This window comes from Corvus cornix, chromosome 18 (assembly GCF_000738735.6).
Source record: "Corvus cornix cornix isolate S_Up_H32 chromosome 18, ASM73873v5, whole genome shotgun sequence".
Taxonomy (NCBI): domain Eukaryota; kingdom Metazoa; phylum Chordata; class Aves; order Passeriformes; family Corvidae; genus Corvus; species Corvus cornix.
In genome coordinates, this window is record NC_046347.1 from 6,039,527 (window position 1) to 6,289,067 (window position 249,541).

The 249,541-nt window shown below is 43.0% G+C and overlaps 6 protein-coding genes and 2 long non-coding RNA genes across 31 annotated transcripts; 4 read left to right on the top strand and 4 right to left on the bottom strand.

Moving 5' to 3' along the window:
- Positions 1–13,485: 13,485 nt before the first annotated feature.
- TOB1 (transducer of ERBB2, 1) lies at positions 13,486–17,858 on the bottom strand. The gene is made up of 2 exons (XM_039562450.1): positions 17,672–17,858; positions 13,486–15,428 (listed from the first exon to the last, which is right to left on the bottom strand). The coding sequence occupies exon 2, from the start codon at positions 15,286–15,288 to the stop codon at positions 14,311–14,313; it is 978 nt and encodes a 325-aa protein (XP_039418384.1). The 5' UTR covers positions 15,289–15,428; positions 17,672–17,858; the 3' UTR covers positions 13,486–14,310.
- Positions 17,859–18,144: 286 nt separating this feature from the next.
- On the top strand, positions 18,145–22,479 carry LOC120410980. Its single transcript, XR_005603365.1, has 2 exons — positions 18,145–19,561; positions 22,283–22,479. It is a non-coding gene; the product is annotated as an uncharacterized LOC120410980 (long non-coding RNA).
- Positions 22,480–25,778: 3,299 nt separating this feature from the next.
- On the bottom strand, positions 25,779–43,199 carry LOC104694280. Its single transcript, XR_752708.4, has 3 exons — positions 42,988–43,199; positions 36,559–36,860; positions 25,779–26,629 (listed from the first exon to the last, which is right to left on the bottom strand). It is a non-coding gene; the product is annotated as an uncharacterized LOC104694280 (long non-coding RNA).
- A 39,845-nt stretch (positions 43,200–83,044) lies between these two features.
- On the bottom strand, positions 83,045–144,856 carry SPAG9 (sperm associated antigen 9). 12 transcript variants are annotated; one of them, XM_039562101.1, is made up of 32 exons: positions 144,481–144,856; positions 138,199–138,319; positions 127,238–127,308; positions 125,880–125,912; positions 119,017–119,111; positions 114,303–114,456; positions 109,958–110,168; positions 109,365–109,464; positions 108,673–108,794; positions 107,184–107,195; positions 105,563–105,620; positions 104,871–105,023; positions 104,730–104,781; positions 104,177–104,307; positions 102,987–103,043; positions 101,945–102,118; positions 101,139–101,268; positions 100,790–100,882; positions 100,339–100,506; positions 99,477–99,648; positions 98,146–98,373; positions 97,253–97,448; positions 96,705–96,827; positions 96,080–96,160; positions 95,551–95,618; positions 94,187–94,335; positions 92,897–93,068; positions 91,801–91,914; positions 90,049–90,087; positions 89,005–89,181; positions 88,493–88,630; positions 83,045–86,686 (listed from the first exon to the last, which is right to left on the bottom strand). In XM_039562101.1, the coding sequence occupies exons 1-32, from the start codon at positions 144,784–144,786 to the stop codon at positions 86,571–86,573; spliced, it is 4,014 nt and encodes a 1,337-aa protein (XP_039418035.1). In that variant the 5' UTR covers positions 144,787–144,856; the 3' UTR covers positions 83,045–86,570. The 12 variants fall into 12 exon arrangements, with proteins under 12 accessions (XP_039418035.1, XP_039418037.1, XP_039418036.1 ...); XM_039562103.1 differs by lacking the exon at positions 125,880–125,912; XM_039562102.1 differs by lacking the exon at positions 107,184–107,195.
- A 6,950-nt stretch (positions 144,857–151,806) lies between these two features.
- Positions 151,807–155,704, top strand: LOC120410992 (nucleoside diphosphate kinase-like). Its single transcript, XM_039562609.1, has 5 exons — positions 151,807–151,971; positions 152,493–152,625; positions 153,155–153,256; positions 153,908–154,020; positions 154,354–155,704. The coding sequence occupies exons 2-5, from the start codon at positions 152,497–152,499 to the stop codon at positions 154,469–154,471; spliced, it is 462 nt and encodes a 153-aa protein (XP_039418543.1). The 5' UTR covers positions 151,807–151,971; positions 152,493–152,496; the 3' UTR covers positions 154,472–155,704.
- Positions 155,705–156,759: 1,055 nt separating this feature from the next.
- Positions 156,760–159,329, top strand: LOC104694278 (nucleoside diphosphate kinase). Its single transcript, XM_039562610.1, has 5 exons — positions 156,760–156,866; positions 157,066–157,198; positions 157,732–157,833; positions 158,538–158,650; positions 159,093–159,329. Exons 2-5 carry the CDS (start codon positions 157,070–157,072, stop codon positions 159,208–159,210), a joined length of 462 nt encoding a protein of 153 aa, XP_039418544.1. The 5' UTR covers positions 156,760–156,866; positions 157,066–157,069; the 3' UTR covers positions 159,211–159,329.
- Positions 159,330–159,795: 466 nt separating this feature from the next.
- On the bottom strand, positions 159,796–194,972 carry MBTD1 (mbt domain containing 1). Of its 13 annotated transcripts, XM_039562608.1 has the most exons (18): positions 194,814–194,884; positions 193,337–193,407; positions 192,863–193,051; positions 187,113–187,314; positions 185,829–185,968; positions 185,140–185,254; positions 184,965–185,050; positions 179,604–179,721; positions 178,874–179,008; positions 178,314–178,402; positions 176,801–177,035; positions 175,568–175,623; positions 175,205–175,309; positions 174,245–174,398; positions 171,718–171,800; positions 171,167–171,401; positions 170,484–170,561; positions 159,796–163,707 (listed from the first exon to the last, which is right to left on the bottom strand). In XM_039562608.1, the coding sequence occupies exons 4-18, from the start codon at positions 187,264–187,266 to the stop codon at positions 163,589–163,591; spliced, it is 1,902 nt and encodes a 633-aa protein (XP_039418542.1). In that variant the 5' UTR covers positions 187,267–187,314; positions 192,863–193,051; positions 193,337–193,407; positions 194,814–194,884; the 3' UTR covers positions 159,796–163,588. The 13 variants fall into 13 exon arrangements, with proteins under 13 accessions (XP_039418542.1, XP_039418540.1, XP_039418541.1 ...); XM_039562606.1 differs by lacking the exon at positions 193,337–193,407 and having other exon boundaries at positions 194,814–194,901; XM_039562607.1 differs by having other exon boundaries at positions 192,863–193,407.
- Positions 194,973–195,169: 197 nt separating this feature from the next.
- On the top strand, positions 195,170–204,190 carry UTP18 (UTP18 small subunit processome component). Its single transcript, XM_039562580.1, is given in 17 exon segments — positions 195,170–195,208; positions 195,407–195,475; positions 195,478–195,502; positions 195,505–195,791; positions 195,935–196,062; positions 196,166–196,261; positions 196,983–197,062; positions 197,294–197,379; positions 197,953–198,078; positions 198,912–199,086; positions 199,408–199,508; positions 200,270–200,360; positions 200,678–200,801; positions 201,698–201,872; positions 202,606–202,748; positions 203,352–203,411; positions 204,028–204,190. Coding segments are annotated over 16 exon segments (1,770 nt in total). The 3' UTR covers positions 203,377–203,411; positions 204,028–204,190.
- The last annotated feature ends 45,351 nt before the right edge of the window (positions 204,191–249,541 follow it).

The window sequence follows — 249,541 nt, forward strand, 5'->3', positions numbered from 1 at the left end:
TTAATTTCTCTAAGTGGGAAGCAACATCACCCTGCCAAGCTGGGCAGCTGGGTCCTGCTTCACTGATTTCATCCTTGTCTTGTTAGCAAAACAGGATGAGAGATTTTAGGTTTATCAGGGGAAAAAAATTATCTGGTAGGGAGTGTGATAAGGCAATTAAATCCATTTCCAGAGCTGCAGGGAAAAGCCACAATGTGTAATTTATTTGAGACTTTCTCTCTCCCTGTTTGCAAATTGCACAGTTTCTAAAGATATTGGTTCAGTTACTCAAAATTATTCATTAATCTCTTCAGTGAATAATACTTGACCAGCAGATCATCCAAAAAGTGAGTATTGCAGTAACATTGCAACCAAATTCTCCATTTCTGCTGTAGTTTATTGTCACTAACAGATGTGAACGACTCAGGTAATTAACCCGGGATGAAATTCAAATTGTGTATTTGGTTATAATATCTGCAATCCTCAATTTTAACTGTGCTAGCCAGCTCCAAAGGTCACCTCATCAAGAGGTGGGTGAAAGTATCTGATCTCTGACATAATGGAATTGCTACTTTTATTGGGAGGTTTGGATTTTGGTGAGAGAGCAGCCAGTGGGCACAGAGAGTCAGCAGAAAATAAACATAGATTAAAAGGAAAAAGTTAATGGCTTTCTCAGATCTACTAATCTAACAGGTGTTATCAGCAGGATTTACTCCCAAATCTCTTTATCTGTTGGGTCTCTGATGGTGCTTTTCCCCTGAAATACCAGGTGTGGCAACCCAAAGCATTTAGGAATCATGAGTCACATCTCCCTCCGTCACAAAATTGGCTTTAAAATCCCGTTATTTCTTTTAAATAAATAAATAAATTGTTGGAGTTTTTTTGGTCATTCTTACAGTTTGCCTTCAGATGGCAGAGCCTTCCAGCAATCACAGGTTTACACTTTGCCACCACCAGCATTAAACAAATATTCCCTTCCTCAGTTTTCTTTGTGAATGAAAGTTTAAGGTCCCCTCGGCCACAGAACTTCTAAAGCTGGAGCTTTCGGTGCTCCCTCGGCCAGGACAAGGCTCCCAGGAGGGTCTGGAGGAGCAGTGTTGCCACCTAGGGACTCCTGAGAGCTCTAAAGGAGTTTTCTTCGAGGTGGGAAGCTCTGACGCGTTTCCGTCGGGTCGTGGCTGTTTGCCTGCTCGCTGTAGGTGTCCGGGGAGGGAAGCAGCTTTTGGAGATGGTCTTTTTAGCTTGGCTTTTGTTTTCCTACAAAAGTATTAGCCTTTGTGGCTCAGCACATAGTGCCAGAAATCCTCCACCAGCTGCCTCGTAAAGGCTGTCACAGCCTCTCCACCGCAGACTCCAGGAGCACATTTATCCCCAAGGTGCAGCCCTACACCTGTCACTTATCAATCCAATTTTTCATGTTTATCTAGAGAAGTTTTTCGGCAGACAAAAAACGGAGGAGGATTTGCTGCTCCCGCCCTGACAGGAAGATTTACACATGAGCAAATGATTTGTAACAAACGCTGTGTAAGATAGATGGAGCTACTCCTCTTGTTCACAAATTATTCACAGACCACGGGCTTGAAGAGGAAGAAATTTTTCCCTTGCTTTGTAAAGTACACACAGATGCATTTCTTTATTATTATTTATTACCACTTTCACAATAAAAAACACTCCAGAGAGCATCTTTTGCAGAATTATTGCAGTTTACAGGTTATTTAGTTGGCAATCTGGACAGAAAACAGGCTTGGTTGGTTGGGTTGTTTTTCCTTTCCCTTTTTTTTTTAGTAATTGCCTTGACCAGCAAGATTTTTGTCATGGGTTGGAGCCTCTGGGCATTACAAGGTCATACAGCTGAAGTTCCTGGCCTCCACTTTTCTTACCAGTCTGCTCAAGGGAGAGTATTGCCAAATCAGCCCCTGGGTTTTGCTGGGTGAGCACAGGGCTTTAAACCAGGCTCTGGGGCAAATGCTCCGGCCCGGCCCTCGGAGATGGAGCTCTGCAAGGGCTCTCCAGCACCATGGAAAAATTGCTGCTTCCAGAACTGTGTCTGGAAAGATGGGGGGTTTCTGGAGCCTCTGGGAGCTGTGAGAGATGAATAGGTAACCAGAAACAGGGGCTATGGGCAGCCTGAAGGGCTCAGAAAGGTGTTTCTAGGTACAGCCTTGGGGTTTGCTTCCATTCCATATTTCCCATATAAAGAACTAGGTTTTTTTCTTTGTGGATAAAGCTTTCTTTTCCCTACTTCCACAGCCGGAATTAAAATGTATTGCCATGTCCTTGGCAGTGCTGTGAGCAGGGGCAGATCCTTGATCCAGTGTTGTGATCCTTGTCCTGTGCTACATTCACATGGAATTTGGAGTTTTCCTTCTTGGCCAGCCACGTGAGGGAGGCAGCTCCCAGCCTGTGGTAGAGCTGCATCCTGCAGAAGTCGAGCAGTGAAATGGGCACTGCCACTGTGTGCCTCAGAAATCTAACAGCTCATTAAAAATAAACAACAAAAAATATATTTTACCCTGAAATCCAGATAGTGCCAGGTGCTAACAAGGTCACTATTCAATCCCTGCCTTCATGGCTCATATGTTCCAGATGTGAGCACATGTCCACGTTCTGTATTGATTGGTGCAAGTCATGTAACACATGTAAAACCTGCTGGCCTGTGAGCTGAGCAAACACACAATTGCTCTGTGAATCCATTACTGGTAGGAGCAGGTGGGTTCCTTGCCTGAATAAATGCATTTCAAACTCCTCTAGGTCTGCTTTCAAAACCACCACTTTGTTTATACAACACAGCACAGCCAGGCTCCTACACCTTCTGCTCACCAAACCCTCCCTGCCCTGGAGTTCAGGTACTTTCATTTCTGCATAAAGAAAATCAGAACATGAATATGTTTTTGCAAACATAACTAATAAAAAAGAAATCTCTTTTCATTTGTAAATAGGAGTAAAGCATTGTTTACATTCAGGCACTGTTAACTGGAAGCATCCACAACACATCACTCTCAGGCACAGCAGAGTAAGCACAGAATAAAAATATCTCTAAAGACCTGGATCTGTAAATGCTGAGTAACTTTTCACTCTGGAGCAGAAGTGCCTTGAAACACAATCATTTTATCCCATCCTGCTGGACCTGCACATGGGGGATGGCCGGAGTCAGAAATAAAAAGCTGCTTTCCCTTAAAAACCCCAGTGAGGTGGGGGAAAGCACGTTGTTGTTCGCTTTGAAGGTGCTTGGGTGGGTGCTGCTCGTTCACCTGGGGGGGCCCATTTCCGACACGACCCCAGAGCCGGCGGCTCCCCAGACACGCAGAGAGCCTGTGCGGGAGAGGAGGAGGAGGAGGAGGAGGAGGAGGAGGAGGACAAAGAGGAGATGCTCGCGTGGCTCTTCCGCTGCCTGCGCCGAGCCGGAGCCCCGGCAGTCGCCAGCGCTGGCACACGGGGGCTCTCAGGGGCCACCTTCGCTGGCAGCCACGGGCAGGAGCTGACGTGGCACCCCGTGTCACCTTGTCCTGTCCCTGTGCCTTCCGCAGGGGGCGGGGGCCACCTCCTTCCTCGTCCTTGTATTCGCTTTTAGGGCTCCGAAAGAAAACGAGCCGGAGAGCCCGGCAGGGCAGGGAGGAGGTGGAGGCATTTCTCCTTCCGTAGGTTTTTCCTGTTTCTTCATTTCCTCGTTTTCCCCCTTGCAGTCTCTTCCCCGACCTGTTGAAACGTGGCTACCGCGGCACGATGAGGGAAAACTGCGATTTTAACGTGTGGAGCTGTTAGAATTTTAAGTAAGTGCTTTTTAAAAAAGCCCAAAAGAACCCAGAGGAAGAGAGCATGTGCCCCTCTCTGCTCTGGCCGTCCCTGGCAGCTCTCTGCAGACACCCTCCCACCCTGGCAAAAGGGAATGTTTACACTTGTCACTTATATTTTTAGTGCATCCTAGTCCCAGCCGTGCCTCAGCACAACCTCGTGGGCCAATTGCCACGGTGGAAGGCACCTCCCAGCAAATGTTACTTCATTTCTGGAAGGACTGAGGAAAGAACAATCCCCAAGTGAGTCCTGGCAGGAGCTGGCTGCAGGTCCCCATTTCACCCGTCCTTCAGGTTCTTCCAGTTCACGAGGACAAGGTGCACAGCAAAAGCACTTGCTCTGCAAATGGCCTTCCAGCACCTGACCTCTGTGAATGCAAACAACACTTAAAGCAGCTAAGTGCCATACAGACCCCTCACCCCAGCCTGACAGCACCACAGAGGGACCATCAGGGTAAATCCACTGGGGTTTGGTGGCCCTTTGGGGTCTGTTTCTAAAAGGACCTCAAAGAGTTACAAATAACAGTGACCAATTTCCAATTTTCCTTCATTTTTGTCTCCATTGGCTTGTCCCTGTACTGCTGGGATGTCACTGAGCCTTGAACAACACCCATTAACATCCTTGCTGTGGGCACAGCCCGAGTGATCAGAAAGGATTTGTGCCCCTGCCTGCAGTGCCAGTCACTGCTGTTTAGTCTCACTCAAGATCAGCTCCCTTGAAAACACCCCATAATCAGCTGTCCCCAGTTTAAGCACATCCCGACCAAGCACAGGACATTGAATGGATGGAAAGCAAATCATAATTTCCCTTTCCCCTGCTGTGGGAGGGATCATTCACAGGAGAAAAGAAGTCCGGGGTTCACCTCAGCAGGCGATGTCTGGCTCTGCTCCATCCCCACCTCAATGCCGGGGAAAGTGATGCCACAGTGGGATTTTCTGAGGATAAAAGCCTGTGGGTGATTAGGAGGTGCTTTACAACAGCAGTGGTATCATAGGCCCAGGTCAGCCAGAGCTCTCAGGCAAGAAGGAAACCTCAGAGCTCCTCTGCAAGACACAGAAATGGGGTTATACCTTGTTCTGACCGGGAATGGGAGCCCAGAGAAATCAGAACTGCTCCTGGAAGGCAGGAGTAGGAGAACAGGTTATATGTTCCCATTCCCAGCTCTCCACGGCACGATTTATCAAGTGGTTATGAAGAAAAAAAAAAAAGGAAAAACAAGTAAAGAAAGAAATAACTGGATAGAGGTTGTATAGCCTGGGCTCCTCTTTGTCTTCCAGCCTGTCCGGATAAATGTCGTTCTGGGAAAGGCTGGAGGTTGGATACAGCCCTCAAGTTCAGGAGCTCTAACAGGGAGTGAAAGAAAAGGTTCTGGATGAAGATAACTGCAGCAGTTATATGACTAATCCCAACATCTTCAGACATTCTCCCGTCTGCCTGTAAGAGTTATGTGATCCTAAACGTCCTCAAGGGAAACAAACCCATTCTGACTAGCAGATGACTAACTGCTTGCAAATAACACAGATATCTTATTATACAGGACAAAAGACCAAAATATCCAAGATGACAGTGCCCCACAGGAGGGCTCAAACCGGGCACTCCAGCACTGCTCTTTCCAAAAAGCAACTGGGAGCCGGTCAGCTCGAGAGCCCGGCCACAGCCAGAATGAGCCTTTTGTTCCAGCAAATGCAAATGTCAGGAAAGGGAACGGGCCAGTTGCCACCCCGCAGCAATGCCCCCGGCAGCAGGGTTGGGCTAGACAGCCCCAGATCTCTCTGGAAAAGAGGCAAAGTCAAAATCCAATCTCTGTAACCACTCTGGCTTTTGGAGGGAGGCACCTCCAAGCTGGGCTCGCAGCTGATCCTCATCTCAGCTTACACGGCGCTAGTTCTCTAATTCCACTAGGGAGAGGTTTGTGTGCGGAGCCCATTTGTGCAGGCAGCAAAAAGCCAAAGTCACCTAAGATCCCAGGCCAAAATGCATTTTAAGATGCATTATTAGCCACGCATTACCCCTAGCACATGCACAGAGGGAAGTTTCAGTGGAAGTTTCAGTTTTCTAAAGGAAGAAGTCTGTCCTGCATGGTTGAGGTTTCACCCCCAACCTTTACCTCTGTGAGCAGGGTCATCCTGCTCCTCATCCATCCTCCTTTTCTGGTCCTCGTACAGTGGGAGAGCCAAGTGAGTGGGACTCTCCCAACAGCAGCAGCAGAGGCCAAGAAAATCAGCCTTGAAAGGGATGCTGCAGAGAAGGAAAGGGATAAAGTTAAGATATTGCTACAGCAGGGCTGGTTAAAAGGTTTTAGTCCTGTGTTGTCATTGACAGTTAACTGTAAATCAGCAGAGGAACATTGCTCTCTAACATAAGCCCTTGTATTTTTAGATAAATACATTCCACAAATGTTTTGTAAAGGAGGTTTCTTTGCCTAAAGGATCTACTTCTTCCCAAGCCTCAGTGGTACAGCATAAACCACGTTACTAATAACAATTGTTCCTGGGTTTGTTTCTGGAACACAGATCACAAAACAGAGTTTATTTGGGAGTGTCTGTGTACTCTTCTATTTCTGTCCTTCTTATTCAGCCTCACAGAGTAAAATGGGCAACTGTGAGTCCAGGGCAGGACACAGCCCTGCCCTGGAGAGATTACAGTCTCCATCAGATAATACACTGCAAATTATACATGGTGAGGCACAGACCTCAGACAAGCAGGAGGGGAGAACAGCTTGGTTTGGGAAGGAAATTAAGAAAACCAAGTTTTAAGGGAGACCTGGAAGGAAAACAGAAAGGAACATCAGGAGCGGGAGAATTTCAAGGAATAAACAAGGTAGGAGAGAGATTGTACAGCAGAACACTGAAAAAAGGACTGATGTATAAAGATGAGATCCAGATGCTGAATTTAATCAGATCTTCTGGTATCTCACTTTGGGCAGGTCAGAGACTCCAAACACTGAATCCTTAAAACCATAGAGATACCAAACAAAAATGAAAGACAACTTTACTGACATCCGAAAGTTAACTGCCCCCAAATGAGTGCTGTCGAATAAGATGAGCCAGCCAGCCTTGCTCCCATCTCTCCAGTGTCACCAGCAGCTTCTCTTACCTGCCACCAGCCCCTGCCAGGCAGCACTGGGAGACGAGGTGGGATGGGCGGTGCAGACAGAGCAGCTTCAGCACACGATGCCTGTGCTTCCCCCTTGAACTGGGCCAGTAGAGCACCTCCCATAGCAGCTCCTTGAGGCTGTGCCTTCCTTGGCAGGCTCAGCCCAGCAGGAACAAGCCCGGAGGTGCAGCAGAGGCATTGGAGTGAGGACAGGGCGAGATGGAAGTGAGGCAAGGGCAGGGACGTTTATTAGGTCAGCGGGCACACTCAGAAAAACTACACGTGATTGCAGGCACATCAGGCTGCTTCAGATCTGAAATAGAAGCAATAACCTTAGAGCTAAATACAGGTTGAGAATAATTGTTCCGTATTAAACTTCATTATATTAATGAATTAGGCAATTTGAGAGAAAGGGTGATTGGTTCCTGTTGATCAAAGGGAGGATGCTAGCCAGAGGACAGCTGATGATGTCATTTATGGCACAAAGAGAGAGTAAGAGAGATAGGAACAATTATTGCCTAGGGATGTCTGGTGGTAGCAAAAACCATAATGTAATATGCAATCAATATCTATGTGATTTTCTACCCTGGAGTCAGGAATTTTAGTACTTGCATTGTCTTTTGAAGCAGTTCTGGAGACCTTCCTTGCAGGTCTGGAGTGAGAGGCTGGAGATGCAGTGGTTGATCTCTTACTGACTGTTCCTGTCCCTTATCAGTTTGTACAAGTTAATTTGAAATGGTTACCTGCAGTTGTTGCCACCAGCCTGCCAAATCTGTCATGCAAAGCACATGGGCAGGAGGGTGGTAGCAGGTCTCAGTCCTCCTGTGTCATTTAGAAATCTGATTCCATTAAACAGCTGGGGTTAATTGCCAGCACTTCTGGGCTCATCACTATCCCTTCCATACTGTTTCCTGTGCAGTGACAGTTCCAGGGAAACTGTGATTTCTTAAGGACCTACATTTTCACATAAATGTAAGTTCTTAGTGGACTTGTGCAGAGAAGCTCAAAACCTCTGAAATCTATTTATCTCTACACCCAGAAGATAAATTAATATGGTGTGAGATGGATTATTATTAATGATTACCTCACCATTTCTAAAATATTCTTGGAAGACTGAATCACAATTTCTCAAGTGATTTGGTTTAGCAATGCTGAAATGAATCTTTAAGGACAGCACTGTAACAGTCTAAAGGCACAAGAGCAGAACATCCGTACCCGTTACTCAAAAATGAAATAGCAATTTTCTCAAGTAAAATATGAGCTATGTCTCAAAGCAGTTAATAAATACAACATGAGATTCAATATGTAGTATTCATATACCTGCAAAGTAGGCAATTGCCCCGGGTGTTAATATTTTCAACAGTAATTGGAATTTTGCACTCCTCCACTCATTTGCAGAGGTGCTGCGTGTACCTGGTTAATCCTGAAAGACACAGACTCCTGGGCTTCAAAAACACATTGCAGTTACCTACAACATCTGAGACTCAACAGGGAGTTAAAGGCTCAAACACGGGCTTAAAATCACCAAATCTATTCTTGCTCAGTTGATCTGTGGAAGATTCATAGTTCATAGCATGGCTGTGGCAGAGCCCAGCAGCCCTGTCTCTCTGCTGGCACGTGGGAGTTTAACATCAGGGTCTAATGAAAATCAAAGGGGAATTTGTTTTAGTTTATAAAATCTGTCTGCAAATCTAATTTTGACCAGCAGCAACTTCAGTGGGTAGGCTGCTGCAAAATTTTCACGTGATTTGTACTGGAGGAATATATGCTTTCATATCTATAGAAACATCCTCAGACATTCTTTTAGAGAGTCACAACAGTCAGTATGTGAGATTTCACTGCTCCAGAGGCCTTCTGCTCCGACAGGGGGATGAATCAGACTCCACATACCATGGACAGTGAGAACCCAGTGCCTCACTTTTATAGGCATGCCTTGTTTCAAAACACAAAGGTCACCTAAGCCAGGTTAAGAGAACTGTACAACGGAGACGCTCCAAGGCCACAGAGACTAAAGGCAATAAAAGGAGGGAATGGTAGGTGAACCTCAGAGGATGTTCCTGTGGCACAGAGAAACTGGATGAAGTTCCTTATAGCAAACAGCCACGGAAAGTCTGTCACTTGCTAACAGCGGATTTCAATGGAGACAGAGGTGGAAACAACACAGAAAGGGGCAGTGGCTTGCCCGGAGTCAGCTCTGGACTGGGGTGCCTGAGCTGTCACCTATGACACCGTGCTCCTCTCTAACCTGCCACCTCTGGCTGCCATCAGCGTGGCTGAAAACTCCTGGGCTGTTGCATCACTGAGGCTGCCCAAGCAGCAAATTCACCCTGTTCCCTGGTACTGAGAGCACCTCCTGCAACTCTTCCCTGTGTTCTGACATTCCCGAGCTCTTTACACTGCGTCTTTGAAGCGAAGCCAAGCGAAGCCTGAGCCCAGGAGGCGCTGGGAGAGGGCACCTCTCCGGCTGGAGCCTTGCGTGTGGAGTCTCCCCTGGCACTGCAGCCTCAGCCTCAGAGCCGAGGTCTGAACTCTGAAAAGTGGAGTCTGGGTGAAGAGAGGAGCAGCGTGAAAGCCTGGAGCAGCACAGCAAGTAGCAAGAGGTGGTGAACAAAGGGAGCAACACAGAACTCAGTCCTACTGAGGGTGCTGTGGGAGGCAGAAAAGCCATGGTTATGGGTGTAGCAGGGCATGAACACGTTCTGCCAAGGAAAGAAGGTGGATTTCCAGGCCTGGTTTTAAAGGCATTAGCCAGTTGATAAAAAATTCTCAGAGAAGCTTGCAGGGGCACTAAACAATAATTAAGGCTCTACATTCCCAGAGTCCTCTTTTGTTTTATGCTCTTGGTAATCCTGAAGCCAAGGGGACAAGGGAATGCAGCACAATGAGCTCCATGGCTGACAGACTGCGTAAATGTAAGAGTGTCCCAAAACTCAGTGCAGAGGAGCTCTGATTCCAGGCCTCTGAAGTGCTAAATCACCAAATGAAAACTACAGCAAGTTCCACCAAAACTGCAGCCATCGATACTACAGGTTGTTTTTAACAAACCGAAGCTGACAGAATAAAGGATGGGGGTTGAGAGATGTCTGCACTGCACGCCAAGGTTTTTCTAAAAATATTTTACACCTGCCATTTGTTCCACACACTGATCATATTTTGTCTATGAGGTAGAGAACTCTTAGTACCAAAGGGAATGCAGTTTATATTCCCAAGTCTTAATGCTTTTTCCCTTCTGTAAGGCAAAACTCCTTACTACTGTCACTAAAATAAAGCCAAGAGGACAAAAGTCACACAGGCACTTCCACGGTAACAGTTTAACCGTTCCTCTCGCTGATCTTTGGAAACAGTCCCTTCAGCAGGATTTTACAGCTCTGGCAGTTCAATTTAGCAAACTTTTTATGCAACTCATGAGGGGAATGCAGCCAACTCTGAACACTCAATTTAAATCAACTTGCTGATGATATAAAAAAGAGTGCTGAACCACCGGTTTGCTTCATCTGCTCCGAAACTACCAACACAAACCCTGAGGTATTTATTCCTGAAACGTTAATAGAACAGTCTGGGGCATCAGATCAGTACATGAACTCTGCTTTGATCCCATGTCGGTCCAAAGAGCTGATTTAACAACTCGTTGTTTGGTTACTTGATAGTTCAGAATGCAGCTGGGCTTTTTGCTCCCACCAGGCTTTTGCAGGTTGGGATGTGGTGGGAGCAGAGGGTGCTGCTGTGGGATGTGGGGGATCATCTGCCCTGGATGTGCACCAGGAGATTGTACAAACAATGTTCAGCAGCTTTCTAATTTTTCATCAAGGAAGGATGATCTTTCCGTGGCTTATAGAACCATAGAATTGTTTGGGTTGGAAGGGACCGTGATAGCTCACCTAGTCCAACTCCCTGCAATGAGCAGAGACAGCTTCAATTAAATCAGGTGCCTCAGAGCCCCATCCTCAAAGTGTATGAATTAGCTGAGCTGAAGCTGAGAACTGCAGAACTTGTACTCACAGAGCTGCAGTGCCAGGCCCTGGACTCAGCTCCAGGGACCCTGGAGAACAGGACACAGCAAAGGAGCACTACTCTGTGAACTCCACCCGTGATCCAGCTTCCCGCAGCAGAAATAACTAAACCAGTTCAATTTTGGTGGCCATTACCAGACTCCTGATCAAGAGGGAGGTCTGCTCCCTACCCACAGAATGAACACAGCACAGACTGTAGCTGTCCCCTGAACCCTCTGTGCAGCCACGCTGCAGCCTCTGAGCAGCTTCAGGGATCTTAGACTGCAACTTCGAGAAGTTATTGACTTGTGCTGAATTAAGTGAGCCCTACAGACCAAAGTGCCTTGAACCTGTGCTCGAGTGGGGACCTGGGGTGAGGTGATAGGAGGCACTAAGCACCATTGAGGTGGTCACGTATTTCTACCCTTTCCTTCACTGTAAATTAAAGTCACCTTCCAAGGTTTAACTCACACTGGTAGTTCTAAGGAAGCAAATTACATGTTCACATGAGAAAATACAAGAGAACTTGCACCAAGCAAACACTTCCTTTTCCTCCTTTTTATGTCCTTTCTATCCAAGCAAGTGCATTTACCTGACAGCTGAATACTGGGTGTGCACAAGTGACACCAGCGATTGACCTGGCACTCGGTGAGAACAGAATGTTGCAATGTAAATGTTTGATCTTAGAAATTCAGCACCAAACTTCAGCAGAAGATAAATAACTGGGTGAAGCAGACTGAACACAAAGCAGGCATCTCTCATTCCTCTAAGAAGATTAAAAAATCATTCACGCTTAAACGTTGAAAATCATTAAAACATTAAAAATCTCCACACTTGCATTGAGAGAACTTGAAGCTCTTTTTCTGACTTGTCTCCTTGCAAAGCACCAGAACCAAACCCTGCTTGTCAAATCTTTATATCGAAAGGTGCTGCAAAAAATGTGTGCTCCAAAAGATTTTTCCTTGCATGGTCCTTCAGACCCAGAGCTCGTTACAGTGGAAGGGAACAAATCAGCCTGGGAAGAGGATAAGCTCACTGATCTTTAAAACAAATGATATCAGTTTAAATCACAGGAATAGAAATATTACAGAACACATGAAGAGTCTCCACTGTCAGAGTTGCTCAACCTCTTGGGCAGTTTAGGTATTAGTATCATGCTGTAAATAGTAAAACAGTAGTAAATCCTAAAGTCTAGGCATTCAAATAGGAAATACACAGAGCTGGCATTCTCTGTTTTCCAACAATTGATCCAGCATTTTTCTAACTCCTCTTAAAAGTAAAATCATCCACTTAAAATGAGGTACCAAATGATGCGCTTTTAAGGCCGGTGCTGTCCGCGGCTGTGCCGTGAGTGGAAAGATAAACCAGATGGCAAACTCAGTAAAAGGGAGCCAGTTAAACAGAGACAGATGAACGCCAAAAAAAACCCTTCTCTCCATTATTGCTTTTGAACTGGTTGTCATGGCACTGGAAATGGATACCACTGCCAGCCTCCCACCTCTGCCCGGCCAGCTCTTCCCAGCCTCTGCCCAAAGCGGGGAGCTCACCCTGGTGTGAAAAGCACAGGCTGCTGCCACCACAGCTCCACTCCCACCAAAGAGGGGGGGTCTGCGTGGAAGTTGCACCTTTTGTCACATCAAGCGCATCCAACAGGAAAAGACTGACCTTGGGTCTCAAATTCCAGTGTCAGAACACTGAAGTTCAGCTCATTTTAATCCTGTGCTCTGTCTGTAGCTCACAACTCACTGCCAAGAGCCAAGGACTATCCACTTAGCGCTGGGTCTCTGTATGGCTGGAGCTGCCATGGAACATAAGCTGACCTTTGTCAGATTTACACATTAAAGCAGTTTCTCTTCCCTTTGACAACGAACTTTAGCAAGGAACACTGTTTGCTGAGCAGATGGAAAAGAGTAAGGGATGCAACTTCAAAATAGCCCTGGAAAAACTGAGTTGTTCTGTCAGCCTCTGAATTCTTTCCCCTCCCACTCCCATTTGATTTTTGAGAATCTATTCAGTTAAAATTGGTAAAATCTGCTAAAATAAATACCTGAGAATGTCACAGTATAGTTGCATGACATTTCTCTTTTTAATAGAGCATATAAAATGCGAGTTTACAATGGTTTTAGTAAGCTGTAAATCAGCACTTTTATTCAGTTTTGGTTCTGAGCTATTAATCCCTAATACAGAGGCAGAACGCTGATTTGCTGGTCTAGGACCTCCCGAGAGAATAGTTCCAATAATCCCGATGACATGGAAAGGAAATGTTACTGAATCACCTGAGTCCCTGCCAGACACACCCCATCGCCCCATAACTCAACGTTCACAGAGCTTAAGAGTCTTAATTATCAAGGAAAAAAAAAAAATAGAATTCCCTTTTGGCTTCAGTGAGCTGCGGTTACAAAAAACAAGTGGAATTTGCTGAAATAATTGCAGGCAAGTCCCTAATGGGGTTCTGTGCTTTGTCAGGAGTATTTTGGAGAAGCAACCCCCCACGAGGTGCAGCCACAGAGCCACCCTTCCCTTTACTCCTGAGTCAGACTCTGGGGCATCCCTGGCAGTGCCAGCACAAGGAACACGGCACTCGGATTGTCAGCGGGACACGAAGAACACACACACCACCACAGCCGGGTAATTTTAAAGAATTTTAATACAAACTTAATATAAACTATTTCAGTCCCTCTTAACATGTAAGACACTGACTCAAAATACTTTTATACCTTTTTTCAAGTATTGCACAATGTAGGTACAAAATTAATATTTACGATTACATTTTCTTCCATAATATATAGCAAAAATCTTTAAACTTTTAACAGAAAATACAATTTGTGTTTCTTTTGAAAAAAGCAAATATTTCGTACATTTTAATTCCACCACTAAGGAATATTCTGTACACAACTTTTTTACTTTTTTTAGAATTGATGTCTTTAAGATGGATATCTTACAATTTCAGTAAAAAAAATACAACATGAAGCTGCTGCAGCTGTCACAGATCACTGTAGTAAAAAGATATAAATGCAATACCATGTTGTAGAAACAATATATATACTCTGATATTTTACAAACTTTGTACTAAATTAAATTATACAATTAGAAAAAGACCAATAAACCCACCTATTAGTGCCAATTTTTTAATATATATACATATATGTCTGAGTACATATATATATATATACACATGAAAAAATTAGCCACTTCCTTGCTATATCTTAAATACTGTAAGAGGCCATATTTTTGAGAGTATATTTTTGTAATGTACAGTCAGTATAAAATAATTTTGTGCTTGGTTGGCAAATGAAAAAATGATGCATGTTGTATTTATCTAACCAAGCCTGAATGTATTCATACTACAAGCCTTAAAAAAAATCTCAAGAGGTGGAAAAAAATATACACCCTTGGGTACGTGCATTTTAACTTGTACAATAGTATTTACTTGGATTTCACTTTCGGTTTATTTTTAGTTAGCCATAACTGGCTGGAATTGCTGGTTAGAATACTGCATGTTGTTTAAACTAAAATTCAAGCCATCCACAAAAGACTTCTCATTTAGACCTCCATAGGCTGCAAACATATCAAAGGCATTACTGTACTGGAGAGGACTGAGGTTAAGGGGGCTGTCACCAGGAAAGATGCTACTGGTACTACCTTGACCCTGCATGTTGGGGAAAATGAACTCCTTTGCATTAGGAGACAGGGCAGAAGTCTTCTGCTGTTGCTGTTGCTGCTGCTGACTGCCTAGGCCAAGCCCGTAGAGAGAGTGCATGGAGGAGGAGAGGGATTTCTGCTTCAACAGGTCATTGACATTCAAGCCAAGGTTGGTGGGAGAGGTGCGGGCGACCTTGTTGCCACGGCCGCTATTCTTCATTTTGGTTGAGCCAAACTTGGTGGCAGCAAATGTGGCAGTGGTGAAGGTTAAAGGCTGAGTGGAGCGGGGCATGAAGGTCGGGCTCACAGCAGCTGAGTGACCAAAGGGAGGAGAAGGAGAACTAGACACTGAAGATGCTGGGTCACTAATTGGCATGAACACCTGGGCCTCTGGGTTAAAGCTGTTCTTGATTTCCTTATCCAACTCACATCCATTTTCATTATCATCCACATAAAGCACTTTCACTGGTCCCTTTTCACCGATTTGGTATGAAACCTCAAACGGGTCAATCCAAACACTAAGATCCTGAGGCAAGTTGCCACGAACATCGTCAATGTCCAAACCACTCTCTTTGGATGCTTGTTCTATGACTGGGTCCACTTTCTCCCCTATATGAATACATCTAAACCCTGATCCTTTGTATGGCTTTTCTGGATACCAGTGCCCTTCATACTTCTTTTTCAGAAGTCTTTCAAGCTCTTCACCAAAAATGTTGACACGTCGTCTGGGAAGCTTATTGTACAAATAAGAAATAATAAAATTGAGTGCTACTTGGATTTCAAGCTGCATAGCTGCTGTGCCACAGAGTTATAAGTCTGTTTCAAAACCCGAAGAAGAGAGCGTTCAAGATGCCACAGGGAAACAGAATTTCATTCAAAGTGGTGATTCGAGTTGATTATTATTATCCTTCAGCTTGAGTGCTCTTGTTCCTTTAAGAAAAAACAAAAGCAAATACATCCAAATAAGAACAGAGTAGGATCAAGCTCCGAGGTCTATTCTTTTAGCTTCACTTTCTGCAGAAAATAGGTTACTTTTTAAGTGAAAAAATGTACATCAAACTATTTCTGTTCCTGCCTGTGGAAGGTGAGGATGTCAGCTCTGTTCAGCGTGACTTACTAACAACTGCAGAGGATGGGCTTGTGTTTACATATACAACATGGGGCACTTCCAAATCACATGATCTGGGTACTCAGTTATTCACAAAGCAGCAAGGATAATTTTTAAGACATCACAGAACTGCCAAGCCTGTCAAGGTTTCAATTACCAACCCATAGTTGGATGATTTATAGTACCCAGCTGAAAAATCTAGTACCAGACCATTAGTTTAACCTGAAAGGTCTTAGTCCAAGGGCCATTTATCACTTTAAAGTTTGGAAGCATATTGACTAAAACTGCAGACTGCAGAATTAGAAAAATGTTAACAATTGCTTTAGGAGGTTTCACATGAATAGCTAGAATGATGCAACATTTAAGTCCAAGCAAATCTTCTCCCTAAACTTTGCATGGGTGAAATGATGCAAACTGAGGAGAAAATGTCCGCTGTGCATATCCAACAGTTCACACTGAAATGCAGTCAGCACATACAGAATAGCTGCACGTATGTTCTGCCAGAAGGGTGGCCAGGACCGATAAATTAATTCACAAATTCTTCTCTTTCTACAAATTATTCGCTATTTTCAGATGCAAGAAGCAATTATATACTCAATTATTGTATCGTACTGTCTGTAGCTCAGATTTCAAAAAGTTCCAGGGCTAACAGGGCTTTTGACAGCCTCAAACCCGATTGCCTTTCTCCTTCTCCATGACTCCATTTTATATGTAATGCAAGATATGGTTGCCACTCCTTCACAAAGGACAGAAGAGAAATTAGCTGTCTAAAGTTAGAGAAGGGACAAGAATCAGGTATTAGCACACATACTGCTAACACAAATCCTGCAGTACCTTGGTATAAATGTGCACACACACCACACACCTTTGTCAAAAAGTTCCAATGAAACAAAATATGGGGATTTTTTTTGGCTCAAGTTAAAAGCCCAAAGAAAATTTCACTTAACAGTGGCCTTTTCTGCAGAGTATCACTAGGAACAAAATTTAGCATAGCTGTCACTTAAGATTAGCGAAATCAAAGTTAAAGGATTTTGATATTAACAATGTGACTACGCTGCTTTTTTATTTCTTCTGCCAAATAATCTCCTTTTAAAGTCTGGAACCCTATTTCCAGGACACTCGTGTTCTCCCCAACATGGTATGGGAATAGTTTGAAAGGCTGTATGATAAGGCGACCTTTAAACGTTTGCTGGATCAGCACCGGGTGGGGATAAGGAAAAGATCAAGGGCAAACAGAAGATATTTACAAAAGGGGCACAATCAGTACAGAAAAGCTGATTGGGTGGTTAAACGGGGCATTTAAAAATGATTTATTAATCCATCTGTGCTGTTTCCCTTCCCCCATGTCCTTTAAGAAAGAAATGCTCCCTTTCAGAGTGCACCGGGCTGACGCTGTAAATTTTTCTACGCCAGACTGATCCACGGTACAAAAGCAGCTGATCAAACAGATCGGCTTGACCATTTCGAACTTGTTCTTTTTATTTATTTATGGCAAGACGGCAGTATTTCTGGGAGATCCGAGCCCACCCGTGGCCCGGCAGCAGCGCCCTGGCAGGAGCCTTAAGCAGTGGGAGTTACATAACCAGGCAGTCGGGTCTCATTAAATTTCTGCTCACAGCCCTGGAGCTCCGGCGGCAGCGGGAGGAGGAGGAGGAAGAGCATTTTCTGAGCCCGTAAGAAAGCGAAGGAGGAAGAGGAAGGGGGATGTCTGGAGGGCGGGTGGGGGCTGCAGGGCCCGTCTCCCGGCGCACAGCCGGGCAGGTCCCGCAGGGTGCTGCCGGCGCTCCCGGAGCGGCCCAGCGCCGATTACTCAGCCGGCGCCGCTCCCTCCTCCCCGCCCGAGCGCGGCCGGGGCGGCCCCGGGGGCAGCGACCCCTCACAGCCCGGCCGTGCCCTCTCCCCCAGCCCCTTCCCCGAGGGGCCCCTGCACCCACCGCGTCCCCCCCCCCCCCCGGCACCGCGGGGTCGTGACCGCCCCGTCGCACCCCGCCTAGGGACCGGGGCCGGGCGGCGCTGCCTCAGCCCCCCGCCCGCGCTGCCCCCGCGCCTCACGGCCGGTACTCACCCGGGGTGTGCGGGGGTAGTGCAAACAGTCCCGGCGGGGGTGTGAGGGCGGCGGGGGTGGGTGGGGGGGCGGCTTAGCACCCGACCCCCATCTCCGAGCGCCGGCTCCCTCGGCGAGGATGGGAGGGGAGAGGAAAGAGAAGAAAAAAAAAAAGGGAGGGGGAAGGGTCGGAAAAAAAAAGGGGGGGGAGGGAAGGGGGGGGAGGGCAGCGCTGCTCACACCCCCACAACGGGCGCGCTAGGCCGCCGCAGCTGCACTCCCTCTGCTTCTGCCCCGCCGCCCGCCGCGCCCCTACTTATACCCTCCCTTGCCCCGCCCGCGGCCGCGCCCCCACGGCCCCGCCCCGCGCCGCCCGAGCCCCGCCCCCGCCGAACGGCGCCCGAGCGGCCCCGCCCGGGGCCCGCCGCTGCCTCCCCTCCCCCCCGGCGCGGCGCGCGGGGCCGCTCTGACGTCAGCGCGCTGCTCGCCTCGCAGCCCCGTTGCGTCACTGCCGACGTCAAACCCTGCCCTCGCGCCCCTCAGCCCGGCGGGGAAGGGAGCGGAAGGGGGGGGGAAGCACCGAACTACATCTCCCATGACCGCCGTGGCCTGCGGGGGCCTCGGCAGCGGCGATGGCGGGGCTGGCAGGGGCCGCCTGCACAGCGGGCGCCCCAGGGTGGCCCGCGCGGGCCCGTTCCTGAGGGAGGCGAGGCGCGGCCCCTCACACCACCGGCCCCCCTTTCTCCGCGCCCGGCGGCTAAAAATACTCCCCACAGGTAGCAACGCCGGGCGATTGGCTGCCCGCCCCGGCGGCCGCCGCTGATTGGCCAGCGGGGCCGGGGGGCGGAGCCAGGCCGGGTTTTGGGGGGAACGGGAGCGCCCCGTGGGGGGGAGGTGGTTTCCCCTCAGCGCCGGCGGGGTCCGAGGTGGGGGCTCCAGGGACACATGGGATGGGATGGAGTGGGTCCGTTTGGGATGCGGCCCACCCCGGCGTTCCTTAAAACGTCCCCCGGTTTGCTCTTTAAACACCCCTCGGGGTGTTCAGGGTTGGCGCTGGGGCGGTTTCTCTCACGCCGCCAGCAGGACCCGGTTCTGGAGGACAAGTTGGGAAGGAGTTTGTTTTTGTATTTTTTTTTAAATTCTCCGCCTCTTGCTCTGTTTGTATAATAATAAAGCGTTTTGGCATAAGCGCTACGTGGGCCCCGGGAGAGATTTGGACATGCTGGGACTTTAACCCTTTGAAGCTGAGAATGTACTTGAGAATGGGAGGCAGTACCCAAAAGCTGAAATATTAAGGGAAAGAAGAGGCTTTCCCATCCACAGCTTACTTCTGATGGAAGGCTTAATTCACTATAAAACATAGTTTTTATTCAGACGTATCAATGTTGATGCTACGGGGATTGCAGTATTGCAAACAACTTGAATATCTTGATTAAGACTCAAAATATTTACAATTTATCCCTGTATTTCTCACCCATTTTTAAATCTTGAGGGTTGCACATGCCTTCAATGAAAACTGGGTCACTTGTCTCTGTGCCCCCCAAAGGGAAAATGAAATATGAAGATTATTACATTACAAGCACTGGCAACTGGGAGACTACTGGGAACTGCTGTAGCATCTCTGGGAATCTGAAAGAAAGCCCTGGGTATTTGTTTTGATCAGAAAGAGTCAAAGTGAAACAACTCCCTAAACAGAGAAGGTGAAAAGACAAATAGAGGGGGTTGTTTTGTTTTGGTTTTGTTTTGATATTAGAGCTCAGGAGTCTCTGTAGAACAACAAACACACATTGGCAGGTGACATCAGCCACCGGTGGTGGTTCAGCTCTCGCTGCACTCAGTTCTGGGGTGGCAGCAGTAGATTTCCCTTTGAAGTGGGAACAACTGCACAGCGCTGCAGATCAGTGTTTTCAGGTGAGATTTCATAAGGAGCTTTACAAACCCAGTAACTGCTGCTGAGCTGCTAAAAAAAGCCAGGTTGTAAAAGCAGAGACTTTCTTTTAAATGGTTTTAGTGCTACATGAGAAGCATTAGGAACTGAATTAAATGTACAGAGCTAAGACGTTGGTGATCAAGGCAGCCATGGGATCCTTTAAAGCTGTAAAAATTGGGATGTGCTTTTCTGGGGCTTATGGAAAGGAAGCTTCTCATGCAGTCCGTGCTGTAGAAAAATCCGGTGTTAAATGCAACTAGACCATCTTTTAGGTCCCTCCCACCCCAAACGATGCTATGTTTCTAAATGTTAGAGATGGGTCACTGGCCCAGGACTAACCTCTTTGAGGATCAACCCCACTTCTAGTGTTTCAGTGAAAGTTTCGATTTATCCTTGTTTGTCTGAAAAAATAGCTTTTAAACTGCAGTGATCATAGTGTGGTCCACATATGGCATGTCAGAGGTAGGTGGCCAAACTGTAGCAGTATTAAATTATTAACACTTAAACCCAGAGTTTAATCCAGGATCATTTGTATTCTTAAAATCTCGACTGGCTTTTTGATCCACAAGGGTCAGAGTAGGGCCTGCAGTGTTTTTCAGCCCTTTTGATTAATACACAGCAATAACAAAAAGTCTGCCTCTCCCTGCTAGAAAAATCTTTAAAAATCAATACAAAATAACTCCAGCAGCAAAATTTCACTCATGTTGCCAGTTCTATTCAGCTGGAAGATTAATCTTAAAAGAAAAGAAAAACTATATATTCTCATCTCTCCTGACAGACCTTGACAAGTCTTCCCTAGCAGAGCAAATCAACACAATGATTTCAGAGCAGGGCAGGAGGCAGGAGTGAGATTAGAAGTAAGAAGACTTTCTTAATCTATATTAAACAAGAAGGGTTTGATCTCATGCCCTGTTCATAGCCAGATCCTGCAATGCTGGCCAGCAGACAGCCATCAGCAACTGAACTACACCTTCCACAGTCTGGATCTCTGCAGAATAATCTCTAGATCCAAGATCTCTGCATTGTAAAACAGCTACATTACCACAAAAGCTTGCAGAGACTGCACACACTCAACAAAGGGACCTTCTTTTCTGCTAAAGAAATCTAAATTTGGTTCCTCAAATAATAACTAGCACTCTTTAAAAATCTAAATTAGTATTATTTATTGATCAACACAATGTCCAAATCCAAAATACAGTTTGTTGATCTTAAAAGTTGTTCAAAGGAATTATATACAACCAAGAAAATTTTTACTAATTATGTCAATGAGGACAAGAATTTTAAAGCTGTAGGAAGAAAGGCTCAGAATTTCCACCACCCATCTCTGTCCTTTTCATAGAATCCTCTTCTCTGCTAAATGAATGTTGCTGTACAGAATATATAAGATTTATCCTGATGGTGGACATGAAGCTTTGTATCATGCATTCCTGAATATAGTGCAGTCTCTTTTTTAACATTTTCCTATTTCGGAGCACAATTCTCCTTTTAGCGTGGGAGCCTGGGCTTTGATCTTGAAATGAAAAAATGGAAAAAAATTGAAAGCTTTCCCCATTGTATTCATCCCTCTCTAGCCCAGTTTTATCCATTTGCTGATTTTAACATGTGTTCCTTTTCCCCACCATCTATCAGTGTGAGCAACCAGGCCTGGCTGCTCTCCAGCAGATATCTTAGCACTGAGTTTGAAATGGAATGTAGATTCTCTTACATTTCACTTTCCCAGCAGTGATTTTTCCATAAATACAGATTAGAGAGGGGGTTTGGACCTATCAGGTGTTGCCCAGTACCAGGAGCTCTCTGACCACAAAGGTTTTTTGAGGTGGGAAACCACAAAATCACCTTGTAAGTGATGTTGTTTTGATGGAGTAAAAAACAAGCAGGAGCAGAATTCAGGCAAAACAGCCAGGTCACCTTCTAGGAGAGCCCCAAGCTTGTCTCTGATCCTGTGAAGGGGCACATGTTGGTTCCCAGCGATGGAGAGCAGCTGGCGGGCAGGGGCTGGCACAGCTCAAGCTGCCAAGGAAGTGCACATGGCAGGATGTGTGCCACGACTCTGTGCAACCTCCTGCCCCCGGGGCAAACAGCCCAGGCTGTGCCCAGGCTTGGCCCTCTGCAGCTCAGGGGGCTGAGGAATGGCAGTAGTGCCCTGGGAACATGCAGGAAAGGGATGGAGGCAGGAGGACCTGGCAGTGTCTGTTGGTCTGGGCAGAGATACAGTTGTGACAGAGGGGGAGGAGCAACCCTTGAAGTGGAAGGAGGGAAATATTGCAGTAAAAGGGGGAGAGTGAAGGGCAGAGAGTGCAGTAGTGATGGGCTGTGACCCTGAGAACAGCCCAGCATTGAGCATCCCATCCTGGAAACCCTGAAAATTTTGCTTTCAATTCCCATGGGATGCTCTGGGTCTGGCCTGCCCCACAGCTCAGCTGGGCAGGCAAATCCAAACACCAGCAACAGGATTTGCTCTGCTGTTACAGTGTGTGATGTTAGCGGCTCTGGTGATGCCAAGATTTTAGAAAGTTGGCTACCAAGAGCTGGAGCTTGAATGCCACAGATTAAAAGGCAGGTTCCAGATCTGGGTATCTACAGCTTTGTGCAGCAAGTACATTGAAAAAAACTTTCTAAGTTGGTACTTTCTTAGATACTAGTGACTCTTCTTAATTAAAAAAAAAAATCTCTCTCTCTCTCTGTATATATAATTTTGCCAGGCCAACATCAGTAAAAGGAACGGATCTGCAGGAGATTAGAGCTCAGAGCTCACAAGAACATCGCTCTCCTAAGTGGAATGCTACCTATATAATAGCTTACCTGGAAAAGGTTGATGGAGTTCTGAGCAAGACACAGAAAGCAGCTGCTGGGTAAGAAGGAGAAATAAAACCAGGAGAAATAAAGGTTTTGCACCAAAGCTTTGTTCTTCCCAAAGTTTCATCCACCTTCGTCAAGTAAAAATGTGGGTTGTTTTTTTGCCTGAAGATGGTATAAGGCAGGACCTGTTCTTGAAGAGGAGCCTGATAAGCCACATATTCAGAATGGGGTACAGATTCTGAGAAGGCCTGTTAAAAAGAATGAAATGAGGAGCATGGAATCTAAAACTGCTGTGAAAAGTAAAATGTGCACAGGTGGATAGGCACTGTAATAAGAGGGGGAGGGAATGGGAAATATTTTATGAGCATCAGAATTTCCTATAACTGTGAATAAGTGGGCTGAAGAAGGAGGAAGATTGATTTCATACCTTAGAGAGGTTGACCTTTGAAGAAAGTTTTATTAAAATCCAATATAATTTTTTCCTCGAATTCACCTTTGCATTGGGATCCTGCCAGTTTAATGTCAGTTAGTTGTGCAGTATCTGTTAATAGATAAAATTATGAGGTGAGGACTGTCCTAGCTGATAGCCATGGAACTTCTAAGTTAATCAGCTTCAAGTGCTTTACTACACTCATTCCAAACAATGATTCATAAACAGTTTTAAAGAGACAGAAAGCTGCTTTTAAAACTGTCAGTACTTTCATGGGGATCAAAAATAAACACTGAAGGTGAAGGGCTGGTCTTTTGCCCTTTCAGTTTCTGAACAGATGAAGGTAGCTTGGAAACGTCTCACTAGGAATTTACTTAAGAATTTTGTGTACTTAGGATTTTCCAAGAAGCAAGTAAATCTTTTTTTTCCTGAAAAGGGAATTCCAGGAAAACTGTTCAGTCTTATTCAAGAGAGATACTGAATGTGAAAAAGTAGATAATAAATGGGGAAAAAAACTCAGTACAAAGAAATAGCTTTTATTCAGTTGGTTTAAACTGGAAGAAGGAGCAATGGAGGGGTGACTGTTTACCAAAATGGTCCAATAAACACAAAAATTCTGCTTTTTTTTTTTGACATTCTGATTATCATCAGCTAGGGTAAAAAAAATATCATCTAAGAATTACCAGTGGTGTCTTTTTGAAATAAATGGAAACTCAACTTTATTTAGGCAAAGATCCAGCCAATACCACCTTTTCTGGCTAGTTGCAATGTCCTCTAAGCCAAATCTGCAGCCTTTGGCTCTCCCAGAAATGCTTTTTGTTTACTTAGGAAGGATCAGTGAAACCTTTACTGTTTTCTAGTTCTTCAAGAAAGTGATGTAGACTCACCTTGAATGAGAAGGGGAGGAAGGATGTTTCCCTGCACTGTTAGTTAATTATTGAGATTGGAAGGTGCCTCAATTTTTTGCAATAAAATCCAGAACAAAGTATAATTTTAACATCCCCAGAAGATCTCCCTTGGTTCTTGCCTAAAAATTTAAAACATCCAGGAACAGTGCAGCTCAGTAAGAAGCCATCCATATTTTAAGCTTTCAGGCAATCTCTTTTCTCTGGAGCACGTGGCTGTGGGTTTCTTATGCCTTTCTGCATACTATTCCTATCAGTAATAGTGTTTTATTCTGAGCCCAGGACTTGGAGAGTTTAATTAGTGACTACCAGGTAACAGACAGAATATCACCTTTAGGAAAGGCACAGGTTAGACGTGTTGATACTGGGGCTGAAGGCAATCTGATTTGAGAAGTGCTGAGTTAACCTGCTGTGCTGTCATGCTGTGACAGTGTGAGTGACGCTGACTTCAAAGTAAATGAGTTCAAATGTCTGTGTCTTGATAAATACAATCTGAAAATCCTCCTATGAGAAGATCATGAAAACTATCTTCATTTAAAAACAAACCGAAAAAAACCAACAAGGGTGTTTCTTTTCAGCTGAACAGGAACCTAGTACTTGTACAGACACGAAGAGCTAGTTGAGTGGAAAGATGCCAGGATACGACAGCTGAAGGTTTGACCCTGAATCTTTAAGGGTATTATCCATGGGGGGGAAAAAAGCCAATGGGAATTTCTCTTTGAGCTTGCTCTGCTACAGATCTGGTCCTTCCTCAGATCCTATTAAAGTCCATCGAGTCATGGAGACAGGAATAATGGAAGGGAATGAAGATTCAAGCTGTGTTTGCTCCTGAGACATACCAAGTGGATTTTACACAGTTTGTGCATCCTGTCCATGTAAGGAGTAGTTCATAGGAGACTCAATCTGTCACTGGCATTGAAATGATCACTCGGTTTAAATAGTAAATCACTCATTTCCTCTCCAACTTCTGATTCCTAAAGGTATAATTGCCAAAATAATATAATAAGTGCCTTAAAAGATTAAGCAAAAGGTCATATTAGCATAACAGCTTTCCCAAACTGATGTCAAAATGCTGCATAAAGCTGCACCTTGAAATCCCCCAGGACAGTGCTTTTGGGACTTGCCAATAATACAATTTCACAGAGATTCTTCTGTTTCACAGGTCACAGCTCTTTACCCTGTGATGGACAGATTGAGCCACCCTCATGTACCTGCATATATATGACCCACTTCATTAGAACAGAATGTTTTCTCTAGAACACACAACCCAGTAGGAGCCATTATCTCATGTGCTATTATTAATGCGAAGACTTCAGGCGGCCCCTGCACACAGCAGTGGATCTGTGCAGTCTCAAGAGTAGCCGTAACTAAGATCTTCAGAAGCAGGGATAAAACAGCCATGTCACACAATTACATTGAGTTTGGCAATGGGAAGAAGAGATTTCTTTTTGATCCCACATGACGATTATCTTCCACGCTGGCAAATGAGCACTCGGAGTGACATACTTTTTATTGTAGCTAATGGAACTCAGATTGCAAAGAAGGTGATTCTGCTGTGTGACCATATTATCTAAATTGCTTTGTTGCCAACGCATAAAAAACTGAATATAAAATTGCCTGAGCATAATTGAGTGCTGACTCACCCCCCGATTAGGGTAAATGCTGCAGCGTTCCAGGGTGTCTTGGAGCTTTCTATAGTCTCACAATCCTATGTAAAATCTGATTGATTTTTTTCCTCCTCCAAGCAAACTTATGTTTCATGCTCCTGTTTGAGGCTAGATGCTACAAATCCAGCTGCTGTCACAAGACATCTTCCCCCTGCTTCGTTATCTTGATCAATTTTCTGCTGAAATTCTCATCTTTCATCCTGGCTGGTGCAGTTGCCTCCCTTGTGATTATTCCAACTCCTGGCTCTCCATATTCATAGTCACTCTCCGAGCTCCAACACTAACTCTCTAGTTTCTAAGGCTACATAGCTGAGGATGTTTTCTCACAAAAAGCTTTTCCATAAATTCCCACAATTTCATTTTAGTCTAATCCGAGGCTGCATACACACGACACTGCTCAGAGCAGACTTTTAATAAAAGTACCCGCATACATGAGCAAGAAAATACAGACCCAAGTATTTTAAAAGGAATATTTTTAATCTTGAAAATAGCCTCATACCCATTAGGTGTAACTGTGTGATTATCCTTAAAACCAGAACAATTCTCAGGTTTTGAAATTTAAGTAGAAGAAGGGCAATTGTAAGAAGCAGTGCCAGAGACCTGAGGTGAACTGAGCCATGGATACTGGGCAGAGAGCTCAGATTTAGCTGACTGTGGCAATAAGTCAAACTAGTACTCATGCCTTGGGTGATCTCTGTTTCAACTCTCCCTCAAAAAGTGAAAAGAAAGAGCAGAAAAAAGGCTATGACCTAAATGAATTACAGCAATTATTAACCAGCCATCCCACCTACAAGGATTTGCAAAAGAAGCCAGCCCTGAGCTGGAGGATCTGGGAGTGAAACTGGTCATGAAAGTGGCAGAAATTGATTTTGTTTCCAGCTATCTATGAACATCTCCTTTCTGGCTGGCTGAACTATTGCATGAGCAGCTGTTGAAAACTGAGTAAGGAAGAGGCTGAAATTTGTGTCTGTTATATGTGGGACTGGTTTCGTTTCAGAAAATAAAGAGTATTTATTCACACGTCGGGCTTAGATTCTCCAGAAGCACTTGCAGCTGCACAGCCCAACCTTGTTCCTTACCAGGAATTTTAACTTTTGTTGTCTGGTAAATTGTTTGCCCCAAAGAGGATAAATCCCATTTATCTCCAGCTTCAGGGAGATAATAATGCAATTGTTCCTTCACACCAGGAGATCTGCTCCCTGGAAGTTTTCTTCTGAGTTGGATCATATTTTCTCCAAGAGCTTCTTTCTGTAGAATAAAAAGAAATTTAGTTGAAATGTGTTTCCAGAGACAAGCCCTTAAGAATAAAACTGATTTTAAAAAATCACCATATAGTAAGGGGGAATAAATCTAAAATTCAGAACTGATCTAAAGCTGGGTCAGAATCCAGCTGGAATTAAGGATCTGGTCTTTTTTGGTTGATCAGCACAAAGGCTGTACCTTTGCAAAATAAAGGCACATTTAAAAGATGTAATGGGAAAAAAAAGAGGAATCTCTAATGGTGAAGAAAGCAGCACATTCTGAGATTTAAAAAAATGCTGTCTGAACCCTTCAAAGATAGGAATGAAGTACATAAAAACATCCATGGCTTTCTCAGACAGGTAGTGTTGGTTGTTACTCCCAGCCCAGGCTGCATTTGACAGCTCTCTCTCACTTATATTGCCAGAAGAGTGCTTTGAAAGCCCATTATTCATATCCAGATTGTTCTTGCTAAATGTTTGACAGCAGCCTGCCCAAGTGACATCCAAATGGGGACAATTAATTGTTAATGTCCCCGATTCAGCTGAATCAGGGATGTGCCTAGATGACAAGGAAGAACATCACTGGAAAGACTCAAGGGAGGCACCAGGGGATTTGCCGAGGGGAGCGATGGATTTGATGTCTGCAGCCACTCCAACATTTAACCTCTTCATCTACAGCAACTGGTGGGTTACTCAGCTGCCATTTACTGTCATCCTGCCAGGAGGAGTGTGGGCAGAGCAAGGAAGCAGAGCACCCTTGGCTGGAAGTCCCAGCTCATTCTGCAGCAAAGATAAACCCTCGAATGGAAATTCTTCAAAGGGATGAGGCCGGGCAGACCGTCACTATGGGTGTCTTGGAGCAGGCAATCAGTCCTCCCTTTAATAGACAGAGATACAAGATGGTCAGGGAAGAGCATGCTTCTTAAATGTGTTGGAAAAATGAGGCTGGGACATCGGTCATCCCTGAGCCACAAAGCGCTGGAGGTTCGTGAAGAAGCAGCAACACCTTCTCAAACAGGAGCAACTGCTGGTCCTGCCCTGCGGCTTGTGCTCTAATCTATAACTAATGAGTGTAAAGGCCCTGACAAAAAAAGCTTCCACAGAATCCCTTTTCTAAGGCCCTTGATTTTACTGGAACATGCACAGCAGTAAAATTCATATAGCCAACAGGAAAGCCATGTCCTGGCCTGACCCTGCTGCAGAAAACAGCAAAACAAAGGGGCAGGGATTTGGGGTCACATTTGGGGAGGATCCATGATTCAGCAGTCTGTTTACTAAATCTCCTGTAATTTGTCATGTAATGAAGGAGTGGGGCAAACACCTGCAGCTCCAGGCTGCTGCTTCATTGTGAAAAGGTACAACCTGGGCAGTGACGAGCATCTGAGGAATAAATGACTCTCAATTAGGACAGTAGGTCAGAAAGAGCAAGATGATTCATATCCAGGACATACTCCAACCCTCCACAATAACACTCAGCAATTCTGTTCAGCTTTTCTCCTTCAAAGCACCCGCAAACATCCCATCCTTTCCATGGCACTGGCAGGTAACAGGCAGAGAGGCTTGGGTGTGCACTGGGACCTGCTGATTCCTGGAATAATTGAGCTAAGCTGGGAAAAAATGCCTTCCACAGCAACAGGAAGGAACGAGACAGCTCTGTCCTAGTCAGAGCATGCCACTGTTTGTTTAGAAATCATGGGACATAAAGATTCACACCCCAAAATTAATAAATAACGTACCCAGAATTAATAGCCTCTTTTAGGGAGCTGTCTGCATGCAGTTTTCCCAGGAGTAAGCAACAGGTCGTGACAGATGGGATTTAGGAGTGCTTGGCTCCTAGGTTAGCACCCTGACAATGCCTCTGCTCAGCTGTGCAAATCATATTTTACTTGCTTGACTGTGAGTTGCTGGGCAGTGGGATGTAATTTTCCATGCTTGCTGTTGGCACTGGGTTTTACCTTTACTTGAATCTGACAGTGCAAGCTCTGTCAACATTGTTTCACCTCTTGGAAAATAATAATTAAGAAGCCTGGGTGAAAGGCATGTATTAGTACCCAAGAATTCATGGCCAGCTCCACTTTAACCTAGTCACCACAGTTTACTACTCTGCCACAAAATGTCTTTTCCAGGTTTACCTGAAGACTGGGATATCAGAAAAATGTAGGGGTGCCAGACATACATTGGGTTGACTTTGATCTCTCTAAAGACAAATCTTTTAAAGTTTAGATCAAGGAATCTTTTAATGAAACAAAGAAATAGTGCCACTTATATCAGTTCCAGATATAAATAAATCTGCTAGAAATAAACAGGAGCAAGGCAAAAAGGAGACAGCCACGCTCTGCAATGTCAGTCCAAAGTGACTGTCTGATGGATGATGATGATATGGCTGGCTGGGAAAAAAAGTCAGTTTAAAAGTCTTGCTGCCAGCCGTCTGGCAAATCTTCCAAAGGATATTGCTGTACAGCAGCACTGAATTGGTACCTGCTTTGCATCTCCTGCTACCAAAACAGACTATTTACTCCTTTAATGTAGTGAGGATTTTGAAATCTCTACTATGACTCTCACCTTAGGGACTCATTGTAGCCCTCCCCACAGCCAGTTCTCTGTTCCCTGCCCCCACCAGTCTGCCATGGATGCAGAATCTTATCCCAGGATCCTTTAGGATGGTAAACCTCTCTAAGATCGAGTCCAGCTATAACCCTGCACTGCCAAGCCCACCACTAAACCATGTCCCCAAGTGCCACATCTGCAAGTCTTTTAGATATCTCCAGGGATGGTGATTCCACCACTGCCCTGGGCAGCCTGTTCCAATTATTGGCAGCCCTTTCGGTGAAGAATTTTTTCCTAATACCATCACAGGATCACAGAATGGTTGGGGTTGGAAGGGACCTCTGTAGATGTCTGATCCAGCCCCGTGCTAATGCTGGCTTACCCAGAGCAGGTTGCACAAAGTAAAGATGCTTTTAAAAAGATCTTCCCAAAGTAAAGATGCTCTTGGGCACTCAGGGGGTCACTAAGACACAGAGCACACCTGACTCCATCCAGGCTATTCCAGACCCTCTACCCATTCACAGCTTAGGGTGCTGTTCCCTTGGCCCGCAGGGGAGGCAGAAGTTCACAGCACTGGTATTTGTGGCACATCCATCCTCTTGCTCCAGAGGCATCATTACTTCATGCTTGGAGCTGAAGGGCCACATTTCATACATCTGAACAGTATAAGGCTGATTTTCATAGCTGAGTCATTTGGACTCTGTACCCCAGAAGACAACAGTAAATATCACCACTGGCCATTTCCTAATTAACATAAAGCTATAACAATTTAATATCATTTCAAAAAACCCAAAAACCACTCCATGAAAACTAAAAATCTCTAAAGAACAGGCTGTCTGGATGAATATTAATGATTTTTTTTTTCCTGTTTCTTCAGCTCCTCCCAGTTGGTTCATAATCAGCTGTAACAGAGTCCACAACCCTCCTGAGTTGTGATGAAGCACAATGGCTTGAGGCCATGGAACTGGGAGTACTGGCCCATGGATAACCCCGACTGAGGGGCAGCTGGAGATCCTATCTGGTGACCAGGCACTCCTGGGCTGTAACATGGGCCCAGTAAAAGCTATTTTCAGCCTTAATGATCTTTGATACTGAAACTAGAGTTAACCTGGATGGTGAGCGGAGGAGATCATCTGCTCTGAGAAATGAACTAAGGGAGAAGGGGGTGGGAGAAGAGTGGGATCATAACAAAGGAGAGGGACTCTTAAGGGAGAGGAATTAATTTGGAAACATGCAGTGATGGAAAAAGGAACACAGGAAAAACTGATGTTGCATCTCCCCGCCACTCCCTCTCAGGTCCCTGTCCCCCCTCAACTTGCCAACCACATTTGTCATTTGTAATTCTCAGCCTTCTTAGATAGAGGGGGCTAAGCAGCAAAAGCTGACTCAGAGCAGCTCCTCTCACCTTTGCTACTGCTAGTTTTAGTAATTTTTAGTAAATTTGGTTTGGTTGTTAATAAGGACTCGATTCTAATTTCACCATGTGCAGCAGTAACTTGTTAACAAGCTGCTCCAGGAGATCTTTATAGGACAGTGGAAACCAGGGAGAGGAAATAATTACAGTGTTTCCACCTGTGGTAGTCTGCTTCAGGGTAGGTATAAATAGATCCATAAGTGTTTGTTCACTTAAAAGTTCAGCCCAACTGCTTTCTCAATTGCCAGCAGCAGAAGTAATGGATGGGGGCTTTTTCTTTAAAAATGAGGGCAAAGATCATCTACTAAATACCACCCTCTTTTCCTCTAGACTGCAAGTAGCGTTTAAAAAGTTACAGAATTTTTACCAAAACCAGATGTTGGGTGTATAAAAGTACAGGCAGTTTTTAAAAGTCATTCCATTTCTTTGGAAAGGGAAGGACAATTAGATCAGAAAACCCAATTCAGCTTCAGAACAGAGGAACTTAATGGAGGAAAAAAGAGAAAGAATTCACATTTCATTCACTTGGTGCATCCAAAAAGCTCTGGACTGGTGCATGCAGAGAGTAACTCCCTTTAGAGCATCATCACAAGCTTTGAGAAAGCAGTTGCTGAAGTGTCTGAAAGTGCCCTGTTTCTTGTCCTCTGCCCTCTGAAGAGCAGAGGGGGCACAACACAACGCCCAGATGGGATGGAACTCAGGTCCCAGTAGGTTATGGGGACTTTGATCTGTGAGCTGGGCATCTGCAGACACTTGCATCCATCTTGAGCATCCCAGAAATAACCTACCTGACTCAAAGAAGGTTTGAAGGCCTCTCCTCAGGGCCCAGCCCACCTTGGTGCAGGAAGAGGAAGAGCCCGTGTGGGTGGCCTGGACCTCTCTCCAGGAGCAGCACTCCCACAGCTCCATCCACTCGTGGCTGGAACCCAAAGCCCTGCCAACATCCACTTTTCCCTGCACCAAATTGTTTAAATAAACTTCCCCAGTGCGGGCTCAAAGAAATGCAATAAACATCAGGAGCTCAGCAAATGGGCTGCCTGGAAGGGCATTACCAGGGCTTTCTAGGCAAATGTGCTGCCTCTGGCCTCCCACACTGAGGCCTCACCTTGCACTCCATACCAGCCCATCAGTGCAATACCCTGCTTCTGCCTATTGTTCAAGCTGCAGGTATCACATTGAACCAAACAATAGCTAAGAAACAAAAGACCTTTGAAGTGACTTGTGGTGTCTGCTGGGCACCAGCTGCCCCTTTTGTGTTCTACTGTGTCTTCGGTCCCGATGCTCTATGGTTGGGTCTCCTGGGTCCCATTCAGCTGCAAAAGCCCAAAACTACAGTGAGAGGAACAATCTAATCTGGTAGGGAAATAAAACAGTTGATTACTCATAAAAGCAAAAGGGACAGATATTCGAAAAGGAAAATAGCAGAGCAGATTCAGATGTGAGTCCTACCACAGGAGTGCCTGGAGAAGTAGCGAGTTCTGCCACATTCTTCCACGAGCCCCCAGCCAGCTTCAGCGGAGCCAGGACTCAAACCTGTGGTTTCAGGTAGCCTTAATAAGGCTTAGATCTGAAAACCACTCTTCTGCATGCCAGGGGATGTGGTGCCATGTGGCAGCCTTGGCTGCTTCAGGCTGCCCTGAAGCATCTGAAGGAACATGTTCATGAGTGACAGCCCAAAGCAGTGGGACAGAGCTGTGTGCAGCCACAGGAGCTGGGCTCTGCTGGAGTCTGAGTCAGCCTGAGGGATAAGGAGCGGCTCCCAGGTTTCCCATGGGGAGCTGACTCCAAAATCAACTCTTTTGAAGGCAACAACAGGACAAGACCCTGGGCAGCACAAGGATTCATGTGTGGCTCTAGGAGAGGAGGACAGGAGGCTGAGCCCAGTCAACTGAACACTCACCTTTCCCTGGAGGGGCAGCAGGTGGAGTCAGTGGCTGCTCTTCAGGGGAAGAAGGACCCCAGACTGGCTCAGACACCCCTGTGATGGGGAGGGGTGGGGTATCATCCTGGGACTGATGGGACCCCCTCAAACCCAGCTGTGGCACTTGGGGCTGTCACCTCTGTGCTCCCTTCTCTCTTCCCGAGAGAGGCCAGTGGAAATCTGAAGAGAGATTTCCTTTACTCAAGGATTCCTATTCAGAGCTACAGCTATTGACAGATTTCTTCTATTCCTATGCTTGGCAGAAGCTGATAGTATTTATTGAGCTGATCGCAGGCACCAGAGCTGGATCCTGACTCCTGATATGCAGGCAATCATCAGAGCCTGTTGTGTTTGCATGAATGTACTAATCCTGCCTCTGCTTCCTGAATGCATAAAGTGATGTATAGGACCACTCAGCTCTGAGACACTTGGAGATGGCTGCAGAGGGCGAGACAGTATTTTTAATATGGAGAACTCCAAGGCAAGCTATTTTGGTACCTCAGGATCATTAACATTTTTGAATGTCTGAGAAGCTGCTAACATTTATAAGACATTACAACCAAGATTCATTCTCCCAAATGGAGAAAGAGCTCCTATTTTTCACATACACTCTAGATATTGATAATTTTCTCATTTTCTGATATGACAGGGCTTGGGGATTTTTTTCCCCACTGAGACAAGATGACTGACAGACGGAGATGAGAATTTCTCATAAAGAGAAGCAATGCATTTTTGCACAGCTGAGGCTGGAAGAAAGCAATAATTGTCCTAATGCACAGGCACAGCCCTCCCGAATGGCTGATGATTTACTTCAAGAGTCAGTCATTGCTGACCAGAATGCCAGGCATGTCTTCCCAAGCCAAGATGTGAGCTGAGATCAGTTCAAACAAACCCCTCAACCCTCTGCCCATCTGCTGTGCTGCTATTCGGTGGTGAAGGCTGGTCCTGGGTGGTGATGCCAGCCTGGGATACCCCAACCATGGTGGGTCAGAGCAGCAGAGCTTCACCAACACCTCTGCCATGGTGAGCTCAAGCCACTGTCACAGAGGTGGCACTTGGCACAGGCTTAGTTCAGTTTTAGGGTCTGTATTGGTCTGGCACAGCCTGTTTTTAGGTAGCAGGGGGGCCACAGAGGTGGCTCTTGTGAGGAAGCTGCTGGAAGATTCCACCATGTCCGGCAGAGCCAGCTGATGGCTCTGAAGATGGACATGATGCTGGCCAAACCTGGGCCAGTGAGAGAGGTTGGTAACACCTCTGTGATGACATATTTAAGAAGAAAATCAAAACAAAGTCACAAGATTTTGGATTCTAGTCAGAGAAGAGGAGGAGGTGAGAACATGTGAGGGAAACACCATGGTGACACCAAGGTCAGTGAAGAAGGAGGGGGAGGAGGTGCTCCAGGCACCGGAGCTGAGATGCCTCTGCGGGCCGTGGTGAGACCAGGGTGGAGCAGCTGTGCCCCTGCAGCCCCTGGGGATCCCCGGGGGATGCAGAGATCCACCCGCAGCCCCTGGGGATCCCCGGGGGATGCAGAGATCCACCCGCAGCCCTGGGGATCCATAGGGGGATGCAGAGATCCACCCACAGCCCTGGGGATCCCCGGGGGATGCAGAGATCCACCCGCAGCCCTGGGGATCCATAGGGGATGCAGAGATCCACCCGCAGCCCTGGGGATCCATAGGGGGATGCAGAGATCCACCCGCAGCCCTGGGGATCCCCGGGGGATGCAGAGATCCACCCGCAGCCCTGGGGATCCATAGGGGGATGCAGAGATCCACCCGCAGCCCTGGGGATCCCCGGGGGATGCAGAGATCCACCCGCAGCCCCTGGGGATCCATAGGGGGATGCAGAGATCCACCCGCAGCCCTGCGGGAGGTGCCCGTGCCGGAGCGGGTGGGTGCCTGCAGGAGGCTGGGATCCAGGGGCAGTCCCGGTGCAGAGAGGGCCCTGCTCCCAGGCTGGAGCAGCCTGGCCTTGGAGCGCTGCACCCTGTGGCAGACAGAGCCCGGCGCAGCAGTTTTGGGGGGCTGTGTGCCCGAGGGAGGGGCTCACGCTGCAGCAGGGGCGGTGGGGCTGCTGCTCCTGAGAGCGGACCCACGCCGGGGAAGTTCAGGAGAGCTGTCTCCCGTGGGAGGGAGCCCACGGCCTCCCAGGGGAAGATTCCTCTCCCGGAGCAGCGAAGGAAATCTCGGTGATGGACTGAGCAAACCCCCGTGCCCTGTCCCCCTGCGCTGTCGGGGGGAAGGAGGGAGGGGCTGGGGGGAAAAGGTGTTTTTGAGGGGTTATTTTATTTCTTATTATCCTCCTCTGATTCTGTTAGTAATAAATTCACTTTGTAACTTTAAGTTAAGCCTGGTTTGCCCTTGAAACGTTTCTCTGGGTCCTTATCTCACTCATGAAGCATTAGTTAATCTTTTTTCCTTCTCCCTCCTCTGCCCAGCTGTGGCAGGAGAGGGTGAGGGAGTGGCTCTTGTGGGTGCCTGGTGCTGGGCGAGTGTCAAACCACAACAGGGTCATTCTCAGCAAATGCTGAGGTGCTTGGAGAGACCGGGGAACTTGGGACAGGAGTTAGAGCTGCCACTGCAAAACCCATCTGGAATCTGCCTCAAAAAGAAACAACAAAAAACACCAAAACCTCCTCAAAACAACAACAATAATAAAAAGAAAAATCAAAACAAACAGACAAAACCCCCAAACCAAAGCCAGAGAAACTGCCTCCAGCTCTTGGGCCAGGACAAAGCCTTGGAGTGGCCATTCTCAGCGTCACCACCACTTCTGTCCCCGTAGAGCAGCCGAGCAACTTTGCTTCCTGCAGGGATCCTTTGGAACCATCTAGCTTTTCCCATGCTAGGCCACATCTTGCAGGGTTGTAGCTGTATTACTGGTACACAAAAGCCAAAATATGCACCCCTCTACCTGCTTTCTTCCCAACCTCCTCTTCCAGCTGTTCTCCCCCTCGCTATCTGCATATTCTGTTCTTCTCTGCTGTTTCTAATAGCTTCTATCTATGCCAGGTCCCATCCTACTCAGCTCTCATTAAACCCCAGACCTTGTGCAGAGCTTTTCTGCATTCATCTCCCAGCCAGCTTTTGTCTCTTTGACGTCTAGGTTCTCTTTGTTTGTGCTTTTCTCTCTGGATCTGGGAATTATTCTGGTTCTGTTGATGCATGGATCCAGGCCCTGATATTTTGTTGAACTCCGTGGGATCTCTTCTGCTTGACAGGTGCAGTGGTGGGTATGACTGCTCCCTGCATCAGCAGCACCCAGCGTGTTGCAAAGGCCTTGAGAAGCTGATGTGTATCTCAAGCAGTAGGAAACTTATCCTCTGCTAGACATTGGCTTGAGAGACATTATCCCTGGCAGATACCAGTTCCAGGAGACATTTTCCATGGCATTCCTGCCCAGGAATAGATCTTGACTTCATCTAACAGAGGAGCTGATTGTACAAATCTATGCTGCTCACTGGAGGATGGCATGGCCAGAGCAAATGGCATGGGGTGACTACTGCCATACCTGTGGTGTTCTACCTGCTCCTGCTCATTTTCTGATGGCATGTTTTGCTCTCCTGATGCCTCAGATCAGTATCTCGATAAAAAGCTTTGGATCTGAGCAGCCCCTGCCGGCAGCAAGTGCTCCCCCTGGAGCACAAGGGGTCCCGGAACGCGTGCACCCAGCAGAACTTTTATTTGGAAAACAAAAGATATTGACTATTCATAAACCTCAGCTTAGAGCAAGGCAAGGCCAGCAGGAAAAAACGCCACCGTGGGTGAGTGAAGGTGTTTAGTGAGGAGTAGGGCATTGTGGGTTTTCAGCCCTGAATTACGGGGCAGCAGTGAGCAAGTGGCTTTGCCTTTTCTTTTTTGCCTCCTACTGATTTAGTCTGGAGGCATTTCAGCAGCACTTTCTCCTGTTATATGGTGATAAAACCCTGGGCTCAATAACTGAGATCTGCTGTCTGGCATCAGAGCAATACAAATAACAATAAAAGAAACAAAATAGTGGTGAGTCAGGCTGGTTTTCACTTGGAAAAACATCAGTTATCCTTATTACTCACCAGCTCTGTTGTCTCCTCCGGGGGACTCTGCTGGCCACCATTGAGGCTGCAGTTGAGGAGTCGAGCAAAATACAGGGAGGCTGTATTTTGCTCAGGTCCTCCTACAAAAGGTTCTCCCTGAGGTTTTGGAGGATTGGTGGTTGCATATCCACATCAACAGGACCAGGACTATAAGCAGCCTTTTTGCAGAGCAAAAGCCTTTTAGCAGCTAAGCCCAGTGGAACAAGGCTGAAGAAATGACACAGCATGGAGAGGCCACAGCCCATGGTGGGATGGACAATCCTTGAGGGCCACGTCTTCACCTGGGGGGAGAAAACAGAGAAGGGAGCCTGGAGGGGGGCCACCCTGGCCCTAGGCTGGCTGAGGTCACCCATGGGCTCCTGAGCCATGGCTCTGTTGTGCCCCACAAAGCATCATCACAACAACCCTGATGCATCCAAAACACAGACAAGCGGCCAAGTCCAGCTGGAAGTTGATTACTGCTATTGAGATTTGTATTTATTAATTTGTAGCCCACTTGCTTTCTTTTGGCACCATTTTTCTCTGCAAGTGAAAAATTTCCCCTGAATCACTGCGTGTTATTTCCACTTGTCAAGATAAAGGTTAATGAAATACCAGTAACTGCATCACAAATCCAGCTCCATATCTATCCAGGATTTTATATGGCAAGTTATACTGCACAGTCTGTTCTTAGAAAAGGCTGTGATTAAAAAAAACCAAAACTGTCAGAGGTCAAGAAATTAATGGTTGGAGCAGCATAACCTCTGCCCTTCACTCCTCATATCTCACCTGCAGGACAAGGAATAAAAAACCTCCTGGAACTGGCACAAACAAGTGTGGGATGAGATTTCCTCCAACACACAAGATTCTGCAGGACTGTGGTATTTTAACAGCTTTTTCCTTTGCAAATGTTGCCTGTATCTAGATAATGGTTACTTGGATATTTATACACTATGTAAATTATATATAAATACACAAATGCCATAGAATCATAGAGTATCTTGAGTTGGAAAAGACCATCAAGTCCTATAAATATATATAGAATTTAGAAGCAACGTAATGCTATAATTGACATATATCTGTCTTCAAAGAGATTTGCACCAGAGAGAATTTTACATACTTGCTGCAGAGAGATTTTCATGCCATGAATGTGAAACCACCAGGACTGGCTGAAGGACACTCTGTGCCCAGGGACTGGGGAGCTGAGACCAATTTTACTGCTGCAAACACCCCTTCAAGATCCACTGGCACGGCCTCACTCCCCAAGTTAAACACTTGGAAAAACAGAAGATGCCCCCATCCAGAAGCAGTTGGGGCACGTGAGGTTTCAGGAAGGAAGGGAGGAGCTGCTTTGTTTTCTTCCTAGGGAAGGCCAGCGATGGGATGAGTGTCAGGAGCTGCCATTTGCGGTGAGTCAGGAGATTGGCATGGGGTGGTTTGCGTTAATACCGGCTTGAACACATGCCAGAGAGGATTTCCAAAATTCACAGCCAGTTATTTCTTGTCACAGAGTTAAGAGATCCTATAGCCTGTTCTTCCACTCCGAGGCGTACGATCAAAAGCCTGCAGAGGTTATTCTGAGAGGTTTGTTTGTTCTGTAAATATGTATTTAAAATCTTGAATACAGATGACTAAGTTTGAAGAAAAAACCCAAAAACTTCTAAGAGAGCAAACCCTCTCACAGAGAATCTTATCCCTCCTTGGAGGTGGATTAAAAAAGCATTGTTATGAAATCCCAGTGCAGATTTTATTATGGGCTAAATCAAAATGCTTTGGAGTTTTTGGACTTCAGATCTGAAGTTCAGCGTTTCAGCCCATATGCTCCATATAAAAGTAAGATAAAGGAAAGGATGTACTTTTTCTTCCTTTTGATATGCAAAGATTCAGATGAAATGCTTCCTTTCCAATTTGCTTTTTCAGTAGAAATTCACTAGAGATCCTATCAACATGAAATACCTTGTGAAGCCCGAGGGGCTCCTGAAATGATGGATGACATCAAGAGCCAAAAGAACACGTACAAAGCGTCTGCAGAAAGAGATCCTTAATCACTCTGTGAAGCCTGTTGATTTGTTGCCAACTACTTAACTTAAAGCTTGTGTTGTCATATATCTAACTTTAAAATTTAATGAACCAGTTGGAGAAAGGAAATCTCTCTTAAAAAATTCAGTCGTGTCCCTTCAGCTGCAGTGTGAGCAATAACACACTTCATTGGATACTCTCGGCAAGTCCCTCGTTAAAACAGTAGCACCAGATGAGATCTAATTTTCCTAATATTTGTAGACTACAGTGCAAGAAGGAAAATAATTGAGATTTTATGTATTCCTGAAGAATAGGTAAAAAAAACCAAACCAACAAAACAGTGAAAGCTGCTCCCCAGTTTATATGCTAGACATCTTTCATTTACAAGTACTTTACTGCTGAAATTGAATGTCAATATTATTTTTCTTTTTTAAAAAATTTTGCCCACTAGATGGCTGTAATTGTTATGGCTGTGCTTAATTTTTGGTATCAAATTCCCATCTTTAAAAAAACCTGCTCTTCCTTTTTGTTATTCTTCAGCACCCGTGCTCACTCTCCAAGGCAATGTTTGAAACGATGGGATCGTCACCTTGAATTTCAGCTGTTTATAGGAAATTTAGGTGTTCAAAATGGCCACTGCAATAGGCTTGTATCACATCTAAGGCACAGAAATCCACCACCATTTTGAAAGATAAAGTGGGAATTAATTTTTCATTATTGAAAGAAATACTTTTTTTTTACTATTACAAGGAATGATCAAGGACTCAGAGCCTTTCGGAAAGACTTTCCAGTAATGTGGCATTTAGTGCAAGCAGCTTGTGATTGCTGTTGGAGCACAAAAACATTGTAAATCTGATGAAGGAGAGCCCAGGAGGCAGGATTGAGCATCTCCCACGTCCTGGATTCAGCAGAGGAGCTGATGTGAAAAAGAAGAAGGATCTGCTGGAAAGAAAGCTCAAACGATGTATCACAGGGAATACAATTTCCTTGCTATTTGCACGGGCTCTAGTCCAGGAGCAGCAGTGGGTCTGGATAATGGATTTGCAAAGTGTTTGCTGGCTGTGGTTCCTCGTGGCTGCAGTTTTCCAGAAGATCCACCCAAAGGAATAACCACATAGGCTCAGGTACAGAAGAAGACCTTCTCCATTCAGCCAGCGAGCAGGGCACCAATGCTTCCTCTGAACAGAAAGGCCTGAATATAGACATCTACATGTCTTTGACAGCTCTTCACTACAAGATATGAAAAGGGAACTGCCTGTCTCCTTTTTTAAGCCAAACGCAAGTTTTTAGCAGCATGCAGAGATATTTGTAGGAATTCTCCACCAAGCATGAGCCAGTACGGAATCACCAAGGCATCGCTGCAGCCCCTCGGGCACGGTGCATGGTGCTGCCAGCAGCACATAAATCTGCCCTTAATGGGAATTACTTCATTTTCAATGAGGAGTTTGCCCCCAGTTCAGCACTGCACCAAAGGGGTGATCAGGGGCCACCAGGTTTTTTAAGTGCAACTTCATTAAGTGTCTCTGAAGAGGGTTTGTTCAGCTGGAGCGAGAGCAGCTCAGTTGGGGCACTGCCTATGCCTCACCTAAAATCATCCCCCAGCACAGCACTGAGCTCTGTGGATCATCTGGAAGAGAAGAGAGAGCACCTCCGGCAAAGGACGTGCTGTGATAAGATTTGATTCAGAGAAATTCAGGCCAGCTGCAGTGCACCGGTTTAATACCAGTCAAGTAGATAATTTCACTTATTGCTCACTCTTCCAGAAGTACCATGCCGAGGTGCTCAGAGGGCCCAGCTGCAGTCAGACCAGAGCATCCCCCTGCTCTACCTGGATTTCTTCCTAATTCAGTAGAACTGAGCACTCTCTTTCTGTGTAGGCACAAGTAGATCCACACCAGCACGTGAGTCCCATGTGCTGTGTGTTTGTCAGCCAGAGGCTGGGCACAGCCCCTGCCCCTCTGGATCAGCTCCAGGAGTTGTCCCCAGCCCCACCTTGACCCAGCTGTTTTGTCGTGGTGGGTGTGGGGTCTGGTTTGCCTTCAGTCTTTTCCTGGCACATGCAAATCCAGCCTACCTGGATATTTAAATCAAGTTCATTGTCATGCTAGCTGAACACCTTATAAAGGGATGTTAATCAAGAAAGAATAATGAGCCTTCAAATTCCCCTAAGTTGTAAGTGAGGACAAAGTGCTCAAGTAAAACATCTCTCATTCTAAATGGGTCCTTATTTCTAAGTCTTTGACATCCACAAAACAGGGTAAAGTAAACACTGAGACAAATTGATGAAAAAAGCTAAGTACTCCTCAGGAAGATGGACATCTGTTTTACCCTCTCTTCTTATTCCCTTCAAAGCGATTCCTGCCATCATCCTGTGAAACAATCTACATAAGTCCCTGGAATTCAAGACACTTCTTTGAGATCTTCTGACTCACCAACTTTTCTGTTTTCCTGTGTCTACAGTGAATCTTGCTGAACAGGTTGAACCAAAATGATCTTCTTGCAAACATTCTGCAAATAGATCAATGCCATATCCTGTATCAAACGTCCTGCCTGGAGCCCACTGAATAAATGGATGTCTTTACTATAAAATTATAAACCAGAACTTCATGTGGCATCATACCCATATAGATTTAAAATAATTTAGCTTTCAGCAAAGAGTTTTCAGCATTGCAATAAGAGCAGTATAAATAGCCACAGTCTCTGAGCATTGCAAAGGACAGGGATTAAGGTCAGCAGCCACACTGCAGTGGTTTGCCTTTGAAGACCGTCTGGAGCAGACTGTGGAAGGTGCAGGGCACCCGGGGCTCCCATTCAGTTGTGATGAGGTTGCAGATGCCTTGTGCTTCCTGATAATCACTCTGGAGGGATTTGATCAAGAAACAGATGTGTGGAAACCTGCAAGATACTTTTGAATAACAGAAGCTCTCTTGCACAGAGGACGAGGCTGGTTCAAGACCACGGCACCTGCTCCTGCATGGAGCAAAGTTCCCTCCTTGTTCCATGTTGTCCCAGTAGAGCACAGCTTCCCACCAGCTCACCTCCTCAAAGGAAACCCCACACCACAGGGGTTTGCTGGATAAACAACGAGTCACCCCTGAGATATCAGCACTGGAGAGAAATAGAGGAAGAGCTGCAAAGGGTGCTCCTCATCTCATGTGACTCACCCCAAGACAATGTTTGGGTACTGGGTATTTTTAAAGCTGACAGAGGGCAGGTTTAGATTAGGTACAAAGAGGAAATTCTTCCTGGTGAGGGCGGTGAGGCCCTGGCATGGATTGCCCAGAGGAGCTGTGGCTGCCCCATCCCTGGAAGTATTCCAAGTCAGGTTGGATGGGGCTTGGAGCAACCTGGTCTGGTATAAGGCATCTCTACCCATGGCAGGGGGTTGGAACTGGATGAGTTTTAAGGTCCCTCCCAGACCAAGCCATTTTGTGAGTCTCTTTGGGAGAGTGACACACATAAGATGCTGAAATACATTCAGGTACCCCAGAGAACCATCTGAATTGTGCTAGAGATATCCAGCTCAGAGTCAGAGCTGGAGCAAGCCATGAAGGCTGACCCTGTTGGGTCAGATGGCTGCTCACTTTCTCAGGCTGAGATGTGCTCGCTCAGGAGCCAGAGCCCCCACAGCCAGGGGGAGGATCTGCTCGACATCCCTGTCGTCAGATGGGCCTTGGGGTGGGTCACATGTTTTCGGAGAAGGGACTCTGTCACCTTCATTAGTCTTGTGTGGGAATTGCTCTGAAACAAAGCATTTTGTGAACCCGAACAAAAACACTGGGGAGCGCTCAGCAGCGAATTCTTTTGCATGCTGCCTTTTTGTTTTGTATGATTTCCAACGTTTTTGGCAAAAAACATTTCCTCTGACTGTTTTCCTTCTAGAAACAGCCTTCTTCCAGACAGGGCTGCTCTGCCACTATTTAGCTGGGTAGACACGGGGCTATTTAAAACACAGAGCTGGAACACTGGCAAAACACTTGTCTCATTCCAAGACAAGCAGGGAAGGGGAGAGTGCTCATCGCCGGGTGCAACCTTGCTCGTCCCTGGGAGGTTTGTGCCTGCGTCACGCTGATTTGTGCTGAATTTAAGGCTTCTGGGGATGAAATCTGTGGCAAAATCTGACAAGATTTTTTAGAAGCTGCTAGTTCACAGCTCTGAGTATTTATGATTTTTGGCTGCCAGCTCTCGCACACGTTACGGTCAGCAGTTTAATTATTTACCGGGCTCTGTACAGCGCCGTTCAAGCAGCAACCATCAAATCTGACGTTTTGATAATGCGAGGGTAATTGGGTTATTTTTTTTTTCTTCCCCTCCCACCAGCTCCAACCCCCTATTCTGCTGGGAGATGCAGAGTCATAGCTCTGCTGGCTTGGCTTCCCGCCACCTCGCTGCTCCTTTAAAACCCCATACCTCCCATTGAAGGAACTCGGTGTCCTGTTCGCCAGCAGGACGTCAATGTTTCTATGGAAACTCTTCCCAAAGATTCTCGCTCCGCGCTGCCGCTGCTGCGTATTGTATGACCGGCTTTGTACACTGCAATTCATTATCCAGGCTGTGACGAAAAGGGAGCAGCTTTCTGCCCAAAGGGAAAAAGCATTAAGAAAAAAAAAAGACCCAAAACACTAACCCCCCCCCACCACCACCTTAATATTAATAAAATAAGCCACTAAAACCGAAGGTGCTAAAGCTGTTTGGCATTTGAACTATGAATGGAATCTGCTCCCCTGTGTTCCTTGCAGTGAAAAATACCCTTTCCTGAATAATTAGCTCAGCTGAAGAAGCTTATAAATTCTTCGCAAGGTCCTTTTTCCTTCTGAGTAGCGAGGAGAAAATTTTCCACCTCTCACAATTACAGTCACGATGATGGATGTGTGTCACGTAGGTAACAAATGTGCCTGAGCAGGAATCCTGTGCATGAACTGTGTGGAGAACAGAGGAGGCTCAAACCCAGGCTCAGATTTTGCATTTGAATTAATGTCTGCAAAGGGGATGCAGAATTAATAGGCTGAAGGACGATTCACATTAATTTCTCATTTGCCTCAATAACAGGAAATCTCTGGGACCAGCGGACAATGTGGTGATGACGTTTACTTACACATCCCTTACTAATGATGTCCAAAGGTGGCCAGATTACTCACCCCTCTGCAGATAAGCTCCAGGTATTGCATACTAGACAGGTAAAAGGGTCTAAATTTTGTTCCAACCTCTATCACAGATTTGCTGTTATTTTGTATTCAGACGCCACTATCAACTTTGAAAATCTGAATTCCTAGGTGCTGCTCTGAAGGAGCCCAGAACCTGATTTTCTTGACTTCCACTGGATCACTGGTGGGCTCTTGGCACCTCAGGCAATCAGATTTCAGGTGTCCCAAAGCATGTACCTCAAACCCAAGGTACTCAGCTTGTGATACTTGCAGAAAGACAACTCCTTAACCCAGCAGAACTCTGAGATCTGCAGAAAAACATTACACTCATCTACTATGCTGGGAACCAGCACTGAGTAAAAACCTGAGTAAAGATGAGGATGAGAGGAGACAAGTATTTTATTTTTAAACCTTATGAATTTCTGAGTAGTTCTGCTTTGTCGCTTTCCTAGGGAGGAAGGCATGGGTTGGGCAGATCAGAATTTCAAACTCTGCCCGCTCCCTGATACCACGCTAAAGACTTGTATTACCTTTAATTGACGTTTCTGAGTGCATCCTCATTGATTTACTCCAGCCGTGCTCTTTATGCAGGGAACATTCTATTCTCAGAGCATAATCTAGACCCATGCAAACAATATAGATGTTTCCTGATAACATAATTTAGAAAGAGGAGATGTAATTACTGCCTATGCTGAATGCCCAGCATCTCTGTGCTTGCCAGAGCACTGCAAACCCATAACCCCTTTCGGAATCCATACAGGGAGAAAACTCCCAAATCCTTCAATGTGGTTCTCATTTTGCCATTTCCATCTTATTAAATATGCTGGTCCTTGTGCCTTTGATTTTAACTTCCTAAGGATAGCTCATGCTGAAATTATTTAGAAGGCTCTCAGAGGCTCTTAGATGAAATTCAGGGATCATTCCTGCGGAAATATGTCTATTTGTGGAACCGGGGACAGCAGCAACTTGGGCATCTGCTGCAGAGAAATAGGGAGGGGACCCAGCAAGTTCTCCTTGGAGTAACTTGTTCTTTTAAGAAGTGCAACAAAGCAGGTTCTTGTTGTTAAGGGCTTCCCTTAAATACTTGGAGGGGAGGTTGGAACTCATCTGACCTGCTCCGAAACCAGTCAGTTTGGCTGCACGTAGTCCAATTGCTGTGATTTAAAATTAGTAGTTGGAGTGCTTTTGTCTTCTAAATCATCCCACAAGCACTGTGCTTCATTGTCTTGTCTCTGATGGAAGGATATCCAGGGTGAGACATTACAATTCAAATTTTCATCTCTAGGGTCAAATCTGTCTCGGTTCAGTAGTGCCTGGAAAGCACTGCTGTGCAGTGGGGTTTGATGTGAAATAAACACAGGTCCCTCCATGGCACAGTCAATTGAGATCCACAGCACAGAAAAATTACCACTGTAATTGCTCCCTGTATCAGCTGCCTCAGGAAAAAATAAAACAAAATAATAAATAAATAATGACTGAATTGGCCCTGAAGACTGAGTCACTCTCATTTAGAGAGTGGTCCCTCCTGAACACTTTTCCACATTGCAAAGCCACCACATAATGGAACAATTCAGCTCCACTGACAGCCCTGGCTAAAATAGCCCCGGAGCAAGATAGGGAAGGTGTTGTAGGTCACTGCTGGGGTGCTTGGCAGGGCTGGCAGTGACAACTGTGCCCACACTAAGAGAGCTTTTCAAATTACTTCAGCAAGACCAGAATTAGCTCACAAGCCTGATGCAACAGTTCAGAGAGAAGCCCTTTTGTATTTTGGATTCATGTTCACCAGGTATCGGCTTCTCCCTGTGTTATGCAGCAGCAGCTTCATCGTTGACATCCATCCTTAATGGTCAGGCATGGGTTGGCTCTGGGACCCCCTGTCAGAGGACAAGGCCAACTCTCCAGCCTGTTTCTTTCCTGGGGTCTAACAGAGCCTGAACTTAATTTACCCTGCAATCCTGGCTAAAGTCCAGCTACACATAAAAAGCATTTACTGCTTAAAACTCTTTCAGCATGGCCCTCAATAGGTTTTAAGAACAAGAAATACCTATTATAATTGTTTATCATTATCTGAATTGGACATGAGGGAGCAGAAGTTGAGTTCGGCAACCATTGGGATTAAGAGAGAACAAGGAGACCACCTTCAAGGAAAGTAACAGCAACCAAATACATTGTGAACGAGCAGAAAACACAAGGAGGGACCAGCTGACAAAAAAGAGGCTAAGTATCACTGGTATTTAGCATTAATGTTTTTGTCTTTGTCTTGCTATGCATCTTCCTGAATCTCATGTCTGGTGGGACTGGACAACCCAGAGGGTTTGATTTAAAACCAGTTCAGGTCAATTCTGCAGAATGAACATGGGTGAGACTAAACCATATAGCTCATGACATAACAACGTCACTCTGTTCATGATAAGGAACCAAACTGAAGTTCAATTTGTTTGAAAAAAGCACCATTTCTAAGGCAGAAGATCAGCCACATCAATGACTGAGAGGAGCTAGAGGTGAAAGTTGAGAAAAAGAGATATAAATACACTAACTTTTAAACATTTTAATTTCAAGTCGCAGGAAAACCATTCAATGTGTGTCCTGGGGTTTCTTTAAACAGGGAAAGAAGATTAAAATACTAATCTGTGCTGATTTCCCTGTGCAGCAGCAAAAATGAGCGTGGCTCAAAAGACTGACCTATGAGAAAAGATTAAGAGCAGCTAAATTTGTATAGCTTGGCTAAGCAACAACCACGAGGGACACACTGGCAGAGTGAAAACCAGAGAAAATGGAGTATTATTTGGAAAGACAACAGAGTCAGGGGATGAAAACTAAAGAAAGATCAGGCAGAATGGTAAAGTCTCTAAGACTCTGGCCTGTATTTTAGGGAATGAAAGCCACGATACTCCAAGCACCCAAGTACAGGGATGAACTAGACAGTGGTGTGAGGGTCACTGGATGCAATCAGTGACTTTAAGCACTTCTATTCCTGAGTTTCCAAAGAAAATCACCTTTAGAAAAGTGACAGCTCAGCTCATACTATAAATAATTTCTTCTCAAGCTCAGCACCCAGCAGCCACCAATCAGTTCTCAAAATCTTGAGTGAAAAATAAACCACAAGGAACAATCCTGCACTCCGAGGGAATGGACAAGCTAATCTAATACATCTTTGTCATCTCTGGTTTCCATGACAGTTGCATAATCAGACATTTATGTAAGTAGAGGTTTCCTCCTTAAATAGCAGCCTATGATCTCATCTGCACCTACGGTATAACCCATTTGAATGGAAATGATGTGCCACTCATGTGTACAACTAATTTTTTAATGCTTCTCTCTTATTTTTATTTATTTATTGTGGCACATCAGCCTGCAGAGTACTGCTCACACATGACTAACTCTTCTTGTTGTGGTCTTCTTGTGGTCTAGAAATAACCACAGTCCCCAGGCTCAACTAATGGTTGGACTCACACTTGCTCAGCAATTCAGTGTAAAAAGTGATGGTGTATCCACACACCCCAGAGCAGCACCCAAGCCTTCCTAGAATCACAGAAGGGTTTGGACTGGAAGGGACCTTGAAGACCTTCCAGTTCCACCCCTCTGCCATGGGTAGGGACACCTTTCACTAGACCAGGTTGCTCAGAGCCACATCCAACCTGGGCTGGAACACTTCCAGGGATGGGGCAGCCACAGCTTCTCTGGGCAAGGTGTGCCAGGGCCTCAGCACCCTCACAGGGACAAATGTCTTGCTGATATCTTAACTAAACCTGTCCTGTGTCAGTTTGAAGTCATTCCCCCTTGTCCTGCCACTCCAGGCCCTTGCCTATTGTCCCTCTCCAGCTCTCTGGCATGGAAGAGGCTCTAAGGTCTCCCCAGAGCCTTCTCTTTTCCAGTCTGAACACCCCAGCTCTCCCAGCCTGGCTCCAGAACAGAGGGGCTCTAGCCCTGGTCATCTCTGTGGCCTCCTCTGGATCTGCTCCAGCAGGTCCACATCCTCCTTATGGTGGGGACCCCAGGGACAAAGTGTTTTGGGTGGGTGATTCAACAGAATCACCTTCCTCGACCTGCTGGTGAAGCTTCTTTTGAGGCACCCAAGACGTGGTTGGCTTTTGGGGCTGCCAGTGCACATTTAGGGTCATGCCCAGCCTCTAATCCACCAGCACCCTAAGTCCTCCTCACAGCTGCTCTCACAGCAGCTCTCTTCAAGCATCTCTAACCCAGAGGTTATGGGCTGCTCTCAGACCCTGTTTCAGATTTTCCAGGAGGCCAGGATTTCCACACCATACCTCTCCCCAAGGGGCTGGGGTGAGGACCTTAGAAGGAGAGCTCCAGGGATTTGTCTTGGCCAGTTTGGGATTTCTCAGGGTGGGAGGAAAGCTCCCAGGACAGTTCTACTCCTATTGCAGAGACTGCCTAGAGTCTCCTCTGAGCTCATGCAGAGTATCATAAAGCAATGCCAAAAATACAGATCTCTTCCTATATGCCATATTAATTGAAATGAAGAAAAGCAGACCCAGTCCATGAAATCTCACTCCTACTCCCATCTATGTTCATGTAACAAGAGTGAAAGGTGAACAAAAGTAACTGCAGTTAAATCTGCATGGAGAAATTCTCAAAAACATCTCCAAAAAAACCCCAAAATCAGCTACCTGGAAGGAGTAGCTTTTATCTAAAGGCTGCAGACATCAGCAGTCTAGGGAGCTGATCCCAGTAGGCAAGTAGTTCTTTATATGGATGTTCTGGGGTATCAGACACTCTTCAAAACCTGTCCAGAAGCCGTGTCCAGTGAGTTGATCCTGAAATGTAAGTGGTCCTATTTAGACCATCCTTTTAGTGCTTTTTTGCATCGCTCTGCATCAACCACTGTGCACAAAAATATGCCCAGAGCAGAGCGAAACAGGCAAGAACAGAAACCCAATCCCATCTGCCAGCCTTTGCAGCCTCAAATTTGCGGGACTCTTGCCAGCCTTTGGATGTTGTAGTGCCTTCTCTCAAAGATCCCACTATTAGAACAACACAAAATATATTATGTACTATTGTTCCCAGCATCAAACAATCAGCAAAAATATCTCTTCTTGCTCCTCAGTCTGATCTCCCTTCTCCCACTGAAGCTGATTTAGTGACAAAGATAGAAAGAAATAGGGTGGATTGGGGTTTGCAAGTGCTTGTCAATTGGATTTTGTGAGCCCAGCAGTATCTCAGAGCAGGCTTCAATTTTCCCTGAACCCCCTGCAGCTCCTATTAGCCTCGATAACTGCTTCTAATTTTGGCCAGGACATTTGCCCAGATCTTTGAAGGAAGGGGGAGTCTCTCCCTGGTGCAGAGAGACTCCCACCTCCATGCAGCAAACATGGGCTGGGTAATGGCTTAATTACAGCGAGAATTCCTACCCCGTCCAGCCAGGCTCTGACGCACGTTACGTAACTGGATTGTTAATGCTTTTTATATGTTGGCGGAACTGAAATTAAAAGAGGAAATTATTCTCCTGATGCTCAACTCTAATCCCCATCTGTCTGTGTTTTTACTTTTCTGCACTTGCAAAGCTCCCTGATCAAAAGGTCTTGAATAGATTCCAGATTTCCAATTTAGTTTGCTTATGCAACCCAAAATATTATGGCAGTCTTTCCTGGGGGCGATTAAGCATATATTTTCAGTTCCTCCAATTCTCTCTGTTCCAAGAGGGCTAAAAATGGCATAAAGCTTTAGCTCATTCCATACTGTTAGCACCACAAACAACTTTTTTTTTTTTTTTTTTTTTTACAACTTTTTAAGAAGATAGGAATAGTCAAGAGCTTTGCAGGGAAGGAATATATTCTGAAAAAGTAAAGGGATTTGTTACATGTCCCCTGTGCCATGGTGAAAACAAGCAGGGAGTCTATACTGATAGAGCTTTGCAAGGCAAACAGAGCGGGACCAGACAGGTGAGGAGGGAGCTACATCTTCAACCAGGGAGGATTCCTGAATCCAAAAAACCTCAAGAGCTCTCTGGATCCAGACTTTTGCTTTGTCCCATGCAAAGGATGAGCTTCAGCTGGACAGCTGGGAATAGATCTGATCTTTCCTGTGGTACTTGGATCATCACCATTTGAAAATTGACACCAATTTTTTTTATTCATTTGCTCTCCTTCCCCTGGTGCTGGAACTTTGTGATCAGCAGCTGGTTTTATTAGTGGGAACAAGGATGTTCCTTAAGTTGGAAAATGAAAATTTTGCTCAAATCACCATCAAATGAACCCAAAGTGCTGCTGTAACCATTGTGTTTCATCATCCCTTTGGTTTCCAAGTGCAGGATGGGGGACATCACACCCAGTGCTCACCTGGATCCTGATCACTGCGACGCTTTGGCACCAGAGAGAGCAGCGGAGAGAATACTTGGGACCATTGGTGTTGGGCTCACTGTTCTTAAAGAGATTTTTATATTTTAAATACAGAAGAAAGGTCTTTGTTTACCCACAGCTGATGGGTGCCTGCTCACATGGAGCAGGCAGCAACACACAGGATGAGGTCACCCCTTCTGGCCACTGATCCCGCGTCTGTGGCAGCTACGGGATGGCGGCACGGCACTGCAGCTCTGGATCAAAAATCTGAGTGGCGCTTTTTCCAAATTTGGATGAGGGAAGCTGTGATTTAAGGCAGTTGCTGAGTCCCAGAAAATACTGTGTTCTGGCTCAGCCAAGGCTTGGCACCTTTCTGCTTTCCAGGATAATTTGATTTGAGATCCAAGGGCTGTCAATCTCCCAGGTTTCAGAGAAACTCAGCACAGGAACCAAACAGGTGATCCTGGGGGAAGCCCTGCTGATCCCAACCTGCCTGATTTTGCTGAACCCAGCATCAGACCATCTCTGCTGACTATTTTGACAAAGTGCCAAGCCCTACTCTGAACATCTCCCGGCTGAGTTTTCCCTTCAGCGAGGTCCAGTCTTAAGTACACCAACACACTTGAAGCCTTAGAGCAGAAAGGGTGTTGGAGAACCTCCACCACAGTCAGCACATCCAGGAAAGGCAACAGGCCTTGGATGTACTCAGCAAAGTGGCTTCTGTCAAATCACACGAGGCATTCATTATCTGTATTTCAGCAACACCCACAGGCTTCAGGCAGTGACCTGCACTGTGCCTGGACAACAACATCCAAATATAGAGCAAGACGACAGCACAGCCACAAAGCTTCACTCACTCCAGAGCATCACTCCCTTCCCTGCCCTGGCAAAAGTCCCTCCAGCCCCAAACTGGGGAGGAGCTGCTCTTGCTTTTACCAGAAATAGCATATTATAAGGTGTTTTTTCTCTTAAAATGTTTTTAACAGTGTGACTGGTGACAGATCCACCAGTTCTGGAAAGGCAGGAGGGTAATAATCTGCCAGAGCTGCTCAGGTTCCATGTTTGAGGAATATTTAAGCATATGCTCAAACTCCGTTTTCTCTGGTTAAATCAAAGCACGTGTTTAAACGCTTCACTGAGCAGAGGTGGACTTAAGGACATACCTTGCTGTAGGCATGTGCTTAACTACTTTGTAAAATTAAACTGAAAATAATCAAGTGCTTTTGCTGAATCAGGCCCGAGTGCTCTGCAAACCCCCATCCTCTTAAGCAAGGCAGCTTTTAGCAACATTTAATTTTGAGAACACGCTCAGAAAATACCATTAAAAAAATGTTAAAGAGCCAGTAGCCTTTAGAGAGTGGAAATAAATAACTAAAAAGATACCTGAGGAAATCATTAAACTGCACAAACCAGCACTGGCCTTTAAAAAAAGAAACTTCGCCTTGTGCCAGTTCAGCATTTGCACATAGATGAGAGATGCTTCAGCTACATGGACCTGAATTGTGTTGGATTTCCCCCCCAGCTCATGCCACCAATGCTGCTACCAGGCCAGGCAGGTTCAGCCTCACACAACTGCCCTTCAGCTCAGCCCCTAAGGGGGTTATTTTGGGGAGCAGGGTGGGAGGAAACCTGCTGGCAACACACACACTGTGGGCCAGGCTGTGAGTGTGTCCCTGGGTGCCGAGGGTTCCATCCCAGAGGTCCCCAATCAAACCTTGCTGCTCCCAGCCACGAGCACCCCACGTATAAATAACCCCACATTCCCTTTCTCCCTGACCTTCGTGTCTCAGCCCTGCCAAACCAGTTCTGTGCAAATCCAAACTTACCACAGCCACACCTCTGTCCCAGACAGGTGTCCCTGGGGGTTTTGGGCCCCCATCCCAGCTCGGGGGGATGGTGATGTCCCCCCCCCATAGGGAACCAGCCCCCTCCACCCCCCAAATGACAACATGGCGGAGTTGTTCCCAGATGACCACAGCTCAACTGGATTTGGTGTCAGTGCCTTTGGGGTGGTTTGCCAGGAGATTTTTCATGGAAAAAGGAGGGGTTTCATGGAAAAAGTTTGATAAAGGGGTTTGCACATTCTCAGATGTCTTAATACAAACCAGCAAAGTTTGGATAGAAATGGAATGGTAGGTAGAAATTTAGGTAGAAATGAAATGGAGCTGTGCTTTGTAAACCTTTACCTTTTTTTAAATGTGCCTTTGGAATGCTAAACTCACTGCACATAGAATTGTTGGCACTCATATAACACAGAGATCCTGTCCTCTCTCCCTCCCCAGACTTTCATCAAGAGGAGATTTCCTGGTTAAACTTAGACTTGCAAATCTTAGGCCATATTGGCAGCATTTCAAGTCAACTTGGGTGCTTTGGAGCTTGGGTACATAAACTCAGTGACCTGAAACAGGAGGAAACGTGGCTGTTCCTGCCTTGGTCCCAACCTAAAGCTACTAACTTGGCCATGGAGCTTCCAACCAAACTCACCCTGAATATGCACCCAGGGCATCCCAAAACCCAGCCCTGCAACCAAATACCCTCCTGAACACACACAGCCTTCTTGTCATTCATGGCTCATGCAGCATTCCTCAACGGCTCAAAAATAAAATGTCATTTCTTTAGGAGAGTTGCATTTCCTATTAACTCTAGTGGCCCAAATAAACCTCAGGTGTTTGCACAGCTGATCTGGGCTTTTTCCTTGCCATAAAGTGTCTAAAACCAGGTGCTTTCCTCAAGTTTCATTTTGAAATTTTATCAGCAGTGAAAGAATTCCTTCCTGAGTGATTTGGTATAAATATTTAAAAGGCTTAAAAAAAATAAAACATCAGAGTCACCACTGATATTGTTGAAGCTCACAGTGCCCTGCTGCCCCGTTGCTGAAGGGGCATAATCTGTTTTCTGTAGGGTTTTTTTGCACAGGTGCTTGGGGAAATGTAAATTTTTAGGATTTGCTTGATGCCAGCATTCCCAGCGTCAGCCTTAAAACTGCCAGCAGCACAAGGTTTTGTAGAAGGCACGTGAGAGGGAGCCCTGTGCTGCCCCTTCCCAAAACACTCTGGGATGGTGATCCCTCCCTGCTGGGACTGGTTGTCTCTATGAGCAGCAGAGCAAATTCTCAAGTGCATTTTCACATTTCCCACTGCAGGAAAACCCTGTTTTGAAGTCTCAGTGGTGCCTCATGGAAAACCTTTTGAGAAATGTGCTGGATGAAGAAACCCTGCTTATTTTGGGATAACAGACCCATGCTTCAGTGACCATACAGGGCATGGGCTTAAATATCAGGTCTCTGGTAAACCCATTGGCCATCAGCCCTTCAGCATCCAAATAAAAAATAAAAATCTGCTGGGTAACAACCTTCTGAGTACCTGGAGAAGTGAAATAGCCAAAAAATGGCCTGAGAAGCTGATGGAGCTTTGGGCTTGTACCTCCAGACCCAGACTGTCAGGCACACCAGGATCAGGTGTGTGGCATGGGGCTGATCCAGGAGCAGGGGTGAAGCCAGCTGGGCAAGGAGGGTATCCACACATCCTTCAGGGGGACTGAAGTTAAACCCTCACACTAAAGACTGGCGGAAGAGCAGATGCCAGTATTTTCTCCCTGTCAGCAGCTCTTGAAGGCTTAACAGCTTTGCTTTGGTTTTAAAATGCTTCCTTCAGCACTGGCAATGCCCAGGGATGTTTTTAAATTTAAATAAATATATAAACAAATTTTAAAAGTTAGGGCAGAAATTCTCTTCCCTCATGCACATTTTTTTTTATTTTATGCCAGTTTTTAATTCAATTTTTTATTTTTAATGGAATGCTCTAAGCACACCAAACTTTTCAGGGGCTGTTTGCTCACAGCCAGAATTTTAGGGCTGGGCCTGTTTAAGAAACCAGAGCATTTGGATGAAGCCTGGGTTACTCACTATTTATTTGGAGAAGTAGGTTTCAAAAACGGGAATTTTGCAATTTGTCTCCATCAGAGTAGGGCTGAAGCTGTGCTGTGGTTTTGCTGTGCAAGGAACACCAAATGGATCTGGGCAAACTCCAGAGTGATTTTAAACTCAAACTCCTCTTTGTGGGGCCCTGAATTTCCTTATAATTGACAAAACCTTTGATCCTGATAGCGCTGAGCTGCAGCTGGATAAGGAACAGCCGGGGGGGCCGAATGGGTTTGTGCTCTGCAATGTCAAATTAGTTTTAAATAGTGACACTGCCTGTGCTGTTTGGGATCTCAGAGGGAATCCCAGCTCATCCCAAAAATATTTCCATCATTGGGTCTTCCTGACCACCCTGTGAACCCATGAGATCTGGTAGTCCAGAGGGGTTTGTGCTGGTGCCAAAGAAGATCAAGCTCAGCTTGACGATACCTGCCCAGAGATCGGGTATCAGGCAGGGGTGTTTAGGACAATATTGTCCCTTTTCCCCCCCTTCCCAGGCAGATAATGAAAGATCTACTAAATTCAAAGCTGTGACCATGCTTGCTGGCTCAACAGTTCTGGTTTTAAAACAGCACCATAATATTCACAATATTACAAAAAACAGACAAAAAAGAATTGAATCCAAGTCACTATTCAGCGTAACCCTCACTTTAGGGATTTTGCATCATTATTAAAAAGTGCAAAATAGTGATAACCCAGGTCAGAGTGGGAATAGTGTGCAACTGAATTTCAGGTAATTTAAAAATGCTTCCAAAGTCAGTATATAGGATACTGAAACAAGCTATGAAACTTCCCATCAAAAAAATTCCTTTGTTTTCCCTTTTGTCTTCGGTATCAGCATTGTCCCAAAACCACAGTGAGGACCAACTCAGGTGTCAATGTGCCATGGGCACCTCTGCATTTCCCAGGAGGGGTAACATCATCACATCCCCCAGGTACCTGTGTTGGGAATTCTGTTTGAAACAGACACCTAAGGTAGCACAACCCCTTGGGTAAATACAGTTGTGTAAAGCAGTTTATTCCTCTCAAGAGTAAGCAAAGCTGCAGCTGCTCTGGGGACTTTTCATGGGTTTCAGATCTGGATCAGCCCTGTGGATCTGGTTGGATGGAACAGCACTTCAGTGCCTGGGGAAAACCTGTTATTTCCCATAGGAAAAGCACTGATCCCTCTAGAAGAACCTGATCTGCTTCATACACACCTTTTCTATCACTAGAAACCATCAGAGCTGGACAAGAGATATTTGCCACTGGTTACAATACAGACCCTCCCATGCAGATAAAAAAAATTCCACACTGCCCATCCCTGCTGCAAAATAAATACGTTGCTACAAGCCTCTCCACTTTCTCCCCGTGCCCACTGCCATTTGCACACAAGGGTAAGCAAGAATAAGAACACCAATCTTTTCCCTTCCTTTCTTCTGGAATTAATTTCCAATTAATTGGCATTTTAAATTTCTTTATAGCAAAGCCTAAAAGAAGTATGTCTTCAGTATGGCCTTGGTGCAATCTAATGGCATTGCAAATCTATCAAAACCCACATAAACTATCACTTGTAATTTTCTGTGTTCACAGGAAAAAAAAATTATATGCTGAGATATATGGAACCATTCTCTTTGAACTTTCCCTTTGTCTGAGTTAAATGCTCTGGAAGCCCCCAAGTTAATCGCACTGCAAAACCCATCAGGTTTGCCAGCTTAGATTATTTTTTGTTAATGAGAAAGTGTTTCTTGTGATAACTTGAATTATACTTTCTGAATGGTGGGAAAATACACAATTGTGTCACATCCTCCCAAACTAAACACACTATTCAGAAAACACAATTAAAATTAAAAACCAAATAATTCTTCTTTGCCTCAGTACTGGAGAGCTTCATTTGGGGATTATAAATCCTTTTGAAAGGTTCCTTTTTAATGATGTCGCTCCTATTCATGTTCCTTTTACAGCACTTTCTGAATTGTTTTCAGTGTTTGGATCTGATTACTTGACTTGAAAACTGTATTTTTCCTCTTCTAGAGTAACACTATATCTAAAACCCTTTCTGTTCTGATGTTATGAAGTATGTGCTCTTGAGATTGCAGCTCGTGGTGCAATTAATCACCTTGTTGCATTTCCAAGGATAATTGCTATTTCTGCTACAGTAAATCACTCGTTTCCATTGACTGGCAAATCTTGGGGGTGTTGCAGGTCTCTGCTCTCTGGTCCTGCCTGCACAGTCCAAGCCCCAGCACCACAAGACCGGCCTCACATCCCCTGAGCTGTGCAGGAGGGGACCAGAAGAGCGAGTCCAACCTCTTCCAGTGCCTCTGCCTTTTGTTTGTACCCTTCAGGCAATTTCCTACAGAACTTTTTCCTCCATAAAAGCCTCAGGAACAATGCAAGGTACACACAACCTGATAATTGGCAACGGGCCTTGAGCGGGGCTGTGGGAAACAGCTGGGCATCTTCTGCAGAGCTCCCTGCACAGCAGCACCTTTGTTCAGCTTTGAACCTCCCAGATTGAACTTCCCAGCAAAATTTGTTTTGATGGGGTTTTCTACCTGTTGCAACAAAAAGCCATGCTGGGTTCAGGAGAAGCCAGCCCGCTCCCACTGGAGGAGAAAAAAACCAAAAACAAGCGCAAATTGCAAAACATGGCAAGTTTTTCAGGATGGAATGAGCCCAGATGGATTTTCCCGTTCCCTTTGCCAGAAGCAGGAGTGACTCAGAGCTCGTGTGTTTCATGGTGGAGGCTCAGCACCCTGCCACTGCCCCAGGGACAAGCCTGGGACAAGAGAGTGCGGGCAGATTCAAAAATCAGACACTTTCCAATTACAGGGGACCAAAGAACAGACCCCAAACCTCCAAGCTGAAGGACAAGTATAGCGCTTGTTGCTCATTAGGAGTGTCTGTGTTTTTCCCAGAGATTTGTCTCCTCGTTTCCTTAGTAACCCCTCCTGGTAGAAGTAAATGCACCTGAGCGTAGCTTAGCAATGGGAATGTTCTCCATCCATTGCTGCATCCCTTGCCACCCCCACGGGGTGTCTCCAGGAGCATCCGTGTTTGCCCCGCCGCGCACCGAGTACAGGCTGAGCGCCGGAGGAGGAGCCGCGCTTGGAGAACAAGGAGCCCGCTAACCAAGAAGTCTTAGCAAAGAACAAAAATAAACCCTCACCAGTCATTTCTTGCAAATACTGCTCCCAGGGGATGGGGAGGGGGGGTAAAAAATTGTACTCCAAGATGTACACGCAGGAGCTGCCTACGCCGCTGCGTGGGAAGGGGTTTAATAGGGAGCCGAGAAAGAGCCTGTGCGTAGGAGGAGAAAAGAGCAGATGTTAGCAGTGCCTTTTTGTTTTCCTGGATGGCATGGCAGGCAGGGAAGATGGAAAGAAAAGCTCCCCTTCTGCAGAAATAGAAGCTGAAGACGGGTAAGGCTTTTTCCACTTGTCCAGGCTGGGCTCAGAGGTGGTTGCAGCATCCATGAGATGAGGACCGGGGGCTCCCTGCCAGCACCACGCACTGACCATCCTGGAGCACCGCGAACAGAAAGTGCCTTGTTGTGAGACACCAGACTTGGAAATGTGCTTATGGAGGCTGGAACAGGTCCCCTTCCTCCTCCCCCAGGGACTCTGGAGCTGGAGACGGTCACAGGCTGCCAGAGGCATCTCCCATCAGGAACCCGCTGCCAGGTTTCTGAATATACCAACAGTTCCAGTTCCACTACAAAAACTTTAGTGACTTTCCAAAGAACCATCTCTCTCCCCAAAATAGCCCTGTGGGATGCAAGTACATGTAATGTGATGTGTAACACTCCAAGCAAGGGAGGGCTGGGTAATTCACCGCATCAGACATGCACATTCTGTTCCCACCCATGTTATTGCATTTAATATCTTGAATTTTATGCCAGGCTGTTTGATAATCTCCAATGCAAATTCCAGGTGAATAATGCCTGGTGAGCTACTGGACACACACAAACCCTGCTCCTCCTGTGAGCAGACAGGCTCCTTCTCAGGAGAAAGGACTTGCAGGTAAGACACAAAGTGCAAAATTAAGCCAGAAGAGGAGCGAACTGTGCCTATGGGTGCACAGGACAGGAGGTTAGGAGGACTAACCACAAATGTCTGGACTTACCACAAATACCCTCTGTTACTTGGTTTGCACTGTCATCGCTTTCAGAAGCCCTGAAGTTAACCTCTGGCACTGCACTGCACAGAAGATGCCTGCTTGGAAGATTTTTGACTCAAATACTTCACGGAATTTGTTTTTCTGTAACTCAGAGAGGGGCTCGGACTGCATAGATCCTTCAGCAGTGCCTGAGCTCTGTGTGCAGAGGCCATTTCAGTGTCCAACTACTGCCCTGGATGTGTTTTTATATAGTTTTGTTCACTGGCAGAGACTGCACAGACTGCTCACCCCATCGCCCCACCTGAGCAGGGCACAGAGACAGGGGCCCTTTAAACCCTGTATGAATGAGGCTCTCATAAATTCCACATTTGAGAAACTCTGACTGTATCCTTTGGTCATAAAAAGAAATTAAAGCTGCATATAACATTCAGTACCCTGTAATCCTGCTGCACAGCCTTGTGCCTGCATAAATCAGCCTCTCATGAATATTGCACTGTACCTGCAACTGCCTGACCCGGGGGTTTAAAAAGGATAAATCAAAGGGAAACAAAGCGGCAGTCACAGAAAGGCTTCACAAACAGCACCTGCTTTCTGAGAGCCTGAAAGGTCACCAAAAGCAATCTGAGAAGTGCACAGATTTCAGGGACCCAATCAAAGCTGTTAAAGGAGGAGAGGGCAGATATTTTTCCTCCTCTCTTGCCACAGTAAAGCAAGCCTTGGAATACACAGCAAATCCTCTGGCAGGAGTTTTGTGGTCGTGGAGAGGGACAAGCTGTGCAACACCCCAAGTGTGGTGAGGAACAAGGAAGAAAAGCTATTTTATAAACCTTGGAGGAGGACCTGAGCTTCAACAGTGCTTTTCTACCAGAAATAACTCACAAAAACTTAGGATTTCCAATTCTGTCTTGGTTAAATATAATGATCCACTCCATGTATTTTTTTTAATTCAAAAACTTAAAATAAGAAAAAGTCTATCTTGTCCAGCTCCAAAAACAGAGAGCAGGAATAGCTTTTATTAACAGCTTCCTCAGAGACCTAGAAAACACATCACAGTGCTCAGGGGGAGTTTTTGTTGCAGAAATTGTCAGTAATGGGCAAGAAAAAAATTCAGCCAAGACATCCCCCTCTGTCCTCTCCACCTTTCCCAGTTTATTTACAGCCCAGCAGGTCATTCCTCACAGAATTTGTGCATGGGAACAGCACTGTGGCAGGAAAGGGACAGGAAAAAACACAGTGTGAATCCACTTTCTCTGAATGGATCAGAGACCATGGGCCAAGATTGTCACTCCCTGGCCATTAACTTGCTTTGCAACCTTTGCCAAGTTAAGCACTCTACCTCAGTTTCCCCACCTGGGAATAGTAAAGTTTTGTATTTCAAACTCTGTGGTGTCCACCAAGCACCTTATGAGAAGCCACCTGAGCTTTGACCTGTAGAATTTCACACAGAGGTTTGCACAGATTTGCTGTCTGCCACCTTCCCTCCCAACTCTGGATTTTTTCTTTCACAGCAGCACCCCCCTTTCAGCTCCTCAGTGCTACTCGTGTCAGCCAGAAACACAACACACCTTGTGCTCCCCGTTCCTGTGTTTCAAAATCCTGCATCTTAAGACATTAAGCAAAGGTTTGTACTGCAGCCAACAAACACTGTTAAAGGGTATTGAAAGCTTCTTCCATTGCCATAATTGAGTGAAGAGAAAACAGATTCCACTGCTGTCATAGCACATCAAAATAATTAGTTCAGCTATAAATAGCTCAGCTTACTCACTTTTTTCTGTTCCTCTTTTTTAAGGTCAAGGCTGCAGCCAAAAGCAATAGCAGCACATCCCAGAGGAGCATCCCTCTCTTCTGCTTGGATTCGGGCAAAACAGCGAGACGAGGAGTGCATCTGTAATCAGTGATTCCAGGGCCACACAATTACCTCATAATTAGAGAAATAATTATTCCCATTTAGGTAGGAAGGGGGGGTGGGGGGGAAGAATGTTAGCAAGCCCACATATATGCAAATTTACCTTAGCCTAATTAATGAGCATCTTCAGACCAATTTTAGCTAAACTGCCTTTGTTTTCGTTGGATGATGCTTCTGTATCGACTTAGCTTATTCTTTAATCACTTCTACATTAAGTAGAGCTTCTACCTGAGAAAAGCCAATGGAACAAGCTTTGACACCAAGGTATTTTCTTCACCTTAATTAAGGGCTTTCAAACCCCACCTTGTGCGAGCCCTGCTCTTGCATTTGCTGCAGCTGACCCTGTCCCATCTGCCCCTTGTTAGAGGTGATAACTTGAGTATTCAGGCTCTCTGAATGGCACGAGATCAAGATACTATAAAGATCAGTAAGAATAAGCAGTTGTAGCAACACTGATCCCGGGACAGACCCTTTCACTCTGCTCCTGGATGTGTGTAATAGACACTACTTTAGAAAAATGTGCATTGCTTGACCCAAACAGCAGCCACACCATGTTCCTTCACATTTCCTGCTGGATTAGCTTTGCCATCATTTCAGAATTGTCACCATGTTCCAGCAATTAACATCCACAGTATACAACAAATCAAATCCACACTAGATGAATATATTTTATAGTTGCATTAATTAGAAGAGGTCTCTGAATTTCTGTGAGAATGCTCTAACAGAGCTGTTTGTGTGAGGTTATTGTTATTCCCAGGGAAAATTCCCCTGATGCTTGAGGACGCACTTAGGTATTAAACTGCTTTGGGGTGATGTTTATTTTTTGCAAGTCCCAGCCTCAGTTCCAGACCATGACCTGCACAATGGTATATTTAGATCCATCTCTAGCCACTGCATGAAACCTAAAACATTCCTTTTCTTCCTTCCTAGCTTCCCAACTCTTTGCAACATCATCAGTCACAGAAGCCTCCCTCCCTGTGCTTGCTCAGGGCCATGCAAGTGGGGACTGGAGTCTCTCTCCACTGTTCAAAGCAAAAGAAGATTTTCTGCAATTGTTGAGTTTTCACGGAGCCAGTGGGAGTTAAACATCTGGCTTGGAAAATGTATTTGCACTCAGGCAGGTCTGGCAGGTCTTCAAGTGGATCCTGACCTACTCGTAGATATTTTTTCCTGCCTAGTCTCACATGCAACCATATTTTCCAGGTGTACTTATCTACCTGTCACAAACAATGATGTATAACCCTGAAGAAAGCAAAGCAGGTGATTACCTTTCCCCAGTCAAGTGCAGTGGAAAGGTCAGATTTAATATGAAGCTGAGGGGCGATGAAATGACACAGAAAATGTACAAAAATAGAGAGTAGCCACGCTGGGAGGGAAGTGTGGGGTCTGCTGGTCCCCGTGGGACAGCCAGCACCACAGGCACCCCATTCATCCCCACACAGGCTCTTCATTGCTCCCTGGTCTTTGATTTGGGACTTGGCTCCACTATCATGGAAGATACATTTTGGGGAATATGTGAATTAGGCAGGTGAATCATTTCCATCTGCATGGCCTTCAGCCCCCTGTGGTGGCTGCACAGAGCCACTGACATCCAGCACCCGCCGGCTCCCTGGGTCCCCCCAAAGGAATTGGATTGTTCCAGGCTTTTATGATGGAAAATATATTTTTCCTCAGTCCTACCCTTCCAATGGCTGGGGAGCTGCCACGTGTTGTATACACAGTCCTGTAGTTACTTATTTTAATCTTGGCAGTGTCTTTGAGCATTGCTGGACTCCTACAAAATCAGCACCTAAATGGAAATAAATGCACAATGCTGCAGCTCCCTGCATTCAGAGGAATTCAGTGTAGTCCCTTCCCATGCCCTAAATGCAACTGGGTGTTTCACAACCTCTGTATCTAAATTAGGTTTTTCCATGCACATTTTTTTTCTCTGAGTCCTGCCTAAAACCCAGAGCAAATTCCAAGGAGAAATTCTGACCACTCACTAGGGCTTGAGCCCCACATCCAAAGCAGTTAGGCTGAAGATCCAAGATCAGCTGCAGAAAACAGAAGCTCCTTTTAAAATAGTTTCACAGTTGAAAACAAGCTCCTGCTTTTACTCTCCCACGTAATTTTGAGTTCAGGATTCAAAGCCCCTTTCTGCACCCAGGTCCATGCAAACCCATGTGGATGGATGAATGCCTTGAAGGTTATGGGTAAGACCTCAAACCTGGAAGTGGTTATTCTCAAAGCTGAGAAAGGAAAATTCCTGAAGGTCTCCATGATAAGTTGATAAGAAATAATGGAGAATTGTTTCATTTAAACACAAAGAACAATTCAGCCATAGCATGACTCGTGATTGAGACATTGTGGAAGTTATCAGATGAATGTCTGCATGCTAAATCTTTTTAGTTATTGAAGAGAAATGTAACAATATATTGTCCATGATGAAGCCTGGGCTTCCTGGAAGGGTACCCTGCCTTGCTGCTGCTTCGTGTTCCCCATGTCTGCCTCTGCCTTTCAAATGAGTGCCGTGAATCACAGTCTAATAGCAATGTTACAAAGAACTACTTCTTTCCTAGGAAGTCAGATCAATCCCACTTAAAAGTGAACTCTGTGAATGTGCCAAATATTTAGAGCATAAATCTCAAACCCAGGAGTGGGCTGCTTCCTTTATCTGCAGATCCTGGGCATGATCCAGATACCAGCACTCCCAGCATCTCCTGCAGGCCCACGGTGTGAGCTCATGAGGGCAATTAAGAAAAACTCTACATAGAATCAAAAATATATTCAGAAAACCCAACCAACAGCTGATTCTGGTGAGCTAAAAATCAGTATATCATCTAAACTAGTCACCTAGACCTTTCCTACTGGAAGTTTGCTTTCTCACAGGGCCCCTTTGAGCCACCCCATCTGAAATGCAGCACCACCGACTGAAGAGCTGGTTTCAAACCTCTTTAAGACCCGTATGAAGAGTGTATGCCCTGCAGCAAGTTTGGCAGTCAGCACTTTAAAAAATAAACTCAGCTCCAGAATGATCATTTGCATAGTGCATGGTGACTAAAATTAGCCTGCCTCGACTCCATCGCGGGAGGAAGTCTGAGTTGCCACTGCAGTTTCAGGATTCTTGGCTTTCAGAGAAGTTCGTAGCATCCGAGGAACACAGACGTGTCTTCTGTGCAGCCCTGCTCCTCTTGGCTGGCACTGCTCTCCCAAACTGCATCTCAAAGCTGTCGTGCAGCACCAGCAAAAGCCTCCTTCTTCCTCACATGGGAAACCAGAATGTGCTGAAACCTGTGAAAGCCTTATTTTCAGTATGAAATTGTTTGGGAGACGGATTAGTAAGGAGAGAATGCACTGCAGGTCACAAATGGTCTGCCCTGGGTGTAGGAAGCGTAAACCTTCTTGAGAGTTAATGCCCACATGAGACAGAGGTTTCTCAAAGCAGAGGTGTGCTGGAAGGTGCTCTGCAGAAGACATGCACCATGTAAAGTTGGGTTAGGTCTGGTGGTTTAACCTTCATTAGCTGCTGGATGAAGGTGAGATCCCCAACCTGATTCTCAGCCACTGCCCCACAACATAATTGTAAGAGCTTTTGTTCCTCTGCCATAATTTAATATTGTGATTTGGCCAGCCAGAAAGCTCACATGCTCCCTCGGTCTCATTTAATTCTGCAGATGAACAGATGTCCATAGGAGGTCATGCTAGTCCACCATGGATGTCCCTGTTGAACTTAAATTATTCAAAAAGTCAGTCATCAGCTAAGAGCTAAGCTGTTGGGGCTTTTTTGTGTTCTTTTTTTTAATTTTCATTTCAGCTTGAGATGTGGCTGTAGCTTCTCTCCCCAAGATGCATAAATAATTAATGCAGTTATGAAGTGGGATCACTCAGGACCTGTGTAAAGAGTGCTGCTGGCTCAGATCCCCCTCCCACCTACTGAACAAACCTAGCTCAGCTCCCATCCTTCATCTACCCTCCACCCAGGTCAGGCCTTGAGCCCTCAGGCCACATTTCACAGGGTTTTGGTTCCTCTGTCACTGCAAGGTCCCAGATACCTTTGAATCCAAGATCACAGCTACCAGAGGCTTGTAGCTTAATATTTCTATTAAATTTGTACAAAATAATTTGTAGTGACAATCCAGTTAAGTACTGGTTTTTAGATTTTATATGAATGCAAGCCAGCAACTAATTTCATTTTCTGCTGTGCTGTAGGATTGAAATGTAATGATTCACCCTTAAAAATACATTTTAAATGATGTAGTTACTACTCTGACTATAGTATATACCTTATGGAGGGGGCCCAGAGTAAAAGCTCAGTGATGTGCAGAGTCCTGGCTGGATGCAATTAGGAACAGAGCAGCCCCATGACATGAAATCTGATGATACATTGAACTTCTGACCTATAGGAGAAATCCGATCGTCACCACCCAGCTTCTTCTTCATTTCAGCTCTGTTCAGGAAAACAAAAGTCTTCATTCAGCATTCAATTTTCTCCACCCTTCACCACTGGAATTTTTATATGAGCTGAATTAAATATGCCAGACTTTGAAGGTAAATGTCCTAAGTGGCTCAGTGATATCCATGGTGTCTGTTTCTTTAGCTATTGTCATTAAGCCTCATTCTGTTCTGATGAGGCCCTACAGGAAAACGAGGTGCTGCTGTGTACAGCTTCACTGTGGTTTAAGCAGAATAAAATACAGACTGTAGTACTACTGAGGTTTTGCCTACTTTAGCCACATTCTCTGCTCTGAAGCTACTAAGTATTAACCCTGAAGTCCTTATTCAGGATTCCCAATATCCAAGGCAAAGTTTGAGCCAGGCACAGGCTCAAATTTAATTTACCCAGAGTTTAATTACCAGGCAGAGGTGGTGAGTTGGGGTGGAAGCGCCCAATAACCCGCGGGGTGTCACCGCCATGGGGCCGACACCTCGGCAGTGTGGTGTGCAGATAATTAGGCCCTAAAAGACATGGCACCATGGCTGGATGGAGGCCAGCTCAGCAGTCCTGCTTATCTGAGCTCCTGCTCAGTTTCAGGCATGTTGCTCTTTGCTCATCCACGGCTGAGCTCCCTGGGACCCGGGCGTGCGTAAGAGGACAAGGGCTCTACCCACCCCTGCTCTGATAAGCTAAAAACAGATTGAAGGTCTAAGTCGACTACACTTGAGCATGTGATAAAATTCTTTGCTAAACTGGGGCCTAAGTCAGTGTGCTCTTAGGGTGGAACTCAAATAGCTGCTCTTGGAGGAGGAAGAACAGGCACATAAACGGAGCCAAAGGTTCTCCTGGGGTGATGGGCTGGGGTGAGCAGCAAGAGCCCGAGCAAATGGGGAAATGGCCTGATGCAAGAGGAGGAAGGACTGTGTGACTGGCTGTGTGGCTATGGCTTGGGAGGAGGAATTTCCTTGTGGGAATGTTGCCAGGAGGGTGAGGAAATCGCTTGCTTTTCTGAGCTGAAGCAACTAATGAAGGAGGGGTGAGAACAAAGGTTCTGTGCTGTGGGTGGTGTTACTGAGACACAGCAGGAGTGGTGATTTGGGTTGTGGGCTCCAAAATAGCACACTGGCTTCAGACCTTGAAAACTCTGAAAGGTTAAAGTTATAGACCTCTTCTCCCATAAATATCTGTGGTAACCATTCAGGAGGTCTAGAGCAATGGCTTGTGTAGTCGAGGATAAAAATAACCCAGGTCTAAGATACCAGCCCCAAATTTTATCCAAAGTTCTGGAGACCAAGTGTTAGCTGAGTCCCTGGAGCTCCTCATCACACCAAGCTGCTACTGCTGGACGGCCTGTTCTCTCTCTTTGTGCTTCCTTTGGGGCTTTTGGGCCACCTCACAGTTCCTCGTTTTAAAAAAGTACTGAAACTTTTTCACCATGAAATAGGGGAGAGCTTCTGTCCTTCTGAAAGAATTTGTGGAAAAGGCATGGAAGGATTAGAAAGAAATTATACCAGCTTTTGTCTCTTTTGGAAAATAAGTAAATTGCAATCTGAGTAGAGGGGACCACAACTTCCGAGGAAAACACTTCAATACATCAGGAACTACACTCTGAAACTGCTAGTGCAAGAACCTATCTTCCCCACTCACAAAGACACTTCAGCTAAGGCCAAAAAATCTGTGAAAGACAGAACCAAGCAACCTCCCAAAAATGCATTCCCCGCTAAGGGGGGTTTTGGGCACCATGCTGGCTGACAAGAGGCTCGGAGCTGTGCAGAAAAGCTGTTTCTGGAGATATTCCTACTACACCAAGGGAAAGAAGATTTCACGCCTGAAGGATCTCCTTGATTACATCTCCATTTCGTAGGCACCATCTACAACTAGTTAGAACCTAAAAATGGAAATTTCTTCTGCTCAGAAGAGACAGCAGCCTCTTTTCTCTTCTTATATCAGAAAAAAAAAATGTTTTGAACTGACTCTTCTAGATAAATAGCACTTAGAAGTAAGTGTAGTGCTCATGATGAATCTCATGTAGGGATTCGCAGTCACTTTTCATGACACAGATCACAAATTAATTAAGAAAATCTTGTCTCTTGGAAACTCTTCTATTCACAGTCGCATCAAATCACTGTAGCAGTAACTTGCATGGAAAAATAACAATTAGGGATATTTTTATTTTTAGCTGTCTTAATGAAATATAGCAGATGGAAATAAAGAGGAGAAGCCCGTCCTATGTGACTAGCCATCTGTCTGGGGATCAGCAACAAGTGTTTCATGGATCACAGCTAGAAAATTAGTGGGTAATTAACGTCAGTCTTCAAGCTACCTTACAATTCTTCACACTCATTATTCTATTCTATAGAATGGCTTTCAAATGCCACCCAGAGCTTACCCAGCTGTGAGAGATGTGCTCCTAGCACCACCCCTGGCTTTAGAGCACTAAACTTCGGGCTGAGCACCAGCAGTTCCCTCCCATCCTGCCCTCCCTCTCACACAAAGCTGTCAGTGATCACACAGAATCCACTCTCCCGACTACCGTGATCCCAAGGACTACTCCAGTCAATCTAAATTTGCCTTTAAGATGTTCCAATCCCACCCTCGGTTCTCCAGCACACCAAGCACTGGGATTTGCACTGGGCATGCCATGGAAACCAGGTTACCAACTTTACCAAGGGGTAAAGAGCTATTATCCAAAACCAGTTTCTTGTGTTGGGTTTATTTCTGGCATGCGGCTTTTCCGAGTCCGTTGAGTAGCTGCTCTGGAATCTCACTCTCCAAACCCGCTCCAATGACTTCCACGCACTGCTCTGCTGGAGGAAGCCTGCCTTGTTTAATGACATCCTAAACAGACACACAATCCTGAGCACTGCTAAAGGTCAGGCAGCCCAAACTTTTGGAGATGAGATACTTGCTCAGTGCTGTCATCGTTAAACCCTCTCAGTTCCCACACATGCTGTATTACGTCTCTGGGTTGTTCTCCCCTTCCTTTTTGGGAACATCAATGCCTTCACACAAGAAAGGTTTTGTATTTCACCATTACAGAGTAGTGCTTATTCTTCTTTGGTAAGAGGATATTGTTATCAGGCTGTTTTATCTTTGTTTATTACCTCCATTCCTCCAGCTGCTACAATTCGCTTGATACTGGTTTGGTTATTTTTATGCTTTGATTTAAGAACAGTGTGCTCCAAGGTTGCACTTAAAGAAATGCCCAAGGAGCAGAGCCAAGGGAGTCATCAGCTTATTTACTGGACTGAGCTGAGCCCTACACAATGCCTTAGCAAATAACCTCTCTTCCTGGAAATTCACAGATAACTGTTAAACTCTACTGTATAGCATAAACATAATTAATCTTCACAAAACCCCGGGCATGCAACATCTGAATGTGACATAGCAGGGGGAAATTTTGTTATTCTTCATACAGGGAAAGTGGCCCCACTGACAGAGCTTAAATCTAGGGAATCCTCTTTGTAGACCTGCTCGGGTTTTGGCTGTGTCTATTACTTTTATGGCTCTTTTTTCGCCCCTTCTGAATGAGTAAGCAATCACAGTTTGCTGACAAATGCCAAATATTTGCAAACATGTTTCAGTCTGTCCTTTCCAAGCTTGAAGGTAGATTTACAAGTCATGGAAATGTTCCCTCCACTCTGCATCGATGCTTTCATTCTCCCTCCTCCTTCCAGCCCACCTCAAAACAGATGAAGGAATCTGGGCTGGGATGGGATTAGGATGTCAGTAGAGGGATGCTGTCAATCAGCCCCTCCCTTCCCACTTTCCTCTGAAAAAGGAGAAACCTCACCTGTAAGGAAATCGTCTGATTTGCCCCCCAGCTGGTCCCACCCGGGCTCATCCACTGAGGTGTAAATTATCAGAGCAGATGCGGGGGCTGGGTGTGTGCTGCCTTTCCAGGTGAGCCATCCCTCTGGAGCCCTGTCCCTGTGGGATGATGGGGCTCACCCTCATGTGCTCCTGGCAAGTGGGACATGTGTGTGGGGTGGTTTTCTTTGATAGAGTTGATCTGCCTAAAAAATGGGGATTGTAGAGCTTCCCCTCTCCATAAAGACACCGTGAGGATGATCCAATTAACACACAGAGGGTTGCTAGAGAACTGCAAAGGGAGAGCTTATGAGATGTAAAATGCCATTTAGTTTTTAATGAAAAAAGGATAAAGAGATGATCTTAAAAACAAACACAGAATCAGTGTCATGTGCCTTCTGCTCATCCTTTGCTGTGGCCTAGTTTCTGTTTCAGTTGCCTGTGCACATCTGGGCATGCACATCTGGAGAAGAGATGGAGCTGCTTCTGCTTTTTTTACTGCCTGGAAGCTGAACAGACTCAAGAGCGAGTGTGTGCAGAGGTGCTGCTGCCCAGAGAAGGGTGATCCCCACTTTCACTCCTTTGCTGCACTCTTGGCTACACTCTGAGAACATGTACAGCCAGAAGATTGACCTGCCTGGTATTTTATACCCAAATTAAGGTAGGTGGCTCCAGATGCCTCCCCCATTTCTTCTTCTAAAGTTTTGAGCAATCAGAAAGTTCCCCAGAGACCAAGACAAAGGGAATTTCTTCATAAGCTTTACCTAAGCCAAATTCCCCAACAGTGAACCCAAAAGTCATTTTGGAAAAGCTCTTGGCTCTTTGCTGTGGTTTCTGTTTCAACCCCAGGAACAAGGCTGAGCCTTTTGCAAGGCAGGCAGCTCCCTCTTGCCAAGAGGGCTCCAACAAGGAGGCCAAGCTCAGACCTGGCCACAGACCCTGTCCATGTGCTGGGGTTGGCCACACCAGGACAAAAGCCTGAATCCACTGGTTTGAAGCTATTTGGGAGTTTGGGCACAAACTTGGGGCCCAGTGGTGTGCATATCCCCAGTTTTCCTCCCAAGGACCACTAGAATCCTTTGCCAGGTCTTACTCTACCTTCTTTTTTCCACCCATTCTGGCCTGTTGTCAACATTTGTAGCAGCAGCCAGAGAACACAGAGCTCATTTCAAAATCCCCCTCTGCCCTCATGGCTGAATTAACCTTCCAGCTATCCAGGAACTGGTAACCAAATCTGGTGTCTCCAGGGGCTCAATGACACGGGACACAACCATCCTCCCTCTCCCCACTGCCATCCCACACAGAGAAACCCAGGCCTCTCCAGGACGTATTTAACCAGCAGCTCTGTCTCCCTGTAGGGATAGGGCTGGGATTTTTCAAATGACACCACTGGGAATTGGTTGCTCAATTCCAATTGTGTTTCAGGGGATTTGGCAAGTAACTCACAGCCTTTTTTAAGGCTCTCTCACAGAACAGCAATGGAGATGAATTTGCAGGTTGTCCACAGAGGCAGGTTGCTGAGGTTCATTATAGCACCAGTTAAATGTTATTTATCTCATTCATCATCTCATTCTAGTTACTCATTTCCCCTAGAAACCCAAAGAGTTGGACACATGAGATGGCTGGACAAGGTTCTTCTTTCAACTGTCGTTCTCTGTTTAGGAATAATACCTAGAAATATCTTTTCCTGCAGAGTCATAACCCTCCAGCCAGGGCAAACAACTGCTTATTACAGGAGCTCAGATCCAAAGTTTACCACCATTCATGGGGAGCTGGATCCAAGGTTTTGGTTTGGCTGATGATAAAGAAAACCAAGCAAAGCTGAGTAAACCCAGATCTGAACCACTCGCAGTGTCCGTGGCCAGGAACTGGGCTGCTTCCAGCTTATCTTCACCGAAGCCCATGGCCTGAGCTGCAAAATCAATTCTGGAGCACCAGAAGGGCTTGGGTAAAAATACATTGCTGTTACTCACACTAAATAAATACACGATGTAAGACCTGCTGTGGTGAAGAAAGCTGCACCTGAGTGGTGACATCTGAATTGCTGCGCTGCACCCTCTGGATTTGCGCCCTGGGTTTGCCGAGGGGCTGTTCCCACGGGGAGGCAGCCAGCACCATTCCTGCCTCCTTGGAAAGCTGCGAGCGTTTCCCGAGCTGTGACACGGCCCGGAGGGCTCCGGCCCCTGCTCGAGGGGACAAACAGCGCAGCTGCCCGGGGCGCCCAGAGAGGCGGGAGGGATGCGGGCGGCTCGTTCGTGCCATTTGATCCCAGGAATCCCAGCCGAGGCACCGGCAAGCCCCGGCAGGATCGCTCGGCGGGCTGTAAAGGGCAGGGAAAGGCGCTCGGATGCAGGAGGTGACCCGGCGCCTCGGCGGGATGCTCCCGCAGTGACAGCACAGCTGATCCCCCTCCCAAACCAAATCCTCTCCCTGATCCCTCATCTCGCGGCTCGACACAAACACAAACTGCCCTTTGCAGCTGAAGGAAAAGGGCAACCAGATTTCTTGTCTCTGTCGACCTCATCCTGACCGTTCCAGCGCTGGGAGTTCAAGATCCCCGGTATTTTTTGAAGCCTGAAGGCTGCTGAAGTACAAGTGCTTCCCTGCCTTTGCCTTTTAATGGTAATGGTTGAGGACTGTTTTCGTTGCAGTAATGGTAAGAAACTATGAAAGAAAAAATAAAAGCCAACCCCCAGATTTTTACTCACAAATGGAAGGAGGCAGATATAGAAAAGTGACTGCAAGCCCTCGCACAGGTAAAATTACAGAGCAGAAAACTCCATCCTACTCTTCAGCTCTGAAAGTCTCTTCTCCAGTAAAATGTACCTCCTGAGCTGGGGTGTTTCCCAAATGAAAGCAAGTTTCAGAGCCATGGTTTTGGATGCCATTCCAGTGGTGACATGCATGAATGCTCTTCTGAACCTCTGCCTCCCTAAGTACCCCTCAGCTAAATACCTGGCAGCTACTGGAGCTGACAGCACTGGGGATCCTTATGGAACAGATCCTTCATAACACCTTTGAAAATAAAAATATAAGCAAGCCAGTTCCTGCTGGTGTTGGTTTTACCTGCCCTTGCCAAAACATCACCCTCAGTTTCCGAATTTGCTGCGTTCTTTCTCAGGACCAGAATGATCACTAGGCTTACTGGGCTGGAGAATCAGGAAGTCCAGGCTCTTATCCCTCTTCTTCAGTATTTAGGAATTTTACTCCATGGTCTGTTTTAGCCACACATTAAAAAAAAGAGGTGGCACATGAAAAAGGGAGTAAAAGCAATGTCCTTATCCAAATACCCTGTGCCTAGTGAGGCACCAGGCGTGCCGTGTGCTCTGCTGGCTGTTTGGGGTTTGGCTGCTGTTTTTCTGGAGTTGGGGCACGCAGTGGGTGCCCTCAGTCACTCACCCCATCCCGGGTGACAGGCTTGTGCAGCAGTGCCTGCTGTCTGTCAGGACATGAGCATCTTGATCTTACTCATGGCTCAAAAATAGCCAACCTGCTTTATTTTCACATCTGCTTCATCAGCGCGGGGTCAGGTGGGCTTTGGTTCTGTCTCAAAGGGCTGGAGACCAGCCCAAGTCTGAGAGGTTTTAGGGAAAGAAGTGTTATGGAGGGAATAATCCAGGAGAAACTTGCTGCTGCTTCCAGCCACAGCTCAGGCAAGGCCCATCATGAACATAACCCTTTCCTCCTCGTTTTTTTCCCAGCCCATGAGCCCAAGTTGAAGCTGTGTTTCCAGCCTAGAGGAGCAACGTGGAGACAGTGCTCTCTGCAGCAGAGCTCCAGATCATCTCACCCACCCGTTTGAGCCAGGTTTTCTTACAGAGGTTGCACGTTCAGAAGCACAGGGACATTGTTACTGGCAATCTTCAAAGCACCCTGCCCAGAGGGCCTGGTGAACCTCCTCATACTGGCTGAATGCACACAGGAAGACCTTGCTACTGCCACCCAAATTAGTGAGGGGGGAAGGCAGTGTGTGTATTAAAGAATACTTAGCAGTCCAAGGGATTGATTGCCCCATTAATTAATTGTCCTGTTCATGTAAGGGAAAGAAAAAAGGAAAGGTGGAGAAGAAGGAGCTTTCTAAAAGCTTAAATTTGGGGCCCATCCCTTTGCTGAGCAGCTGGGCCTCCCACACTGTCTGGTGTGAAGTGAATCTCTCACACGGGCACCCTGTGTGCTCAGAGCCCCCACTATCCACAGGCAGATACGTGCGTGTGTGCTACACACCACCAGCCCACGAGTTCCAGCTAATTAGCAGAAATACCCTGCTATTACATTTGATCAGCCTGTCAGTCAGGGAGAATTCCATGGTCCTGCCTGATATTCATCCCAGGACTGCAGCCACCTGCTGACTGCTACTAAAATCTGAGTCCATAAATGCCCGTGGAAGCATCCAGTTGGTAACACCTCACACCAAAGCCCTGGGCTTGGGCTCAGCCCTGGCTGCAGCAGAAACCAGCAGCAGGGGAGCTACAGCAGAAAAACAGCACTAAATAACCCCAATCTTAGCACCAAGGTTGATACAAGAAGCCATAAAAACCTGCGACAATAAAAAAGAAAAAATGCATGGCAAAACCAAATTCCAGACACTGACATGAAGGGGATTGGTCTGGAAGAGACTGCCTAAAATTCCCTTTCCTGAAGGCTGTCACATGTCCTGTCCTAGCAGGATTATGGCTTGCACACACCAGCACACGTCAGCTTGTATTCATAGCCCTAAAATGTTCCTGTCAGTTGTACACTCCACAAATGCCAGCAAGATCCGAGATGCTGCTTCCCCCTGCCCCTGCCCACCCCTGTTGTTGTTGCATCTGCCTGTTCCATCCATCATCACCCCATCCCCAGCTCCACCTCAGCATATGTTGCTGGAGGAGAAATATAATTAAGTTCAGACGATTCACTTTGAGGTAACCAGCTGTCTTGCACCACCTTGGATGTGTTTCCCACACCTCAATTAGCAGAGGGAAAGTGGCAGCACTGATGGCAGAGGTCTGGAAGCCCCTGCTTGACTGCAGACCAGACAGGACTCAGGCTGACACAGGAAAGCATCCTCTCCAGGAACACATCCTGCAAAGGCTCTTGGAGCGCTGCAATGGATTGGGAGAGGACTCAGTTCCTGGTGCTCTTCACCTGCTCACATCCTGATTGCCTGTACACAGGACTAAGATGTGACTTCCCTTCGTTACGCTTCAGGGCTGCAGGCTTGGTTTAGTATGGTCAGATGAGTGTGTTTACATGTTCCTACACCAAATCCAGGTTGTGAGCCAGTGCTGTCACTTCTGGATGCTGGCTGGGAGACGTGGTGGTGGCAGTGACACCTGTACTGGGGCAATGCAGGCACAGGAGCTGCACACACTAAGTCAGGATTAGCTGAGTGCCTACAACACAGACATCCACCAAGACCCCATGACAATGGCATTTCCAGACTGTTGCTTTACAGGAAATGCCTTGTTATTCCATAAAATAACAGGACAGAGCACCCCAGCCTGTCAGTCAGGGACCAGACTCACGGCCCAGCAGTTCACACAGAGGAGCAGGGCTGGTTTAGCTCTCTTCAAAACCCCTTTGCTCCTCTGCTAAAAGCTTAAATCCCTCTGATGGCCTTCAGGTGAACTCCTGGCCTGCAGAGAGGGAAGGGATTGCACAGAGGGGATGGAGTGATGCTGGTAAACCAGCGGGAAGCAGCTGGGAGAAGCAGCACTGATGGGAGGAAGCCAGACACTGTCGGGGTCGTTGCCCCAGGGGAGGATTTCCCTATGGATGCCCGTGCTGTGTGCCCGCTCTCCAGGGAACTGGGCAGGGCTATTTCTGTCCCCCTGTCAGCAGCCAGGAGCCCGGGACGTTCCTCTCCCAGCCCTGCTGTTGCCCCCAGGGCCAGGTTTCCTCCCTCTGTCCCATCCAGCTCGCTGGGTCCCTGCCAGAGGCCCTGGTGCCAAGGCAGGGGTGACACAACTCCCATCTCCCTTATGGAGCTGAGAGGGACAGGGGATGGACTCAGAGTTATCTGACTTGTGCCCTTGTCACCCTGCTTCTCCCCCCCTCTGGATGATCCCATGCTGGGAGGACCACGTTGGTGTGGGATGTGCAGCAGGGATGTGTCTTCCCTTGCTGGGACCTCACCAGCTCACACCTCAGTGCTGCAAACCACAAAACAAGGCCCCTAAAGCAGCACAACACCCCCATTTCTGTATCCTCAGCCGTGTTTGGAAACAGCTGAGACAGACCCACCGTGGGCTGGGTTTCCAGCAGGAGTAGCCATGCCTAGAGTGCAGGTGCTGCCCTGGGATGGGGCTCTGATTTGGGGCTCAGCTGCCACATGCTGGCTGCAGCCCTGGCCGGGTGTCAGCTGCTGGACAAGCAAAACTGTGCCTGTCCCCCCACACCGGCAGGTCCTGTCCCCTCGGGGCATCTCATTGTGCTGCCTGCAGACAAAAATACTTCCCCAGCTGCTGCCCACCTGGTGCTGGAGACGAGCTTAGGAAACAGCAACAAGAAACTGAAAATAAAAGGCTGAAAAGAGAGAGATACAGGGCTCATACCAGAAGTGAGAGTGCTAAAAATAGTGGTGATACAATCCATCACAGCTATAGGTCATAATTAAGCACTTGAGTGTCTTTGGGCATCAAGCAAGTGCCTCTCCAGCAATGGGAAACACACAGGGGTTTAACAGGAGAGACGGCGTGTCCTGGGCTCCCGGCCGGACACTGCCAAAAATAGAGGCTGTGTGGACAGTGCTCTGAGGGGGCTGATCCCCAGCACAGCTGGGGCACTGCCCCTCTGCTCTTCGTTGGGCTCCACCACACTCCTTTCACCCCCAGCCATGGAGCTGTGCAGTTTTCCAGGGGATGAAACACCCGCTCCTGCAGGGAGAGTAAAGCGCAGGAAGGAGCGGGAACGCACAGTCAGCCCGTGGGGCACAAGCCCACTGCTGTATCCCCAGTGGCTCTCAGGAGTTCCTGGCACATGGATACACTGACAAGATGCAGGAGCAGCTTGCAGGGAGCCTGTGTGAGGCTCAGACATATCAGCATCTCCTTCATGGTGGTTTGGAAAGGAGAAGCCACAGTTCTGAGCCATCTTCCAGTCTGGAGACGATCGATGCTTGCTGGGCTGCTCCATCCCCAGCAGCTGCATCTTCCATGGGGAGTTCCCAGCCCCCGAGAGGTTGGTTTGGTTGCAATCCAAGCTTTTATCCAAACCCTAGTTGGTGCTCAAGTGACTGAAATTATCTAGGCAAGACACCTGGATGTGCTCTTTCCTCACTGATGAAGCCCCAGCTTCACCCCTCCCGATACACCCACACCTGCAGACCATGGCAGAGTCCCCCCAGCCAGCAGGGACTGTGGTGCCTCATTTCCCCAGGAAAAGGTGTTTGTAGGCCAGTGAACTTCACCAGGGGATGAGCAAGAGGGCCCCGTCAGGTTTGGTTCCCAGCCCTGCTGCTGTGCCCACCCCAACACCCGTGGGCCTGGTGTCTGGTCGAGTGCCCACACCAGTGATACCATGGTCAGCTAAAAGGTGCGTCTCAAGTCAATTTATACTGCTTTTCACTTTCTGCATAGAATATTGCGCATGAGATCGAGTGGAAAATTTCTTCTTTAACTCCTCCAGGAGCAGGATTATTTAACTGAGCTGCTATTCCCTGGAAACCTTTGACTCAAGCGTTACAACATTGCGATACAGGAGAAATTCAATACCACAACAGCCCTTGGCTAATCCGTTTTCTCTTCTGGGACCAGGAAAGCTCAGACTGGAATAAGGAAATTTAAAACCAGTTCAGCTCTAAGAATGAGTCGTAGTTAAAACCAGCATGAAGAGGGTGAGGATTTTGAAAACAAACACATGAGTTAATCAAACATTATTCTAAAAGAAGTTAAAGCAGCTACAACCCTGGTTGCTCCTGCTCGGTGTGTATGGGGTGTGTGAATGGGCTGAGACTTAGGAGAACTTCATGGCACAGTCTTGACCAGCAGGAGCACAGCACTGGGACTGAGGAGACTGATGTCCACTGTGTGGCCATGGCTGAGGGTGCCTCCCCTGAGGGTGCCCCAGGCACCTGCGGCCGCACAGCTAGACTGGGTTTGAGTCAGAAGAGCTGGAAAGTCATCATTTTATTTTCTCTCATTCTCCCTATTTTTGGCTTCAGATTCTTGGATGTCTCCTGCCTACTCCCCAGATATGTGACAAGGAGTAGGTTTGAGATAGTAACAATATTAAAATGAGTCAAAGCGCAGTTTGAGCTGAAAGTTAGCACAAATGCAGGAAAAAAACCCCTCAGTGAAAAATAACAGTCAGGTAGGCAGAAGATCCTCAGGAAAAGACTGGGTAGCAAGGGAGTACTGCAGGCTCAGAGGGGTCCCTGGTGCCACATGGTTAAGGAAACTTCATGGGGACAGTCACACCTCAGACACACCTGCTCAGCACTGCCCAGGCTGAACCAAGGAGGCAAAATCCAGAGCAGAATGGGAATGATCCCAAACCACAGGCTGTGAGGAGAGAGAGGGAGATAGCCAGCAAATAAACAAACTCCAAGCTTAAAGGCCTTGCTTAAGATCTTGCACCATCCACAGCCATAAAACCTGCAGGAATAAAGATGCTGGATATTGACACGGTTTAAAGGGAGGGCACGATGTTGTGTCACCATATGGTGACGTGGCACTGGCCAAGACCCTTGATTACAGTACTCACACACCTGGCAATGCCTTGTTTTTTGTTTATGCCCATATACCCTGGGGACATCCCCTGGCTTCCTGCAGGGTACATCCCCCTGCTGATGCGATGGGAGCTCTCCCCAGCACAGAATTTATGTCAAGAGGTGATCAACTGGCTTATTCCAATCACAAAAAATTTTTATCTTTTTAACCAGAAGCTATAAGAATCCAGGAAATGTGGATTTATGGCCTATAAAAGGTTTAGCTTGAGCTATGACCTACAGACTTATGTAATTTACTACTAAAGAGGGCTCCAATTCCAGCACCCCAGTGAGCTCTTTTTGGAGCATTTCCTGATTTGGGCTCTTTTAAAGCACAGTTGGGCAGTCAGATAGTCAGATATGGGAGCTTGGAGGGCGGCTGGGCACTTGCCCCATGGCACAGGAGAGCCAGGAAGTGCCAACCTTCAGTTTCTCATGAGGACTGTGGCTGTGTCAAGTGGGAAAACCCCACCCCAATCTTGGCCCTTGGTGTTTGCCCTGGACAGAAGGTGTTTGCTGGTGAGACTGTTCCTTTCTCAGCCCTCTCAATCTCTTTAGGTGACAGCAAGTCAAAATCTTTGAAGAGATAAATTGAATAGAGGGGTCATATCCAAGTCTTGGCTTGCAGAAGGATCTGCCCCAGGGCTTGGCAGTGTTTCTGCTGCGATGCCAGAGCTCTGGAGCATCTCTCCACCACAACCCACTCTGATGCCATCACAACCTTGGAGGCTTCCCTGAAGATTCACTCATCATCCAACACATTCTTCCATGAAGGAGCAATTTAGAATCATGGAATATGCTGAGTTGGAAGGTACCCACAAGGATCATCAAAGATCAGCTCCTGGTCGTGCACAGGACACCCCAACAATCCCACTCTTGTGCCTGAGAGAGTTGTCCAAATGCTCCTGGAGCTCTGGCAGCCTTGGGGCTGTGACCACTGCCCTGGAGTAGCTTCATACCCTTGAGAACATCTCTGGGTGATCCATGTCTGGAGGGGAAGGAAAGATCTGCAGCATCAGTGATTTATTTAGTTTGTGGTGAGAAGTGATGAGAGCTGCCCGAGCAGGGTGTGAGATATACCTAAAAAACTGAATCTATACAAACAAGAAAGGAAATTACAGCAGCTGTGGAGCAAAGCTCCCATGTCTCTTGTCCAAACACCAAAGCTTCCCTGGAGGAAGGTGTGTTGGACACTGTGCCCTGAGGCCAGTATTTGGGTCTAGAGTAGCTGGAGGACCAAACACAACCAGCCCTGAAGAACCTCCAGACTTGTGCCAGTCTGATCTGCAGTCTGACCATGACTATCTCAGCTGGCTTTTTTGCTCTGATTTTGTCTTTTGGGGATCAGCCTGAGAACAGACCTACATTTTATCATGTTTAGACACCAGCCCAAAGCAACACTGAGCAGTAAGAAGCACAGTCCAGCTTGGGATCATGCAACCCAGATGCTTGAGCTTTGAGAGCCCAGAAAAGCCTGCTTGAACCATAAGAGGAGCATGGAAACTGCCACTTCATCAGCAGATAAAGCTCTGCCAGTGCTGCCTCCTTCTGAAAACTCTCCTGAGGACCTATTCACATTTCCTTCACCTTCCTATGTCTGATTTCAGATCACATGTCACACTGCTTGCAAAGCTCAGCTCACAAAACAAGAACACTTCAACACCCAAGTGCTGCTGCTGTCAGCCCAGAACACTCTGGTGGCTCAGCAGAGCTTTGTTAAAGTCTCTTCATTCCTCCAAAAAGTTTCCTCCATGCTTCTTTTTGAAGGTTTCTGACCCATTTGTGTGATTTCCAGGCTGAGTGAAGTGATGAACCCCCTTTCCTTCCCCTTCATCTGCTGTCAGCTGTGACGGGCTCCTGTGCCTCTAGCCCTTCTGACAGACCAGGCCATTTTGCAGGCATTTCAAAGAGATTCTGACCAGCAGAGCCCTGAGCTTCCTGCAAGCCAGGACAGCAGCAGAGCCTGGATGGGAAGGGTGTGAAGAGCTGTAACTTCCCAGGATGAGCAGCCTCACAGGGATCATGGTATAAACTCCACCTCGCCCTGTGCCCAGAGCTGCACACCCTCCTCTCTGCTCCCAGCTTGCTGCAGTTCAGCCACAGCTTTGGCCCAGAGGTGACATTTGGGGCTTTATTGCAGATGCAGGTTGCTATGGTGAAATGACCTCCCGAGCACCCTGGAAAGTTCAGAGAACGATTTAGAATACTTGCAAAGTCATTGACTTGCTGTGCCCAGCTGATGGCAGGTCATCACCCAGAAAGCAGCAAAGCTGTGTCCTCATCCCCTTTGCATGAAACCTTTATTCTCTCCTGGTGTTCTCTAGTGCTGGTACTGCCAGTCAGACTGTGCTGGGATGTTTCTGGTGCCTTCCTTCCCTCTGGAAATGTCCTTCCTCATTTTCTCTTTCCACATGTGGAAATCTGCACAGCCCTGAGCAAGGCAAGGATGGGTACCTTGTGTCTAGTGCTGAGTTTGCAATGCCAAGGTGGGGGGCTGGTCCTGCTACCCCCAAACCTCTGAGCTTGGGCCTGGCTGAGAATCCATCCTTCCTCTCTCCCTTCCTTCCTTCTCAGGGGGAATGAGACACAGGCACATCTGCAAAGGGCAGAAGAGCTTTTTTAGCTCCCAAGCACCCACACTGTGTTTATTTGCAAGTGACTCAACCAGACTCTAATGGGTTTGTGGATGCTGCACAATTCACCTCTCTCTTATCTTGGGAATTTTCATTACCTTTTGGGCAATTTTGACAAGGATTCAATTTTCCCCACCTACACACACATCCTGCTGTTCTCTCATTGAACACATCAATTAGCAGCCAAAAAAGTCCTCAGCACCTTTCCTCCCCCCAGATTCAGCCTCCCCCATCAGCCTTTGACAACATTTCCTTGTGCCGTTACCCACCGCAAACCAGGTCCGGCCTGAAAGACTGAAACTCTTCACACCTGATCCATGTGCTGCTCATCTCACAGATATCTCTCTGCTATCCCAGTAACAGAATCCAAATGCCCCAAGCAGGGACAGACCCATGTGTTGCACCTGCATCCCTGCAACAGCACCTGCCAGGAGCACCCGTGCAGTGGCAGAAGAAGTGTAAAATTTCCTATCATTCTCATCCAGAGTATTCCAGAGGTATTCCAGCTGCCTTTGCAAACCAGTGAGCTGTCTGATGTCCTGAATTTATTCCTGCTGGGGTACAGACAGCTGCAGCATTTTCCATCAGTCCAGTTTTTTCCAGAAGGTAGAAACTGATTCTTCCAGCCTGGAGACACAGCAGGATCGAGGGTGACCTGTGGGACACCTCCCCACGCTCCTGCTCCCTCCTTCAGGTGTTGCTTTCAGCCACCACCAGCCAGGACAGCAGGGTGTGTGCTCTGACCCAGGGCAGCACCATCAGCTCTCTTTTTTCCTTGAACTCAAAGCAAACATCAGCCTAATTTAATTTTTAAAGGAGACCCTGAGATCTGTGTCTGCAGACCTAGCTTTGGGAAAGTCTAAGGATGACACTGGGAGGAAGCTCTGCTGTCACTACCATAAAGGGCCTGGATGGTGGCAGCTCCATCCCTGCCAGCCCTGAGCCAGGGCAGGGCCTCAGGGACACCAGGATGCTGATCCCATCTCAGCCCCATGCACTGAAAGGTGGAAGTGAAAAGCAGATATGATGTCTGGGAAGGTTTCCAACACGGTTTTTTGGGGTTTTTTTTCCCTTTTCCTCCTCATTTAAGCTCCAAATCTGTGACAGCCTAAAAGGTCCCTGGACACAGCAACATTCAGGAGCAGGAGATGGCAGCACTCCCCAACATATCCCAAATCCCTGGGCATTGGAGGTGGGCAGGGCAAGGTCCGGGGTAGATGTAAGGAGCATCAGCCCTGGCAGCCACACCTGCTGCTGGCTCATGGATTCAGAACTGCTGTTGTCAGGCGGGGAAGGAGTGAAGGGGGCCCTTAACATCCCACCTGCAAACTGCAACAGAACTTCCTAAGGATGGAGAAGAAGCAGGAAGGGGAGTGCTGGGGAGCAGCTGCTCAGCCCTTGCAGTGCCAAGAAGCCCCATCTCCCCCACCCTGCCTGGCTCCATCCCAGTGCCCAGCAGGACCTTTATGTAATGAAGGAAAAGCTTTCCCTTTCCCAAGTGTTAGGTGAATTGTGCTGAAGGTCCCAGCTCCGGAGCAGACAGAGGCAAATCCCAACTGGAGCATCCACAGGGGTGAGGGCAGGGGAGCATCTCCTGAACCCCTGAGTGACCAAGTGCTTGGGTTCCTCCGTCCTTCCTGGGACACAACAGCTTCACCTGGGAGAGCTGTTCCAGGGAACGTGAGCCTTGGCTGCTGCAGGAAGGCCGGCAGAAGGGAGTGCTCCAGCAGAATGAGTTTTCTCTCGGGTTCCACGCTGCGTTTGAAGGGTAAGAGCACCATCTTGTGTCACAACTCGGACTGCTCCTGCTCCTGGCCAGGAGCTCAAGCAGAGTGTACCAAGCACCAATCCACATCTCTTCCCATCAGCTCCCCTCCCACCGTCATCCTAAAGTGCTTTAAAAAGTAGGAAACAATTTGCACTCAAAATAGGTGTTTTTAAAAAAGTGTAACTACACAAAATCACAGTGAGTCCTGCAGGCCCTGCCAGGAGCTGGTGTGGTCCCTGGCCAGAGGCCCCTCACAGCTTGTTCTACAGTAGAATTAAGGGGCATTTGTGCATCAGAGGTCACCAGGATGTTCAGTACCAGCTCCAGACCTTATTGCTCAGACACGATGCTGAAAATGGGAGTTGAAGGCAAAAAGAATTCCAGATTTTGGGTTACTATTTATTCCATAGTTGAAAAAGGGGAATAGTCTCCATCAGTAAGTGTGAGGTTTATTTCAAGCAAAAAAAAGTATTTTTCAATAAAAGCATTCGCATTGAACAAGTTTATTAACTATGTGTGTATTCTGCCCTGAACCTATTTGTGTAGGACACTGATACAACTGAGAGAACTTCTGAAAAATCTGCCTCACAGTGAGTGCTTTTCCCATGATCCCACGCCCAGTGCAGACAAGTTTGTTATTTCCAATGGCTTCAAACACCGTTTGGAACACCTTAGCTCAGTTCACAGCTCTATTCTCACATCTCTCTCAACACCAGATCTGAAAAGTTCAATTACTTACGCACAGACCTGAGGGGCTCCAGGGCTGCTGGAAGAGCTGAAACTTCCAGAGTGAAGATTTATGCTTCTTCCCTTTTAATACAGACACACTCTGCTTTAGCACAGTGCAGTGTGTGACGTGCCTGGGAATGGACACAGCCCCAGAACCATCACTGTGAGGAGAGGGAAATGCATCAGGACATCTGCTTTGGACAGGCAAAAATCTTGCAGGAAAACTCCACTAACCAAGCAAAAATTATGGTGCGTTTGTTAAGCACCAGGTTAATAAAGTTTCAAGTTGGTACAACAGTGGCAACAGTACATTTGGTGGTTCTCATCCATGGATGATTCCAGCATTTGCACATGCAAGTCTGAAGAATTTTTTTGTTCTGGAGGTTTTAAACAACTTCATGTGGGCCCTTCACCAGTGCCCAAGTGCAGCAGTAACACCTGCAGTGACACTCACAGGGAGGGCAGGGGGGCTTTGCATCCCCAGCACAGCTGGGAAGGGTCTCTGTGCACCAAGAGGGGCTCCCCCAACCCCTGGGAATAGCCAGGGGTTCTTAGGGCACTCCTGAAACACAGATCAGGACACTCGCTGGGACAAATGTGCTTAGGAAGGGGCAGGTGAGCTGGGAAAACACGAAACCCTGGCCCTGGCCAAGTGTTCTGTTTCTGCAGTCGCCACATCCTCATTCTTCTGCCTTAAGAACACATCATCTCCTTTGCTGAGCAGGAGTAACCAGCGAGCATTTGATGAATCTGTGCTAAAACAATTTCAAAAATAAATCTCAGTGTCAGCATCTATTTCATCCAAGCTACTTTAAGCAGATCTCCTCCAGATCTGTATCTTAAGAGAGGCACAGACATCACAGCTTTTCTTCACAGCTTTTGTTTGGGCCCAGTATGAGAGAGCAGGATAACACTAGTCCTGGACAGACTCAAATACATCATTGATAATGGCAATATTTGGTGTTAGTGTAAAATCCCCAATATTGTGCCTTCTGATAGCACCAAAACTCTGCAAAATTAATGAGACTACAAAGAACACACTGCAACATATGCATGTTTCATATACATATTTATATATATTTCATGTACAAAGTTACATTCTGAACCCCATGGATTCAATAATAGAAATAAATACTGAAATAACTACACTGCTATATGAGCTCTTCCGCTCACAGAAAAGAAGCCTCAAGTTTTAACAGACAGCAAGTTTAACGCTGTAGAATCCATCTCAGATTACAGAGGCAAGTAAAATTCAGCGTAAAGTGTCCAACAGACAAAACTTTCAAAAATTACAGACCATAAAATGTTTAAAATATATGTTTAAAAGATTGAGAAATGTGCATCAACAAAATTAATAAAGGAAACTTAATCTTGTTAGAGGGTGGGAGAGACATTTAGTGTATAGAAAAATGCTTTGAGGTGCAACATAGGTTGTTACAATATGGCATAACCCTGTTAGAAAAGAACATTTAATTTCCCTAAAGAAGAACTGTATTTGAGTTTACCGTGTCTCATTTTACAGAGCAGGGCCTTCACAACACCCCACCTCAACAGGGCCACTTACTGAGTGCTAAGTCAGGTTTAATCCTTTGGTAACTTTTAAAATACTCACATGGAAATAAATATTCAGTTACACAGCATTTTTTAAAGACACACGTTCTTTAGAACAGTTAGTATAATAAAACAGATTTAACATTTGTTTGTTACTAAGGCAGCCTATGATAAAGTGTCTACGCTCCATCAGCTCGATCCCATCCGGCGCAGGAAGACCTTCCCAAGGAATGGACAATGCAGCCTCACCCTCACCATGCAAGCACCCCTACCCAGGCAAGTCATGTGCTGCATATTTTGTGCTCGAAATGTTTCCAAACTATTAACAAGCTGTAGCTATCAAGAGATTAGCTCCTATTTATATGATGCTTTAATCACGAGTGTAATGCATAAACACATTCTTGAGACGGAGTTGAGGATGTATTGTCATCCCAGTGCCTGGGGTTTGCGTGCTTTATTCACCCTTCCAAGTGACCTTAAGGGGAGTTTATACAGCCCAGCACACTGTGACGACAACAGGGACCCAGTTAATCTACTGTACCTTAGGACAGGGGATACAGTTTTTAAATGAGAAATACAGAGAAGTGCACATGCCTTTATCTACACCCATAGTGGTAACACAGTTCAACTACTGTCTGCTTTAAAACCCTTCCACTTTTGGACAGAAACAATCAATCATTCTCTGAAAGATTTGCAAGGGTGGCCCACTGAGGTGACTAAAATGGCACAGTGGGCCAGCTCCATTTGGCAAAAGACCAGGTACACACTTGCCAGGTTGCAGTGCTCCAGCTGGAGCAGTAACGCTGCTCAGAGAAAACAGCTTGTCTCTAAAAACAAAATCCTACAAGAACCAAGGAACAGAATTGTGCGCTTTTTTTTCTGAGGACATGAGAATGTGACAATCAACCAGCAAGTCAAAAACTTCAGAGATTGTGTTTTTCAAAGAGAAAAAAAAAAAAAAAAAAATCAAGAAAATGGCAGGAAAAGCAATGAAACTGCACCACTCACAGTGAAGATTCTGCACAACAGTAAAAGTTTAGACAGCATTTTTCTTAAGACATCCAATCCCATAAGTTAATTGAGATGTGCTTCATGTTCAGCATACATGCCTGTAAGTTTAAAATAGGTCTAAGAGTGTTGACTCAGGTTACTTTTGTATAATTGGTATTTGTATAATTTTTAATAAGCTTCCAGACTTTGTATTTAAGCCGAAGTACTTTAAGAGTGACATTCAAGATGAATTTGGAAAGCAAATTATGAACATGCTCTCATCACTTTTGGCATTCTGAAGAGAAAAATACTACCAAGATATTAGACATCTTTAATAAGGATTTTTACTACATAGTTCATGTCCTAAATACATATTTACGAGAGGAACAGCTGTGTACAAAATATGTCGCTTAAAAAGTATTTATACATATAAATCTAACCAGTAGACCTGAATGGAGATTTTCTGGTTTATCAGCTATGATATGCATTTGAAAAAGCTGCCTAAATATATATTTACACAATAGACCTCAGCTAAATGTGTTCATTTAAAAAATTAAGAAAATATATAAACACATGTTTGCCTGATAGACCAGAACTGCTCCTATTGCATAAAAATGTTTAGGCAGTTTTAAAAAAGTGTTTCTATATTTACTCCTCTGAAACTGTTCAGTTCTCTCACATAATCAAGTTACTATATTTCTCTACTAATCTGAACAGCTCCAGCCTTTTGGGGGTAAATGCTGGATGTTTATTAAAACCCCTCAAAACTTTTACTTTCCAGAGACTAAATGAAAAAACAAATCTGGGTACAGAAATCATGAAATGTTTAACTTAGGTCTGATACTAATGCAGAAATTTCAATTTAAAAGGAAGACAGTCTTGAACTCACATTTATGGTTAAAAAAATAGATGGTGAGTAGACAGAATGTCAGCCTAATATTAGAGTCTCCTGACTTTCAGTAATTTTCTCAATCTTTGTGTTACCTGATAATATTGCTGCTAAATTATTTACTTTTTTTACTAAATTGGGGTATGGAGCTACAAAACAATACATTTGGTACCTAATGATCTGGCACTACAGCTCCTTACGATCGCACTTGGGCAGAATGTGGGGTTTTTTCTGTACACCCTCAGTCTTTTCTCATGCTCTAATTCAGGTCTCCAACCTTCACACATGTAGTGCCTCATGAGTTTGACCAACTAGGCAGAGAAGATCATTCTAGTGCTTAGGACATAAGGAGTTAAGACAAGAAAAGAACAAAACATATCCCCTGTTTGAGAATTTTACAGTTATTTTCCAATTTAAATCAACCTAAGAATACCCTTTGGAAACAGTTGTTCCGTATCAGGGAGATGGAAAAACATTATGCTCAAAATTGCTCATTACAGAGGGCAGCAGTTCTCAAACTTTAAGGTTCAACAGTGAAAATACGATTTTATTTAAATATTTCCATTTTAATTCCTATACAGCCTCCTTTCCCCCCCCCCCAAATTCTGATGAATGTAACAAATTAAACTGTGTACACTATATGAGCAAGATCTTCTAGGTTTGAAAACAAAAGCTGAAATACAGTTTGCTTTAGCCCTCACTGAGTATTTGGATGAGTCTTAATAATCCATCTCCTAATTTGTCCATTTTTTTCATACTCTGGGAATAACTTTGCTGTTTTACCCAATGCATTATACGGTGAAATGAAGCTCAGTTGGAACAAAGCTGAACTCAAGTGAGACTACCAAAGAAGTGAACACATTAGATTGCTGTGGTACAGTAAAACTGTCTCAGCTGCTCACTGTGGTGCGCACACCAGCTGGAGAAACATCTGATTTCCTCACACTGTTCCATGTAACACGGGTGCAGTAAAACAGCACAAGCTAATTCCTGTATAGATAAAGGTATGACAGGTTTGCAATATAAAGTTAAACAGCAAAGAAATGCTTCAACATCATGTAGTGAAACAGGTTCACAAAATAAAAAAACATGCAGAAGCTTTTTTTTTTTTTCCCTGTTTTTAAGGTCTCCAACTGCATCCTGCAGGCTCACTCACTGCCACACATGACTTGCCACACTATCAAGTGACTCCTCTCAGCTTTGGCTACAGAAGGTTCAAGTGGTAGAGCTTCTCCCAGGAGTTCAGATTCTCCTCCTTCATCACCTGGAAAAAACCAGCTTTGAATGAGGCAGCCAATAATCAGAAGAGCGTCAACACCACATGCAGCAAGACAAGCAAAACACTAAAAAGGCAGAAGTTGCCATATGCTGATATAAAAACATATTAAAGTCTGTGAAAGTAAACAGAGTGTGTTGCATAATTATCTCAGAGCCCAGCATTCTGCTGGCCATGTTCTTCAGTTCTAGACCAAAAAATAATGGTAGTTTCATAAGTATCCATGTTCTACATGTTTCATTACTTTTAACTCTTTAAGGTAGAGAGACCTCCTAAATCTGCAAATTACCAGGCAGACACAGAGATGGTTTTGCCACTAGAAAGTGTTCTGGGACAAACACAAACATATAAATGCTCTGGAGCAAGAGCTGTAATTAAGCACAAGTGAGACAACACAACATTCATGTCTACGATCAACCTTTCCCACTCTTTCCTCCTGTTCCAGTTATTCCAGCTTCCCACAACTCTGCCCACAGTGGCAAAGACAACCTTGAACATATTCTCCACTACTGCTCTTCAAAAAGAAGAGCAGTTTTGTAGCTGCACCTGAACTCTGGATGACAGGAGCTGACTGGGACCAAAGGTGACACTGAACTGCACATGGACAGCCAGAACCATCAATCCAAGGAGAAGGTCACTTTAATCAGAGGAAACAGGAACTGACCTACACCTTCAGGAAGGTGCCAAATCAAATTTTGGCTGGTGTTCTGGTTAGACTCCTTTGGAGGGCTGAGCAGTCTAAACAGAGTAGCCCCAAACTGCTCTTGACCAGTTTGCTGGGCTCATGTGGCATTGGCTGGGCTAATGCAGCACTGACACTCGGCTCCTAGCTTTGCATCATGCCACAGGGACAGCAAAATGAGCATTTGCAATGTGGCTGCTCCAGCTGCCCTGGAGCTCAGCACTTGAGCCCTCACTGCAGGGTGGCACAGAACTGCCTCAAGCCCTGCCTCCCACAGAAATCCAACAGGGGCACCCCAGGAACCTGCTTGGCACCGATTAGTGGGATGACAGGATTTGGGATGGCCCTCCTGGGTTTTCCTTTGTAGTGGTTTTTGTGGGTTGTTTTGCTGTTTGGTTGGTGTTGAAAGACTGCAGACAGATTCAGGCAAAAGGTCAAAAGCAGGCCTAAGAGCTGTGACACCTTTTTATGCGCTTTTTGTCAAGTGCAGACACCTTTTTATGCACTTTTTGTCAAGGCCTCCAGCTGCAGATTCTAAGCACAGAATCACAACAGCTTTCACTTTATTTCCCCAAAGAGTTCAATTTAAAAAAAAAGAATGTTTACACAAGAACTCTTTTGTGGGCTAGATCATGCAAAAGTGCTATCCAAGAAAAGCAATGAATAAATAAGATGGGCATGCAGAGATAAGAGATCTACTTTATCCCTTCCTTGAGTAAATTTTACACTGAGCATTCTTCACTTAACACGACTTGTTTTCCAGTCAGTCTGCATATTTAAGTAACTAAGGACATGTTTTCCAGCAGTTTGAGACAGAAGATTAACCTGCCAAAGAAAGACTGAAAGCATAAACAGGAAGGTGGCACATGACTCCAAAGCAGAGTTTCAAATAAACCTCCTTACAGTCACCCCAAAGGTCACGGTTTATTGGGAGGAGGAGGACAAGCTGAAGGTGTGTGTCAGAATAAAAATACTTCTATCCCTGCAGTGTATAGTAAAGACTGTATATACTGACCACACAAATGCACTCATTGCAATTACAGCAGCAGTTATGATGTGGTTAATAACCTTTCAGTATGAAGTATGACTCATTTAAAGCTCAGATTTCTTACCCATTCTGAAGTCAATGTATCCTTCTCCACCGCTTATCACCAACATTGATTTTAAGGGACTCTGGTTGAAGGACTCTTGGGCTTGTTTATCAGCTGTTAGCTCTGTTCCACCACTACTCTGAGGGCAAACAACCTGACCTGGGTGAAAAACAGAACACATTTTTATGCCTTATCTCAGAGTAAAACCATCTGTGCTTGGTCACTGGATTGCCTAAAGCAGTTGAGTGCCTTCTTAACAGGCAAGTGCTCACTTAGCACAGCACCTTTTTCACAGAAGGAAGCAAAGTCCTTGTTTGTGACCAAGCCCTTTTCCTCCCATTAAACAGGGCTGCACTTAGCAATCAGACAAGTCTTGTAATTAAAATACAATACATTGTTTCTGAAAGTAGAAATTCATACCCTTGCTATCTTTGCCTAAAAACACTGTGTTTAACTAAGCGAGTGCAGGAAAAAACACACCACAACCAAACCAAACCAAACAACCCCTTTTGAAGATGGTAACAAAACCTCACCTGGTACTGCAACAAAGAATTTCACAGCATCCCGGTGGCCGTGGAAGCAGAGCTGTGCGTGTGCCATGGAACAGTAGGGAATGAATGTCCCTGGAGTCACTTTGTCACTGTTCTCATCTCCATAGACACGGATCACACTCCCCGGACGGTTTCCAGAGCCTGCTGCTGCTTTATTGGCTGTAAAAGAAGAGGAGTTGTTTTCTGCTTCAAAATACAAATTGCTGAAGTGGTTATTTGTTAAGAAACCTTATGGTACCATCTAAAAGCTAAAGCCAACTTAGATAAAAATGAAACAGGAAGGCAGCAATGCCAATTCAAGACAGAGCTGGAAAGAAAAAGATTGCATGCTTCGTTATTTTAAGTACATCAGAAAATGGAGCAGGATTCTTATTAGTCTAGCATAAACACCAGATTTCAATATCCTACTTTTGGGAAAAAATAATTTGTGACAGAACTGTATCTTTCATAGAAAATAAGTACCTCTAATGTGTTTCAGTATGAGCAAATTCCATGTACTTAAACATGTAATTAAAGACAGTTTCATTCCAACTAATCATAAGGTATCCCCTTGCCAGCAAAAATTCTCTAGAAATAGCCACCTGTGGGCATGAAGGAGCTACCCTATTATCATTCTACATCTAGATTTTACTGAGAAGTTTTAAAATACATTAAACCAGAGAAGTACTCATGCTAGACATACAAGCCATCTCCATTCCAAAGACTATCAAAGTAGTGAAAGAAACAGTGATTTGTAACAAGACAGCAAATGATGTGGATTAATGACAAAGTTACAAGATGTGGTATCACATTGGCTGGAAGAAAAACAAAGTCTGTATGAGAGTTCAGCTGCAACACAGGATGATATGCTAAACTGCTGAGCAGATTGGTGGCCATTTAGCAAACATAAAACTGCTGCAATGCAGTAACTGCAAGTGGAAAAACATTTAGGAACATACAAAGGGTAAATCTATAAGGAGTGGGAAACAGCCTCAAAGTGGCTATTAGAAGCCTGAAAATAGGTTTTGGTTCAGGATCTGCACTTACCCCGCAGCCCCAGTAAACGTCCCTGGTGGAGGATTACAGCTAGTGAGAAAGGAGGAAAGGGGAAATGGATAGGTATGACAGTAGAGGAGAAGGATTAATGAGAACCCACCACTCATATTTTGGTTTTTGATAAGGTAGAGCTTAAAATTTTAGCTCCTAAAAAAAACCAATAGATATTTAATTACAGAAGATTCAATCAAAAGTCACAAAGAACAGCATCTCGTTATAGAAGTTTCAGAACAAACTGGACCACAAAAGCACTGCCACTGTCACGTGTTTTTAAAGTTTAATATTGATTAGCAACGTTTCCCCTTTCTCTCTTTCCTTGGCAGGAGGCTCCAGAAAAATATAGAACAACTCATGTTTTAAAGTACCCTTTTGGAACATCATCTGCTGCCCTGCTACTGAGACCCAGGGGACTGAGAGATGCCACTGCTCATGCAAGGATGTGACTGCTTTTAAATTCATTAATATTCCCCACCAGGATTCTCAACCCTGCTATCAGGCTACCCCCAAAAGGCTGCTCTGACCCACAACCAGTCAACAGAACTGAAATGAAACCAAACAGCTTTAATAGGGATTTCTTCATGTTCACTCCTGGTTTAAAACAAACTCCTCTGGAAACATTAAATTAAGCTTGACACAAATTAAGAGCCATAATTTTTGAAAGCATGATTTAAAGTGTTTCAAAATCCATGACAGGAAGTCTGTCCTTCCTTAGTACATTCATGCAAGGTAAAAAAAAAAAGACATTTACTGAATGGATGGACAATGCAATGGAACAATATGAGAAACAATGCATGTGTGTGCTGTTCAACAAAGCAGGTAATATGTGAAGAGTTTTCACTATTACATCACCCTAAAACTTCACCTATCAGACTGCACTATTTTCTAGGTAGCAACAGTACAACTAGGACTATCAAAGGTCAGCATTTTATTTTCTGAAACTTCTGTCCACCTGTTATAACATTAGTCTCAGGCACAAGTGTTGAGGCTTCTTTTTGTTCTTTAAATGCAATCAATTTACACAGAGATTCTTCCCAAGCTTTACCTATTTAAGATTTGGTTTGCCCTTGAGCTGTTCTTTTCTCCTGAGGTTCAACTGCCCTTAAGTAGTTTCAGCCTATGACAAGAGTCTGGGATCTGTTATTAAGCAAATACCTGGATTTACATGACTGGAATTTGACCTAGATGTTAGTGCCCTGTTTGAAGAATGTGTTTACAGCTTCTGTAACTCTGAATGTGTCCTTTAAAGCAGTCTGTGCTACTCCTGATCCAGTCCTTTATACCCACACTGTATGAATTCTCAAGAACTAAAGCCAATCAAATTGTATTAGCAACAACACCAACTTGCTCAAATCAAAGAAAAATCTACTTTGTGATCATATGGTAATCAAAAATAACATTAATTAGAAAAGTAATGATGTCTCTTCTAAGCAATAAACATCTGTCATTGCTGCTAATGCTCAGAACACCTCTAAGGCTTCAAAGTGTCCCTTTGATTCAAGCCAACTCTACTCAAACTGCAGTACAGGAGATTCTGGAGACGTGTTATTTTCTCAGAGGAATTGTAACCACATGCACAGATTTAGGTGCTAAATATCACACAGGCCTGATCTGTTACAAACCTGAAAGAGTCAGACCTGGCAGAGAAGCTTTCCATCCATTAGCAAGCATCTAAATGGTGTTTAACACTCTTTTTTGTGTGTCTACAGCATATTGCACAGTGCTATTCATTGATATTTTACTTACTTTCTGTTAATGGAATGGAGATGATGACACCATTTCCTGTTCCTACCCATAAACGATTACAAGACACCATAAGTGCTGTGATTCTCACAAATGAGAATCCCAGTTTACCAGTACCTAAAAACAAAAGATGCTTTTCATCAAAAATTATGAGCAAGAACAATTTTAGTTCTACAACAGAGACTCTTAAATACAACTCCCAAATCACACAGACAAGTAATTCCCTCCCACTTCAGGCAGAAACAAAGTAGAGGAGCGCATTTAAGTTGTAAAGATAACCTAGAAGGCTACAACACTGTAAGCAAATTGAGAACCTTACTGCAAGAATCTAACATTAGCTATAAGAAAGCAAAAAAGGCGTAACAGCTCCTCAATGCAGCACAGTAAAATCTTTCGGGGCTTATCAGCTTTTAAAACAAACAAAAAAAGTGAGTTTACAGATCTAAGACAGTGGTTTGGTCTGACATCCATTAAAATTAATTTCTCATCCATTAGCATGATGAGGGGAGCAGAAGGCTGACAAGCCATGTGCAATGCACAGCAGTGACTTGTGAAGGATTTCCCAGGGCCTAATTGCCTGTATTTGTTGTGCAATGTAGGTAGTCAAACTGCTCTTATACAGATACTAATGAAAAAAATCAGAAAGCTTATTAGATTCAATAGCAATAAAAATTTGTGGGGGGGGAGAAGGGAGGTTGAAAAAAGAGGCAATTTTTCCGGGCAGGTAATGGATTCCTCCCATTTTTAGCTATAAAAAAATGTATCAGTATAGAAAACGAGAAAGATTGTAGTGTCTCTATTGGTGCCTGCCCAAACCAACCATCATTTTCCTCATTAGTTCTGAGTTTTTAAGGACACTTTACACATCAGGTAAGGTCAGCAGACTGTAACAGATGACTGTAACAGATGACCCATCATCCTCATCATGCTTGACAGACTGACTTAGGCTTCTACTTCCAGATTCCAGTCTGCACAAACTGATTTTAACCGGCCTTTCCACCCACCCTTGCCCCAAACGTGCAGTGAGAACTGCCTGATCCCCAGCAGGAAAAGGAAGCTGCAGACAGCAAGAACACACCAGTTCTCCCTGGGAACTTACCGAGCATTTTGCTTACATAGGGCTCAATGTCCACATCCTGCAGGTGCTGGTAGGTGTGCGCGTGGTAGAGGCGCAGGGTGGAGTCCAGGCGGATGGACACCCACACCCCGTCCCCCACCCACGCCAGCTGCCTCACTTGGCTCTCCCTCCTTGGGTGGGCATCAAAGGACTTCTATGAAACATTGGGGTTCAAATCAGAAGGTGAAACAAAGGGAAAAGAAAGAAAGGTTTCTCTGTTACTCTCACACAGTCGGGACTGGCAATTTTAGGTCAAGCACAACCCTCTGATCTGCAAGATCACAGACAGCGTTTAGCTCCGTTTCAAATACCACGTGATGCTCTAAAATTGCTGATTCCCTTCCCTAAGTGTGATCTCAACGCTGTAACTTCTTACTCTGTCTTCATTTACACATCTCATCCCAGCCTGCTCCAGCTTCTGTCTCCCTTGACAGAAGGGAGAAGCTGGAGCCTTTTTGGTCTGAGATCCTGCTGCCACAGCACAAGGTACCTGTGCCCAAAAGGTGTCTTTCTTCCTTGTTCTGTCATGACCAACTCTCACAAACAAACCCACCTGTGCAAAATACACATTATCCACCAGCAAAACAATCCATTTCACTTTTATACGAACTTCATTTCAGTTTTCCCATATATTTATAGACTTCTTCACAAAAACAGGTTATTATTGGGTGATATTTTCAGAAGAGCTGAGCAGTCACCCTCAAAGGCCTGGCTCATGTCTCAGGCCAATTAGCAGGAGCTGAAACACTAATATTGCTCAAGGCTTGCAGAAACCTCAGCCACTTTCTGCCCTTGAGATGACAGATTAAACACTGCAGATAAAACACCAGCTCACACACCTTGCATAAACTCTTCTCTAACTGGAGGGAGAGTACCTTCCAAATTAACACTTACAAACCGCTGAAGTGTGCAAAGACAGATTACAGAGAAGTTTACAGGCAGGTGGAGAACAAAATGAGGAGCACACAGAATAAGCTGGGAGCTGGCCTTACAAGCTTTGCACAAGAACACTTTCCAGTTTCTGGCCAGCTAAAAGTGGAGAACTAAACCTCCCAAAAACTGGTTTCAATAAGTGAGAACTGTCTCATGGCTTTTAAGTCTTCCAAAACAATGAAAACACCTTAAAAAAATGTAATACTATTTCTTAAAACAAATTTTCTTGGTTGCCTGTTTCCATACTGATGAAAACGGATGTTTCTGGAGTTACTCTGGAGTCTGAGCTGCAGCATTAAAACATAACATTTAACTATTTTAATCACCATTTGAACTTACCTCTATTTTCATGGCTTTTGGTTGAACAACATAGATTTTGTTCCTGTAGCCACACCAGACCTTGTCATGTACCACTGTCATGCACCGGATCGAGTGGTGCGGCCGGCCCAGGTCCAAGAGGTGATAGTTTGTCAAATCCCACTGACCATCTGCAAAAACAGGAGGAAAACAAAAAGCAAAACTCATAGGAACCTGTATTTAGTTTAAGGAAAATTTACAAGTACAAGTAACTATCTTAAATGTCTAATTTTTTTAAAGCATTGTAATAATCTGGGTAAGTCAATACAAGTTTATGGCTAGGCTCCTCATTAAAAAACCAGCAACTAACATCCCAAATGCTACTTTTTTAAAAAAATAAAGTTGTATGATGATTCAGGTTAAATACCCAGCAAAATATTTTTAAATCAGCAGGTTACCCAGTGCTACATGTCTGCTTGACTAGGACCAGTACCTGTGAAAACAAACAGCTTCCCACAGAGCACCAGGCACCTGCTGCTTGGCTGAACATCAAGTGTTGGCCAGTGCAGATTTTTTTAAAATATGCTGCAAGATCTTAAAAAAGGCACCCAAAATCTACTAAAAGCATACTAAATTTGGTCATTCAACACCAAGTAAAATTCTTCTCTAGACTGAGCTAAGGCCACAGATCATCAATGACATTCACTAGAGAGGCTTAGGGATTGGAAGCCGCTACAGTGAGTTTTAAGAAAAACCAACAAAACAAAACCACTAAAAACAAATTCATCCCAGATGCATCTTTTCCAGTATTGGCATTAGTGTTGTGAAACCTTTTTAATCCTTTTAAATGCTGAGCACAGGGATTTAAACATCACAAGGGAAAGATGAAATTAATAGAGAGGCTGTGGAAAAACAAGCTAACAGATTAAGTTCCAGTTGCTCATAGTAAGACCTTCCCCTCCAGGTCCTATTTCTGGAGGCTGAAGAATGGAGCTGGTTCAGGAGCAGTTTGGGCAGAAATTCTGAAGGGATGCTTACAAAATTCTCACTGAAGGACTTGCCCAGAGATAATTTTTAACACTAACAAAACAGAAGGCATGACTATTGAGTATGATGAAAAAGCAAGAGAAATGATGATCACAGTGGACTTTCACATAGCTTTTTCCTATTTAGCTCAGATCTATCCCATTCTCCATTTCAGAGTAAGAAAATATTCCATGAATGCACCAGAACAGTGCAAAAATGGTACTTGAATCTGCAACTGAAATAACAACAAATATTTCTTGTGACAACCCAAAAAAAGGCCAAATGGGAATACATTATCAAAACATTACTTGTAGATGGCACATTTCTTCCCTGACTACTGTTAAAAATTCCCTGGTTTCCAGGTGTAACAGAATCCTTACCAACTCCCCGGTGAAAGATGGCGAGCGTCCCATCTGCCAGTGCAACCAAGACTATTCCTTTGACGTGTCTGGGGAAAAAGGAGGCACAACACCACTCTCTGTCAGACTGCTCTGCTCAGAAGGCAGGTTTAAATGTTACAGCATATTTGTTACAGTCACATTAGCCCTAGTGTTTTGATTTCTACAATATAGCTCAAGAGAAGGGATGTAACAAGGGGTCAAAATTCAGTTCAGAGAGCTTGAAATTAATGAATAGCTGGCTACAATGCCTGAAGAAAACAGCAAAGATAGCAACCTGTAACTGTTTTGCATAGCTACAGCTCATCACTTGGGCTATGTATTTCCAAGAGGTACAAGACTCCTTTTATTTTCCTAACTTCCCAAATGTTTTTCCACTGTCCCTCAAAGAACATGCAGGCAGTCATGGCAACTGACATTCCCAGTATCTGAGAAGGAAATATAAAACTACTTTGGAAAGTATTTTAACAGAAATTCTTTATGATTTACATGACATTCTTTCAGGACTTACACAATACTGAGAATAGAATCTTTAAGTTTAATGGCATGAACACATTTCCTCCACTGGGCCACTGACGAATGAACATACAGGCTGCAAAGACAAATCAGGAGGGATTAAAAGCACTACCAGACAAAAACAACCACAAGCAAAACCCTTATAAACTGAAATCCACAATCAAAGGGAAAATAAGCTTTCATCTTCCACTGGAAACTATGTTTAGACTGAAAGCAAGAACTACATGAGCAGCAGAATGGCTTTGTCAGAGGCCTAAAGCATTACAAACTCCCTTGCAGACCCATCTGCAGTAAAAAGTACAATATATTTTTCTAGCATACTAATATACTGAAAGTTATGGAATTAACAGACCATAACAATTTCTTTGACTACAAAAAAAACCCCAGAACTTTTCTGCAGATGAAGCATTATCTAACAAAAAAGGGCTTGCTAATCACCTACAATGCTTCCTTTGAATTCTATAATGTCTAAAAATGCAGCAAAGCATTCAAGGTTTTGGCTCTCTTGAGATCTTCCTGCACTTAATCTTGACTCGAGACAGTTATCAGGTCTGTAGGCACAAGAAGCAAGCTTAAAGTAATTATTATAAATAAATGTAACACGATTAGCACTTCCTTACCATCCATTCTGTGCTCCAAGCCACATGGTTGGTAAAAGGCTACTCATTTTCTGTGCTTCTTCTCTCACTAGATCTTGCTCACTGGGCAGAACTGCAACATCCTTATATAACTCTGACTCAGTACTAGAAAAAAACACCAGTTAAAATACATTTAATGGAGTGCACAGATTACTCAGGCTATAACCCAGGTGGTTTACTTCACTACTGAGAGCTCCTACACTGGCTTTTGAAGTACATGAGGTGTTTAAAAAACACAGTAACCACACATGAAAGTACAATACAGATGAAACCTCAATAACAATGAATTTCTTCAAGTGGACATTTACTTTTACAAGGAAAACTAGGTTCCATTCAAGCCTGTCAGTATTGTTATCTCTGGGGAATGGCAGAAGAGAGTCACAAATTAGTCTTGTACCAAGACTACTTATATAAACCTCAACACACTTAACAAGAATAAAAAAGTAGTCATTTTGTCTCCATGCTGTGTTCCTACAAACATTTTCTCTTTTTAAACACATTGTAAGAGGATGAAGGCTGAGGCTATGTACTTAGGCTGATACACTGGAGATGCCTCTGTTGTATGTTGCACTCCCAAGGGATCTGTAAAGACATGCTCTGTGTAGACTCCAGTTTGTGCAATATCAGCTGTGTCTTCTCCTGTCCCTGCATTGACTTCTGTTGCTTCTGTTGCCTCCTCTGCTGTTGGAATGTTTTCATCTACTGAATTATTTTCAGTTGCAATATCTATAAAACAAACAAATTTGAAAAACTTTGAACAACTGCGATAGAATTTGCTATTGTTTAAAACAGCCAGAACTTGATATTTAAAACTGAAGTGAATAGCTGTTATAGCCAGACAATTACAATTTCCACATCAGAATCAAAAGAAGTCACATCAGAAATGCCCAAATTTTAGCAGGTTGCACTGTATAAACAAATGTCAAATGCACTTTAAGTATCAACCCAGTGACTGATGGCTCAGATTGGCCATTAAATTATTAACTAGGACAGCAGTGAACAAGGCCAACCACCAAATATCCACTGACAATCATAGAACCCCACAGTTCTGCAGGGCACATGACAGAAAATAGTAAAAATGATTATTTTATAGAGAGTTTCACTTAAATCTCTATTAAGACTTTACAAAATCCAAGGCATTTATTTTAGTCACTCTTTGGCAAGATCTGCATTTCAAATATTACATTAAAATCTCTCTCTAGAGCAGGCACAAGAATTCCCTCAAAAGTACCTGCAAGAAGCAGCTGCCAATTCCCATTTCATGTCACCTCCACCAAGTTTTCAGCTCCAATCTACAGACTTACAGAGAGCTCATGTCATCGTGGCTTACATGCTGTTAACCCCAGTAGCTGCACCACTCATTTCCAGCTGCACCTCAAGGTGTTTGGGCAGCCCTGACACACCTGCAATGTTTATCACATACCTGACTGTTTCTCTGCCACAGGTGAGGCCCCATTGGTGTCATGGGTGCCAGGAGCCCCCGTGAGGCCCTCAGCAGTGCAGCCCACCACAGTGATGCCCCCCAGCAGGCTGTCGGTCTCAGCAGAGCTGTTGCTGGTCATGCTGCCACACAGGGAGGATTTGTCCACTTGGCTGGAATCTGCTTCCTGAGACCCTTCTTCTCCTGCAGGGTAGTCTGTTTCCCTTGCCCCTGAAAGAGATTAAACTCTGAATCACAGAATATCCTGAGCTGGAAGGGACCCACAAGGATCCAGTCCAACTCCTGGCCCTGCACAGACACCCAACAATCCCACCCTTTGTCTCAGAGCATCGTCCAAATGCTCCTGGAGCTCTGGCAGCCTTGCTGCCATGACCACTGGCCTGGGGAGCCTTTTCAGTGCCCCACCACCCTCTGGGGAAGAATCTTTTCCTGATATCCAACCTAAACCTCCCCTGACACAACTTCAGGCCATTTCCTTAGGTCCTGTCACTGGGTGTTTTTCATGGGGATGAAACTGAATCACTTCTCCATCTAATAATTAAGCTTCAAACTGAGTGAGCTCTCCAGCAACTGAGATTAAACATGCAGACAACCCCTATCTACAAGGTTATTTTAACATTATCAGCAAACATGGAAGATGCTGTCACAGAGCTCACAAACAAAAGCAAGATCAACATATGCTGCACTAAAATGTCATTCACTGTATTTCAATCTGCAGTTTTCCAAATAGCTTACTGCTATTTTAATTATATCTTCCTCTAAAATTAGATTACATAACAGTGCACGTATGCAAGGACACCTATCTACATCTTTATGAAGAATTTAGGTGCAATAGGTCCTTTGTTCTGGAAGAAAAACTGTTTTTCTCATGTTCAACCCTCTTATACTTTCAAGACTTAAAATACACTCAAATGCAATAAGGATTCCCTCTGCAGGAAGCTCCAAGACTTGCTGCTTATCTTCACGAAGCTGAAGAGGTCAAAAAAGCAGCCAACATATTGTTCTTTTTGTGATGTTCACAATTCCATGAAATATTGACATTATTGCACAGTTTATAGTACATCAAACAAAATAGTTCCCCTTGGCTGCTGACATCTCTCAGAGTTTTGGTTAATTTAGGTCAAGAGCCAGCCAAGAGCAGAACAGTAGGGTAGAAATGCAATAGTTTTCTGTACAACTAAACACTTTCTTATTGCTGTGTTACAGTAACATTTTATCACACTAAGTAACAAATGTGTGGGTTTTCATGGCATAAGAAAAGCTGAATAAGAAACAGTTAAAAAAGCAGGAGCTGAACCAGCCCAAGTGTTTACCTGGCACACTGGCAATACAAAGCACATGAGAATTACAAACAATGAAACTGTCCAGAATATTTCCTGGTTGATTTGCATCAATAATGATAACTTTTGTAGCAGAATGTGTGCTAGTACAGATCCAAACTAGACTGGATAATTCTTCCTGATGTTTCAGTTCCTTCTGCTGATCCTGAAGGAGAATAAAGGCAGAAACGAACAACAGAAAGGGGGATAAGAATAGAATTACTACCTTTGATCTTTTATGGTCTTACATTTTCACCTACAGAAATATACATAAATATATGGGAAGTTAGATATCTTCAATGCCACTGTAAAATTACATGTAGTTACTTGATCTCTATGTATCTGAAGTATAAAGCTCCCTCATATTTCATACTTCTCTTAAAAATATAGAAAATATTATAATTGTACTGCATAATTATACAGTTAGAGCAGTATAAAATAAGAACATTATTGTCATGCCAACTGCCATACTCAGTATCACCACAGGTCAATGTGATATCCCCAGAGCACTTCAGAATTAAGCCTTTGTTTTTATGCCCTTAATATGAATTCCATTTATGGCAGTTAGAACATAAACAGTTCTGTCACAAATGGTTTTTAAAGGAGGCAGCACTGGTATAAGCAGTATGTCATTTTGATGTAAAATTGATTTGCTCCTGAGATTCGCCAGCAAGGGAAGAATCAAAGAATTTTTGTAGTCGGATTCAATAACCCAAATATCCTGAGCTAATGACTACCCAAGAAAAATCTATTTGTTACCAATGAACCTGATTAGAAAATACTTTATTACTCTACAGTTACACAGTAAAGACATATAACTACGTAATTTATTAAATGTGCCTTGCAGTGACCTTACCTTGAGCTCCTGGTCTAGTTTATCTAAGCTACTCTGGGATCCTGTCTGCTGCTTATTGCCATCTGCATCCACACCAGCCACATCATTATAGAACACACTGGCACCAACCACAGACCCTCCATCTCGTGTCTTCCCTCCTGACAGGTTCACCCCTACAGCACACCACAGCTTGGGAGAAAAAGAAATGTTTCCCTTGAATCTCAAACTAAAAAGAGAGACACAAGCATTGTTAAATACACTAAGTGATATCAACATTATTATACATCCCTAGTCCATTTTAAATTATTAATTGCAATTAAAGTAATGTACATTTTACTGAGACATAAATTCTTCTTTACTATGTTTTAAAAAGAAACACCTTAATTTGAAAAAGAATGTAATTGAGTCCAAAATAAAAATATTCGAGCTACAGTTTGCCCAAGTCTCTCTATCATCACTGGAAATATCCTACCTTCATAGAAGTATCCTTCTCATCCAAAGGTCTCAGGTAAACAGGTACAGGCAAGTTCTTCATCTTATTTTCACCCTGTCCACCATTTGCCACCTAGGTAAAAAACAAACAAACAAACAAAATGGAAAAGCTTTCCCTTTAAAAGAGGTTTACAATCTTTGGAATCAGTTTCTCAGACTTTATTAAACACAGTTAAGAGTTTTTAATTGTTGTTTCTCTTAGAAAGATTCTTTACCGCAAAGTTCAACAAAAAAAAGCTGGAATCACTCAAACACAAGCTGTGAAATCATACCCTACTCAAATGTGACAAAACATGAAGCTGTTACCATTACATCTGAAAACATCATACCTGTTTGTACTTCTGAGGTAGACTCCAGCCAAAAGCCTGCACTCTGCCATCCTCCTTCTGGACATGAGCCTTCACCTGGCGGTACTGCTCCCTCTTCTGCTCCCGGCGCGAGGCTAAACTGGCTTCAGTTCTGGGCAAGAATCAGGATTGAGGAACCTCTTATTTATGCTCTTTAGAATCTCTTGTGCAATGGGAATTGCTGTTAAACTCAATAATCAAGACTTCTGTGGAAGCACTGGGTTACCAAGGGTATCCCTAGTTTTTTTCACCTATCAAAACATCAGGTTTCCTGTTGGCTATTTTTAAGGGACTGATGAAAACCAGGCAAAACCAGAAAGTCTATTGCCAGCATCCTCAATGGAAATTAACTTGGGTTGTGTACTTCTACTCAGAGGTCCAAAAGTTGTAAATCAAAAGGATATATTGCCAAAACAAAGCACAGGAGAAAAAAAAAATAATTACAGATACTTGTTAGCCTGACTCTTACGTGTACCTTAAGTACCTGTACAGTTGCTGCCCAGCTACAGCATTTGCATATAAAAGTGTACCAAGTGCTGCCTCCTATGCCTAAATGCACTTTTTTTGAAAGACAATGGTATTTAGCAAGCAGAATATTTCAGCCAGGTGCTCAGAGTATTCACCCACTGCTGCACATTTCACTCTGCACTATCTTGAGTCCTTATGAATCAACATACACTTCAGGAGAACATTATACTTCACTTAGCAGCATGCTAATAATCTCAGAGGACTAAAAGAGTAAACACTTCATAGAGCATATCTAGTGGTATAAAACCAAAATGTCTTACTCTTCACTGAGGAATTCAAAGGCTTTAGATTTGTCACTGGGTAATTGAGATAAGGTGCTGCTTCTTTTCTTGACTGACGGAGTAATGTGCGAGGTTGGAGCATTATATTTAACATTGACAGGAGGTTCTGGTTTCTTTGCTGTATTGCTGGATGAACTGAAGAGCCTGCTAAAACTAGAAGAGAAAAAGACAAGAGTGAAGATTTGTCAGATATATCCAAATTTGATTATGCAGGCAAAACACAGCATATGCCAGCCTGCTCAAGACAGTTAAAATAAGAAACTGGAGCCCAACATAGTAGCAGCCACCACACACTCAGTAACACTCTCAAAGCACAAAAAGTCATGTCAGTAAGAAAAATTCTTAAAGGATTATTATCCTATTTGTTTATCAAATTCAATGGGAACTTCATCTCAAATTAACATCCACAGGGACCCAACAAAATTAGGATGTGAACATCACACCTGGAAGACAGTTCCATGAAGGACATTAGTTCATGCAGAGAGCATTTTAAAAACCCCACTATTTTCTAGGCAAAAAGGTAGAACAATTATCAGCAAATCACAACATCCAAAGGATTATTTGACAAATATCTTGTTGTGAAAAACACTGGTTTAGATTTAAAGAGCTTGAAGTCAGCAAGGACAATGTAACAATCAGTAAGCTGTACTTCACAGAGGGAAAGGAAGTTGAAATAAATGCAATCCACACGTGCTATTCAGGTTCCTACTTTTCATCATAAAAATGAATCCAGAAAAAATGTTCAAAACAAGAATCCTGGTGCATATTCAGCTAGAAAAAAAATTCCAGCACTTTGGCATTTAGCTTCATAAAGTGCACAGCCACTCACTACATGCTGCAGCTTACAATACATTTAGTCTTCCAGACCAGTCTTACCGAGTTGGCATGCTGGGCAACAAGAGGAGAAAGGTTAAGAAAACTTCATCTGCCAAAAAATAATTAGCTAACATACACAAATGTGCCAGCTAATTGCTTAGGGTCTTTATTTACTTCTGCCAGTGATTTGTGTTTCTATACTTACAACTGCCAAATGCTTGATCTCTTCTTCTCTTGCATGGCTGGATTTTCTCTTGATGCTCTACAAGAAATGAATTCCAAGTTTACTGGGTAAGCAATAATTTAAAAAGGAAAAGGAATGGAACAGTGTGTAACTCTTATTTTTAAAAAAAGGATTAAATCTTGAAAATAACAAAGCCTGTTTTTTCACATGCTACTTCTTTACTGATCAGAGCACAATACTGAAATTCCCACTAGAGGGAATAATAAACTTCATCCACATTTCTTTGCATCCCAAACAACTGGCAAGTCTTTTTCAGACAGTAGAGACAAGTCTGCATAATTTTGTAATGAAAACAGCTCAAAGAAAGCAGCAAACCATTTTAAATTATTCTGCCCCTTATTTAATATTTTAACCATTGCTTTTTGTTTTAAAGCCTATTAATCTTCAACACATCAGTAAATAATTGATAAAGTGAGTGTTCCCATAGCCACAGATAAGGGATAGGAGAGAACTTCTACAGCAGACAATAGCTACAGAAAAACAAGCCATGGCTGTGCGAATGTGCATTTTTCCTCCCAAAGGCTCACAGGCATGAGGACAATGGGAACAATTACATGTCACGGCTGTCCATGGCCAGCAGGCAGCACCACAGCCTCTGGTACCTGTGGTCAGGGACAACGATGAGCTGGGCTGAGGTCTGAGGCAGGAGACTTACATTTTTAAACCATACCTTCCAAACAACTGAATATTCAGGATGCAAATGAGACCAAATCACCACCTTTATTGCTTATATTTAACACACTTTGCACAGCTTTAAACTATTTTATCCTGAACAACCCAAGTTCTTCCAAAGGAATTATGCTCAGTCTGAAGACTACACTATCCCTATTTTGACATCACAAGGTATGTGTACACAGAGTAATTTTTACTGCCCAACAGATTAATATTATTTACAATTATCAACTTTTGTAACTGTTCCAAAATAAGCATCCCTTGAAAAAATGCATGTATTTCACATCATACAAAGTAACACATCTTCACTGAGGTCTCACCAAGAACAATTCTGACAGATTATCTGCCCATAATTTAAAAACAAAGCTCCTCATGGAAATGAGGAAAACAAGCAGAAGGCAATGAACCTGCTGACCTGATCACTCTGCAGCTAAAAATCACAAGAAGCTCTGTGCAAGATTCTAAAAGAGCCTTTTCACCTGATCATCTCAGTCCATCGGACAGCCTCCTGCAGCTCCATCAGCCTCTCCTTGTACTGGTTCCTCTCCATCAGCACTCGGGCCATCTCCACACGTGTGAAGCGTTTCCGCTGCGCCGTGGGGACGTCGCTCTGGGCACACAGGGAAACAACCATGGCAGGGACAAAGGAGCACCACAGGGCCCTGCAGAGCCACCCTCAGCCTCCTGGTAACGGCCAGGCTAGGGCACAATTCCAGATTTCAAATAATTTGGGGCTTTGGAAATCGGAGTTCTACCTTCCTCTCCTCCCAGCTTTTGTATGCAACATAATTTGAATGAAAACAGCTCTTCAAAAAAGGAGTGTGATAATAGTGGTCAGAGAGGAAAGAAAGCAAACTAATCACTGTCAGCTTAATTTCCCTTGTGCTCTTTAGATCTTCTGTCTTTCCCATACAGGGAGGAACTTTACCACTACTTATTAGGCAGTAAATTTTAGTGGCACTCACTAAACACATGGACTTCTAATGTCCCACTGAATTACACACACAAAACCACACACACATATACACCTACATCATCATCCTCTTTAGCCTTCTGTCTTGCTTCCTCTGCTTCTGCCCGAGCCCTAAATACAACATAAAAACCAGCTGCATTAAATACCACAGTAGGGTTTTTTCTTCTTTGTCTTTTTTACAACCACAGGATTAAACTTACTTTCTCAGCTCTTCTTCCAGTTCTTTATTTTTCTCTTCAAGCTTTTGTTTCGCTTGTTTTACAGCCTCTAATTCACCTTGTAGTACATCCTTCTCACAGGTCAATTCATCCACCTTTGCTATTAAATCATTCTTCACTACATTCAGTGCATTTCTACACAAACATTGAAAACACATGGTTACAAGGATGACCATGGTCTCACAGTTCAGTTTCAGCCTGGTTTTATTTTTGAAGACCTACACATTTCTTACTGAGATGCTGTAAAAAGATACAGCTTTCTTAGAGGTCAAATAATCTCTTCACCAAATCTCCTACATTTAAAGACATTCACATTCTCTCTATTAGAAAAAAGTACTAGTAAATCAGTTTGCTTAGAATAAATTCCTCAACAGTGCTCCAGTGGATTTGCCTCTGCACTTACAGCTGTGTTTCTGAGAGGGAGTTGATCTCATCAGGACATAGCACTCCATTTCTTGGAGCCTTACAAGGATCAAAACAGATTTTGCTTCTTAGGTCCTTAATTTCTAGAAGAAGACCAACTCAGCCAAATATACCTACAAATTCAAAATACTCACACCCCCGCTACTCTTAGAACTCAAAGCACATTTGTACAGTTTCAATTCTGTATCAGGATATTGATGATATAATGAAATAACAAAGTCAGTATTTTTTACATAAACATTCTCACTCACTTTGTCTCCAGCAGCTGAGTGTTTTCCAAAATAAGGTTTTCAACCTCACGCCCCATTCCTTTCCAAAGGAAACAAACACATGAAATTAGCAAATACAACTGATGTTTTTACAAAACTTAGGTTTTGCCATTGTCTAAAGTCAACTGAATTTAAAGTATGACAAACTTGTCAGAAGAACTGTGAGCTATCTGAAGTTTCAGGTCCAACCTACCTTCTACAATTAGCTTTCCCCTCCACCTTCTCCCAATCTGACTTCAATTAAGGCCCAAAGACATCCCTGGCTAAGCACAGGCCAGTGTTGCTACTCTGTATATTTAGAAGATGCTACTGTACTAAGACAGAAACCAAACACAGCATATGCTGCAGGAGTATTAGACCACAAAAAGTTAAGTTTAAAATGCTCAACTGTCTTTTACACCATGTTAGATACCAAAGCATATCAGTTATAGACACAAAACATGCTGAATAAAACTCAGATTGTGAAAGCCCTGCAGATTTCCCCAGAGCAAATGATACCTTACCAAAGAAATTATGGTCTTTAAAGCCCATGCATTCCATGTAGAGCAAAAACAAGAACAAGAAACATTTCATGTGAGGTGTAGTATGAGCGAGGAGCGAAAAAAGGTTTAGACTTAGGAAAGTTAAGAGTGAATTAAAACAAAGCCACCACCAAAAATCTGAAGTGGGATGGGATGTGATGTGATTAGAAGCAGGATTTACACAGAAGACAGATGTTGAAGAATTTAAGTTTGTCACAACCATTTCCATTGGTTAAACCTCTTATAAAAATCACTAACTTAATAAAAGTCTCTCTGTGAAACAATTTAGAAGCACAGTCCTTGGAAAAAATGCTAAGCCATTCAGAAGTTTCCAATTAATATGCTATTATGGAAAAAAGTGAACATAACTTTTCATGTAACTAATGTTACCAATTTCTGTAAATTAATTTCTCGCCCTATTTTTTGCATACCTAATATAATTTCCAGAATTTAAAAAAAGATAATTTCAGGAGAGAATAATTATTTTGCATCTGGCACAGCAAAATAATTACCACACAGATAACAGTAGAAATTATGTTAATTCAAGATTAACATAATGAATGAAAAAGGTATCTTAATGGTGGAGGCCTTTTAAAATACTTTAGGATCACAATCTTCTAAGCAACTTTGGCAGCAGAAGACTTAAAAGATATTTGGGTAACAAAGAAAAAAGGTATCTATAAATAGACATGCAAGTCAAAGTTCCCGCTTTTGACATTTCCCTCTCTGGGTTTTGGATTAAAAGTAAATGAAGTAACTTAGATCAGCCATGGTTAGTTTATCAATATCTGGAGAAATCCCCTATACTACAGCCATCAAGAGATTTTATTCAAGTTGCTATTGCTTTTTAAACATTTTCAGTATTCACAGATAAAAGTACATAGGATCACATCCAACAGGTTTCAGGATCTTTTATAATGCAAGAACAAAAACTAGAAAGCCAGAGTGCAACGGCAAAAAAAAAAGTTACCAAGCAGGGAAAAAAAATGCAGAGAATGTATTTCATGAGAGCAGCAGCCAAGAATGCCTAACTGGAGAAGCAACAGATTTCAAAGATTTTTTGAAAAAAGAAGCATACACACCAGAATATTCCCCTGGGTATGCAGCCCAAGAGAAAACAGATTAGAGAATCCCAATTAACTATATTTACACAACTCCATACTGAAGTTTAATGTTCACTTAGTACAAATCCAAATGCTTGAAACACACAGACTATCCTGGATGCAGGTGTGGCTTTTCAGGTTTTGGACTATGGTTGTCCTCAAAGTGAAATGACAATTCTAAAATAAAACTTTCAGAACAACACATTCTGCATCACAAACGCAGGTAATAACCCTAGGCTAGTCTGCACACACTGGTGTTTCCAGCAATAGATTTACAGAAAATGGTAATAAACTCACTGAAAAAAAAATTTAATAAATTATACTAAAAAGTATATTATTTTTTGCCCATGGAAAAGAAAGCATTAGAATCAGGACATCCTGACAATAATTTGATTTCTTTAATCAATTTATCACAGCTAAGGGATGGATGTTGCTCCATGTTAGTACTTCTCCAGTATCTGTAGTTTTGCATGCAGAATGTGTGATTAGTTGTCCCTGTAACAATGAAGTGACATCCAAGAGTTTTGGATGAAGTATGTTGCAGTAAGGATGTGGAGAGCCTCACTGCTCAAAGTGACAAAAAAAGAAAAACCATCTCAGACTGGAGATAGGCCCATTACTCCTAGAGAGTAATACCTGCAGAAATGTCACCTGCTTGATGTAAAGTAAGTTTCTGGGGGAACTATGAACAACCAGAAATCCAGATTGCACACAGGAGTTTTAAGAGTCCTAACAATCTGTATTTTTGCTGGGTCAGAGGACAGAAGCAAACAAGCTGTTGACTGACTGCACACAATCCATTTCTAAAGCACCTGAGAGCGGCATTTCACACATTCCATACTATCAGCTTTCATTATTTCAAAATGAGGCCTGAACAATTATACAGCCAAAAATATCTTGATATACTGTTTATAGAAAGATTATTCTTCTGATGACCTTTTTGATCTTGGTCAACTCAAACTCAAAACTCACATTTTTTCAGTCAGCATAGAAGTAACAGAAAGCTGCTTAGGGGAAGGAGAAATGTGGGTTTCCCCTCCCCTATCAATTAACAGTTTGATTCTCAAATTACCACCATTTCATTTGCTGCAATTCTCTTTTAAGTTAAAATCCCTAAAGAGGTGATAAAGCCAGGCCACTACAGATCAGGCACGACCTGAATAAAACTATCTAAAACTAGTTCAAGACAAGAATCCTCCCTTGAGATAAAAATCCTTATGTAAGAGAACATACAGGGAGAAATGAAATAGAGAATAGTGTAGGAAGTGCCCCAGAAGATTAAGACATCGTTATACAGAGAGAAAGAACAAACACTTTCTTCTGATTTTGCATTCCAATGACTACCTTAGGATGCTACTCAAACAATTTTAATGCAAATGAAGCCTAACACTAAATCCAGCAAGAATAATTAAGCACTTCCTAAAAAGGAAAGTTGCTGTATACAGCATCTTTAAATAACCTTTCTTACCCAGTAAATCTGCACCTTCATCCACATCTCCAATTAGGCCAGAACCAGCAGATGACAGCTCTTCAAAGAGTGACTCTGTGTTACGGTCAAACGCTTTGTTCTCGATGCCTTTGGTGGGAGTGCTGGGCAGAGAATTAAACAAGACATGAAAAAGCAGGGAGAAAACATTCCCACCATGAAGAAAAGTTTTCTCTATATTTTTTACCAGTAGTTCATTTGTTCTCCCAAACAAACTCCACAAGCTTTCAGCTGGCTTACAAGTTCTAGATTCTATTTTCAAATACTGCTTTGCCATCAAAATCCCAAACTTAAAGCAGTTGCTGATATTGAGCTGGACAGTATTTTAATAAATTAAAGCATATCAAGTTTTGGCCTATAGAAATTCAGTTGTGTCAGGACTTAGTCAGCCCAAATGCCTGAAGAACAGACAGCTCAGCTAAACTGGAAGTCATTTAATATAGCAAGAATGCAAGAGAACTGAATAGTAAAAGGTCAAAATATTCCTGTGCTCAGAGAAGGAGCTCCTTTCTCACAAAGCTCTTACACCCTTAAGATTCATCATACAGGGTAATTTTATCCATCTCATCCCAAGAATGAAACAAAGACAGGACAAAGGAAAATTCCTGCACACAGCATCTTTAAATAACCTTCTAAAATTTGTCTTCTTCCTCAAATCACAACACACAACTTACCTGGAACCCTTATATCCACTGAGATCTTTGTCCATATCCAACTCTGGAGTTGACTCAATGATTGCCTGAACTTCAGATTTTTCTTCATTTTCATTTCCCCCTAGGGCAAAGCAAGTGGTACATGTCCATAAACAAAATCATCATGACATATTAACTACATGTAGTAGTTCTTAAGCAATTACCAACTTAGGATACTTCTGTTCAAAGACTTATCAGGGTAATTAAATGAAAAGACCCACAGATTTTGATACTCTAGTGCAGACACTGGAATTTCTAGGTCTCTCCTGAATTTAACACAAGTCATCTTATGTTACTTCCTACTATTTCTGCAACTGAAACCAAGATGTCCAACACTTCATGACTCTTTGTGCCTTTTCTACTGTCAATGAAATGTCATAAATAATTCTAATTCTGGAGAAAAAAGGACTAGAGTTACCAATTAACAACAGACTTATCTCTGACCAATATTCTGTACTCCTTAAAATATTGAGTAAAAAACCCCATTCCCAGTTGTGGCATAACAAAAGACAATTAATAAGTGACCCAATATGAGGTCTATAGTAACCCTACATTAAGAAGTTAAAGCAGCTCACCTGTGCACACATTTCTTGTCTCTTGAGCTACCTGTACTTCAATATTCTTGCTTAAATCCAGCTTCTCATTTGACATCTCTGTGTCCTTGGCAAGCCCTTCAACATTATCCTTTTGAGGTGTTTCAGCAGGCAGCACAGGAACATCTGAAGCAGCTGTGGATGCTGGAGTAGTACATTTGGAGCCTGCTTGGCTAACATCAGAGAGCTCATCCTAGAATTGCACAATTACCAGTAAAAAATGAACACAAAGTGTTATTAGAAGTGTTGGGCATATAAACTAAGGAATAGACACCAAAATCACTGTATTTTACTGAAAATTATGCAAATGCAAAGAAAGAGGAATAAAAAGAATATTTTAAGCCAGTACAGTCATCTTTAGCCTATGGATGTTTCACTCTTGTTAAGGCAGTTATAGCTACATTAAAATGCCTTTATTTTTAATAGTAATGTTTGATCTTAGCTGATAATTTTAGTTACAACTTCAGGGTGCTTTTCTGTGAAGTCTTCCAGACAACAAGCAGCCTTCTCATTCTAAGAGTCCTTCTAGCTGCACAATGATCTGCTTAATCTTCCCAAAGCTGTTATAAAAGTAATGGTTCAGAATGTACATGGTACCTTAAAAAGCAGACACTGAAGCACTGACGCAAACATGGATTTAACTGATATTAAAGTGTAGTAATTCCTAGAATCATAATCACAGAATGGTTTGGGTTGGGAGGAACCTTAAAGATCATTTTGTTCCAACCCCCTGCTGTGGGCAGGGACGCTTTCCACTAGGCCAGGTTGCTCCAAGCCCAGTCCAACCTGGCCTTGAACATTTCCAGGCATATTTGCAAAAACTTCAGGTTTTATGTGCTTTCCAGCATGAACTGTGAGTGCTGGCTGACCCTGGGAATGAGACATGGAACTACAGTCACTACTTGTCCAGTTAGATTTCAGATCAACCATGGAACATCAGTAAACAGCTCCTCCTCAGACGCTGCCTCCTGGCAACAATTTACAGTGACACTGTGTCAAGACCCTCAAGTATGGCATTAATTATGGCATTAATCCAGCTGCTGGAGTCCAGATTAGGACCATTACTCAGACAGAGCTGCATTAGGTACTGGGTGGGAGGGCAGAGTGGACTGCCTGTGACACAACCAGAGGCCACTACCTGAATATACCAACAGCCCTTTTTTGGCCTTCCTCTCATCTTCTTCATTCACATTTTACCCCTCATTCATGCCCAGACCCACACCAGATGTCTGATCTATGACTTAAGCAGCACATGACAGTGAACAACAGCTCACTGCAGAGAGGAAAACAAGTCTGCCTGTTTAGGCCAATAGTTTCTAGCACACACCATTAGAGGAATCTTGATGGGGAAAATAAAGATGAAACTTGAAGCTGCTGTGTGCAAAATGAAGGCAGGACAGTAACTTTTGATAAAAAGTTCCTGCAGGGTTTGTTTGGGAATCAGAGGTGAAAGCAAAGTTCCTGGACAAGTCTGTGACATTTAAAGAGAATGTGACTTATCTCAGGAAACCTGGAACTTGTCAGGAATGAAACAGGTTTAGATTTTGCAAAGCACAAATTCACTGTATTGCCAGCATGCCTTTTTGTGGAGGAAATGAAACTGAATTTTAAGGTTTTTTAAAAAAAAAACCACAGAAGACGCCTGCATGTAGATACACACTCTCTCATTTGTACTTAGCATAAGATTACTATGAATTGTAACTTACAGATTTCTCCTTTTGGAACTTACTACAGTAAGATTTTTATTTGTGTAGGGACAGGGAGTAAAACACACATTTATGTATATCAGCATAAATGTAAAGCTTGCATCCTATAGTAACATCCCCACATTGAATCTGCAAGCCCTAGAAACAAAAATTCAGCACTAATTGCCTATCAATTACTGACAGCTCTCATTGTTTTGCAGTAAATTGCAGAATAGCCAATTATTAGTATTTGATTTTCTGTCAAAAGTATTCAGAAATACAGACACCTCTAGAGGAATAAAAGAAAAGAAAAAACCTCTCTGCAATTTACCCAATTGCCTTTTAAAGGGGTGAAGTTGAGGCACTGGCTAATGGTTCATACTTGAGTGAGCAGATACAGAAGGGAGGAAGTGGTGCCCCTTACCAAGGGCATCCAGAGCTCACACAAACGAGGAATAAAACCTCAGCAGAGCTGTTGGCTCTGTTCAAACATTTCTACATCTTTGTATTCCAAGAGCATCCACTAACTGATGCAGCACAAACTGATCACTGACTTTCACACACAAAGCTCAAGGAAAAATAGCTTGATAGCACAACAAGAACCAGTGAATAGAATGGTCCTTTCCCTAAGGGAATTTCAAATCACCCCATCTATTTTATATTTCTGACTTTATTATCTACAGTATTGTTCTACCTTACTCTTGGAAACTACACAGATTAAACTATTACAAATGTTTGTTCCAGAACTAAAGAAAATGAAAAGCAATTTCACTAAGTGACACTCAATTAATGGGAATATCTCAAAGCTTAAACATTTGAAAGTCAGTGCTGTGTTGACTTAGCAAAATATACTTCTTTGGTCATGCTGCCAAAAGATTTTTCCTGAAAAAAAAGAAAAAACAGTTTAAAAATTCAATAAATAAATCTGAAGGAGTAACTCATCTGCTGCAATGCTGTGCAGAAACAAGTAGAAAAGAGTGAGTGGTACATAATTGTGTCATCTTCAAATGATATCCAGCAATGTCACTACTGCACAAGCTACAGAATACCCAGATTTTTCATCTCTGCCACCTCCTCTTTGTGACACTTTTGGAGGAAACACTGACCATTAATGAAATGTGCAGGCATGAATGGAAAATAGATGCTAGAAAGCAACAGAATCTTGTTTGTGCCTTGTACTGGATGTTAAAAGTATTTAGAAGAAAAGTATTAGAGAAAAAAGTTTCATATGCTGGTTTTGACTTCAATATATCATGTTATTCAACAAGTTAACTTAAGAAGTACTTTACACTCACAGCTACAAAGTAGAGATGTTGCTTTGGACTCAAGGAACTTATTCTGAATAACTTGTAGATTTGAATAACTACAGTTCATGCTATTTTGTGAATTCGCATTTTAGCACTGCATTATTTTTGGAAGAATTATACCAAGAAGCCTATTTTCACAATATGGATTAGCCAATTTTCTGAGGGGAAAGGATGGAATCAGAAGCTTCCCTTTCCACCTCATCTCCACCTACTCTTCATCATAACTTGTATTTACTGTACATAAGTTATACTTCAATCAGCTTTTCTAAAATCTGCCAATTTACTGATGTTAATTAGCATAATACAAAGGGAATTGGATGAATTCAAGATCCAACCTCCTGACTAGCACCATTTTTAAGTGACAAACTTTTAGAAGCAAACTCACATTGTCACCTTGATATGCCTATAATTAACCACTACTTACTCTTTCCATTATCTCCTTATGACCTCCAGGATAAATAAATGGATTCCTATTACCTCCAAAGAGTTTTTGTAGTTCTGATCAGTTAATATTTCACTACTAGGCAGGTATTAAGTTTGCTTAACAGGAAACTCCTCTCAGCTGTATGCCTTTCCAGAAATAACAGCACATCCATAGTCTTCAAAAAAAAACCTCATCAAGAAGTATATACTGGGAGGATTTACACATTCTGGAGTTCTTCACCTTGCAGATCCTCCTCCTGCTGTGCTGCGAGTGCATCCTAGACTGCCAGACTCATCACACTCCAACACCACTCCCCCATTCCTGCACTCCTGCAGATTGTTCTATTCCACCCTCTCACTGTTGGAACATGGAACAATTTCAGGAATTATAGCCAAGCTACAAGTAAGAGAAATCATGATCACAGGCTAATTCAGGAAAGTTAGGTAATTCTCAGCTCTGTGGTCTACCTACACTATACACCTGGTAGTAGGCAGAGGCTGCATGAAGAGCACTGCCCATGGAGTAACCGAAGCTTTCCTTCTAAAGCAGCATTAATAAAGCTAATTAGACTGTTCCCACTACCTAGATACATATCTAGTGTGGAAAAACAAGTTGGAACATTTGGAAAGGGTCCTTAGTCAGAAAGAAAAGACCCACTGCTGAGAATAAGAAGAGAACTAACCTGTATTATCACTCATTTGGAAAATGCCCCCAAAACTTTGTTTCTTGCAGTAAGAAAGTTCCCTCAAGCTCACTGGAGTAAGCAATGCACTTGGCTTATACAGAGATGTTTTAGAGCTTTCCCTCCTCTCTTTCAATTTGGTTTTGTTTTCTTTTTTTTTTTTTTCCTTCTCCCAAGGATCTGTTATGGGAATTTCTCCTGCCACACGAGGCAGCCAGGCTGTGCTCACCTTGAGGCTGGTGTGGGACCGTGGCTGGCTCAGCTCGTGGAATTTCCAATGCTCCGCCGCGGGCGTTTCCGCCGCATCCCTCTGAGCCTCAGGTGTGAGGAGAGCATCTCCTGCAGGTAAGGGGAAGATGCCCAGGGATATGGGACGCTCCTTCCTGTTGGAAAGACAGGCAGGGTTCATCAGCCATCTCAGATGTCACACAGTTTATTTTCTTGTAGGCCTCAGAAATGAGCAGGGAAGTGGTGAAATTCCAGGTTCAAACATGCAGACACTGCTCCATTAAACACAGTGCAGCACACCCAGACTGTGCCACAGCACCCAATAATTCCTCATTTCACATGATTGCCAACGGTCAATTCCATGGCTTTAAATAGCAGTTATTGATTTACGCTGCAGCTACTCTGTAGCAAACAAAAGTTTTACAGAAATGAAACACCAACAGAAGTATATGACAAAAGTGCTTCCTTATTTCAGATTGAATTACAGTTTTCAGCAGCCACTATTAAAAATACCATTTTGCACCTTTTTCTCCAAGATATAACCACATAAATTCTACAACAGCAAACAGCTAAATCATCAACGGAAGCATTTGTCAAACTGTAAACAGTAAGCCTCAAGCAACTACTCTCAAATCATTGGGTATTTTATTCCTGAAGATCACAGAAATTACATGGATTTGTGTAAGAGAAAAGAACTGGGTCAGGGAATTACCAGTGCTACACTGGCTCAGCCAAAAACTGTGTAGTTTTACCCAAGATCAGTTCAACCCTCTACTTCACCCTAAAGCTGCACAAAAGCTTGTGCCAGCAAAGCAAATTACTTCATCCCAACTTTTTCACTTCTTCACTCTTTTCACTTCCCTGTGGAAAATAGCATTTGGAAACTCCAAAGGTTTATGTATTAACCCTCAAAAGAAACAAAAAATCCCCAGGTCAGTAGTGTGCTCAGTGAACAAAAGGAGTCGTTCTTCCTGCTAGCAAGAGACAAAACCATTCTGTGCAATGCCATTCATAGGATGCTGTAGCCAGCCCTGAAAAGGAAAAATATCAGCCAGGCCTAGAACTGAGATAAGCAAAGTGTTTGTTCAGGCAGAACAATGTAATGCAGAAAAAAAAGACTGTAATCAACTAGCACAGCTCTAAGTATAGTAGAGGCAGAAGATAAAAGTGTGCACAAGTGATGGCATAGTTTTCACATTTCAGCATTGTAAAAAGTCACAACCACATGTGTTTTCTTTCACAAGGTCCTTCACAAATTAAACATAACCTAGGCAGAATTAGTATCTGCATATAAAATACATGCAAAAATATGGCAGGGAGTGCTAAAAAGCAAAAGCTAAGCATTTTTGGACATGTTTTTGTTTACTTGCTTTGAAGAAAAGTTAGTGAAGAAGGGATTTTATTTACCCATTAATCAGTAAACTCCCTTCGGTAAATTTTACATTGTCAAAACCACAATGTTCAAACAGCAAACAATTCTAATTGGCATGAACCTTTGCAGTCCAGGTGTACAAAGACGCTTCTTATCAGAAAAACCTTTGCACCTAGTTCTCACATTGGAGCTATCTTGGCTTTTCAGAAATATTATTCCAAATTAAGTCATTAATTGTGAAGTAGTTTAGCACAACAAAGCAGGCAGCAAAGTGAGTAAAGCAAAATCAGTCTGGGTTACAAAATTCAAAACACCAGATAATGCTCCAGCATCTGCAACTGCTGGAATGAGAAACCCCACAGTGGATTCCAAAGATTCCCACTATTGTAACAGGTCCTGCTTTGCTTTAGATTTCCCACAACTCTCAGGCATGTGGGGAACAAAAGACATGCCACTGAAGCTGAGATTATGTCAAAAGAGGGGCTGAGACCATTTCATTGGATAAGAAGTGCAGGAACAAAAAGGAAGAAGAAAAGCTGCCCTTCAGGGGCTGATAGAGCTGCATTGGAGGGGCCTGCCCTTAGGCATTTCCTCATTGCAGGACATGCCACAAAACTGATCTGCTTTGCAATCCTCAAAAGAGAGGATATTAAATGGGTACCAAAATGGTTCACACCTGACATTGCTTTTTTGTCCAGATTAGTTTGAAAGAAATTTTATAATAAACATATTTTGATGTGTTAGAACAGAGGTCAGGTGAATCACAAGGCTGTACAGTAAATGAAGTTTGCAGAAGAGGCTAATTTTGGAAATGAAGGTTATCATGTAGCTGCATTAAAAGAAATGATCTGATTAGACTGAAGCAATTTAAATTTATTTCACTGCTTGTTGAGCAGAAAGCAAAGAACCTCTTTTGCTTCCCCAGGGCCCAAAAAATACCTGAAAATGCCCCAGCGAGCAGAATGGAAACATGTATTTTAAAAGCCTAAACTAGTATTTTGAAGTGATGCACTGAAGCATTTACAGGAACCTTTAGGATAAGCAACCAGATGCTCAGTTCTAAAATCTGACTAGTGTTAAAAAATAGAAACAATTCTTCTACAATTAGATTCCTTCATCCTATATTTTTATCTCTTTTTTTAAAATGAATAAAGACTAAGGAAGTGAATTCTAATTCCTGTAATTCCTAATGCAAATTACTAGGGGCAGGAAAAAGCATAGCTTCCCCAAACCCCTCAAACCTATTAAATACTCCAGGGGAGCAAAAGCACATTACAAAAAAAAAAAAATCTATTTCTTAAACCATCTGACTATTTAAAATTAAAAAAACATCTTATAAGTTAATGGATATGAAGGTCTGTTTTGGTTTTGTTTGGTTTTAGAGTTGGGAAATATTTGTTCTGGGTTTTGGTTTCCCCCCTTTTAAACAAACATAGACTTACTAACTAGATCAATCTATAGAGTTTCATTTGAAATTTATTTTATTTCTTCATATTTAAATATTCATTCAAGTTTTTTATCAGCTACTGGTATAGATTGGTATCTCTTTCATCTACTGAGAGCCTTTAAACCTTTGGAACAACCCGTCTGTGCTCAGAGACCCAAGTTAAAAGCATACTACCATACGAAGTCTACATGCACCTAGTATTAAGGAGGAAAAAGTCACATAGCTGTTCCAGAGATCACTAATCTCCAGCATTTTTTTCCATTTAAAATAAAATTTGCTATTGAATTTACAACCACAGGTAAAATATGTCAAGTTTTCAGGCCAGAAAGCTGCATTTTAAAACTTTTCCAGCTGTTTTCCATCCGTAATTATAGCATTAAAACATGTCAAGACTACTTCTGGCCACAATATTCTAATGCATCTCTGTCTGCTACTGCTCCAGGCACGTAGGACAAACAGAACATAACCTGAGGGGGGGGACAGACAGCTGGCAACTTGCCATACAAGTACAGAAACAGAGGAGAGGGTAACATTTGGCTGAACAATAGTGAATAGGCTTTAAGAACTCTAATGCTTAAATAATCAAAGATTTTGTTCCCTCCACCAACCAATAATCAGATTTTTTGAAAGTAACGTGATCAACTAATTACTGTGGTGTTAACATCAATTAACTTATCTTACATAAGCCTTTTGATTAAAACAGGTGCAGTTTAATAGTACAAAGCCTTGGACTGCATACATTTATGCTATACAAGATCAGCCAAGTACCTGACAATACACTGAACGTGTTATCCCTGACATTAACATTGCAGCTTTTGCAGCAGGTTACAATAAACTGATGTTAAGAGCTTTGCACAGAGAAAAGAAACAAACTGACCTCAAATAAAAGGCAATGAAAAAAAACAGACTGTATCTCTGTACATAGACACATTTACAACAAAACCTGACATTTACATGTAATTTACATCTCTGATTTGTCCCTGTTTGAAAAGGGAGGAGAACAGAAAGCAGGGGAGCAGCGAGACACACGAAGCCGGGGTTCAGTGGGTCAGAGTACCTGAGGATCCTCGGGAGGTTCTGCGTCAGAGCCGGCACCCCCGTGGAAATGGAAAAGTGCACGAGCAGCAGAACAGAGAGCGACACCAGGATGGCCGAGTTAATGACCACCGCCCCGCCAACGAAGCCAAACACAAACAGCAGCATGCAGCCCGGATTCATGGCGCTGCGCTGGCATGGTGGAACGCCGGCTCCGAGAAGGCTACGCAGGGGCCGAGGGGGGATCTTTGTAGGCAAAGTCTGTCATTCAGCCGCCGCCACAAAAACAATGCCATCAGCAGCAGCAGCGGCGTTCCGCTCTCCTGCAGCAGCTCCAGAGCAATGACATCACCGCCCTCCTCCCCCTCGCCGCTCCTCGCAGCATCGATGCAGCAGCGCAGAGGCACGGCCAGCCCGGGAGCGCTTCTCCCTCCTTCCACGCAAGGTTCATCGGCTCCAAAGCTCCCAAATCTGCATAATCTATTCCCAGCGAGCCCTGAGGACGAGCGGGTACCACGCACGCACCCCCACCGCCCTGCACACAAAGCCGCGGCCAGACCGCGGCCGCGCCGGGACAGCCGCTGACATTTTCCCTGCCTGCCCCAACGCAAACACGCCAAAAAGCTGAAATTGTTTAAGGCTAATTAATGTACAAAGTATATCTCAACGCTTAGCAGCACAACAGCAAAAGCCTCTTTCTACGGATTTCTACGCTGTTCTCTTACCGCATTCCAATCATACAACGAATCTTTCCGATTCAGCCGAACCGTTGTTGTAGGATTAAAGAACAAAGTCTTGCAAACACAAATGAATGGATTTTTTTTCTCTCATTTCAGGGTGAGAGAGCAATAAATAGCTTACCTAATTCTACTGTGTGTTGTGGATTCTAGCTGATCACCCCCTGTTAGCTGATGAAGTTTGGTTCTTTCCAAGTGCTCCATATAATTGTGAATCATCTGTTTACAAGGACAAAAACAGCAAGAAATATTTAGTAACATTTACTTGTACTACAACTGCTAAGTTCTTGACCAATATATTCTCCCCCTGTAGTGCTAAATAGTAAAAGTATTTAGAGACATTAAAGAAATAAAGAAAGCAGCAAAATTATACAGTGTGTAAACCCACAAACCAGAAGAGAAGTCCATACTAAATTAAAAATATTAGAGAACTTCCTTGTGCATTCATGCACAGGAAACATCCTAAGGGTAAATAAAGTGCATGCAATATTTCAAACATGAGTTTGGAAAAGAAGTACCATGCTCAAATACATTTTTGAGTCTGAGACCTCTATGTCCAGCAGATATTAGCAGTTTTTACATGATACATAGTAGGCACTATAGGCCTAATTGCAAAGTACTGTGAAGGTCAGACAATATGCCCCTCACATACTAAACACTCTGGATCCACGGGCTAATAATCAGATTATTTCTGTAGGCAGAAATATTAAGTACCCATTTCTTCTCCTTTTTTCTTCTAAAATACAAATAAACTTAAGCTTTCTGTATTTTCTACAAGGGAAGTTTGGTTTTAAATTAACTAGGCTGACATCTCATTAAAAGGACAGTGGCTGTGGATTTTTAGCACTCAAGATGAGCTCTGCTTGCTCTCTTTCTCACAAGAGACAAGCGCAGGCCAACACGGTGACTCCTGCAGACATAACTTATTTAATGAGCTCTGACTCCCGTGGCCAAAGGATGCTGCTCTCAGCATGTAACTGATCCAGGACATGCATGGGGAGCAGGTATTACTGCATCACTCCAAGGACTTCATCTGGACACACACCTCTGAGTTTAAAACTGGGAAAGCCTGAGGAAAGCCTACATGCAATTTGGTATTTTTAGCACTTTCAACACTCACATTCACAAATGAATAGGGCTCTAGGAACAATAAAGGAAGAAAGAAATCACAGGTGTACTGCAGAGGAATTTAGTGTAGTTTTTTTTCCTGAGACATATTCAGGTCACATCTTAACAGCTTCCTCTAGCAATAAAAAAACCTATTCTTTAGAACTGCAATTTCTTCTGCTATTCTACAAAGGGTATACAAACACTTCAGAATAGTGATATTACCAGGCATTTGTACAACCAGTGTTATATAACCTTTTGTTTTGGGGGCAGCTGCACACATGAGGACTGAACTCAGCAGGACCTGGAAACCTACATCTACATATTACTCTCAAATCAGATTTGATGTATCCAAGTTTGACCTTCAGATGCCACCAACCTCAGCGCCAGCTTCTCCTCAAATCCTGCTTGCCACCATTAGCTACATAGGAACATATATTCTTAGTTTCGGATTTCTTTGATCAAACAAACTGGGTTAAGATATCCTGACTGACAGATATTCTACAAATCAGTAACTTATGTTAACTACTGGTTACATACAGATGTTGGTTTCCCAGCATTCACCTGAACTAATAAAAATAATTCAGAAAAAAACCCATGCTATTTTTAGAGAAACATTATATAATATGCTTGAACTGCTGTCAAAAGCTTACAATATTTATCCTCCAACAAAATGCAGCGTTTCACCAGACCATCCCATTTGTTTTCTGATTTTTAATGCTTGCTCACACACAAAGGCAAACAAAAGGATTGAAAGCTCCACCTTCAACTACCCACATTTGGTTTTTTCCATTTTAACCAAGCAGGCAAAACTAGGTGTTCCAATTGTTCCTCTGCATAGTTTTACACAGATTTATTATAATGCAAATTAATTTAGAAATTCCAGGGGGGATAAGCCCCAAGAATGCATAACTTTGAAATGCACATTAGACCATTCTGTATCCTGTTCATGTACTCCCTCATCACAGGAGGAAGATATTGCTGACCTGCCTGCAAACACTCCCATTTGCAGCACACTGATTGGTTTCTCAAAGTAAAATTTTAAACAGAACAATTGTTGTGTTTTCAGCCAGTGAACAGAAGATGAGTGACCAGTACCTCTCCAGGGAACTACTAACACATGGGAAAAAAGAATAGGGTCAGTAAAACCCATAGAACTTTCATGTTTTGCAAAGGACATGGTTTTAACCTACTCTCTTCCCCCCTCTCAGTATGTTCTTTTGTTTACTGAAATGTCTCATCACATTTACTACCCACAGAGACTGGAGGGTAGGTCAATTGAAAGAACTGTTCAGTTTATATTGTTCTGCAGCTGAAAATGATGCTGATAATAAAATAAGCAAATCTGTAGATCACATACTTCAGCACAATGCACGTAAGCTATAGGAACCCAAAAATAAAATTATAAACAAAATGTGCAGTGCTGCATGGTAACTTAAGATTCATAGAATCATAAGGCTCTATGTGCACATGCAGCACTCCATGGCAATTTCTCCACAGATCCAGGCTCTATGTGCCTGTGGTGTCCAAAAAAACAGAACAGTGGTACCACCATGTAAAGCCCACTCTCTGCCTCAACCCAGGGTCCCAAGGATAAAAGTTGACAATACTGGAATAGTGTCCACAAGGAAAAGAGTTCCTCACCCTCCCTCCCTCCCCATGGGATGGGGAGCTTCACAGCTGGTGCTGTAGTCATAAGATATGGTGTGTGAATTCCCAACTTTCATAAACTTAATTTGAAGGTTAAAGTAATAAATTAAATACTGCAGCTTGGGAAGTAATCCCACTAACTGCTTATCTGCAATAAAATTTTGAAGACTCGCTCCAAAATCACTGGGATTTGAACCAGATGACATCCAAAAATCTTTTCAATCTAAATGACCCTCAAGCCTTGGCATATCCATGAAGTGCCATTCTGATCCAAAAACGTGTAATGAATTAATGCACTAGAATTCTGAGTGCTCAAAATCTGATTAGAAGTTCTGCTGTTTTGAGATTATTCAGCTGTCGAAATAAAAAGGTTTTAATACTACTGACATTTTAAAAATAGACTTAAATGGATTGAATTGCTCTCCTCTCAGTACAAGATTTTACTGAAGTTATGCTAGAGAACAGATGATAAATAATTGACTGTGTCTACCCCCTTTCTCTTCAATACAAGCTGCAGTCAATATTTAATCATCCTTTCACTACTGACAGCTCGCTCTGCTACCCATGAAGTCCACAAGTATTTTGAATACAACCAGTTGTTCCAAGAAACACACATCACAAACACAGAGCACTTCAGCATTGTTGTAATTAAACACATTGCTCAATTACCATTAGCTGAGGGGATTAAAGATAAACTCAGAACTTGGAAGAATTACCTTAATTAACAGCATTTCACAGTTCAGGTGTTAATGATTTTAGGGCACATGTGCAAACTGACTACAACAAGCTTTTAAACACATTACAGCATGAACATGAAATCCATTCCCTTTGAATGCAATGTCTTTCCATCTCAAAAAAATACTCAGATTGGTTTCCTCATATGGCACGTGACAAGTTTTACAACTGCAGAAATATTATAAGGTTTTTCTACATCTTAAGCACTCAGTAACAGACAATGAACATCCTGGCACTCATTTCAATTTCTACTCTTACAAATATAACCACTCCCAGTGTACACAAGCCTAGCACTTTCCTTGTCACAAACAAATGTGGATATGCCATGTTGGGAATATTGTTACCTGTACCTTTGCCTTAACCAGGTTGAGAGCATCTCCTTTATACCTTCCTTGCTCTTTCGCTCCTCCTTCCTTTTTGTGTCACTGCTTTAGCTCCCCCCAGGCAGGTTTTAGTAATTCTTTGGCTGTCACACCAGGCTCAGTGCTACAGCCCTCACTGCTTATCCTGCACATCCAATCAGGCTGGGCACAAGCAGCTCCTCCCTTTGGGAATGTGCACCCAACTGCGTGTATATAGATCTTTCTCTGTCCCATATAATCTAGATTTACTGATGTAACAGATATTTCTAGAATCTCCTTGATTCAGTATCAAAGTCCTAAACATACTTCCATGTACCTTTTTTCCTTGCAGGGTTTGTGGTTTGTTTCTCACCTAAGTAAAAGCACAATTTCCACTGGAGAGCTTGATGCATCTTTATCCACACACAAGATGGTGTTGCTGGCAGATACAGTAATATGTGAATATGTTAAACCCAGGTTTTATAGATCAAGCTGTTAACACTCAGCATAAGGCTTTAGAAAAAGTATTTACTTGAACAGATATCCAAAGTCTAATCTCACAGACAATGTGACAGCTGTCCATGCTTAGCTGTAACTGTAAGCAGACACCTCCACTAGCCTTCTCTTCCTGTCCCCTGCCTAGGGACTTGCTGGGGATATGTTTATCCTAATGAACCTGACCAAGTCCATTCCCACTGCCAGAGCCAGGCTCACTGTTCTGTCATGCTGTATCAGTGCAGAACAATGAGAAACTTCCATGGCCCAATTATGCTTCATTAAACTAAGCCCATATTCTGTGTGTCAGGGAAAGATATCGAACCACCTCAGCCTGGTGTTTCCAAAGGGAGAAAAATAATAACTTCCTTAAACAGAGAAAGAAGAGGTTTATTTTGGAAACCTGTGCAGAGAGAGGCCACAGGTATTACTCAATTCTCCAGAAGATGCTCAAGTATTGCTTTGCCTCAGTTTCCCAAATGAGTAATAAACATAAAAGCCTTAGCCAAGCCTTTAAAAAGCCAGTGCCATAGTTATGAACTTATGCCCTTTAACTCTGCAGAAAAAAGAAAGAAAGATCCTTTACCTCCTACTCAGCAGGCAAAACCACCCTGAATGGTTTGCTCTGAAAGACGTACCAGCAGCAGTGCATCATCTCAGCAGCAAAGGCAAAAAAGCCCCCACAGGTACACAGAGCAGACAGGCCTGCTTTTATCCAGGCACTAAAACAAGCCAGATCCTGTTAAACAGAACAGTATTTGAGATACAAGAGGCAACTGACAGAATTCCTTTCTAAGTCTAGAGAGCAAAGATCTGAAGATTTTTGTGTTAGACCACTGTCAACCATTCTGCTTTCCAGCGCACTGCCCTTGGCTGTATGATTGCTTCCTGCATCTGGTCCTTTACAGTCACAGAAAAATGGAAACAAGACTTTGCATAGTTAGGTTCCAGAAGTTCCACTTCAGGAACTCCAGCACACTGCTTTGTCACTCATCCAGGTTGTTAGAGCAGAGTATGATCAGCACAAGATCAAAACCCACTGCAAGCACAGGAAAGACAACGAATCAGAGCACAGATGTCAGAACATGCTCAGGCTGTTCCATCCATTCTGTTCTGACTGAACATTTTATCCTCTTCACTACCTGCTACACCCCACCTTCCAAGCTGCCATCTCAACTGCCCAGGTTCTCACACCCTAATCCATTTAAAATCAAGCCAGTTAGCCCAAGTACAGTCTTAGTGGGAAGGAGGCTTAATGGGATGTCCTGTACTCACACCAGCCAGCCTACCCCCCTCTCCAGAGAGCAGCAAGACAGAGGCTGATTTAACAGAAGGGTGATGGAGGATAAAGCCTGTCCCCAGAGCCCTCCCCAGCCAGGGCAGCCCTGCTGTCTCTGCAGCTGCAGACACCTCATTGCTGGGCAGGCTGGTGCTGGAGCTGCAATGCAGAGCCCTGTCTCTGGCAGGCTGAGCTCCAAGGAGAACTCCCAGCTCTCACCACAACACACACACTGTGGAGAGGGATTGATTGAGCTCTCTGCTTCACAACCCTAGTGGAACTCCCCAACGTGACTCAGTTTCAGTATGTCTTGGTCCATTGGGACTGAAAATGGGTGACATTCCCTGGGCTGCTGAGCCAGCACCTCTGCTGGGCAGTGAACTCCAGCAAAGGCAGGTAGGGAGGCCTGAAAGGTGGGTATCATGAAGGACATGGATACAGAACCTTACTCAGGTCAGGAGCTGCAAGAGAAAGACATCCAACTCTGAAATACTCATCTGTGAAATAAAGAATAAGGGGGAGTGGGAGGTGGAAGGAAACAAATACTGAAGACTGAAGAGAGAAAAATTGCTAGAAATTAAGATTGCACAAAATGCAGTCACATTGCATCTTTAACATGACATCTGTCAAAGTAAGCACTGCCAACACCTTAGAGCTAAATTTAAAAAAAATGATCTTTCTAATGCTCTGTTCATTATTTGGTCAATTGAAAGACAATCAATTGCCATTTCAGTAAGTACCAAGTGGATCACTTGTAAAAACAACAGTGAAGCAGACTCAGAAGGAAAGAAGTATCCCTTCCTAGTAAAACATGGAAGAAAAAAGTTTCAGAAACAAGTATTTGATAGAAATATTTGATTCAATAAACCTGATAAACCTAAATGCTGAAAGGAAGTTGGATACCTGCCAAAATACCTTGCATTAAAAGAAAAAAGTTACTACACAGACCTAAAGTGTTAGAATTAGCTGGGAGAAAGGGAAGCAGGGAATCACAAAGGGAATGGGGAGATGGGCATTATTATCAGCCAGTCCTTTCCAGTTCCCAGCTATTTCAGTCCCTGAGCCTCAAACATGCACCAGATACAGCATTAAAATGCTGAGATGCTCTATCCTTAAAGGAGGTGCATCTTTGCAAGACTCAAAATGGTCTGGAAAACAAAGAAAGAAGGAAGCAGTCATACTGAAAGGGAGGAGTACAGAAAACAGGAGATCCGATTTTAGGAGAACAGAGGTATGGATATACCATGGTGCACTACAAATTATATCTTTATGAAGAAAGGACAGTCACCCCAGTAATAGTAAAGCCCAAGGAAACACCTCTCCCTACACCAAAGAGAGTGAATTTAAGATGTAAAAGCATTTAATAAATTGGAATCAAACCAGCAGAGGCTGTTGTCCACTTTGGAGCAAAACCTATGTAAAAAGATATTCAGAACATGTCATTAGCATTTCATTGAATTAATGGTGCCCAATACATTTAGTTTAAGCTTGAACTCTGTGAAACAGGATTCAATAAAAACCTGCCAGTTCTATTGTGACAGATCCCACAGGCTCTAATTACAATAACCAAAACTCTGCAAGCACCCAATACACGGAAGTACTTCCAGTTCAAAAGGATGCCAAACCTCAGCTGGCAGCATTAAGATTTGTCACTTCTCATTTTACTTAGATTTCCAGTTTTCAACAGATGTTCCCTTCTAAAGCAATTATCTAGTAACAAATGTGATTTTAAAAATGCTATGATTTCAGTAAATATATGGATATTTTTATAAGCTTCAGAAGTCTGGTCACACAATACTTGAGCGCTACAGACTGGTTGTGGTTCCAAGTCACTTTTCAGCTGCTGTCGGTATAAAGCACCTGAGATCACTGAAAGTATTTAGGATAACCAAATGTGACATCTGCATCTGCTTCCCCTTTCCCCACATGGGTCTTTTGGACTGGGAGCAGTCAGTATGGCACTGCCCTCTTTGGTAGGTAGCAAGGATCTAAAAACAGCTCTCTGACCTTCCACAGGCAAAGCAAGGAGAGTAAGGAGAAGAACTGTGCTCACTAGTGGGACTCCAGATTAATCAGAATACTTCAAAGCACCTAGTGACTTCCTCACTAAAACATGTATATGACTTAGGCAGTAAAACATCCCTGCATGGGAAAGACAACCTGCTACTGAAAACTAAAGCACTGCAAGTCCTGTTTTTATGCTTTGGACCTAACCTAAACAGTGTGGCTCTTATTTATTTAAAATAACAAATTCAAACTTGTTCCATCTTCATCAGCAAATCCCATTTTCAATAGCATTCAATAAAGTATGGGAGGGAACTCTTTTAATCACAAATCCCAGTAGGCCAGGTTTTGAAAGTATTTGTTCCTTCAATGGTACAAATAAAACCAACACAGAAAATTGATGGAAAGAGTATGAAAATGTAATTTCATTTCTATTTCTTTGAAGCTTATTAGTGTGCTTTGACGAACTGCCTTTGAAATATGGAAGAACAGATTCCTTTTTAAAACTTCTCAATATCTGACAAAGCTATAAAAATGACAAATGTGTCATCAAGCATTGAGAAATAGACACTTAGATGTGAATGAGGAAAACTACATCACCAAATGAAGCCTGGTTACAATTCAGTGTACAAACCAAAACATTCAACAATTTTCCCAATTGCTCACAATGCAAGGTTTTCCACAGATCCACATTTTTACAGATACCCCAAAATCATCTTGGTGTAACAACCTACCTCTGTATGTCTTGAATGAAGTGCATTGTATTCCTTCTTGAGTTCTGCTTCACGCTCCTCAAGTCTGCTAACTGGAAAAAGAAAAAAAAATAGAAGAATTAAAACTAAATTCAGAGTTCTAGTGAGATTGACTTGCCTGGGACTAAGCAAGCAGATTAGAGTATTCCTAGTAGTAAATAACACAAAGCAGGATAAAAAGTATGTCAGTGGTTTTGTTTTTTAAGCTCTTATCACTGAGTTTCCTAAGTCCATCAATAGCAGCACAATCTTGCAATTTGCATTCCCCTAAAAAGCCAAGTTCTATTTTCCCCTGCTGATTGCTAGGCCAGTGAGAGGGGATTTTTCTGTTCAAGGCCAGCTTACTGCTCACCCCAATCCAGATGGTTTCACATGGAAACCACAGCAAGAGGCAGAGACCACATCACTCAATCCCAGATGAAGCTATGGGCTCCAGCTAAGGTCCTGCATCAGTCCCCTAAAACACATCCACACAGTTTCCAGACTGTGTTTAACCAGGACAAACATAGCCAAGGTATTTGTTAAAACAGGTTCAAGCCCTATGCAGTACAGAAATTAGGGTTTCCACTGGCATTCACTCACACTTCACTGAGCATTAAGGCAATAGATTTAAAGGAAGAAAACATCTAAATACTTCTGTAGGTATTCTAAGAAATTAAAAATACACCTAGCAGATTTAGGAGAACTTTAGACAGCAAGTTCTTATTAGAAAGAGACGGAACAAACCAAGCAGCCCAGCTCATCTGTGCTGTGCTTCAGCTCAGATGAAACTGAGCTGAAACAAACTGTGATATCCCAAAGCAATTAATTTGCAGAAAAATTAACAGCATTCTGAACCATCTACACACAACTTATCCTGTCACTCAAACACAAAGCATTTTTGCTGCTTAGATGTGAATTCCATCTTTTTATTCAGGTATTTTTGAACACAATATTTATGTGACATAAGCATGTGTATCAAACTGTGTAACTGAGCTTATTCTACTTGCCATGCTTAAATACCCCTGGGAAAGTTCAAATCTATAGTTCCATGTTTCCAGAGAGTCATTGCCAGACGCACATTATCTGAAGACAAATGCCAAGATCTTCTCTGCCACTTGTGTATTTTCATGTTGCCAACTGGGTCTTCTGAAAATTAGTTCTTGATATACCATTTCTTTTTCATCCATATATCTATATTTTGGCACAGTATTTTATCATAAGTATGTTTCAATGGAAAAAAGTCTTTGCCCGAGTCAAATGCTGGAACCAAAATACATAACTGTCTACTCACTCAAATCTGTGTAAACATTCTGAACTCCCAATCTAATCTTGCTCTTACAAGAATATTAAGTTCCTTCACACAACCTTTTGCAGTCCACCTATAAATATCTGACCAAAATATTACATCAAATATTATTTATAACATTGCCAGATCGAATGCTTCCATTTCTGCCCTCATATAGAACGGAACAAAAGGTCTTTGGATCAAATAGCAGCAAGTGAGGCACAAGTATCTGTAACACAACATATAGAAAAATGTATTTTACAGCACAATGCGTGCATCTAAAAAATACATATTTATGTGATGTAGAACACTACTGAATGGAAGAGTTCAGTTCGTTGTTTTGAGACACAAGTTGTTTTAAGTCTCCTTGTACACTTGAAGTGCAGTTTTATGGAAGCCTTTGGTAAGAGACTACAGAAACAAGAGTCAGAACTTACAGTTATCAAAGTTATGATGTGACAGACCATCTTTTATCCACTATCTTTGCCTGACATCCTAGTCATGAGTTATGAGATGTTAAACAGCTGCCCAGCAGAGATACTCAGCAGCTGCCACATGAGCACACTGTGCCCAGGCAGTGTGCCACAGCTCCCAGAGGATCACCCTGGCAACCTTTCCACTGTGCTAAACTTGCTTTGGGAAAATAGGAAATCAGAAAGTGCAAACTGCACAACTGATGGGCCTCATGTTTGCTGAAACCATCTCCCTCTCCTACCAACAGTGTCCAAGGAGCCTCCCTGCTGCTTCACGCTGGGTGGTGAAGTCACGGCTCAATTTGGCCTTGCCAGGAGCTCCTACACAAACCAGGGTGATGGACCCAACACTATTCAGTGAGCTCGTGTCTAGACAGCGCAGCCAACTCCAGGGATGAATTCTGCAAGTGGATTCTGGGAAAGTACTCAACAGTGCATTTAATGAAGATTAACACCACATCAGGTGTTACCAACACCCTTCTTTGCAGCTGCCCATAACCAGCCTCCAGGAAATCCACAGAAGCATTTCCCACTGTTACAGATAGAGCACACACTTGCACAGGCCTTGAGGTGCCGTAAAGGAGCACACCGCTTCCTCCCTCTGTGAAGAAAGAAATGCTTTAAAATGTTTTAAAATTTTAATGTCCCAGTTATAATAAATAGCTCCTTGAATCAAGTCATTGAAGACAAATGTACATAGCTAGTGATGCTGTACAGTCAAGGGGGATATCTCCATTAGATCTGACCACTGTTTTCATTAGGTACAAAGGTTAAAACTATTAAGGGCCCAGAAGATGATATAACTGACATTAAGCACTTTCTTCTGGAAGTCATTTCCAGCTGTGCAACACATTACCTTCCTAGAGCTGGAAGTTTCAGCCAGAAGAGGATGTACACTAAGTTACATACCCTCAACAGACACCACAGTAACAGTCCTCAGAACTGGTTTTTCCAATACCAGCAGAATGAGACACAGCACTGGAAATCTATTCTACCCAAAATATGCCTCCCATCAAGATAAGATCTTGCCAAAATAACCAACAGAATACACTTTGTTTTTCCAATTAAACACTGCAAGAGATCAGATATTCCCTGAGGATCAGAAATCACCACTGACTTGAACACAGAGTCAGAAGAATTTTGAGGAAGACCACCAGATTCTTGCCCCAAAAATGTGGAGAAACTTAAGTCACTATTAAAGGAACATTCCTATCAGCAGTAACAGGAAACTAAATAGGAGGGAAAAAATGCCTTTCACTGGCACCCAGAAGTACATTTTAAACTGAATTGTTGCCAGTTCCATTTTAATACACCAACATACAAAGGAGTGGATGTCTGGCCCTGATAACACCCCAGGAGGAATGGAGCTGTGTGCTGGCAGTGCCTGCCACATGCTGGGCCTGCCAAGTGCCAACCAGACATAGTTCCTATCAGCTTGACTTAGGTAACAATACAAAAAGTTCCTCTGATATTTCAGTCTCAGACTTTTTTCCACTAAGATGTCAAATTCTTATGGGTGGATGAAAAAATTAGTTTGATAATATACATCCTAAAAGCAAAAGTATCCATTGTCTCTGTTGCAATGTGTCTTTACAAAGCCATTACAAAGCCTTGTTACATCAAGGAAGATCTCACATTCCAAGATTACACTGTTTAAGATAATACATGTGCTAAATATAACATGCAACAAAAAAGTTGCACTACTCACTCTTAGAAGCTTATGTGGAAAAAAATATAAAGGTCTTCAAGCATCATAAGTATGAGCATAAAATGAAAATATTCTAGTGCTTTTAGGCAGATGAGGAAGTATCCCCCTGGAACATCACCACCAACTCAAACCCAAGGCCTCCTTGCAAACTTCTCCAGCACTGTCAATGTTGTAACACCTTTAATGACCTGAGGTACCAATCTCGATCAAAGTTCTCTCAAAGAAAACCAATTAAGCCTAAAAATGGGAGATTTAATATAATAGTAAACTAGAGAAACTGGAGTTTCTGTCTCCTGACAGCATTATGAGGAATTAGGCAGCTAAGCTGCCCACCCTGCCTGTTTGAAAGTCAGAGCTTACCTCCCAAGTCTGATGGCTTTTACCAAGTTTGGAACACCCTTCATCTGTATGTTGTCCTCTGCCTCAAACTCCTGATAAGCCTGAGGGGGAGAAAGAGAAACAGACCTGCTAGAATGGCAAATCCAACCAGTGTGATGCCTTCAAGAGGAATTAAAAGTTCCTCCTACACAAGCCAGGACAAAGATCCAGCTCATTAAGGAGCCTTTCCTGGCACCAGGACTGTCTGAAGACTCTCCTTGGACAGCTTTCATCCAGCTCCATTCTTTAATGCAGGTCCCACACCAAAGTTAAGATGCAGATCCAGAAGGACCTTATGACCTCCTAAGTAGTTGCCAAAGAGCACACACATCACGCATGGACTGAAAAGAGGACTGAGCTATCAAACAAGTATTTAACCTGGAAGTGGTAAGACCTGCAAATCAAACCAGCACAGAAAACTGATTTGTAAAACAAGTGAAAAATTCAACCCCTTGGCAAGACCAACATCTTCAAGTCGCTCTTACACTGTGAACTACAGGTCTAGATCTCAGTTTAATAAGTAGGGCACTCGAAATTATGAAGATAATTTAGCTGTCAAGAATGCTCTGTTGATAGGAAATATCAACATATGCAGCAGCAATGGTCTTATCCCTGACACTTCTGGACTGTTCAAGTTTGCACTATGTCTCAGGCACACAAAATCCCTGCAATTTGTTACCAAAAACCCAACAAAAAACTCAAAAAAAAAAAAACCTCTTTAAACATTCTGCTACAACATTTAATATGAAGACAACCACATGCCAGGACATTCTTCACATAGGTTGAAACTCAATCAAGAATATATACAAGAAACTTCTATACAAAATCAAGTCAAAAACCCAACTCCTTGCCCAGTCTCTGCACAAAGAAGCGTTTCACTAAGAAAACTTTTGATTGACTGCTTTGCAAACAGTGGGATGCTCCATTTATGTTTGGCTATTGAAGCAAGTCCCTGTCTGAGAAAATCCACATGAAGTCAGTGTGGACACAGAAGCTTTAGCAGACTGGATTTGTTTTTAAAGCCAGTGAAAACTCAGGAATGCAAGATTCTAAGAGACATTTAAAGTCATTTTCTTACTTACTGCAATATTTTTAGCAACAGAATCAGTATAACGACCAAACTCCAGCACATAAACTACAATACTCCCTTAATTTAAAAACACACATGAGCACTTAATTATACACCAGTGGATTTCAAGCTACTCTCACCACTTTTGCTCAGGTATATTAATAGCCAAGTTTAAAGCAGACCAATCACTGCTCTAATTTCCTGCTCCATTTTATTTTAGCCTTGAGTCCTGTAGCTCAGCTTGGTGCAGGGCTCTGGAGCCAGCTGTACCCCCTGCTCCATCTAGTGGGCTGCTGGCTCCCAAAACCACACAGACAGCAGGTGTTTGGGAACAGCATCAGGCAGCCAGGAAAGGCACTGGGAAATGCACAGTCAGGAGGAAAACCTCCCTTTCCAGCACACCCTGATACTCACAATTCTCCTTACAGAAGGATTTTCCAGGTGTAGTGACTGATACCTGGGGCACAGTGTAGCAAAGGGCAGGGGGAATCTGCCTGCTGAACAAACCTGTGATGATGGTGGACATCATCAGAGACGAGGAACGTCCACACTGAGAACACACTGGCAAACAGTTCAGTTCCACATCTGCTAATCAAGAAACACAAGAACTTAAGCCATTCTGTTCCTCCTTTGCTGGAAATCAGATTAGTTCTCCTGTTGTCAGTCTGTGAAAATGAAGTAGGAACAATCCAAACCCCCAAACTGAACAAACCTGAACTTTTCAACTTCTTTCCAGGATCTATTGAAAAGATTCCTTGTATTCCTTGAGACAAACACCAGTTGAGCCATCCCTAGAAACAGCATTTACTGACAGAGGTGTTTAGTTATTCACATCACCATCTGTGCAGATACACAAATCAAATCTCAAAACAATTTTCTGGGAAGTTTCTGTTTCTATTAAACTTCACAGCTGAAATTTCACATCAGAGTCTCCCTGTTAAACTACAGATCCACATGAACTGCATGATATCCCATGTACAGGGATATCTCAGATATTGGATGCCTTCAGATTATCCATGAGAGGCTGACTGCCTGGGTGTACATTACAGCAATGCTGGTGTCCTGAGAGCTCAGAGGAAAATCAAATATCAGATAACATCTGCAGAACATTCACAACAAAACCTGGTCTTGCATTTTCTCTTGAAGCCAATGGAAGCAATAATTCTGTTTAGCTTCTGAGGATAACAAATGTTTTTAGGTCAGCTGCCAAAGCGTTTGTCTCATATCCCAAATAAAACCTTCAGCAAGCAATAGCTGCTCAGTGTCACCTGACAGGGGAAATACCATCATCCCTCCCAACAGCTGTGTCACAACATTTACAGCTCCAAAACCCAAGAGTTGTTTCTTGGGATTATACTTGTTTGGGGTTTGGTTGTTTGTTTTGTTGGGTTTCTTTTAAAAATGTCATTTTCCCCAAATATAATCTATCTTGAGCACAAAACTCAGGTTTGATAAACTGAGGTATGTGGATATATCTGTTGCCTTGTCAAATGCAGTTTGTTATCTTGGTTGTACTTTAGCACTAGGCAGATCCAGAAAAGGAGCCAAATCTTTCAACTCCCACAGCCTACCACCTCCATCAGAAAGCACTTCAGTCATGCAGACACTGTGTTTTTCAGATTCTCTAATAAATAAGTTACTCCAAGAATGATTCCTCCAGAAAGCCTATGCCAAAGCTGTTCCATTCCTGTAGTAAGTCAAAATACACTACAGTCATCTTTTACTCCCAAAAATTTAATTAACTTACAGCTTGAAATACATAAAGAAAACTGACATTCCCAGAAAAAGAGGCAAGTAAGCAAACTAAAATAAACCTCTGTAGGCCCCCCCACCCCAAACTCAGTGGAACATCACGTGAGCTCTGAGAAGATCTTATCCCTTCCTGTAACTGGAGACTGAGCACTATCCCACCAGTATCATGTGCCTTCACAGAGCACTGCTGGACAAACGAGCTGCGTATTGCTGTTACAAGTTTTTAACAGCCCTCTATTTTCCAGGTCCAAGGTTGACATTTCAAACATTTTAATGCTGCAAACAAATTACAAGTAGAACTAGGGGGTGTCACAACAGCAAAGACTTTAAATAATGTGGAAGTCAGGTATTTTCAAGCTCTCGTAAGAAATGTTTAAGGCTATATCAAAGACTAGCATTGGCCTCAGATACACACCACTGCAGAACAGAAGCATGTTATTTATTGAACACCTGGCATTGTCATGTTCACAGGTGCCCTCTGCTGCTGAGAAGAAGAAAAAAATTACATGAATTCTAGGTAAGTCATAAACCCAAAAATAGACGTTTGCCGACACTCAGTAAAAGCTTTACTATAGACCCACAGCAAGAACTTCTAAAAACTCTGCCTGTATCAACATCATTCCTAAACAAATCCCCAGGACCTTTGCGTTATTTAACTTGCTTGACCTTCCACATGGCACAGACCCCAAGAGCACAGGCACTGCCTTTCCCCCCTTCTCTGTCCATATACAGCTGAGAGCCAGAGCACATGAGGGACAGGGGCAACCCAAAAAAGTTACAGCCAAGAGCAGCAATGCAAAACAAGATGAAAAGCTGGATCACAAGCCAAGGAGCTTCACCAGTGCTGCACATTCCTGTGCTCAAATAGAAGGCACAGATCCTTACACCTCTGCTCTCCTTTAAGCAGTTGTAAAGTTTAAGAAATTACCTCCGGATGCCACATATTGCACCATTTTTTGGCAGCAAACTTGACTTAGGCAACCACCCATCAACTACCCAACTTAGCCCGTCAACTACCAGGACTGCATGCTACACATCAGGCAGGAGTGGTGACTCCAGTGCATCTGCTCCCACCACTTGGGATTTCATCATCAGCTAGGCTCACAGTCCTCCCAGCAGCATCATGCTGTCATCTCCCCCTTTCCACTTCCTCCTAAAAAAGAACAGAGCACTTCAAGGTAGTTCACTCATCTGGCAGCAACTGTCTCCACTTCTGATGCAGAGAAAAGAAGTCAGTGAACCACAGGAACTTAGCAACTGGTTGACAGAAAATAACCTCCTGATTTCACTTCTGTAATTTCAAACGGCAGCTTTATTCCAACCTAACTGGTTGAATACATGGCTATGGATGCAATTCCACAGGGTCAATTTAAGTGCTAAGAAATACTCTTTTTTTCTTTTGATTTAGTGTGACAATCACTTAGACTGCACAAACAAGCCCTTACAATTCAGGGCATAACAACCATAACTTCTTGAGCAATTTTTACTGGCACACAGGTTTAAGCACATATAATCAAGCTGAACTCAACCATGTAACTTAAGAGATGCCCCAGCTGACAAGTCTTCACTAAATGCTCAGCACTGACAGTGTTCGAGAGAATGATTCAAAACTTTTTAACGGACAAAACTTGTTCTCACAGGCTTTGCTTATTTGAGGAAAACCACAGAGCACAGGCAGCCACAAGAAGCAAGAAGTCTTGCAGCTGAAGTACGACACGGAACCACGTTTTACCTGTTTTTCATTCTAATCTATTAATCATGTCATGAACTGATGCTGTGATCTCAGACTCTGCACTCCAAAGCCAGGTTTTATTTGCTTACTTGCTCTGTGCCAGGCATTTGCAACTCCCATTACCAGTGATAACACTGCCACTGTTTTCAATGTCGACGCGGTAACACAGTTGGCAATACCAGAGCCTAATTTAGATGCACAGGCAGTACTATAGGAAGTAGAAGAGAAAAAGAAATATAGCTAAAAGACTTGGAGCTGAATTAAAGTGACACATCGGTGATTGGGATCATACAACATGCCAGGTGCCTGGTAATGCAGTAAGGTTAAGCTGCTTCAAGAATATAGACACTTGTATGGTTTTCATACCTTAGAAATACAGAGCACTAAAAAAACCAGTTCACTTGCATAATATTCATTAGATGTTCAGCAAATGTGGTTATGTCCCCTTTGATCTTGCTCTGCATCAGCAGCATGTCAAATCTTCCCAGCAGCCTTTCATGTTGTCCCAGACAGCTTATCAACCCCAAGCATAAGCAAACTCTGTGTTCAACCCAGCCCAATTGTTTCTCCAAAGATACAATTTTGCCAACACAGAAAATTTTTCTCCAATAAAAAGACTTTTTTCTCCAACAAATAGATTTTGGAAATGTCTAAAAGCCATTGTTCTATCACCAGAGCTTTACGTAGTTATGATAACTGTTTTTAGCAACATTACTTCTTACAAAAAAAGTAGTTCTAGCACCCCTCAGTGCTTCTACTGGAACAATTGAGTTTCTTGGGCAAATACTTTCATTATTATCATATATACACATACACACAATATATAATTAAAACTTTAAAATCATACATATATTTGAAGGCTTCAAAGCAAAAAGAGAATTTCACACCAACAGACTCAGAGAGGAATATAAAATGTTGCTATCAACACACGGTAAATGTAACTTCTATTAGAGAAACTCCAGGTATGCTGCCACATATATTGCCAGAAATCCAACTGAATTTTTCCTTTTTGTGCAACCACTTTGTCCTTTGGATTGCATTAACAGAATAAAGCCATGGCCTATAGGATACAATGCAATCTTGATCCATAATCTTGTTGTCAGAGACCAGGGTCTCCCATGAACGAGTTGTTTGGGCTGTGGGTTTAGAGCACAGGCCTTCTGGAAACAGTGTCTTTGTTACCAAAACAGACCACTTAACTCCTGCTACAATGTTTTCTTTTCCCTTCTTGTGCCGCCCTTAAACACACACCCACCCCCATTCCCAAGAATCACAGCGTTTCTGGTACAAGTCTCTACTATCTGCTTCACAATTATCCATTTTAGCCTGACTTCATCTACAAAGAGACAATCCTAGGAAATAATCACCCTGGTCTTTGCTAGGAAAGATTGCTTGAAGTGTTCCTTCATCCCTGCCTGTACAGAATCTGGGAATATTTGAACAGTGGATATGAAGCAGGTGATGCCTCTAAGACTTGCCAACACCATTCTAAACTGTCCAAATTTAAGTAAAATTCTGCCGTAGATGCCACCTACATTCATCTTAACACTCTCAGACACTCCTACCCTGCTATAGACTCAGTCATGCCACTGAAAATTAAACTTTACACCAACAGTGTTAGAGCTGCAGCTGGAAAAGAGCTGTAACATGCTGTGTTAGGGGCAGGAAATGTGGCTGAGCAGAAATAAAGGAAGAAAGAGTAGTGGAAAGGGGCTATCTTGACGACTGGCACCGCTTTTAGAAACTGATCTTATCTCAGCCTTGTCACAGTCTCACTTTACATTCCTGCAGGGCCCAGCAATAAAAGCTATATATTAACTGATAAACACACCAGTCTCACATCAACAGAAGGTGGCTTAGAAGCTCCAAGTAGAAAAGCAGAAAAACTGATGATGGAGTTTCATTCAATGACTCTGTGGCTGGATAAGAAGCAGCCCAGCAGAATGTCTACACTACAATATATGTAACTTCAAGTGTTTCAAGACAACTGATCACTCTCGTCTTTTTCCAAAGCTTCCATAAGTTGTTTTTTTTTTAAATTACATAGAACATCTCTAAAAAGGGAAGTGTTCCTCCTAAACTCTTTTTCTATAAAAACTAAATGCCTCATAGAAATAAATAATTCAGCCAAAATTATATAAAAGTTAATGAGAATCACCATCAATGCTCTTCTCATCCCAGCTGTGCTTCTAAACCCAAAGATTACCGTTATTTTAGCACAGACAACTGTTCAGTAGAAAGAAAATAGTTTATTTTATCATCACTAACAAGGAAGTAATCTAAGCATCTCCTGAAGAAGTTGCTAAATGTGAAAACAGCACAGTCTAAAAGGCAAACAATACAAGCAGGATACCAGAAGAATCAGATCACAAGTCACAAGCTCGTATCTGATTTGTTTGCCTTAATTCTAAAGAAAACAGACTTGCACAAGAGTTAAACCCAGTTATCTGTCCAAGTACAGGAATCAGAGGGCACAGATATTTAGTGTATGTATTACCACTTTACAGAACAAAACTTAAAATGCACTAATATCACTTACAGGGAGTGCACCATATCTTACTTACTTTGATCAGCATAGTTTTTTGCTTTTAGTTCAAGTTGCCGAGTTTGTGACTCTAATGCTTCCACTCTGGTCTGTAAGTCCTTTTTCTCTTGTTCTTGAGAATCTTCAAATTCAATGAATTTCTAAACAACAACAAAATAGTCAAGTTAGACTAAACAACTAATTACAGGTTTTATAGTAGGTAGGAAGCAACACAGCAGCCCTTCACAGCCAAGAAGGTGCAAGGTGGTTTCCAAAACAACTGAATAGATCCACAAATAGATTTAAACACAAAGAACTATTTCAGTCCTGGTCCATCAGTCAAGCACCCAGCCCAGGTTATACTGTGTAATAACTATCAACTGAGTGCCAGCTACTCCAGAGAACCTGCTGGGATTAACATAAATATGAATTATTTCATTATTGTCTAACTTAATGTACAACAACTGCCATCAGTGTACATGAACACAGGGAATCTTGGTATCCGTAGTTTGAACGATCATCAGTGAAGTTATTTTCACCCATAAGTCACAAAGGTACAGACACTGCAACAGGGACACACCAGCAGTAGTGCCAACCAAAATTATATGCTATCTTTTCCATTCCCACCCAATTCTGCCATAAATTCTCATAGTCTTCATCAAATCCTTAATAACCATCTACTATCTGTCAACTGCACAGAAAGCTCTGTGCTGATCACTGTCACTTTCTGTTACCTTGGTTTACAAACTTTGTGACTCCTCATATTATGGAGTCCACTGATGAATGTATCAGTGTTTACATCCCCTAACATAAAATTACCAACACACCATTATAGCAGCTTTAATAGCACATTTTTTTTGCTATTTATCTTACCAAAAAAATTAAGAAATTCAGCATGTATTACTGGCACAAAGAATGCTTCTAATAGCCAGAGATGTTTTAGGTCATGCAGTATTCTGTGCTCTGCATTGCAAGAAGACAAGGCCACCAACACAAGTTATGCAGAAGGCTCACAGAACAGGGAGAAAAAGCAGACCAGAAACCTCTGCAGGAAAAAACCCCAAACACCCAAGACAGTTAAAGAGGCAAAGGCACCTGAGGACCACACGGAAGAAAAGAGACAGTGAAGGCAGCAACTTGAAAACAGTCGTCTGACTGGAGTATTTTTTTCCTATGTATTGTCAGGAGAATTTAGTGGGAAAAATATTTCAAATGATCACATATCAACTGTTAATAAACTACTACTACATCTTAGCCAGTGCGTTTTAGAGCTTTTACAAAAGCAGAAATTCATAACCTTATGAAAAGGGCTTCAGTTTAGCAGGGTCATCAGAAGAAGTTCTGACTAAAAAGTACTTCAGATGTAGAAATGCAGCAAAATCTATGAAGTGTAACAAGAGTTCCTTTCAGACAAGCTCTGCACAGCTATCACAGGACTGGGCACGGCGTTCATATGACTGTGCTTGAAGTTAAACCATGACAAAATTGAGAAACAGCCCTCGTAGCTCTGCTTTGGGTGCTGCCATCAAAAATCCCTCTTCAAACACAGATGTGCAGAAATCTTTCCACCCCCTCCACACGAAGTTTGGGAATATTAGTTACTCAATGTAATGCTGAAAACCTCAATGTTTAAGCTTGTTTCATGGCTTCTTTGTAGTAACTGATTCAAGACTTTTGCCCTCTTTACATTCAAGTCATGTCTGGCCTATTCTTGGCAAACTCCCTTTTCAAAAAGGGCTTCAAAGTTTGATGCAAATTTGGCACTGGGGCTAAAGACCAACACAGTTTGTTACATTAAACATGGGAAAACATGAAAGAATAAATATAAAACTGTAACATCTTTGTTTAGTTGTTTCTCTGATGATTTCCCAAAAATGTCTCATAGCTTGCAAAAGGCCAGGGACAATTACACCCATGAATAACTAACAGCCATTCAGAGCCACTAATGTCATCATTACTCATGAAACTAAACATAGATATAATTTTGTATTTCCTCTCAAGTTCTTCAACTGCAAGTGGTAAAACTGGTTTTGCCTTGAACAATTTTGTTACCTTCCACTAGTTTACCTTCATTTTGTTGAAGTTCAAATCTACATTACTATGCTTTAAAGCATTTCTGTAATTACAGCTGAGTATTCTTCCCTCCCCTGCTGTAAACTATACCTGATCAAATCTTGGGATTGAGAACTTTGGACTTTTAATATTTTTATTTGGTTTCATTTTTCCTTCTGGTGATAGTATAATCATAGACACAGACCCAGCAGATTGATCACCACATCTTGACTAAGCCTGCACAAGTATGACAGAAGAACTAGTCAGATAAACCACCACAGCAGCCAAGGACAGGCTGAGCACCCTTATTAAAAGATTTTTTTTTCATCTACATTGACAATACACTCAAATACTGCATATTTCCTGTACTGTTTAATGTAAATAAAGCAGGATATGTAGGAACATGTTAGGCACTCAATAGCCATCCTCTCATTTCAACTCCAGCTACTGGTTATACAAAACACTCAGACAAAAATCTAGTTTTCCTCATTTTAAGTGATGTCCTGTTTGGGCAACAAAGATGTATCTTACAACTCTAAAGAGAAGTGAGATTTTTGCTACTTTTTTTTTTTTTCTTCTTAAGAGCAAGCTGAAGGACACCAACCTATCTTTTAAAACAACCAGACCAAATTATATAAGATTACAGAAAATACAGCTGGAATGATCCTTAAAAGGTCATCTTGTTTCCAGGTTCTGATGCTCAGTGTTGGATGCATGGATCCTAGTTTTGAGTAGGCTATGATGAGGTGTAACACAGGATGTGATGCATAGCTCCTCCTGCATGTGTCTGCTACTGAAACCCAACCTGTGATACCTTCATCAGCCATGTTTGGCAACTCCCATTTAATCCTTCCCTTTTTCTCCCAGCAGGATCAAGTGTGTCATTTCAGACCTTTGTCCAACCTGTTCTTAAAGACCTCATATAAAAAGTGTGAAAAAGTCCCTGACAAACTAAACTCAAAAATCTTTATGTAATCAATTTTAAACCTACTTGAAAGTTTGCAGAGATCTTTGCAATAAATATGAACTCAGACTACACAACATCCCAGCACGCTTGGAACCCTGTGTCCTGCACACAACCATTGAAGCACTCAGTAGCACATTATTAGCCAAATGAAATATTTCTTCCTATATTTATGTCGTCTTCTGTCTCTTTATATCTGGACTTGTTTTCCTGTCACAGGAGCCAGGTGCAATGCTGAGCACATCTGATGTCAGGATCCCACCCACTTGGCAATCTTTATTACTCCATGACATGTCCTTCAGCAATGTGTATTGCAACAATGCCAGATTCCCAGCCAATGGCAAGTTCTTCCTGGAGCAGGGAGAAAAAAAAAATCACCTAAAAAGCCAGCTCAGATGGACTTGGGCACAGCAGAACACATGACAATGAAAACAACCTGATAGCTGCAAAATGGAATGAAAGTCCTCTGTAAAATGCATCTCAGCTTTGTTCTCTCAAATGAAAAATTAAACTTAAACTCTTACTGCGCAGTGTTTACTCAACATACAATCCTAAGGAAGAAAGTTACCTCTGGGAAGAAAAAACAGACATCAAGTTCATGCTATGACTTAAACCAATTTTACTGGTGGTAAATCCTTTTTCATGGTTGCAAAAGATTTCAAAAACAGCTTAATCCCACCAACAGCAGAAAAGCTAAAAGATATCCTAATTTGGCATGGCTAAAAGGAGTAGATTTTATCGTGTTTTCAAGTGCACACAAAACACCTGCCAGCCACAAGTGCAGGTCTGGAACAGAACATTGCTGCAGAAGTAACTCTTATCAGGGTATAAAATAGGAGAAGCACAAATGCTGGTTCCTCTCCCACTTCTTTGGGGCATGAATTGTTGCCTCACAGTCACCAAGTGGGAAGGTAAGAACTGGAAGCAGAACAGCAGAGCAGCTGGTTCCTCCGTTCCTTCAGCAAAGGAATCAAAAAACCTAAAACATTAGAACTCAGACACGTGACTTTGCAGAACTGCAAAGATCAAGACTGTTACCCAGAGGGGTGAGAAGTAGGCCCAGAACTTCTGTCAAGGTGATTTTTAAAAAACATTATTTCAGAAATCCACAGGCAACAACTTCCAAGATGTTTCTTTAGTAACACTTTTTAAGCACAGGAAATAAAGAAGGCAAATTACAAAAATGGGGTAAGGAGACCCCCTACTCCAAGAGTAAACTATTTAACATTCATTAAGATACTGCTGCAAATAAGATTTCCTATAACAGAAAGCAAAAGAAGCTGTGTTAATTGCCCAGAGAAGCTGTGGCTGCCCCATCCCTGCTCAAGGGCAGGTTGGACAGGGCTTGGAGCAACCTAGTCTAGTGGAAGGTGTCCCTGCCCATGGCAGGGATTGGAGTGACATGAACTTTAAGGTCCCTTCCAACCCAAATCATTGCGTGATTTCTATGAACAGATGATAAATATTGAACTTAGCAGCTCAAAATTCTCCTTTTTGCCACCAGATGACACAACCAAACTCCACAATGAAAGAAATGTGCTAAGCCAGCAACTTTTTGCCCAAGGAAAATAGCGTTACATTTCTGTTCCCTCCTTTTATTTCAACCATACTGCACCCATCAGGTTATCTCAGCATCAAAAAACATAATTCAACAACCATGCCTGACTAACACACATGCCTCTCCTGAACACACCAGGCTGTACCTGACACTTCCACACCTGTACAGCACAATGACCTCAGCACATCACAAAAATGACCTTTATGCTTACCATGAAAATAAGGTCTTTGGTCTAACTGTACTTTGGAAAGCATCAGTCAGCTGTCTTGCAGCATGAGCACTCGTTCTTTGACTGCATAAAGCCTGTCCTCTCACGTTAATTTATCATGACACACAGAAATGGAGATGGCAGAGAAGGACACTACCAATACAGGCACATACAGCTCCTGAAGAGCCACAACAACACAATTAACCCCATGTTCTGTTTCATCGTATTGGTATGGTTTCTGTCCTGCTGCCCAAGGCCTGCTTTTTTCAATCTGGCAAATGCTGCTTGTGCTTCAAGCCTGATAGATTTTCTCATTAATTAGTTGAGAAATTATTTGTCAGTCTCTTCCTATTACTCTCAATAAAAACATATTTTCTAGAAGAGCCTTTTACATCAGCTTGTGTCAGAAATAGTGTGGCAACTCCAGTCCCCTGACTGGAGTCCATAAGGCATCATAAAACCACCACATGTTTGACAAGGAGGATGAACAATCTATCAGCCCAAGAGTTGGGGGGACACCATTCATATCACAGCACTTCATAAGAAACTGAGTCCTGGAATAACCTGCAGACAACATTTTGCACTCGCTTATAACAGAAACAAACAAATATTTGTACAGGGCTAATGGTTTTTAAATTAAGCTTTCACTGTCAATATTGTGTTTACCCTCAGTGTGGTTGTTCTTCTGATTTTTGGAAAATTTAGAAGGCAAGCACAACCAGAGAGATAAGCGCAGGACAAGGAGTCTGGAAATAGACTTGTAAGATGGTTTGTTCTATTACAGATAATGCTGCCAATCCAATTTCCTTCAGGAGTTTGACAAGACAATGAGCTGGAGGAAGTTATCCTACACAGCTGCTTCCTATTGTATTGCTTTATAATGTCACAGAAGATAATGCACCGCAAGCTTATTTATGTTGAAGTTATTCTTGGTACAAAAAGTGAAATAAAACCACCTAACATCCCAAGTCACAGTCGATGTCACTGGAGAGTCCACACCACCTGTTGCTGCCTGCAGCTTTACGTGCCAACTCTGAAGAGCTTCAGCCTAGACACTGTGTATTTGACGGTTTTTGCAATGCGTTGTCACTATTTTTGCAAAAATGGACAGCCCGCCTCCTTCCGCGGGGAGCATCCCGCGGGGCCGCGACAGCGCAGCCGGCGCACGGTTCCATGTTTGCTCCGCTCCCCTCCCGCGGCCCTACCGGCAGCGCAGCGCTCCGCAGCGGCTACCGGGGATCCCTCCGGGACGAGCCGCTCAGCGCACCGCGGGCACACGGAGCCGCACGGACGGGTCCCGCTGCGGCCGAGCCGCACGGACCGGGAGGGACTGCCCGTCCTCCTCATCCTCCTCCCGAGCCGCATCGCGACCCCAACTCGTCACCGGCGGCTCCGGCCCCGCGCCCGGACGGGGCAGCCCCGGTTCTCGCTGCCCGGCAGGGGCTCCCGGCGCCGCCCGCACTGCCCCGGGCGGGCCCAGCGCGGAAGGTGCGGCCGCCCCCGCGGAGCCGCCCCGGCCCCGGCCCGGCGCCGCGCTCACCTCCTCGGCCTGTTTGCGCAGCGCCTTCTCCCGCTCGTACTGCGTGAGCAGCTGCTCGTTGTCGTCCCGCAGCAGCTCCAGCTCCACGCTGGTCTCCTGGCTGTGCGCGCACACCGAGTCCAGGTTCTCCAGCACGGCCACCACCAGCGGCATCAGCTCGGCCACCACCTCCTCGTCGTAGCGCCCGATGAGCCGCTCGAACTCGCGGTAGATGGAGCCCGCCAGCCCCGACACCCGCTCCGACATCATGGCGGGGCCGGGCCCGCCGGGGTCCTCCTGGTACACCACGCCGTCCGCCAGCTCCATGGCGGCGGCGGGGGGGTGTGCGGGGCCTGGCGGGGCCCGGCGGGTCCTGCTCGGAGCGGCTCCTGCGGCGGCGGCGGCGGCGGAGCCTCGACGGGGCCGGGCGGGGAGCGGCGCGCGCCTCTGACCTCACCCGCCGCGCCGGGCGGGGCCTGCCGGGACGGGGCGCTGGGCGGGGCCACGGCCGTGAGGTCAGCGCGGGGGCGGGGTCTGCGCGGTGATGTCATCGGGAGGCGGGGTGTGACGTCACGGGGTGGCTGCGGGCGCAGGCGGCGCCGGGGGGACGGGGAGGGCTGGGCTGGGCTGTGGGAGGCGTGCCAGGGGTCACAGAATCACCGAATCGTCACGGGTGGAAGAGACCTTTAAAAGGGCAGCAAGGCTGGGGAAGGGTCTGGAGCACAATTCCTGTGAGGAGCGGCTGAGGGAGCTGGGGGGGCTCAGCCTGGAGAACAGAAGGCTCAGGGGAGACCTTATCCCTCTCTCCAACTCCCTGACAGGAGGGTGCAGCCAGGTGAGGATCAGTCTCTGCTCCCGGGGAACAAGGGACAGGACACGAGTACACAGCCCTCGTGCAGCAGGGGAGGTTCAGGTTGGACATTAGGAAGAAATTCTTCACAGAATGAGTGATTGAACATTGGAATCATCTGCCCAGGGAGGTGTCATTGTCCCTGGAGGTGTTTAAGAAAAGACTGGATGTGGCAGTCAGTGCCATGCTCTGGTTGACGAGGTGGTGTTGGGTCATAGGTTGGACTGGATGATCTCAAAGGTCTTTTCCAACCTAGTTCATCCTGTGGTTCTGTCAGCCAGTCTGACCATGCACCTGGCACTGCCACTGCAGCCCCTAAACCGCTAAACCACATCACCCAGTGTGTGATTCCACCAACCCTCTGGGCAACCCCTTCCAACCCCTGACCACACCAACAGTAAAAATAAATTTTTCTAATATTGAATCTGAATCTCCCCTATCTCAGCCTAAGGCCATTTTCTTTCTGCAGGCAAGGCAGAAGAGTCACATCCCCACCTCACAGCACGCTCCTGTCAGTAGTTCTAGAGAGCTGTGAGGTCACCCCTGAGCCTCCTCTTTTTGAGACTAAACAAACCCAGCCTCGTAAGACATGTTTTCTAGTCCCTTTACAAGCCTTGTTCCCCTTCTCTGGACACGCTCCGGCCCCTCAATGTCCTTTTTAAAGTGAGGGGCCCAAAACTGAACGCAGCAGTGTCAGGAATGGCAGGATGATCACTTCCCTGGTGCTGTTGCCCACACTATTCCTGATACAGGCCAAGATATTCCAGGTCACCAGAGTGAACACTGAAGCCCTGGCACTGTGGGTGGAGGCTGGGGGCTCCTGACAGCAGGAGTAAGTTTAGTCCCTTTAGTCCCTTAGTGTGGGAGCAGGACAGGGAGCTCCAGTTGGGTTGTGGAGTGGGGGTGCCCCTTGGGCAGCTCCCTCTGTGCATGGCAGATGTGAGGCAATGCAGTCTGACAGCTCCCAGGGTATCTGTTTATCACACCCACAGAGGCACAAATAGACCCAGTGATTCACTGAGGGATGACTGGAGGAGTTAGGATTTTAGCTCCTGGATTCTGGGACACCGCAGCTCCCAAACTGTGCCTGGGACTCTGTGTTGACTTGTGTCTGGCAGCAAAAAGGCCTTTCCTTTCTAATAAGGTCTCCAGATAATACCAGAAATCCTGTTTTCTTAAGCACTAATACAGCTTAGAAGGCATCTTGCACTTGCTGAGAGAGACTGATTTTCCTAGGATTTGGAACAGGGAGTTCCATTCTGGATCATGTGTTCTGTCATGGGAATAATGGGAGCTGTTACAGACATTTAGGGTAAACTTGAAAATACCTACTGAGACTGAAAATTTTCTGAGTTGCTTCATATCCCTCATTTTTATAATGGAGTTATTTAGGTTGGAAAAACCCTTGAAGACCATCAAGTCCATCCATTAACCCAGCACTGCCAAGGCCGCCACTAAACCGTGTCCCCAGGTGCCACATGTGCAGATTTTTCAGATGCCTCCAGGGATGGTAACTTCATCATTGCCCTGGGCAGCCTCTGCCAGGGCTTCACAGTGCTTTCAGTGAAGCAATTTTTCCTAATATCCTCTCTAAACCTCCTCTGGTGCAATTTCTATCATTCAACTCGAACTTGGGGAAATCAGTATTTTTCATTATGTAATATCACATGTACAGCTGAGTAACTCGGTGGCCCAGCAGCAGTCCAGGAACAAAGAAATGAGTGCTTAAGAAAAAGCAGAAAGCTTCAGAAGGGGTGGAATTTTAACTGTGGTGATTGCATTCAGCTCCACTGGAGAGCAGCAGAGCCTTGCACTTAATTTTCTCTCATTTGGACTGGTTCTAAGGCAGGAACTGTGCTTTAAATGCATGTGCTGCCTTGTCTCTTCATGTACTGAGCCAGTGAGTCTGCGTGGGAATGACAAAGAAGAAAATACTCCAGCCCTGTATATTTGATTTATTGTGAGTCCTGTTTACACATCATTATCCTCCCAAACTAATATTTAACATGGTGTGGCCAGGGCATGGTACTTGTTGAAGTACAAATTTATTTATAAACATTGCAAAAGAAAAGCTGTTTGCCTTTTAATTATGACCCAAAAATGACATAATTCCAGCTAAAAACTAATTTTTAAAAGACACGGCGTGTACCCTTATACATCTCTTCAAATGAAATTTTCATTTAAATTATTGGAAATGATTGCTATGAAGGGATTATTCTTTCCCTGTTTCTCTTTAGCAGTTGTACACTATCCTGGTTTGAAAGACGGGTGCCAAAGAAGGCAGAAACCTGCCTTGGAATGGAAAATGGGACCCCCTTCCCTCTAAATTAATAGAACTGAAATTAGCGGGCTTTCAGGCAAAGACCTGGGAAAAGGAATAGCAGTTCTTTACATGTATATCTATGTGTATGTGTGTATAACAAGGCAAACAAACAGCAGCAACGCCAGCACCAACCACCAGAAGCAGAAACCCGGCCCAGCCTCTCCCGGCCGCAGCACCTTCCCCGCGCTGCAGCTCCGCTCGCGGCCGCCAGGGGCGCTGCTGGCTCCCGGCCGGGCAGGGCGGGTGCGGCGATTCCCCGCGCCTGCAGGGGGCGCTGTGCCGCCAGCTCGGCCGCCTCTCCACACGGCGATGGCGGCTGGACGGCCGGAGAGAGAGAAAAGGAGCTTCCTTTGCAAACCCCCGGGGCAGCTGTCCCCGTGCCCCTCCGGATGGCGGAATGAGCTGTAGCAGGAAACCTCGGAGAAGTGGTTGAAATGGCGGAGGTGGGCACACCCAGGATAGCAAACAAATACAGCAGAAACTCCGCAGCCCTAGCAGAAAGCCACGGGGTGTCCGGGCATCGGGTTAAAAGGTAGCAGGAATCCCTGAGGCAGCGGCAGAGCAAGCGGGGCTGGGCAGGGAATCGCTCCCCTGGGAAGCTCACCAGCGATGTCTGGTCTTGGGGTCAGGCTGTGCAGAGGGGGCGGCCCTGGCAGGGGACAGCGTGCTCCCGGCGCAGCACGCACTGGCTCTGGGCTCCCAGGCAAGCAAAGGAGCAGAGGAGCGAGCCAGCAAGGCCCAGTCACAGGGCCGAAGGGAAAGGAAAAAAAAGAAATGGGCAAAATCCACACAGCAACAGTACCTCTATTCAAAGGCGCCGCGCGGCGTGGCCGCTGTGACGGAATCGCCCCACTGGAGGGAAGGAACCATTCCTCGCCCCGAGCTCTTGCAGCACATCCCAGGCTGGCTCTCACCCTTTGCGATACACTCGGAGCTGGGGAAGGGGGGGGCAGCGACCACCCCGGACACATAACAAAAATAAAACCAAAAATGGATATGGGATAAAAAACCATCCCCAAGACATACACTGAGAAAAACTGCAACTCCTCCATGTTTTGCCTGTTGTCTGCCACAGATTAGAGCCTTTCCCTGAAGCAGGAGTGCTGAGGGAATCTGTGTGTCTGGACTTCTCTCTCCCTTTAGGTCGTACATAGTTCCCCATTCACCTCAGTGTTTTGTGTTGTGGAAGGCACTGAGAGCCTTTGGGGTAGGGGGTTATTCGTGGATGTTTTTTTCTTTTCTGAGCCTGAACAGACCTTGCAGGAAGGCTGGGAACAGCTCCAGTGGGAAGGTACCTCCGTGCTGCTCCTGGGACAAGGCTGGCAGGACATATCTCCTTGCCATGGATTTTTAACCTGGACCTCACCACGTTCATGCATAACTCTCTATGATGTGAGGACAGCTCTGAAGATCCCAGATTGTTGTGAGGATAAAAGTGCCAATCCCCTTGAATCTTCCAGAGATCCTGTTCTCTGTGCAGGGTTTGCAGTCACTGCCACCCTACTTGGCAAAAGGCACAAACACATCAGCTCAAAGATGTGAGATGGCAGAAATGGGTCAAGGTGTCTGCTGGCAGCCTGTGGCAAAGGTGGCTCTGAGGATATGCTATTTTTATCCTATTTCTGTCAGCAAAATGGGGAGATGTGGCTTTCCTTCCCAGACAGAGCAGGAGCATCCCTGAACAGGCTGGCTGCTGCCACTAGACTTGCAGTCAAACTGACAAGTACAGATAAAAGGGCCATTATTTGTGCTTGTGTTTTATTTCCGGCCATCTGGGGGTTCTTTCACTTGGATAAATGAAGTATTTTAAAAGATGCCAAACTAAAAAATTACCTGGGAGACAAGTCTAAGTGGTGTAAAAATGTGTCTTATTGACAGTCTTACCAGAGTGATCACATTTTATATGCACCTTGCAGTCAGTGTGAGGTCAGAAACTCAGGGGTGGATTAAAAACAGAAGGAGGTATGGAATGATATTCCACTTTCTTGCCAGGAGATTAAGGGACCTTAAGGATGAGCTGTCAATTTAGCACACTAGTCAAGCATATGAAACAGCACAAACAAACCTGATAGTACTGACTTTGTAACTTGAAAGTAGTGGCTCTTTTTAGTAATTAGTGGAGTACAATGCCAGCACATTCTTGTGGAAAGAACTGATTTACAAAAAAAATCAGTTTTCTGGGTAATAAGAAAAATCTATCCCTAGAAATAACAATTAATTAGAAAGTGAATTGATTTGCAAATTACCAGGGAAGAAAATCAGCCCTCAGATCGCTCTGGGGTTAGAAGAGTTTAGTTGGGACTTTACCCAGGGGAAGGAATTTTTGTAAAAGCTTAATTTTATAGTGCTTTGTACCTTAAAGCACAACAGAAATCAAGGTAAAGACTGATGAATGATAGCTCACTCAGCTAAAGGAAGAGTAGGATATCCTGGAGCAACAAAAAATGTCAGAGTGAGGACTCTGGTTACAAGGAGCAAGAAGGCCACAGCACAAAATATGATTTTTTATGGGAACCCCAAATATTCTGGGTGGTACAGACAGAGGCTGTGAGCTGAGACCAGTGTAAAGCTGGGGCCAAAGCAGCAAAGCTGGAGCTGTGCTAAGTTCTCCTGAAGTCTGGAGACATTCACAGTCAGTCCTTTGCCTCAGGCCAGTTTTAAAAATCTCTACTGGTTTTAAGTAATGTGGAAATGGTTTGAGCTCAGCAATTACACTTAGTTCACTCACGGAGAACTTTGAAGGTGTTTACTTCTCTCCCATGATCAGTCCATTTTTTGGAAATTATTTGTCTAGACTCTCTACTTCTTCACATTTTAGATAAACATGTCATTTCCAATAAGTGATCTTGGTAAAATTTGCAATCAGCAAAAGTTCCTTTGTACAGTAACAATAACACGAAGCCTTCTTCTGTGGTGTTTCATGCACCATGTGATGTCCAACTTGCTCTGCTAATCATGGATTAATCTCAAAAGTGACAGAGTTGACCCTTATTTAATGAGGTTAAAAGACTTGGTGAAGATCACAGACCAGACCTATGGTAAAACTGGAAGTTGTGCTTGCCCACCTTAGGGCAAGTCCTAAGCTTTAATCATTAAATTATGTAGATTTAACAGGGCTGTAAATAAATGCCCTATTGCTGCTTTAAACTTAGTATTTTTCTAAACATCCTGTTTCTAGAGACCTTTCTTCTATTTTTATATATTATTTTTCCATAGTGAAGATTACAGCATCAGAGTTTGTTTAAGTAGTATGAAACATCTTAAATAAATGTGTATTGAAGCAAGAGAGTAAATTGGATTGGCACTGTCAGGAGAATACTCAGAAACTCTAATTCCTAAATAACCTCAAGGAGGTCTTGCTAGAATGTATGATGCTTTTTTTTTTAAAATACCATTTATTAAATCAGAGATCTTGGAAAGTATGATGACAAAAGACCCTGAATATAACGAAACAGGTTGGTTGAATAGATGCTTAGGTCAGATCTGGAGTCTCCCACCAGAACACAAAGGACCACATGGATGTGTGATGAATTGTGGGGAAGAGAAGGGATCCCAAGAAAGGAAATCCATGTTATCAAAAAGCTGACCTTATCCCTGTCAAGCAGTAAAGTCCTGCCCTGAGGGAAGTGAAATCTTCATTGTTTTGCTTTCAAGAACAGCCAGGGAGTGGAGCCCAGGAAGTTCATCCCAGTTGGGGAAACAAAACCAGGACAAGCACGGATTTCCATCCGGTTGCTTTATCCTCAATTCTCTCAAAGGCAATAAAATGCTCAAGGCAAAGCAGCTCAGTGGTAAATGGTTGAGGGGTCTTTTGACTCAAAGAGCTAATACAGTATAACCGGAAAAAAACCAAACAAAATTAATTACCTTCTTTAAAGAGGAAACACAAGCAGAACAGCACGATAATGAGATTTTTATTAAAATAACGTTACGTGGCTTTTGTTAAATAAAAACCGGGATCCAGCAGGCAAGACTGAAATGCTGGAAGGGGTGAGCCCAGCACCCCCGCTCTAAGGGGATGAGGCCCTGGGTGGGTGCTGGTGTGACCCGGGCGGGGGATCGGGAACAGGGATCGATCCCCAATCGCCCCCGCGGGAACGGCGCTCTGTGCGGGCGGGAGGCCGCGCTGTCGCCACGGCAACCGCGGTGCGGGGGGCACGGCTAAGCCGGGCGGGGACCCGCGCTGACACGGCTGGAGAGAGCCACCAGGGCGGGACACGGGCTGCCAGGGCCACCGGGAAACAGCGGGGGACACGGGCTGCGAGACTCACAGAGGCCACCAGCGGGGGACACCGTTTGCCACGGCCACCGGCCCACCAGCGGGGGACGAGGTTTCAAGGTTGCTAGAGCCACCGGGCCACCAGCGGGTAAACCGGGTTGCGGTGCAGCGGGAAGGGACCTTCTGTCCCCGGACAGCGTCACCGCATTCCCGCGGAGCCTCCCCGCAGCCCCCCGCGTCCCTCCCCTGCCCGCTCAGGTGTGCGCGGACACGCCCCTGCAGCGGCGCGGGGCTCGGAGCCCCTCCGGTCCTGCTGGTTTCCAGGTGAAATTGTGGGTTAATCTATTAATTTATTGCACGGCGCTGGAAGATGGATCCGTGTGATCCTTTCCGTTCAGAGCGTTTCTGATTTCAGTATTCGCTGATTGTTCCTACACTTGGCACCCTTCCACTGCTTCAAACTCACTCCTGCAGCACTTGGGGAAACCCGTGTGCGGTCACTGGTTTGTCCAAACGTTGCAGACAGTGGATTACTGACCCTCAGATGCAGCCAATCTAATTACACTGATAGCAGAAGGGATGGGATTTTACACAATTTTGCACAATCCTGGAATAACAACTTTTATTCTCTCCCTCCTCAGGACCATGGCTGCCATCGATGAGCGCACCTTCATCGCCATCAAGCCTGATGGGGTCCAGAGGGGGCTGGTGGGGGAGATCATCAAACGCTTTGAGCTGAAAGGGTTCAAACTGGTGGCCATGAAATTAGTACATGTAAGCTCTCCTTAATTGCTGTGTCTGCTTTTATATATCAGCTGCAGCCTTCAAATAGAGCAGCATGCTATAACAACAAATGTGGCCTCTGTAACATTTAAAACTGAAATTTTGAGAAGTCGTACTTGGGATGTTTTTGGAAAAGTTCCAATTCCCAGCTCTGGCTAAATGCTTTAGACGCGCTAAGCACGCTAATTTTAGTATCCTGATGTCCTTAGTCTGAAGAGAATATTCTTTCAGGTGCATCCTATGCCTAATAAATATCTTTGAGTATCTTTCACAAATCACAGGTCACATAAATTGCCTGTATTGGCAGCAGAAACTTTTCTAAGTTGAGCTGGGGTTAAAGCAAACAGTTCAAATTTATATCGACCAAAAGTGCTCCTAGAAAGATGCTAGAAATGCAGAATTTTGAAGTGCGTGCAAGTTTCAGGATTACCAGTGCTCTGTGGTTAATCTCTGTGATTTCACTACGGTCTTAAGTTCTTACTGTAAGCTTTTTTCTCTGTCTGGATGGTTTTTAACCCAGGCCTCTGAGGACCTTCTGAGGGAACACTACATCGACCTCAAGGACCGGCCGTTTTACGATGGCCTGGTGCAATACATGCACTCAGGACCTGTCGTAGCCATGGTGAGTTCCTAGCAAGAAAACCACACTGCTTGATGGTCTTCCCTGCAATGAGATTGTGTCACCTGTTGGATTCTAGTTTATTTCAAAAAGGATTTAAAAATCTGGATTCAAATACTATAATTAGGAAGATGTGCTGTTAACTCCTTTTTCTTTAATCTTTTCTCATAATCTTTTTCTCCTTTGAGTCATTTTGTTGAGGAAGAGGACAGGACAAAAGGGAATCAAAACCAGGACCTTGAGAAACAGTAAACCTGCACAAAAGCCCCACTGACATGCCATGTAGTAAGCAAACTGAAAAAGGATGGTGGAATATTTTTACTCTATTTCCCTTTTTCTCCTTGATAATGTATTTCTAAAATAGTTGAGGTCCAGCTCTCCCATGAGCAGACAGCTCTGTGAGGCTGTTTGACATACTGAGATGGAAAATCATTCTCTCCCCACACTGGGTGAGGAGGAGGGTTGTACAGAAAGGACCATGTGAGCAGATGCTTCAAGAATCTGACAGAAGAATTGGAGATAAAATATGTCTCACTATGACAAATATTCAGATGGTGATTTGTGCCATGATGGACAGCCCGGTGTTCTTGTGGATGGTATAATTTAACTGCTGCTAAAATTTAATAATCTCAGTGGAATTTTTTTTTCTTTAAGGTGTGGGAAGGTCTTAATGTGATTAAGACTGGAAGGGTGATGCTGGGAGAAACCAATCCATTTGATTCCAAGCCTGGCACTATTCGTGGGGACTTCTGTGTCCAAGTTGGAAGGTAAATTTTAAAACTTCTGGTATCATCCAAAGGCACTAAATGCCAAGTGTTATGTCATGATATCTGCAGGAACTGTGCTCCATCCTTCTCTGTCTTACACATGGAGCTGCCATTCCCTGTGCCCATGTCATGTTAGGATCTAAGGATGGAAATCAAGTTGTGGTTGTCCCCAGAGACAACAATGAGGAGCAAAGCTGGCACTGCCTATGCTGTGTCTTTTCCTACTTTACTGTTACTTAAAGCTCCTGTCCATAATGGGAACCACTTCAAAACAAGAAGCTTGCTTTACTTTAAGAATTCTCTTACTCTTATATTCACCTTTTCTTTTCCTAGGAACATCATTCATGGCAGTGATTCTGTGGAAAGTGCTGAGACAGAGATCAATTTATGGTTCACTCCTGAAGAACTGGTTGATTACAGAAGCTGTGCTCATGAGTGGATCTATGATTAACACCCAGCCTGGATCTTCTGATATCCCCACTGTCTGTGAGCAGCTGCCAGTCTCTAGCTATTCCAAAGAATTCCCTGGTAGAAACCTCAGAAAACACTGAGATTGCTCTGTTGTGGATGTTTAAAATAGAGTCAGTGCTTGCTGCTCCTTTGATTTAAAAGCTGTCAGGTTATAAATGGGATTGCACTTTTTAAAAGCTGCTTCTGGGGTTGAGAGATATGAGGTGAAAACACGGAGCAGATAACATATATTTTTCTGAAGTACTTATAGTCATAGAGGGTATTTTGGTAAACAGAAAAAAATGGGTAAACAATTTATTTGGTAAATAAATGTGCAAATGACTTGGAGTCAGAGGTTAACTTTGCTAAAACATTAGAGGACAACTGATAGTGGTGTAAATGCATTGCTAATATGCCCAGATGTTGAGGATTTACTTAATATCAAATGTGTCCCCATTCCTAAAACAGCTGCAGAAAAAGCCCATTTCTCTCCCCAGAACATGCTGTGCCCAAAGAGAGCTCAGCTCTGGCTAAAATGACAACTGGCCTCCACAATGACACTATTTCAGCTTGCTCTTTTTCCCTTCCACGTGGGATTTATTTAGCATTTTGAGGAAAGATTAACCGGCCAGGCTTTATGAAATGTCCTTTTATGTGAAAAGAAGATTAATGTGAGGATGGATGAGGGAGATTCTACCTTCAGCCACTTCAGTGCAGCAGCTGTCTGATATTGCACAGAGCAATAAGTGGTGCTTGCTTTGCCAGCTGAACAGCTGATAATTTAGCTTTGTTATCATTTGTGTCCTTTCCTTAGTAGTTGGAACTACAAAGCAAACAATCCTTGGATAAGTTGTTTCAGAAGTGACTTCAGCGCTATCATTTTGTATTTATTTAATGATGTAAAGAAGTACAGTCATCATAATGCAGAAGGTGTTTCAGTTTCAAGAGCAAAAGTTGTACTGGATGAGGTAGTTGGGATTGATACTATGTATTTATGTCCCTGCAATATTTTATTCACTAAGAGCAAGAATTTCATGGAATCAGTTGTTCAAACTCCACGATTTTTTCCCCCCACAGTGAGTTCTTGTGTCTGAATACTGAACTATGCAGCAAATATTGAAAACTTAGGATACCTTATGGTGATGTCAAACTCCTAAAAAGAGAAGGTACAAAATAAAACACTATTTGCTTAAGTGAAGTATTTCTTAAGTGAAATAAAAAGAAATTTTAAATATTTTGTCTTTAATTAATGAGTATAAGGAGAGGGAACAAATTCTCTAACTATGAAGCTGTAGGTGAGGCTGTGAGATTCTCTTCTGAAAATATTCAGTGTTATAGAAGAAAACCAATTAAGTTAAAAGTAGTTGGAGGAAAGGGAATATGTGACAAACCTGGGTACGGGATGAATGGTCTCCAGTTTAATCTTTGCTTGAAAGGTCACTTAAGATTTCCTGATTCCACAAAACAGAGAAATATGGGTTATCCGGAGATGTGGGGGTTGTCAGGAGGCTGCTGATTAGTGTTTCTAATGTGATGAGACTGGGAAAACGTGGAGGCCAGCACTCCTGCACGGCTGAGGTGCCTGGGCAGGTCCAGTGTGAAACCACTAATTGACCCTGTGAAGCCACTCACTGGCCCCTCAGTAAGAGACAACGCAAGGACTACAGAGGCTATTTCATCGATATCCCACTTGCAGTGATGGTGTGCGATTGTAACTTGCTCAGGAAAGGGTGTTTCATCAACTAGTAAAGGGCCAAGTAGTGAACATCATAAAAAGTAACAACACACTCCCTGCTTCATGTTGTGACATGGGTTCAGGGACTGTGAGGTTTTGACAGCTGGCAGCTTCATCTTCTCAATAAAGTTACCAATAACGTTCCTGGGTTACGGATCCCACATCACTTTTCTGGGATAAATACGCTTTCGAGGAGCTGTAGCCGTGCTGTGCGGTGCAGCCGGGTTGGCAGGACCAACCCTCAGACCGCGGGGATACCTGAAAACAGCCAAGCCAGCACCAATGAGTAAAAAATAATTTAGTTGTGTTAAACATCCGCCGTCGCTTCAGTGCCTTAAAGGCTTAAGCCACAGTTGCTGCGCCTGTAAATCAATAACCCTCGAGGCGGCGGAGGCGACAGGTGCGGCCGGGCCTGGCCAAGAGCCGCCCCCCGGCCGCGGGGCCCGGCAGCGCCCGCTGCCTGGTTCGGTCCGGTCCCGTCTCATCCCGGCCCGGCCCGGTCCCGCTCGGTGCTGGCGGTCCCGCCCCCGAAGCGCCGCCGGCCCGGCGGCTCCTCCTCTGCGCGGGGCGGGGGATCCGCGGCCCGCCCGCCTTCTCCTCCGCCTCTTCCTCCGGCGGCAGCGGCGCGGGCGGCAGCGGCGGCGGCAGCAGCTCCAGAAAGGTGAGGCCGGGCCGGGCCCCGCGCTCCAGGGGCACGGGGGGTGCGGGCGGAGGGGCCCCGCGGGGTTCGGCGGGGCCGGGCCGGGCTCGGCGGGGCCGGGGGGACGTTCGGTGGCGGTGCCGCGTGGCGGGGCGGTGCCGCCATGGCCGCCGCCGACCTTGAGGCCGCGCGTCCCCTCACGCCGCGCTCCCGCCCGCAGCGCCATGGCGGGGAACGGCGAGCGCACCTTCATCGCCATCAAGCCCGACGGCGTCCAGCGCGGGCTGGTCGGGGAGATCATCAAGCGGTTCGAGCAGAAAGGGTTCCGGCTCGTGGCCATGAAGTTCGTGCACGTGAGTGCCCGCGTCTTTATACCCCCCATCCCCGTCCCTGCCCTGCCCGAGAGGGGCTCACCACACCCACGCACAGAGAGTCTCCCCTTGCGGCTGCTTCTACGGCAGAGCGGGGATCTGATGCGGCTGTGCTGGGGCACGCCTCGGGCCCGGCTTCCTGCCCAGCACGCGGCTTCTCCCCTTTCCAGAAAAAGCGAATTTTGCTCCAGTGGTTTAATGCAGCCCGATTGAGAGCTGGAATGGCCTTGGCTGAAAGGCTGTGTTGGGTAACATCACCCAGGAATCCCGTACTCTGCTTATCGCTGAGGGTCACTGCAGTGCAAAGAAATCATATTGCCAATTCCCAGCACTGCCACAAAGAACTCCCTTAATGTTACAGCAGGAGCTCACGTTGATACCCACAATAGCACTGCAGCATTGTTGGTAACATTAATTATTAGTGAATCTAATCACTCATAGTCTTACACCTGTAACACCTTCTGTTCAGTGATACTCAGAAAATGATATTTAAAGTTACATCTGCCCTTTTAAAGGCCTCTGAAGACCTTCTCAAACAACATTACATTGACCTGAAAGACCGCCCCTTCTTCCCTGGTTTGGTTAAATACATGAACTCTGGACCTATTGTGGCCATGGTAAGTGGCTTGATTTTAGTTTAAGATTACTTTCTTGAGTATATTTGTCTTGCTCTATAAATTATTAAGAATATTCAGAGATATTGTTGCAGATACATTTTTTTCAAACTACCTAGTTCTGATAGTGGCAAAAGAAAAAGTTAAAATTAAGACAGTGAAGTTACTATAATAAGAAGAAAAGTGCACATATAAAATGGGTATTAAAATGCGTAATATATAAATGCATAAAGCAAAATTCCCGAAAGCGAGTCTTCTGCACCAAAAATCTGCTTTGGGCAAGGTCAGACTCTCAGACACAGAAACCCATCTTCTGTGTCATTCATTCTTACATTCCTCGCAAAACAAGGCACTTGCTCTAATAGCATCTCCTGCTGTGGTTATGAGCTAGGAGAGAACACTCAGCAGGGTGTCCCTATCCCACCACAACACAAAGGGCTGGGAGTTGGCCTTGTACATTAACTCTGAGGCTTGGTGAAGGATCTCCTTCACTGCAGTAACAATGGTGATGGTCCTTTTTACAAGTACTTCCAGTTCATACGCTTTTTCCCTTGTCACCTTTACAGGCCTAAGAGAGAATCTAGGCAGGGTTAATTTCTTTAGTGGTAGAGCCTTTGTTTCTTTGCAAAGTATGGTAGAGCAAAGATGAGTTGTCAATATTTTGTATAAGCATGGCGTAACAGAATTTTTTGTTTTTTTACTTTAAGGTATGGGAAGGACTCAACGTGGTTAAAACTGGGAGAGTAATGCTGGGGGAAACCAACCCTGCAGACTCCAAGCCTGGCACCATCCGTGGTGACTTCTGCATTCAAGTGGGAAGGTTTGTGCTCAGTCTCTTAATTGATACTCAAAACTCAACAACTCCTACTCACTGTTTCACTGCCAACACAAAAACTGTTGGTAGTCTCCTATTCTACAAAGCCAGAATTGGTGGTAGATACCTTAGTCTGATGGTATTTCATTTGCAGGTCACAGTGCATAGCTGCTGCTTAGGAAAGTGGTACAAAGCTGACTTTGTTTGCAGTCCAGCTCCTCCCCAGAGCAGCACGTAAGCTCAGGCAGGGGCTGGTGTAGAACAGTAGCTCTAGAGCAACCCTGAGAAAAATAATTAGCTCTTGGGGGGGTGGGGGTGTTGGAACACTACCAGAAATAACAGCAATGGTCTCCCTGCTCTAGATGCCTCATGCAAGTTTTTTGCAAATTGAGAACAAGGTTGCTGAAAGTGTATTTTTATAGGGAACAATGTTTGTCTCCTTCCACAGGAACATCATCCATGGCAGTGACTCCGTGGAGAGTGCACAGAAGGAGATCAACCTCTGGTTCAAACCGGCAGAGCTCATCGACTTCAAGCCCTGTGCACATGACTGGATCTATGAGTGATGGGTTCCCACAGTGATTTGTGCCTTCCAACACCTCATCTCATTCCAGCTGCTGCCCTGGGAGCAACCACGGTTATCTTAGTGCTGAAAGTGACTGTCAAATAAATGGGTGTGAACTAATTCCTTGTGGTGCGTTCACTTACAACAGACCCCTGTTCAAATACTCAGGGAAGTCATTTTAGTCATTCAGGAGCCACTGACACGTGGTCCTGGCACAGCTGCTGAACTCAAGAAGTGGCAAATTTGCAGAGGGAGAGCTGAAGGGAGGCAGGAGCTAGAAGAAAAACGGGATACCACAAAATTTCCCTCCTTATACAAATATTAATACTAATACTAAATGAAATGAGAGCCAAGTGCAAAGCTTGCTCTCTGAAATGATTATCTAATTCACCTTCTCCTATCAAACCCATTACCTTGTGCTCAGGGCCTCACACGATTTGCTGTCAGACCAATATACCCAGTTACTTAAAATACTCATGGTTTTACAGATTGTGGGTATTAATGTGCATTATCTTGAGAGAAATAAGCTGAAATGCATTTAGGGCTAAGAGTGTCTTTTAAACAAAACAATCCCTACTCAGAAAAAGACTTTTTATAATTTTTATTTTGTGTAAAAAAGGCAAATTTAGTGAATTATTTTCATCTTGTACACAAAGTTATAATTTTAATGCTTTTCACATCCATGCTGAAAATCTGCAGTCTCGTAAAAATGAAAGTAACATTAATTTCTCCAAAAGCATTTTTTCACTGAGTTATGTACATTGCATGAGAAAGCTTTAAATACTTTCTCACTGACCACACAAATTACCAAGAAAATAAAAGATAAATTTGTACAGATATTGATCTATATATCAAATACATACAGAAATTATGTAAAAACCCCATTTGTTTAATCTTGATTCCCGCCCCAACATTTTCCCGGGGGCCAAAGCTGATGCCTTTTTTTGTATAAATGGCTGTGACTTTTCATTTTAAATATGAAAAAAAATCAAAAGGAAGAAAAATTCAGCTGAAATCACAGTTTTTTAAAATCCCTTCCCAATAAAGGATTGTTACCAAATATATTAGCACCATCGTACAAAGATTGAGGGAGGGTATTCACATCACAGAAAACAACAATAAAAAACCAAAACAAACACTGAAACCCGTGTTAGTATCCGTAGAACAAGGAATCAATAACTGCTGTAGCTTTCCTCAGACGTAGCAAGGAACAGGTTAGAGTTCTACTGAAAATAACATAACAATCAAAGATCAGCAGAGATTTGGAGCAAGGAAAGGGGCAGCAGCCAAGGCAGGGACAGGGCTTGGGCTGCCTCATGGTCAGAAAAACCTGCTGTGCCAAATGCCAGAATTAGTCCGACCCCATTGAAGGTTTCAGGTGTCCAACATCTGCTGCTCTCTCAGCCAGGTACCACAGCTTGAAGCCAAGAGAAACATCCCAGAGCCACGGGAATGCTTTGCAAAGCCAGGGAGCTGCCACAGGGACACGCCACAGGCTCTCTGGAGATCACATCCCTGGTAGCACCTTGCTCAGGTTTTCCTGAGCTTCTCCTCAGCAAGTGACTTCCAGCAGCTCCTTCCATGGTTTGCTTAGCACAGATGTCACTGTACTCGACAATTACACAACTGAGGCATATTATGAACTCAGAGACACAAAAGACATTTCACCAACTGCTGAAGTCACACGGGTACCCGAGAACATACATCACCTCACAAGACTTTAGTGTTTGATGAATAAAAGAATACTGTAACAACTGACAGAACAGATTCTTACATTTTCCAGCACAGGAAGTGTGTTAAGGACTAATTTTCCCTCTTGACATTTGAAGACCAACTCTGAAATCAGGGATGAGCCTGGGCAATACTCAGGAGCCCAAGTTTAGTGACCTGGCAATGCACCTCACTCATTAACTAGCCCGACCTTCTACCTTAGGAAACACTAATTAATGCAACAGTTTTTCTACTCAAGTCAGAAGCTGCTGATAAGAGAAGAAAGCAAGATTGTGAGAACCTTGTTCCAGCTGACTGGGACAACCTGCAAGTTGTTGCATTAAAAAAAAATAAATAAATCAATAGTACTATACTTACCAAACCAAATCAATGCTTGCAGAGCTGGATTTTACAGCAGGTTAAATTGAGAACATAGGAAAACAAACACTCAAGGCTCAAAGTGTCACTACAATGGTCTCTAATCCTACTTCTCCAATCTAGGCTGTTCAAAATAAACTTCATGGGTGGGTCAGAATCTGAGATAAGGTATTTGAAGTCTACCAGGTCCAACAAAGTCCTTTTCGTGGCTGTTATAGAGAGCTAAAATGTCTTTACCACCTGAAGTTACAGATTCCTGTAATCTGATTAACAGATTCTGTCAATAGAAGAAGCTGTTGTTAAAAATGGGTCGTTATTTAAGAAATGTTACCAGTAAGGGAGAAAAGGATTCCAGACATTCCTACACTATACAGGACATGTTTTACTTCCAGTAGTAAATACAAAACTTTACATAATTAACCCCTCTTGCATAGAATGAGGTAAACCTGTGCATATCACCAATACTATGTACCCAAAGTTAGAGCAATTTTTTAGAAAATAATCAAATTGCTGGTTTTCAACTTTCTATGCACTTTTTTTTTTAAGCTCAAACAACAATATACAAAAATGGTCTCCTGGGGCTGTGTGGGTTGATATCCTTAAAGCATTTCTTAGGCTGTAGGAATACAGATGTTAATAATTTTTGATCGATTTTTTTTTTAAGCCCTAATTTATGGTCAAGAGTCATTGTACTGCTCTGAAGGGGACCTGTGAAGACCCAGAAGCACTTGCAGAACTTATGAGATAATTCCTGAGAGTTTAGTTAATGAACCTTACTGGTAAAAGCTAAAGCTCTTGATGCACATTTTTCCAGTCACAGCTCTGCAGGGCTGATCAACCACCTCACTCATCAACTCCATTTACAAAAATGTACAAAGGTTAAAAATATGGAAAGATAAAATCCAAATTACTAAGAGCTCCTGCAAAAATTTTGTGTTTAAGTGGTTGTCATTTTCACCCTTTTATGTGACTTTTGCCTTGTAAAATTCTAGAAGTTGACCAGGTGGGGCTAATGGGATACTTGACATGAGACAAGAATTCCAGGCAATAGGCAAATCCAGTTTATGAATTATAGACTAAAACCATGTAATTTTTATACTGTTCTCAAGTCACAACTCCTATGTTACACTATTGCAGCAAGACATGAATATTGCAGGCTATGCAGGACTGAACTAATTTTTAATCCACAGTGTAGGGCTCCTTTCAGCTCACCTGAAACCACGTGGCACATCAGTTCTGAATGGTCACAGATAAATATTTAAGATGGTAAGGAAACATTTAGGGCTTCCTGAATGGAAAAAAATTTAAAAAGAAAGAAAAAAAAATCACAAGAATACTCACAAGTTCCTTCCCAATAACCAAGGGAGTCCTTAGTGACTGTCCATCTAAGCTGCTTCTTCAGTCAAAATTCAGAGCTAAAACTAATCTTCCAATGAGGGAATTTTCTGAAGTTCCAGTTTGGCATAGGGCTCTGTAAACATCTGCTGAAGCATTCCAAGACTACAGACATTCATGTACAGACAAGGGCTTTCTAGATCCAATCCAATGCCCACTGCAGTCGATGGAGACAAGGCTACTGATATTAATGGGCACTGAATCAGACCCTAAGGAACATTAAAACCCAAAATTTTATATAGAAAAAGGTATTTTAAACTAAATAAAAACACCTTGAAAAGTTAAAATCTTCCTCAGGCGATGGCTCCGCTCCGTTGCACTTGGGCCTACTCACTGAGTAGAGCTTTACAGCACTATCTTCCACATACAATTTATGCCTCTAAATCAGGGCTTAAAAGCCTTATTTTCACAATTAAAAAACCAGAGGCGTGACCAGTGCAGTTCACAAGAGTCTAAAAGTCTCCCAACTTGTACCAAAAAGGTTCATTTGTTATGACAGTTCATTTGTATTTGCAACTATATCTTCCTCCAACTGCTTCCCATAACCATGCTAATTAAACTTTAATCTTACCAAAAAATTAGAATTTCAGTTCTTGTTAACAATGCACAATAAATCTGAACTTGAAAATATTGCAAAATTCTTTCAAAAGCTTCAAATACAACACAAAAGTGTCCATTTTTTTTGTTTTTAATAAATTGAAAAATCTTTTTCACTAAAATAGTTTCCCCGCCCTTCCAAAAAATTCTGAACTGAGTCTAATTCACCTACAGTTAGCAAAGTGCCCCAGGCACAGTCACCCGAACTGCACCATCCAAGTGGGAACAGAATCAGTCAGTCTTGGAGAAAGGTTCTTTTCCTATCACCAATGCTGTGCCCCACACTCCTGGGAGCTGCCTCAGGGCTCCTGTTTGATGTAGTAGCTGGCGGAGCCGTTGCTCTCCTGGTCAGATGCTCCCTGCAGGAAGCTGTACTCCTCTCCATCCAGCAACTCCTCCTTCAGCTGCAATGAAGTCACTACAAATCAAAAATTCATGTTAAACATCTATACAATTTAAAGTGCAACTTTTCCTTCAATTTACTTAATAATATTGCTATTGGGAGCACACCCCAGATTCCCCATTTTCTTAAAGCATTGCTAAAATGCAGACTATAACACTCAGGATCCCACACAGAGCAGACACTTTGTGAGTGCAGATGGAACCTCCAGTTATGCTCCAATATTAACAGACTTCAAATTACTTACAATAATATATTCTCTACAAGGTTTTCTCAAGATCTGAGTATTTTAAACCACTTAAACTTTTAAACCACTTTGCTTCCTATTTAGTCTTTATGCAAGTAAAAATGAGATTGGAAATGGCCAACAGTTAACCTATAATTCAAATTACTTAGCCCAGTTACTGCAAACAGTCTGTGTGAGACAACAAAATTTTTGACAAAGATTTCTCAATTCATCATTAAAATTTTAAGTTCCCAGACAGTTTCATTCAAGCAAAACATTTTTTGTAGTTTCAATCTTCTCTCTTCTTTTGTCAAAATTAAATAGAAATGAGATCTAAGACAAAGATGTTATGAATAGCAATAATGTCACAATTACTTTTCCTGTTTCATTAATGAATAGAGATGATTATCAAAATATGAGCACAATGAAAAGAACACTGAAAACAAAACATGTAAGCATTCATTAAAGGTGCAGTACCCACATTAAAGGGTTGATTATACAAAAATAAATGATTCTCTATGACCAAATGAATGAGAAAAGTATCAAAGTTTATAATTATTGAGTATAAAGTTTATATACATTGTCAATGTGTCTTGAAATGCAGGAATATGCAGTGAAAGAAAAAAACCCCAACCCATAACCTGCTGCTACTGATAGCCCTTCAGTAACTTACAAGCTGTTTGATTATTCTTTTACAAATATTCTATGTCATCTTCTATGTTGAAACAAGTTCTTGAGCTAAATAAAAATAAAATTTGAAAATTAAGATAGTAGAAGATGTCAAAAGTTGCAGCATAATGCAAGCTCTCCTCATCTTTAGTAGATTCTTCCTCCCATCTACACAGCCCACAATCCCTTCCTTATTTTTTTCTCTCAAGTACTTTTCCCTGCATCATGCCCATCTCTGACCAAGATTCCTGATCTTTGGGGTACAACAAAGTGCTGTCTAAATGCTAAGACGCACAATTGGCTACTTGGCTATGCTGCAATACCTTAAGCAAAGGCTACACAGAGGTCAGGGATACAAACCAACCCACCATGCACATTGTTTCCCTTCTCTCCCCCCAGCAGGAAGCTCCTGCAGGTACAGGAGTAACAGCAGTTGCCATAATTTGGATTGTCTTTGGCTCATTTAAACCAAAGTCCTGACATTTAGTTTGTTTCTATTATACAGCTTTTAACTACAATCCTCCATCAGAAAAGCTTAGTTACAGCTACACACTGAATTACTTGAAAGAAGAAAAAGGAAAGCTAGTGGAAGTCATCCAACTAAAGGAAAAGGGATGCAGATGAGCCAGGTACTCCCTTTCTACATTGTCTCAGTGATTTGCCAGGACACAGACTGTGTCTGGTGCTATGACATTCAAACCTCTCAAAACCAATATGAATGGAGCAATATGCTCCAGAGTTGGGAGAATCTCTGGGAACAATCTCCTCCTCTGCCAGGTTGGCTGTAGGTTCTTTTTAAAAGTGAAACAGTCCAACAGGTGAATTTCAGTGCTTAAAGAGATCATTTCAGATTACTGAAAGATGTGAACTACTCATGCACCCTAAAGCAGCATCAGGAACTTGTTTGTATGGAGTGGTTTTGCTCTCTAGCAAGGTGAAGAAGTGCTGAACCTTTCTCCTGTCCTCATGACAATACAAACAGGGAAAGAATTGGGTTTGAACCTTACTGAGATCTCCCACGGACAGCACATTTCAGAGCAGATGCTGCTTTGTTACTAACCTTACACTAACTCCATTCAAAGCCCTGCAAACATCCCCTGCATCTGTCCTACAGCTACTGCAACATCAGGCAATGAATGATGCTGAGGAATACGTATGTAATTAATGAGTTCTGGCCAATCTCAAGCGTGTTCTAAACCGATTAGATGGTATCAAGGTTATGCCTCCTTCCTAGAGACTGAAAAGGTGTGGTCTTGCTGGTTTCAATATAAACACAAACACCTTTGGACAATGACATGGCTACACCACAAACAAAATGAATTTTGTCCAGCCTTACCAAAACTCAGGGTTGAAAAGTTCCCCTCAACTGATCACAGAAAGCATTGAGTATCAGAAACCAAGGAACACAGGTGTTTCATAGGAACTGTGAGATCTAATGACACAGAAATTCAGACTGTGTATGTCTTTGCACTATAGAAATGCAATGCAGGTGTAGATTTGGAATAAGAGAAGAACAACTGGGCAGAAATAGATGCTCCAGAACACTCTCCCCTAAGCAAGGCTTCCCTTTGGCATCAAAGGCTCTGTTAAACACAGCATGTACACACCAGTAGCAACATGAAGTGACACTAAAGGGGTCCTTGAGAAGTGTTAAGAGGTGTGCAGAAGAGAGTAAAGGTTTTCCTCAGGGTCTAAAGGTGGCATGTGGGTTCTTTCTCCCCCAGTCTGTTAATGGATAACACATGGACAAGAGAAACTGTTCTGGATGTATTCCAGAGTCAGCAGAGTGCTGACAGGGCAAGCTTAAGTGCAGACTAAGGCAAGCTTAAGGGAGTAATCAAGCAAATCTGAAGCTAAATCTATCAACCTGGCAACTGTCCTGCAGGGAGAGCATCATCCAGCCCGTCTGACAGCTTATTGCCACAACATATTTGTTAGCAATAATTTGCTGCATTATGTTGCCACAGATATTAGGAGAAAGGAATAGAAAAAACTACCAGATCCTTGAAGTGAACTTGTATAATTGAAGATTGCTTACATTATGCAAACTATACTTAAATAAGTTCAAAATTTTAATCGCCTTCCTTAATACTACTGATTAATTTTTAAGAGTTTCTCTCTGCTCAGCCATACAGATGCACAACTACACTGTTTCAAATATATTTTCTTAGTAATCCACAAAATTTCAAATAACACATTCCAAAGATATTTTTCCCAGATAACTGCTTTTTTCCAATACAAAGACAAAAATGTTTATTTATCGCGTATCGTTATTTTCTCTGCAAAGGATAATCCACACTAATGACCTACTTACATCCAATATTCCCAGATCCACATTACCAGAGTGCATTTTTGTATTTTAACACTCTGCAGAGCCCCTCTGGGATTCACAGTAACCCACACCAAAGCCTCCCTCCTCTGAAGTTCTAAAGCAGCTGCAACCCTCTGCTATGATTAATTCAGTGACGTGGTGCATCAGCGAGAATGAAAAGCTCTCTAACAGAAAAAAAACCAAAACAACTAAAATTCAAAGCAAAAAAAAAAAAAAAAAAAAGGAAAAAAGAAAGATTGGATGAGTCAGCACATGACACCCTGGACCATAGCTCCCCACTCTGCAGTGACGCACTGCTGTGACCAGTTACCTGTTTGGAGGCTGGGACTGAACTCCTGGCTATTCCTGGGAGGCTGGAAGGCCTCGGGGGCTGTCTGTGCTGGAAGGGCTCGGTATGGAGGAGGAACCAACTCGTCATCCCCAGAGAAGCTCCTCCGCACCTCACCTGCCATGGGTGGGCTGGACAAACTGACAGGTTTCTTCCCAACTGGTATCTTCCTCTCTAAACATCAAGTCAAACTAAAATAAACGCTCGAGTTAAAGTGCATCAGGCAACTCTGTTCACTGAGAAATGGCTCTGGTTGATATTCACCCATTCTGGAAAACCAGGGCACATACAATGGCACTATTCAGTTATTACTGGGAAAATTGTTCTCAACAACCACATTGTAGTCCCTGAATTCTAGAGGGTGCTGGTAGGGTTTCAAGGCCCTTGCTTAATACCATGACCTACTTATTTCATGCTCTATCAATGAAATACAAGTGCTGTGAATTACTTCTGCTGCAGCTACACTGCACAGTCACACACATTCCTCTGCCTGGACACCCAAGACATCTTGGCTCTGTGAGGCTGCAGTTGTTTCAGTGTGTGTGCCTAAGAGACAGAAGGATGCTTCTGGGGAAATAATTCTCTCCAGACAAAGTTTAGCACCTCTAAAAATACATACTCTTAATTCCCTTAGAATGGTATTCCCCATTTTTACAGTGCCGTACTGTAACAGAAATAACCATTTCAGCGTGTAGAAAAAAACTTCTAAAATGCCCTCGAATTATTAAACACTGCATTCATGAAAAAATGTTATTAAAACATTTCCCATACAAAGTACCATGTTTCTCCTTTACCACTGAGATGCTCCCATTCTGTGCCCAAGGCATGTTCTCTGTGGTATTGAGGGTACAAGATCTGTAACACAAATCAGTGTCTTCAGCTACATCAAAACTGTGGCTGCTGATGCTTCAGTCCTATCAGCACTGTCGGACAGACAAACAAAAGCTCAGTCCTGCAAAGGTAACTGATTATGCATATGCTAAAGGTATATGCTCAAATATTCTTCTTATAAGACAACTTCAGGATGAGCCTTTTAGAGAGATTAATGAGGCAGAATGGTGTCTACAGAATCCCAGCCTTGAAAATATGGAGGTCAGATTATGATTTCAGTAACCTTATTCTGATACATATACCCAAGAGGAAGCAGACAATACCAGCAGATATTGCGTCCTTCATGATTAATTAATTGTCCAGGCATGCTGGCAAGTTACCCTTCAAGAATTCACCTGCACAGCCATCTGAGCAGCAGGCACACAGTACAAAACCCCACTCACTGAAACAAACACTACTGGAAAGGGAATTGGGGGAGATTCTCACATATCCCCAGCAGCATTCCCAAAGTGTTTACGATGCCATCAGTTCTGCTTCCCAAAGAATATGTGCACTCCCAGTGCTCCCAGGAAGGAGGGGACACTGCAGCAGAAATCTGCATCATTACACACAGCAGAATGACTCAACGACATCCTGGGCTGTGTTGTGAACACTTGAGAAAAATGTGTGGAAATAACCCTGCCCTGCTAAAACTAATCTAATTTACAACATACACAGAATTTCTCATCAATCATCTGTGGTGACTTTACATGGTACCATAAAAACATCACTGCTGCATTATATGGTTTTGTGACTGAAATCCTTTACAAAATAACCTTCTATTTCATTTACAAGTGCTGAACAAGAAAAAGCTTCAGAAGACATTTTTAGTGCTATTTCCTGTGTTCCTGTGACTCAGCACTTCCACTGCCATAACCTACTTAGAAAAAACCCATGTAGGAGGCAACCAGCTCTAACTCTTCATGACCTTGTTCTCTCATCTTCTGGTGATCAAGAGGATTTCTTAGTATTGAGCAAACAGCCCAGAACACAGTCAGAAGTTTTCCTTGCTTCCACAGCCAACATTTACCTCAGGTTAGTGAGAAATTTCCCTAGACTAAGTTTTCTAAAGCTAGACTAAAGCTTCCTATGGCACTAAGTAAGAGGAATTAATCTTCCAGCTTCAGGTCACACTAACTGTAAGAGGGGTAGCAAGAAACTAGCAGAGGTATTAGGAAAGGGATAAGGCAAGGAGTACAATGGTCTAGCACAGCTTTATAAACAAAATCTGCTCAGACAGTGCAGAATTATCCAAAAACAGGTCCTACACAAAGGTAATTAACCATAGGGCCATATTTCCCTAGCTTAAGGCAACAGCACTCACATTCCCTGGATATTCTCAAATGAGGAGTTTTCTAGTACCTGAATTCTATTTTAAAAAATACTGCTGCAAGTTTCTGAAAAGGATCTGGATTTTACTGTTTGTTTTACTGTTTATTTCCTCCAATAGCAAAAAGAAAAACCAGTGCAATGTTTGAGGCACTTAGCAAGAGGTTCTAAGAACTTCCCAGACACCTGGTTTATCTGTGAAACTCACCAGCCAACTTTTTTCATGCCCAAAGATCAACACAGCAAAGGTTGTATTCTCAATGACTGGGGAAGAAGGTTCCAATTGGCTTTAATAGATCCATTCACAAATTTACCAGGAAGGCAAGGCTTTAATTCCTCACATTAGTTCTACACAACAACAAAACACTCTGGAAACAAGTCTAAATTAATCAAGCTAATTTGATATTTTGACAATTTGATTCCAAGGGAATCAACTACTGTGCAAAGAACCTGAACACTTCAGATTCTTAATAATGTCCGTAGTGTGTTTTACTGTGACAAGAACAGCCACATACAGCAGGGCTGCTTGTTTCTGAAAGTAATAATGTAAAAGCCTAATTACAGATGCCTAAGGCAAAAAATTTGGCAAATAAGTGGCTTTTTTGTCTTAAAGAGGGGCCAGTTAGATGATGATTCAAATTTTCTACACCTCATTCTTTCTGATCCCAGTAACTTGGTTCTTATTCCTCCACCTGTGTTACAGAGAGCAGAGGGAAAACTGTGTTGATACCTGAGTATTTTGTACAAGGCAGTACAACTACACAGGCAATATATTATTTAACTGAAATTATGTCAGAATACAAAAATATTTTAACCATTGTCCATCTACAATTCATAGATTATTATTATGAGCAACAGCTGCCCTATCACAAGTTATAAAAAATGGTTATTCTCAATGAAAAAGCTCCTTTTATGGCATACTGCACCTTTAAGCATAACACCTGTTTAGACACAAACATTTCCAAATAGAGCAGGGACTTAGGCAGAGACCACAAACTTTAAAACAACAGGAAAGGTGCAAACACTGCTTTGTCACCCACTTTTCTTATGTCCTTTGTACTGTTGCGATTTAGCTTTTTTCTTCTGTTTGGATGAACTTGACTGGCTATCTCTTGATGCTGCAAAAAAAGAAGAATTCAAAATTTCTGCTTATTATTTAAAAAAATAAACACTTCAGAATGCATCAAAACTGCTACACAGTTACAGAATTTTTCCTTAGTGACAGAACAAAGACAGAAATTTATTGTGGAAAAACAACTTGCACTAAACTACTTAACATGAACTCTCTCATTACCCTCTCATTAAACAACAGCTCTTGAGACCCAGTTAGCAGTTATTATCACTTGATCTGACAGGACAAGTTGTGATGTAATAAATTAGATACAGCTTCTGCACAGGCTGAGTTCTACAAAATTCAGGAGGTGAAACAGATACACTGGCAGTCTTAAAGCAATATAAATTCTCAGCGATCTCCTCCAGAACTGACAAGTAAGAGGCTTTTTCCCTGCATCAAATCAGCATCTTCTGGCATTGAAAAATAGTAAAAAAAACCTCAGAAGTACTTTAAAAATCAAAGTGGGAGAGATTAGAACTGTGAATTAGCACTTTCAGGCATTAGCAAGGATTTGTTCTATTTTTGTTATGCCTGGGGAGCTAACTGGAAAAGGTTAGGAGAATGAGCCCCCACGAAATTCATCTCTACTATTGACAAAGCAGGACTCACACTGCGGTGCTGGAGGCTGCAGCTGGTACCCAGTCAGCTGACACCATCCCACGGGATACAGGTCTGGGGACTCACAATCCACCCACTGATCATATTCATCTTCCCACCCATCAAAGTGTATCCTCAGAAGCCGGTGGATAATGCGTGTCACTGTGGCCACACACACCAGACGGGGCTCCATCAGATCTACAGCCTCCAGTTTCATGCCAACATGAAACCCATGATTTGGAACTTCCTGGGGAAGCAAACAAGGCAAACATCAGTAAACGTGTTCATTAAGACATGTTCATTAAGATAGCTTAAACACAGCGCTGAAACAGGAGCTTCAATCAACTTAATATAGAAAAAAACTAAGTATCACTCATGAAGTTTCCTGCACCTCTGCATCTGTCTAACATTTCAGAGATACCAACTTTTGTTTACTCAAATGGTTCTTATCTCTAGTCTCAGTTTTTCAAAACTGTATTTAATGAAATGGGTCCATCCCATGCACTATGCAGAAATAGAAAGAAAATACTAACTCCAGTACAAACATGTACAATTTTTATTACCTTATTGAAGAGCTTCACTGGTGCTGCTATTGAGTCAGTTTCCCTGAGGTAGTCAAACCACTTAAAAGGGAGTTTTGCATAACCTGTGAATTTTAAACAACATTTTCATACACCAACTGCAAACTTCAGGTGTAAGAAAAACAGCAAAAAATTGCACATTGGGAGTGTGTTACAGCTAAAAAAACAACAAAGAAGTCAAACATTAATAACAGAAACTTCCACTCTGTGAGCTTTGGTCTAAGGGACAGTCACCTGGACATTGCCCATTTGCAACAAACAGGAAGAATGAAGCACTGGGTAGCATAAAAGGTATCATTTAAGATTAATCATTTAAACTTAAAGTTTTTTGTCCACGCAGATTCTTGATCTCTACAAATGCCCTACACAAATGACCCAGAACAGATAATGGAATTAAGCACATCCAGTTTCTTCCATGTGGGGAAATAGCTTCACTATTGAAACACTTGAATTGTCAGGAACAGAATGGTAAGGATAAACATGGACATTTTAAAAGTTTAATAAGGGTAAAAATAGCAGTAATATGGAAAATAAGAGGATTTTCTAAAAGCTATTATAAAGGGAAGAAAACAATCTCTCAAAAATATATGTATCTGCTACTGAATATGCATAAAACACAGGAATATCTTTTCCATTGGGCAACTCCAACAACTGCTTAAACTAATAATTTTTTAATTCTAGCTGGAGCAACAACAGCTTGGAGGGTTTCTCTGCAGCAGTGTGCAGTGATGGACATGCTGAAAATCTGCAGCGCAGTGGGCATGGCATGGGAGCTACAGCACAGGGCTGGATCTCACCTCTGTGGGGGCAGAGGGCTGCAGCTCAGGGCTGCCACACTCAGTACTCACAGCCCAAAATTCAATCCCATCCCTCAAAGTGCCTAAGCCTTCATCTTCTACTGATTTCAGCTTGGGATGAAGATGTTTGGGAGGAATGAGCTTTGCAAAGTCCAGTGATTTCACAGCAACTGAAGTTTCCACACTGCTAAATGCAATGTGGATAAGAGTGCTCATACTGGCTATGGAATATCTCCATGAACAGATGCAGCTGGAGAGTTAATTAGTAAGGGCAATACTGTATCAGTTCTGCATATTAATGCTTTTCTTCTCAATGTAACATTCCTCTGCTACACCAAGATATTTGTACTCAAGTTCATCACACACAAGAAATGTGCACGTGGGCCTTGTCAGACCAGGCAGAATTAAGAAACTGTCCATTTTCCAGCCTGTAATTTGGAAAGCAGAATACCCTCCTCATTAGAGTTAAGGAGCTTTGATCACTTTGATCCTATTAAAAATGCTAATGTGCATTATGCTCTGTATTTTACTGCTGGTAATTCCTCTTCCAAATGACTATTAGACTATTGCATGTGTGACTTCTAATCACCTCTCACTGATGACACAGGACTTAAGAAAAACTGCAGTAAAAGGGAAAATGTACATGGAGGTAAAGAATTAGGTTGCCGTGATACAAGAAAAACACTGATTATCATAAATGTGCTAACAACAAAACCCACATTCTGAAAGCAGTGTGTGAAGAGTGAAGAGGTAAAGTCTCATCACCAAAGGCAGGTTTTTCTCCTATTCTGTCTCATCAGTTTCATATATGTGTTTCTAAAATGATTGATATGTATTGATATACAAGCATTTCCTCTTATAAAAGTATCTCTATTGCAAGAGTCTCTGCACCTCAGATTTTTGAGGGATGCTTGTGCCCATGAATTTCTAGGCAATAAATTCACTAAATGAGCTCACTGAAAAATAAAACTATATCTGTATAACTGCACTTTCCACACACTCTAAGGAGACAGAGTTGTTACTGTACAACAAAAATGATATGAAATTACTTTCTGCATGCTGCATTACACTGTAGTTATTACCTAGAGAAATAATTCATTAAATACAAGTAGAAGCCTGCAAGAATGAGAATGGAGGGAAAAAACCATAGAAAATTATCGTCATCTGCTGTTATACAGCTATAATCCTCTTAAAAAGTGCCAGACCAAGGCAAAAAATGGGAAAAGGGAGGCAAAGTCTTCTGTAGGCACATGTGCTTGTGGACAGAGAGCTTTTCCTCACAGAGGGGTTTATTCAGTGTACATCCCTAAAACTCAAGTTTATGTATAGCCTTCCAAAAATTGACTGGTATTGTGAATTAGCGTAAGATTCTTTACAATGTTCATTAATTGTTTTGGTGGCTAGGACTTCTCAACCAGTTACACTTTTGGAATAGCCTTTTTAGTGATTCCTGCACTTCCCACTGACTTAGTGGAATCCTGAATTTCTGACAGCAAATGCAAATTATTTCAGCCAATAATCAAACTTTTTCTAAATGAAGAGTTGGCTACCTCTGGTTCAGATCACTTCAAAGTAAAGCTGTTGTATTTGTTTCAGACTTAAGGAAGTTCTAAAAAGTGACCTGAATTTTGTAGGCTGAGTTAAGAAACAAAGCATATGGCACATACAATATCACTGAGCAATATTCACAATAAAAGGTGTCAGAATGCTACCTGTACCTCTGGGTGGAGTTAGTTCAATCATGTTAATTTCACAGAAACCAACAGGGAAAATAGAAGGGGAAGTGGCATGGTAACAAAACCAATCAGACCCATCTGCTGCTTCTGAGCCATCAATCCCAATCATAAGATAGCCATCTGCTAACACCTTGGTAAAGAGAAACAAAATTCCACATTAAATACCTTCAGCTGGGTGAGAAGGCTAGAAAGAAAGCATGCCATGTTTCAAAAGAGTGAAAGTAACTCAATAATAATGGAAGCACACTTAGAAGGACATTCAATTATAACAAAAAACCCTCCAAATCATACCTGTCTCCAGGATTGTGAATACCACTGTCACATGTACCTCTGATAACTGCAAAGTTACGAGATCAACATTTCCTTTTTCTGATCTCCAGTTTGTTTTTCTTGTGAACATCAGCTCTATTTCTAAAGCTTTATAACTCAGTCTATTCTTCATCTTGCAAGGATATTCGGTATACCATTACTCAAAACCATAACCATACTCCTCCTCACTGGAAAGGTTAAACAATTCAGCTAAGCTGCTTTTTACATTTTCTCTTTTAAAGCAGATTTCACATGGATTGGCTCCCTTTCAATCAAGCTAAGAAAGGAGAGCCTTAAAATATCTTCATAGACTTCTGCAAGTCAGCAAGATGAGGTTTGGTTTTGAACAGCTGCAAAACTGGTATAATTAGCAGAAGATTTTCCTGCAAATTCATCTCACACATACATTCTAAGTAAAGGTAAGGCTGAATTTCCAGAGATTAAAGTCAAATTTACATGAGCATGTTTTCATAGCAGTTGTATATAAACAATTAACAGACATACCCCATTCACTGTGTGAATCAACTGCACTGGTTTTGGTTTCGTGCTTTTTGTTTCAAGCCCGAATAAAGTTTAGTGAAAAAGGATTCCTCTCTGCCTCCCAAAAATGCACATTTGCTTTTTTACCTTTCTGATAGTTGCCACACATATTGCTGAAAGGTTTAGGGGGTCTATAGCTTCCAACTTCATTCCTTCTTTAAACCACTCTCCAGCTGCATCAACCTCTTTTACCTGAAGAATCACAGAACAGCAGCAGAAACAAAGAATTTAATGAGCCTGGAACAAAACACACCCCCACACTGCCAAAACAACAGACTGAAATACCTGTTCTACCACCTCTGCTTATATCAAGGAGGTCAGATTGGGTAATAAAAGCAGAAATGCTTGTACTGGGCCAGGATGTAAATAGTTTCAGGTCTGGTTTACACACAACAGGAACTAAAAGTCCTCAATCAACTCTGCAAAGAGTGTTCTAGCTACTGAACTCACCTTCATAAATAAGTGTGGGGGTGCATCAAAATGTCCATCCTGTTTCTTTGTAATATCTACAGGGAATAATAATAGTATCATAATATTGTTCAGAAGTTCTGTTCACAGAGCAAACAATATGTTTTTCTGAATATATTAACCAGTACCATACAATCAGTGGTGTGGAAGGCCCACAGTTTCTAGCAACACTCCCACAAAAATCAGGAGGACATAATCCATCCATTTTCCTTGCTGACTTCAATCTGAGCTACCTCTATAACACAAACAATTTTTGGGAAAAAACCCAATATCCAGTATTTACAAGACCGTTTGATTATGTTGCAAAATTGATGAAAGTATTACATAAAAGCTTTTGCAAAAAATTGGCAGGTAAACTACTTTGCACTATGCTATGACAGAAAATTACATTTCTCTATATATTTTTATATAATTACACAATCACTTGAAATATATCTATCTATATCTATCTGTTTATAAATGGTTTCAGTGAAAGTTGAATCATTAGGAAAACTGAAGGCCTTTCCCTGAAGGGAAGCCTTGTGAAATGCTTTACAGAAATTCTGTTTCTGACAAGAAACAGAGAAATAATAAAAAACCCAGACTTTTTTTTGTTTAGAAACCTTAACTATTTCAAATTACAATTACTTTTGTATTTTAGGTAGCATGGGCCTTAATTGTGTCCCTTCTATTAGGCTGTCACTTCACTTTCCCTGCCCATCTCCTAACGCCCTCTAAATCATGTAAATACTGCAATATAAAATATTAGACAGTCCTTAAACTTGCGAGTAAATAGAAATTCTGTATCTACTAGGATACTTGTCCATGTCACGTTGTACAAAAAAAGGAGTTAGATGTGAAGAAACTAGGAGTTTGTGGAGCAGGGCTGTAATTCCAGGTATCAGCATGAAAAGTGATGTTTACCATGCTTGAGGTTTTTCTGCCTACATTTTGTTGACCTTTGTTTATCATTGAATCTTCTAAATATCAACATATTACAAATCAACCTCAAGGTTATTGTGGCTTTTCCACTGGTGTATAATACAGTTAATTATAATTTTAACTGAAATTCCTGAGTGTAATATAATGGATAAAACCCCTGGGCCACATTACATGTTTTAAAATGTCATTATTCAAAATAGTTTGATTAATTGTACAAAGCAACAGAACTGCTTAAGCCAGACTCCTCCCAGCCAACAGTGCCCACAAAACACCTCTAACCCAAACCAAACTTACCAGATCTTTTGAACCTGTGTCCTATACTTCGAGACCAGCCAATATGATGAATGAGTGGGCTGTACATATGGCACCAGAAGTCATCAGTTTTGTCCTCACTCTCTTCATACACCAACCTCAGGCGGCCCCCAATGACACTTTCCACCACCGCCACCCTTGTCCGGCAGAGGTGCGTCTTGTCCACCACTTCCACCCTCATGGAAGTTTTGAAAGGGTACTGCATACTCTCAGACACCTTGAAGCAACACAACACATTCTGTAAGAATATCCTCTGCTTTATATCCTCCTGTCTGTTAAAGCACAGTATTGATGCACTTGTAATTTAATTCAAGTACTTGAATCAACCTGAAGAAATGACACAAATTATTCCTCTTCTACTTCATTGTAACAAAATGTTTCAGAAAACTAAGAATAGATCCTACAGTACTTCAATTGTTTCAAGGTCATCCCTTAAGATGAGATACAATTCCCTCACAAGTTCAAGGAATTTTCCACTGACATAATGAAAGTTTGTTCAGTTGTTAACAATGGGTGAAGTTACCTTGAGAAACAATTTTAACAAGAAAAATCTCAAGACTTTTTGTTCTTGTTTTGTCATCCACTCAAAATACAGCATTTTAAAAACAGGATTAAAATACTTCATTATAAGGCATGGAAAACAAACCTTCAACATAATTAAAGCTGGCCATTGACAAAAGTATTTCCAAAAGAAAGGAAGAGAATGGAAATAGATGTTAATCTGCTTTGTGAAAATTGATTGTGTTTAAAAATCAGTATCTGTCATTTGCCCTTTTCATTACCACCTCCCCCAAAGGACTGAGATCTTGACAACTTAATTTGGCTTCTAACTTAGCCAATTTTTAAATAAAAATTAACAACTGCAGAAAGGCTTTTTGGTTGTTTTTTAAACATTAGATACAGTGTAAAACAACAAGTCAAGTCTCATATTTCTACTAAGAACTATATGCAACATCATCTCACAATATTGGTAAGTAAACTTACAGCACACTATACAGCAGCTGCCACACCTGAAGACATGACTAAGAGAAAAAAAACATTGTCCAGAGCAGGTGAAAAATACTAAGATGTAAAAGTATGATCTTCATTCCTTCTAGATCCATGCTACATTAACATATTCTGTTCAGTTTCTTGAAATAGTGCATGATAAAAATCATTCCTGAATTAGAAAAATCACTTTTCATTTTTCTTACATATCATAGGGTAACTCATGAGCACTTCTGGGTTTTCTGTGGATTTTTTAAATGGGGTATTTTAAAATTAAAATAGACTAACTAGTTTTTAAAGAAAGCTATTTTTTCTGGAGCAGTTTTCCAAATACATACTGACAAGTGGGGACATAACTGGAGAAGGGATTCCAAGGAAAACTGTATCTAAGGGAAGAAACTACTGTATCACCTTCAAGAGAAGGTAATGTGCCACTGTAAAATATTTCAGTTCTTCACACTGGTGCAATTTTCTTTACAGAACATCATTGATACTGCATCAGCCTTACCTTCTGAGAAAAGTCAGGAGGAAGTGTTTTGGCACCAGTAAGTCGTTTCACTAGAAAAGCTTTCCAGTTTGTGTATTTGTGTTGGATAGCTGTTGCAAACAAAGGGGAAAAAATAAGCCACTGATATTTAATTTTGTCCATTAGAGACAATATTAGAGTCTGGAATATGTGAAGAAGAAATCCCAGATGACTATTAAAACACCTACATGACAGTAATGACAAAAAGCCTCTTTAGAGAATGAATGCTACCCAAAATTAGGTTTATGGGTCAGGGTAAAGAATTTAATAACAAAGTATAAATTAAATCAGTGTATGTTCCCATCACTGATTAGCCAACTGCTGCCACCCTGATCTTAAAAGCTTTGAGTCGCATCAGATGGGCTATTCCAAGAAACACTTCAGCATCAGTCAAGCCCTTATTTTTCCAAAAGTCAAAATTATTAATTCATAACTGTTGAAAGAGTTGTTATGGCAAAAGAATACTTGATATCTGGACCATGAGCAAATTCAGTCTAATAAAGAGACTCTGACATGAGTCAGTAAGGCCACTATTTACATACTTCGAGGAGGAACTAAGGGCTTCCCACTGGTTGCACACCAACCAACTGGGTGGATGTCAGACCCACAAACGTTGCACCAGAAGTCAAGACTTGAATCATTTTCAAAGCCTTCATATCTCAGCAGAGCATTGTAGCCTGAAAGAAAGCATTTAAAAAAACCCACAAGAATTAAACAAGACTATAAAATATGTATTAATATTTCTTGTCCAATTTTTTTATAGCAAGTTGTTTTTATGGCACATTTCAGGATGCTATTAATGCACAGAATAGATTACTTTGATAAATGTGCATGTATTATCATGTAAGTCAATTTAATTAAAATTCTTGAATGATAAACCTTTAGGAGTTGTACGTAAGAGGACAAAATTAATTACGCACAGTATCTGCTTTTTCATATCTTAGATCTGCCACCTTGAATTTCTAACTTTTTAGCAAGACAAGTGATTTGTATAATGAGGCTTCTTGCCAGCTCTTATACAGTCTATCTGCTCTGCACTGCTCTTACTGCACTCTGAGGCAATATTAAAAAAAACAAACCAAGGATAGACATTCTCAAGCATCACTGAAGCCACTGTAGAACAGTGGCAACACTACAGCATGTAACCTACAGACACAGCTCTGCCAACCTGACCAGTGCCAGCATTACACTCACCAGGTGATCACTGACTAAATTATTAGATCCCTTCACACAGTTCTTTGATTATTTTAATTTCAACTAAAACACATTTACCTGCTAATTTTACAATTCCAGCTATCCAGAAGACTTTGGTAGGTAGGCTGCAGTCAGTGTTTGGAACCTCCACTCGCACTCCTTCTGCAATATCACCCCAGCAAGTCCCCATGGGTGCCTGTCAAGGTTGGGGTTAAAAAGTCACCAGTTCACCATGTGAAAATATTCATTTTTTGTTATCTCTGTGTTCTACAAGCAACTTAAAGAGATAAAATATTCAATATACACATAACAAACATATGGTTAGAAACCACTGTTTCTATGAGGACCTACTTTGGTTTTGATTTGATGCTTATGCATAACACTGTAATTGTATCCAATTATTCCTGTGTATTTACTGAAAAAACCTATAGCATTCCAAGTTTGAATATCAGTTAAGCACAAATTGTACATTCTCACAGGTCAGTTTTATCTATGATGTTTCAATTAGGAACAAACTACAGATGTTAGTGAGAATGGTGGAATTCCTATGCAATTCTACTTGCAAGAAAACTATGGTACCTGTAGCACAGACATCAAAACTTTTAAATTCTGCAAGTCAGGCATGCTGCTGGAAGAATGCCTAAAAATTATTTCTTGAATCTATTCTGATGAATTATTATGGTGGGGTTTATCATCCACTGGTTTGCATCCTCTCAAAGGAACAGGCTTTCACATCACCTGCAAGTGATCCCTCCATGGAGCAGGCAAAAAGAACAGAAGGCTCTGAGTGGCACCTTTTTAATGAACACCAGAAGGAAAGGCACAGCAAGATCCCTCACACTGCCCTGTATGAGGAATATGTTAGGAACAAGAAGGAATACATGCCTGATGAACTCGTAAGGGTTTGCAGAAGATGGTGATAGAAATTACATTAAGTTTGCTATCTTCAGAAGAACATTTTGTGGAACAGAGCATCATGAAATGTCAGTCCAAGATGGTATTGTAGATACCAGAAATGCACAGTGCTGAAGAACCTAAATTTTTAACAGTAACTCAAATGAAGTTATATTGGTAACAAGCTAGAAAATTATTCAGTCTGCACTAAACTTGAGACTACCCAGAAGAGAGAGATTCGTATTTTGGGTTTTAGAAAAACAGTCACATAAATTTGAGAAAAATAAATTCTTATCAGTTCAGAGATTACCCAGCTATCACAGGGAGAACTGAAGGAGGGATCTCTGGCTCTGCACCATGTCTCATTTACAAAGCTCTTTGCAAACCCAGAGAACTGAACCACTCAGTGGGAATAGCCTCCAACTGCACAGAATTTTTGCTGAGAGCTACAAGTGAAGAAATCTGGATAAATCTTGAATGATTGGAAATGACAATATTGGAATTTTGCTGGCAATCAGCAATTGCCACTAGCAGCACTAAAAGCTGAACTTATTTTACAAAGGGAAACCCTTCACTAGTTGAAGTATTTGAGACTATACAAAACTTAAAACCAGTTTTAACTCCTAAAGGAAATGTAGGTATGCCAGCTTTTATTCTTGAAGCCTGGTCTCTTCATGTTCTGCTATACCCATCTACACCAGTCTAGACCACAGAGCTCTCTTCTGCCAACTGGCAGCCAGAGAAAAATCCAACTGAAAAGATGATGGCTTATTTTCACACACAAAATATGCAAATACAACTTAAGTCCCATCCCATATTCACTACCCTCTCTAAATTGACATGTGTAGGTTTTTGAATTGAACTGGGGAAATAAACTTTTCAATCTGCTTATTTTAGCAAATCTTGTTGCCTTGTACAGAGATACAGATGAGGCCAAACAATCAAAAATAGCAGTGCTGAATAATTTCATAATCCAGCTGCACTCAACTGAAATAAGTTTTACTGCCTGCTCATCTATTCAGTTGATTCAGAGAGAAAAGTATATCAAAACACTTCTTCTGACATCAACCTACAATGGAAATTTCATTTCTAGAACGTGGATTGGTATAGAGGGAAATAGCAGAAAGTTAAATTTGTCCTTGTCTGTGAAAACATTGGTTCTGCTAGTTCTCCTACACCAATCCATATGGCTCACCCCTTCAAGAAGGAAGCCATCCTGTGCAGCATCACTGCTGAAATGCCAGACAATGGTACTGTCCTGAGGGATGGTTTACAGCACACCACCTACACTGCACCATCTTGGTCTCCTTCACTCATTAGGGATATTGTTAAGGCAGAAAGACCTGGATAAACCAGGGCTGTGACAGCCATCTTTCTTCATCTCTCCTGTCTCATCTGTTTAATCAATCAATGTTTGAAGAGTGCTTTTAAAAACTCAGAAAGCACTAGAGAAGTGTTAAGTCTTATTTATCTGCTGGCTGGAAGGTGACTGCAGTCTGGATTGGCATAGTGTGAACTAGCAGAACCATCATTTACAGGTAAGAACAAATTTACCTTTCAGACTCATGACGAAGAGATCCACTTCACATCACTCTCAAACAAGGAAGAGCTGGTTCCTGGCTTCCTGCTTCAGGACATGACCTGGGAGGGTCTATCTCTGAGCACCAAGGGCCTTCTCTGCAAGGTAAGGTGCAGTCAGGAAGGGCCTGTTTGACAGGAGCACCTAAAGGCCAAGTATCCCCACATACACAGCTGGACAAAGAGCTCACATGGCTTAAATAAGTGGCTTCTAAAAGTTTTGGATGGCATCAACACTGCCATGATTCCAGACTTTAAATTAAATCAGGATTTTAATGGCAAATCCTGATGGTGATGCTACCAAATCCTGGATTGTATGGAATGCTGAAACTTCGTGTGTGAGCAGTGCCCCAAGAACAGGTAATGCCAGAGGAGTCAATGTGCAAAAGGGTTTAAACAAAAACCTTCAAAGCAGAGCACTGCCACCCAGTGTAGCATCCTGGAAATGCTCCCTTAAATCACACTGGATATAGTTTAAAAACACAAGAAACCAAGAGAATGAAAATATTTTGGCTCAGAATAAAATTCAGCTGGAATAAAGAACTTCAGGAAATGTGCCTCTCACTAGCAACAGAGTGAAAATAAATAATTACTCTTAATTGTGCATGAAATTGTCCAATAAGTAGTATTGAAAAACAACTCAAACCACTGTAACTTGCTTTCAGTTGTAGGAACAGTTTGAACTAATAAGAGCAACTATAGAAAAGAATAAAAAGTGTTTAGATGAGAAAAAGTAGAATGCAGGTCAGCAATGAGCTCACTGTATGTGACTAAGCTGTAACTCAATATTAAAAACATTAAACTGAGTTTTTCCTCCTTGCAGCAGCTACTGCTGTGTGCCTGATTAATGCAATTTGACCAAAAAAAAAAAAAAAAAGGAAAAAAAAAAAAAGAGGCTGCAAGGTGCACAAATGGGAATTCTGGCATTGTCATGGGCTTCCTGTAGGAAAGCATAAAACAAAGCAGTTCCCTACTTCTGTTTACTGAACTCTGAAGTCATGGGCATGGCCATATTATTGATACTGAATTTCATTAGTGTTACTCAAGTCTGGAATAAAGGTAACATGGAAGCACAAAAAGCACATCAAAATACTATGAAATTAATTATTCATAAAGAGAGAGAGCTTTCAAGATTTAGATACTTTAATTCTAAAATGTAACTATTTTAAACTGAAGAAGAAATAAATCCCCAGGGGAAAAAAAAAAAAAACCAAAACAACAGAAAACCTGATGTGGGAAATCTACATCAGACCTGAGATACTAAAGTATGCCAGGTTATTAAAAAAATAATTAATAAGCCAAATCTCACATGTCATAATTCCCTTAAATTTTCTTTAATATTGATCCCAATGTTCCCTATCAAATATCCATACAGGTACACCCAGTATAACCAGTAAATTCGATGTATTTTATTGAATAATGAACTCAAGGGTAGATAGGCCATGATTTTACTGTCAATTCAAAACTTTGGTCTTGACCAGAATAAGCTTTATATCTTCCATCACATACATACAGGTGTACGAAATCCATAATCTAGATGGTAAACAAACATCGACTAATAAAAACTTTTACAAATCAAAGCAATACAGTACACAGAAAACAGCAATAATCTTTCCAGAAAGAAAAAAAGAATATTGTTTAATTATCAGTGGAGAGTGGAACAAAGAAGGATCTAACGAGAGCACTGATGTGTTTTTCAGACTCTGACTGGTTTAAATAATGTACTTTTCAAAGAAATAATTACAGTAAAGTTAAAAGCAAATCATACCCTTATGACACTAACTCATATCCACCAAAGAAGTAGAAATCTCCAAAGAAAACTGTAGGATTTGCATTTCACTTGTATGAAAAAGGAAAATGAGGACAGAAAAGCAACAACTTTCAGGCTACTTGGTAGCACTGTTGCCATTATCTTGTGAAAATTTTCAAGGTACAACGTGCCCATGAGTGTGGTCTTGGTTCACATTACTGGGGCACTGTGCAGCTGAACAAATGAAGCAGTGAGAAGGGACCATACAACGCCTTTTAATAAAATGGAATGTTGGAGCATAATTTACAAGTGACCTGACAATTGCAGCTGTCTCTAATTGAGGATGCCACCCATCCTGAGGCATTTGTTGGTACAATAGCACAGCCCCTGTTATCAAATGCCACTTTTTGATATGGACTTACGGAATCACTTATTACATGTACATAGCTGTGAAAGCAAAGTGCAAACATGCTGACTCGAGCACGTGGAATTTGATACAAATTCCCCAAGTTCTCCTAACGCAAGGCTCTGTTCTGGGAAGTAGCTGAGGCCTCTGAGCATAAAGGGTACTATTCACAAAGTGCCAACTGCCAGGAGCCCTCAACTCCCACTGGTTTATGAGCTGACAGGGCTCAGCAGGAATTCCTGAGCTGGAGAGAAAATATGTCTCTTCTCCCTCATGGACAACTTCCATGAAGCAAAATGTTTGTTTTGATTGTAACTTTCAGCACATAATTTTGAGCAAAACAAAAATTTTGTAACACAGAACACTTCAGTTGCTCAAATTAAAAAATATGATGAGAAAACACCTTCTGTCCAAGCTTTTTCTTAAGAGACAGAAAGTACTGACAATATTTTAAACAATGCCTAATTATTGGAATTTTACAAACACATTAAAGACAGATGGTCCTAAATATTTTCCCCATCCTCCAATTTCGTCAGTCATTAAAGAATGTCTTTTTGTTTGAAACTTTTTAAACTAATACAAAGAAAACTAACTTTTTAAATTTCAGATTTTTGTTTATGAGAGTATATATATGATGAAAGTAACTGATGGCGTCCAGAATGGTTTTAAAGGACAGATACATACTAACAGTTATATTTCATAGATCATGAAAGATACTTGGATATGAATGTTTTGGAAAAATGAATTCAAGAACTCCCATGGAGTCACTCATACACACATAGACAGAAAGCACAAACTGAGAAATACTCACATGTTTAAAGCAGGTAACAGGAGCTGCTGTAAAGCTATTACTATTGATGTAGTTACCCCAGCTGAAACCTTCCACAGGGACAGCTGCTAAGGAAAAGTTATTTTAGTTAGGAAGCTGCTAATGAGGCACAAATCTTTCACTATTTTTTTTCTCAGCTCTGGTTATATGTTGTTACCTGCTTTTGTCTTTGCCTGGTTTTGTAAAGTTGCTTGGTACTGGGCATATGCTGCTAATTTAGCCACTAAGGGCTGTTTTTGTAGAACTTTAGCCTTCTTTGTCGGAGGTTTACCCTAAAAGAACCCAACAACCCAAGTAAATAACATATTTTCAAACTCTCATCAGGAAATTTCCACAGGTCTGTAGCTATCTTTGGCAGATTTAAACTAAAATTAGAAGTACACAGAGACTAAGCATCACACAACTACATGTGTTACAAAATAAATTTAAAAACCAGTAGTAAGGAATGTCCAAAAGATGGGGTTTGTACTACTATTCCAACTTGAACAGCATTATAGGTTCACTGTTGTTTACCTGAAAAAAAGATATTTCTTAAAAGCAAGTCAAAAGGAAGAACTTTTAATCTAACTTATAGCAATGCAAACTCTTGGCATTTATTGCAATGAATTTGAGACAGGGTATAATGATATTTCTTGACAATTCTCTATCTTTTCTTGAACACTACAAAAATGCCTGAGTGATCATTCAATTAATATTTTAAGTGAACGGACATACCCCTATTTTGCAGTTCTATAAAGAAAACCCTCAAACCCAAGAAACTTATCTTAAAACATGCAGCCATCTGTACAAAAGCCCAATTTCAGCACGCAGACGACAGAAAGGATGTAAAAAAAACGGTGTCTGTACCGCTACCTGAAGCCTGGCCAGAATGCTGGCCTTCTTGGAGTTGGAGGAGTAGCTTCTGGAGCACGACACGCTGCAGAAGCGCTTGGTTTTAGAGTAAAAAGCGTCCCGGACGCCAACCATCCCACACATCTCACATGTAGCTAATCAGAGGAGAGAAAAAAATCCCCAAAACGTTAAGAGCGTAGTTAAAAATCACAGTAAGAATTCAGAATGATGAAGACAGAATTAAGGTACTGGATGTGGCACCATCAAATGGTATCTGAGGGTTTGACCCCAAAGAGAATTGCACAGGAGAATAATTTAAAATTTAGAACACCACCACTGATGTCAGTGAAATGCCAGGAACCTCAAGTTCACTGGCGAAACAGTGCCTCTTTCTGCTCCCTATTAATTTCACCCCTGGTGCAAATGAATGATCCAGCTAAAGCAGCTCAAGCCGATTTCTGGTTTTTCACTGTTCTCAAGGAAACATCTGCTTTGAATCTGGGCCTGCCAATCCTGATTTCCTCTAAATATTTAACACTTCCAACCTGAAATAAAACCAGATCTCTTGTTTGATTCATAAATTAGTATATCCCAAGTATCCCAGCCCACCAAAGTTTTCTTCTGGCTGGAATCATGTTTCAGAGGTGGACAGCATCACCCACGGTGTTTTCCATGATGAGTAAGACTTAGAGACCAACTAATGCCAGTGAGACAATACCAAAATTCTGCCCAGAGAGAGCTCTACACTAACCACTAGGATTTCACAAAGAATGTTTTTCCCTGATAACAAAAGAAATTTAGATTTATTTTCCTAGTATCCTCCAGCTCACAGCTAGTGAGGAGTGAACAGGTATACACTAACAGGTTTTACACAGCAGCAGTAATTAAGTTTTCCTAGAATAGGAAGAAATATATTTAAACATATTGTGTATGTAATAAAGGGCAGAGAGAAGGCATGCCTGGCACAGAGAACACACTGACGTTGTCCTCAAAGCTCCAAGAATAAAACCAATGCACATGAGAACACACACATGCATGTGCAGATACACACAACACATTTGAGAGGAGGGCAGATGTTCCCATACTATTTCTTCCCTGTCAGCAGGATTCAAACCCTCTCTTACTTCAGTTTAGCAGAACCCAAACAATTCCCCCTCCCAAAACCAACCAACCCAAACCCTTCAGCTGCTCTGGTCCCTTTTCAGTTGGGACCAACATTCAGGATTGGACCCTCACAACCCAGCACAGGCTAAATCCCATCAATATCCAACTCCTTGCACTCACACAGCACATACTTACCCATGCCAGATTTGCCATCTGGATAAGTATAAACTTGCCCATTGTTCTTGATAATTGGGAGACTGGATGGCAAAGGAGCAACCTCCTCCTCACTCTCATCTGAACTGGAGCTGCTGCTGGTGTCCTCACTACAACTATCATAACCGTCAAACATCCCGAACGAGTCTCGGCGTTTCCTTTCCACTTGGGAACTATGTTCTGTCTAAAAATTAAAAATAACCAAAAACAAAAAAAAAACCAAAGAATATCAGAATGTTCCGAATGCAAAGATTTCAAAGTCAAGCTTACAAAGTTTCACAGGTCAGTCTTCAATAGCAGATATTCTAAGGCACTGATGTATCAGCACAGACATGAGCCATGTATTGCCAATTACATGAGCATTGGTATAATCAAAACTGGCCAATTTTTGGTATTGTGATATACAGGAAGAAAAAAACATCTATCTCATGATCCACTGAGAATACACAGGAGCCGTCCACACATTTAATTTCCTTGGTATCTTCAGAGTGCATTAAGCCTGATGTGCTGAACACTGACAGCCACAGGGATCTTATATGCAAATCAGCACATTCCAGATGGCTGCAGCCAATTCTACTAAAATTCATTCATTTGAGAAAGCTGGGCAGAGAAAAGACAGTTCAACCAAGAGGTCACTTATACCACAGGAACAGGAATGAGAGGCTCTCTGCTCTCATTGGCTTGTGGGGTTATCCATAAATCACTCAGCTCCCCTATGAGTCCATGACTCCCGTGTGAAGCAGGAACACCTCTTCAGCACACAGGGCTGTTCTGAGGATTAATACATTAACCATTATGAAGAGCTCAGTTACTATGGCAATAGGGTCTGTACAAATGCTGAAAGATAGAAAGGTGACTAATTTGACACTGTCATATACAAAAAACTTGTTACATAATAGTTTTTCTATAATCAAAAAATCTGAAGTAGGATAAAACCACACAATTTTGAAGAAGGCATGACAGCTAAGCAATTTCCAGCATCGACATTAAAGAAGCAAGAGATTAACTGATGTACTTTTTCTGAGGCACATCCACCACATGCATTTTGATACAGTGACAGTTTTTACTTTATTGATATCTTACACAGCTCTATTGAAACAAGGCTACTCCTATGTGAGCTGCCCTCATTAAGGGGAAAAAAGTTTCAAATTATTTCCAAAATCTTAAACAGTATTTACTAAGTTTGAGAGGAAATAACTAAAGAGAAAACAAAGACATTCTACAATAGAAGCACAAGTTAGGGGAATGAAGTACAGACAAGGAAACAGAAGAAAAATTAAGAAAGCCTTTCCCTCAACTTCCTTTTCCAAGAGCTAATTTTATTTAAAAGTCAGAGTAGACAGAAAAATAATGTGATTGGGCTTTTCCTTCTTAAATTGCATTTGGATCCATAGCCTCAAGATCTCATCACAATTCCCCAAATCTCTTTCCTAGAGTGCATGCCTGAACATCTTTATTGTTAGATCTCATTCAAGCCTTTTTCTGCCATGCTATCCCTTTATTATATTATATTCTCCTTTTCAATCTGAATAAATCCTATTATGAAAGAATTTCCTAATAGCTACAAGGAAAAACTGATTTCCACACTGACCCAATCCTAGCGTGTAATTATTAAAAAAAAAATCCTCAAAAAACCCAGTAAGCACAAAAGGTTATGCAATAATGCAAACACATTTAACACACTTACAGTAGCTCTGAAACAAAACAACAAAAGAAGTCAGTGTAATGTTAATTACGAATATTCTCAGAAAAAAAAAAAATTAGAGTTGCATTAAACCAAATCAAATTTAGGATAGGGCATAACCTGACAACTTCCTCAAGGCGCTGACACCGGCAATCAGGGTGCCTGTGGGATTGTCAGAGGAAACACTGAGCAGACAAAGCCCAGCCCTGACCCATGCTGGCAGCAGTGTCACCTGTCCCATCTGCCACCACCATGCACCACCAGTGACTTGTTTGTGCATGCACGTGTGTGCAGCTTAAGGCAGAAGTTGAGCACAACGTTGCCATGGATACAGTATCCTGCCAACGCTGCCAGGAATTTTCAGAGCAGAAGATGAAAACTAGTAATCTTCCTCAAGATTTCAGGAGCTCCTTAACATCTCCCACCGTTTAAGTTCTCTTGACCACAGTCTCTGCTAAGATATAAAGTGTGATTCCATAGGAACCACTCCCAGCAGTACTACCAGAGCACTGTGATGCTTAGAATGTTTTAAGGACAGACACTCGTGGTGTTTCAGAGCCCAGGGAAGGATCTCCCGCTTCATGCCCTCATCCTCCCTAAGTCAGCCGGTCTGATTTCACTAAATTAGGCCCTCATCCCACACCAAGGTGTGATTCTATGGCTTCAGCCCTCTTATGGAAGCTGCAGTACAGGCCATTCTCAGGGTACCCCCTTCCCACTCCACACTGGAGATCCCTGGACCTACAGGGCAGCAGGTCTGCTCAGTGCTCTGCTGGCAGAAGTCTAAAATGCTGTCACAGCTCAGAAAGAATTGAAGAGCAGCCCATTCCCAGTCCCTCCAGCTCCCCATGCCAGCTCTGCTCCCACTGCCAGGGAAGGTGGAAGAAGAACCAGGCAGCTGGGGGTAAGGTGAAGGACCAGAGGCTGGAGCATGGGGTAAGGTGACCACCACAGGAGTGCACCTGGCTCTTTTTGTTCTTCTTTTGCATAACTTCCATTTAGAACCTCAATATTACTGGTAAGTTTTCTTTGCCAAAATATCCACAGATGAGAAGGAAAATAGTTTCTCTTTGTAAATGGAAAGTTGGGCGCTCAATTAGGAAAAATCATTCTTCAGCATTATACAATTTCAAAAGTAGCAATCATCAAGTTTTTGAGCTTAACTACACTGTCAAAACAAATCTCATGTATCACCTTTCCATTTACTTAATATTCAGCCAAATGGTTCCAATTCAGAATTTTTGAACATCAAATTTGCAATTCAAATCAGCATCTTTGCTTACCATTTTAAAATAATACTGTAGTTTTCATAAAACATTTGTATCCCAGCTTTTGCCAGAAGACAACCATATTTGCCAGATAATTTATGCAGGACATGCTTAATGTTAATTTACAGTTATTACCTGGATTGCAATTGGGGAAACTACTCAAATTTTTTTGTGAGATTTCAAAAAGGCAGAGACTGCAGGAAAAAAAAACCAAACCAAAATACTTTGTACACAAAAGTAGGTGAAAGTTAGGGAAGATGATATACAAATAACTATGATGGAATTTTCTTAGAGCAGATCAAAACACTTCTATTTTGATAATAAACACCACAAAGGTTCTTTTTAACCCATATTGAAACACAGCATTTATAGAAATAAGTGAATATAAGGAAGCTTTGATAACCCTTCCTGCAGAATTTGGATACACAAAAGAATAGGAGCTCTAACATCTGAAAGTGAAAAAAGTTAGGGCATTGCTCTGAATTCAAAGGTTAAAGACACATCCTTACAAAAAGGACAATGTATGTCTCAAACAGAACTATAAACAAGATAAAGCAGCTGCTCTGGTACAGCAGCAGCCTGCAATTCCTGCTGAGTTCTTGCTGACTGGTTGCATCTTTTTCTTTTGAAAATTAAGTACAAGATTTGCCCATTCCTGATTTTCTAGGGCCTCAACCTTTTTCCAGAAGCTCTCAACCATCTCACCAACACTTCCTGAAGTGTTGGTGGCCTCTAATACACTACAGTGAGCTTCATCAGAGATGCCAGGAACTTGGAACCATCTACCTTATGCACACATTCTCTGTCCCTTTGTTGTTATGCTTCCCATCTTCGAAAAAGGCAAAAGGAGGACCCAGGAAAAGACAGGTCAAAGCACCTCATCTTACTCCTTGTGAGGTGATGGAACAAGCAATGTTGGAAGTAATTTCTAGGCATGTGAAGGACACGCAATTCTTGCCGAGTCCTTTTAGGCTCCACAGCCAACAGCAACACTTTGTCTCTCTTGAAGCAGCACCTCCCCAAGCAGCTGCAGGGCCTTGGGTTCAAAAACAGGTGCGCAAAAAACCAACAACGACAAACCCTCAAACCAATATCAAGCCAGTTTCCTACTCTTCAAAGCTGGACTTAGCACTAAAAATCATGCTGAGGAGGTTGTCTTTTCCTCAAAACACAACGAGTGTTCACCTTCTAACAAACCAGGGAACAACCTCCTGCCTATCCACAGAAACTGCTTGGAGCAGGAGCCTGGCTTGCTATAAAACAGAACCTTGCAGCTGGTTAATGCCAAAAGAGCAGCTTGAGTAACTACTCCACTAATAGAGTCTATCTGTACATTAAGCAGAAGCAATGCACAAACAAAAGAACAAGACAAACTTTCAGGCATTCTGGCTAAGGCTTATTTTCCTAATAAGATTACTGGTTCCTCAACAGAGGCTTTTAGTCAGAGCACTGTGAAGGGTAGGGTGAGCAGCATTGGCAAATTACCCCATACTATTTGCTCGGGGGGTTTCTTGCATACTTTTCTTTATAGGAGGGATGGGTGGAGAAAGGAACTCTTAAGAACTGCGTTCTTATTCTGCCCAACTTCCCATTTTCCTGTTCTTCCCCTCCTCCCTGTGAGTACTTGGCAACAGAGTATTTTTAAGAAATACTTTTAATTAAGCATTACATAAGGCAAATGGTATGATAAAAGAATATAGTTAAGGAAATAGGTTTCCCTGAGAGCAGGAAGGCAACTCTAAACAAATAAGAAAATAACCAGTTTCTCACTCTTAACATACATTTATATATATATATATATACACACACACATTGAAGTTGATCAACACATTATAGCATCCATTCTTTGAGTGTAATAACTATTCTTGCAACAAAAAATTGGGCACAAAGGGTGAGCAATCCAAGGCCAAAACAAAAACCATTTCATGTTAATTAGACATCAAACACTTACTCAGGAAATGGCTTTAGTGGCTTGATGAAAACCACACTCAAGCAATGGCAAAATTTATGCAAAAGGTTTTGAAGGTAAAAACTTGAAAGAAAGACACCCTATTATTATGTAACCAAACCTCTTGCACCCAGGTAAGTGCATCTAGCCACAGGAGGAGGATCCAAAACAGCCACAGAAAGGTTTCAAACCACTCCAAATTGTTGTTGTTACTACTGAATTCAATCTGGGGCTTGATTTCAGGATGGCAGCAATTGGGAGCTTGAAGTACAAGAGCTGTAGCTCAGCAAAGGCCCAGCAGCACCTGAACAGAGGCATTGCTTCCTATATTCAGCTCCAACCCCCCAAACAGGACAGAACCATGGAGAGATGGGATCTGAGGCCAACGTCAACAATGAGGTCACCACAACCTTCAAGCCAAGGGGCTGTTGTAAGACAGATTTACTTTAATCACATATCCTTAATGCATCTAAGGGTATTTCCAAGTTAGACTTAAATTTGACGCAGAGGTTTTGTTTTCAAAAGTTCATTGATGCTTTCTGCTACAAACTTAGTTTCATCTCTGGATGTTTAGGAAACACTACAATAGAACTAATTTATTACAATTCTTCTGAATTTACACTAGAATAGTAGCTCGTCCCTGTGGAACTGAAGCCTAATTGTGCCTCAGAACATGATCAAAAAAGAAAATTCAAACATGGTACCAATTTAAAGAAAACATACTTTCAGCTTTAATTCAAAACAAACAAACAAAATCCCCCAAAGCTAAACATCTTGGGATTCCTGGAAATCAGAACCAACCAAACTTACTTTTTTTATATAAACAACTCACCTCTATCTGGAAATGTGCCTTCCACTCTTATTATAAGTAAAATCTCTGCTGGAAAATTACAGAAATGTTTTTTCCTGTCTCTTCATTTGCTATGTATGACAGCATTTTGTCTGAAGCCAGTTTCTGCTGTTTGCCAATGGTTTTGTCCATAGCCTCTTCCCCAGGGGGTTTCACACAAGAGGGAAGACTCTTTCATAAAAAAATATATCACATTAGCAGGAAATTTTGGAGGAGGGTGTGATGATTAATATGTGAAATATCTGAATTTTGAGAAAACTAAAAATCCGTTACAAACTCCATTATGTTTCTACAAAGCCCTTACAGGAGTATCTCGAAGAGGCAAATATTTCACTTTAAACACTGTGTTACCATTAAGAAAACTAACAAAAAAACACCCAAACCCAAATAAAATAATAAATTTAAATGTAAAACACCCCAAAACCACCACCAACCCAAAATCAAAGTCTTCAGCACCTGAATTCATTCCACGTGCTCAGAGCCAGGTTCAGCAAATGATCCCACATGCCCAGAGTGTACCAACTTACCTGAGAAATGAAGAAATGCAGTAGTGGTTTGCAGAAGATATCAAAAGCCTTGCAAAATTAAATCAAATTTTAGAAGGTAAGAGAAATCAAAGCCAATGAGAGGGAACTTTTGTGCATGTTATCACTGCTGCCAGAGGCACCTCGCTCTTTGGGGAACAATTAAGAGAATTCTTACTTCCAGTTTGCAATCCTTCTGCACATGCACAAGCCCACATGCTCTCAAGAACAACACCTAAACTATTCCTGGGAGACAAGATCCCTCTGCATAGTTCCCTACAGCCTACGTTACACACTTCCACAAAACGATGCCTAGGCTGAAGGAATGAGTAAAGACAATTGACCTGCCAAGTTTTACTGCCTTTTTAAGGGAACATATTGTTTTAGTTCTCATTAAATGCTCCAGATTAGACTCTCATAGCCTTAGTCCACTCCTTTTAAGTCAAAATCAAGATGTTGAATACAATAAATAGGTAAATGTGGCTCCTCAAACCTGCCAAATAATTTTAATTTAAAATGCAGGAGATTGCCCTGCAGCTTTCAGTTTTGACTTGGTCTAGATGTGAAAAATCACAGCAGTTGCCAGCCACATTTTAAAATAAATTGCTTTTTCACACACAAAAGTTTTTACCGTAGTCAGCATACGCTTTGAAGTAGGACTTTTAATTTTTAAAGCCACGCCGGGCAGAAATTGCTACACTTTCAAATATTTCCAGCAACAACCTGAAAGTGAAACTGGTTTCACGAGTTTACTGTTCCTTACAAAGAGAACAAAGTAACAATACCAGAAGTCATAAAAATTGCACGGGAAGGGGGGAAGTGGCCGCAAAGAATCCAAAACTTTTGAGGTGCTGTTATTAAAGAAAACTCCCCAGCGCTTAACATGAGCACGCTGGACAACTGAACTTTAAAGGCTGGAACTACAGGAGGAAGTTGCTGAAAACCGGCACTACAGCGGAGCAGGGGGAGAAGCGGATCCAAGCGCACCCTGGAGAAGCTGAAACTTTTTTCCGAGGCAGGAGAAAGGAGGGGAAAGGACAAAACCCGCCCCTGCACAGCCGGGCCGCAACAAAGGGGTCCCGCCGTGCCGCCCCCACGTGCCTCGGCCAGATTCCCCCGCCGCTCCCCGGGACCCTCCGCGAGCAGCAGCGCCCCAGGGAGCGCCGGCCCGGCCCCGGGAGCCCCCGCCCCGGGCGGGCACAAACCCCCGCACCCCGCGGGGCCGCCCCCGCAACACCCGGGGGTGTCCCCGGCTCCCTCCCACGCGCTGCGGGGCCGCCTCCCCCCGCACGGGCACCGGGGCTCGCTCAGCTCCCGGCCCCGGCTGAGCCCGCGCCGCTCCCCGCCTCAGGCGCTGAGGGTCTCGCGGGGCCGCCGCGGCCGCGCCTCCCGCGGGCTCCGGTACTCACCAGCTCCTTTGTGTTTTCCATCAGGCCCTCATGGGCAGGAGCCGCCCGCTGCCTCTGCGCGCTCGCCCCGGGGCTCAGGCGCTGCGGGTGCCCGCGGTCGGAGCCGGACCCGGCGGGGCGGGGGCGGCCCGGGCGGTTCAGCCGCTCCGAGCGCCGGAGACCGACCGGGACCGACCGCGGCCGCCGGGACATCAACAACACGAGCGCGCGGCTGCGCAGGCGCGGACACGCCCCCGCCGGGCCCAGGCTGCGCGGGGCGGCCCCTCCGCCATGTCCCCCCACTCCGGGCGAAAACACTCGTTACCGGGGGGGAGCGCCCCGCGCCCAGGCGGGGACTGCGGGGATTAAGAACAGCCATGTCCGCCAGCGAGTGCCGGTGCGCGCGGGATGTCCCGGTGAGGGGCCGATGAGCAGCCGGTGAGAGACGCGTGTTTCCTCACGGGGGGCATCCCCCCCGCGGGCTCGCAATGGAGTGGCCCAGACGTGGCCGCGTCACGTGGAACTCCGGGTGGGCGGGGGGGTGGGGGCAAAGGGAGGCAAAGAAAGGAGTCACGTGACCGCGCCTCGCCGCCGGGGGCGGGGCTTGGTCACAGGGGCGGGGGCGGGGCGGAGGCGCGAGCCTATCGCGGGCGGGGGCGGGGCCGGGCGGGGGTCACGTGACCGGGCACACGTGTTCCGGTTCCGGGTCTGGTGCGGGCTCCGGGCGCGGCGAAAGCGGCGAAAGCGGCAGGAATGAAGGCGGCGAAGAAAGCGGCGAAATTGCCCAAAGCGGCCAAAATGACGAAACCGAAGCGGATGGTGAAGCGGCGCCCGGCTGTGGCGGATCAGGCAGCGGCCGAGGCGGCGCGGCGCGCCCGCCACCTGAAGGCGCTGAGCTGCGTGTCGGGCGCCGAGCGGGAGCTGGAGGAGCTGGTATTCGGTGACAGCCTCAACGTGGAGGAGGACGAGCTGCTGCGGCGCCTGGCCGGGCCCCGGCGGGTACGGCACATCACCCTCCGGCCCTGCCCCACCCAGCAGCGGCGGCGGCCCCGGGCGGGGCTCGGTGCTCGCTGCGGCCCCCCCGCTGCCCCCCCGGCTCCGGGCCGTGTCCCCGCTCACTCGGCCCGTTCGGTTGTTTTCAGGTTACTGCTGCAGAGGGTAAAGGCCTCCAGGAAGAGTCCAGCGATTCGGAGGTGGAAAATGAAGCGAAAGGTGACTTACTGCCCAAAAAGCCAGCCTGGGTGGATGAGGATGATGAAGCTGAGGAAAAGTAAGTTCAGACTGGGTGGTGGGAATGACATCTTACGCTTGGGAGTGACTGAAGTGGCCTTGGTTTGAACGATCTTTGTGTTCTGTGTGTTCTTCCCCTCTAGTGTTGATATGACCCATAAGTACAGGAAAGATTTCATGAAAAGTGATGCTGAGACAACGCTTACTAAGAAAAAGCTAAAGAAAAGACTTGAGGAACAGTGAGTTTCATTAATGTTTTTGTGGCTGACTTTATTGAGGTGGGATCATTGACCTCCTGGTGGGTGCCAGGAGGATGGTGTCAGACTCTTTTCAGTGGTGCCCAGCACAGGATGAGGGGCTGTGACCATAAACTAAAACACAAAGTGTTTCTTTCCATGGAGGGTGACACAGCACTGGAACAGCTGCCCAGGGAGGGTGTGGAGTCTCTCTCTGGAGACATTCCAAACACACCTGGACATGTTCCTGTGTCACCTGCTCCAGATGACCCTGCTTTGTGGTGGGGGGGTTGGCCTGGGTGATCTCCAGGCTCCAGAGGGTTGATCTCCCTTCCAACCCAACAATTTTGTGAGCTAAAATAACATTTATGTGCTATTCAAAGTCACTTTTCTCTAGCCACTGTGCTCATGTGGCTTCTTTAAAGCCAGTGCTTCCTGCAGTATTTGCAGTGTTTTTAAGTAAAATGTGCATTAGCATTGTCTAGACTAGTTTGTTTAATACTTGTATTAGTCAAAGTGCACAAACTAATCTGTCTTCTAGGGAGTTATACAAGAAACAGTGACATCTTAATTTTTTTTTTTTTAATTAAATGCTTGCATTGTGTTCTAAGTGCAAGTAATCCTGCAAAATTCTGACTGCTTCTTCTAAGTACTTAACTTATAGAAGGAAATTACTGTTTCACAACAGTTATGTATTTTTTCTCTTTCCCCTTTTTCTTGCAAGGTTTCAGCAAGCCATGGGAGGAGTTCCTGCCTGGGCTGATCTAGAAAACAGGAAGAAATCCAAAAGGACTTTGAGTGATAGTAAATATGTCCAATACTATTCTGATAAGTGTTTCTGTGATTCCTTGTTCAGCTTGCTAGAAAAGAATTACTTTTGATGTCTTCTTAGTTTCAGTAGTGTGACAATATGCTGGATAAGTCAGCTTTACTCCTTCAGTGTGCTTTAATTTAATTTGTTTCAGTGAGGAATGTGTTGATTTTGCTGTGGATGTTTGTGCAATTAGCTGTTTCCATGTGCTTTGGTTTAATGAGGTGACAGTGATGAAGATGATGATCTGCTATGCAGGACTGGCAATTACATCACGAGCTCGGAGTCTCTGCCAAGAGGGATTTTAAAGGTAAAGACAAACCTTATTTTTCCACTTCAGTTGGACTTAGGTGCACACTTTGACTCTGGTTGTGTATAAAATTAGTGATTCTGTGAATTTGTTTCTGCAAGTAGAAGCTCTAGAGGATATAAAAATTGAATAGTTCATGTGAAAGCATGAAACAATAAACTGAGGTGGATTGTTTGACATAAGAATTTTCTGCACTCTAAACAGCATCTTGTAATAGGATTTTAATTTCTGCAGAGAAGGATGGAATTCTCCCGCAACTTTGAAGCTAGTGAAATGGTCTTTAAGAAGACAGCCTTAAACGAGTATTTCTCACACTATCTCCTACAGCTATCTCAGATGAGTCAGAATGCAGCTGGTTTTACACTCAGTTTTAAAGCCAGTAGAAAGGCTGGTGAGTTCAGCCTGTGTTTGCATTGGAGCAGCTCCCTGAACTGGCTGTGTGTGCTCTGCTCACCTCATGCTGCACAAAAGTTCATCACCAGGCTTGAGGTCTTGTAGTGTAAAGAGTAATTGGTTTTTTATTCAGCACAAGTGATTGTTGGGATTGTTTTAACTGTCTGATCTGTGTTGTAGATGAGCACCTGCCTTCCTGCAAACCAGGAACGTTTTGCCAATGGAAAACTGGTGACAGTGCAGTTTCATCCTTCAGCTCAAGTGGTGATGACAGCTGGGCATGATCGCTCTGTGTCCCTCTTCCAGGTGAAGAACTTCAGTCTGTACTCTGCAAATGTTACACAGAACCTTTTTTCTGAGTGTACATGAAATAGCCTGGAGTGGTAGACCTTGTTTTTTCTCTTCCTCTGCACACTGGGTGTAATGTCTGTGGTTACAATTGAAATTCCTTGGTTAAAGGCATCTCAGAAGGAATTTCTATCATCTGTGACTTCACACCGAGCACATGCAGAGTACTGGCAAGCATAGTTGTACCAGAGTTTTTAGCTGAAGATTTGTGTTTAAAAACGTTTGGTTTGAAGGTTTGCAGTGATGAGGACTAAGGAGGTTTTTTGTTCCTAAGTTGTTTGGAGAACCTGTAGTGGGGCAAGCTGCCCACTTTGCTTTAAGACTGCAAAATTGCTGTGCTGCAGCAGGAAGGTGCTCATCCTGAGACACTGCCCTGCTCCTCTGAAAATTAAAGATCCTAATGTTTTTTAGGAACTTTTAGCATGGCCCAGTATCAGTGAAATGGTCAGACACAAGTGGAACGTGATATTCCCACAGGGCTGCAAGAAAACCCAAATCAAAGCAGATGTTTCTGTTTAGAAAAAGCACAACAGAAGTGATGATTTGAACAAAGCATGGGCAAGATGAGGAAGGGCACGAGGTGTGAGGTGTATCAGAAAGGCAGGGAGTGCCTCTTACATGAGGTGAGGAGCTAAGAACCACGTCATTTGTAGGAGAGAGGAAGAGTTCACTGCTTCACAGTGGTCTTACTACTTAAGTCTCAGCTGGGTAGTTGATATGATTTTTCTCTGTAAAAGTATTTGATATATTCCTCAATATGACAACCTGGTTTGTTACTTTCTTTTTTGAAGGTGGACGGTATAAGGAACCCAAAAATACAGAGCATCTATTTAGAGAGTTTTCCAATTTATAAGGCTCGTTTCAGTATGGATGGAGAACAAGTTATAGCCACTGGCACTCACCACAGTATGTTCTTTGTGTATGACATGATGGCTGGGAGTATCATCCCTATCCCAAAAGTACGAGGTATGTTTTGCAGCTCTGAGTGTCCGGGCACAGTTCAAGCTGTCCCAAATAAAGATGGCACATGAATTTGCTTTAAAAGGAAGTGCAGGGAGTTGGAGGTTGTATTTTTAACCTGTCTTCAAAGAACTAAAGTACCTTGAGGGTTAATTTGTCTGGGATATTAATTATCACACAGGAGCAAGGTTGAGTTCAGCTTCACTGTGACAGCATATTGCAGAAATGAAAAGCTGAAGTGGAGTCAGGTCTTAGTCATCCTACCTCTAAATGTTGAGGTCAGAGAATAAATTACACCAATTTCAATTTTCAAATCTCTTTTTAAAGGTGTGGAGGAAAAATTTCTCAGAAACTTCGAGCTCTCTCCAGATGGATCATTTATGCTGCTAATTGGAACTTCAGGTTACCTTCACTTGCTGTCCATGAAGGTACTTTCTCTGCGTGGTTCATGTAGCTTCATTTTCCTTGGCACCTTTTCCCTTTTGAATCTGCTTTTGTCTCATCTGCAAGGCAATCTAACTTTCAGCTGAAGCCAAGGTATGACACATACTGTGACAGCCCTCAAAAATGTGCTGCTGAATCAACCCACTGCAGCTTTAGGGAATTATTTTGGGCTCTCTGAGACTTTGTTCTGCAGCTCCGTGGGGCTGCTGGAGCTCAGGGCAGTTCCATGGGGTTTTCAGCTGTAAGATGTCATATGTCAGTGTTGTATTTCAGCTGCTTGCATGAGCACTGTGCTGGCAAAAGGAATGGAAACAGCATGGGAACAGGCACCTGGGGATAGAATATAGGACTGCTTTTTTGGGAGTCATGCTAGTGCATGCTGTTGTACCCTGTTCATGAATCATGCCAAATACTGATTCATAATGCATAGAGCAATCTTTCAGCTGAAATTTAAAATGCCATATGATGGCAGCTGGATTTGTTTTAAACTTTCACAGGGAAAAATGCTTTTAAAGGAGAAAGTTCAGTTCTGTTGTATAACTCAGGCCCTTCAGTGAGGGAGCAAACAAGTGTTTGTTGATCCAGCTGTAGCTGGACTCAGGAGCTTGTGCTCTGCTCTGCAGGCACTGAAAACGTTGGTGCTGTTCTCTGAATGTCAGCTAACTTAAGATTTTTGTGGGACAGGAAACAACTTTCCTATAGATTTTTGGTAGAATCTCTGTCACCATTGTTCTCCATCCTACAGACAAAAGAACTGATCAGCACTATGAAGGTGAATGGAAGGTGCACTGCCTCTGCTTTCACCCCAGACAGCAGTAAAATATACAGCTATTCAAGTGAGTATTCCAACAGCTCCAATCATAATTCCATTTAAATTGCATGAGTTCTTAGAAGTCACTTACCGTTTTAGAAAAATAATTTAAAAAATTATGCCAGTATCTCACCTAAAAACATAACTAAGTGATCAATCATTAAAGAATGGAGTTAACTATTTTAGTATGCCTTTAATTGTTGGGGTTTTTTAAAAATATCCTATATTTGATAGTTGTAAATGAGCTTCTAGTTGTCATCTAATTAAATTTATTTTAGCAAAATAGACCAACGAAGTGGTGTGTATATGTGGTTTCTCTAATATCCTTCATTCTGTAATCAGAGGAAGGTGAAGTTTTCATTTGGGATGTGAGAAGCAGAAAATGTCTACACAAATTTGAAGATGAAGGTTCTTTGGAAGGAAAGTGCATTGCTGTTTCAAAAAATAACCAGTATGTGGCATGTGGGTAAGTGACTGACAGCTTTGGCAGCTTCTCGTGCTCTCATTTTGAAGCTCTTCAGTGAACTCATGGGTGTCTGGTGAGAGTGTAGGAACATGGTTTGGTTCTAATAAGCTTAGAATAGACATAAATAGATGAATATTCCCTATTTTATTATAATAATTTACTTTTTTTTCTGTGTAAATATAAAATACCATAGTACACTTAAAACAATAGGAGTCATACTGGTGTTGGTATTGCCATGTATGGGTCCAGCAGTTAATTTTGAAATCACACTGACAGAAATTACAAATTCTGTAATAGGAATGTTGATTCAGGGTCTTCTCCATTTTCTAATTCTCTTCCCTGTACTCTGAATTTGTTTCCTGAAAGGCAACATGTTAGCCCGTCAGAAGGGGCTTCAACTCAAAGCCACAGGCTGAAACTGTTTCTCCAAATACATTTACTGAGATGCAGTTTCAGCCAGTGTCTGGATTCTTTTAAATGAGAATAGCAAATAAATACAGGAGTATTTTCCTAGCTCACTGCAGAAGAGGATTTTTAAGTGAGCTTATGCTACAGTTATAAAAAACCCCCCACAATAAAAAACTTGAAGTTATTTCAGAACATTTTGATACCAAACTCTCCTTGCTTTGAATTCATGTGGTAAGAGATGGGCTCATCAGAGTTGAGTCTCTTAATATATAAGTAAAAAGAAAACCCAAATCAGCAAAAACCTAAACCCCTCCACTAAATACTGTTATAAATTCCAAAGGAAAATCAAGCTCCAAACAAAATATTATTACAAACTCCATTAACTAATTGGAAATTACATCTTCTGGTGAGTAGTGGCTATAGATAACAAGGCAATATGTACTGAAATGTCACTTTTTGGTATAATCTTTGTTCATTTTATTCTTTAGTTCATCTTCTGGAGTTGTAAATTTATACACTACTGATACTTGCCTCAAAGAAAACCGTCCTAAACCAGTTAAAGCCATAATGAACCTTGTTACTTCTGCCACCTGTGTGACCTTCAATCCCACCACTGAGATTTTGGCAGTGGCTTCCCGTGACACTGATGAGGCTGTCAAATTGGTAGGTTCAGCTTCTTTATTGCAATATTTCTTTTATATCTTGATAAAAATACTGCTGGTGATGTAATAAAGCTGATATGAAGCAGATACAGGTACTGTATAAGGTGCTGGACCAACCAGATCTGGACATGGCCAAGACACTCTGCATTTACAAGAATATAATTGTATTTTCTTTAGTAAAGTTGCTCTGAAAATAACATTTTGTAGTTTAGTTAACCTTTTTACCTTTTTAAAGTGCCTTCTAAAATGTCTGGAAGTGTTCAAGGCCAGGTTGGACAGGGCTTGGAGCAACCTGGTCTAGTGGAAGGTGTCCCTGACCATGGCAGGGGGTTGGAACTGGATGAAAACTTTAAGGTTCCTTCTAACCCAACCAGTCTGTGGTTCTATTTCAGTGCTGTAAATATAACTCAGCAACAAATGTGAGTTTTCAGCAGCTGGTAACTGTAACCATCTTACTAGGGTTTTTTTTTTCTTGCCAGCCTTATCAGAATTCTTGCCAACAGTGGAACTGTTGAATTATTCTGAGGATTTGTAGGCCCAAGAATTGCAATAATTGGTTCCATGGTGTGTTCCCTGCTCCTTTTCTCCAGTAGAATTCTATATATGGAGTCATGTAGGGTAGGAATATAACTGAACATTTGAACTTAACATTGACCTTCAATTACAGATTCGTAATTTAATTTCATTTTTAGTGGTTTTTTTCTAATTTTAAATTCTGACCTATTTCTCAATAGGTGCACCTTCCTTCATACACTGTATTCTCAAACTTCCCAGTGTTCAGGAGAAAACAGATTTATCTTACTCAATCTATGGACTTCTCTCCCAGAAGTGGATATTTCTCTGTAGCAAATAACAAAGGCAAAGCTTTGTTATTTAGGTACGTACTAAATTAGGTCCATTAATCCCAGATAACATCTGTGTTCTGTAAGATGGGGCCCTGACTGTAAGTGATAAGGTTTAACTTCCTGATCTGAATTTCACCTGATGAGTTATTGGAGTGTGGAGTTGGCTTTCCCTGCTGGAGAACAACCCTTGTTTATTGTCTGATTATGAAATACACCCTGTTTCCATACTTTTTTATTTTCCTCCCCTGCTGGTGTGGTCAGGGGTGAGGAGTAGTGCTAATCTAAGCAGGAATATTTATTTTATTTCAACTCATAACTTCATGATGCTTGAAAAACTGCTTATTTTTAAGATGAGATTTTAATGATTTACCAAGACTGACAGGGAAAATTTCTAGAAATATTCCTAAATGTGAATAAATGTTGTGATTTGTCCTTTATGTGAACTTGAACTGCATATTATAATGGCACTTAAGTAATTCTAGCAGGTGGATGTTTGCTATCTTTGTTTCAAAGCTCTATGTTTCAGATTAGCTAAGGATACTCAGTGACACTGCTGAAGAGCTGTTGTTTTTTTGTGTTGCCCCCTCAACAGGTTACTGAGAAGTTTTAAATCTCTCAATTTCTTTTTTCTTTAGGCTGAAACATTATTCATCCTTCTAAAAGAAGATACAGGAGAAAATGAACCAGTAACTGAGGTGAAAATAGCACTAGAGCTGTTCACAATATTGGCTTGAGGAGCCTCAAAATTTTCATGTTGCTGCCTCCACTTCTTTACAGATGGCAGGAAGAATTTCTTAGCCCTGTGTGATCTGTCCTGCCTGGGTCACTTGTGGGCTGGAGTAGGACTGGCCTTGTCATTCTCAGCTTTTCTGATAATGCAGCAAGTTGATAGTTCAACTAAAAACTGCTGTCAGCATGACTGAGCTGATTATATTTAAATCAAACTCAGCAATGTTGATAAGCAGCTGCAGGCTGGCAGGTCCTTGGCTTGATCCTGTTCTGGTGTCTTGTGAGCCTACACAAGTCTGCATCATTTCAAATTACCATTACATGAATTACTGAAGTTTGAAGCATAGTTTGTGTGTAGATAGGATTTTATTGTGCACTTAAATGTCTTCTTGGGAAACTGGAAAAACCTGTAGCCTTGATAGTAATACAGTAGATTGACAAAAGCTGTGTTAATGAGGGGAGGCTGAACTTGTTCAGACTGGAAGCAGCTCTGACTGCTGCATGTTAAGCTTGCATAGAATTTTGTAATGGCTCAGTGTTTGGAAAATACTAACAAAATTCTCTCTACTGGTCTTTCCCCAGGTGTTGTAACCTGCAGATACAAGGATGCTGACAAAATCAAAACTTTTTTTTATTTTTATTGTATATGGAAGCTACAAAATAGTAATAGAACGTATGTATTTTAAAATTTTGTTTGTTTTTTAAAATAAATATACCTGGTAAGTTTCCAGGCAACTTGTTTCAATTTATTCCAATGCTTTGTGTAAGCTCACAAGTAAGATTTTATTGCTTGGCACTCAAGCTGGTGTCTTCCAGAAGTGCTTAAATGTCTTAATTATTATAAGCATGAGAAATATTCCAGTGCTGAAACAGAAATTTTGTGTAAACTGACCTCTGCTCCATGCATTTATTAGCAGGAGCTTTTCCATCAGCCTGCTTCACTTGAGGCTGGGTTGGAAACAGCATTTTGCTGCCTGGAGGAGCCCATTCCCCTGAGACCCTGTTGATGTTGGTGTTGCAGCTCAGCCCAACTTCCCAGCTGGAGCTTCAAGGTGCCCTAAAGCAAGAAGTGAAAAAACCCCACCCCCATTTATGCTTTCCTGCCTCCTGTGTCACCCAAACAACTGCATCTAACATGGGTTTAATTCTTAAGGAAGACCCCAGTCTTATCTTTCTGTGAAAGCAAAGAATCTTGAGTCTCACATGATTTTTAAATCAGTGGTGAAACTGTAATGCCATCAGGGTCCCCCAGCAGGGACTGGGGTACAGCTGCTGCTGCTGCTTCATCTGCTGCCAAATCCTGCACCTCTTCTCTCTTCCTGATGTGGCTACCTCATTCTGCTTAAATTCATGAAAAAAAAGGTTGATTAGGAACCTGCTACAGTGAAACCCTGCTTTGAGAATAAATTGTGAGTCATGTCTGACCCCTTCCCACAATGGAGCTTTTTGGGCAGTAACAGCACCAGTCAAGGTGCTCCAGTAACCAGCACTGAGGTCATTTCACTTTCAGTGAAAGTGGCATCCCAGAAAATGTACTCTGAGCATGAGAAAAATGTAATTCTATAACCATGTCAAAAATTTTGACTATAGGAGCATATTGATGAATTCTTGTCATGCTGTTTAAAAAATAAACTATCATATGTTTAGATATAATAAGTCTTTGAAATGGTTTTGCCAGTGATTCATTGTAAAATGAGAATTTAAATTCACAAATCTTGGAAAAAGCAGGGTATGCTCTGGAGGTGTTAAATTGAGTACCCTCTTTAATCTAAACCTAAACTAAAGACCCTAGGATGGAAGAGTAAAATTAAATCATAAGCACACTGTATTAAGATGCTTGCTGTAGGTTTCTTCTGTTATAAACAAATCTGGCTAAAACCTATTTGGGACTGAGTCCTGAATTTCAGAAATCCAGGTGCTGGAAGTGGTTTCTGACTTCACTAGAGGGCAGCTCAGCATCACTTACAGAACATTTGGCTGTTGGATGGTATTGACCAGATTGTCCTGAGACAGCTCTGCTGATGGGAGATGGTTTGCATGTGGTTAGCAAGCAATTCTCTTTTTTCATCATCCCATAAAATTGTTTAATAATTTCAAATGAAAGATTTCTAAAGAGGTAAACTTTGCCTGTTACCAAATCTCACTGAAGTGGCTGTGAAGGGTTTTAATGCTATTTAATCTACATGTCCTGAGACTGTTCCACTATTTGCACAGTATGTGCTTCTCCAATTTACCCATTTGAAAACAAAATGCCCAAATCCAGTGAGTCAAAGCTATACAGCAAGTCACTGGCAGGTTTGGGGTTAGAATTTGGGAATTACTGGGTCCTGGACTTGTTTACTTTGCCTAAACACAACGAATTTCTGCTGGTTTTCCTTGCTCATCTTGCTGACCTCTGTTTCTAAGAGGTCCAGATTGGATGGAGCAGGGGAGTAAATGGAAAAGGTGTCATAAAACTGAGGTTCTGTTTACTTTTGTATCACTGGAAATGGCTTCAAATAGTGGCAGAAAGAAAGAAAAAGTTAAACATTTTTTGCAAAATATATGATGCAAGTTGCAAATTTTAGGCTGCTGAGTTACTGCACTGCAGGAAAGTTTAAGCTTTGAACAAAATAACTTAATTCTTGCTGCTGCATTTTTGTCTTCTGGAAAACACAGCTTATTGCCCCATCCAATATCAAACAGGGAAGACTTTTGCTCTGAGAAATAAAGGAGACCTCAAGGTACCAGTTGCATTCTGTAATAGGTTTTGAGCAATGACACTTTCATGTACTGAGCAGGTCTTAAAAGTTGCATGATAGGAACAAGCTGAAACTGCTACTTGTGTGTCTGGGGATATTTATTTGGAAAGGGGCGAATTACTGTTAAGCATACACTTTGCAGTACTCTCATTCTGAAAAGATCAGCTCTTTGTCAGTTTGCCATGTGTTAAGAGTACTTAAGCTTCTGACCTATTTAAAACCTCTGTTTAATTCCTTTTTTCCTAGCATGGCTTTTTTCCCCAGCACTGCTAAGCTCAAGTTCTTTTAATGAATTATTTCTCTGCTTTTCCTCTCCTTCCATTCTCCTTGGCAAAATAAATTTTATTGATGTAGCCCATGAAATATTTATCACGGCAGCCTTTCCCCTCCAGGCTGTGATCTTGTCTGATTTTGCAAGCTAAAGAGAATTAGGCTGGTTGGTGCTCAGAAAAGGAAACCTCCAAGAAAAAAAACCTGTCTAGATGTTAGAGTAACACTGGGTATTTAGAAAATTATTGGGTTTGCAACTCTGTCTGCCTTGAATTTGCTATTTGACCCTGCACCTGTCCACGAGCTGTGTTTGTGGTGCAGGTTTAGCAAATTCTTGAAGGACTGAATGCTTTTTTTTTCTCTCATGTCTCATTCAATATCCAAGATTGCTGCTCTCAAAATTATTGGGGAAGTTGTGGTTCTGTAAATCTCTTCCATGTGGAACTGTTTCAACTGCTACATGATTTTTCCAACTGCTTGCTGATCAGACAGCAAATTAGGTTCTCTCTGTGGATATGCTGAACCTATCCATGGGCTGTGACAGTCATGGCGCACCTTGGAAAGGAGTTAGTTTCCTGCCAAGAGATGCTTCTCAAAGTATTGCAAGGCCTTTGGTGACCCTCTAAATTCCCTTTTGTGCTCTAATTTGTTATATCTACTGGGAGGATGCAGAATTCTTCTGGAGGGTGTCTGAAATCAGTCTGTCCAATCCCTCTGGGGGTCTCTCAGACGCCCAAACACCTGCACTGATTCTCCCACTGAATCCTGGTGTGTTTGTGCTGCATTTCCTTTGGACAAACAGCAGCAGCACTTACTGACACATTGCTGTGTTTTCTTCGATTTCTTCTGTTGAAACTATGGAACAAAAATTGTTTTTTTCTGGAACAAAGCATCTCTTGGGTACTTGGACATTTTTGTCCCCTGTTGTGTCACAGTGAGATGGCAATACCTATTCTAGAGCACTAACCGAGGCAGCTGCTCCTGTGTTTTTTCTTCCTGTTATTAAAACCATGCAAGTTATACATCTGATTAAATTGCTTTGAGACCCCTTAACCTGAATGAAATCTTATAAGCTGATCAGGCACTTGGAAGTGGCTGCAATATGGTTTTCATAACAGAGATTGAAATTGTGCCGGAGATCTGAGTCTTCAGAGTGTTGTATTTTGCACGTAAGATTTCCTGCCATGGGAGACCTCATTTTGTCTGTGCAGTATTGAATGTCTTCTAATGCTTAAACAGCTTGGAGGAAGAGTTGAAGCAGAGGGGAGGTGGGAAAGGTGATGCAGGAGCCTTGGCTTTAGTTCCTCTCCGTTGATCTCCTCCTGCCTTGCCAGAAGGTCAGGGATCTGTATTTATGTCATAGGTTAGCAAGCATAGTCCCGGAAGGGACGTCCTTGCTAAGGGGTGCTTACAGTTTCCTCTGGGAACTGATAGAACCTATCAGCTGGCCAGTTTGAATATGGACAATTCTCTAAGCCACTTAAAGTTGTGACCACCTCTGTGATCCACATTTAAGAATAGGCAAACTCCCCCTCCAAGCTCTCTCTCGTTTCCGGCGCTGGCACAGGTGGCTGCTGGGCCCGTGTGGGGGCCAGCGGGCCCGGCCAGGCCCTGCTTGGGCCAGGCCGGGCCGGGCCACGGCCATCCTGGAGCCGATGGACCTGTTCCAGCCGTGGAACCCCCCCCCACTGCCTTGCCGTGGGCAGCCGGAGCGGCTCGGCTCTCCCCCCTCTCCACTGCGATAAGAAAAATTCAACATTCCAGCTGCAAAGCTGCAAGGCCGAGGTGAGATTAACCCTTTTATTGCTGTGAAGAGCTGAAAACCTGAGGGAAGAGAGAGAGGAGATGCTTAAAGCTGAAATTCTGTTGTGAAGCTATGATGTATCAGAGTATCCCATTGTAATTTCATGAAGATATGGGGGGTGGAGTGTTCAACTCGTGAGCAAAAGCACCTGCGCTGAGATAGGCAGATGCTGACGCAGCTGTAATTTCATGAGAAGTTTGGACAGGGAGAGATGGACCAGATGAGGACTTTTGCTCCAAACGGGAAAGGAGAAAACCTCAGTCCCTAGAGATGCTCCCAGAGATAGTCCTAACGATGAAGATAATGAAGACCCTTTGCTCCCAGGGAAGGAGAAGGGCCTCTGTTTTTGTTTCTGAACGGCTCAACCTTAAAATTGTACCCCAAAAACTTCAAGAGTGGACCCTCGAAAGCAGTTGCGGGAAAAGCTGCAAGTCAGGGGAAAGGACTCACACGCAGGCAGAGAGACTCCTCTTCCTAAATGGACTGAACAATATTTGGAAGTGGGCGGCTGTCTCGTTGTGATAATGTTTTCATAGCATGAGCAAGAAGAGACTTCTCTTTCTAAATGGACTGAACAAGGTTATTATGGAAGTGGTAACAGACTGAACATCTAAAGGGTTGTCTTTTTACATTGTCAGTGGGATAAGGGAGGAAGGTGGGGGGAGGAGGAGAGTTCTGAAGGTGGTATAATTTTTTTTCCCTCTTTTAGGTCTGTTAATAAACTCCTTTATATTCTTTCAAGTTTGGTGCCTGCTTTGCATTTCTCCTAATTCTTATCTCACAGCAGATAAACAGTAATGAGTATTTTGGACTAAACCACTACACTAAATTGGTGTTTCTGCCCGGTTACAAACCGAACCCGCGACAATTTATAATGGATTTTTTTGGAATTCTGTTGTGTTTTCAGTCAGTTTTCACTGAATTGGGACTGACTTAAGAAATTCAGCACAGTGAGGTTTTTTTTACAGATGTACATGGCTGGAGACTGGGGGGGAGTGGAACTTCAGCTGAGGATCTTTGAAGATACATCCATTTTATGAAGGCTGAGTTACTTGTCTGCAAATCCTGATGCAGTGTAGTGTTTAAGGGTCTGTACCCCATGTTTAAACACAAAGGCTTTTTATTCCTTTATAATCTTTGTTTTAAGTTTTTAATGCATATTTCAAAGTTATGGAAGAGATAAGGTGTTTTGAGTATTTACAGTTCAAAAAAATTTTTCAAAAACTTGTGTAGTCACTGAAAACTTGGAAACCTGCTGTTCATGAGATTGTTTCAGTTACTTGCTGAAAAACTATTATCCCTGCTATACTGGGAGGAATTGCATTAAGAATTAATTAATTATGCCATGCTTTGGAGTTTTTTCCCCTGTAGCTTCTCTAATGAATACATTGCAGCAGCAAGAGCTTGTTCTGACTCTAACTGTACTCTGTGGCTGCATTTTCCTTCCTTGGAGAATGTTGTCCTTCATTTATACAAACGTGTTCCACATGACAGCAGTCACAGCCATGCCTATGTGTGCTCCAGCAGGCTGGGATACCACACAAACTACCTTTTTCTGCACACAGGGATCAAATTCTGGAGAAACCCAGCTCAATTTGTAGAAGAAGCAGTTTCTTCACAGATTGCAAGATATGAACTGGATTGTAGAAATAAAAATTATGCCCCGTGTGCACAGATTCCTTGTGTGGCTTCTGCAGAATATTGAATTTGTGCTGCCAAGAGTATTTCATAATGAAATACAAGTATCTGGTACCCTGTGGGATGGTTGTTACCACGCTGTCCTGGCTGCACAACGCTTCAGTTCAACAAGGGAAGGCTAGAGGGAAGATTACTACACTGTGAGATGAAGTGATTGCAATTTGAAAATGAATGGGAAGGTCTTTGATAATAGGAAATTCAAGGTTACATTTAATTGAGGACAGCCAAGAAGTGGTCGGGTACGTGCCACAGCAAAATGACACGGGATCCATGAATATGAGACAAATTCCTGGGAGTTAATTTTGTATGAAACAGCCATTATTGCTCATAAAAATATTTATGTCTATATTAACACAAACTAGTCTTTCATCTGCATAAATTTGTCTAGTGGAGCCAGGCCCCCAAGCAGTTTGTAGCAACTACAGCAGAATCCATGGGCTGTCAGTTCTCAGCCCATGTTGTGCTGCAGAATTTCAGCTGTGTTCTACACCACGCTGAGATGAAGCTATGGAATGAAGTGCTATGTGCCAATTAACGTTAATTACTGTAAAAGTTTGAGTATTATGGACAGATACTTGGCAAAATTTAAGCAAATCTCTAATAAAGTTTTCTATCTTGAAAAAAAAAAAATAGGAACATTGTTTGACAGAACCATGTTGATTTTCTATCCCCCAATTTGTCTTGGCCTGTTGTAACTGGATGAAATGACTTATTCAAGCATAATTGTGGGAAAGAATAGAGGCTGTACTTGGGATCCCTCAAGTGTGCAGGTTTCACTTACAGAAAAAGCCAAGATTGAATGCTGTTTCCAGCTGAGTGGAAAAGTCTTCTTTTGTGACTCTTATTCCTGGTTTAAGTGATGTGTGACATCAGCCCTGGTAGCAAATGGCTTACTCTAAAGATACTGAGGAATTCAGCAATGCAGAGATTATAATGGGGTCAATCAAAAGTTTTAAATTTTACAGTTAAACTTCCCAAACAGACATATGTAACTTTGGGGTTAGTCAAAGCTCTTGGAGATTTGAAAACCTGTTTGAAATTCAGGACTATATATCAAACTATTGTAGGATGGGGATTATGTATTTTACTTTCTTCTAGCTTTTGAAAAAAATGCTTCAGCTTCACACTTCTCCCCTCAGAGGTTGTGAAGCTGAATCTGTGCTGCTCACATTCCTCAAGTTGTTTACATAAAAGTCAGGATAGGCACAGACAAAGAAAGGTGCAGGTGGCTGTGATTTGAAAAAAACCCCAGTATTTTGTTTAAAACATCCTTTTGTAATGTCCATTAATGCAATGGCCATTTGTATTTACTGCAGGTGCAATGTCCACTTGATTGTCTTAAGGTGAAGGCTGTACCTAACTCATGTCTGTGTCCTGGAGCCCAGCAGGGCAAAGTTAAAATGTTCCTGTGTTGTTGGATTGTTATCATCTGTACCTGCAGAGCCTTCAGTGTGGGGCTCCAGAAGGGCTTTGTCAAGGCAAGGATGTAATTTATTTATATTACATAGTAAGTAATACTAGGCTCATCTCAGAGGTGAAATAAATTACCTAAAATGAGTCAGAAATGGAATTTCAGTTTATTTTCTTGATTTCCTGTCACTTTCTAAAAAAACACTACTAGATTGCTTGTCTCTCTGAAGGCTGTGCCTTGTTCTGCTCCTGCATGCACGCCTGCTATTTTCTTCTCTACTGATTTGCAATTCTTGGATGATACTGAAGTTATTTCATTGACTCTCCAATCTGTTCTTCTTCCCCAGATACTTAAAAGTGACTCTGCTGATGAGATTTTTGTGAAGAATACTGGTTCTGTGGGAACTGACATCTGTATTGGTATTTTGTACTAATCTGTCAGTTCTGGCAGGTTTTTGCAAAGATGCTCATCTTACAAAAGTTCAGTTTGTAGCAGAAAATTCACTCTTGAACAACAATTCATAGGTTCTTTGTGGGTACAGATGAAATTGCAAGCCAGGAATGAGGAGGAGAGACCTGTGGGAAAAATAAACGCAATAAAATTGTCTAAAATTTTAAAAGGGCCATGTAGAAATAACTACCTTTGTTTTAAACTAAATAAATATCCTGCTCTCTACCTGTCTAATAATGCTAGAGATGCTTTTAACTAAGTTTTTTCTAAGGTCCTAAACACTTTGTAAGCGTCTATCTTCACTTGTATGAGAGCCATTAAATAAAGCCTTTGAGAGATGGAAGAAACTTCTCCCCAAATCTCTGAGCAGAAAATTTGTACACAAAGCCTGAAGACTATCTTTTATATTCACTGTCTGGTTCCCTGTCAATAAAGTGAATTCTAGTGATCTGAGGGGTAGGTCTGATAATTTGAGGCTGTGACATACACAAGAGTAGAAAGATCACCCAGCACCTGGCAAAAAAGTCTGTAAGAAACTGTCTAAGAAAATTTTCATCTGCCATGATTTCTGCAGGCAGCAAGACTCAAACGATAATTTGAAAAAAAAAGTGTTCAGTAGCATGCAGCCAGCATTGGACCTATTGCTAAAATAATGAATTAATGCTATATTGCTTCTCTGAACTTGGGATGTGGTAGTAAGCAAGTGCCTCAGTGCAATTCACACAGAGCTGTGCAGTGTGTTCCATACTCTCCTACCTCTATCCGGAAAGAAGCTGAATGATACCCCTGGAACTTGCACTTAAAATTAGCCATAGTAACTCACTGATTTGTTTGAAAATATCCTCCAGCAAATAGATCCTCCAGCAAATTATGTCTTCACCTCAGAGCAATTAAACCAGTGGAACAGGACTTCACTTGAATGCGTTTACTGCTCTCCTCCTGCCTTTGCCATATGCTGATTTCCCCCAGAGGGAGAAAGTCTGAGTACCATGCAAGATCTTCCAAATAGAATAATAAATGAGTGGGAGTTTGTGCTCTGAAAGGATGTGAAGCTCTGAAGCTGGCATAACTGATTTGGTATTTTACTTGCAGAGAGTAAACCCAACATTTTCCAGCATGTTTTCAGCTCAGAAACCTGTGTGTGCTTATGCAAAACATTGCCAAGAACAAATGAAGGTGAAGCACATATGATAAATTAATGAACAGGTCAGGCCTGTGCTATCCCACTTTCCCAGCTCTGGAAGGTTTTGCTAACTTTTAAGTACAGTAATGAACATGTTTCTGCTGGAGGGCTCTGCAGGAGGGGAAACCCCTGCCCAGATCCTCTTGCCTGACACAGGCAGGGCTGTTGGCAACCGAGGCAGACATTACTCACAAGGACACACAGCACTGCTCCTGCCATGAAACAGCTTCTTTATCCTGGTCAGAGGCAAGGGGATGTTATTTGGACGCTTTTCTGTTCAAGGAAGCTGCAGAAGGACTGGCAAAGGGCTGTGGACAAGGAGAAGGTTAATGCTCCACTGGTGATGCACCTCAAGGCTGCAGTTCAATGTGGGGAAGATGCTCAAGGCAAGGGGAAACCTAATTTTTCTTCTACTGCTTTTAGATAGCAAGATTGCCAGGCACAGGGTGTCTCTGGGCATCAGTATTTCAGTTATATATTCAGTATATAAGTGTAATAATTAGAGACAGCTGGTCCCACAGGTCTGGGGTGGTCCTGAGTGTGTGTCCAGTGCCCGTTTCAGTAAAAGCAGCATGGCCTGTGGCTGCTCCAGGCTGATGCTTTAAGGAATCCCCAAATTCGTACGTTTTTTCTGCCTTTCCCCCAACCTATCCTCTGGGAACCTCTTCTGTGCTTTCAGACAGACTCAGAGAAGGCTGCAGGAAGTCTCTAGCTCAGCCAACTCCCTTAATCTAAAAGTATGAGGCACGTAATTGCTGTTACCACTTGTAACAGCCTTAAAACTGTGCAAAGTTAACCAGTGTTTTAATGGGGCTACTCTCCAGTTAGATTATGTTCCTAATGACCATGTCATTGCTTCATTACTTTACTCCCTTCATAGTTTACCTGCACTTTGATACCAAATGATCCTTTGCTCTCAAGGACACAGAGCACATGTTTCTGTGAAGCACGTGATAATCTCACTTACAGACACAATTTGGTTTATGAGTGGCCATGCCACCTCCAGAGATCAGCCTAGTAAGGAGGCCTAGGGAAGAAAATGTGCAAAAATTGAGTTTAGTAAATTTTTATGGTAATGAATTTATATATATATTGCCATTAAAGTGAAGAGATTGATATACTCCAGCTAGTAGCATATACTTCATTAACTGTATTAGGCAAAATTACTTCAGACTTCATCAATATCAAGTGCTAGTCCCTGCCCAGAGTAGTATCACAGCACTTACAAACATCATTAATTGCCAGAGCATATGCTTGCACACATATAGTAGAAGGGAGATCACTCTAAAGAACTCAGATCTGTATATTTATTTATATGTCACTTAATTTAATGGATGCATGGGAGTTTTAAAAGTATTTCAAGGAGTTGTGCATTTCATAAGTATTTATACCTTATTCTGAAGATTTTACCCCAAAAAATATATCAGCTGGGTATGTCAGGTATTTTTAGTTGGATGAAAGTTTATAAGGTCATGGTCCCAGACTGCAGATACCCTTGATTTTTGAGATGCTGAACACCTGTGCTCTGGCTGGAGTTAGTGGGAGAAATTTGAATCACATGTGGTCACAGAAGGCCTGGGCTTCATTCCTTCTATTCCTGCACTCACTAAGTGGGGTATTCATGGGCTTAAACACTTAAGACCTATGTAATATCAATTATTCACCTCCAAGCCTTGCAAATGAGGCATTGACTCAGTGAGCCCTTGAAAAATCATCAAAATCATGAGGCTGGGTCTTGTTCCCACAGAATTCAGAAGCAGCAGGTACATCTCTCCATTTCTGACTATTTATTAATGAGAGCACCAGATTTTTTCACCATGTCAGGCAAAACCACTCTTACTTGTCCTAAGAGCTGTGGCCATCCAAGGGATTTTAGAAATGGCCACACAGATGGATTTGTGCTGGAGCAAGGCCAGTGGAACTGGTTAAGGCTGGCAGCACCCAAGTTAGTTTGACACAGCTGGGGCAGGAGGGGCTGGGTGGGGTGAGGTAGCTCAGCTCTGCTGAAGGAAGCTCCCTGTGAGCAGGCTCAAACTAGGGCTGGAGGCTCTATATTCACCCCAGGTTAAGGCATGGCTGAATTTGGGAAGGCAGGTAAGAGTTTCCCTAGAATATAATCCTTTTCCCAGATGTCAAATCTCTGCTTGTTGGTCTGGGTATGTGATGCTGATGATCTGCTTTGGTGCAGCTCAGAGCTGAAGCTCCAGGTAAGGGCTCTGACCAGTTGTCTCTCTGGAATTTTTAGCTTTGGCATTCTGATAATAACTGAGTGCTGGAGAAGGGTATTCCCTGAAGGAATTTAAAGGGCTTTCCTTGATGTCTTAAGGATGGAAGAGTTAATCTAAACACGGTGAACTCTCTGGAGGACAGTATTTTTGCTGTTATCACAGGGATGGACTGAGGCAGGATCCCTTTCATGAGAGCTCTGTTTGCATTCACATACTTGTAACAGGAAAGTTGTAGGGTTCCAGGCCTAAAGGAGTTATTGCCAGGATAGGAGCTTGCCTACCAGTTTTCTGGTGTTTTCCCTAATTCCTTGTTCCTCACTTGTGGTTTTGATTCACCAGGACATGGTGGGCTGCCAGTTTACAGAGGAGGGAGCAGCTGCTGAGTTTCTGTGCCACCTCCTCTCTGCCCTGAGTAGCTTTCCACAGTATCTGACAAAACCCATGGTTACTCATCATTAATCTGTGCTCACAAAAGTAGGAAAAAAGAAATCCAAAACCCAAAAGAACTGTAATGTGTTGCTGTGACCAGGAAATCCATGGGCCCCCAACGCTTAATGTTAGCAACCCCTGAAACCAGTTTCCTAATTAGTTATGCTCTGAGTTCATTTATGTCAGGGATTTTTATGCTGATACAAGTGTTGAATTTGGTCACTCTGCATGCAGCCAGTTATCCTGGAGGTCTTGTAGCCTGGTTTTAGCCCTGGTGCATCCACAGTGTGCTTTGAGCTGTGGTGTTCAGAAGTGCACCTGGGTGCAATTCTTTCTGGCAATATTTTTGCTGATGTGGTTCCTTTAAAGCTAAAAGAGCAATGGATGGTTTGTAAGCATGAAAAAAGGCCTCCTACTTTGTCAGGAAAAAGCATGTCTTAGCTCTGCAAAGGAGTGGCATGATTTTATGTGCAAATAGCTGGAAAAATTTCAACTGAAAAGCAAAAAAAGGTGTCAAGATTTTAATAAAAAGAGCCTTCTGGTGCTCTTACTCAGAAGAACCATATGCAGAGTAGTTAGTGTGGGTAAGTGCTCTCTGTGCTGGACTCTGCTACCCCAGAGAACAAGATGTTCTTTGAGGTTCAAATCAAAATTTAAATACTTCATATGTTCTCCTTGTCTAATACTAAGTAAAAACACACAGTTCTGATATGGGGCATTTTTCTTCCCCCTTTCCCACTTCTCTGCTCAGGCAGAAAGATTCTCATTCTAGTAAATTTTTATCCAACTGAATGAAAACATGGATTTTTTTTAAAAAAAAGGTGTATGTGTGTGGGAAGTAGTTATTAGATGTTGTGACAGAATTTTGTTCTTGCCTGCAGCGCCTTTGGGATTGGGCTGTTGAGATTTCCTGGTCCAGCAGCCCTACCCAGAGCTACTGCCTCTGCCATTCCTGGTTCTGAGAACTGCTGCAAAAAACTCATTTGCAGGGCTAAAGCCTTTTCAGCGTGATAAATTCTATTTTTTCCCCTACATTGTAACTTTCCAACCTCACTTCTTCCTTTCTAATATAACTAGGCCAAGTGGGATAAAGCAAGGAGTAAGTTTCTGCAACCCAGGTAAAATTTATAGCTTTTGAAAAGCTCCTATGGCTCAGGATGTTAATTGTAACCTGGAACTAGAGCTAGAAGTAGTAAGTCTTTAATAACCTCATGTGCTGCTGCTGGGAAAGGGGGAAAGAAAGGCTGAACAGTCTGTTCCCCTAAACACACCACTGAGAAGTCCCTTGGCACCAGTTTTGGTGATGGCACAAAACTTGGAATTTTTAAAAAAATCCTAAAAGTAGTCTGAGGCATGAGACAAGAGCTGTCTCCAGATTTCCCCAGTGTTCAAGCAACATTTGATTTTGTCATGGTGACACAGGTGGGAGGGCAGCAGTCATGGATCCTTCTAGGAAGGGGTGGAAGCGCTCAGCTGAGCCAGTCGGGGAAGCTGGGAAAAGGAGCCTGTTCAAGGACTGGTTCCATGGCTGGATTTCATCCTTTCCCGGGGCTGATCTTGTTTGTATGCACAGAGGAAAAAAAAAATCCATTTTCAGCTTCTCCCCTGAATTCCTTTCCCCTGTATAATTTTACTGTGTATTTAAGGGGGCATCTGCAAGTCCAGCCCTGGACTAGAACTCCTTTGCTGTAGGCAAGCACAAAGCCATAAACATGTTGTCTGCCCAAAAAGGTTTGCAAGGTTATATTTTTGTAAAAGTATATCTACTTTCCTCAACTTTGTTTTTCATTCTGAAGTGGTAAGTTAATCTATTCTGCTGTTTAGCCATGAATTCGATGCTAGAGTCACTTGAAGAGCATGAAAGAGGGTTAAAAATCTGTTACAATCTTCTAAAAACTTAAAATGAGCAGGTTTCATGACCCAGCAGATTAATTCAGAGAGAATCAAGTGATACATGGCAGAGGTAAGACATCTGATGAACGCCTCCAGTACAGGAGGGCAGATGATGTCAGCTTCATTTGCAAGTAATTGTTTTTGTACATGGCTGGCATAAAATCTGCAGCAACCTGGCATTTCAACGTGCTCCTTGGTACAAATGGGCAGCAAAAGCAGATGCTTTAATATTCAACCAGCAGCACTTCAACTGTACCTAATTAATTTATATAAAAGGTCTATCTATTAGAGAGAGAGAAAAAAAGCCCACTGTAAATCTGGAATGTTGCTAAAAGCACCGATCTGCAATTTTTTCTGATTTTCCAAGTGCGAGTTTATTGCTGGGCTGGACACACCAAGGTAGGGCAGGTAGTTCAAAACTGTCTCAGGAGGTAAGGCAAGGCATGGACTCCAAATATTTTTAGTACTCTGAGACAGTTTCTAGTTCATGGACACAAAATATTCACCTCATGGCTGCTCGTTCTAGTCTTCAAACTAAGCTGTTGGTCTCATTTTGTTCTTTATAGACAGGTATGCTCATCATCCAAAAATTGCCTACCAGGTTTAGCACTAATTAGCTGCAGTGCTGGCCATCTTTGCCCAGAGATGTAAATGAGAGAGGAACACAGATGTTAAAATATCCATTTATCCTCAGATTTTTCTCCTTTTCTTTTTTTTTTTTGGTCCTTTGTTGTACTTTCTCTTCTACTTTGTTGTCATTTACATCTGTGCACTGTGAAGGTTAAGGAATGTGGCCCTTGGTCTTTTGGAAAAGTGATTTTTTGCAAACACTCCCTATTTTCATGAAGCCCTGAGAGCAGCCAATGCCCTGTCATTGGTTTGGGATGAGGCAGTTTGGGGTGAAGTTGCAGGTGGGGATATTCAAGCTCTGTTATGCAGAAGAACTTTGTGAAAGGGGGAAGAAACCTTGTATCCCTCCCCAAGCTTGTTTGCCATCTTGCTGCCAGGTACAAATGCCTTCCACTGAAGGGATCTGCTGTTTGTGGCGGCTGATGAGCCTACGGAGCAAGGGACAGAGAGAGTTCTCTGGTAGGACAGTCCCTAGTATCAGAGATCCTCCCCAGGTTAGGATGACAAAAGAGGCTTCCCCTAGGATGCTCTGTTCTGTTAATGTACCCCAATTCTGCTTCCCTGGTTGGCCCGTTGGCCTCCCTGCCCCTTTATACCTTTTATGTCCCTGCCCTAGAAGGTTCTGCACTCCCTGTTTCCCCACTGGCCCTTGCCCCATTGCCACTCCCTCAGAGTTTCCCCGTTGGTTCCCTTACCCTAGCCCCGCCTGTGTACCGCCCCTGTGCCCTCAGATCATTGGTCTCCAATGCTCCCTCTGGTCCCGTATATAAACCTGGACCCTCCTGTGTTCTTTGTCTTCATCCCTGGCACCCTTCATGAGCGTGGCTGTGTTAAACTCCCGTGGAACCCCGTACGAAGACCCTTCCTGCCTCTTTGCCATTGACCCATTTTAAGGAGCTATCCATGTGCGTGCACGTGTGTGTGAGTGTGTGGTGGTCCTGCTGAGCATCTTCGCCTTGGAGACGCTTTTAGGAAGGTCGCGGCACTTCACCATCCAGCACTGCTAAGCCGCCGGAGACTGTGAGAACGTGGTGCCCAAACAAGGACCTCTCAGAAGCGTCCCTAAATGCAGCCCGAGCCGCTGGAAGCAAGTTGCTCTCAGTGCAGCCACTTCCCCAGAGAGAGCTCTGAGCTCTATCAGGATGATCTGAGAGGCGACCAGCAACCCTCTTGGGGAAAGAGGATTGGTTGGGGATCAGTGGACCACCCTGAGAATTTCAGTTCACCCTTTGTTGAGTGAATTATGGGTCGCTTTTATATCCTTTTCTGTTAACCTCCTTTTTTCTTGGGTGTTGGGAAGAGTGGGAGATGGGGGTTGAGTTGACCCGTCTCCTGCAGGAAGCTTTTCTCCAAGTTGTGGGAGGCCTTGTTTGGGGGAATTTTCATTTTTCAAGGGAAAATTTAAAACATTTTGTTCACTGGTTGTTTAAGTATTTAAAGCATTTTGTGCATTGGTTGTTTATGTCGGGAAAAGGCTATTTGTTTTACAAGCTAGTAAAAGCTGTTGAGGGTATTGGGTAACAGCTGGGAAATGTTAACTCCAGTTTGAAAGCCCCTTCACCGCTTTCCTCTCCCTGTGTTCCTGAGCCCTGTTCCCTGCCTCAGGAGAGATCGGGAGACGGATCCCGCCCAAGGGCGCAGGGTTGCTGCTGTCTCCCTGACATCTCCTGATCTCGTCTATCCCCTTCCCAGGACAGCACTGGCCAGGCTGTCCCGGGCTGTTCCCTAACCCTCTTGCCTATGCCTGTGTACCCAGTTCTATCACCCCCAGTTATTTCCCGAAACGGCGCCGGCAATGTGGCCAGCCCCGCTATCTTGTCTTCTCCCTCTCCAGGTTTTCCCGCCCTCACTCTGACCACACAAAATGGCGCTGGCCATGTGGCAGCAGTGGCCATTTTACAAACTCGTTGCTCCCCTGCCTTTTCCCACGCGTGTCACCGCGTGCAGCCCCTCCTCCATTCCCAGCTCCTCCCCTACGTTGTTGGGCAAGTCTGCGTTGGGATCTCCCCCCTCCACTGGGGATTCCCTTCTGGCCGCAGACCCTGCCTCTCCTTCCTGTGTTCCCACCCCCTCCATTGGCGCCTCTGCCGCAGGATCCAACCCGCTTCCAGTTCCCACACTACCAGGACCAGAACTGGGGGTGGTGGCGACCAGAAGGACACCATCTCAGCATCACAACATCAGGCTGCTCTGGTTTGCTGAAAACCCTGCACCCCTGCCAGGCAAGCTCCCTCCTCTTCGGAGGAGGAGAGCAGTGACTCTTCAGATTCCGACACTGGGTCTGAGGATCACTGGACTGAAGAAGCGAACAGCCAGGGACGGTAACTGGGAGCTGCCAGATAAGATCAAGCCCTACACTGGCCCGGCAAACACTGCTCCCGTGGGCACAATGTCAACCGAGACAAACAGGGCACAGCCAGAAGACCAAACGAGCGCAATGTGGAAATGGAGACGGTGCAGATCTCCACCACCGACATCGACCCACTGTCCCGTAACCAGAGCCTCCACCAGAAAAGCACCTGCTAGAGCAGCACCCAACACCTATCACCCTGCCATCCTCTGGATGCCTGGACTGTGCCGCAGTCAAAAGAGACCACCCACTGTGAAAAGCATCCACGCCAGCATCCAGAAGAAAAATCCCCTGAAAGATTTGAGGACTTGCTAGGACGTTGGGTTGTGGGTGCTTCTGGCTGTATTTTGTTGTTTTGTGTGGTTTTGGTTGTTTAAGACGTATGCTTTTGAAATACCTAGGGGAAGCCTTTTTAATTAATAAAGAAAGGGGAGCTACGGCAGCCAGTGAGCCTACAGAACAAGGGACAAAGAGTCCACTGGTAGGACAGTCCCTAGTATCAGAGATCCTCCCCAGGTTAGGATGACAAAAGAGGCTTCCCCTAGGATGCTCTGTTCTGTTAATGTACCCCAATTCTGCTTCCCTGGTTGGCCCGTTGGCCTCCCTGCCCCTTTATACCTTTTATGTCCCTGCCCTAGAAGGTTCTGCACTCCCTGTTTCCCCACTGGCCCTTGCCCCATTGCCACTCCCTCAGAGTTTCCCCGTCGGTTCCCTTACCCTAGCCCCGCCTGTGTACCGCCCCTGTGCCCTCAGATCATTGGTCTCCAATGCTCCCTCTGGTCCCGTATATAAACCTGGACCCTCCTGTGTTCTTTGTCTTCATCCCTGGCACCCTTCATGAGCGTGGCTGTGTTAAACTCCCGTGGAACCCCGTATGAAGACCCTTTCTGCCTCTTTGCCATTGACCCATTTTAAGGAGCTATCCATGTGCATGCACGTGTGTGTGAGTGTGTGGTGGTCCTGCTGAGCATCTTCGCCTTGGAGACGCTTTTAGGAAGGTCGCGGCACTTCACCATCCAGCACTGCTAAGCCAACTAACGACAACTGTTAGCAGCCACCTTGGAATAAATTGTTGGGATTCAATGACAGACCCATATGTTGGTACATCTCTAGTTCTCCTTGATCCTTATAAATCCACAGTTGTCACCAACTGTCTTTTAGAGTTTTGCTTTCCCTATGTTGTCCCAAGCGTTAGGGAAATATAGGTCTTTGTGGGCTTCAGGAGTTGTATGAACTGTGATGCAGAACAGCATTTAGGTGTTGATGTGTCTTGATCACATCTGAATGATGTGCTGTTGGCTTAGTAAATGTTTGAAAGCAAGCTATTTATGTAAAGGTTAAAACTCTGCTGACTATTTGACTGCCTGGATGAAAAGCCTGAGCGTTCAAACCTCTATGTCTCTCTTTATGTTTTCTCTAGCTGCTAAATGATTTTTATTGTATTTCATTTTATTCAATAACCTTATCACAGACTTGAAATGAATTTATCCCCTGCTTTCCCTCCTCAGATAAAAGCTGATGAGGTCTCAATTTTCCAAATAGGTTTTGCTTTACAGTGGCAGAAACCTTTGAAAATTGAGGCTGCTTTCCTTCCCTTCCCCCACTTGCAGTTCCAGAGTGTAAATGGTATGCAGTGGTATGAGGAACACAGCCCAAAGCTTTTCAATTAAGAGTTCCCATTTCCAGAGCTGGGAGAAGTCCTTTGTCAATGGAACAAGTGCAGAGCAAAGCAATGGCTTTTCATTTTATTTGATCCAATAATCCGAAGTTCAGTCCCAAGCAATACCCTTGCTCTGCTTGTGTTTGGTTCAGCGTTGCACCAGCGACTTCCAACCTGCATGGAACTGGAACTAATAACACAGAATGGGAAAAAGCACATTTCTGATTACTGGGGGGGATATATCCTACTTTATATAGCTCTTTTGAAATTATTAAAAATGAAGAAGCAGTGAGTTTTAATTAGGCAATTTTTGGCAAAATATGGACTGACTCTGTTTTCTTTAGTGGACTGGGATTGTGTATCCATGTGTTTCTCTGCTGCTACTTGGAAAGAGTCATATTTTTACAGGAACATAACCCACTTTCCCTTTATTGTAATTGTTTTGGAATAAGAAGTAATCATCCAGGACTGAACAACTTGCTCTACCAAACGTTTTGTTCTCAATCCTAGTAAATTGCTTTGAGAATTGAATAAAGCTCTGCTCAATCATGCAAGATATCCATTCCAAAGAACTCCAGGAAAGTAAACCTGCCTTAGCCCATTGCAATCATCTTTTTTACTTCTCAAAGATAAAATTGTAAGAGCATGATTCCAAATAATCTGCACTCAATGAAGAAATTAGTTTAATAAAACAACTTCATGTTCCTCATCTAAATCCCCTGACCTGGCAAGTGTTAAACTTCTAATTTATTACTAATAGAGCAATTCTTCTCTGATAGGACCTTCCGTCTGCAGGTGTTGGTGTTTTGCAGTTAGGAATGAAGGTGTTGAGCTCTTCTGGAGGGACCTGCGTGGGCAGGCAGAGAGTGGAGTGGAGGGGGTGGGGTGTAAAACAGGAGTCACTCAGCTGTGCTTTTTATTGGTAGTCTGTCTGCAGATGCTGCCTATACCCTCTGTGCTCCAGACAAAATCCCACAGGAGCATGCTGTCCAGGTAACATAATTTTCCTTTTTTTTTCCCTTTTTTTTTTTTCCTATAAGTACCAAGTAGGTATTTGTATGGATGGGAAAATCTCCTTTGAAATCCTTCCTCTTACGTGCAAGCACATTCCCTCTAAGATTGGGATTTCATTCTTTCCACTTTTTTTTCTTCCCTCCCTTGCCATGTCATTTGTTGGCTTTATTTGTTGAAGTCAGAAATTGAATGTACAGACTCCACACCACGTTCTTGTACTGGTCACAGTGCAGCCACTGGCACATGTGCTCACCCATCTTCTTAGGGAAGAAAAAAGGTAATAGAAGTTTTTATGGAATAAGAAAAGTGTTACTGGAGGTGTTTATTGTTCACAGCAATGCAGCATTTTTCAAAGAGTTGTGTGAAGGTTTCTTGTACTTTATCATTCCTGTTTGTAGCTATGGGAGGTTGGTAGTGACTGCTTGAAAGAAACTATCCACCTATTGAGTAAATAATATTTTATAGGTTAGTACAGAGTTCCTTTCCTATTTCTTTTAAAGATTATAAAATAGTGAATATGACAGGAACAAAAAGTTAGGGTTTTGAAACCACTGGGGTGTAACAGGCTAATAATGATAGAGCCTTGGAAAAGGGCAGTGCAGCTGGGCATTTTGAGGACCTGTGTAAATAGAGGTTGGTGAAACAGCTAAATAATGTTTTTCATTTTATCACTACAATTGTCTTCCAGCTCTGGGCGAAGTGCTGCTTTGTCTTCAGTCTCCTGCTCCATGAGGCTTATGTTGTGAAATAGCAGCGTCCTTCGTAAGCAGAAGCTGTTTGTGGTTTGCTCTTTCTACAAACTCCCATTGAAAATGTTCACAGCAGCATCTTAGTTCTGCATGGCACAGAGGAAGTCAAATCAGGGTTTTGGAATGTTATAGAAAAGACAGGTGAAAATGCATTTAGTAAAATCTAGTGGAAGGCTTGTGCCTTCAAATAAGTCTTTCAAATTAAAGCTACTTTAAGCTTGAGACACCCTATCAAGTGCAATCTGACTTAAAGTTCTAGAAATGTGTTTTCACACACATGGAAATTGGGCTAATTTTTCTTTATACACTGTTTGCACATACAGTAGACTTGAATATTGCAAACAACAAAAAATTTTGTGAGCCAGGACTCAGAGCTTATGTCACAGTCTGGGAATCCAATGGCCAAACAAGTAAAACCTGAAGATTTTCAGTAATCTGTATATACTAATAACATTAACATGTATAAATTGGAAGGTCTGAGTGAAGTCTATCCATTTCCTTTTGGATAATGGAAAAATAGACCATAAAAATAAACAGGTGAACAATATGGTAGTATTTTCAATTAGCACTTTACCTTGTTTCTTGCAATTAAACTTCATTAATTGTCATCTGTCCAAAAAACTGATTCATGAATCATTATGCATTTATTAGTGTTGAAGACTTTTTGTTCATAGTCTATACCTATTTTATGTTCACATACAATGCCTTGCTTCCAATTCCTGGCTAAGGTGAGGGAAAAGTGATTATCTGTCAATATCCATGTTATTAATGTTGGGAATTTGGGTAAGGAAATGGAACTTGATAATGGATGATGAACCTAAAGGGTTGCACAGAAGCACTGGCATCTTGAGATTGAGATGGGCTGGTGCTGTCGTGGGCACCCTGTGGTAAAACCCTCTCAGAGGAGTAAATAAATGTGGTGTCCAAACAGAAGAACAATGATGGTGCAAAGAATCACATATTTATCCATGTCACTGTTTATAAACAAATTTGAAAGAAAGATATTTTTAATAGTTGATGTGGATGAGGTTTAGAAATAACTTTCCTGTTGGAGTTGTGGGAGGCAGAAATCTTACCTGGTTTTAAGATAAAGCCTGTGGTTTGATAAAAGGGGTAATTACGCTGTAGTTCCCTGTCACAGGAGGGGGTAGAATAGGAATACAAAGCCTGATCTGGAGCAATGGAGGAAAAAAAGAAAGAAAATAAATTTGAAATGTGGTTGTTTTTTTAACTTGATGTAAATTCAACACTATATTTTCTCATTTGAAGTCTGTTCAAAGTTAGAATTGCTCATAGTTATGCACATAATTGACTCGGGCTTTTTGTGTCTAGAGAGGCACCTATTCAACACTGCTTCTGGATTGTTGTCTCTTTGGATAAAAATCTTCAGGGAAAAGATAGCATTTCATGCTGAAATATTTTGAAGCTGGTGATAGAGTGGGAATACAGTACATTTCTGTAATACTTTACATCCAACATTTCTCAGCTTCCCAAATTGAAGTAGAGGGAAATTGGGGAGGCTTATTTAAAGTAGTTCTGTGAGAGGCAGAAGGAGAAGTAGAAACTGTAAATCCCTGTTTCTTATGTTTATATGGAGTAATGTTGCTTGAATGTGCCACATGTTGCCTGCAAAAGCAACTGGAGGTTCATTCCCAGTTCAGCCTGCAGGCAACGTTCTGGATTCCTGCTGGCACTGAGGTGAGTGCTCAGAGTCTGTGTTTCCAGAGCATCCATCTCCAGTGCCACAGAAACACCAGTGTTTTCAGCTTAATGCATTTGTCTAATTAGGGCCTTTGCAGGACTGTGACTGTGGGTCTGGTACTGGAGATGCAGAGGACAAGGACAAATTTGGGAGAAAACAAAGGAAATTCCCCCCTGCCACAGTGTCAGGGGCTGCTGCTGCTGCTGTGCACCTGCATGGGGGGACTGAAGGAGTTGATTGAAGGTGAACATAAACAAGGCCAAGATGTTGAATTTTGAAGTGATGTTTTTCCGTTGATTTTTTTTTTTTTTTTAAATAAGAAATACAATACAAGAAACAGTGGATGCCATCAGCTGTTAAGAAATGGCTGGTCATTAGATTTTATGAAGTTAATAACTATATTTAAACTAGTTATTACTGTGTGGGCAGCACTGATGGAAATGACTTTTTTCTAGAGAGGCACATTGTAGTCCTGCAAAGAGACAAATTTGAGCCTGTAACCTTCCTCATTATTGGTCATGAAACAGGAGGCACCTCCTCCTTCAAGTTTGAGGGGTCTTGGGAGATAATAAATGACAAGAGCTTGGTACATTTTTTTTTTTTTTTCCCTCTGTATGGTATTTTCTGCATTCATGTTTAGTAAAGTGATTTTGAGGCATCACCCTTGATTGACATCTCCTATCAGAACCATGGAGTTTTCTCTCATGCAGCATCCCCTTATGATTTGTGGGCATGGACTTATGATGCAGTTGTTGTTGTTGTTATTATTTTGTTTCAGTGATGCACAGCTGTCCAGTAAAGCAGTTTCTCTTTGAGTATGGGCTACTCCTTCTCTATTCAGATTGTCCCCACAGAGTTGGTTTTATTTCTTCCAATCATCAAATTCATTTTTCATTCCTAATTTACATAATTTTCATGAGCTATTAATATTTTTCTTTAAGTAATGATGCATCAGAAATTCTCAGTCATGTCTCTTTATCTTTAACATAGCGTTATTTAAAGAGGGTTACGCTGAATTAATTGGGGGCTGATGCTTCTGAAATTTGATTGACTTTGTAAGTTCAAAGGATTTCTGGCAGATACAGATTTTTTTAAATGGTAAGATTTTTCTACTATGTGTATGTGTTTAATAATGCTATGCATTTAGAGAAAATAAACACAAATTTTACACACTTTGGTGCCACATGATGGCACTTGTCTTTTTCCCGTTCATCTTAATGAACTTTAGAAAACCATTTATTTCCCCGCTGAAAATATTCTGTTGGGAGTCAGGATATTACATGATGTAAAAGCAGGAAAAAAAAAAGAACCTCAACCCAACCATTTCACTTTCCCCATTATGTGGTTTGTGGGTTTGGTTCTTGTGTTGTTGTTTTGGGTTTATTTTCCTCCTCAGACCAAAGGAAGCTATTATACCCTTTTAGAGAAATTTTGGTAAAGTCTTTTTTGTTGTTGTTGCTTTTGTTTGGTTGGTTTGGTTTTGTTTTAAGGAATAATGATCCTTTTGTGGCTCTTTGGAGTATTTGAGATAATATTGTGCCACCAGAAGTAATTTCATAATGAGAAATCCATTCAGACCCCTTTTCACATTGATGACCATTTAACAGCAAGTGCTGTTTGAGGCCGTGCCAGGGATGGTGTGAGTGATGTGGTGTCCCAAACCTGGGTCTATCAGTGTAAACAAGAGGTGGGGGCTGTAAACTGAGCCTGATCATAAAGGCAGTTAATTATTTTTCTTCTATTTCTTTTTCATTTCACTTTTATTTCACGTTTTGCTGGCATTTCTGAATGCACTGTTTGTTCTTTCTGATTTTGCATGTTGTATCACAGCTTCACAGTTTTGTGTTCTGAATTTTTAACCTTCGTAGAAAAGACATGTAATGTTTTGTTTTCACCACATTAGACATTGATTAGCCATGTCTCTGAGAACACAAGGTCTAGGCATGCTAATGTGCATTTTAAGAATAGCATTTATTCTTTATAAAGAGATTTATATCTGAGAGGAAAAATGTTTTAATTACTGCTGGACTATGTAAGTGAAATGGGTACCAGCCCAGTCCTTTTGACACTTAATACGGTCATGACAAGGTCTGTTTACACTAGGTGACCAAATTCAGCATAGACTTTATCCTAAACCAATACTGAGTTTGAACCAATATGAACTTGTGGAAGTCAAAGAGTTGATCAAAGAGAATGCTATTATAGATGCTGTAATCAGGAGGAAAAAAGCCATTTAAGTAAGTTCATGAAAACGTGTCACATTTAGTGATTTACAGTAACCTAGCTTTCAAGCATTGAGTTTTTGTCTTATGTGGATGTGTCAAAGATCTGCAGAAACAAACAAACTGATCACACACTTAAGGAGCCAATTAAAATAAATGCTTTATTTGATGGGATGTATTACTAGTAACAGCAATAAACATCACAGACAGAATACTGGAAGTTCATTAGGAAAGATGTTTACCTTCTGTTTCCTCTTCAAACTAAATTAATAACAAATAATTCGGTGGCTTGGGTTTTTTGGTTGGTTGGTTTTTTTTACCCTGAAGATTTTAAATGCTATTGAAGCACTTAAGCTGAGATTAATCTAACCTAACTTCAAGTGTCCAGTCCCAAAGAGCTGCCCAGACTCCTGCGTTCCACAGAGATGGTGACAGCCAAGGAGGGCAGTTAATGTCACCTGCCTGAGCTCCTGGATTGTGTGGCCCAGGTGTCTTTATGAGCCTTGCCCCAGGTGAGCTGTCCTCCTCTCTCTGTCCTCTCCTCTCTCACTAGGACTGGTCACTGTGGCAAGCTGCTAAATTTGGCTTCAAAAACCCCAATGAAGTCACCTTCAGCACAGTTTATTTGCATCCTCCATGAAATATTTGGTAAACTTTTACCAGAGAGGGTCCAGTGTGTTTACTGGAATTAAACACGTTGCGGTGATATTGGATGGTAAAATGCCACAGCCTTCCCAAAAATGCCTCTAAGGGAGCCTCTCAGAGCAGCCAGCACGCTGGCACACACACGTGCACACACACCCCGGACAGCTGGCAGAGCAGTCTGATGATGAATGAGCAGGAAGGGTCTTCACATGGGGTTCTACAGGAGAGATTTTAATGCCTCTGCACCCACACAAGGTTCCAGAGAAGTCCCTGGGGAGATCGATGGGAGGTCCAGGGTAAGGGAGCCAATAGAGAAACCCTGAGGGCGTATCAGGTAACCAGGGCTGTGGCGGCCAACAGAGCCAACCAGGGGAGCAGAACTGGGGTACATGAACAGAACAAAGCGTTTTGGGGGAAGCCTTTCAGCCACCATAAGCTGGAAAGGAACCTGGGACTTATCCCACCGTGGGACTCCTTTTGTTCCTTGTCCAGCAGGCCCACCGGCCTCCACATAAACATACATGACCAGGTCATGGATCTGGCCAGGTGCAGCCTTGCTTTGGTTCTTTCTGCAGCGGGGTGGGTGGAAATGAGAGCAGCAGTTCTTAAATAACCACCTCAATGGTCAGCCCTGCAAGATGGTTGTGAGCAGTGCATGCCCTGCATCCCAATAAACACTGGAATCATGCTGAGCTGCTGGTTTGGCTCCTACAAGAGGGCAATAAAATTTCCAAGGAAATCATACACAAAATGGAACTAACCCTCTTTCTAATGTCTCAAAGGTCAGACTTGGAGAGGGGGATCTAGAGGAAAAGTCTCTCTTCTTCTGTTTCTGGACCTCCCAAAATTAAAGGAAAAACTACATCAATGTATTCAGGATTTCTTTTGCGGTTTCTGTTGCTCATGTTACTTTTGGATCATGTCACATGTCAAAGTGCTGGACATTGTTAATCCCACTTTAGTGCTTATCTTTCTTTGATTGAAGTTTTATTGTTGCATTTTGAATGTTCTTGAGAAAGCCAGTTTATGATTTGTGTAGTTCCCCCAGAGGGAGACCTTTGTGTCATCTTTTTTAAACAATGCTCATTGTTGGAATTATTAATGTGTCTATCACTCCTATGGGGTAAATCCTCTGTCTCTGGTATTGCTGGGGCTGGGGATTGACTAAAGTGTGTCTCTGTGCCCCCTTGATGTTTGATTGCCAAAAGACTGAGCTATAATTCCAAGATCCCCATTCCTTGGGGAGAAAGCGAGTGTGAGGTTTGAGGGTGTGCTCCTGTTCCAGCCATCTACAGCCTCCAAGGCTTGATTTTAATTAAGACTTTCAACTCGGAGCCCTTGGTTTTCTTGAACTTGAGGGAACCTTTCTGAATAGGGCTTTGATGGAAGATATCAGTTTTGTTTGCTTCGTGGTTTTTGTTTGTTTTCCCTTAGGGGAGGAAGGGACCGAGCAGTGGAGGGGAAGATTTTCTTTGCCTTCTGCTGGTTGTGCTGGCAGGGAGAGGGAGCCGCCTCCTCCCTGGGGAGGGAGCAGGAACTGCTGATGTTGGGGTAGGGAACTGCTCATCCTCTCTCAGGACACTGAAAGGGTTGTTTTTCTGAAGAACTAGACCACCTGGAGGGATGAGGCTCCAATCTGGAGGGAAGAGCCTGCTCTGCAAGGATGTGTGTGTGGAGGGTATTTATGGCCCCCTCTTAATTTAATTCTTTTAACCGGTGGATCTGAGTTCTGGCTACTGTAAGAAGTTCTTTGCTTGAACTTTGTCAGTTGAAACAAAGCTTTAAGGGATAAAACAACCCCTCATGTTGTTTTTCAGGGAATTTCTGAAGCACAGATGTGGCTCCTGGCTGTTGCGCTGCACTGGGGCTGTGTGTGCAGGGAGCTGGGGTTTGGGATGGGCTCAGGACTCCCCTCTGCCCTTCACTGCTTTGCCCCTGGATTTCTGAGGCAGATCTGGAGTGGAATTGGGAGTGGCTTTTTTGATTACATCTGTTACTAGTTGCCTCTCCTAGTATGGCTTTGCTTCACTTTTCCCTAATGTACTGCAAAGCTTTACTTTTCTTACAATCAAAGTTCCTTTTTCACAATGAGGCAAATCCACACCTAATGTTCTACTGCCTTTTTTTTTTCTTTTTTTCTACAAGCAAATTGAGTCTGAGCTGAGTGTTATGGAGTATTTGTGCTGCAGGAGGGAGATGCACTAATTGGGTGGGTTTGGCTGGGTGTCGAAGCTCCAAGTGTCACAATGAAGATGAATACAGAGCAGCTGGGATTGCAGCCCAAGCTGGATACTCTCACTGCTTGCAGAGGACATTTAGAAAAGGATGGGAAAAATTGTCAGGCTGAAGCTTTGTGTTTCTCCCTGTGAACTTGGTATTGATTGTTGCTCTCCAGCGGGGTACTGAGAAAAGGAGGAGGGAACCTGAGGTGTCTGTTGTCCTCTGCTCAGCTCAGTGAGAGCAGGATGGCTCAGGGATGGGAGGCTGAGGAAGAGGAGGAAAGTAGTGTTTGTGTTGTGTATATATGTGTGGTTCTTTCTATTTCCAGTTTGCAACAGGTTTAGCTGTAGATTTTCCTCCCTCCTGTCTGTGGAGCAGGTAAAGGACTGCCTCAAGCATGAATGCCCTTGTGCTTTGTGCTTGGTGGCTTAGTGCTGATCTCAAGAGAAAGGTCTACCTGATGTAGTGGGGTTGGTTTTTTTTTTTCTTTTTTAAACAAAGGACTGGTCTCCCCCCAAATAATTAAACCAATTAGTCTGTTCCTTGTGTGTGAGCCTTGGGTGCAATAACTGAGCTGGTTTTGTTCTGAAAGCACTTACATATTGATCTGTGCTGGGAGACTACAAATGGCATTCCCTGGCTGAAAGGGTTTGGTACCATTAGCAGATGTTTCTGTTTCTCCAGTTAGTTCTTTGGAAAAGGGGAGGCTAAAAGAGCCTGACTGAGATATCCCAGAATAGGGATGAAATAGGGAAAAATGTCTTGTGGTATTACGCTATGGACACAGAAGGGGTAAGATGTGTGGGTGCTGTAATTTATTGCAAGAACTGGCAGAGCTGGAAGTTCTAGAGAACACAAGAACTGGGGTAGAACAGATTTCAGGAGAGGCAAAGAAGAAAGATAACAGGTACCTGTTATCTGCATTTGGCCATGTTCATATAATGAGGCCTTAGGACGATTTTTAAAAACTACTCTTTCTGTATAGCACCTACCAGCACCTGTTAAAATAGGAATTCTTACAATAAAAATGTCTTGTGGGTGGGTAAGGTGGATGCTTTCAGAAAAGACCAGAACACAATAAAGGGATCAGCAAACTTTGGGATCTAGAATGGTGCCCAATTCAGAGGGCAATTTTTAAGGGAGAAGTCGCTGTTGGGTTTGTGTAGGTTTTTTATTTGTTTGTTTAATCTTTCAACTCTTGTTTAGAAAGCCTTAAGGCTCCCTTTCTGTTGAAACCTGTTAGGGAAATCTAAGACTGAATTACATTTGTCCCTTTAATGAGCATTAAAGAGTTTGGGCGATTTCTCTCCCTCACAGTTCTTGCTGGGAATCCTTCCAAGCTCCTGCCTCCAGGTTTTGTGGTTGTTGGAATTACAATGTATTCATATTTCATGCTGGAGATGTGCTAAACTACACAATGAGTCTGAGAGCAAGGATCAAAATACTCAGTTGGTGGCATGGATAAAATGATGTTTTGCATGATAAATTTTATAACCACAGCAGAAAAGTCTCATTTGCCTTCAGATTTGTGGTGTCTCACTGTATGAAATACCCTAAACTCATGGCAAGACACTCTGTGGGTGGTAATTTTAATAATTTATTTTTTGTGCTTATGCTGTGTAGCAGTGTGTGAATTCTAGCCAATATATTCTCTAATGTATATATTTGAAGCAATGTATTTTTTTAAGGTACTCATCAAAAATAGTATTTGGTATTTTTTCAATCAGGAGATGATAAATTCCACTTAAACCAACATATGTGCACTTTCTCAGGTGAGATGAAATAAAGATAAAAGCTGTTATTTCCAGAATTGCTGAATTCTTTTCCTGTAGTGACTTGCTGTGTGACCTCAGCTGTATTTCATTAGTCATCAAATGATGATTTAACGATATCATTAATGACAACAACCAGAGGCTGTTTCCATGCTCTTGGGAAAGCAGAGTCAGCTGCTGCTCCTGCTGTGCTGAAGCCATGGAGCACCTGGGAGCTGCTCAACTTCATCCTTTCCCACCAATATTTAGGTGCACAGGGCTGGGGGTTTGGCTGATCTGTTCACAAGGACACCACAACCTGGCTTTTTGTCAGCCAGAGCTCTAAATTACCCCTTACAGCTCAAGGAATAGCCAAAAGGTTGCCTCTTCCAAGATGGATTTGTTTGGGAGCAGTAAACATGGAGCAGGACAGGTTTGTGTGGCCACAAGATGGCAATCACAGAGCAAACATCCACTCTCTCTGCAGGATGCAGCTTTTAAATTAACCCTGGGCTCCTTGGGCTGCAAAGATCCCTGTAAAATGTAAATGGTGCAGCAGGTAGAGCTGTGCTATGTATATGTAAAATGTACATGTGCTTGTTTAAATGGTATTTCTTCCCTAAACCCCACAAATGCCCAGTGCAGCATGTAAATACACTGTTCACTGCTCCAGGCAATTGCTGGGATAACTTTTTCTGGTTTATCTGTATCACTTGAGGGCTGAGGCAAGTGGAAGGCAGCAGTATTATATTAATATATGTATGATGATTCTGGCATACTGTAGTTACTATAAAGCTGTTTAATAGCAGCCTTTTTATTTCATCTCTTTTACCAGAAGCTGCACAAATTGTCTGGTTACTTTTATATTTCAGTCCTGAGGGCAAAAAAATAACTGTAAAAATTGGTTTGGAATGTTCCCTGTTAAACTATCTTCACGGGTCAGAGGCATGACATGAAATATTTCTACAGAGAAAATAACAAGTTCTGCAGTACGTCACTGCTACAGGCTCCATTTTCACATCCTGTAAAATTGCTCCTCTCCTTTCTCCCCATTTTTCTTGCTGTGTGAATGGATATGGAAGTGTTATCAGAGTTGGCTGCGGTGCTGTGTGCTGATTTTGATGGAGCTATTTCAGAAACAACAGTTAGTGTGAGCCTCTTCTGCAGGGATTCGAGCAGAGCCCACACAGTGTGATCACTGCATTAAAACACCTCACTCTCCACCTGACTCTGCTTCTCTCGATCTGCAGAGGTCAGGCACCACTTCATGTGGCTGCAGCAGTGAGGGGAAGCTGAGGATTGGTTGTGGAGGATGATATCCTCTGGAGCAGAGTGTCCTGATCCGGGGTGGGCATCCTTTTGGGAGAGCTTGGCTGGAAATCCTGCCTGCAGCCATCAGACTTGGTGTCTGTGCAGTGTCTCTGAGTGCCTGTACTTGTGCCCATCTGTTTGGAAAGCTCTGATCAGGCCCACAGGGTAGTTGCCCCACTAGACATGGGATTCAGTCTTTCCTAAGTGCCTTCTCCAGAGGTGATCGTGTAGCTGATACTCAGTGATTGCCCTGGGCTGTTGAGGTGACTGAGCCAGCGACTGTGATGGCTGAGGGGCCAAGGAGTCCCGAAATAGCAGGGGCCTGCTGGTGGACCAATTCTGAGGTTTAAGAACACCCCCAAATACGGTGAGAAAGGAGAAGCCTCTCCCATCAGGCTTTCTGACTTGGTCTGTCTCTTGGTCTTGCTACCCTGCATGCCCCCAGACCTTCCCCACTGGCTCCCCTTCCCTAGTCCTGCCTTTGTACCACCCCCATGCCCTCAGATCATTGGTCCCGATGCTCTCTCTGCTCCAGTACAAAAACCCTGGGACTGCTTGGTCCCGCTCTCGTTCGTCTCTGGTCTCCCTTCGCAGCAGGATGCAATAAACCTCGTCCGTGGAGATGCCATACGGGAGAGCCCTCCTGACTCTGCCTCTGGGAACGCTGAGCCATCCAGCTTGAGTGTGTCTGTGAGAGTCCATGCCTTACAGCTGTGTGGGTGAAAGGAGTAAGCCTGCTGGAGTGCCATACTGCACCCACCAGAACGATTCCATAGCCAGGGGTGTTTCAGGGAAACGCAGCTGCCCTTCACGAACTGCATGCAGTGCGGTACTGGGCCAACTGCTGGAAGAAATGGTTGCAAAAGAAGTTTGGGAAAGCACAAAGGAATACAGCAACAACAGGCTGTGCTTTCCTCCATCATGAGGGAAAAGACAGGAGAAGATAATGGTATGAGAAAGTAATTTGGGTCCATATTGACTTCCAGATACAGGACTCTCTGGGGTCCTGATACAGCTGGGAGTGTTTGGTAGCACAACTGTACACTAACAAGGGGGAGTTCTTGGGTGGCTTTTAAAACTTGGGGAATAGCCTGAGTTACCTATGGTACCACTAAACCCCAAAGCACAAAGGGTGTGTAGTTTGTTGTTGGATGGGGGTTGGCACAGTGGGATACCAAGGACATGACCAAGATGGTGCAATTAACTGGACTAGGTGTGTTCTAGGCAGCTGCACTTTCTGCCACAATCAAAGCAGGAAGTGAGGGGTCTCTGGTCTCAAGCACCATGATTGCAAACATCTTTTGAGGCTGGGATGACAATTAATTATACAAATAAACAGCAGCAGGAAGCAGTGCAACTTCTTTCTCTGGTATTTCTACTGGCTTGAGCTTGTGCTGTGGTCTAACACCACATGAAGCTTTCCAGATCCTTTCCTTTAACTGTTGTCATGGCATTGTTATTTCTGGGGTGATGCGGTTTGTGCAAGTCAGACTGAGACCAGAAAGAATGATGTTTTCTGCTTATACGTGGAGCCTGTGTGATATTAGTAGGCTAAATATATGCATGTTTTATTGAATAGCTGGAAAAAAGAATCAATTGATGGTGTTGCTGGCTTTTTATTTCCCATGTGGGTCTTTTCTTTCTCTCTGCAGCCAAGAACTTACAGTGCTGCTTTCTTTCCTTGACCCACCACTTGGATGTTCTGGTCCAGGTATGGGTGGAGAGTGGCCAGGAAAATCATGTAGTGGAGTAGGGAGGTAGAGGTGGCCTTGTGGCAAGGCAGGGGTGTAATGAGAATTAAAGGGAGAAATCAGAACCCAAGAGGTCAGATGAGGGGCTGGGATGGTAAAGAAGCATCTCTGGGCCCAGTGGAAAAGTTGAATCTAACAATAAATTAGTAATGTATAATAAACATCAGCAGCCAAAGTGTCAGCTCTTAATATTGATTTTTTTTCCCAATAAAATGCCCCTCTGAACTCTGTAAAGCTAAATATGAATAGTAGTAGTGCCAGAATCTCCATTTTGTTTTATAGATGTCTTTAGTCCTGGAGATCAGGAGTCAAGGCATAGCAGACATGAGGGCCTTGAAAGAAATAGCTTTCTCTTGGTTGGAGTATAGCAGGTATGAAAGGATTAGTTTTAAAGAACTAGTCTTTTATTTCATTTCTCTGCTTAAAAGGAATTACAAAAATAAGATATTGCATTAAATCCTCTTGATTTTGTGGGATCCAAATTGTCACCAAGGTAGGGAAGTGAAAAGCTTGGATTCAAAGCTGAATGCAGAACACTCTATCTTTTCCCATAGCTGCTGCCTATAGCACATCTCTATTCTGTTTCATTTTTGACATTGAATGGAATGTGGTTTGTACTCCCTAATAGAGCTGGCACAATTTCAGGCTGATATGGCTGTCCTGGCAGTGTCAAGTCTATCTTGAGCCATCAAGGCACAGTGGCTCAGTTTTATCACCTCCTGCCTCACTCTGCTGGAAGCTTGGAGCAGAGGTTAAAAACATCCTCTGCACTGGGACTCCTCTCCAGCTGCTAGGGGCCCACTTTATCTCTAACTGTTCAAGGTAGCAAAGCCAGGCTGCCTCAGCTGTCACTGGCTTGAAAGGAAGTCTGTCCCTTGGCATGCTGCATCATTTACTCCTGTTTCTTTCTGATCTGTAGACTTGAAATCCACTCTACCTCCCATTAATAAAGGTTCCACCAGATGCACACAGAGGGGACCTGTTGTAAACAGCAGAACATCAGAATTTTTTTTTCACACATGATGACATTGATTTGAAAATGATCTGCAGCTTTGTGTGCTGGGTATTTTCAGTAACTGGGATAGTTGCTTGTTAGTTCTGTTGGGCTGGCTTTTAATGGGCTGTGCTGTGAGCATTCTGCGTTTAGGGCTGCTTGCAGTTAGCACTATTCTGAGTTTACTTTTTTTTTTTGCAAAAGCCACACTTACTTCTGTAATAAATTCCCTGTTTGAAGTTGATGGGGAGAGAGGCCTGAGGCTCATGCAGTAGAGCAAGCCTAGACATTACAATAAGAATGGCAATAAATGTAGCCATAAAAGGGATTTTAAATCAGCAGTCACATTTTTCCCCCCCTTCCCTGAAAACATTTTAAGTGTTTTCTCAGTATTCTGCCAGAACTGCTGTTCAGGTGCAGTTAAGGGCTTTACCTATTCTGCAGCTTGTTCATTTAAAATATAAATACTAAATTTTGTCTGAGAGGTCTGTTGGAACTCATTGCCACAAGGACTTAATGTTTGCAATAGCAATGAGAGTTACCCTGAGGACCCTTAAAAAGCTTTTTTAAATAGGAAAGTTGGCCCAAATTGGATGCTGCACCTGTTTTCCTGTGTTAGCTCGGCTTGCTTCTCTTGTTGTCCATCACATAACCTGGGCTCATGTATGGCTCAGCTGAGCACAGCTTCCAATTTCATGTGCGTTGTGCTCACTGGAGCCCATGGGATAGAGCTGTGCCTCAGTTCCAGAAATACAAATATGCTTTCAAGTATTATTTAGTGCCAAGAGTAGAGCTTTAGTCAGAAGCTAAATAAGGTACAAATCTCCACTGAAATACAATTGGATTAAATACCTGGAAGATCTGATTTGCTTTCCAAATATTATACTCTAGGTGATGACCTCCAGCAGTGGGTGGGCTCTCCTTGTCTTGTGGTATGGGCCAGACTCTTGCAAAGTGGTTTTTATTTGTATGTAGAGGGAAGCTGGAGAAAAATGAACCTCTTTTTCAGAAGACATTGGTTCTTCCATGTGAGAAACTGATCCCCTTAAAACCACAAAACCAGTTTTTCAACCACTGTCAAGCTTGCCCTGTGACAATGAATATAAGTAAATGGGTGTTGGGGCTTTCTTCTGCTTAGGTTTTGCTGTAATGTAAATCCAGAGCATTCCTGTAGGTTTCGGGGAGGAAAATCCTAACTCTTCAATGTAGTATTTCAACAACGGTGATAAAAATGTTACTAAATCACACCTTTTTCCTCCAGCAATTCAAATTTCAGTTATGCTGGGCTGATGAAATTAAGTGCTCTGCAGTATTGTAGTGATGTGAAAGAGCACATGTGGACTGTAGGTGATGCTTTTGAGATTAATGACACCATGTGTACAGAAAGATCCGAAAGAGGGCTGGAAGGCGAGGCTGATGACATGAACAGAATTCACTTAGAGCAAATGAAGCCTTCAGTGCAGCTCTTGTGAAATGTGAAAAATTGTGACGTTTCAGCAGATTCTGTTTCAAAATCTGCGTAATGATATTTGACAATTACACGCTTGGAGGCAATTTAGTCCTGGTCACCTCTGCCGTGCTGGTGCAGGGCCAAACCTTCTCCATTGTGTGTATCCATCAGGGTCACACATCTTCAGAGGATTTCCTCACATTGCCAATGACCTTATTTGAAGCAGGGCTTGATTAAGGATTTGAGCCCTTTGCAGTAATTCCTTCTAGTACCAGCATATACTACAATTTCAATAAAAATAATATGACAGCCTACAGTAATAAAATAAATCCATGTGGTTTTTTTTTTTTTTTTGGGCTAAGGAATCAGCTATATTGTACTTCTAAAATTTCTTTCTTTCTTCCTTTTAACAAATACAGTTAAGTCATCTCATGCCAAGACTGAAGAATGTATTTAGATAGCATTGCCTATTCCTGTACTACCTGGAGGAACCATCTCAGTGGTATCAAGAGAAGTATTGTTTTATTTAAAGAGACAAGGTTGAAGCAGAAAATATCAAATAATCTCCAACACCTATACATCAGCTGCTGAACTGATGGGCTCTGCCAGCCAAAGGGATTAGAAGTGGCAACCAGTGACAATATTAGGTGGGATCTAGTGGGATCCCCACTGCAGAAAATTTTATATGGATGCTTCTGGTGAAAAGCAAAAGATTTTAAGGTTGTGTCTTTTCTTAGTTTGGATCTTTTCATAACTGTTTATCTGCATTTCAAAATGACTGCAGTTAAAGAAAGCATGGGACTTCAGGGATACCAGAATAGAGCTATCACCTGGTAGGAGCACTGGGCTGGGTTATAGACAAAGTGGACTCAAACTCTGGCTTGGTAATTTTAGTTCTGTGACCTTGAGCAAGTCATTTAAACTGGTGGTGCTTTACCTGGTCTCCTGCAAGATGGGGCTGACACTCTCTTTTGTTGAGGAAGTGAGTGTGAGGTTGTATTTGTGGGTACCCAGGAAACACCACGGCTCTTTTTGCACTGATAGCAGGTGGCCACCTCAGGGCTTGGGGCAATAATTCAACTTCTGAAAAAGGGAGCAGGCAGGCACAGAAATGAACTTAACTGAGCAGAGGAAGAGGAGCCTGGAACTGCAATGCTGCACATTTCTTGGCACTTAAGCTGATTGCAGGGATGGCAGTCTAGCAGTGCTTGCTGTTTTTACTGAAATCTGAGCTCCTGGAACCATGGGAATCTCAGCTTTAAATAAAAGGGGCGGGGGGAAAAGTAATCTAATCTTCATGGTTTCGTTCATGGTTTATAAATGCAGAGCTGGCTGTATTGAATTTGGTGCAGCAATATGTTCTCTTGTGAAAATGTAGAAAACAAAATTTGCTTATCTTTTGCTAACTCTCCTATGTTGTCATAGTGTTGGGATTTTTTTTTAATGTGCATGGGATTAAAGTTATTTTGGGACCTTAAACTGTTAATTTCTTCCTAAAAACTGCCAGAAAAACATAGGCAGCCTTTCTTTCTGTGCTACCAGCTGAGAAGAACTGGATTTTTTTGATAGTTTTGATAATTTTGTGGAAAACAGCCCCTTCTCTCTTGATGGCATTGTCTGGCTTCTCTCAAGGGTGGGGAGATGGTAGAACAAGGGTTTGAGCAGTCAAACTGAATTTTTCCTCCAGTTGTAGATATGTGCTGGGAACAAACTCATGGATTGTTTGCCTTTGTATATCTCAAAAGTTAAGAGTTACTCTTTCCTTAATGCCTTAAATTTCCTAAGGACTTTCCCACACACAGTCAGTTCTCTCTCTTCTGCTCTGACCTCCCAGCAACAGGGAGAAGGGAAAACAGCTCAGGAGAGCTTTGAGACATGGAGAATGGACCTGCTCCAGAGTGCTCTGGGTCTGTTCCTTCAGGCACCTCGTTGGTACCACTCTGAGGACTGGTTGATCAGGGATACGGAAGGGCTGCCAGCAGGCTGGAAAATGCTTCTGAGCTACACCAGCTCATAGTCCTCTTGACTGTTACATGGAGGTATATGTCAAAATTTGTGGGGTCTGAATGCTCTTGAGTTTCGGAAAAAACTCAGAAACAGCAAATGTTGCATGTTTGAAAAAGCACCCACCAAACCATGAAACAAAGGCAAAGATGCAGCAGCAACAGGCTGCCCAGCCAGGCAGCACAGGCTGCCTGTGGTGTGTCTTCAGTGGGGGTATTGGACACAAATCCTGTGAGGGTGACCCGTGCCAAACTTCTGTTCCTCTGCACCAATAATCTCCTGCCTCATTGTGGAGATCAGACAAGTCAGCACTAGGAAACCTGTCACAGTTTCCAGGTGGTTTTAGAGCTCCAAAACCTGTGGGATCCCATCCTAACAGATATCTGTGACACAGGAAATGCTGAGGACTCTGCTGCTATTAGGCAACTACTTGTACAGTTTGTATTTCCTTGGAGTGCGTTGCTGTGGGGATGTTTAATTGCCTTAATCAGGTTTTACCCCATTGTGGTTCTGAAGTTATAGAGGGTTATGAAGTGTTAGAAACCTGATCATACACGTAAGGGAGGCCCAAAGTGTTCAGAGATTTGACCAGTGGGGTACAGCAACCCCCCTGAGACATGAAAATGATTCTCCAGTTCTTGATCCCATTTCAGTCCTCTAATCCAAAGACCACATTTGGGTTGCAAAAATAACTCCAGCAACCTGCAAGCAGAGATCTGCAGCTCCCTTCTACTTGTTGCAGCTGCTGCTCAGTCCTGTAGATCAAAGTGGCTGGGAAAGTTACTTTCTTCCCTGCAATAAAGGGGCATTTTATCCATGGATTGAGGCAGCTTCTTATTGTGACCATTTGCTCAAAAAAATGTAGGGGGAGACTGGTATGTGAAATCTGAACGTGATAAGCTTTTAATTGTGAGTAGGGGGTAATTTCCCCTGAATAAACAAAAATGCTGGGGAAGGCAGTGAAACTCTGCTCTCTCAGTCTTTCTCCTTGGGGGCCTGTTTGTTCTCCTGAGGGACTTGTGGATGAGGCTGGGGAGATAATTTTTGTGAGAGCAAGTTCTTCTGCAGCAAAGGCTTCTGATGATCTTTAGGAGTTGCTGATGAGCTTTTCTCTCTCCCTCTACCTCTTTAACCAATAAGGATTGCCCAATGCCATGTTATTTTTATTTAGCCATGTATTTAATATATCTACCATACATATATATATATATATATGCACATGAGCTGTAACCATGTTTTTAAAGCAGTTAGGGACTATTAGCAGTGGTGGTCTATTTTTCCATTATTGCTCTGCTGCTAATGTCCCCTGAGCACAACAAATATCAATATGAAAACCAAAAAATATCCAGCTGAGAGTTGTCTGCATAATTTCACTCATGAGAGGAATTTCTCCTTCACAGTTTGGAAGAATTTTAATGTGTCCAATTCTGCTGGGCTAACCAGAAAGGAAAGCTTCAGAAGAGCTGAACCTTCTGTGTTTGTAATTTGTTTGCTCAATAGATTTGTTTTGATGAATGCAGCAATAATTATAAACCCTTTTACCAGGCATAGATTTGAGCCTCTTGTAAGGGGCTGTTTTAGTGGTTACTGCTGTTTTGTTAAGCTTTTATAAAAGGTATCATCACATAATAAAAATTGAGCATTTCACAAGCTTTTATAACACTGGGAAATGAGTTGGCTGCATTTCACTGAAAACTTTCATTAGAAGTCTGGAATAGAAACACAAAATTATTTCAGGGTTCATATAGGTTGGTAAACTCCTGGGAAGATTAATAATGTCACCATGTGAAATTAGGATTACCTAATGCCATGGCTGTTGGGAAACGCTCAGTTAAGTAGGTTTTGCTTTCCTCTTGCTGTCCTGGGGGCAGGGTCAGCAGTGCTGTGTGATGGGGAGCTGCACAAGTTCCCTGTTTCTTCCACAAACTGCATGTTTTGGTAAAGGGGAGGAATTGATGGCCCTTTGAGCCAGGAGAGGTAACTGATAATGCAGCTCTCTGTATGCCAAAACCCAATCCTTTGTTGTTCTGCTTCAAACTTGTAGGCACTGATGCAAAATCCATCCATGCTATGCTTGCAGTACTTGATTTTCATGGTGCCACGAGGGAACTGCACAGGGAGAGCTGAGCTCTATGCAGTTCCCTGTGTTACCAGGGCAGAAATGTGGATGGGGAAACACAAGTTGTGCCGTCCTGACCCGTCACAACAGAGTTCTACGTGTACACCCAGCTCTCAAAAATAAAAACCACTGATGTTTGTCTCCATGGAGAAGGTATGTAACATCTTGAATAGACTTTTCTTCTATGCCCCTTCAGCCTCCCTGTACTCTGTGGAGTTGTGTGCCTTAAGGAGCAGTGCTTTTCATGATTCCTGACTCAAAATTACAACCTTGACTCTCTTTAAAAGAAAAAAAGAATCCTACTTACAAGCTTTTAGCTGACAATTCTTGGTACTAAGAAGATACTTAGAATTTTTCTTGCTGCCCTCCACACACCTGCATCCTTTTATGCTGGTATCCAACAGCCCAGACACATCAGATTTTCTGTGAACAATGCTTCCTATGTGATTTCTTTTTCTCTTTTTAAACTAAAATTCTTTCAATTCTTATCATACTGCCTGTTTTTCCTCTAGACATTACTGTGTATTGATATGTGATACACTTTAATATAGATGATTCAGAGGAGGTTAAATGTTTGTGTGAGGTTTCACTGGTTGTTTGTTTCTGATCAAGAGTTTGCTCTGACATGTAATCAGGAAGGGTTTTTATACTCAAATTGAAGGCAGGAAATAAAGGATGCTTAAATAAGAGTATAGCTCTGAAAATGAGTGCACAGAACTTGTCTTCTCTATTCATAACCTCCAATTGCCCTGAAGGGATTGATTAAAATTCAAAGCATGCTGATGTGAAACGGAGGACTGATTTTGTTTATACTTATATATAAATGTATATCTAAAAAGTGTATTTATATACAAATAAAACACTAAGCATTGCAGCGCAGGTTGGTCTATGAAGCTCCATTCACTTACACTGAACCCAGCAGAACAAGACTTGCATTGATACAGTATCATAAATCTGGAGAACATGGACTAACCAGTTTTTAAATTTTGAGTTTCTTTAGAGTGTTTTAGAGCTGTTAAAAAAACACAGACTATTTTCTGTACATGTAATAGATTGTGGTGAGTGGAGCTCTCCTTCTCCTGATAGCTGCAAATGTGTCATGAATTGATGGAGCGTGAAAAAGCTATCCCATTTCTGGGAAAAACAAGCTCAGAAGATATGTTGAGTGGAAATACAGACTTTCAGAATTCAAGGTCTGCCAGTCTTTATCTGCTGATAAAGTAATGTTGCCATCTATCTGTAAGTCCAAGAGCAAGACTGGCTTAAAACTCTAACAAAGTCTTCTATTGCTTCTCTACACTAAATTCTTCCAAATGTGCTCAGATGTGTTTCAGGAAGAGACTGAATCTGAATCTACTGTTACATGGTATATTGAGAATGAACAAAAAGTGTTCAAAAGGCCCCATGTATTGACTAAATCAGAGAACATGAAATAACACTGGTGATACTGAGAGAGAGAACCACATCAGCCAGTTGTCCCTTTTCAGAGTTTACTGTTTAAGCTGAGACAATTAAGAATCTCTTTGGCAAATGTTATAAACATATATTGTAATATTGGCTTCTCGCAAGTATTAAGGTCGATATTATATAATGTTATAAATGCTTTTTGCTGTGTGGATGCAGTTTTCTTTCTTTTTAGCAAGAATATTAGCAAGTGTGACCAAGTAAGATAACCTCCAAGCGAACAGAGGATGAGGCCCAAGAAGCTGCTGATCAACACTTTGTCCAGGGAACAAAAGGGCCCAAAGGCTGCTCTGCCTGGAGAACGGGCGGCCAGAAGAGTCCGAGAGCCGTTATCACCGCTCTGCCCGGAGAGACGAAGAGGCCCAAAGCTGCAATCAGCCCTGACTGTCTGGAGAATTAAGAGATCCACCCTACCATCGACTCTTACCTAGCGAGCCCAACCCCAAGAATCAAAAGAAATAAAACCGCAAGGCAGAAGAACACGCATGCTCTAAAAAGGCGGAACCAAGGAGTGGCCATGCAGAACAGCTCCGGGAAAAGTTTGAATATTAATAGAGAACAGACAGTAAAAATGGTATAAAAAGGACTCACCTCGAGCATCAGGCGTGCTCTTGGCAGAGCGCCAAGGCGCCCGGCCGTTATCCCTTTGCTTTATTTTATGTGTCTCTTATTGTCTTTATATTAAACCCTTTAAATTCTCACAGGAGAGTGAACCTCGTTTTTCACAGCAAATCAGCCCAACAGTCAGAGAGAAAGGACACGCTGGAGGCTCCGCTCACGGTCGTGTGTGGGCAGAGAAATCCCCCGTCCCCTCAGGGGCGCCGCCTTTTATCCCCAGGGAGGCACCAGCCCCTTGCAGCCCAGGCCCTCGCACCCTCCATAGTCCCGTTGGCTCATTAAGGTGTCATCTCCAGGGGACAGGTTCTCCTCACTGCGGTGACTCTTGGGCCTCGAGTGATTCGCTGTCTCGCTCCTATCAGCAGTGGCATTTATCCCCTTATGCCAAGGACACATGACTGGCACAGACCCTCACAGCTCATAGAACTTTCCCTCTTCACCAACTTGCAACCCCCCCACCATCCTAACACTAATACAGAAAATGCTCCTAACACTCCTTCCCCTTAACAATTGTTAATCAACAAATTTCCTAACAATTAACAATCAACTGGCAAAGCCAATAATAAGTGGTTAACTAATTAACAATTAACAGAGAACCCTTAACTATTCTCTCAGCTACGAAAACCAACTTAAGTCAGTTCAATTATAACAATATTCTCCTCCTTGCTGGTGCAAAAGTTGTTTAATAAATCCTGATCATATTCTAAAACTTGTGGTTCCCATCTGGTGACAATGTGGTTGAAGAGAGCTAATTGTTCATTTTGTTTATACTTGGGTCTTAAAACATTTCAAAATGTTTTAAGACATTTCAAAAAGAGTTTCCCTCTTTTTGTTTTCCGTTTGGAACAGTGTATTTTAGACTAGTGACACTGAAAGAAAACCTTAATGGAATGATGCATTTTAAAAATAATACAAAGTAAGGAAGGCAAATTTTCTCCCGTAGGTTCAAGAGGGCTTAACTAACAAAGTTCTGTTCACTTCTGTTTATTACATGTATCTTCCTGAGCAAGTTCACCAATTCAGAAGAATTTGTGGTGCCTAAATTTTCCAGTGCACAGGACAAAGGTGTGTAAAATTCATCTTGTGCATATAATATATATACATATATCTGTTGCAGTGATATATCTATTTATTGATGTTAAAGATTTAGCTGAATTTAAAGCTCTGACTCTGAACAAGAAACTGTAAACTGGACCACAGTTATCTGACTGTAGTTCAAACAAGTCTACAGTTGGAAAAGTAAAGGGCAAAAGTTTAGGTGGCTCAGGTGGTGTCCATGTATTTATGGATATTATATTTGCTGACCCTTAACTAAAAAGATTTGGGAGGCATTCAATTATTTTGGCCCTAATCTGCATCTCGGTTAGTTTTCTACTTTTTAAAAATTAAACTTGTGAAGAACCTTTTCAAGACAGGGGTTATGCAGCCCCCTTTTATGATAATTGAGAAATATTGGTGAAAAGTACTTTGTGCCTGAGGGATCTGCTCCTTGCAAGAGGCTGTACAGATCAAACAAGTTGTTATTAAAAACAGATTCTTGACTGATAATATCCACCATCTGGGAGCAGTGATTGCAGATACAAAATTGGATTCACCAGGGGAGGTGGTTGGTGCTGCTTGATGTTGAAATAGCCTTTGATAGAATAGGAAGAAGAGCTGTTTACAGGGGATAGACTTCCACAAATTTCTTGCATGAATCCATTACAACTCTGTTTATATCCTGGGGCAGTGGGTGATAACGGAGTATTTTCTAATATCATTGTACATTGAAAATGAGGGAGAGCGTTTATATAAAGATGTATTTCCTTATGACATTTCTGGGTTTATGATCCTCAAATCCTGGCAGAGAAGGTTAGAACAACCACCAGATTAATGACACTTAAATAGATCTTTCTTTGTAGACAAAATCTGATTTATTTTTTTTTTTTTAAACACCGAGTACTTAGAGCTATCAACAGATGCTGAGCAAATCTTTGTGTGACTTATCCTTGTTTACTGAGCCGCAGAAAGACTTTGTAAAAGAGGATGAGAATGGGGATTTTAGTATTCCTCTGATGGCACTGCTAGCCCTGAAACCAATACCTTTTTCCCAGTGCGGGCTGTGTTAAACTTGGATTGGAATGACAAACCTCATTGCTGGGATACTCATAACTGTGAATACTTTGGTTTGGGTTTCTTCAGCTGTATTTTTATAACTAGTGCAGTTTCAATCAAACTTTTGCACAGACAAAACTTCTGCACAGACCATTGGGTAATAAAACTTTTCCTGGGAGAGGCTGAACTGGAGCCACCAAGCACAAGCCTGTTCCCTGTATTAAATCCCTTTGCATGTAGAACTTTATTTTGTCAAAGTGCTCAGTGTTTTCCACCCCCGCAATGATGCAAAAGAAACTTTTTGGACTTTGTGTGGAAATCAAGCACATCATCGTTTCCTAGTCAATGTTATGATGGTAGATCACCTGCTCAAAGGCAAAATTATCTTAACTAACACATTACCAAAACACCTCTTGACTCGGAAGGTGATGATTGTGGGTGAATGTGTTAGAAATCCAAAGCTCTTTGGGATTGAAAGAAGGGGTGGGAAGGGTGCATGGAAAAGAAGACACTATTTAAAGATGATTCTGTTTCATTAAGCATTCAATACTCCTATGCAGGACTTCTGCAGGAGAGCTGTACCTCAGAAATAGCAAAGTATTCACTACATGTCAATGAGGAAAATGAACTTATAATCACTACTTTACCTGCAGATTGGATGATATCTGTCACCTTGCATAGACTGGAGTTTTCTGACAATTCAGGCTTCTTCAAGAATGAAGTTTCTCTATAAAGAGATTTATAAAGAAATCACTATTTCCAGTGAGGGATTTTTGTTGTGATTTCATTCCTTTCTTTCATAACTATAACTGTATATATGTATATTTCTTTCTTTTTATAACTGTCACAGTATGAAAGGCAAGGAAAGAGAGCCCACTGCCTAAGATGCACTCACAGGGGATTTGAAATACCTGGATTTGACTTTTGCTGGGCTGCAGATCACATGGATTTTTTAATGGATTAGATCAGAGAGATATTCCTGTGGATATTCCACAGCAGTACCCAATGTTTAGGTATCCTTCTCCCTGACTTGGGTGTCTTGACTCTCTTGTGTGGTGTCTGGGAATGTCACCTGCTTTATGGTGAGATGTCATCATTTGCTCTTCATAATGGCAAATAAAATCTGCAACTGCAGATGTGGAGAGAGATCAAAAAAGGGGGGGGGGGTGTAAATCAATGCCCTTTGTAAGGATCTGACTGAAAATGAGGTTTAACACCAAAACTAGTAAAGACATAGTAAAAGCACAATGATTTAAGAAGGATGATTCTGTTCATTGCATAATTAGGAGCAAATTTGCAATAGACCAGATTTCCTATTCCACATTAGTTTGATGAGAGGTCTCTGTAGTTCTTCACCCCATTAAAAGCAGCCTTTGCTGAGCTTATACCAGGATGATGATTTGATGTTATGTGGGGAAAACAAATCAATCACAGTTTACTATTCATAAATTGCAACTTCGAAGCCCCAAACTATAATTTAAAGTTCTAAAGCAAAATGTGTTGCAATAATAATTCATGTTTTATTACTTCTTCATGCTAGCAAGGTGCCTACGTCTCTATTCAACATATAAACCTCTGATCTTGTGAAAATGGAGTTCATTTGTTTGGTGTCTTAGAGCCGATCAAATCTGCCAAATGCTCCCTGCCCAAATTCTGATTAACTGTCAGCTCCACTGTGCACAGTGAGGCTGAGAGGGGGCAGGTTTAAGGGAAAATGCTGGAGGAGGTTGTGTCTGGTCTGGGTCCAGCAGCCCTGGATGGTCACAGCAATTATAGGTGTCGTTTACAGGTGACTCTGGAGACCTGATGTGCAAAAAGGCAGTGATGTGAAATATATGAGTTTTTTGCTGATCGTGGTGTTTCAGGCTGAGCAGCTTCTTGCTTCCTTGTTTAGGAGCATTTAACAACTACTTCCTTACTCTCAGGTACTCTTTTGAATAATAATATATTACAGTATCCCGCAGTGGTAGGGAGGAGAAGAGAGATCCAACAGGCAGGAATTGTGCAGCAAGATTGATTTATTTAATTATTTCACAAACTCTTTTATAGACTTTTTTCTTCATAGTCTAATTGGACAAAGGATCAGCCACCCCTTGGGGTGATTGGCTAAAATCCTAAAACATCCATTGTCAAAATATTTTTCTACTGTACCATAAACAAATTTTTGCAAGGTCTCAGGTGTTCATAGCTTATAGAACTCTGCTACTGTCTTTGTGAGAGAGAAAAGTATCTCATGGGACTGGAAAGAAGCAAGAGAAATTCTTGCTAGCTGTATTTTTTTGTATCCACAATAATATATTCTAGTTCTTGATAGAATTATTTTATGCAATTTTAGTGAGCAGACCACATAGTGCTGACTTGTGTGAGTTGCCTGAAGTTGGATTTGCAGCTCATAACCGTGATAAATATTTGAAATAATAATAGGTCATGTAACACTAGAGGACAGAGGTAGAGGGGGGAATATTCCTGACCTTCCCCTGGCTAAAATGTTTTTATGTTTTCCAAAGACTTGATTTTTCTGCATGCAGGACCATTCTTTAGCTTGAAAACATTGTGGCATGGGGGGAAGTTGTGTTCCTTGGATATTTATTATTTCAATATTATCACATAGGTACAAAGCCAAAAGCAGTTTCATCTGTAATTTCTTGCTGTAATGCTATCCAAGAGAACCCTTTTAAAAAATATTTGTTAAAAATTTAAATATTGGGGTTTTTTTTTCTGTTAGTCTGGTTTAGAAAATACGAAAAATTTGTAATTAAACCCATAAACACAACCCCCCTCCCAATGGTTATCAAGGCTAATATTTGGTAGATATCTACCTGGGAAGGTCACTGTTAAAAGGCAGGGATTTATATGCCTTTAGAGTGTATCTATGAAGTGGTGACAAGCTGACAGCTTCACTAGCAGTAACAGGATATATTCAGACAGGAAAATGTAGGCCTGAAGTCAGTCAAACTATGTCCCCTCTTTGGTTGAAATACCTTGAAGATTTTGTAATGGGAGAACAGGTTTTATTGGAGATGGAGTTATCAATTATTCCATTAGACTTGTAGGAAATTAATATCTTGAAGGCTGCTACCCCTGTGCTGGCTTTATTAAGGCTAGACAACAAGTTAAGTTGTTATTACAAGGACTGATGGATACATAGGTACAGTAATTGCTTAAGCCTCATTTCATTAGTGAATTAGGCAAAAAATAGAATGGAAAAGCCTCTGACTGGTGAGACTTGCAGAGCTGGAGT

Bases quoted from the DNA above. Each gene is read 5' to 3' on its own strand.
- TOB1 (XM_039562450.1), bottom strand. From the start codon at position 15,288: ATGCAGCTTGAAATCCAAGTAGCACTCAATTTTATTATTTCTTATTTG.
- SPAG9 (XM_039562101.1), bottom strand. From the start codon at position 144,786: ATGGAGCTGGCGGACGGCGTGGTGTACCAGGAGGACCCCGGCGGGCCC. The intron at 108,795-109,364 runs GTAAGTTGTGTG...TTCTCTGCCCAG, and splicing joins AGTGGATATAAGGGTTCCAG to CACTCCCACCAAAGGCATCG. The intron at 101,269-101,944 runs GTAAGACATTTT...ATTCTTGCCCAG, and splicing joins TTTGAATTCCTCAGTGAAGA to AACTGAAGCCAGTTTAGCCT.
- LOC120410992 (XM_039562609.1), top strand. From the start codon at position 152,497: ATGGCTGCCATCGATGAGCGCACCTTCATCGCCATCAAGCCTGATGGG. The intron at 153,257-153,907 runs GTGAGTTCCTAG...TTTTTCTTTAAG, and splicing joins CAGGACCTGTCGTAGCCATG to GTGTGGGAAGGTCTTAATGT. The intron at 154,021-154,353 runs GTAAATTTTAAA...TTCTTTTCCTAG, and splicing joins TTCTGTGTCCAAGTTGGAAG to GAACATCATTCATGGCAGTG.
- LOC104694278 (XM_039562610.1), top strand. From the start codon at position 157,070: ATGGCGGGGAACGGCGAGCGCACCTTCATCGCCATCAAGCCCGACGGC. The intron at 157,834-158,537 runs GTAAGTGGCTTG...TTTTACTTTAAG, and splicing joins CTGGACCTATTGTGGCCATG to GTATGGGAAGGACTCAACGT. The intron at 158,651-159,092 runs GTTTGTGCTCAG...CTCCTTCCACAG, and splicing joins TTCTGCATTCAAGTGGGAAG to GAACATCATCCATGGCAGTG.
- MBTD1 (XM_039562598.1), bottom strand. From the start codon at position 194,834: ATGGAAAACACAAAGGAGCTG. The intron at 179,722-184,964 runs GTGAGTATTTCT...CAACCTTGACAG, and splicing joins CTGTTACCTGCTTTAAACAT to GCACCCATGGGGACTTGCTG. The intron at 174,399-175,204 runs GTAAAAAAGCAA...CTCTTTACCAAG, and splicing joins GTGTGGCAACTATCAGAAAG to GTGTTAGCAGATGGCTATCT.